Here is a 288,358-nt window from a genome sequence, read left to right as displayed (position 1 = left end):
CCCTGTAGGAGTTCGGCAGCTTCCATGATATATGGTCATACTCACATCACCTCAGGAGAAGCCCTGAGTCTCACAGGTGCATCCCAGAAGAGAGTCAGTATACAACCTCCCCAGCCCTAAGGATATCACCCCCACTAAACAGGGTCAATCCATCCTAGCATTAGATTTTTAGGAATCCTCCCACATCTTTCCCACCCCTTCCTCCATATCCTTCTCTGAAACGTCCAGCGTAGGGCAACAGGCACAGCCATGCTTGAGCCAGTGTTCACTATGGCCTTGAATATTACAGCTTCCAGGGGAGAAGGGACAGCAAGTCTGAGATTTGCACTTCTTCCTTATGGGGCACAATCAATAACTACCTGTGCAAGCCGCAGTGGAAACAGTGGGGCCATTGGTGGAGGTGATACTAATAAAACCAGCAGGCAGAGGAGTGACAGCTGCAGCTCTTAATCAGAGGCTGAGAATGCCATGCTGCTCATAGCTGGTTTGCTTGATTCTGGATATATAATGGTGGAACTTGGCATTTCCTAAGAACACTTGTCACTGTCTCTCCAATGCCGTGCCAGTTAAGGGAGGCAGTCATGGACTAAGATCTGTTTGCTAGGATGGGATCTCACTCTGGCCTGAAACACAATTAGACCCCCCTGAGACAGCTCTCTAGATAGCTAAAGCAAAACCTAGCAGTGCTGAATATCTTCAGGGTGTTGCTCACTGTGATGAACATGAATAGGCTATAGCATAACCCAAGCTAGGACTCTCCAGCCCTAAATCCAATAGCTCCTCTCAGCCCCCAAATCACACACCCTTCTAACACCAACATCTCTGCCTAAAGATATTAGGGGTGGGAGAATTTTAAAAGTGCCCCTTACTCCACCCACAACTTCTTCTACCAATCAAATCCCTCTGCTCCTATACCTCTCTTCCAGATTATTTCCTTTTCACCTGGGGAAGCCAAGCCCCTCCTCAGGTGCCTTCCATCAGCATCACTCATCTTCTCCCAGACCCATAGAGAAACTCCCCATGCAAATATGAAAGGGGCTACAAAGCAATGTCCTCATGGGGGTTGCCTTGACAGCCTGGGGATCATCTGCCCGTACTCATCCCAGCTGATCGACATGTATTCAGACTTGTAATCAGTTGGTTTACCCAATCAGGTATATCTTATAAAGGGAAACCCTGACTTCCCTAAAGTTTTACCCTGTGCCTGCTAGTGGGTGTAAGCGGGAGATGGAGATTAATTCATCAATTTGCCTCCAGGCCAGCACTAAGCTGCATATTAACGGGACAATTTTCTCCCCTTGAGTATTCTAAAATGATATGTAAGCACAGTCTGAATAAACTCTCCCCTGACATCTAGTGGTGAGCTGTGGAAAAAGACTACCAGAGCTGATCTCATTTGCATGGACACACCCACCCTGCCTAGGTGCTCAGCATGATGGGATTGCTTGCCCAAATGATCACTTGTGGCTGGTGTTGGATCCCCAGTCTCCTTGTTATTGGGGCAGGAGTAGTAAAGGGTTGTTATCCTTGTTGTGTGAACCGAGGGCAGCAGAACTTTATCTGGCATACCCCAATGGAGGGACTCACCCTCAACTGAACGGCACTCGCTAGGCAGGGGACATGGGTTCCAAAGCCCAGTGAGTTGAGAGAGGGTGGGGATGAGTATTTGTCTCTGACAGTGTGGGCAAATGTTTTGGCTTGAGGGCTATGCAATTGTATAGTGGGCCATGAATGCTCATGAAATAGGGGATAGGGTGCAGGAGGGAGGGGGTGAGGGCTCTAGGGTGGGGCCAGAAATGAGGAGCTGAGGGAGGGGGAGGGCTTGGGGGGGGCTGGGGATGAGAGGTTTGGGGTTCAGGAGGGTGCTCTTGGCTGGGACCAATGGGTTCCGAGGGTGGAAGGAGGATCAGGGATGGGGCAGGCTCTTGGGGCATAGGGGGGTGAGGGGCTTGGGGTACAAGAGGGGGCTCTGGGCTGGGATTGAGGGGTTTGGAGGGCAGGGAAGGGATCAGGGCTGTGGGAGGGGATTGCGGTGTGTGGGGGCTTAGGGGTGCAGGCTCTGGGTGGTGCTTATCGCAAGCAGCTTCTGGAAGCATGTCCCCCCTCCAGTTCCGAGATGCAGCCAGGCGGCTCTGCACGCTGCCCCATCTGCAGGCGCCACCCCTGAACTGTAGCCAATGGGAGCTGCAGGAGTGTCACCTGCAGACGGGGGCAGCGTGCAGAGGCGCTTGGCCACGCCTCCATGTTCTATGTAGAAAGCGGGTCATGCCAGCTGCTTCCTGGGAGCCACGTGGAGCGGGGCAAGCCCCCAACCCCACTCCCCGGCTGGAACGCCGGACCGAGGCAAACTCCTGACCCTGCTCCCAGGCAGGAGCTGAGAGCTGGCTTAAATGGTCTGATGGGCTGGATGTGGCCTGTGGACCATAGTTTGCCCACCCTGTGTTAAAGGGTCCTAGGCACCATTTGACCCTTGCTCTCTCCATGGTATAATAAAAGACTCAATTTAGAGTCTTGTTACATGCTGCAGAGCTGAAATCACTGATACCTAGGACTAAGCACTAGACCTACTTTGGGACAGTCTCTATTGCAGGAGACTGCCCTGTGTGCGCCAGCAGTGAGGCTCCCGCACTAACAGCTGGAATCACGGAGAGCTGTGTTAAGTGGGGGGCCCTGAAGACATCTCGGCAAGTGGCTAGCAGGGCGGCTGGCAGAGAGGCGTGGCAAGCAGCCAGCAGGGCGGCTGGCAGAGAGGGCCAGAGCAGAGCCCCGCAGAGGCGTGGCAATTGGCCGTTGGGGCGACAAGGGAGTGCCCAAACAGCGGAGTGTGTAAGGTGCCTCATTACCCACCCACCCCCACACACACAGGGTGGGAGGTGAACTCTGTGGATGAACCTCTGGACTCAGGGGCTGCACTGGCCAAGGACAGCAACTGTGAATGGGGTGCAGAGAAGGGATGGGCACATTAAAGGGACTTTTGGGTTGCTGGACTTAAGAACCTGAGGGGAAAAGGACACTGCCCAACTTACTTGGGGCTGAGTCTTTTGCTCATGGTTTATGTTTATGAATTTGGGTGTTTTCCCAAATTAATGCTGAGTTACTTCCCTCCTTTTATTAAAAGTTTTTGCTACACTCAGGCCTGGTCCACACTAACCCCCCACTTCCAACTAAGATACGCAACTTCAGCTACGTGAATAACATAGCTGAAGTCGAAGTACCTTATTTCGAACTTACCGCGGGTCCAGACACGGCAGGCAGGCTCCCCCGTCGATTCCGCGTACTCCTCTCGGGGAGCAGGAGTACTGGCATCGACAGCGAGCACTTCTGGGATCGATTTATCGCATCTAGACAAGACGGGATAAATCGAACCCAGAAGATCGATTGCTTACCGCCGGACCCAGAGGTAAGTATAGACGTACCCTCAGACTCTGCTTGCGAGCAGGAAAGTATTGCCTCTTTGAGGTGCCCAGGGGGTGGTGTGTAATTGTCCCAGGTCACTGGGTGGGGGCTTGAGCCGGCTTTGTGTTGTATTGTTGAAAAGGAACCCTTAGATACTGAACCTGGCCCTTGTTGCTGCTGGCTCCACCTGGCAGAATGGTTACAGATATAAAAAGTGTTCGGTTTAAACTAGTTTATACCATTATTATCAGAGATGGGCTGAGACAGGACTAGGGTTTGGAGCTGGATTCCAGTATGCAGCCTTTTCATAATATGGACACTCCAATCACAGACATTTGGCAAGATGGGCTGCTCTTGCTAGATTGTGGCTGAACTGGAAAACAGATGCTTTCCAGTTTGGGATCTGACCTGGAACTAAAGCCAGGGGTCAGGTTTGGGGCTGTGGATTCACATCTTATCTCTCCAAACCCTGAATTGTGGAGAGGCTTGGAGATTTGACCTCTCTCTACTATGAACAATGCTTAGCCCATACATCATACCTCCAATACATGCCATTACACTGCTCCTATACCTTTATGCAATGACCCAAAGTGGGCACTCAGGGGTTTCTAACCCTGACCCCAAACTGGCCCAGAAAACATACAGCCCTAACTCTATTACTCCTAAACTAAGCTAGGTGTTTGCTTACTTTAGACCTTGGGCAGAGCTTGGTTCAGACAGTCTGTAGCGGGGTAGTCACCCTGCTCCTGCCTGATGGGGATAAAGTAGCCCTGGAGAGGGCTGCAGCTGAGAAAGCTAGGCTGATTGGGAAAGCAGCCACAGCTGTGGTCAGCTTAATCAGGGCCCAGCTGGCCCTTATCAGGGGGCTGTGGGTCAGAAGAAAGACACTCTCTTTAGCTTCCCAGGCAACCAGGGACTTCTCTCTCTGAGAAGCTGAGGAGAGTACCTAGGTGTCAGGGAAGGACAGAGGGAGCTGGGGAGCTCCAGCCTAGAAAAGCACCAGGCTGAAGGCTGAGTTAAGGGCCCACAAAGGGTACTGGGGCTTCAGAAGGGCAGCCCAGAGATAAGCAGAGGCAGCTGGTCCAACCCCTCTTGCCGATGATGAGTGGTTTACAGACTACAGTCTGCCCCAGGGAGCAGGGGCTAGATGGTGACTGGCAATAGCCACTGAGGTGAGGATAGGGGGTTGGGGGTTCCCCATGGGAGGGCAGACCCAGAGTGAGGGGGTACTGTGGTGGGAAGAACCCCTGGGAAAAGGGCACTGGGGTCTGGGAAGGAGATGGGGCTAACGGCAGGCAAGACACCAGCCTGGAGAGGGCGCTCCAGAGGCTGGAGAGCTAATTCCCTGGACAACCAGCAGGGGATGCCGTGCCAGTGAGTCATCGCCCCGCCATACAGTCATTGAAGTGGTAAAGTGGACCACTAACTTTTTAAAGGGAAATGTGTCTCCATATCCTGTTTTGTTGACTATTGGAAAGTGACTGCCTCCCCCATCATCCCACCTGCTTAACTCATCATACTGCTGCAAGTCAGGCTCTGAGAAGAGGTGCTGTTTCTTGCAGGTCATATTTCATCTCTCTCTCTGGATTCTGCAACTTCTTCTGGTTCCTGTATTCCCTACTATGTTTTTTTTAATCTCTCTCTCCTATCTCATTCTCCCCTCCCCATTCTTCCCCTTTGCCAGGCTCCTGTTTGCCCTGTCCTTCACATGTTACTATGCAATTCTATGAAGTTAGTAGCTTCCTAGTGTCCAACTCCAGCAGAACAACTAGCTTTGTATACTGATGCTAGCATTAGGTAGCAGATGTTGGAAGATGTACTAGGGTCTGAAGCCAACATCTAGCATTAGACACTAGCAGAAGTTAGACAAATGCTACCACAATTGGATGTGCAATGATAGCAGCACCTAGGATTACTTCCTGGGTGAAATTCTGGCCCCAGTGACGTCAAAGGGAGTTTGATCATTGATGTCACTGGGGCCAGGATTTCACCCTTTGTGATCAACCTCAGTAGTACTACTTGTGATCCTCCATTGGGCCTGGGGATTAAAAACACCTGCTACTGCCTAAATGCTATAGTGAATCCCATGTCTTGAAATCAACCTTGGTGAGGCTCTGGCTTAGAGGTCAGGAAGGAACAGATAGCTGGATAGGTATTCCACCCTCAGCCAGAATCTCAGCTGCTCAGCCTATGATCATCTGCCCCTTAGGTGATAAATAGCTTACAGAGTAATTATTTTGCAATGTGAACTTTGTACAGTAAAGAGGGCCAGAGTGGGATAAGTTGGCTTGACTCAGCTCTCATTTACCTGCCCACAAATACAATTATTTTAGGTACTTAGCCAATCATGACTTGTGGGGGAAGGTTATGTTGGAGATGCACTTAGACTGAGCCACTAGAGAACTCTTCTAATGGGCAGCCTTCTATTATTTGTCTGCTGTGAACAAACTGCAGTTTTAACGATACCCAATGCACTGTATTTCAAAGTTTTATATAACATCTGTATCTTTAAAAACACAACAGCTATTTTTTAATAATAACACATGAAATACTTAATATTCAAGCATTAGTGGCAATCAGGGCTGGCTCTAGGTTTTTTGCCGCCCCAAGCAAAAAAAAATTTGGCTGTCTCCTGTCCCAGCCCTGGGCTCCTCGCCACATCCCCCTGCCACCCCAACCCTGGGCTCTCCCCCACCACCCGCATCCCCCTGCCACCCCAGCCCTGAGCTCTCCTCCCCACCCCCACCCCACCTGCACCCTCCTTCCGCCGCAGCCCTGGGTCACTGGTAACTCGCTCCCAGGGCAGGTCATTCAGCAGGAATTTTAGATGTGCACAGAACACAGACAGGACTGGTTCCCGCATGGTTACAGAACTGCAGTAAAGTGGAACAATTTTCAGCTTGTGTGATTGGAGGATATCTGGATGCATATTATAAGACTGGCCTACATAAATGAGGAAATGTTGAGGTGCCTTTATTATTCTTTTGTTCCACTCTTTCTTTCTATGGGGAATTTGCCAATGCAATCTCACTGTCTTCCTTTTAAACAAACAAACAAAAAAGGCAATGGCTGTTGAAAATAGCAATTCCAGTCCTAATAACCACTGGGAAGCATTTCTTGCTCAATTTTATCCTACTTTTTCTACAGCAAGTTACAGTGGATCAGTATATTTGATTTGGGAGAAATGAAGTAACAGCCGCCCAAACTGAGCTTGAGCCACTCCTGAATTTTGAGGTGTTAAAATCTGGAAGGCAGGTGCTGGAGGGGGTGGGGGGGGGGCTGTGGCTCCACAGGGGAGCACGGCAGCATGTATGCAGCAGCGTGTCTGGCGCTGCGCAAAGCCAGACACACTGGTCTGAGTGGCATGGTAAGGGGGGTGGGGGATTGGAGAAGGGGTAGGGGGTTCCGGGGGGGCAGTCAAGGGACAGGGAGCAGGGGGGGTTGGATGGGGTGGAGGTTCGGGGGGCAGTCAGGGGCAGGGAGAAGTGGGGGTTAGATGGGTCAGGGATTCGGGGGTGGGGGCAGTCAGGGGACAGGCAGCAGTTGGATAGGCATGGGAGTCCCAGGGGGTTGTCAGGGGACAGGTAGGGGGTGGGATCCTAGGGGGGAAGTTGGGGGGTGTCTCAGGAGGGGGCAGTTGGGGACAAGGACCAGTGGGGCTTAGATAGGGGGTGGGGTCCTGGGGAGCAGTTGGGGCAGGGGTCCCGGGAGGGGGTGATCAGGGGACAGGGAGCAGGGGAATTGGATGGGTTGGGGTTTCTGTGGGGGGCAGTCGGAGGGAGTGGATGGTGGCAGGGTGGGGCTACCCTCCCTCCCCGTGGAGTGTCCTATTTTTTGAATGTTAAAACATGGAATCCCTGCCCTTCCCAGTGCAGCTCTCCATTCACAGCAGGCTGCAGCATGAGGTCTCAGCTTCCTCACTCCTTCCCCCTCTTTCCTGTTGGTAGTGGCCAAGGGAATGCTGGGAAATGTAGTTCTTTCCCTGCTCCAGGGCTGGCTCTATAGGCAGGGAGCTAACCAAGAAACTACATCTCCCAGGGCCCCCTGTTGGTCCTCAGCTCCCATGCTGGATCCCTGCTGCCCCTGCAAATGGGCTGCCCCAAGAACGTGCTTGCTTTGCTGGTGCCTAGAGCCGCCTCGGGAGAGAAAAGTAAACTGCAAAATTAACGAATTGATTAGAGAGAAGAGAAAGAATATATGAGTATTTTCAACCTCTTTTAAGAGTTAGTTCTTCCAGTCTAGTTTCATGAGAGGTTAGTATCTCCTCTAGATTTCAAGAGCAGCCTCTAGCCCTTACACATGGGGCTGTGATCAGATCTCAGAGCCTAAGCAAGAATGGGCAAGTTCAGTATTTTAAAGGAACACTTAGCTAGTGCAGATGATTTAGTAGGTGGTGCTTTCTTCGCTAAATCAGTATGGAACAGATGTTAAGGCGCACTTTGGTGCCAGAGGTGATGTCTTCTGGATGAGAAGGAAAACCATGGTAATTAAAGAACTAACAGTGCATAAGACCAGAAGTGTTATCCCGATGTCTTAGCAAAATTACAGTTTAGGTAATTACAGAGTGCAACCTACATTCACCCTTCAGTTTCACCTAGATACAGTATTCTCCTTTGCTTCCAGCTGTGAATGAAACTAGTAGGCACCCTCCCCTGCTTCTCTGGCTGGATTCCATGAAGCCCCTGCAGTCCGGTTCCCTGATCCCTTCCTGCCCACACTGTAGCTGGAGGCAGTTGGGTTATGTTGGTGGCCAGCAGCAGCCTGGATGTGTTAGCTGCCTTTCGACACTGTGCAGGCAGGCAGGAACAAGCTGCTTCCAGCCACACAGGGAGGGAGGAGCAGAGGGAAAGAAGAGATGAGCTCTGCAAAGACATGGGCCAGGTCATCCTCCCCACCCCCCGCCCGGTGGCTAGAAGCAGCTCCCTTCCCTCCCACAGAGCGCTGAAAGGCTGCTGATGGCTACATTCTGGTGTGAACCCAGGCAGAAATCTGGGGAGGGGGGTATGTGACCCTGCGTGCTCCCCTCCCACATGTTGCCTTAGGAAGATGCAGCGCCAGGCACCAGGAGAGGTGGGGGGCCCAGCAAGGCATGGAAGGCAGAGAGCACTGGGCAGGGAAGGTCAGTCGGTCACTGCCCCCCATATGAGATATGTATATGGGAGTGTGTGTGTCACCTCTCTGTCTGGAGGGGTGTGTGTGTGTATGTATGTGGGGGGGGGTGTTTCATCCTCCCCCTGTGAATCCTAAAACCTTAAAGATAAGAAGGTAAATAAAAAGAATCCAACTACATAGTATTTCTTTTTAACAGGGGCTCAGTCAACTTGATGTTAATTTGAATATTTGTACTGCATAGTTCTAATTGATTACCGTGGAACTCACTTGAATACGAGTAATTTTACCAGGTGTCCCATATTCAGCCTAGGGAAATATGGTCACCCTACTTCTGCTCAGTAATGGGCTTGATTTTCTGCAACAAAAACGTGAAATTTCTCTCTTTCAAGCTAGTGGTTTATATCAAGTGAATTAAAAGTGGATATAATCACATCCTTCATCCTGAAATTGTTGCAATTTGTGCTGTCAGACTGGCACAAGAGCATCTTCTCTCTCCGCAGTCACAGAGCTCCTCTGACATCTGTGGCAGACACGTGCCTGGAGGGACAGCAGAGGTTTGGATTTGAGTTGTCATGTGGATCTGGGAGCAGAATGTACTCAGAAAAATTGATTTCACTTCCAAGTATCCATAAGGCCTGACTGTCAGGGCTTTCCTCAAGTGGACGGCATGGATCAGGCTATAGGTTTTAGAACTGAAATAACGAAAGCTAGTCATAATCCATGTCAGTCATCAGCGCCGGCTTTAGGAAGGGCGGGGCCCAATTCGAACATTTTTGGCGGGGCCCCGGCAGGGATGACTAACAAAAAAAATAATGGAAAAAAAAGCCTTTAATTTCTTCCATGTATTATTTACTTTCCATAACTATATAAAAAATAAAATAATATATTATGTACATTGCATCATATATGCTGTTGATCGGTTATTAATGAGCTCCGTTTCACGTGTGTGGGTCGCCGCCACTCCCTGGGGGTGTGCTAGGGTGACCAGATGTCCTGATTTTATAGGGACAGTCCCGATTTTTGGGTCTTTTTCTTATAGGATCCTATTATCCCCCACCCCCTGTCCCGATTTTTCACACTTGCTGTCTGGTCACCCTAGTGGTGTGCACATGTGTGGGTCCCAGCTGCTCCTTGCCCCCCTCATTGAAGCAGGTGTGCAGGGTTACTGCCCTGGGAACTGCAGGGCACCAGTGGACATGGGGCTGGATGGAGGCTGGGCAGGGGCTCACTGGAGGTAGGGTCTGGCTGCAGGCAGGGCAAGGGGTGCGGGGCTGGCTGGAGACAGGGGTGTGTGGGGCTGGCTGGCTTTGGGCAGGGCCGCAGGGGGGTGCGGCAGGGGTTGCCTGGAGACAGGGCAGGGGGTGCGGCAGAGGCTGGCTGTGGGCAGGGCAGGGGGGCGGGGCTGGAGGTAGGGCAGGGGTGCAGCAGGGGCTGGCTGCGGACAGGGGGTGCAGGGCTGGCTGGAGACGGGGCTGGCTGCGGGCAGGGCAGGGGGTGCGGGCTGGTGCGGGGACGGGGTGCAGCAGAGGCAGCTGGAGCCCCGGCCCTTTAAATAGCCCCCGAGCCCCCCGCTATCCCAGGGCTCTGGGGGCTATTTAAAGGGCCCAGGGCTCCCCTGCTTCTACCGCCCCGGCCCTTTAAATAGCCGCGGGAGCCCTGGGGAAGCAGCGGGGCTCCAGTGGCTATTTAAAGGGCCGGGGCAGTAGAGGCAGCGGGAGTCCCGGACTTTTTAAATAGCCCCCAGAGCCCCGCAGCGCTACCCCAGGGCTCCAGAAGTGGGGGTCTGGTGGCAATTTAAAGGGCCTGGGGCTCCGGCCCCTGCTGGGAGCCCTAGGTCCTTTAAATTGCCCCCTGGGGAAGCCGGACCACCCTGGTACAGCGCACTGGCTCTTGCCGGTACACCGTACCGGGGCTTGGGCCTGGGGCCCGATTCAGGGGAATTGGTTGAATTGGCCTAAAGCCGGCCCTGGTGGGGGTATGGCCACAGAGCCGCAGGGAGGGGAACGCTGAGGTGTGGGGGCTGGGTGGGTACTGGGAGTTCCTCCTGAAGGGACGGGGGTTGGCCAAGGTCACTCAGCCCCGGAGTGTGGGAGGGGGACTGGCTGAGGGCACTCAGAGCCCCAGGAGTGGGGGCGGGGCTGAGGGGAGGGACTGGCCAGGGGCACTCAGAGCTCGGGGGAGGGGCTGTCCGGGGGGGGGGGGGGGCACTCACAGCCCCAGGAGGTGGGTGGGGGAGGGGCACACAGGATTTCAGGAATTCCCTGGCAGTGAAGAGCTGCTGGCGGCAGGGAGGAGCCAGCCGTGACAATCCCCACTTGGGATCCCTGGCTGGGCTAGAGGGTATGGGGGCCCATGGCCAAGCTGCAGCGGAAGGTGACCTGAAGAAAATGCCTTGGCCTCCTGCTAGGAAGGGCCTGGGCCAGACAATGACCCACCACGCAGTGTCCCAGCTCCCTGCCCCACACCTGTGGGGCACGGCCCCTCCTCTGTAGGAAGGTTGGCATGTACCTTAGTGCTGCTTCCTCCATCCCCAAAGGCCTCTCCCAGCCAGTCTCTGGCAACCCCTGCCGTTCAGTATGCACATTACCCTGCTGTGACATACCGGGGGGGGGGGACCCCTCGGGGATGGGGGGGCTGTCACACAGCTGGGCAATTTAACCCGGATGGGCAGGAGTGACTGTCTCCCTGGAGCTGGGGTCTCAGCCCAGGTGTCTCTCTGCCCTTCCCCCCAGTAGCGCCCCACATTGAGTTCCAGCCCCACATTCACACCCACAAGTGCTGGTGGGTTCCAATCCCAGCTGAACACGCCCACCCGGCCCTAGTGCGGAGCAGAAGGGCCCAGCGCTGCCCCACAGACCCTCTGGCTCTCCGAGCCCGCTCTTACCCATCACCGCAGCACGTCTGGCCCATGCTGAACGCTGCTGCTCTGTGCAGAGAGGCTGGCACTTCTCGCTCCTGCCGTACGAGGGGCAGGTGCTGCTACCGACTGCTCCCCCTAACCCCTGCCCTGCTGCGCTCTGGGGATGCTGCCCTGCTGTGGAGCTCTCAGGTGTCTTGAACTGGAATTTGTTTAGAGAGAAACTGCTAAGGAGCCTTATCAGCCCCGAGCAGAGAGTACCTGGGAGCCTGCCTGGGTCGGGCGGGTCTGGTACAGCCTCCCGCCAGATAAGGCTCTTCCCTGGACCTGCCACCCATTGGAATCTGGAACGATTCCCTCCGAGGTAACACCTGGGGCAGCCAGGGCAGGGCAGGGCACGGCCTGCTCCCCTGGAGCGTTAGGGCTTTCAGGAGTCAGAGGTGCCAGCAGAGCAGGTTGTACGTTAAAGCAGCGAAGGCAGTTGGGGGGCAGAGGAATTGGGTGCTTTGCCATTGCACTTGATCAGCTCAATTTGAAAATTCTTTCAAAGGAAATCCAGATGTATACATCTGACTGGGGTACATGTACACACATACACACGCACACTCACATGTGCACACACTCATGTGCAAATACACGTACACGCATACATACACACATGTACACATACACATATGTACAGATGTACACATACATGTACACATACATGCACACACGCTGTCCCTGGAGCGCCCCAGGATGCGACTGACGGGGTGGCTGGCTATTATGGAGGCAGAAGGGGGTTAGGAGAAAATAATCAAGAAGAACTTTTGCTGAAAATGCAAACCTAAGCTGGAAATCTGTGCAGGGCTGGGTCAGCGAAAATGATCTTTTGAGCTGTTCTTATTAACCGTGGTCCTGTACTTCCTGGTTTGCGTCGGACCCAGGCAGGAGACTGGGCTGCTCTCAGCTGTAGAAGCCATTGGAATGAGCCAGGCCCTCAGAGCCTTCTGCCACCAATCGCCCCAGCAGTCACTGATCCACACCAAACTACGTCCTTCCAGTCAGGCAGTTTCATATGCACACGTCAAACCCTTGGTTTGCCACTCAGACACCATGGTGATGGGCACAGTAAGGACCGAGAGACGCTAAACAGGCAGACAGACAAGGAAATAGTGGCCCTGCCTACAGGTGTGTGTGTGTGGTGCAAACGGATGAACACCAGTTGCTGGCTGAAGGCACAACCTTAATTCCTGCATCTCCTGTCTGTCAGCTATCGTTTGCTTGGCAGCCTGAGCTCCGATTTCTAACGCAGCGTTTTGCTCTGGCCTATTGTGGTTCTCATGTCCGGGGGCGCCTTGGCCCCTGGTATCAGGAGCGGTGCTAAGGAGGCTGCTTTTCAAAGGTCCTTAAGTAGGGTTGCCAACTTTCTACTTGCACAAAACCAAACACCCTTGATCCAACCCCTTTCATGCCCTTCCCCAAGGCCCCACCCCCACTCACTCCAGCCCAGCCCACCTCTCTCAGTCGCTCGCTCTCACACCCTCACTTTCACTGGGCTGGAGCTGGGGGTTGGAGTGCAGGGAGGGGTGAGGGCTCCGGTGGGGATGCGGGCTCTGGGATTGGGCTGGAGATTAGGGGGTTGGGGTGCCAGAGGGGGATCCGGGCTGGGGCAGAGGGTTGGGGTGCAGAGACTGGGAGGGAGTTTGGGTGCGGGAGGGGGCTCAGGGCTGGGGTAGGGGATTGGGGTGGGGTCTGGGAGGGATTGGGTACAAGAGGGGGTTCCGACCTGGGGCAGGGGGTTGGGGTGCCGGGTGTGAGGTCTGGGAGGGAATTTGGGTGTGGGAGGGGGTTCCGACCTGGGGTAGGGTTTCTGGGTGCGAGCTCCGGCCAGGCGGCGCTTACCTCAGCCAGCTCTTGGTCAATGGCACACCGGTGCTAATGCAGGCTCCTGACCCCTGGTCTCCCTCCGCTGGCAGGCTCTGAGCAAGGCCTGCCCAGAGAACATGGATGACGAGCTCTCGATCCTGCTGACAGCACCCCCCAGCACAGACAAACTCCAGCACATCTTGGAGGTGAGCAGAATGGGGAGGGGCCGCAGGGGTTTTACCTTAGCCCTGGGGACTCCTAGAAAGAAGAGACTGGAAAATGCATATTTCTATTGGATCCTTCCGAGTATGCATTGGTGATATAAACTCACTGGGTGACCTTGGGGTAACTCACTTCCCCCTTACGGCATCAGTCTTCTCCACTATCAAATCTACACTGGGGAAGAAGGACAGAAGCCCCGACAATCACCTTCACCTCTGGGTGTCTGGTCCTGGGAGCCGAAACCAACTGGACTATCTGCCCCATCTCCTAAACTTCCCTGTCTTTCCCTCCTAGGGCCTTGTCCTTAGTGCTCAGCCTGGCCCCTTCCCAGCTTGTCCCTGACCTTTAAAGGACGCTCCAAGCCCCTCTCATACCTGCTTCCCTTGGGGTCTCTCTCCTGGCTGAGCACAGGCTGCCCTTCTATCTCTCAGCAGGCCTGGGTCCTAGTCACAGGCTGCGTCTTGTCATGTGACCCCCACACTTATTCCCTTCACCCTAGGGACCTGCATCACCTGGGCCAGGTGCAGTTGAGCTCCAACCCCTTTCCTGGCCATCTCACCCTGGGACAGGTTGAAACTGGTAACCTGTGGGTAACAGTAACTGGTTGCTCGCAGAGGTGCTGAAGACACAATGGAAGAGGAAATCCTTTGGCCTGGATTGAAATTATTCCGACTGAAAGTGAATGAGAGAAAATAGGTCCAAAGTTCTCTTCCTAGCAGCAGAAAATGTAGCGATTGATAGAGGTTCAGGTCAGAAAGGACCATTATGTGCATCTAGTCGCCCCTCCTGTATAACTCAGGGTTAGAATGTGACCAAGTGGTTCCTTCAGCCAACCATAGCATGGGACTGAGTCAGAGCATGTCTTTTGGAATGACATCCACATGCAGGAGAGCCAGCTGGCTACCAGAAAATCTCTCTTCTGCAGCGACGTGGGGTTAAGGGACACGGGGGAAAAGACATGGCGGCTGTGACTAAACTTAGAGCAGCAAGGCCAGGAAAACCAGGGTTAGGTCCCAGCCCTGGCTATCAGATCTGCTGTTTTCTATTCCTGGCTTTGGGACCATGAGCGAGTCTCTGCACCGCTGGGTGCCTCGGTTTCCCCAGCTATCAAATGGAGCTAATCAAGGTTTTGTTTGTTCTCCCCATTTTACAGGGTGGGAAACCGAGACACAGTTGGGACCTGTCTACACTACAGGTCTGTCGTGCGTTTGTAATCTGCTGACCCCCACATGTTGTTCAGAGCCTATGGACAACACAGCTCCTAAAGGTACGTTTGTTCTGTGCTTATCCCCTCTGTACCAGCAGGGCTGGACAGCATTTCTCACTGTGATGTGGGGAGCAGGTCCTGGGTACTAAGGGTCTGAAGAAGCTCTCAAGGACTAATTTTTTAAAATAATTGTTATCAATGAATTGGGAGAAAACATACAATCACTGCGGATAAGATTGAGGGGTGACAAAATACAGGCAGAGTGGTAATTCCTGATGGGGAGAGGGCAGTGATACAGAGCGATCTGGCTCATTCGGCCAGCTGGACCCATTCAAAGAAAACAAGTTTGAGCAGAGCCCAATGCAAGGTCCTATATGTGGCAACAAGGCACGCCGGCCACACCTCCAGAATGGGGACGTGGATCCAGGAAAGCAGTGACTCTGAAAAGGATTTAGGGGCCAGAGTGGAGAAGCCACTCAACATGAGCTCCCAGTGTGATGCTGTGGTGAACAGGGCTAAAGCCATCATTAGACGTAGGAGCAGAGCCGTGAGTAGGATAGGGAGGTGACACAGCAGCAGTGAGACTGCTATTGGAATACTGCCTCCAGTGTTGGTGTCCTCCTTTGAAAAAGATGGTCCTAGAAATTGGAGCTGGGGCAGCAAAGAGCCACCAAATGTTCTGAGGGCTGGAGAAAAATGCCTTCTAGTGAGCTATTGAAAGAGCTCAACCTGTTTAGCTTATCAAAAGAAGATTGAAGGGGACTTCATTGAAGTGTTGAAGTGCCTTAATGGAGAGAAAATACTGGGTATTAAAGGGCTCTCTAGTCTAGCAGAGAAAGGCAGAACAAGACCCAATGACTGGAAGGTGAAAAGAGACAAATTCCTATGACAAATAAGGCACAAATATTCAACAGCGAGGATGATTGACCACAGGAAGAAGCTACCAAGGAAAGTGGTGGATTCTCCATCTCTTGATGTCATTAATAAAGACTAGATGCCTTTCCGGAATGTGTTTGCCCCAAAAGTAGCTATTGTGGTAGACAGGAGGCCTGTGATATGCAGGGGGTCAGATTAGATGCTCTAACGGTCTCTGCTGCCCATAAAGTCTACTCATTTCTGAGAAACCGAGTGTAGCATTGGGAGCAGCTTGTGATGTTTTACTGTCTAGCCAGCTTGCTTCCTAGAATGAACATTCATTGAGTGGGGTGATCCACAGGGAGTAGCTCAAACCTCCAAAGTGTCAGCCCTGTGGCAGGACATTAGCACTGCAGGGGAGGGGTGGGTGTGGCAGTGACATCACAAAGGCCTTTTGCAGGACCTCAGCCTATTGGCCAAAGGTGCAGGGGAGGTGGTGACCTCACAGAGGGATGCTGACATCAGCCAGGCAGGACAGGGGCGCAGGGCCAGGGAAACCTCAGAGACCCCTGTGGCTTTGCTTCAGCAAGTCCCCTTCTCGAGATCTCTCTTTGAGGTCTGAGAGAGTATTTGGGTTCATGTATGTGAGCACCAGGAGGAACCTCTTTTGAGTTTTCTCCTTTATTTTTCCTGATTTCACTAGAAAACTGACGTCCCTGTTTAGAAGGTAAGAGCCTCCGAGAGGTTTGGAACCTGTTCAGTCTGATGCATCTGGCGCCAGCTGAATTTTAGGCATGGAAAACACTAGCTTAAGGTGGCCAAATTTTATTCCCCGCCTGGGATTTTGTCCCTTAGAATCTCTGGGGACATTAAGGTTTGTCCTTTTTCTTTTACCTTTTCCTCTATCCCTCCCTCCTTTCTCTTCATCTCTTACTTCTTTTGTCCTTTCCCCGTTCCCCTCCCACCACCAGGAGGGGTGTGTGTGTGTCGTGGGGGGTGCTCTACAACTCCCATTGTGGGAGGTCCACCAAAAAATGTGGCGTTGAAATAGTGCTCAGACAGTGATCCCTAGCGGTGACCTGGGCCATCCTTTGTGCTCTCTGGTGAGAACCCTCATCCCCCCGCCCCTCGGTCTCTACCCTGATTGGCTGAGCAGGGGGTTATTGACAGGGAGGAGACTCAGGTCCCTGTTGTTTTCTTTTAAGACCAAGTAAATAGTCATAACCAGTCATATGTTCAACAAATTTTGCTGCTTCTCTGCAGTTCATTATTTTCTCTACCATTCCAGTTCTCCTAAAATACTTGCTGAATAATTACTATGAACTCTTGCTGGTCTGGAACTCACTTGAGAACACTTTATTCAGGTCATTCAATGTCTGAAATTCAAGATCCGATGGTTAGTTTGAAAATCAGGGCTCTTGGGTCCTATTCCCAACTCTGCCATGGACTGGCTGTGTGACCTAAGACAAGTCAATTCTCCTTTCTCAGCCTTAGCTTCTCCCTCTTTCAAGTAGGGATAACAATCCGCTCCTACCTACCTCCCGACAGGTGGAGGATGGGGATCTATTGGAGAGTGTCACTAGGAGCAGTGCATAAGATGAGGTGTCCTATCACGTTTACTCAGATCAGATTATGACATAATAGAATGGCTGAAATAGTCTTTTATTTGTATTTTATTATGTTGCAATTGTTAAGAGCAGCAACTACTTAGCTCAGACTGAAACATCTCATCTAATTTTTGAGATCTAAGTGTCTCCTCTTTGTGTAGCTCAAACCTCCAAAGTGTCTACCCTGTGGCAGGACATTAGCACTGCAGGGGAGGAGTGGGTGTGGCAGTGACATCACAAAGGCCTTTTGCAGGACCTCAGCCTATTGGTCAAAGGTGCTGGGGAGGTGGTGACCTCACAGAGAGATGCTGACATCAGCCAGGCAGGACAGGGGCGCAGGGCCAGGGAAACCTCAGAGTCCCCTGTAGCTTTGCTTCAGCAAGTCTCCTTCTCAAGGTCTCTCTTTGAGGACTGAGAGAGTATTAGGGGTCACGTACGTGAGCGCCAGGAGGAACCTCTTTTGAGTTTTCTCTTTTCTTTTTCCTGATTTTACTAGAAAACAGACGTCCCTGTTTAGAAGGTAAGAGCCTCCAAGAGGTTTGGAACCTGTTCAGTCTGATGCATCTGGCGCCAGCTGAATTCTAGGCATGGAAAACACTAGCTTAAGGTGGTCGAATTTTATTCCCCACCTGGGATTTTGTCCCTTAGAATCACTGGGGACATTAGGGTTTGTCCTTTTTGTTTTACCTTTTCCTCCATCCCTCCCTCCTTTCTCTTCATCTCTTACGTCTTCTGTCCTTTCCTCTGTTCCCCTCCCACCACCAGGAGGACTCTGTGTGTGTGTCGTGGGGGGTGCTCTGCAGTGGGAACAGGGACAATTCTCCAACTTTGGGCAATCGAGAGCCTGGGTGAGATAAGGGGCGTTAAAGCCCTTTGTAAAGGAGAAAGGGGAGTTTCACGGTGTTGAGCATCAAGGAATTCTAAACTTTGCTAAAACATCTAGTCTGCAGAAACCAGAAATGGTTGGGGCCACATTGTAACCATTGTCTTTTTTAAAGCCCATTGAGGGATGTGAGTCCCACCCTTTTAGGTATCTGGGGTGCTGGGAGAAGAGAAGAGGTGCCTGTCTCCATTTTATGGCCTCAACAAACTAAGTGCTGTGCCCCAGTTCTCGTCAGAGATCCCTGAAAAAGAACGTCTTCCCATCCATTAACATACCTGGAAAGATACTGGAACTCCTTATTAAACAATCAGTTTGTCAGCACCTACAGGACAATTTGGTTCTTAGGACTAGTGAGCATGGACTTGTCAAGAACAAATCATTCCAAACAAATCCTAGCTCCTTCTTTGGCAGGGTTACGGGCCTGGCGGGGCGGGAGGGATAGCTCAGTGGTTTGAGCATTGGCCTGCTAAACCCAGGGTTGTGAGCTCAATCCTTGAGGGGGCCACTTAGGGATCTGGGGCAAAATCAGTACTTGGTCCTGCTAGTGAAGGCAGGGGGCTGGACTCGATGACCTTTCAAGGTCCCTTCCAGTTCTAGGAGATGGGATATCTCCATTAATTTATTTATTTATAGTGGAGGTGGGTAAACAGTAGATGTGATCCATCTTGGTGTTAATAAGGACATTCTCACAAACAAACTAGGGAGATGTGGTCTAGATGGTTGAAAGCCCGTACTCCAACAGCCCAGAACCAAACACTCCTCCTCCTGGGCAGTGCGCTCTGACCTCTAATGGTCAGATGCTGCTTAGCACTGTCAGAGCAGCTTTTGCTGGGGGATTCTCCCAGCACTTTCCAATAGTGGGAAAGTATGAAATCCCCATTTGACTGCTGGGGACAGAGCCTAGAGCGGGGAGCAACTTGCCCAAAGTCCCACAGATCAATAGGAAACCAGCAATGTCCAGTGTGGCCTGAATCTCACACGCTCCTTTGTCTCCTTTGGGTCTCACAGGAGCTCATTGAGGAGCTGCCTGATAACTCTCCACCCGGCGCCGTCCTCGCTAACTCCCTGATTGCTGTGGGCAACCTCAGGTACCGAGACCCTCCAGCCCGGTTCCCCTAACCCCAGTGCTGCTGAGGCCCAGGACTGGGAGTCACTGCCCCTCCCACTCCCACTCCCAGGTCACCGCCCAAGGGTGGCTCCTCTGGCAGAGGTGCAGGGAAGGGTCACTCTCTCCTGGCTGGGCTGTTCTTTTCACTCCAGTAACATTGCAACGGCTTTGGGGAGAGGCTCACTCCCAGGATCAGATACAGGAGGGGCAGCAGGGTGCAGGGAACAGGTGCTATTCCTGCCCTGCCACTGTCTGTCTGAGAAACCTTGGCCTTGTCATTCCCTGGCTCGGTGCCTCAGTTTCCCTTCTTGCCAGCCTGTGCCTATTTCCCTGCAGTTTAACCTGCGTGTTGGTGCCAGTCCCATCCCCGTACTGCACAGTCTAATACCGGCTCCTCTCTCTTCCAGCACCATGACACCTGCTGTGGAGCCAGAGCTGGAGACCCACCTCCTTCGAGCTGCCCTGCACACCGTCTTCACCCTGGGCATGGAGAAGGACACCACCCAAGTGCAGGTAGATCATGCTAAAGTCATGGATTGAAGAGCCAGCTGTCATCCTGCTAATTGCCTGCAGTGGGATGTGAATGAGAGAGGCCAGGATATGTGTTTGGGGGTCACACCAGTGCTTCCCAGAGACCCCACTTCCCATCCTGTGGCAAGTTTAGCCCCAGTTTCCCTAACTCTGACCCATGTCTCTCCCTTGCTTTCAGGATCTGCCTAGGGTCTTGCCAGACCTCCTGGACGCCATGCTGGGGAACCTCCTGGCAGCGTCCCCAGACACCGACAGGCTCCAGTACATCTTGGAGGTGAGCCCGATGAGAGGGGTGGGGGCAATTTTACCTTCACTCTTAGATCCATTTTCCAGTCTGTCCTCCTAGCCGGGCCCCCAGTGGGCATCCTTGGTCAGGGCAGTCAGTGCAATGCCTCCTTTCCCCACAGCACATTAACTACTGGATCGTGTCCAGGGTGCCACGAGAGAGAGCCAGGGCCGTTAAGAGCAGCACGGCCCTGCTCAGATTCACCATCACCCTCCCTGAGTTTGACGTAAGTGACCTCTGACCCCAGCTTCCTGACTCCAGGCGTAGGTGATCTGGCTCCAACGGGCTGTAGGAGCTGCTGCTGCAGGGGCTGTGGGTTAGGAGTGTTCCTCTTGGGAAGGCAGAGTCAGAGCAGAGAGTGATCCTGGCTTGAATCAAGTTCTTCTTGTCCTAGTTAAGTGGTGACTCTGGGACTGTGCTCCAGGTTCATGCCTCCCTGTCATCCTGGAGCAGCTGGGGAAGCAAGTCCTCATGGAGGGCCCTGCCCACAGCCCTGTGCTCCAGGCTTCCTTGGGGGCAGAGGAAATTAAGGGTCTGGCTCTAGCTCCTATCCTCTAGCATCTCCTGCAGAGGGGCTGAGGGGAAGGAGAGTCCTGGCCCGGGGGGGACTGGGAGCTGACAGGAAAATGCTGATGGAGTCCCCTCTCCCTCTCCCGTCCATTAGAACTCAGCGGAATTCCCCAGGATGGGTCACCACATGGCACAGCTGGCTCTGTCCGTCAGTGACCCAGCCAAGGACATCAGCCAGCAGGCCAGGGAGGGGGTTTACCGGCTCTACCAGCTGCTGCTGCACCAGAGGGGTAAGGAACCCAGCTGGGAAATGGCACCCGCTAGAAGAGTGAAACTGGGACCCCAGCCAATTTCTCTCAGACTGACCCCGGCTGGAGGATGAGTCTCTCTATCTCTTTCTGTGTTCCACACCACGCCCTGCAATTCTGTTGGGCCGGGCACGCAGCGAGGTCTCTGCCCACTGTGCAGCCACCAACGGGATTGGAAGGACACAAGCCCTACAACCAGAAGGACAAATGTGTGTGTCTCTCTCTCCCTGTCACCTACTCCCTCCTGGGGGAAACCCAGCAGCTGATGTGGGACAAGATGAGCAGCTGCATTAGACTCAGGAGATTGGGGCGGGGCCCAGGCCTCATTCCCATCCTGTGGCCATTCGCTGGCCTGGCACAAGGAGCCTGGTGGGGAATGAAAGGGAGAGCAGGTGCTCCTGGGAAGGGAGATGAATTCACCTCCATGAGCAGGAGCGAGCCAGCTTGTCCCCGGAGCAGCTCCACCCAGCTCTTTAGCCAGGCTAATTAATGACAAGCTTTGCTTCATCCCAGACTTAAGTTCTTAGGACAGGGTGCTATCGCTCTTGGGAAGGGCAGGAGAGTCCCCCAAGTGCCCTCTGCGAGACTCTCCTGTCCCACAGGGCCGCACCCAATTCCTAGTGGTCTGGTGTCTGTGTCACCCGAGCCACCACCCAGAGTTGCTCCCATCACTGGCAGCCTGGGAGGCCAAGGACTGACGGGTGATGGCATCTGACCAGGCAGGGCTGAGGCACATGGGCAGGGGACGCTTGTCCTGCTGCTGGCAAGGCTGGACCCCTTCTGGAGAGAACAGGAGGATTCAGTCAGCTGTAGGGTTACCATGTCTAATAAATAAAAAAAGAGGACCCTCCACGGGCCCGGACCCCACCCATTTCCCCACACCTAGCCTCGCCCCAACTCCACCCCTTCCCCGCCCTAACTCAGCCCCCTCCTTCCTCCCACTCCCAGCCATGGGGAAAGGGCTACCCCAGCGCTACCGGCTTCACGGTTTGCCGGGCAGCTCCCAGACCCTGCGCCCCCGGCCGGCGCTTCCCCAGCGCAGCTGGAGCCCGGGAAGGGAAGTGCCTGGCCTGTAGCTCGGGGTCCGGAGACTGGGGGAGCTGTCCGAAGCCAGTAGCGCTGGCTCGGGCAGCTCGGCTCTTAAAGTCTGAGAGGGGAGGAGCGGAGCAGCTCAGCTGGAGCCCGGGAAGGGAAGTGCCTGGCCGGCGGCTGGGGGTCCGGAGGCAGGGGGGGCTGCCCGAAGCCGGTAGCACTGGCTCGGGCAGCTCGGCTCTTAAAGTCTGAGAGGGGAGGAGCAGAGCAGAGCAGCCGCGGGAGGGGAAGTGCCCAGCGGCATTTTCCCGGACATGTTTGACTTTTCGGCAATTCCCCCCGGACGGGGGTTTGAGTGCCGAAAAGCAGGACATGTCCGGGAAAAACCGGACGTATGGTAACCCTAGTCAGCAGGGGCTGCCGATCCGTCCCATTCACCAGGGCTGCCATCCTGCGACTTCAGCATTAGTGGCTGGGGTGACTTGGGGAAAGGTCTCAACCTCCCCACATCCCACTTCACTGCTGCCAGAATCCCTCCTGCTCCCCCCGCTACAGTCCCCTCCCTACCCAACCTGGGTGGGGCTGGAGGAGAGGGGTCTGAGAACTTGAGCTGTGGATTGGAGGTGGAACAGCTGTCAGGGGCACTGAGGGGGAAGTGGCAGGAGCTCCCCGTACAAGGAGGGGGGTTGCCACTGGAGGTCACTAGGAAGGACAACAAGACTCCATCCTGAGGGTCAGGAGGGGAAATCCATCCCTCAGAGGTGGGCAGGGGCTGGGTGGAAATGCTGCTGGTTCCAGGGGCCGTTAATCCCCGCTGATTCCTCGGAGGCGTCTCAGTCTCAGACAGGTTCTCGTTCCCTTGCAGCAGGAGGACGACACGGCCAATGTGATGCGCCAGCTCCGTATCATGCGGCACTTGCACCAGGTGCCCGAGGCGCTGCAGGGCCTGTGCCTCTGAGGCCACCAGCAACTCCCGCTCTCTGCTGCAGGTACTGCTCTGGCTCTCTGTAAATGGGGAGCTAGTGGAAGGGGAATGGAGCCCCCTGGCACTCACAGAAACCCTCTCCCCTCTCTGTGGAGCAGGGTCCTTTCCTCTGCCCCCAAATTCCTTCATCTGGGACAGGAGCTCTTTCCCTCACACCCATTCCCTTCCCCCCTTTCCTTGATCTACCCCCATCCCATTCCCCCTGCGCCCAGGCAGAACTCTGCCTGCCCCATATGGTGCAGAAAGGCCTGTGATATGCAGGGGGTCAGATTAGATGCTCTAACGGTCTCTTCTGCCCATAAAGTCTACTCATTTCTGAGAAACCGAGTGTAGCATTGGGAGCAGCCTCTGCTGTTTTACTGTCTAGCCGGCTTGCTTCCTAGAATGAACGCTCATTGAGCGGGGTGATCCACAGAGAGTAGCTCAAACCTCCAAAGGGTCTGGCCTGCGGCAGGACATTAACACTGCAGGGGTGGGGTGGGTGTGACAGTGACATCACAAAGGCCTTTTGCAGGACCTGAGCCTATTGGTCAAAGGTGCAGGGGAGGTGGTGACCTCACAGAGAGATGCTGACATCAGCCAGGCAGGACAGGGGCACAGGGCCAGGGAAACCTCTGAGTCCCCTGTAGCTTTCCTTCAGCAAGTCTCCTTCTCGAGGTCTCTCTTTGAGGACTGAGAGAGTATTAGGGGTCACGTACGTGAGCGCCAGGAGGAACCTCTTTTGAGTTTTCTCCTTTCTTTTTCCTGATTTCACTAGAAAACTGACGTCCCTGTTTAGAAGGTCAGAGCCTCCGAGAGGTTTGGAACCTGTTCAGTCTGATCCATCTGTTCCACAAGTCCTTCAGTCCAATCCACTTCCCTAACTAATTTCCTTAATTTTTTAAAGTTAGCCCTTTTGAAAAAAAAAACCCTAGTCACAGATCTATTTTTGTTTACCCTACCATTTAGTTTAAACTGAATTAGCTCATGATCGCTCAAACCCAGGCTGTCCCCTACAACCATTTCTTCTAAGAGATCCTCACTACTCACCAAAACCAAATCTAAAATGGCATCCCCTCTTGTTGGTTCAGCAACTACTTGGTGAAGGAATCCATCAGCTATCACATCTAGGAAAATCTGAGCCCTATTATAGTACTAGAACTTGTCCTCCAGTCTATATCTGGGAAGTTAAAGTCTCCCATGATCACACAATTCCCATTAGTATTTACTTCATTAAAAACATTGAAGAGGTCTCTATCCCTATCCAAATCAGACTCTTGTTCTAACAGACAGCAACCCCCCCCCCCCCCCCCGAAAGGCAGAGATAGAGCCCAGGAATCGAGATGGTGGGGAAATTTCATTGAAACCGTTTCTGACCGAAAATCCTATTCAAACTAAACCAGTCTGTTTCTTGAAATCATAACAAGTGGCAATGAAAATTCTTTGTCACAATGTGTTAACTTGTCTCGTGGCACTCAAAGAGGAGACACTTAGATCTCAAAAATTAGATAAGATGCTTCAGTCTGAGCTGAGTAGTTGCTGCTCTTAACAATTGCAAAATAATACAATACAAATAAAATAAACTATTTCAGCCATTCTATTATGTCCTAATCTGATCTGAGTAAACATGATGGGACGCCTCATCTTATGCACTGCTCCTACTGACACTCTCCAATAGACCCGGCAGTCCTTATTTCCAGGGCCCTTCACTAACCACTGCTGCACACTCCCTCCCACAGCTGGCAATTACAACCAGGCCCTCATGTCCGGTCCCCCTGCTTTGAGTGGGAGTGTGCTCCGCTGGAGTGATTGGAGCAGGGAACTGGGAGTCAGGACTCCTGGGTTCCATTGCTGGTTTCCTATTGACCTGTGGGACTTGGGGTAAGTTGCTGCCCCCTCTAGGCTCTGTCCCCAGCAGTCAAATGGGGATTTCATACTTTCCCACTATTGGAAAGTGCTGGGAGAATCCCCCAGCAAAAGCTGCTCTGACAGTGCTAAGCAGCATCTGTTTGCTTGTGAGAATGTCCTATGGGACTGTGTCAAAAGCCTTATTAACACCAAGATAGATCACATCTACTGTTTACCCACCTCGACTAGGCCCCTAACCCTGCCAAAGAAGGAGCTAGGATTGGTATGGAATGATTTGTTCTTGACAAGTCCATGCTCACTAGTCCTAAGAACCAAATTGTCCTGCAGGTGCTGACAAACTGATTGTTTAATAAGCAGAGGCTGCTCCCAATGCTACACTCGGTTTCTCAGAAATTAGTAGACTTTATGGGCAGCAGAGACCGTTAGAGCATCTAATCTGACCCCCTATCACAGGCCTCCTGTCTACCACAATAGCTACTTTTGGGGCAAACACATTCCGGAAAGGCATCTAGTCTTTATTAAATGACATCAAGAGATGAAGAATCCACCACTTTCCATGGTAGCTTCTTCCTGTGGTCAATCATCCTCGCTGTTGAATATTTGTGCCTTATTTGTCATAGGAATTTGTCTCTTTTCACCTTCCAGTCATTGGGTCTTGTTCTGCCTTTCTCTGCTAGACTAGAGAGCCCTTTAATACCCAGTATTTTCTCTCCATTAAGGCACTTCAACACTTCAATGAAGTCCCCTTCAATCTTCTTTTGATAAGCTAAACAGGTTGAGCTCTTTCAATAGCTCACTAGAAGGCATTTTTCTCCAGCCCTCAGAACATTTGGTGGCTCTTTGCTGCCCCAGCTCCAATTTCTAGGACCATCTTTTTCAAAGGAGGACACCAACACTGGAGGCAGTATTCCAATAGCAGTCTCACTGCTGCTGTGTCACCTCCCTATCCTACTCACGGCTCTGCTCCTACGTCTAATGATGGCTTTAGCCCTGTTCACCACAGCATCACACTGGGAGCTCATGTTGAGTGGCTTCTCCACTCTGGCCCCTAAATCCTTTTCAGAGTCACTGCTTTCCTGGATCCACGTCCCCATTCTGGAGGTGTGGCCGGCGTGCCTTGTTGCCACATATAGGACCTTGCATTGGGCTCTGCTCAAACTTGTTTTCTTTGAATGGGTCCAGCTGGCCAAATGAGCCAGATCGCTCTGTATCACTGCCCTCTCCCCATCAGGAATTACCACTCTGCCTGTATTTTGTCACCCCTCAATCTTATCCGCAGTGATTGTATGTTTTCTCCCAATTCATTGATAACAATTATTTTAAAAAATTAGTCCTTGAGAGCTTCTTCAGACCCTTAGTACTAGGGTTACCATACGTCCGGATTTTCCCGGACATGTCCGGCTTTTGGGGGCTCAAATCCCCGTCCGGGGGGAAATCCCCAAAAGCCGGGCATGTCCGGGAAAATCGGGAGGGCTCGGTGGTGCTCGGCCGGGCCGGCGGTGCGGGGCCGGGGGCATGGTGCCGGGCCGGGCGCGGGGCCGGAGGGAGAGCCGGGGGCGCGGTGCCGGGCCGGGAGCCGGTCAGCCGGGCCGGCGGGGAGCCGGTCAGCCGGGCCGGCGGGGAGCCGGGCCCGCGGGGAGCCGGTCAGCCGGGCCGGCGGGGAGCCGGGCCCGCGGGGAGCCGGTCAGCCGGGGAGCCGGGCCCGCGGGGAGCCGGTCAGCCGGGCCGGCGGGGAGCCGGGCCCGCGGGGAGCCGGGCCCGCGGGGAGCCGGGGAGCCGGGCCCGCGGGGAGCCGGGCCCGCGGGGAGCCAGTCAGCCGGGCCGGCGGGGAGCCGGGCCCGCGGGGAGCCGGTCAGCCGGGCCGGCGGGGAGCCGATCAGCCGAGTCGGCGGGGAGCCCGGTCAGCCGGGCCCGCGGGGAGCCGGGCCGCCGGGGAGCTGGGGGGTGCACCGGGCCGCCGGGGGCCGGCAGTGCTGGGTGGGCCGGGGGTGGTCGGCCGGGGGCCGGGGCCGGCACCCCAGGGCCCGAGCCGACCCAGGCTGGAGCCGCCGGGGGGCCAGCCTGGGCCGCGCCTCCTCCCCCCCACATCCCCCTTACCTGCTTCAGGCTTCGCGGGAAGCAGGGGAGGGGGCGGAGACTTTGGGGAGGGGGCGGGGTTGGGGCGGGGGTGTGGGCGGGGCTGGGGGCGGGGCCGGGAGCCGTGGAGTGTCCTCCATTTGGAGGCACAGAATATGGTAACCCTACTTAGTACCCAGGACCTGCTCCCCACAGCACAGTGAGAAATGCTGTCCAGCCCTGCTGGTACATACGGGATAAGCAGAGAACAAACACACTTTAGGAGCTGTGTTGTCCATAGGCTCTGAACAACATGTGGGGGTCAGCAGATTACAAATGCACGACAGACCTGTAGTGTAGACAGGTCCCAACTGTGTCTCGGTTCCCCACCCTGCTCTAAGTTTAGTCACAGCCGCCGTGTCTTTTCCGCCATGTCCCTTAACCCCACGTCACTGCAGAAGAGAGATTTTCTGGTAGCCAGCTGGCTCTCCTGCATGTGGATTTCGTTCCAAAAGACGTGCTCTGGCTCAGTCCCATGCTATGGTTGGCTGAAGGAACCACTTGGTCACATTCTAGGCCCTGAGTTGTACAGGAGGGGCGACTAGATGCACATAATGGTCCTTTCTGACCTGAACCTCTATCAATCGCTACATTTTCTGCTGCTAGGAAGAGAACTCTGGACCTATTTTCTCTCATTCACTTTCAGTCAGAATAATTTCAATCCAGGCCAAAGGATTTCCTCTTCCATTGTGTCTTCAGCACCTTTGCGAGCAAAGAGTTACTGTTACCCACAGGTTACCAGTTTCAACCTGTCCCAGGGTGAGATGGCCAGGAAAGGGGTTGGAGCTCAACTGCACCTGGCCCAGGTGATGCAGCTCCCTAGGGTGAAGGGAATAAATGTGGGGGTCACGTGACAAGACGCAGCCTGTGACTAGGACCCAGGCCTGCTGAGAGATAGAAGGGCAGCCTGTGCTCAGCCAGGAGAGAGACCCCAAGGGAAGCAGGCATGGGACGGGCTTGGAGCGTCCTTTAAAGGTCAGGGACAAGCTGGGAAGGGGCCAGGCTGAGCACTAAGGACAAGGCCCTAGGAGGGAAAGACAGGGAAGTTTAGGAGATGGGGCAGATAGTCCAGTTGGTTTCGGCTCCCAGGACCAGACACCCAGAGGTGAAGGTGATTGTCGGGGCTTCTGTCCTTCTTCCCCAGTGTAGATTTGATAGTGGAGAAGACTGATGCCGTAAGGGGGAAGTGAGTTACCCCAAGGTCACCCAGTGAGTTTATATCACAAATGCATACTCGGAAGGATCCAATAGAAACATGGATTTTCCAGTCTCTTCTTTCTAGGAGTCCCCAGGGCTAAGGTAAAACCCCTGCGCCCCTCCCCATTCTGCTCACCTCCAAGATGTGCTGGAGTTTGTCTGTGCTGGGGGGTGCTGTCAGCAGGATCGAGAGCTCATCATCCATGTTCTCTGGGCAGGCCTTGCTCAGAGCCTGCCAGCGGAGGGAGACCAGGGGTCAGGATTATGGAACCTGGGGTGACACCTGCCAGGATGACAGCAGGCTCTGTAGTCCTTGCCCAGAGCAGCTCTCTGCAGAGAGTCTGGTGCACAGCAGTGTAGGGAACAGACAAGCTGCTAGGGATGGGAGCTGGGCTTCCTGGCAGAGTCCAGCACCCAAAGCCCAGCATCTGCAAGGAAGGGATTCCCCACAGAGGGGCAACATCATCTCCCACACACAGGGAGTCTCCCCCTGACACTTGATTCATCCTATGGCCTGTTCCCATCTCTGCCCACCACACTCCCAACTCAGCAGCTCCAGCTACCGAAGGGAGCATGAAGCAGAGGCCTTCCTGCTCCTGGGACAGAGGAGTAGGTTGATGATCTACCTGGATGTGAGCATTGACCTTCCCCATGCCCAGGGTCTAGACTCCATTCAGAGCAACGCACAGGAACTGCGATTCCTATTCTGGATCTAGTGGCAGCTTCAGTTTGCTGGCAGGAGACTGTACATGAGACCTTGCAGTTGCGGGGGTGACACAGGCACTAACATGTGCATGGGAGTTTGAGCAACAGGGCAGAGGCCTGTGTGGGGCAAGGAGGGCAGGGATTTGGGAAGCAAGAGCAGAGGATCAAACCCTTTCTTAATGTGGGTCGGGATGATCCCCATTTCAAAGATAGGGAAAGTGAGGCACCAGGTGGGAGAGTGACCTGGCCAGGATCACGTTACCGCTCAGTGGCAGGACTGCAAACAACCCATTCCCTGATCTCCTCACTGGACACTGCTGCCCCTCCTGTATAACCCCTCCAGCCATCCTCGCCCACAGGCCATCCCCACCACTCTCCAATACCAGGCTGTTTCCACAATGAAAGCAAGCTTGTAACAGAGTTCACTCACTGATAGGTGCACCTTCCTTCAAGGCCTGGGGTCACAGATTTCTTGGGCTAGCACGCCCGCCAGCAGGTTTTTGGCTGGGAACTCAGCCCTTCGGCCAGGCGACCATGTTTTAGTCCCACTCCTTCCTGGGTCTCGCTCATCCCAAACGAAAAGTCAAAAAATGTCTGTAACTGAAACAAGATCCTCTGTCCCTTGGGGGCTTTTCCTCAGACTGACTTTGGCTCGGCCTGCCCTTGCTGGCCTTGGTAGCCCTTCCTATGGCCCTGTACATCCCCTTCCTTAGAGACCGTGGGAGAATCAGTCCTACCCTAGATTCTAGGTTCTGCCCCAAGGCCCTGTACCCAACAGCTAGGCCTGCTCCTGTACCTTTGTTGCGGTTTCCCCTGGTTTCCCCTCAGCTGGAGCTCACTCTGTAATCCATTTGGCCTAGCTCCAGGCTTTATAGCCCACAGGCCAAGCCCCGCGTTATATACCCTCCTCCTTAGAACCTGGCCCACGCGGGGGCAAGTTCTATTCTTCTCCAAGCTTCATCCCTCGTCATCTCATCGCTGTCACCGGCTGCGCGCTTGTACAGCCTGTGCGCAGTGTCTGCAGCTCCACTGCCAGCTCGCTCGGGGCAAACCTTCTCTTCTGCAGTATCCCGACGCTCTTCCTGCAGCCACCCAGTCTCATGAACAGCTGCTTGCAGAGCCTGTTCTGAAGCCTTTAGCGTCTTCTGTTGCCTTTTTGCTACTGCCGCTGCATATGCCAAAACCTTTTCGGTCAGGGTCTGAGAACCCACCATGGACTGCTCCACCCTTGTGTTTATCCCTCCTCCAGTCTGCTTCATCTCTGGGCCAATCATTTCGTCCTTCATCTCCCTGCAGCACCCGACAGGGTGTGTTGGTGGAGGGTCTGCAAGATCCATGGCCACCCCAGCCACCTCCACCTTGCCTGCCTCATGGGGGTTTGTGTCAGAGGACACCTTCTCCTTTCTTTCTAACTTCTTAGGGCCCTGGCCCCTCGTTCAGCCACTCAGCAATTTCCTAAGCAGGCCGTGTCTTTTGATATGGCCTGCTTCTCTGCCCCCAAAACAAAGAACTCTTGCTCCCATCTTGGCATTAGGCCACGTTTGTACACTTTCTCATGCCCTTCTCCCTGGGCTAACCTTCTCAGCACAGCCCAGGCATGCTCTCCTTCTCTGCTCTTTTTGTCCATGGGCATAGCAGACCCTGGGTTGATTTCCCTTTGCAGGATCTCTCACAGGTATTGCTGCTGCTGCGTCTGTAGCTCCACCTGCACTTCCTTCTGCGTCTGTTGGTTTTCTAGGAGCTGCTGGAGAAACCCCTAGATCTGCTTTGGCTGCTTAGCCAGTCCCTGGAACTGAAGTGGGAAATCCAGCGACCAGCTTGGTCCCTTGATACACCTGCTTGGGGGAGGGATAGCTCAGTGGTTTGAGCATTGGCCTGCTAAACCCGGGGTTGTGAGCTCAATCCTTGAGGGGGCCATTTAGGGATCAGGGCAAAAAACTGTCTGGGGATTGGTCCTGCTTTGAGCAGGGGGTTGGACTAGATGACCTCCGGAGGTCCCTTCCAACTCTGATATTCTATGATTCCTTCAGCAACCAAGACTTCCCTCACGGATCACAGGGGGAACTCAATCCTGCCAACTATGCTAATCATAAATGAATCTACTCATCGTTAGGTGCCCCCAGCAGCCAGGCACGGCATCACAGCCCTCTCGCTGGGCTAGCGTCCCCCATCCATGGTCGCTCCAGCACCACGGCAGTTTCTCTGCCTGGTAACTCCGGCCAGGTCACCACCTTTAGTCCACCCTTCTGGGGCCCAGCTTGCCTCACACTAAAAGTCCAAAGAGGTCTTTCCACAGACAGAAGTCCTTCTGCCATCGCTGGGGCACTTGCTCAGCCTGTAGCCCCCTTGCTGGGCTTGGGAACCCTCTCCAGGTGCGTGTACGCTGCCTCCTCTGGGGCCGGTAGGGGAACCCAGTCCTACCCTGACATTGATAGCAGCCCAGGGCCCTGGACCCAACAGCTAGGTCTGCACCTTTCTCTTTGCTGCACTTTTCCAACCTCTCTTCTCAAGTTCCCCTCCAGGCTTTCCTTGCTGCTCTGAACTTCCTACCTCGTTCTCAATCCCGTTGCTACCCCAGCTGGGCTGTATCACCACTGAAGTCTGGCTCTTTACGGGGGCGGATATGGTGCCTCTCAGTTCGGGCTCATTCTGTAATCAGCTTTCTGTGAGTGCCAGGGGGCTCCATTTCCCCTTCCACTAGCTCCCCATTTACAGAGAGCCAGAGCAGTACCTGCAGCAGGGAGTGGGAGTTGCTGGTGGCCTCAGAGGCACAGGCCCTGCAGCGCCTCGGGCACCTGGTGCAAGTGCCGCATGATACGGAGCTGGCGCATCACATTGGCCGTGACGTCCTCCTGCTGCAAGGGAACGAGAACCTGTCTGAGACTCAGACGCCTCCGAGGAATCAGGGGGGATTAACGGCCCCTGGAACCAGCAGCATTTCTACCCAGCCCCTGCCCACCTCTGAGGGATGGATTTCCCCTCCTGACCCTCAGGATGGAGTCTTGTTGTCCTTCCTAGTGACCTCCAGTGGCAACCCCCCTCCTTGTACGGGGAGCTCCTGCCACCTCCCCGTCAGTGCCCCTGACAGCTGTTCCACCTCCAATCCACAGCTCAAGTTCTCAGACCCCTCTCCTCCAGCCCCACCCAGGTTGGGTAGGGAGGGGACTGTAGCGGGGGGGGGGGGCAGGAGGGATTCTGGCAGCAGTGAAGTGGGATGTGGGGAGGTTGAGACCTTTCCCCAAGTCACCCCAGCCACTAATGCTGAAGCCGCAGGATGGCAGCCCTGGTGAATGGGACGGATCGGCAGCCCCTGCTGACTGAATCCTCCTGTTCTCTCCAGCAGGGCCGGCTTTAGGAAGGGCGGGGCCCAATTCGAACATTTTTGGCAGGGCCCCGGCAGGGATGACGAACAAAAAAAATAATGTAAAAAAAAGCCTTTCATTTCTTCCATGTATTATTTACTTTCCATAACTATATAAATAATAAAATTATATATTCTGTACATTGCATCATATATGCTGTTGATCGGTTATTAATGAGCTCCGTTTCACGTGTGTGGGTCCCTGCCACTCCCTGGGGGTGTGCTAGGGTGACCAGATGTCCTGATTTTATAGGGACAGTCCCGATTTTTGGGTCTTTTTCTTATAGGATCCTATTATCCCCCATCCCCGTCCCGATTTTTCACACTTGCTGTCTGGTCACCCTAGTGGTGAGCTATAAAAGCCACCCTGCCCTTAAAGAGTCTAAAGATGCTATATGGCCCCTTTGACGATCCTATTCATACACCTCAGCCGCTAAACAAAACGCTGGGGGGGCGGCGGGGGAGAGAGATGGGCCTTCTGCAGCAAAATCCAGATTTCAGGTTGCAATAGGTGGCGTAGGCAGGTTAATAACCAGCCTCCAGGGAACTGTAATGATACCCCAGAGGGTGAGAACATAAGAACATCAGAATGGCCGTACTGGGTCAGACCAAAGGTCCATCCAGCCCAGTATACTGTCTACTGACAGTGGCCAATGCCAGGTGCCCCAGAGGGAGTGAACCTAACAGGCAATGATCAAGTGATCTCTCTCCTGCCATCCATCTCCACCCTCTGACAAACAGAGGCTAGGGACACCATTCCTTACCCGTCCTGGCTAATAGCCATTAATGGACTTAATGCAGAAGGGCGGTATGGATGGACTATGTAGAAGCTGTGACTATGTATGGAGGCATAACTATAATGTGGAGATGCAGAGCAGCTTTCATTGCACGGGAGCCCGATGCATTTTACAAACGGTCTGTATAAAACTCACTATACCCACAAGAGAAGTCCGACCACCTCTTCCAGGGGGGATGGGACATAGCAGGCGTTTAACAGCACCATAGTTAACCTCAGGTAAGCAAGCATGCAGGTGGAATGTAAGCTAGGGTGACCAGATAGTAAGTGTGAAAAAAAGGGATGGGGGTGGGGGGGTAATAGGCACCCATATAAGACAAAGCACCAAATATTAGGACTGTCCCTTTAAAATTGGGACATCTGGTCATCCTAATGGAGTGCAAACCTCCAAATTAGATGCTACGTTCCCATGCTTGGAGAGAGTCCCAAGGATCACGACTTTGGTTTTATGCCCCGTCTGAAAGATGGAACATCAGAATGGAGCTGCCACATGCTCCTGGTAGAGCGCCCCTTGCTGGAGTGTTTGGGCACCACGTGCTTTAAGCTGCCTGAGTCTGAGCAGAGTTCAGGCACTGCCTCTGTTTGAACGCAGAGGGTGTCTCTATGCAAACTCTTGGGGTGCACATGCTCTGTCTAGCATCCCTTTCTGGGTGTGGAGACCCCACAGTCCAAGTGCCTAGGCACAGAGACTAGCGCCAGCTCCCCAGTCGCATAAGCACACCCTTTCCAGAGCCCCAACCCTGGAGATCCTCACCCCTGTAGCTGAACCACGTAAGACAGAAGCTTTGCAAAAAGGGCTTCTAAAGCAGCTACTCTTTACTTTAGACAGGACACAAGATATACAGCTCCAGACCCAACAATCACCTTCCCTCCCTCAGTTCCCTCCCCACTCTCAAGTGTTTTTGGGCCAGGCCAGAGTCTTTTAAGGAATTCAGGGTCCCTCCCCCCTACAGCTCATGGCTTCTCTGAATCATGGAATCTCACTCTTTTCTCCTGCCAATTTCCTTTGCCCTTGGTCGGCCCCCGCATCCTTTGTTTTTCCTGGGAGCCCCCTCCTCACTCTGTCTCTGGTGCCCTACACCCCAGCCCCCTGCACAGAAGTTAGAGAAAACTGACCCTCCTCATTTCAGGGTGCTCCCATATGAATGGGAGCCATTCAGGTTAACGACTCTCCATCGTCTCTGCTCTGGGAGAGATGAGGGTGGAGCCCACGTACACCAGCGAACTCCCTTACACAACAATTTCATGAAGATCAGCCAGAATTCTGAAGTTGCACCTAGATTCCCCAAAGCGTCCCATCGGCACTGGCTCAGTGCTGACCCAGAGGGAAGAACGCCACCTATTGACTCACCACCACCACTTCTGGCGGCACCCTGGGCTTTCCTTGGCGCTCTCCCATCCAATACTAGCGACAGTAGAACCTCAGAGTTACGAACACCAGAGTTATGAACTGACCTGTCCACCGCACACCTCATTTGGAACCGAAAGCAATCGGACAGCAGCAGAGACACACACACGCACAAAATCAACTACAGAACCGTACAGTATTGTGTTAAACGTAGACTACTACAAATAAATAAATAAATAAATAAAGGGAAAGCGGCATTTTTCTTCTGCATAGTAAAATTTCAAAGCTGTATGACGACCATGTTCCTTTGTGAACTTTTGAAAGAACAGCCATAATGTTTTGTTCCGAGTTATGAACATTTCAGAGTTATGAACAACCTCTATTCCTGGACTCCCAATCCTGCATCCCTTGCGACAAGGTCACAGGCAGGGCTACCTGTTCTGGGCGAGATCTCTGGACCCAAAGCTTGGTAAGCAGCATGGACATGTGGGCATGGTTGTGGTGGCGTAAAACTGCCCATTCCCAGCAGATTCGTCCTGTCCCCCAGCTGTGCAGAACAGAAGTACTCTGCTGACACCTCCTCTGGGCCTGTATGATATCCTCAACTGATTAGAATTGCACCTGGCTGCCAAACTCTCTAAACCTAATGGTGAACCTCCTCTTCCCCCGCCCACCCCGATTAGCTCCCCAGGGCAGCGGCTAAAGCTTTGCAGACAGTGACAGCCTGTTATACAAGACTTAGGCATTGTTTCCTTTCTGATCTTTCTCTCTCTCGGCAGGTTGGCATCACAAAGCAGGCACCAGGCTGCAGAGCGGAGATAACAGAGACCATTAATTCCATCAGGGCTGGGACGACAGCTCATTAGCTGCCGGAGAGGAGACTAATGGTTCCCTTTGTTCCTGCCATTTCCTTCCCTGAGCGGTGACCTTTCTGGAAGAAAGCCCCTGGGTTGGGGAACGCCACCCCCTTTGAGAGAGCATCTCAAATTTAATGGTGTACCATTAAATCGCTGCCTTCCCCCAGGACACCTTCCCCCCCAGAGCTGCTCTCCCAGCCTTGTGAAGAGTCCAGGGCCCTGTCTGTGCGAAGCCCCATCTCCTCTAGCCAGAAGGAGCAGCTCAGTAACTCGGCTCAGGAAAGCTCCCTGCAGCGGGTTCCCAGCTTTGTGACTCATCCCACACAGGATTTCAGGACAGACTGAGCATTGCTTCCCCCTGGCACTACATTGAAATGGTCTCTGATTTGCAGAGCACGCGGCTGCCTCTCTGTGAGATGCTGCTTCACTCAGATGCCAGCTCAGCCGGGGATAAGGCTGCCGCCAGCACAATGTGCATCATCACCTGGGGCTAAAATCCTGGGTCGGGACTGCACGCAGCCAGCGGGAGGCAGCCGGTTCACGGAAGGCCCCATGGACGCTGGGTTTTACCTAGAGGGAAGCTGGGGAGGGCGCCAGGCAAAACACTTACTGGGAGTTGGAGTGTAGCATTTGTAAAGCCGATTTAGGGGCCAGATGCAGAGCCCGAGAGCCTGAGACGGTTCCCACATTGTCTGGCAAAGTGCCTCAGCCCCCATGTGAAGGAGCCGCCTGAAGGGGATGTGGGAATACCCTGATGTGACGTTATTGACATAAACTGGGACCATATAGATCATTGTTGCAACCAAGGTCCTGTAGTGGCACCCAAATCTTGTATAAAGGGGGTCAAATGGGGTGTCTAGGACAAAGTTATGGTTTACGGGTTATGATTATGCTGTCTATATGTGTGTATCAGTTTTGTAGTCGAAGTTATGAATATTGGCTCTATACTGTCTGTATGGCAAACTTATGCTATGCTTCTGGGTGACATCCCAGACAAGCTGAGATTAGCTCTGCCTAGCCTGCTTGATGGCCCATTAAGGACCATCAACTATACAATGGACCCATTGAGAGAAGGCAGATACGCCTTGTACCTCAGCAAAGTATGCAGGGACTGGCCCATGTGACTCCAGACTCCATTTTGCTGTAATTTTCCACAGTAAGAACAAAGAGGTGTTCTTACACCTGGAAAAGACTATATAAGGCTGATGCCTGATTTCCATCTGGTCTTCAATCCTGCTTCTTACCTCTGGAGGAACTTTGCTACAAACTGAAGCTCTGAACAAAGGACTGAATGACCCATCCCAGCTGGGGATGTATTCCAGAGACTTGATTTGAACCTGCAGTTTATTCCATCGCTGCTGCAAGCCTGAACCAAGAACTTTGCCATTACTGTATGTAATTGATTCCATTTAACCAATTCTAACTCTCATTTCTATCGTTTTCCTTTTATGAATAAACCTTTAGATTTTAGATTCTAAAGGATTGGCAATAGCGTGATTTGTGGGTAAGGTCTGACTTGTATATTGACCTGGGTCTGGGGCTTGGTCCTTTGGGATCAGGAGAACCTTTTTCTTTTACTGGGGTATTGGTTTTTATAACCATTTGTCCCCATAACGTGTGGCACTGGTGGTAATACTCGGAAACTGGAGTGTCTAGGAGATTGCTTGTGAGACTTGCGGTTAGCCAGTGGGATGAGACCGAAGTCTTAGTCTGGCTGGTTTGGTTTGCCTTAGAGGTGGAAAAACCCCAGCCTTGGGCTGTAACTGCCCTATTTTAGCAATTTGTCCTGAGTTGGCACTCTCAATTGGGTTCCGCCAGAACCGCATTGTCACACCTGACTGAAGACGTTCTAGAGCAGCCCTGGGAACGGAGGGCTGGTTGGGTGGTGAAGACAGTAATCTGTGGCTCAGGGGTCTGGCTTTGAGGCCTACCTCTGCCTCTGAGGCCTACCTCTGCCCCAGCATCCCTGTGTGAAAGGGCACGTTCCTCAGGGCCAGACTTTCAAACATACTTGGGTGCCACCTGCTTCTGGAAAATCCTATCTGCAGCTCTAGGCGCGCTGAAAATCTGGCCCTTGATCGCTCTTGGCCGCAGGCCCCCTGTCTGCAAAATGGGGACAATGAGCCTTCGTGTGTCTGGCTTGTCTTTTTAGGGGCACGGACGGTCCCTCCCTACGTTTGTGCAGCACCTCGCCCAGCGGGGCTCCTACCTGTGAGGGTCATCTCCGGCATGGACAGCAGCACAGGGAGCGGCAGAGCCGCTGTTGTGGACCGGGGCTGGGCCGTGACTGGAGAATGCCCAGAAACGCCTCGACTGATGGCTTACCTGTGGAGGACGGATCCGGCTGTCATCCCGTGGAGCTGGACTCCTCGCCTGCTGTGGTGGGCTGTGCATTTCAGAGCCCTGGCCGTGGCATGCAGCAGGCCAGAGGCGGGGGAGGCGCAGGTGGAGGGAGCTCTGATCAGGCTCCGGGAAAGGTCGGTTTGTTCGGACGTCAGCGCGTGTCGCTGCTTCTCCCATGTTTTCTGGGCTCGCCACCGGGCGGGTTTCTCCAGAGCGTTCCTTCAACGGCTGCATAGGAGTCCGAGGCAGGCTGAGAGCAAGAGGGGAAGGCGCTGGGGAGCCCTGCCCGGAGGCTGTTAATCAGACTGCAATGCAACGTGGGCTCGATCCTCAGCTGGTATAAATCACTGTCCACTGAGGCCAATGCAATTACCCCAATTACCCTTCCAGCTGCGGCTGTGCCCTGGCGTGGGGGCCGCCAGGCTGTGGGATGCTTTTATTAACTGCCAGGCGTGCCCAGGGTGGCCCCATTTTAACCTTTTCTGTGCGTCAGTCATTGTTACTTACTGATTTATTGGTGTTCTCCCAGGCCTTCATGGCATTTCACAGCATTTTAAACTATCTATGTGTAGGGAACAGCACATAGCCAAAAAAATAGCACAGTGGATGTGAAGAACCCTACTGTGTCCGGATGAAACTATAGGGAGGGGAACCTTGGCTATAGGCCTTAGCCAGACAATAGTACCTCCAGCAGCACAATTCCTACTAGCACCGCACATTCTTTCAGTTCTGCCAAGAGCACCTTGGATTGAATTGCCAGCACCACTTCCTGCAGCTCTCCGAGGCTCAACCTTGTTTAGTTAGAGAACTAACGAGCTCCCAGCCCAAGCCCTGGAGTAGGCATATGCCATCAGACTCTTCCCGCAATATATCTACCAGAATCTGAACTACACACCCCACCCCAGATATCTCTGCCCCCCATTCAAAGGGCCATGCACTTCCCTAATTAACTCATTAGGGTTAATACAATGCTGAGAGAATGTAAATCACTCTTTCAATACCAAGTATGTTATACTGATAAGGGTAATATACCTCCAGCTGCAGCTCGTCCTGGATGTTCATCAAAAGCCGCATAAGGCTCAAAAAGCATATTCCCAGTGAGTAACATGAACCTATTCCAGATAATGAAACAGTCCATGTTATTCCTTAATGGACTTTCCCCCACTTCTCACCAGTCAGGCTCCCCAATGAATGAAGATTTCACTGGATGAGTCTGTGACTGACTAGAGTAGATGCCAATCACTTTGAGATGGGGAAAGACTAGGAGGGAGATTGTCTCGCCATTTAAGGCAATGGTAAAGCTCCTGTTGACTTCAGTGGGGGCAGGATATCATCCTGGGTATTTCGGGAGCCCACACCAGAGATCTCAAACTCAGAAGAGATGGTGCTTCTAGGATGTTTGTATCATAGAGTGAGTGAATCAGTTTGGATAAAATGAAAAACACATCTGAATCTTCATCCAAAGTTTAAGCCCATAGTTTTTCTGAGTTTCAGAAATGTTTGGATCAGACATATGTCTGGATCCTTCCCTTCCTGGTTTTTCCAAGGGCTGGAACTACTAGGAGAAAGGCTATTTGTGAGCCAACCAAAACCAGCAAGTGCTGATGGGGCCCAAACCTGCTCCCATCGGAGACAATAGTAAAGCTCTCATTGTCTTGAACTGGATCAGGATCAGTCTCCCTTGGGTATTTCTCTGGTCCCCATTCCCTTCATATCTGAGCGCCTCTCCATTTTTAATGTATTTATCCTCACATACCATTGTGAGGCAGGGCCATGCTATTATTCACATTGCACAGATGGGGAACTGATGCCCAGAGAGACTAAGGCCCAGATGCTTTGCGGTAGGTAGGCACCTACCTCCCCTTGAAATCAATGGTACCTGAAGACTTTTGAGGATCTGGGCCTAAATGACTTTCCCAATGTCACACAAAAAGTCTGTGGCAGAGCAGAGGCTTGAACCCAGGTCTCTCAAGGACTCAACTATTCCCCAGGACTGGACCTGCCTTCCATAGGATCAGGACCCTAGTGAGATAAATCTGTTCCCATATTTCCAGTTTAATCTGCTGATTAAAGAGTGTGGTTAAGTAGATAGTCAGCTGCTAAATCCTTTAAATGAGAGCTGAGCAAACCTCAAAAGAACCGGCATAGATCCTGTCACCCTTACAAGTCTTGACTTCATTTGGGAGTTTTGTTTGACTAAGGACTTCAGGATTTAACCTACTGTTGGAAAACTAGCATAGAATCATAGAATATCAAGGTTGGAAGGGACCTCAGGAGGTCATCTAGTCCAACCCCCTGCTCAAAGCAGGGCCAATCCCCAACTAAATCATCCCAGCCAGGGCTTTGTCAAGCCTGACCTTAAAAACCTCTAAGGCCTGGTCTACACTAGGAGGTTATGTCGAATTTAGCAGCGTTAAATCGAATTAACCTTGCACCCGTCCACACAACGAAGCTATTTAGTTCGACATAGAGGTCTCTTAAATTTGATTTCTGTACTCCTCCCCAACGAGGGGAGTAGCGCTAAATTCGACATGGCCATGTCAAATTAGGGTAAGTGTGGATGGAAATCGACGCTAATAGCTCCGGGAGCTATCCCACAGTGCACCACTCTGTTGATGCTCTGGACAGCAGTCAGAGCTCGGATGCTCTGACCAGCCACACAGGAAAAGCCCCAGGAAAATTTGAATTCTTTTTCCTGTCTGGGCAGTTTGAATCTCATTTCCTGTTTGGACATCGTGGCGAGCTCAGCAGCACTGGCAACAATGCAGAGTTCTCCAGCAGAGGTGACCATGCAATCTCAGAATAGAAAGAGGGCCCCAGCATGGACTGATCGGGAAGTCTTGGATCTGATCGCGGTGTGGGGCGATGAGTTCGTGCTTTCGGAGCTGCAATCGAAAAGACGGAATGCAAAGATCTACGAGAAGATCTCAAAAGCCATGACAGAGAGAGGATACAGCCGGGATGCAACACAGTGCCGCGTGAAAATCAAGGAGCTGAGACAAGCATACCAGAAGATCAAAGAGTCAAACGGACACTCCGGATCCCAGCCCCAGACATGCCGTTTCTACGAGGCACTGCATTCCATTCTAGGTGCGGCCGCCACCACTACCCCACCACTGACCGTGGACTCTGAGGATGGGATATTGTTGACGGCCACTTCCTCGGAAATGTTAGCGGACGGGGAAGATGAGGAAGGTGATGAGGAGGACGAGGCAGTCGACAGCGCTTACAACGCTGATTTCCCAGACAGCCAGGATCTCTTCATCACCCTCATAGAGATCCCCTACCAACCGTCCCCAGGCGTTAACCCGGACCCTGAATCAGGGGAAGGATCAGTCGGTAAGTGTTTTAAACATGTAAACATTTATTTTGAACAGAACAGGAATTTTAACAATGGGTTTTTCATGATTTGTTTGCCCTAGGTGCTTAACGTTTTAGTCCTTGGCAGTGCAACTACTGCAAAAGAATCTAACAATGTCCAGTTTATCATGATTAGTTTGCCCTAGGCGCTCTACTTTTTAATCCTTGCCAGTGCAGCTACTGGAAAAGAAAGTCTATATGTCTGGGGATAGAGCTGAAATCCTCATGGGACATCTCCATGAAGCTCTCCTGGAGGTAATTGGAAAGCCTTTGCATGAGGTTCCTGGGGAGAGCGGCCTTATTGTGTCCTCCGTGGTAGGAAACTTTTCCTCGCCAGGCTATCATCAAGTACTCTGGTATCATTGCCTTGCAGAGCATGGTGGCATACGGCCCTGGTTTTTGCTGGCTTTCACGCAGCATGCGTTCTTTCTCGGTCTCAGAAATCCTCAGCAGAGTGATGTCACTCATGGTGACCTGCTTAGAATTAAGGGAATGTTACTATTGGGACTGCTTGCCTGTTCCTTTACAGAACTGTCACCGGCGGTTTACAGCCACACGGTGGAGGTGGGAGAGGGGCAGCATATAGGGATCTTTCCCAGGGACAGCCGCGAGGGGGTGGGACAGGGGCAGAGTTCATGCTTGCCGGATTGCCGGCAGCAGGAACTGGCCAACAATAGGAGCATTGCTTTGAACGTGAAAGGAGGGCACTGCTATAATTTAAGTTTTAAGCAGTCAAAAGTCTACGGCTTACCATGTCAGCCTGCTACCCAAATTCCGTTGTCCTGCCCCGCTTGTCTGATCTCCACTGCAAGACCTCAGGCACTGAATGCAAAGGCCGAAAATTCGACCTTGTCCTGAGTGCACATGTGATAGGTGCTGTGCATGGTCTTGTTCACAGAGAAAGACTATGTTAATTGTTCACAAAAAATTATCTTTGTGAGGAATTCACTCCCTTTTTCCCATCCCACAGCTGCGACTATCTCCCGACCTAGCCTGGCATCCCCTGCCCAGAGGCTGGCGCAGATTAGGCGGAGAAAGAAAAGGACACGGGACGACATGTTCTCAGAACGTATGGGCTGCTCCCGAGCCAATGCGGCCCAGCAGACCCAGTGGAGGGAGAACATGTCGCAATACCAGCGAGCACACAGCGAACGGGAGGAGAAGTGGCAGCAGGAAGACCAGCAGGCGACTCAAACGCTGCTTGGACTAATGAGGGAGCAAACTGACATGCTCCGGCGCCTTGTGGATGTTCTGCAGGACCGGAGGCAGGAGGACGGAGCCCCACTGCAGTCTATCTCTAACCGCCCTCCCCCGCCACAAACTCCCATACCTCCCTCACCCAAAGTCCCAAGAAGGTGGGGCGGCAGGGGCAGTGAAAACTGTCACTCCACCCCTGCAGACTGCTCAAGTACCAGAAGGCTCTCATTCCCAAAAATTTGATAAGTCCTTTCCTTCCTGCCTCACCCAAGCCCCCGTCCCAGTTTCATCCCCTAACTGTGTAGTTGCTAATAAAAGATAAGTTTCTGTTAATTACTGTTTCCATCATGTTCTTTTAGGGGAGAGTGTGTTTGAAGGGGGGGATGGGGGTTGGTAATTGGAGAGGACAGTCACCTTTACCAGGGTACAGACACGGGGGCAGGTTCAGCAGAAGGTCACACACACATTGCAGTCACTAGGCACCCTGGTCAGTTGGGAGGTGGTTTTCATGTTCGGGGGGGGGAGAGGGGCATGTGACTTTGTGGTGGGGGAGGGCGGTTAGAGATCTTATGCAGCGGTCCTTATCCTGGATCACAGAGCCACGCAGCAGGGGATCTGTAACCATCCTCCCCCGCTACAAAGTCATATAGCCCCCACAGACAGAGTCCCAAAAAGGAGGGGTGGCAGGCTCCGTTGAAACAACCAGTCCACCACTGCGGACCGCTCTAGGAGCAGGAGCCTGTCATTCCTCGAGTTAGAAGTGTTCTTTCCATCACTATGCCCACTCCCCACCACAGTCTGTGTCCCAGTTTCAACACTTTACCGCAAAATCCGTAATAAAACGGTGTTCATTAACAAAGTTCCATTTATTTTATTTTTAAACATGTGTTGGAAGCGGGGGGATGGGGTGAACGGGGTATGTAGCTGGAGAGGATAGTCAACAGTAAGTGGGTAAAGAAACGGGGGCAGGTTCAGCTTCTCTTTAAACAAACTTAGTAGTCACAGGTTACCCTGCTCACTGAGGAACCTAGCTTTCAAAGCCTCCCGGATGCACAGCGCGTCCCGCTGGGCTCTTCTAATCGCACGGCTGTCTGGCTCGGCAAAATCAGCAGCCAGGCTATTCGCCTCAACCTCCCACCCCGCCATAAAGGTCTCCCCCTTGCTGTCACAGAGATTGTGGAGCACACAGCAAGCTGCAATAACAATGGGGATATTGGTTTTGCTGAGATCAGAGCGAGTCAGTAAGCTTCTCCATCTCCCCTTGAGACGTCCAAAAGCACACTCCACCACCATTCTGCACTTGCTCAGCCAGTAGTTGAAGAGTTCTTTTTCACTGTCCAGGTCGCCTGTATAGGGCTTCATGAGCCAGGGCATTAGCGGGTAGGCTGGGTCCCCGAGGACCACTATAGGCATCTCCACATCCCCAACAGTTATTTTGTGGTCCGGGAAGTAAATACCTTCCTGCAGCCATCTAAACAGACCAGAGTTCCTGAAAACACGAGCGTCATGAACCTTGCCCGGCCATCCGACGTTGATGTTTGTAAAACGTCCCCTATAGTCCACCAGTGCTTGCAGCACCATTGAAAAGTAGCCCTTTCTGTTAATGTACTGGCTGGCCTGGTGGTCCGGTCCCAGGATAGGGATGTGAGTTCCATCTATAGCCCCACCAGTTTGGGAATCCCATCGCGGCGAAGCCATCTATGATGACCTGGACGTTTCCAAGGGTCACTACCTTTGACAGCAGTAGCTCAACGATTGTGTTGGCTACTTGCATCACAGCAACCCCCACGGTAGATTTGCTGACGCCAAAGTGATACGCAACTGACCGGTAGCTGTCTGGCGTTGCAAGCTTCCAGAGAGCTATGGCCACTCACTTCTGGACAGTCAGGGCTGCTCGCATCTGGGTGTCCTTGCGCTTCAGGGCAGGGGACAGCAACTCACAAAGTTCCAGGAAAGTTCCCTTCCGCATACAAAAGTTTCGCAGCCACTGTGATTCATCCCAGACCTGCATCACTATGTGGTCCCACCAGTCCATGCTTGTTTCCCAGGCCCAGAATCACCGTTCCACAGCATCAACATGACCCATTGCTACCAGGATGTTCACGGCGCGGGGTCCCGTGCTTTGTGAGAGGTCTGTGCCACTCTCAGACTTCATGTCCTCACCGCGCTGCCGTAGCCTCCTCGCCCGATTTCTCAGCATCTGCCTCTGGAAAAGGTGGATGATAAGGTGCGAGGTGTTCACAACGGCCATAACTGCAGCGATGGTCGCAGCGGGCTCCATGCTCGCAATGCTGTGGCGTCCGCGCTGTCACTCACCAGAAAAGTGCGCAAACTGATTGCCCCCCGGTGCTTTCAGGGAGGGAGGGCGGGAGTGACGGTTGGATGACGACAATTACCCAAAACCACCCTCGACACATTTTTTTCCCCAGCAGGCATTGGGGGCTCGACCCAGAATTCCAATGGGCAGCGGGGACTGCGGGAACTGTGGGATAGCTGCCCACAGTGCACCGCTTCCAATGTCGACGCTTGCCCCGTTAGTGTGGACTCACAAAGTCGAATTACTGTCCTTAGTGTGGATACACACGTTCGACTTTGTAATATCAATTCCACATATTCAATTTAAGTACAATCGAACTACTCTCAGTGTAGACATACCCTAAGGAAGGAGATTCCACCACCTCCCTAGGTAACCCATTCCAGTGCTTCACCACCCTCTTAGTGAAAAAGTTTTCCCTAATATCCAACCTAAACCTCTCCCACTGCAACTTGAGACCATTACTCCTTGTTCTGTCATCTGCTACCACTGAGAACAGCCTAGATCCATCCTCTTTGTAACTCCATTTCAGGTAGTTGAAAGCAGCTATCAAATCCCCCCTCAGTCTTCTCTCCTGCAGACTAAACAATCCCAGTTCCCTCAGCCTCTCCTCATAAGTCATGTGCTCCAGCCCCCTAATCATTTTTGTTGCCCTATGCTGGACACTTTCCAATTTTTCTACATCCTTCTTGTAGAGTGGGGCCCAAAACTGGACAGAGTACTCCAGATGAGGCCTCACCAATGTCGAATAGAGGGGAATGATCACGTCCCTCAATCTGCTGAGAATGCCCCTACTTATACAGCCCAAAATGCCGTTAGCCTTCTTGGCAACAAGGGCACACTGTTGACTCATATCCAGCTTCTCGTCCACCATAACCCCTAGGTCCTTTTCTGCAGAACTGCTGCCTAGCCATTTGGTCCCTAGTCTGTAGCAATGCATGGGATTTTTCCATCCTAAGTGCAGGACTCTGCACTTCTCCTTGTTGAACCTCATGAGATTTCTTTTGGCCCAATCCTCTAATTTGTCTAGATCCCTCTGTATCCTATTCGTACCCTCAAGCGTATCTACCACTCCTCCCAGTTTAGTGTCATCTGCAAACTTGCTGAAGGCGCAGTCCACACCATCCTCCAGATCATTAATGAAGATATTGAACAAAATGGGCCCCAGGACCGACCTTTGGGGCACTCCACTTGATACTGGCTCCCAACTAGACATGGAGCCATTGATCACTACCCACTGAGCCCGACAATCTAGCCAGCTTTCTATCCACCTTATAGTCCATTCATTCATCCCATACTTCTTTAACTTCTTAACTCTATTCTTGGCAAGAATACTGTGGGAGACCATATCAAAAGCTTTGCTAAAGTCAAGGAATAACACGTTCACTGCTTTCCCCTCATCCACAGAGCCAGTTATCTCATCATTGAAGGCAATTAGGTTAGTCAGGCATGATTTGCCCTTGGTGAATCCATGCTGACTGTCCCTGATCACTTTCCTCTCCTCTGCTCATGAAATAGCACAGACCATCTTGCAAGTGTTGATTTGAATCAAATGGCAACATTTGACTAATTGCAACATTTAAAGTTGGGGTTTACAAAGGAACCTAAGAGGCAGGAACCCAATTCACTTGGGCTTCTTTGAAAATCTCAAACTACATACCTATCCACTTGATAATGTATGGTTTCAGAATAGCAGCCATGTTAGTCTGTATCCGCAAAAAGAAGAACAGGAGTACTTGTGGCACCTTAGAGACTAACAAATTTATTAGAGCTAGCTTGATTATCACTTCAAAAGTTTTTTTTCCTCTTAATTAATTGGCCTCTCAGAGTTGGTAAGACAACTCCCACCTGTTTATGCTCTCTGTATGTGTGTATATATCTCTCCTCAATATATGTTCCATTCTATATGCATCCGAAGAAGTGGGCTGTAGTCCACGAAAGCTTATGCTCTAATAAATTTGTTAGTCTCTAAGGTGCCACAAGTACTCCTGTTCTTCTTTTTGATAATGTATGATATCACAGCACAAATTGACTCTTGTTAATTTTGAGATGCTTCTGTGAATAAATCCCCTCGGTGAAAATGTCTCCACATCTCTTTAAATACTGCTGCAGAAACAACCTCCCCACCAAACCTTGGGAATCAGTGAGGATACAATATTTTATAGAAAACAGCAGGTTAGACCATTCCATCTACTTGCATCCTCCTGCTAATTTATACTGAGCTTATCACTGCTGTTTAGGTTTAATTAAGAAAGCAAAATGACTCCTGTTTTTATCATCTGTTGTCTCAGTGAGCAGAGTCTGAGTGCTCACAAAAACAACAAGGAGTCTGGTGGCACCTTGTTGTTTTTGTAGATACAGACTAACACGGCTACCCCCTGATACTTGAGTGCTCACAGGTTCCCAGGCAATCTGAATCAGACATGCCGTTTAATCAGCCCAGAATAGAAACCTAGAAAAGAAAAGCAAATACCTGGAAATCAGATTAAACTAGTATCTGAAGCGTGGTGAGTATCTCAGGACAGATTGCTGGCACAGTAGGTAGTTTACCCCCTGAAGCAACCCATCCAGGAGTGTCAAACAAAGAGCCAGTGATTAAATCAGAACACACAATCAACTATTTAAATAGTTTGTATAGAAGTAAAACAACTCAGGGAAGGCAGGCAGAAACTCAGAGAATGAAGGAACTGGAAGCTGGTGCCAAACTGAAGTTACGCACTTAAAAACAATCTGTGTCTAGCATATTCAGATGCAGAAATGGTATTTTTTGAGTAGTCCTTGTGGCACCTTAGAGACTAACAAATTTATTTGGGCATAAGCTTTCGTGGGCTAGAACCCACTTCATCAGATACTTGGAGTGGAAAATACAGGAGCAGGTATAACTACATGAAAAGATGCGAGTTGCCTTATCAAGTGTGAGGTCAGTCTAATGAGACAATTCAATTGACAGCAGGATACCAAGGGAGGAAAAATAACTTTTGAAGTGGTAATGAGAGTGGCCCTGTAGGACTCATCCCTCTCCGGGGCTGTGGGGCACCACACCGCCTCGCTACACCGTTTCTGCTGGGTTGGGGAACACCCAGTCAATGGCCCAGACCTCCAGGCAGGGCCGTGTAAGGAGTACTGTATAAGGCCGCCCCCAGCCCTGGGGTAGGACGGGGCAGCAAACAAACAGTCAGAAGCCCAGATCCTCAGGCAGGGACTGAACAAATAGTTCAGGCATCTCCTGGTCTCTCCTGCTTGCCCTCCCTCCCCAGGCAGAGAGTGGCCACATGTGTAGTGTGCTTGGTCCCCCTCCCTGGCATCTGGCTGACTGCCTCTTAGGGGGCTGGAAGGAAAGAGGCAGTGGGGAAGAGGGATGGGGGGGGGGGGAGGAAAGGGAAACTGAGGCTATCAGGCAAAGTGTCCTAGCAGTGCAATCTCTGCCTTGGGGTGTGGATGGAATTGTTTCCCAAGGGAAGGCTGGAACTATCTGCTGTTGTAGTATGTGTTTAGTTCATGTGCTCTGGGTGGGCCGCGTACTGAAGGTTACCGATCCCTGGGATAGGGAAAATGGGGGCCCAGCAGCAGCTGGGGCTCCCCTGTTAAGCAGGCCCATCAAGCCCTCACCCTGACAAGCCCCACCTCCCCTGCATCTGTACCACCCCGATGAGCCATCCCCAGACACCCTCCCCACTGAGCCCCAACCACCTGCACCCGGACCCCCAGTCAAATGAACCCTGTAGATAATTCTCTGTATTAAGCATCTTCACAAAACTTTCATAGGACTTTGTATTATGCCTCTTCATATAACCCTGTATTAAGCTATTTTCATACAACTTTGTATCAAGTCCTTTGATATAGGAACTTTGTATCAGATCCCTATGTAGAAAAACTTAAAGAAAACTTTGTGTTAAGCCTTGGTATAATGTTATAGCCCCTAAGGATAGTTAAAGTAGAAGAAAAATGTCTTTTTGCTAGTAGAATAAGATTCCACACACACACACTCCCTTAATCAATTGCCATGTTGAATGAATGAGATGTGAATGAGCAAGGGGTGGAAGGCAAGCACCTCCAGACAGCTAGTTGGAGAGGGGATGGAAGCCAGACCCAAGGACAATCAAACTTGTCAAGTGGGCTCACTAAAGTAGAGCAGACATATTGATGGCCTGGTGGGGACAGGGGAAAGGGTGTTAGAATCAAGCACCTTCTTTTGGAAACAACCTCTTTGAACAGTATTGGGACAACATTCAGAAGGAAGCAGCACAAAGGACCAACGGACACAGATTTTGAATCTGGTATAGATTTGCATGAGAGGGAAGCTGCTATAAATGTGAGGTGTCTTGCAGAGGACCCTGGGCCTTGTCAACATTGGAGCATTGATCCAGATCTGCAGAAGTCCGGCTCCACCCCTCCCCTAACTCACTCACCTGGCCAGTGAAGTTAAGGGGAGCAACTAGTTGGTAACAACAACAAGACGGAGTGTGCTTGTGTGTGTGTGTGTGTGTGAGTGCATGAGTGTAATATAGATCATATTCATATGATGCAGTATTGATTGATGCAAGTATTACCAATGAATGTGGCATTTGCCTTATTTCCCCTGAAAAGATCCTGTGCAGTACTTTAAGTACAACAACCCCACCTCCCCTGCACCCAGACTTCCCCCCCCCAAGCTCCAACCACTTTCACTTGGTCCCCGCTGCAGACTCCCATTGCCCCTGCACCTGGCACCTCCCTGTGCATCCAGATCCCCCAATGAGCTGCCTGCACCCAGACTGCCCCACATGTAACCCTCTTACCCCCTCCCCACAGAACCCTCTTACCCCCATCTGGATCCCCCACACTAAGTCCCTCTGCACTTGGATCCTGCTGCCGGGCTGAGCCTCCCTGCCCACACCTTGTGTGCCTGGCACAAAAGGGGCAGGGCCCCAGGATGTTTCTGTGGCAGGCATGGCCCTTGTGCTGTGTCACGGTCAGGTTCAGTCTCACTGCCAAGTCTCTGTCCCAGAGGGGTAGGAGAGGCTGCAGGGTATTCTCCCACCTCCATGCAGCCAGTGGCCTGTGCTCCCCACTGCCATGGTGGAGCTTCCACATTTATTTATTATTAAAAATATCAGAATTTTAAAATATTATGCTCAGAATTCCCTCAGGAATATAGGGCACTGTACAGCTGTGACGGTGGGACTGTGAAGGGGGTGCTGGACAGTAGGAGATCTGTGGGTGGAGGAGCTGGGCAGGGGATATGGTGTGCAGGGTGCTGTGCAGTTGTAGACGGAGGGGTCTCTAGGCAGGCGGTGCTGGACATAGGGATCTGTGGAGGAAGTCTCTGGGTGAGGGGACAGTGGCATAAGGGCAGGGCACCGGGCCAGGGGCAGTGTGGAAGGGGCACGCTGGCAGCGCAGGGCTGGGCAGGCCAGTGTGCGTCTATCAGTTTTGGGTTTGTAAACAGTGCCCTTGTGCTGGGCTGAGTGGGGACACTCCGCTGCGCCTCATTGCCCCCCAACCAGTCCCTCGCTCTGCAGATCGCCCCCCATCACATGCCCTACTTCCCCAATGGGGGCCCACAAAATGTTTGGCTCCGGGCCCACAAAAAGTTAATCTGGCCCTGGTAAGGAGTACCGTATAAGCCCCGGCCCTGGGTCAGGGCAGGGCAGCAAACAAATAGTCAGAAGCCCAGGCCCTCAGGCAGGGACTGAGCAAATAGTTCAATAGCAAACCCCAGGCTCCTGGCGCTGAGCATCTGGGAAGAGGGGGAGACTGCCACCCATGAGTTGGGTGGCGGGGGGGGACGCAGGCCCACCCACTCCACTGTGTCCCAGCCCGGGGCCCTAACAGCGGCAGAAGACCCGCTGCTGTGTCAGTGGGGATCCTGACCGCAACACACTGACATTGGTTCTGGCAAGGCTGCCGCCAGACTAGGGTCGACCACCCCGGGCTACTTCCGGACTCCCCCTCATAAGGTACCTGGGTTAGGGTGGTGTCCTTGGAGGTTTCCAGCACCATCAGTTCCTCCGGGTAGCTGGCGAGGGGTAGGCTCGGCTGCTCCTCTGGGTAGCTGGCAAGGGGTAGGCTCGGCTGCTCCTCTGGGTAGCTGGCAAGGGGTAGGCTCGGCTGGTCCGGCCAGTCCTTGGGTCGGCCGCGGCCTGCCGGCGTCTCCCAACCTGGAGCTAGGTCACAGGCGTCTGGCCTCTCCAGTGGCTGTGGTCCAAGTGAGCTCTGGGGTTGGACTTTTATACTTCCTGTCCTGCGCCGTGACCTCTGGGGGGTGGGCGCAGGACCCACTGGCTCCGCCCCCGTTGGTGTCAGGGGAGGTTCTTCCCTCTGCGGGGCTGAGGGGCACCACACGGCCTCACTACAGGCCCATTTTAGGCAGTTGACAAGAAGGTTTGAGGGGAAATTAGGATTGGGGAAATTAGGTTTAGGTTTTGTAATGACCCAACCACTCCCAGTTTTTATTCAGGTCTAATCTGATGGTGTCCAGTTTGCAAATTAATTCCAGTTCTGCAGTTTCACGTTGGAGTCAGTTTTTGAAGATTTTTTGTTGAAGAATTGCCACTTTGGGTCTGTTATTGAGTGACCAGGGAGATTGAAGTGTTCTCCTACTGGTGGTATTTTTTGAGTTAGAGGTGTTTGACTTATTAATTCTTACTCTTCTTTCCTGTAGGGATAAATGGAACACGAGACATAGGTGACAGAATACATATTTCTGGATTCTCAAAACATCCTGCATTGCAGACATTATTCTTTCTGGTATTTTTGCTTATTACACCATTATCCTTGTAGGGAACATTATGATCATTATGATAATTACAGGCCTGCACACGCCCATGTACTGTCCTCTCTGTAAACTGTCCCTCATAGACCTCTTCTATACATCCACTACTATCCCTAAAATGTTGGTGAACCTCCTCCAGGAGACAAAGACCATTTCCTGTGCTGGGTGCCTGGCACAAATCTTTTTTCTCATTACACCTCCTGGTTCAGGACGGATCTTCTTACCCACCCTGGCTTATGATAGATACATTGCTATATTCCCCCCTTGCTTTATAAAGTCACTATGAACAGGAGAGCCTCTCTCCAGCCGGCTGCTGGATCCTGGGCATGTGGCTTTCTACTTCACCCTTCCACTCTCTTCTGACATCTGCTCTGTCATTCCGTGGGCTTGATGATATTAGCCATTTCATGTGCGACTTGCGCCATCTTTTGGCACTGTCCTGCACTGATACTGTCCTGAACAAAGCTGTTCTGCATGCAGCCAGTGTGTTCATTGGCATCAGACCCTGCTTGTTTACTGTGGATTCCTACATCTGTATCATCCAAGCCATCCTCCAAATCTACTCCACTGAGGGCAGACGCAAGGCCTTCTCCACCAGTATCTCCCACCTTACCATCGTTGTTATGGATTACCGGATGGCTCGTTTAATTATAATCAGCCCCGCTTGGGCTACTTGCTGGGTATTGACATCCTGATCTCTACTCTGTATTGCATTGTAACGCCCACGCTAAACCCCATCATATACAGCCTATGGAATCACGAGGTGAAGGCAGCTCTGGGGAAAATAGTCATTGGAAAACATGCCTCTCAACGAACATGAGACACTGGCAGGGAGTGAGCCTGAGAGCAGCAAAATGGCTGTACATTGGCAGATCCCATGGGAAGCAGTGACTGGGATTCAGAACTCTTCCACACTATTCCTTGCTCTGCCCAATGGCTTACTGTACCACTTTGGAAAAAAATCACAGATCATCTCTGACTAACAGACCACAAACTGCTCTGAGCCTCTGTTTCTTCAGCTGTGAAACAGGGATAATGAAATTTCCCCATGCTTGGAGATCCTTGGAGGAAAGGTGCTATGTATGCGCAAAATAGTATTGTTATTCTTCTTGATCCTGCCTGGAGCTGCCTTGGATCTCAGCTTTTGGGCCCAGAACTTAATCACTCTTGGGTTTATGTACTGTACCAGATATAAATAAAGCCAGTGAATTATAATTGCTAAACAACTGACGTAATTGACAGAAAGAGGATAAAGTTTAAATCTAGCAGAGTGGTGCTTTGGGGCATAAGTGACTTTGCCATATAGGTACTGTGACAGACCCAGACCAGTGGGATACAGGAGTCTGGTAGAGGGCAAATATACTGGTCACTGGATGAGTAGCTTTCTGTTCCCTGAGTGACCAGAGCAGGGGCTGCACTAGAGTAATCAGGAACCTGCTAGAACCAGTTAAGACAGGCAGGCTAATTAGGACACCTGGAACCAATTAAGAAGAAGCTGCTAGAATCAATTAAGGCAGGCTAATCAGGGCACCTGGGTTTTAAAAGGAGCTCACTTCAGTTTGTGGTGTGAGTCTGAGGATCTGGGAGCAAGAGGTGCAAGGAGCTGAGAGAGAGCGCGGGTGTGCTGCTGGAGGACTGAGGAGCACAAGCGTTATGAGACACCAGGAGGAAGGTCCTGTGGTGAGAATAAGGAAGGTGTTTGGAGGAGGCCATGGGGAAGTAGCCCAGGGAGTTGTAGCTGTCATGCAGCTGTTACAGGAGGCACTAGAGATAGCTGCAGTCCACAGGGCCCTGGGCCAGAACCTGGAGTAGAGGGTGGGCCCGGGTTCCAAACCTCCCAATTGACCTGGACTGTGGGTTCTTCCAGAGGGGAAGGTCTCTGGGCTGTTCTCCAACCCACATGGTGAATCTCTGAGGCAAGAAAATCCACCAATAAGCGCAGGACCCACCAAGATAGAGGAGGAACTTTGTCACACTGGTGTCGGGATGGGATCTTGGGGTGCACAGTGCGGCAGAAGAAGGAGGGTGATTTTAAAAACAACAACAACAACAAACAAAAAAAGGGAGAGGGTTTATTTTTTTTCACCACAATGGATGACATAGTGCGGGCACTGATACAAGCTACAGCGGCCCAGCAGGAGGCTACCCGTGTCCAGGCAGCCGCCCAACTAATCGCCTGCTGATGGACCAGGCTGCTCAAGACCGAGCTATGTTGCGGGAACTGGTAAACCAGGTAAAGTCCCTTACAGAGCTGAATCGCGGCCATGATGGGATGCGGCTCATACGGGCCAGCCATTGGCTGCAGAAAATGACACGGGAGGATGATGTAGAGGCATACCTTCTGGCCTTTGAGAGGACAGCCCTATGGGAGGCCTGGCCTCGAGATCAGTGGTTTGGCATCCTTGCCCCATTCCTGTGTGGGGAGGCCCAGAAGGCCTACCATGATCTGCCTGAAGAGGCTGCGGCAGACTACCCCTAGCTGAAAGCAGAGATCCTGGCCAGATCTGGGGTAACGACAGCAGTGCGGGCCCAGCAGTATCACGGTTGGAGGTACCAGGAAGACAAAACCCCGCGGTCCAAATTGTATGACCTTATCCATCTCGCACGAAAGTGGTTGCAAACAGAGTCCCGGAGTCCGGAAGAGATACTAGTGGTTCTGGTCATCGACCGATACATGAGGGGACTACCACCAGACCTTCATGCCTGGGTAAGCCAGAACGAACCCTTCACCTATGACGAGGTTGTCGCCCTGGTAGAGAGGCGAAGGACAGCGAGGGAGCTGACCCGACCAGTTAAGGAAGAAGCACCCTGGGTTAAACTAGCAGCACCAAGCCCTAAAGTTCGGGTGACTGGGCCACCAGGAGGACCCAGGTGGAAAAAGAGAGGCTGAAGGCCCATCAGAGGTCACAAAGAGTCGGATCACTGAGGGAGAAGAGGATCGTGATGTTAGACTGCCCAAACCAAGAGACCGGGGAACGCCTAGGGCTCCATACAGATGTTATGACTGCGGGGAGTGGGGACACATAGCTGCACAGTGTCTCAATGCTGAGGAGCCTATGCAGTGTAACCTGGGGAACTGGGCAGATCCATGTTCCCTAATCCACCTTGTGGGGGGTCTCATTAACCCCACATATGTATACCAGTTCAGTGAAGCTAAATGGCGTGGGGACCACGGCACTGGTTGATTCGGGGAGTGCTATCACGCTTATCTCAGGGAAGCTCGTGAAGCGTAGTCAGCTGCTACAGGCTAAACGTACGGGGATAACATGTGTCCATACCCCACTATCCCAGTAAAAATCGAGATCCAAGGGAACACTACTGAGGTAGCAGCAGGTGTAGTCCCTAAACTCCCATACCTGGTGCTCATAGGGAGGGACTTCCCAGGGTTTGGAAACTTACTCCCAGTAGGGGGATTGGAGAAAGATGGGGACCCTAAAACTGGTGAGGCATCCACAGCAGACTGTCAACCCCCAATCTTCTCTGAAATATCCCCAGATTTGTTTTCCACTCCCAGACAGGGTAGAAAAACAAAAAGGGAAAGAAGGGCAGCTAAGGCCTTGGGAACCCGAATACTGACCCAAAGCCAGAGGGTCGCTCTTGTAGGTAGGCGGACCCGTGCAGCTGAAAAGGAGGCCACGCAGGAGAGAAGCAGCACCTGAGTCGACCCCCACCCTAATGCTTCTGAACCAGTAGAGGCAACAGAGACTGGGCCCCTAGATCTTGGGCAGATTAGCCCTGGGAGAGGAAATTTTGGACGGGACCAGGCAGAAGACCCAAGATATGACAACATTAGGAAGGAGGTGACTGAAATAGATGGGGTCCCCGCGGAAGGGAAAATCCAGGGACCAGGACCCTACTTCATAATGAAGAACGATCTCTTATACCGGGTTGTACCAGTGCAGGGGCAGAAAGTACAGCAGATCCTAGTACCTTAAAAACACCAGAACGCTGTATTAAGTCTTGCTCATAGTCATCTTTTTGGGAGGCATTTGGAGGTAGAGAAGATCCTGGCATGAGTCCTACGATGGTTCTTCTGGCCTGGAGTACATGAAGTGCGGAGGTACTGTGCCTCCTGCCCGGAGTGTCAGCTGCACAGGCCCCATCCCCACTTGAGGGCACCTTTAGTACCCCTTCCCATCATAGAGGTCCCCTTCGAGCGAATAGCCATGGACCTAGTGGGACCCCTGGAGAAGACGGCTCGAGGCTACCAATATATACTTGTTGTTTTGGACTATGCTACTCGCTATCCAGAAGCTGTCCCCCTGCGGAACACGGCCTCTAAAACTATAGCCAAAGAGCTGGTGGGGATCTTTGCCGAATGAGGCTACCGAAGGAGATATTAACCGACCAAGGAACCCCATTTATGTCGAAGCTAATGAAGGACCTCTGTACGCTGCTCCATATACATACCCTGAGAACTTCGGTCTACCATCTGCAGACTGATGGGTTGGTAGAAAGGTTTAACCGAACCCTCAAGGCTATGATAAGGAAGGTGGTAAGTCAGGACGGGAAGGATTGGGACACCCTACTACCCTACCTTATGTTCGCTATCCGGGAGGTACCTCAGGCCTCAACTGGGTTTTCCCCCTTTGAGTTATTATACGGGCGTCACCCCCGTGGCATACTAGATATCACCAAAGAGATCTGGGAAGAGGAACCCAATGAGGGGAGAAATATAATAGAGCATGTAATGCAGATGCGAGACGGATAGCCCAGGTTACCCCTATTGTATGGGAACATTTGGAGAAGGCACAGGAGGCCCAGCGAACCCATTACAATCGCCAGGCAAAAGTGCGACAGTTCCAACCAGGGGATCGGGTTATGGTGTGGGTACCCAGGGCAGAAAGCAAACTTCTGGCCCAATGGCAGAGGCCCTATGAGGTGGTTGAACCCATGGGGGAAGTAACCTACAAGGTGCGGCAGCCAGGACGCAGAAAACAAGAACAGATTTATTACGTTAACCTTCTGAAACCCTGGCATGCACAAGAGGCATGCACAACGGTCCAAAAAGACCTAACCCAGGAAAACAAGCCTTCCGAACAGGTGAGAGTGTCTCCTGATTTAACACCAGACCAGAAGAATAAGGTGTCTGAGATGATCTTCCGGAACCAAGATGTGTTCTCAACAAAACCGGGTCGAATAACTGAGACATATCACCACATCGTCACGAACCCTGGGGCCAGAGTAACAATGAGGCCCTATCGGGTGCCAGCGGCAAAAAGGGAGGAAATAAAAGCAGAAGTAAAAAAAATGCTGGAGTTGGGGATCATTGAAGAATCCCATAGTTAGTGGTCCAGCCCAATCGTGCTGGTGCCCAAACCTGATGGCACCACAAGATTTTGCAACGACTTCCGGCGACTAAACAAAGTATCCCAGTTCGATGCGTACCCCATACCTCGCATAGATGAGCTAGTGGACCGTCTGGGTAATGCCCGGTACTTGACTACCCTAGACTTGACAAAGAGGTACTGGCAGATTCCCCTTGCAGAAGAAACAAAGGAAAAGACTGCTCTCTACACAAGAGGGTCTTTTTCAATATACTGTCCTCCCTTTTGGACTACATGGGGCCCCAGCTACCTTCCAGCGCCTCATGGACAAGCTATTACGCCCGCATAACAGTTATGCTGCTGCCTGCTTGGACGATGTGGTCATTCATACCCCAGACTGGGAAACCCACCTGGAGAAGGTGGAGGCAGTCCTCGATACCTTCAGGCGAGCTGGCCTTATAGCAAACCCTGCCAAGTGCGCTGTAGGGTTTACGGAGGCCAAATATCTTGGCTACATTGTGGGAAAAGGTCTGGTAAAACCCCAAGTGAACAAGTTAGAGGCCATCCAAAATTGGCCCCGACCAAGTCGCAAGAAACAAGTCCGGGCGTTCCTAGGTGTGGTGGGGTACTACCGACGATTTATCCCCCGTAGTAGGTTCGCACCGGGGCTCTACCCTCCGGGATGGAGGGGCACCACACCGACTCACTACAGCACAGACAGTCAAAGCTCAGGCCCCTTTACGCAGGGGCTGAGTGACCCACAGTTCAAGGGGCTCAGGCCCTCAGGCAGGGCTGAGCAAACAATCAGCTAGCTCAGGCCTTTTGGTGCAGGGGCTGAGCAACAATCAACAGTTTAAAGTAGGCCCAGGCCCTGGTTCAGGGCGGGACACAAACAGTCACAGCTCAGGCCCTTTGGTACAGGGGCTGAGCAACAATCAGTTAAGGGGCTCAGGCCCTCTGGTGCAGGGGCTGAGCAACAATACACTTTGGGGGAGGCCCAGGTTCCTACCTGAGCGTTGGGTGAGGGGGAAGCCTGCCACCCATGAGCGGGGGTGGCAGCGGGGGACACAGGCCCACCCACTCCACTGCGTCCCAGCCCGGGGCCCTAGCAGCGGTTACTGCCGCTGCTGGTCAGTGGGGTGTCCTGACCGAAACACACTGACATCGGCTCACATGTCTGCAGCCTGACCGGGGTCGGCTACCCCCGGGCTACTTCCATGTTCCCCCTCGGGGCCTACCTCGTTGGCGACGCCGGGTTCGGGCCAGTCCAGCAGCATCGGTTCCTCTGGTGCGGGGCTTGGGGGCAGGTCCGGCAGCTCTCCACCAGGGTAGCTGGCACGGGGCAGGCTTGGCCAGTCCTCCTCGGGGTACCTGGCGAGAGGTAGGCTCGACCGGCGCGGTGGGGTAGCAGGCGGCTCGCGGCCTGCGGCTGTCTCCCAAGCGGGAGCTCGGCCCGGGATGTCTGCTCTCTCTGCCGGCCTGGGCTCCACTGAGCTCTGCAGGCAGGCTTTTATACTTCCGGGTCGGGGCCGTGACCTCGGAGGGGCGGGCACCGGACCCGGTGGCTCCGCCCACGTTGGGGTTAGGGGAAGTTCGGCCCTATGCGGGACGGAGGGGTGCCACACCGCCTCACTACACCCCCTCTTTGCCACAAGGGCAAGCCCCCTGACAGACCTAGTGAAAGCCTGTGGACCTGATCTGGTGAGATGGTCTGACGCAGCAAAGGAAGCATCCACAGACCTACGGACTGCCCTCTGCAGTAACTCCGTACTGATAGCCCCTGATTTCACCAAGGAGTTTATCCTGCAGATGGATGCATCGGAAGTAGGATTGGGGGCCATTCTATCACAGATGGTTGGGGAGGAGGAACACCCAATTCTATACCTCAATCGGAAACTCCTTCCAAAGGAACAAAAATATGCAGTGGTGGAGAGAGAATGCCTTGCTGTAAAATGGGCCATGGAAACATTGCGCTACTACCTGCTCGGGCGCAGATTTGTCCTCGTGACGGACCATGCCCCTCTTCAGTGGATGCAGCGGAACAAGGAGGAAAAACACAAGGGTGACCAGATAGTTCTTATCCCGCCAATCTTTCCAGTTCCATGTGCAACACGGAGCAGGGAGCTGTCAGTGCACACGTGACAAACCATCGGCATTGCCATGTCTGGCATTCTAAGCTGTCCAACTCCTTGCCGTTGAGCAGGGGGGAGGAATATGTGACAGACCCAGACCAGTGGGGTATAGTAGTCTGGTAGAGGGCAAATATGCTGGTCACTGGATGAGTAGTTTTCTGTTCCCTGAGTGACCAGAGCAGGGGCTGCACTAGAGTAATCAGGAACCTGCTAGAACCAGTTAAGGCAGGCAGGCTAATTAGGACACGTGGAGCCAATTAAGAAGAAGCTGCTAGAATCAATTAAGACAGCTGTAGTCCACAGGGCCCTGGGCTGGAACCCGGAGTAGAGGGTGGGCCCGGGTTCCCCCCAAACCTCCCAATCCAGACGGGAAGGTCTCTGGGCTGTTCCCCAACCCACATGGTGAATCTCTGAGGCAAGAAAATCTGCCAATAAGTGCAGGACCCACCAAGATAGAGGAGGAACTTTGTCACAGTACTGATGTTAGACATGAAGCAAATATGATGCTGTTCATAGGGAATGTGTGTATGAGTAAGATTTGCAGCTGATTCATGACTGCTGATGTGTGTGTTTGCAGTTATAACTTTCTGTAGATTTTATCCTTTAATAGCCTGATCCTGCTCCATTGAAGTAAGTGGCCAAACTCTTTTTGCCTTGAATGAGTGCAGACTCCATCTATAGATATCAAGGTTCTTATACACTGTCCTAGGCCTACATCCACCAAGGTATCAAGACTCCTAACTTCCATTTGAAAATCAGGGCAATTCATCAGGGAAGACTTCAAGATTTTTCTTATTCAAATAAGAAAAAAAGAACGTTAAAAATGCACACAGTTAAAGACAAACTATGTATTGCTGAGGAAACTGGACTTGTAGGTTAAGGAACAGGTCTGGGAGATCAGTGGAAGCTAGGAGACTCAGCACCTTTAATGATCTGGCCCCAAGTACCTTACTTATGTTAATGTCAGGGGCGGCTCTAGGCACCAGCAAAGCAAGCACGTGCTTGGGGCAGCCAATTTGCAGGGGCGGCAGGGATCCAGCATGGGAGCTGAGAACCAACAGGGTGCTCTGGGAGCTGTAGTTTCTTGGTTAGCTCCCTGCCTATAGAGCCAGCCCTGGAGCAGGGAAAGAACTACATTTCCCAGCATTCCCTTGGCCACTACCAACAGGAAAGAGGGGGAGGGAGTGAGGAAGCTGAGACCTCATGCTGCAGCCTGCTGTGAATGGAGAGCTGCACTGGGAAGGGTAGGGGTACCATATTTTAACATTCAAAAAATAGGACACTTCACGGGGAGAGAGGGTAGCCCCACCCTGCCACCATCCACTCCCTCCGACTGCCCCCCACAGAAACCCCAACCCATCCAACCCCCCTGCTCCCTGTCTCCTGATCACCCCCTCCCGGGACCCTGCCCCAACTGCTCCCCAGGACCCCACCCCCTATCTAAGCCCCACTGGTCCTTGTCCCCAACTGCCCCCTCCTGAGATGCCCCCCAACTTCCCCCCTAGGACTCCACCCCCTACCTGTCCCCTGACAACCCCCTGGGACTCCCATGCCTATCCAACTGCTGCCTGTCCCCTGACTGCCCCCCCGAACCCCTGACCCATCTAACCCACCCTTCCCCCTACCCCCAACTGTTCCCCCGAACCTCCGTCCCATCCAACCCCCCCGCTCCGTCCCTTGACTGCCCCCCCCAGAACCCCCTACCCCTTCTCCAATCCCCCACCCCCCTTACCATGCCACTCAGACCAGCGTGTCTGGCTTTGCGCAGCGCCAGACACGCTGCTGCATACATGCTGCCGTGTTCCCCTGCGGAGCCACAGCCCCCCCCCCTCCCAGCCCCTCTCAGCACCTGCCTTCCAGATTTTAACACCTCAAAATTCAGGAGTGCTCAAGCTCAGTTTGGGCGGCTGTTACTTCATTTCTCCCAAATCAAATATACTGATCCACTGTAACTTGCTGAAGAAAAAGTAGGATAAAATTGAGCAAGAAATGCTTCCCAATGGTTATTAGGACTGGAATTGCTATTTTTAACAGCCATTGCCTTTTTTCTTTGTTTAAAAGGAAGGCAGTGAGATTGCATTGGCAAATTCCCCATAGAAAGAAAGAGTGGAACAAAAGAATAATAAAGGCACCTCAACTTTTCCTCATTTATGTAGGACAGTCTTATAATATGCATCCAGATATCCTCCAATCACACAAGCTGAAAATTGTTCCACTTTACTGCAGTTCTGTAACCATGCGGGAACCAGTCCTGTCTGTGTTCTGTGCACATCTAAAATTCCTGCTGAATGACCTGCCCTGGGAGCGAGTTACCAGTGACCCAGGGCTGCGGTGGAAGGAGGGTGCAGGTGGGGTGGGGGTGGGGGGAAGAGCCCAGGGCTGGGGCGGCAGGAGGTGTGTGTGTGGGGCAATGGTGGTGGGGGGATAGGGGGAGCCCAGAGCTGGGGTGTCGGGGGGGGGGGAAGGAGAGCCCAGGGCTGGGGCGGCAGGGGGATGCGGGTGGTGGGGGAGAGCCCAGGGTTGGGGCGGCAGGGGGGTGCGGCGAGGAGCCCAGGGCTGGGACGGGGGGGCAGCCAAAATTTTTTTGCTTGGGGTGGCAAAAAACCTAGAGCCAGCCCTGGTTAATGTACACCTCTACCCCGATATAACGTGACCCAATATAACACGAATTCGGATATAAAGCGGTAAAGAAGCGCTCCAGGGGGGTGGGACTGCACACTCTGGCAGATCAAAGCAAGTTCGATATAACGCGGTTTCACCTGGTAAGATTTTTTTGGCTCCTGAGGACAGCGTTATATCGGGGTAGAGGTGTATTTATCCACACATCAGCACTGTGAGATAGGGAAACATCCTGTTTATTTTACAGATGGAAAAACTGAGGCACTGAGAGAGTAAATATCTTCACTGTGGCAACACACAATCCAAGCTAAGTAGAAAAGGGATTGACTTTAACTATTATCTATCTTTGACTATGTATGGGTTAGCAACTGAAGGTTAAGCAAGTGACTATTGGGGTGATGTTTAACTTGGAGAGGTACATAATTTAAAAAAAAAAAACCACCAAGCCTGTGTTACCCCCGAAATCAATTCCATTTTGTTTAGGAAAAAATAAAAATCAAACAGATGCTGGATCAAAAAGGGAACTTTCCACATTTGATGTGGGGATACTCTCTGGTGTAAGCTTTTAGAGCAGTGGCATGTTCTGCATAGTAACATCCTATTAGAGATCATCTCATGAACAGCGCCCCGCCCTGTCTCCTGAGTACAGACCATGTCCCCACCCACTCAAGGTCTCATTTGCTATTGCACAGTGTCCCCTGGGCAAATACAGCAATTGCTGACATGCAGCTTTCACTGAGATCTCTAGCATAAGCTGTAGGAGAAAGTGACCAGAAGAGCCAGGTTGCCTGTAAAGAAGCACCTGGAACCAAAGAGGTGAAGCCACATCATGTGACTTTGCAGCTGTCAGTGGCCCACCAGTAAGTGGTCCATATAATCACTGGTCCACACGTCAGCTTGAGAAGTGCTTTTTTAGAGTAGCTACAGGATGAGTAAATATCCAGCCCCATATTGTACAGATCACAGGACAGTTCCTGGAATTTAACCATGATAAAACTGCTACACAAAAAGGACTCCTCTGATGTACAGCTAGCTCTTTCCTGACTTAGGGTCCCGTCATGCAACTCCTGTCAAAATGGATGGGGCTGAAAGAAGCTCATAAATTGGGTCTATTGACCCACAGCAACACCCTTCTAGCATTAACTTCAGAGAGCTCGGGCACTATTAAACTCTATGGAAATCTGAGTAAAGCCTCTGGTGCTGGAAAAATGTGGGCATGTGGAATAATATCTTGGATTCTCCTGAGCAGCATATGGCAAAGAAAAGCATTTCTATGTATTTTCTAGGAACTATTAGTTGTTCAACACCTTCATTTAAAGGGGATTCCCAATGACTAGGGTCAGGACCTGAGAGGCATGGAGAGACATATTAGGGGAACAGACTCTTGGGGGAGACTAGGGCATGAAGTATTGTCAACCACAATGGTTCAAAAAATCATGTGTGCGTGCTGGGGGGGTTGCATTCAGGTTTCTGATCCCTTGGTCACACTTGAGTCACATTTTTCAAGCTTATCTCTACAGCCAGAAGGGCTCCACCCTTTTCTCATTTAGAATGGAAGCCCAGCTTCTCCCATAATCACCTGACTCCAGAAGCTGGATGTAACACTTCCTGGTGGTACCCAGGTTCATGAGGCACCTTGGTAGCACCTGCCCGTAGCATGAAGAAGCCTTGTCTGTGCCTGCCAGGGTTCAGCTCTCCAATGCCAGGGCCAGCTCCAGGCACCAGCTTGCCAAGCAGGTGCTTGGGGCGGCCACTCCGGAGAGGGCGGCACGTCCAGCTATTCGGTGGCAATTCGATGGACGGTCCCTCACTCCCGCTCGGAGCGAAGGACCTCCTGCTGAATTGCCGCCGCAGATCACGATCGCAACTTTTTTTTTTTTTTTCGCGCCGCTTGGGGTGGCAAAAACCCTGGAGCTGGCCCTGCCCAATGCCACTGGCCACAGGCAACACAAGCACTCCCTTCTAGACCAGCGGTTCTCAAACTGTGGGTCGGGACCCCAAAGTGGGTCATGATTCCTTTTGAATGGGGTCACCAGAGCTGGCTTAGTCTTACTGGGGGCCGGGGATGAAGCCTGAGCCCCACTACCCTGGGCCGACACCAATGACTGAGGACTTCAGCCTTGGGCGGCAGGACTCAGGTTGCAGGCCCCCTGCCTGGGGCTAAAGCCCTTGAGCTTCAGCTTTGGCTCCCCTGTCCGAAGTGGTGGGGCTCGCCCTTTGGACCCCCCCACTCGGGGAAGTGGGACTTGGATGGGCTCAGGCTTCGATCCCCCGTCCTGGGGTCGTGCAATGAAGTTTGAGAACCCCTGCTCTAGACCTATGAAGGCTCTGCTGTCTCTCTACAGGTAAGCAACAGGCACACTCTAACCCCTGAGCCCTCTGACCATCTCCCTGGAGCATCCAGGCCCTGGTTCACTGGATACTTGCAATATTCACAGATTCACTGCTTCCAGAGGAACAGTACACTCTAGCTTGCCAGTTCCACCTCAGATCACTGTGTCACTTACCTCACAGCACTTAGATATGTTTATAGTAAAATCAAGTATTAGTTTATTTAACAATAATCAGAGATTCAAGAAGTAGTAAGTAGAAGTATTGGAAACAAATGGTTACATAACACATTCTAAAGCCTAAATACTCTTGCGCCTCAAAGTCCTTGCAGGGTTTTACACCCAGGCTTGTCTGTGATCCTTCTTTCATGTGGCAGACATGCTGTCCGTTTGCCTTCTAACCGATGGACCCCATGTGTTTCCTTGCACCCCACGATATACCACAACAATCCTTTGTTTTTATTCATAAGCAGGACACCCCTCCTGCTGCTTGTTGGTTTCTGTAGATTTCACAATCTGTTCTTTTGTCTATGGCTCAGTATGCAAACAGGCATAAAATGCACAAAACACAAAGTACCAGACAGGGAGATGGGTGTCTGTTATTTCCTGCCTGAAAGGAACAGCTCTGAGGTTATCACCTCTTGGTGACCTGCCTTAACCCCAAGGCCTTCAGAATATAATTTTTAGTATAGGTACATAACTCCTTCAGTATTATCTATACATGCCTATCCCAATGGTTATGACGAGCAGTGGGCTACTGGCTCTTGGTAGAGACGTCTCATGCAGGGCCGGCTCCAGGCACCAGCCTGGCAAGCAGATGCTTGGGGCGGTCGCTCTGGAGAGGGGCGGTAGGTCCAGCTATTCGGCGGCAATTCGGCGGACGGTCCCTCACTCCCGCTTGGAGCAAAGGACCTTCCGCTGAATTGCCACCGCAGATAGCGATCGTGATCGCGGCTTTTTTTTTTTTTTGGCTGCTTGGGGCAGCCAAAACCCTGGAGCCGGCCTTGGTCTCATGCCACCCTTTGGTGAACTATTATGCAGATATCTAACCTGGGGATGGGGGATCCTGTAAAACCCTATGCACCCCGTGCACCTAGTGTCCACTGCCCTGGTCACTCTAAGTACAGCTAAGTTTGTGAGAGCCGGCAAGGCTCCTGTTGGGTGTGGAACCAATGTGGGGGCCCCGACACAGGGAAAGGTTTGGAGAGGTGAGGGTCACCACAGAAGGAGCAAGTTTGTGGTGGGATCACAAGAGACCAGATTCTGAGGTGGGATGGTCACTTGAAGGGAGTAAGGTTTTTTTGTGGGGGGCAGGTTTTTGTGGAGTATTATAGAGTTTCATGGGTATCTTTTTGGGAGGGGTTATGGAAAGTATTCTATTTCTAGGCTAATCTCACGGGGAAGTTTGGGGGGTGTTATGGAGGGTTTCTGGGGGCAGGGTTTGGGGTATGAACAGGCCTCTCGCTTTTAAACGTTGCCCTCTAGGGTCTGCTTGCAGGCTCCTGCCTGCCTGGTAGCTGCGGGCGCTGGCGGCCGCGATACGGCCGGGCTGACACTAGGTGGCGCACAACCCGCAGCTTGTCCCCCCCCCCGTCTCTCTCTGATCACATGAGGTGACGCACTGTCATGTGATCCTCCTCCCTGCTCAATATGGCGGGCTCCATGCTGGCATCGGAGTGCGCGGGCCGGAGCCAGCAGCGGCCTGTGGCTGTTGTCGCCGCTTCCTTAGCGCTGCTCAGCTGGCTCCGCACAGCGCACGGCGGCAGTGACGGGGGGTGAGTCTCTGGCCTTCCGGCTGGGCAGCTGGCGGCGCCTGTCCGGGCTGCGGATCCGGCCAGCCCGGGTGTCCAGGCTGGGGAGGGGAGCACACCCCGTCCGCTGGTAACCCCGGTCCAGTTTCCCTATTCCCCCCGCCCCCCAAACCACTGAGCCCGGCCAGTTCCCCCGCCACCCCTTTCTCCGCTAATAAACTCAGCCCAGTTCCCCCTTCCCCCAAAATCATCTACCCCCCCCCCCCGTAGTGCTCTCATGGGGCCAACTTAAAAGCATTTTTCTGTTCCTGACACGTGCTCTCTGTGCACCCGCTCCCGTCTAGTTTGTTCCCCTAAATAGTGCAGCGGGTTCTACCAGCGGCGGGTGTGTCTCGGCCGACCTGCGCCTTTCACTCGGTCTAGGGAACGAACTTTGCTGTACTTAGTACTCGTGGAAACTCCTGTCTCCGGCGTGACATGCGCTTAGAGGGGAAATGAACTTTTAGCTGATCTTCCCTTGTCTAAACTGCCCCTGTCCTGACTTTAGTGTAGGAGAAAAAAAATAACACATTCCCTGCTTGTGGAGCCACAGCATAAACGAAGCAAGCAAGAGAGAAAAGCCATTGAAGAGAAAGATGCCTGGAAATGAGACTATGACTATTATGGTCTAGAAGCTAAGTACTGTACTTTATTGTTTGTCTACTCTAGGAAAGAGAGAATATACCAAGAAAGAAACATTTGAGTGTTTTAGCTTTTATAGTCATGCCAGTAGTTGATTACTACCTAGCCTCTTTTCAGAACTGATTTCAACCAAATTATGCCCCATATAAGTTGGTGACAAACCTGGACTAGTGCAACAATCGAACACCTATTACAGCTAGCACAACTATTCTATAAACATAGACTAGGGTTTTGGGAGTCTGAAGAAACAGTGAGTTCTGTATGTCTCATCGTATAATTCCTTTATATTATGTTTTTTCTAAGGGCATGTCTACTTTTAAAACGCTGAATCAGTGCAGCTGCAATCCCATCAGCATAGTGAATCTACCTCCCCGAGAGGCAGTAGCTATGTCAGCGGGAAAAGGTCTCCCGATGCCATAAGTGCTATCTGTACGGGCATAGGATGGTATAACTAAGTCATTTGAGGTGTAGATTTTACACACCGCTGATTATGCCAATAAAGGTCTGTAGTGTAGACCAGACCTAACTTTCTTGGGTATTCAAGACACGATTTCCTTGTATCAGTTACCTAATATTTCAGTTAATTTCTACTGTACAACTCTCTTTGTAATGTCTTTTTTAATATAGTTAGTGACTGATATTCATATGTGGTAACCCCAGAAAAATATAAGGTGTGTTTGTGGCAGATATTATTCCCTTTTATTTCATGCTAAAGGCAACACAAAGTAACAACCTATTTACTAACCTTGAGTAAAGAATTTGGAATCCAATTTCAGGGGTTTCCATCTATCAAAGCATGTGGAACACAAGAGACTGTTTTTATTTAAAGGTTACATCACAGCCCCCTTCTGAGTTCAGCAAATCCTTTTAGACAGGCTGCAGATATTTTTGCCACTGTGACATCTAGGTCTGCTCTGATCATTTATATGATGCATAGTTAAAAAGTGCCTGTCCCCTGCCTATGCCAGCACTCCCACTGCTGGTAGTGCAATAGTGACAGCAAAATGGTGCTAGTTTCCTTATCAGATAGGAGCTTAGGGACTTGAGACATGGGTTCCATTCACTGCTCTGCCGTATGCTTTCTGTGTGACCTTGGGCAAGGCACTTAATGTGGTCTGTACTTCAGAAGTTTTACTATCGTAACTATGTTTGTTTAAAAGGAAAAAAATAATCACACCTCTAACCAACATAGTTATGCCAGCAAAGCCCTAGTGTAGATGTGGTATAGCTTAGTTCACTTAGCCGAATTGGAATAAGCTGTACCAATATACCATCATAGTTGCATGGATTGGGGGTGGGGAGAGGACGGGGTTGCCACTTTAACTATGCCAGCAAAGTTAAAAGTGGCAAAAGTTTTAAGTGTAGACAAGGCCTCAGTGTCTCTGGGTACGTCTACATAGCCTGCAGGAGCGAGTGTCCCAGCTCGGGTCGATAGACTTGGGTTTGCCTTGGTGCTTTGAGAATAGTTGTGTAGACAGCGCTTTGAAGTTGTGACTCAGGCTGGAGCTCAGGCTTTGAAGCCCACTCCCTCCTTAGGCTTCAGACTCTGAACTGCAACTTCAGGCTGCTGGCTACAGGCTTATTCTTAGAGCTCCAGCATGAGCCCCGCAAGCCCAAGTCTGTCAACCCGGGCTGGGAGGCTTGCTGCCACAGCCTTTGTAGACGTAGTTCTGTGCCTCGGTTCCATCTGTAAGATGAGGATAGTAGCACTTCGTTGTGAGGCTAAACACATTAAAAAGACTGAGAGGTGCTCAGAGGGCCCTGTAAGTAGCTTAGACAGATGGAAAACAGACCAGCTGGTTGAATGAGAACTAGATTTCATAATCTCACCCATCTCTTCATTTCAGGAGTTCATTAAATGACGACTTGTTATTGCCATATCCTCCTTCCTACCACGGTCCTCGTCACCATCACAGGTATGTCAGAGACTGTCAAGCTGTCGTGCATGGCAACGTAACGCATGAAACTTGGCCCAGCAACACTAGCACCAAACTTCCTGTGACTATGACAAGAGGATTCGTGTCTTACTTCCCACCAGAGGGCGAGACACGAAGGGAAGTCTATGGCCACTTTACTTTTGTGAACAACCCCCTGAGAACCTTCTCTGTGTTAGAGCCTGGCGGCTTGGGAGGTTGCAATTCAAGCCTTCAGGCCACTGTGATAGAAACTGCAAGACGTGGCAAGTGCCTAGTGGCCCAAAATGGTGGCTACTTTGACATTGTCACCGGAGAATGCCTCGGGAACATTGTGAGCGATGGAAGGCTGGTGAGAAATGCCAGAGGCGTGCAGAATGCGCAGTTTGGCATCAGGAAGGACGGCACCATGGTGTTTGGGTAAGGATCTGGGCGCTTTTCTGTGCCATTTTCTTCTTCGGAAAGGCTCAGTAATAAACATTAAGGCAGAAAGTGCCCCCCTAGGAATTGGCTTCTGGACCTTCCCCTACTATAACAATGGGGATTTTTAATCCCGTACATTACAGAATGGCCCTTTTGGCCTGATCTCAGACATTACGTCTCCTTATTGAAAGGAAGCACTGGCAGTGTGATCAGAGCAGCTTTGTAGAAAGACCCGGATATTTTTCCAGGGCTGAATACTGCTTATCAAGATCAATACTAGGGCTTCATGTATTCACCTAGCAGCTTCATTTTCTTTTTAATTACTATTTTACATTGTTGGAAGGACAAAAGGGATATTAAAGTTTTGCGGAAATAGTTGTTTTCCTGGAATAATACCATGTAGATAAAGGATCACATTTACAGACTGTTCCAAACAGCCTTCATTTTTGCATGTGCAATTTCTGTACTATGCATTGCGTAGGCAACTGATTAGGCATACGCCTGTAGAACCAATTTCTCCTCTGTCTGTAATGGACGGTGTACACAGAAGTTGTGTGACTATCACTTTTACATACAATTAATTGTAGGGAAACCGAGCCCATCTACTAAAAAAAGTGGTGCATGTGTAGGTACTATGAAGACTTTCCCAATCTTGTACTGGTTCATTTAAACTTGGAACGCCACGTACACTGTGGTCTATTGAAGATTAAGATGTATCTTTTTAATTCAGGGCTGTGTAGTTCAGTTGGACATTTTCCCAAAAGATCTGCTCTAAAAATCATTTTGGAAAGGTTCTCTGGCCTGTAATATACCACAGGTCAGGCTAGACGATCACAATGGATCCTTCTGGCCTGGGAATCTGAATCTATGAATCACTAGCCTTGGAGCCAGTCACTCATAATTTCTACACGTGGCTCCCCTTTCTGAATACCCACAGTTTGTTAATTTCCTCTGTGCTTGTGAGTGCTTGGTGCCTCAGGAAATCAGGCCCTTAACTTGCCAGTGCCTTCGTTTCTCACCAATCAAAAGGGGATAATGCCAACCTTCCAGGAGAGTGGTAAGAATCAGTGTTTGTAAATATCAGGATATTAAACGTACAAATTAGACATTCCTTCTTCAGAAATATGTTGAATGTTGCGGATTTTCAAGTACATGGTGCATTATGTCCAGCACAGATAGTAAAAGGTAGTAAAATATTCTTCCAAAATAAACTTAAGAAGCTTTCTGTATTCCCTGGGCCAAATGGGATACATTTGACATGAATTGTGAAGGGTTTTCTCACAATGCCATGAGAGCCATTCCAATGCTAAATACGCTCACCACTAATCACGCTCGTATTCGTGATGCTTTGTTTTTTCAATGAATGTTTGTGTGAATAAGAACTTGTGGATGGCCACGCCCACTAGCTGGCCTGGAGGTTCTAGCCGTGAATGCCTTTTGCAGCATTTGCTCTGCTTCCAAGAATGTTGGTTTGGGTTTTTGTTTTTTTTATGAAAGCTCCTTCCCATAATGCAAAGCAGGGTCTGTCCACACAGCCTCAGGAGTCTTGGGACTGATTCCATGCCTTGCAAAACCCATCTGACCCAGGCCCATGTGGATTCTCAACTCATTTTCACTGCCAGGTTAAACTTAGCCCACTTAGGCTCTTTTAAACCTGGAAAAAGAAGAACAGGAGTACTTGTGGCACCTTAGAGACTAACAAATTTATTTTACGGATACAGACTAACACGGCTGCTACTCTGAAACTTTTAAACCTGGAGCTGCTGTTGTACAAGGTTTAACACATTGCTAATGGAGACAGAGCCCGAGGCTCTGCCTGTGCTTGAAAATTGACATGTTACTGCCTGCGGGGATGGTTCTGTTTAGAGTAAGGTGTTTTGCCATAATCTCCCTACCACTGCTCCCCTGATTCAGCTCTCCTGGCGGTACCAATGGCAGGAGCTCTAGCACACACAAGGGGCTGGTGGTCACCTGGGTATTACCCAGCGTGTTGTATAGATTTGCTGCCAGCCAGGTTCAGTCCATTGCTTCTGAAACAGTGCAGAACATGGCTTGATCTACACATATGGTCACATTTTTTTCCAGAACTGGTTGAGCTGCCTGTTGTCAGCAGTAAATGGATTTCCTAATGTAGACAAGGCAATAGTCTGGCATCACTAAAGGTTTTTGGGCACCTTGATGAGCCACCTCACTCCTCTGGTCTCTCTCCCAGTTACCTGTCGGAGGAGGATGTTTTGGATCAAGTCAACCCATTTGTGCAGCTGGTAAGTGGCGTAGTCTGGCTGCTGAGAGATGGAGAAGTGTATATCGGTCAGAGTAAGACAGCGGAGTGTGACAAAACTCAAACCACAGGTAAAGATCCTAAGCTACTGCCTCCAATCTGCTGATGAGCAGCCTTGTGAGGAGGTTGTAAATGGGCAGCTTGGTTTCATAGCTATAGATTTTGTCTGCACTGGTACAGGCCACCCTCATTGTCGGCCATGGGTGCATGTGCAAACAGTTGTGCATTTGCAAGTGTAGACAGAGTTAAACTGTTTCCCATACTGCTTGGGGATGACGGGTATAGCATGTGCTACATTGTAATGGAACCAGAATCATTAACATTTCTCCCTGTTGCTACTGCGAGCACAGCTGGTGACAGCGGTGGGCTATCTGCTGCCATTTTAGACACCAACCCACCTAACCCTGCTCAGAATAGGTCTAGACAGCGTAATGGTTAAAGTGCCAGTTGTTGCTGGTGCCGGGGCTGCATGAGCATTGCCACCAGTGCTGCGGGTGGGGGAGCTGAAAATAAGCCTCATTCGGATAAGGAGAGTGTCTTATTTTGTCTGGGTTGTGAGACAAAGCACCCCAGCGCCCATGCCAATCTAGTAATATGTGGGAGTGGAAGGGTTAACAGGTCACGCCCATAAGCTGATGTTCAGCCAGTATCTTGACACTGTCTTTTCCTATCCCCCACCTCAGTAGCTGCTGTAACAAGATACAACAGTTGGAGCTCTCCCCTGGAAGTTTGAGAAAGCGGGGAGCAGGCGCCTGGACTGTGAACTCTGGAGTAGAGACTCTGTCTTCCAGATCCACATCCGTTGGGCCCAGATCTTGATTAGAGGCTTTGGGTGCTAGAAATAATAATATCCAGTTGGTCCTTGGCCTAAAGGTGCCAGCAAGGGGCCCCATTTTAGTGTGAATTCTTCTCCATGGAAAACTAGATTGAAGCCAGAAACTCATTTCACAGGAGCAGTCACTATCAACCTGGGCTGTAGCTGAACCTGTGACCTAGAGGTGAAGGGCTCCATATTCCATTCCCAATCTCCCCGAGCCAGCCAGTCTCTTGTAACAAGAGTGGTTATGGAAATTCTTATCCCTAATTCCTATGTTAGGTTAGATGGGGAAGGTTGGAGTTAAGTTAGTAACTAATGCTCAGTCTTCTCCAGCTGGAGGAGTCTGTAAAGTCAGCTCTTTCACCTGCCTGTGAATTATCCTTTTTCCTATGCAGGGTCCTTTGACAAGTTCATCAATGTGATATCTGCCAGGACGGCAGTGGGACATGACAGGCTCGGGCGACTGATCTTGGTTCATATGGATGGACAGACAGATGCGAGGGGGTAAGGCTGAGGACTCGTTCTTTAGTAAACTCATGGGCAGGCAAAGTATCAAAGGGATTGATCTGGCATCACTGCCAGTACTGAGAACAGCATCAGCTCCCATGTTCAGTAAAGCCAGGTGTAAGTTTAAGGCACCATATAAAAGTTGGTGGTGATAAAGAGGCAGAGTCAGGCACTCTGAGTTAATGAGAGAACAACCCTGCAGGGCCCCATGACTGCTAGCAGGGCCCTGTCTAACCAGTTGGGCTCCTGATACCCCACTCTCCCTTCTAAATCCACTACTGCAGACAGAAGAACTGATGCTGGATCTTTCTGCTAAAATGATCTCAAGTGAAATTACATGTTGGCGCTGATGTTGCCATCACTAGGCTTCAGAGTGTAGATTTCATTGTGATGAATAAGGATCATTTTCTCCTTTCTCAGCAGTGGTGAGCGAGATACTGCTGTCATTGACATTCATGATAGCTTTGCTGCTCATTTCAATGGGAACAGGTTAGACCTATTGTTTTCACTTGTCCGCAGAGCTATCCAGACAGTGCTGCATTTGCATGATTCCCCCACACCTCAATTAAAAGGATTAGAAGTGTAACTTTTTAAAATGGAAGCATACTCTGTCCTGGAAGCTAGATGTATGATGCGTGTCCTAGTCTATAACTTCCTTCTCCCTCCTGCACTCTTGAATAAAACCCGAGAGAATTGAAAGGTATTGGACCCCAATCAGCCACGGTGTAACTCTCGGGCTTAAAGAGAACTACACCGGGCTAAATTAGGTCCATGCTTTATATTTTGTAACAATAAACGGATGCTGCCAACTTGAAATGGAGTCGGTTTAAGACTAAAGTGCTTAATCTGAAAAAGATTTGGGGGTCGTGGTGGATAATCAGCTGAACGTGAACTCCCAATGTGACTCTGTGGCCAAAAGAGCTAATGGAATCCTGCAATGTATAAACAAGGGACTCTTGAGTAGGAGTAAAGAGGTTATTTTACCTCTGTTTTTGGCACTGGTGCAACTGCTGCTGGAATACTGCGTCCAGTTCTGGTGCCCACAATTCAAGAAGGATGTCGACAAATTAGAGAGGGTTCAGAGAAGAGCCACGAGAATGATTAAAGGATTAGAAAACCTGCCTTACAGTGACAGACACAAAGAGCTCAATCTATTGAGTTTAACAAAGAGAGGGTTAAGGGATGACTTGATCACAGTCTATAAGTATCTACATAGGGAACAAATATTTAGTAATGGGCTCTTCAGTCTAGCTCAGAAAGGTAGAACACAATCCAATGGCTGGAATTTGAAGCTAGACAAATTGAGACTGGAAATAAAGGCATAATTTTTTAACTGAGAGAGTAATTAACCATTGGAACAATTTACCAGGTTGTGGTGGATTCTCCATCACTGACTGTTTTTAAATCAAGATTGGATGTTGTTCTAAGAGAGAGAGGCTCTAGGAATTATTGTGGGGAAGTTCTCTGGCCTGTGATATACAGGAGATCAGAGGTTCTCAAACTGGGGGGCATGGAATGTATTCTGTGGGGTAAAACGTGAGAAGCTTTGGGGGAGCGGGGGAGGTAGACACTTACTGCACACGCTTTACCCACAGCAATGAATAACTAGCAAAGCTGATTCCTCCAGACATATCAGACCCTCAGTTGGTGCTGTGCATTTGACTCTAGATGGTGCTGTGCATTTTGACGGATTTCTGTTAAGCTTGCAAGCATTATACAAAGTCATTGCCATCCGTTTGCTACAACCCGGTGTGCACATTTAATTGTAAGCATGGACCACAATCACAGTTTTGCTTTTGCTCTTTTTACATTGGAGCGTTTGTGCATTCGTGCACCAGGAAAAAAAACAAACAACTCAAGTGAAAAACAAAGAAACCAAAACTGATTCAAGGGAAGCACCGCCACCGCATTGATTGGTATATGTACTTGTGTGGCGGGCACATATACGACTTCAGACACGAAGGGGGCGCAATCACATACGTTTGAGAACCACTAGACTAGATGATCACAGAGGTGCCTCCTGGCCCTGGACCCTGAATTTCAGGCCCTGCACCTGCTGCCAGCTTTCCCTGACAGTGTTTGAGAGTTTACAGTCACCTTTTCCTATAGTGAACTGTGTCTTTTCCCTGTGAGGGACCCATCCAAGCAGCAGAGGAAATGGCCAAATAGACAGGAGGAAACAATGAATTTGACTCTTCCCACAGTGCTGTCACGTTCATGAAGTAGAACTGGAGGGGGAAACATTTCTCAGCTCTTTCAGGGATAGTCCTCTTAGATTTACCACTAGGAGGGATAACATCTTTCAGACAGAGGCATGATTTATGTGGACTCCGTCCCTTTTCAGGTTCTTCTGATAGGCAGCATGGAAGCTGGTGGTTCTGTCTGAGCACTCGTCTGCACCAGTAGAGCTGTATCAAATGAGAACCACTAGCATCACCCTAGTGTGTACAATTGACACGCACCGGGGGTCTGAGCTCAGTTTTGAACTCTTTCCATTGGTGGAGTGCTCCCAGGCTGGGGTTTTCCACTGTCATAGCTACCATAGTGCAAAAATCCAAGGGTAGCCATTTCACTCCTATATTTCCAGGGCCACAGCTGTGAGTAGGCTTGGCAGGATTCAATTTTTTTGATAAGTGTCAGTAAACATCGATTCCACCATAGACACAACCTGACAAAAATATTTCTATTGACAATCAAAGTTTCCAGATAGACAAAGTAGGAAAATGTTGCTTGAGACGTTATTAGAGTTGGATTTAAGGATCTTGACTCTGTATATTTTGACATGTGATGTTGACAGTTTGTGTTTTAATGGTTATAAAGCTTTAACTTTTTGAAGCCTAACATCTACTGTCATTAAATCATTGTTGCCTGACCCTTCTCGCCCATAGTTTCCCACAACTGTGAAAATAGATTAAAAAAAAATTAAAAATGCTTAAGAATAAACATAGATATTGTCCATCCAAATTATATTTAAAAAATAAAATTCTGCCAAACTTAAATATCAGTTATATCCACTGGCCACCAGCAGAAATGTTTGCTTTGTCTATAAGAAGACTATCCTAAATCTAAACAGATTTTAGACCCGATGAGAAGCTTCAGGAAGTGATGCCGAATAAACCCAGTTCAAGAATTCAGAGTCCCTCCAGATTATCAGTGAGGCTGCTACTTTGCCCCAGAGATGGCTCTTGCATCCCTTGGTGTTAAACTGCACTAACTGGTTTTTGTTTTGCAGCCTCAATCTCTGGGAAATGGCCAACTTCCTAAAGCAGCAGGGTGTCGTGAATGCTATCAATCTGGATGGTGGAGGGTCAGCCACTCTGGTTTTAAATGGAACCCTTGCGAGTTACCCGTCAGATCACTGGTAGGCGCTGGATGGTGAAAACCATGGGGACACCTCAGCTTCCTAGTTCGTTGCCTGAGGAGCTCTCCTCTACATAGACAAGATCTCTGTGGGAACCACTCCAGAGTCACAGGGCTAAACTCAGGCCTGGCGAGAGTGGGTTGGACTCCCACTGACTTTCCTGTGAAATGCACCTGTTTCTTCCGGGAACGAACCTGGTCCTTCATGCTGGTCTGTGTGTATGGAAGGATGGGGGGACTGTATTGCTCTCTGACCTGCCTGGAACGTCACAGAAATAACTTGATGTCTTGGTGCAAAGTACCAGTCCAGACATCAGGCATGAGATAGCTAGACTAGTAAGAGTTATGAATCCCAGCAGGTTCCACCCCCTTCCTCTCTTTCCGAGGCAGAAGAGTTGAGTAGCAAGCAAGAGGCAATATTCTTCAGAGACCTTATCTGCTCTGCCATGCTATAAAGGGTCCCATTAGTCCTTGGAAGAGTAGGTGGTGGGCCTAGACTAAAGTTCTCCATCTCCTTTTGCACAATGTGCTATGTGCCAGTTGGCTACCTAGCAGCTGTCATCCACCCCAGAGGTGGCTGTATTTTGATGGTGGCTGTCTATTTGGGAAATGCCTTGGGCTTTTTCAGGCAGAAGTGTGCTGTGTAACTGTGATAATTATTGTTTTAAATTAGCATATTCGAGGTCTGTACTTCTCACCTTGTACCTAAGAGGGAATAATCAGCATTTGAAGCGATAGGAGTTTGTACAGGAAAAGCGTGTGACAGTGTTTCTTTGAGTGAGTGACTAATGGGATTTGGAGTGATTACCTAATTTTCCCAAGTGCTCTGGTATTACAACCCTCACCATCATCAGGCTGCTAGCAGAGCTATCAAATGGGGCTGTGACTGAAATGGGGATCAAATATGAAGTGGCTGGCAGCTGATCGACAGCTCCATGCACCTTACTAATGTGCCAGCTGATCCAAGAACCAGCAGAGTCCTGGGTGTGTTTCCCTCTTGGAGGACTCAGTGATCCTGGCTTTCAGTTTTTGCCAGTATCTGCACAGCTCACCCCTCCTCCACTCATGCCATAGGGCTATAGGAGCAGGGAAGCTTTCACACCCCAGCCTTTGCTCATGGGAACTGCCTTTTGTCTTCAGCAAGTCCGACGCCATGTGGCGCTGCCCTCGGAGCGTCTCGACAGTCATGTGTATCCACGAGCCTGCTTGCGAGCCTCCAGACTGCAGCGGGCACGGGAGCTGCATGCTGGGAGAGTGCCAGTGCACTGGGGACTTCTGGAGAGGACCAGATTGCAGCGTCCTGGACTGCGGGCCTTCCAACTGCAGCCAGCATGGCATCTGCACTGAGTGTAAGCCACCCCTCTTTACAAAGTGAGCCCATTGCAACGGGGGGTGGGTGTGTTACTAGTGTCACACGCTAGTATGTCATCATTACCAGCTAGGGGGGCAGTGGGTGGGGAGGGAGGTGCAGCTATTGTGGGTGTTGAGTCTGTAGAGATTGGCCAGGTTATGGTGCCAACATTCATAGGTCATATCTGCCACCTTATCAGAGTAGGGGAACCCCTCCTGCCTAGCACCACACAGTAACAAGGCTGAGCTCCTAGCTGTCTGAGAGAGGTTCTGAACCACTGAAGAGAGAGCCTCTTGTGAACATCTCCCCGCCCAGTGCCCCTCCACATCCTTGTATCCCTGAAGGAACTGCAGAGCTTGTTACATGACAAAACAACAGGGCAGTCACCTCCCTGGACCACTCCTGCCTTGCTGAAATACCACACTGGAGCCTTTCTAGTTAAGGGTCACCAATGACTTTCATTCTAATCGTCCTGGGATTTATCCCACAAGCTCCCAGCACAAGCATCAGAAATCCCCACAGAAAAAGTACCTTTTGACTGACTGCAGCCCTCTCAAGAACATGGCTTGCTCCCCAGTCACTCATGCTCTGCATACAGAAAATGCCTCCAGTATCAGGCACCTGTGCTCTGCTGAGAACTGAAGTCTTCTTCTCTAGAGAAGAGAAGAGAACTGCTCTGACTCCAGGGTCTGCTGAAAGCCAAGCCTTTTATAGCAGCAGCTGCAAATGAGCCCAGCTGGTCCACTCCATGACTCTCCTGGAGGGGAGTGTGTGTTAACCCTTGTCTTGATTTCCGGGGGCATGTTCTAAGTGGGGGCATTGGTGTCTCAAGCAGCCCGTAGTCTCTCTGCTGATCTCAGCTGCAGTGCCTGATTTGTGTTTCCTTCTTGTGCAGCTGGATGCCTCTGTGATGCTGGCTGGATAGGCAGCAACTGTAGCGAAGGTAACTCCAATTTGTATCGCAATCTTCTTGATGACTATGGAGGGGACTGTGCTGTTATAGGGCGCTGTCTGCCTGATGCCTGCAGCAGTGGGGAAATGTGATTCTGTTGACTCTATTTAACATCTACATTGTTCTGTAAGAGCGTTGCAAGGGTGAGCCGCAAAAGAAAGACAACAGGGTGTGTTGTCCTTTTTCTGTTGCGCCTTAGGGTACATAGTGGTCTGCGATGGGCTTGCTGCATTTTTTCCCGTTAGACACAGCCAGGATTTCCAAGCTGTGGTTCCTGGTCAGCTGGGTCTGAGAGCTGCAGATTGCAAGCTTCCTGTCTTTTTATCTGCAGGATGGGAAGTGTGAATTCAGCCTCTAAACCAGGATAAATTCTCCGCAAGTGTTGTAGTTAAATAAGTTTTAAGTCATGTGAATAAATTACTTCCCCTCTGAGGTTTCACCTCCTTAATAACGGTGATGTCACCACCCTCCTGGCTCTCCAGCCCTCCTGAGAGTTCCCTGGGGTCCAGCATTAGAACAGCAATGGGGAAGGGAGCATGTGTGAGAGCTGATGGGTCTGGGATGGACACATGATCAGCAGTGTGTGGGGGGGGAGGGGTTGTTTTTAAAAAGCCTTTTATTAAACAGCCCAACCCAGCATAATCACCCAGCTAGCAGTGTCTCAGTGGCCTCGCCGGGAGCAACACCCCCCTCAGGGCATTGGAGCCGAAGGTGCTCAAATCATCAATGGGAGCTGAGGAGATCTGTGACTTCAGCAGGCACCAGTTAACTCTCTCCATGCAGCAAGTGCCTTCTAGAGCCCTTGGGAAGTCTTTGCCCCTGCCCAGGCCTGGAGATAGTCCCGGAGCTGCAGGGCTCCTCAGCTTTCCTGAAGGCCCCTCCCATGTCCATGAGGTTCTCAGCTGTTATCCTCTGACAGAGCCAGCCCGTGGTGAGCACCAGCTGGGGATTCCTCACTGGGATCGGTTGCCCATTAAAGGGGAGGAGGGAAACAGCTACAGCAAGGTAGGAGTCCTGTCCAACCTCTTCACCTGCTCTGGTGGCGCTCCCTTCTCTGGACACTTAATCAGAGGTATAAAGAGCAGAGTCATGCCCCCTTTTACCCTTAACGTGAGCCCTCTGCAAACAGATCTCTTCCTTCTCCTGGCATGCCCTGCTCCCAGCTGAGGCAGGTTCGCTCCACTCTGGCACAAGGCACGTGCCTGGTTTTAATGCACTTTGCCGGTTGCTTAGCCGATTGACTTGTAGGAGGGGCTGTGGTGACCTATCCCAGTGTAATGAACACTCAGTGAAGAGTGGTGGGGAAGGGGTGCCGGCGTGTTGATACAGAGAATTCCAGCTGCTCTCGGCATGGCCAGTAAGAGAGCCCTGATGAGTTTGTGCTTGCCTGCAGCGTGTGCTAGCGGCTCCTATGGGGATGGCTGCACCCAGAAATGCCTCTGTCAGAACGGTGGAGCATGTGACCCTGTGCATGGATCCTGCACCTGCCCAGCTGGTTACCAAGGAGCCATCTGTCAGCAAGGTGACATCTCTTCCCAGTAGTGGTTTGTGCATATGAAGGCTTTGAATGTCCTGTATGGAGCAACCCTGTGTTCAGACTAAGGAAGACATGAACTCTGCCCCACAGGCATAGACTCTCCATGTGGGTCATGTTAATGCAGAAAGGTCAGGCTTACAGCTGTGCTAGGGGGCTGCCTTTTACCTACAAAACGCTGTTTAAAAATGTGACCCTTTCTTTTGTAACTGGAAGTGACAGGCTCTTTCCCTGTGTGCTTTCAAAACCAGCTGAACTCCCACCTAATTCACAGCTGGCCTGACAAATGGGCCAAGTTTCAGCCAGAAAGCTGTAAATCTGACAAAGCCAAAGGCAGCTGACCATGACCTCTTAATTCTGGGTGTCATGCCACACTTTGCCTCTAGCATGTACCTAGTGTGAGTCGATGAGTGTTGAAAGTCTGACATTTGCACTCTCCCTTTAATGGCTGATTTGCCTCTAGCTCTTATTTTTTAGCTTGTGTAACTGCACCTGCTCTTATTAAAACATCTAATGCTGGTGTGAATCTTACTTTCTGCCTCAAGATCCTGCTGCAGGGAGTTGCACAGATTAATTACACTGTGCTCTTTTAATTTTTATCACCTTTTTCTAATAAAACGCTTGTCCTTCCAAACTAAATCGTGGCTTCTAAATCATTCCCTAGGTGCTCAGATGCTATGGGGAGGGAGACTAGACAAGTTTGCGAAAATACCCTGGGGAAATGAAGCTTGTTCAGAAACATTTAAACAATTACTGTACGTGCAACGGCTTTAGTGGGACATGCATGGCTGAGGTAATGTGCCTTGTGCTGATGTGGAAATCTCAGCCTGCAAGGAGTATACCCTGCCTTCTTTGTAATCAATTGACCTTAATTCCTCAGAGTGCCCCATAGGCTGGTATGGGCCAAACTGCCAGCAGCTCTGTGACTGCGAGCATGGCTGTCCTTGTGACCAGGAGACGGGCAGCTGTAATATCACCTATGAGGATAGCCTGCAGGACAAGTTATCCAGAGGTATGTCCTGTGCTGCTGCTTTGCTTGGTTCTCTTTGGCTAAACGACGCAGCAGCTTTACCATGTGACACTGATGTGACCATAGAGACCGAAGCTTGTCTCACTTGTCATTAGCTTCGTGGAGCTATGAGCCAAGCTGCCGCCACCTTGGCTAGCTAATGCTTTCCCCCGCGCTTCGGTTGGGCTCGTTCGGTGTGAGGTAGTTCCACCCCGCCCGCGCCTGTTTCCTTCACCTATTGTCATCTTGTCTTCCAGCTGGCCACTGTCTGGCTTTCCTCATGGTTCAGGCAGGGAGTGACGAGAAACCCCTTCTCACAGAGTAAGTGTGCAGTGTTTTGTTATATATGAACAAATGGTAGAGCAGCACCTGCCTGCCACCAGTTGGCCTTTTGTGGGGAGGATGGCCATGGAGTATGAAAAGTTCATTGTGTATAGTACATGTGCTTGCCCTGGAAGCTCTGTACTCAGCTCATTAGGCTTCTGGTTGAGCACAAAATTCTCAGAAGGGAGCTGCCCCTAGGCTGCGGAGTGTGTCTAAGTTGGCTTTGAAAGCCAGCCTCAAGTTGTGGGGCTACAAGCAAGAGCTAGGGCCCTGCTGCTCTGGCACAAGACTAGAAGGGAAGGTAAAGGCAACCAATGCTCAACAGCTGTCATGGGAAGGCCAGGGTGTGCCCTATCCTCCCTCCTCTCACATGCTGTTCAGCCACCAGCTAGCCTGTAAATAATACTCAGGGAGGCTCCTGGCTTTGGGGAGGGAGATGAATCATGATCCATCCTCACTTCAGCTAAGCTCTTGGGGGTAGATTGTTAATGGCCTCTGTAATTGTAAGACAAGAGCTTTGTTCCCCTCTGGCCTAGCTGCAGCAGGGTTTGCACCATGGGGGATTGGTGGAGAAAGGGGTCTCACATATGCTGCAGCATTTAGTGCAATATTGCATTGCAAGTCCTCCAGCCCCACTAGCTCTGAACTGCAAATAACTCGTGTAGGAAAGCAGAGCCCCATGCACACAGCATCAAAAGGAACCAAACAGCCACTGTAAACAGTGGATTAAACACCCTTAGCCTAGTTTTTGCCCTTTGTTGCACTTGATTTCCAGTTTCTGGGCAAGTTAATTTTGATTATAGAATTGCAGGCCATCCAGGTGCAGTAGCATCGCATGGTGTTTGTATTACTGATGAGGAGAGACTAGACCAGCTGCACTGCTAATGATGGGCCTCCACATTTAAAGCCATTCACTTACTTTTAGTGTAGGGAGCCGCAACTAACCCTACGTTCTGGTTCCTGTTAGTGAAATGAGAGAACCGCTTCAAGTACACTCTATTCTGCTTTTGTTATGAATAAGGTTAAGATTATGTCACAGGTATTTTTAGTAAAATACACAATAAATCACAGAAGCACAGGGCTGGCTGCCCGAGCCCCATCCCCTTAGGGGCTGAAGTCACTCAGAGGTCACCTAAAAATCACAGAATCCATGACCTCCCTAATCTCTGGGACCAACTCATAGCCTTAGTTATGAAACAAATTGAGCACTCCTATACTTGCTGGAAACAGTGGGGTCCAGCAGCCATTCATTCATCTTTCATCTGTGCCCCAATCATTTTATACAGAGGAACACGCTGTTCACTAAGCCCAGCCTTTCTGTCTGCCACTATCAGATCTATTGGTGGAAGAGAGAGACCAAAGGTCAGTATTAAAGGAAGAGGCAAAAAATCATAGAAGCAACCACTTTGAGAGGCTAAAAGCACCCACTTAAGCCACTGTGAGAAGCAAGACCTTAGGCTGCAGCAGTGGTGCATACCTGAAAGCTGCTGCATAGTTACAGATGTACTAAAACATGTACTGCTGCATTTCTGAGACTGGGTTATTCGTTCCTCTCTCACAGGAGAACCTGGATCTGCTTCACCTCAGTCTTGGGGCTGCTGCTTTTGATCAGTGTGGTAGGAAACCTGAGGCTGATTCTCAGGAGGCGGGCTGCAGAGCGCTGTGAAAGTGGTGACTACATGTACCATCCACTGAAAGAAATGAATGGAGAAGCCAGTCATACATGCCCTTCTGCAACTTTGGAGCAGTACCAGGCAGAAGACACTCGAGATCAAAGCCAGCCAGAGACTGAAGCACTCCTTTAACTTCACAGGTGAGGAAAGACTTGAGATATTCTCCCCAGCTGTGGTACTGGCTTTCAGCACAGAGGACCTACCAAGGGCTGCTTCGTCCTGGAATGAGAAGCTAGTAACTTGCGCAGAACAGCAGCAAGAAGGGGCACAAGGTGGTATTCACAAAACATGTGACTATGGGCTCAACCCAGCAGCTGCCTCTCTTCTTGCCACTTCTCAAGCAGAAATCTCTCAGTTCCTTTCATGGGCCTGGTGCTCAGGAGAGAGAGGGGACATGAGAAGCCCTGTGCAACAGCAGCAACTGCTGCTCTACCATGGAGAACAGGGGCCTGTAATAACTATGGGGATTAGTCAGTATTCACTGCATTAGTTGTGCGTGGATAAGGAATTCCCTGCCCAGGAAACGGAGCCTGATTAATTAAAGACAATGAGAAGAAAACTTAAGAAAAGTCAGTGGAAGTGCAACATGCACTAGCCTACGGCTTTTCTCGCTTTGGGCCAGTTCTTACACCATGGCACGTTCCATGGTTGAGCGGTGTGGCTAGAACACGGTCACATCTGGCTTGTTTCACTCAAGCTGTGTTTCTTGCAATTTGGGCTGGAAGGCGTTTCTTTCACCAAGGGTAGAACTTGTCTGCCACAAGCTGGCTGTTTTGGATGACTGGTTGGTTGCCGCAGCGAGGGATGGATTACGTTTTTGATAGGGTCATAAACAGTGTCAGTCCCCAAAAGTCTCACTCCTCTTCACTGTTGCTAGAGCTGACACACTGCTTTAAGTGATTCTGCCCCCCTTTTTAGTAAAAGTGAGTTTAGCCTGGGCTCACTCTCTGGACCTGGTCCTGTGCTATCCCTGGGGCAGTGAAGAATAACTCACCTGGAAGGAAAAGCCTCAAGGCAACAGCACACACAGGCTACAGAGAGGTGGAACACTTGAGTTAAATCATATGCTAATTGTGCCAGGATTTAACTTCTTTATTCCCAACCATGTTCCAACATGGTAGGTGCTGAAGGCTCCAATCACTGCTGTAAAAATTGCATTTGCCCTCTGAGTGCAGAAAGTTGCTTAATAGAGAGGAGTGAGGTTCAGTAGATTTTAAAGTTGTCAAAGCTAGTAAACATATCAGGTGGAGGTTGATGATTTTACTAGGCCAATGAGTCTAAAAGGGCTTTTAGAAACATGTTCATTTGCTTCCTCTTCTTGAGGCAAGTAACTAGTCTCCAATGTGCCACTGGCTGCTGCAAGGTGGGCTTAAAGCACCTTGAATATGCACTTTGATCATTTTTACTGTGACTCTCCACATAAGCAGAGCTCGTGGAGTTTTTGTGCCATATTTGAAGTGTCAGATCAGTCTGTACATTTAAGAATTGATTTTGCTATTGGTGACTTACCACTTGAATAAACTCAATTAGTAAGTGACTGAACTCTTAATAAACCAGTATTTGATCTCACACTGAGGGGAAATGGTCTATCACAGACAGGTTTTTAACTGGGGCTCCTTCCCATTTTACCCACTGAGAATCTTTATAGAGCTGGAAGTGCTGCTGTGGGATCTTGTATCATCCTCTGCCACTACAGAAAAAAATATTAATTTTAACTGAACTGTTACCACAGCCCATGAGACAGGTTTGTGAAATGAGGTAAGATTCATCTTTACTCCTTGGTGCATTTAGATAACCGCAGCAATAGATACACTATATATAAATTCCTTAGACTACCTGACAGATACCACAACTCCAATATTTAGTCATCTAAAAAAACAATTTATTGGTTTATTCGTTTTATTTTTAAGTTACAGAAATATGGAGAGCAGAAAATTACAGCTGGTAACTTCAACTTCCAACTGCCATAAGTACAGCATCTGTAGCTTCACATTTGTTGCTCAGTAACATGTCACAAAGCACCCTGTTTATTCCAGTAGCATGCTCTGAATTCTCAGAACAAGATTTTTTTTTTTTTTTTTTTTTTGCTGACAAGAATCAAGACCCTTGTATAAAAGTTACGACAGGAGCAGGTTGAGTGAGGAAAATAGTACATTTCCCTAAAAAAAATAATGCCCATTTATTTAGTCTTTATACAGAGATAGCGTGGAAGTGTTACAGTGCCATTAAAATTGATTCCTGGTCAATGCTGACAATGAACATCCTTTATGGCTAGTTAGAGGAATTTTCTCAAGTCGGTGCTGGGAGCATAGAAAACCAACACCAGGCAGGAGGCACTGACAAATGCCCTTCAAATAGGCTTTCAGCCTTAACCTGTAAAGAAGAGTCTCATCACAGTAGAATTGCACGACCATTAGCATGAGGAGGGTGAGGAAGTGAAATGCATTTCAAAAGAAGGTCACTGGCTTTGCTGATACAACTGGCCTTGGCAGATATGTTAAACGCATGACAGCTTAGCACCCAAGTTCAGTAGGTAGGACCTGCAGATTCTGACCCTTTTCCCACCCACTAGTTTTTAAAATGACCTTTGGAGTAGGGCATCAGAGCCTTACTTGTTTGCAAGACTGTAGGCAAGGGGAGTGCAACTGCCACCTTTTAAGGAGCAACGTGCTACTGAAGTCCAACCCTGGGCTCTGGGATTGTAAATGCAAAACAAAGACTATTCAAACAATGTCTGAAATAGTATCCTAATCCTCTAACACTGAATCATCACCATAGCTCAGCACTTCACTAGATAAGTCATCCAACTGAAGATTGTTTCCACACATTTTCCACAATAGGAAAACAATATAGAGAAAGGATCCATATCAAAAGGAATTTACAGTCTATCCCTAACAGAGAAAAAATACAGTAGTGCTTTATTAGTATGATTTTTATGCTCCAGAAAACTCATTTTGGTTCTCTCAGTGGACGGGCTGCTGGGAAGAAAAAAAAAAAAAAAAATCTAGCAATGCTGCTTCAGTCAGATCAAGACCACTTGGACTCAAGTCTCTCTCAGCCCTTCTGCAAAACTAAGGTTGTGGTCCATGCAGGACAATAAAAAAAAAGCTCCTTTAAAATAAACACCATTTAAATCTTTAACCACAAGCCTTGAACTCAACTGGAACATTCTGGCTTTTGCCCCTGCATGACACTAGAAATGTAGTCTGGCATCCAGAGTTCAATGCAAATCACCTTTTCTACATCTGTTTTATACCCCAATTTGCTATGTACCAGACTGTGTATATTTGCAGACACACACGAGTCAAGATGTAAATATGGCCATGTGATTTTTAAACTATAGAGATGGTCATGTAACACTTTGCCTTTCCTCTCAAGATCTCAGAAGCCTTTACAAATGTCAACCTTGCAATGAACCTGTGAGGTAGGTATTATGTGCATTTTACAGATGGAGTAACTGAAACAAAGAGATTAAAGCCCAAATTTACAGAAGTGATTTCATTCTGGGTGCCCAATTAGACAGCTGGGCCTGATTTTCCAGAAGTGTGGCACAGCCAGAGCTCCATTAACTTCAGCTGAAGTGACAAGTGCTCAGCACTTCTAAAAATTACATGGGTCTATTATCAGACTTTTGAAAGTCCTAGCCCCGTGATCCAGGAGCCAAATTAATTATTAACATTACCCAAGAGAGCCGCCAGAGTGTGAATTCATTGTTTCATTTACTGTAGTGCTATATATTCCTCTTTAAACAGTCTGGCAGGGGTAGGGTGACCAGACAGCAAATGTGAAAAATCGGGACGGGGGTGGGGAGGGGTAATAGGAGCCTATATAAGAAAAAGACCCAAAAATCGGGACTGTCCCTATAAAATCGGGACATCTGGTCACCCTAGGCAGGGGAAATTTTAATGTATTATATACACCCCCCACACACACACACAAAATGACTGACCCAAGTACTATTATTTTATCAACTACAATTGGTTAACAACATAGTAAAAGCATCCTGATTGGTTCATAATTAAATCACATGGTATTTTAATATCATGTGCTGCAAAGAGCCACAGGAGACATGTTAAAGAGCCACTTGCGGCTCGGGAGCTCAGTCTGAGTGTCCCTGTTCTAGCCTAAAGAATTTGCTCTGGATCACAAGGAATCAATGGGGAGCTGTGAATGGAACCCGGGACACCAATCACCTTGTACTCCAGGCACTAGAGCATGCTCTGAAGAAGTGAGCATTAGGCCTTATGAGCTAATGTAGCTTAGAAAAAAAGAGTCAAGTTTCAGAGGAGTTTTACTTTGTCCTATTTGTTTTTTTTTTTTTTTTTACATGTCTGGAATTACAGTGCAACCTCACACATGGTACTCGGTGCACAGGAGATTGATGTTTCAGGATCATGTGAAAGAACACTGGCCATTGTAAGAAGCCCTAGAAAGACAGCAGGAGTGAGCCATCCCCTGGCCTTTACCCCTTCCACTTAAGGCTCTTGTTCCTCATCTCAGTTCAGAATGTGCAGGCACGCAATAAATTCTAAGCTGAGAATTCCACCTTCAGTACTTTTTACTGGCTGAAAGAGAACTATTCTTACAGGGACAGAGTAAATATGAAAAAACGTAACTGTCAAACCAAGAAACAAGCAGCCATCTTGAAATATGGCACAGAATAGGACTTGGGCTTTGCTGTTGGAAAGGGCTGGAAATCAAAACCGTTTAAAAGTTATACAGTAAATTGAGTAACTGTTTTTAGAAAGCGAGTCAGTTGTGGTTAAAGCAACTTTGTGTATGTGGGTACACATACACTCGCTCTCACCAACTTTGATTTCCAGGGCTCTCTCATGGTGAAGCCCATTTTCCATTCTCCCTTCGCATTAAACTGGGACTTGCTTGAGAGGTATCATTAAAATGGCAGCCCCTACCTGAGAAAGGCAAAACCCTCGTTCACTTGATGGAGATAACTAAGCACTGGCAAATGCTTGGAAGAGTCCCTGATGTTCGTTCTTATTTAGTAAGGGTTTTACCAGGCAGGTGTTCGCACGGTCACTGGAGCTTTCCTTTTCCATGCTATGAGTGACAGCTAGGATGTTCAAGGGGGCCTCAATTTGTTATCTTCTGGAACTGCCACTAAAAGTCAATGTGAACTAGATGCCTAACTCCCTAGGTTCCTTTGAAAATCCAGCCTACGTATTTATACACTAACTTCCTTATGTACATTGCTCCAGTTATCAGTTTTTCCCCCCATTCTGGCAATGCCCTGTGCTTAGAAACAAGCAAATGAAGGTAGTGAGACGGTTAAGGATGGGTGGGGCAGAGAAGATAAACTCTTATTGAGGAATACTTCTTGCGTGTCTGTTAGTTACAAATACTGCCCAGAAGCAGCTCGGTATCGACCACCTGTTTTTCTACCTTCCTAGTTCTTACTCCTTTTGCAATACGTCTGTCACTGACGTAATCAGCAGAGATTGTACAAGAACATATCTTCAACAGCTCTTAATGCTCCCTCCCTGCCAATAACATCCACAAACTCGGTCCCTGCTCTTGCAAAACCTTACTCACGCGAGTAACATTGAAGTCAGTGGTGCCACTCCCATGAGCTTTGGGAGAAGAGATGGCACACTGCCCTGAGTGCTACAGCCCTGAACGCTAAGACGTCCAGCTGCCACAGAGACTAGAAATGAAATCTAAAGGTCTGTGGGATTCAAGAAGATCTGCCGTTCCCTTTTAAAACAAAAAAGTGCAGCCGGTTAAAAAAAGGTGATCTGGTTCAATAAATAGTTATCACTGAAATTATAAATAAATTAAGCAATAATTTAAAATAAGCTATGATACAATTTGAATAAATATGTTTCATTAAGTGTTTAAATACACATGCACACATACTTTAGAAAAAAAAAAAGAGTTCTCTCCAAGTTAGCCCGTTTTTAAAGGAGCAGCTCCTATAATGTTGCCATAAAACTTGTGCCTTTAAGGAAAGAACATATTGCTTTTCTTAGCCCTTTATAATGTGATTTGATTCCCACCCAGTCTGATGGGGTGGGTCAGAGAGATACTCATTTATTGCTCATAAACCTGAGGAGGAAATAAAGACAAGTGGGTGTCTTTAAGAAAGGACTTGCTTGCTGGAGGTAGGCTTTCTGCCTATGCACTGCAGGAAATACTGGGTTTTTTTAACTAAAAAATTGGAAGCATTTCCAAGCAACATCCAATCGGATTGGGAGAGGTTTCAGGTTTGGGTCACCTTGGAAGTTTCTCCTCTTTCTCCCCACCCCCCGTCAAAACGTACTGTCCTGTCTTCAGGTATTTATTTACAATTTGCTTCAAGTCCCTGCTGCTGAAACACCCACTGTATTTTGAGTGTCATTGGTATTGCAGGCGCCCAGAAAAACTAGACTAATTTTGCTATATGTGAATAAATCTAGTTCTACGGGTCATTACAAATAAGGCCACATCAGTCTCCTCTATCGTATGTAGAAATAGGACTGATTGGAAAGAGCCCTTTAACCTTAGTAATACACAGATTCATGCAAAGTGATATTCACCCTAAAACACAGGTCTGTTAAAACACAACTGGTAAGTAGGCCTTTCAACGGAATCCAGTTTGCAGATTGAAAAGTCACACGTCTCTTACTGAAAATAGATTCCAAAGAGTTCCCCAGACTGCTGCTACTCGTGGTCTTAGGAATGACTGCCCCCAAAGCCTTGACGGTGAGCCACACTGCAGCCTCTTTGGGTTGGTCCACAGAGCTGCCCTGGAGGGAGGCCTCCAAGCGCGGACGTAACATTTCAGAGGTCAATAGAGGCCTACGCCACGCTATCTAGAAATGAGGGAGCTGCTCTGGGATTGGTTGGAAGATGTCGTGGCTGCACTGAGCTGGGAAAAGCCACTGTTGCAGGATTCCAGGCTTGACATGGACCCCCTGGGATGAAAGAAAATGGATACCTTTGTTACACATACAGCTACTTATTGATAGTCGAGTGCATCCGAGATTCCATTACTTTCTTTCCAGTGATGTGCAAAGTGGGATTTTTCACTCTGTCCTCACTGTGGTCTCTCCAAATGTAAAGACATTCAAGATACCTACGTGCCACAAAGAGGAATTAAATTGTCACAGCCAGGGATGTGGTCTACCGAGGTGAAGACTCATCTATAATAGTTATCATGGGAGTAGGGCATAGTAGCTCTCTGGGGCTGTATATACAGTGAGTGGGCAGAGAAACAGTTAAGTGAGCAGTTAATGGCACACTGGATGCTATCAAAAGAGCTGCCACAAGCTGAATTGAGAAGGATCTGTTTGCTGTGGGTTGCCAGCATCAGATCATAGTTTCTCCCTCACTTAAGATGTCTAGCAGTGGTACCCGGATTTCCCGACACTGTGGCAGTCTGAGGTTCTATTTATTACTGTTGTAGCCACTTTCCACTACCACGCAGTGCCGCCCAGAGGATTCAGGGGGCCTGCTGACTTCAGGGCACTTCGGCGGCAGATCTCAGAGCGAGTGAAGGATCCGCCGCCGAACTGCCGCTGAAGACCCGGAGCAGAAAGAGCCCCAGGTATTTGGCAGCGGGTTCTTCACTCGCTCCGGGTGTGTTTGGCGGCACTGAAGGACCTGCCGCCGAAGACCTGCCGAAAACTCTCGTGGGGGCACCAGCGGGGCCCGGGGCAAATTGCCCCCCCCCAGGCAGCCCTGCTACCACGTTTTTCCCCACAACCACAGCACTGGGAAGTAAGTTTGAATGGTTAGACTTAGGAATTCTGGGTTATTTGCTATTCTCTGCCACTGACTCAGCAAATCATGTCATATTGGTGCCTTCAACTAAAAAAACACAACCCAAAAAACCCACCCACTCTCTCTCCTTCCCCCCCCCCCCCCACACTTTTTCTGCTCTGAGGGTTAGTTGTCTGTAAAGCATTGAGAGCGTCTCTGCTGGGAGGCACCATAGAAATGTGTTATTTTTCCCCATTAAACCATCAGGGTGTACAGATACTCTACAGGTTTCCTCTATGTCAGACTTTCAGCAGACAAGTCTGTTGTCATGTGACTGATATCCTCCTTCGAACCCCAGACATATCACTTGATTACTTTGCCCAATGGTCTGGAAAGAACATGCTATGAAGTTACTCCTAAGCACTGGTCTCCCAAGTAACTGTACTCCACACCCCTTCAAGAAGCTACAGCGACTATTAAAGACATTTGGGGTAAGGCAATATATACAATGAGTAATTCCTCCAGACGATGTATAGTCTAGTCATGGCCCTTACCAAAGGGAAAACTTCACTTCCCACCAAGACTAAGGATGTGTCAAGGCTGCATCTGGTGCTAACAAAGGGAAGTCTCTCTAAGGAAGAAGACCAATTTACTTGTATCCATTTTCCATGTGGTGCGCAACAGACATTTTAAAGGTTAGATACATCTGGAATTCCAGAGTTACAGTCTGCTTTGCTAGACTGTTCCTCTATTGCAAGTCACACAGTAACCTAGCCCCTAGCATGGCTCCTACCTGAAATCCTTGGATGCAAGCACCTCAAAGTAGTACATGAGTTTACACTTGTGACTGGAAACTTGCAAAGAGACCAGGACATCATCTACTCGAGGGAGGCTGGTGCCAGAGCATGGCAAAGAGCTGTGCATTTTCCACTGCAGAACATAAAAGCCAGGCCAACGAGTCACATGAGATCCCTGTAAGAGATGGACAAAGAGCACCATCAAGCGACTGCCAAGTGTCTGAAAAAAATAGTCACACCCTTTTTAAAAAAAAGTTTGTATTTCCAAAAATAAAAATGAAAGCCAAAACCAAAGGCCAACTAACCTCAAACTCTAGTGAAACCAATGTTAACACATTATGGGCCTGAGCCAAAGCCCATGAATTCAGTGGGCTTTGGATCATGACCTATTGCTTACCAGTCTCCAATAGAGCATTGTGCGCATTTGGCCTGCCAATGTCAAGCTCATGCCAAGGTCCCAGGCCTCACTGAAGACTAACAAATAGCTGGAAACCAGTCTGGCTTCCCTGTGTGTCAGTATAGTTAAAATAGATATTAGAGTTATGAGAATGTGTTTAGAGTTTATGGAATGCTTGCAGGATGCTGCATGTATTAATCCTACTTATAATAACTGTCTCCCATGTTATATAGTAATATGTAAAAGTTTACTCTAGAACTATACAAGTGTTTGCTAAGACTGTAAATCCCCCACAGTCAGGGGAGAAGCATTACCAAGTGTGAAATAGTAGTTCACCACAAGAGGTGTTGTTATCTCCTCCCTAGCAAAAGAAGGTCTACAGACATTAAACAAGCCATTGTGGACAAAAGACTTCATTGATTGTGTCCCCCACGCCCTTGAAGAGGGGCCCTGCTCCAGCCCTATTCCATTACAGATTGAACACTGGGGGAAGGGAATAAAAATGCCGGTTAAAGAAAAATTGTTATTCCTATGCTGCTTGAACTCTGAGAGGTAAGAATTTCTAAACACACGCAAGGAGTCTGCACAGGAGCCCCGCCAGCTTTTTTGCCGCCTTAGGCGGCAGAAGGTCCTGCCCCCGAAATACCGCCAACGACCAGGGTGGCCGAAGATCCGGCCGCCACAGTCACCACCCCCCAAATGTTAGCGCCCTAGATGACCGTCTAGGTCGCCTAATGGGTTGCGCCAGCCCTGAGTCCGCAAGCTGTTGAGCTTGGGTTAGCGCGAAGGGACTTCTAAAGCATGCATATAATAGCTACTATCATTTTTTGGAACCTAAGTCTGTACCTCATTTGTGTGTATATCTTTACCTGTTTTACCCTTGTAAATAACATTTCTTTTTCCTAGTTAATAAGCTTTTAGTTAGTTTATTACAGGATTGGCTACAAGTGTGGTCTGATTTGAGATCTGAAGAACAGTTGACCTGAGGTAAGTGAGTGGTCCTTTGGGACTGGGAGTAACCTGAATATTGACCTTTCACAAGATAGACAGGAGTACCCAAGGGGACTGTCTCACTTCATGGTAAGACTGGTATAGTGATTTAGGCATTCACACTTGTTGGTGAAATCTAATTATAGAACATACAATCAGTTTGGGGTTTTTTGTCCTGCTTCTTGACAGTCTGCCCTGAGGCTGGCACTCACGGTCCTGAGCCACTCCAGATATTCTGAAATGCTCTATGCTGTGTGTCAGGCTGTGCTGAAGGAAACAAGTCTAAGTCAGGTACTGCCGTGCTATGCACTTCCTCAGTGGGTCTGGGAGTTTAGTTCATATGCAGAGAGCTGTGAAAAGAGCCTCTATTCCCTTGCAGTGGAGGATTTCCAGTCCCCATTGTCTGGCGTATTTTTAACCATGGGATTCTGGAATTTGTTAAAGTTTTGCAGAAAAACGTCAGTGAAAACTACTACTCCCTATGCAACCTGCTCAACAGTCACATACACCCTCCACTACCAGGTTCTGAACATTACACTTGTTCACTACGGCTGTTTAGAGGTCAAGAGGCAGCAGGACGTCCAACCTGGATGCTCTCTCCTTCCCGGCACACCAGCGGAGACTCCATGCGGCTATAATCCACCCCCAGAACCCAGCTCTTATCGATTAGCTGCATGTTGTCCCCAGCAGTCAAAGCACTTGATGAAGTGGCCTCTTTGCTACTGGTCTCGGGCGCTCTCTTGGAGTGAAAGAGGCAGAACACCACATCTCCCTTCAGGATGTCAAAGTCCCATGTGATCACAGACTCGCCCTCCAGGATTTCCACAACGATCTAAACAAGCAGCAAAACAAGCAGGTTTTATGGGCTTGGTCTTCAAGTGAGAGCCAACATCCTCCCACGTTCCCATCACACACAAATCTGTCCAGTTCTTGTAGTCTTAGAATCCATTACTGCTGCAATTCTCAGCTCTCCCGGGGGTCATGAGCTGATCCCAGTTCCTGCCTGCAGATTTCACTGCCGTGGATCTGCTTTCACCACAACCTTCTCCTGCATCAGCAGTACCTTACAAAGTATCGTGCCAGTTCCCATGGTACCCCTCTTAAGCACAATTGGCACCAAAGCAAAGGTTTCTGGGGCTCAACTGTGGACTGCTTTAGAACCACTAATTGTGGGGTTCCAACTGGCTGTTGCACAGGGAAATCGAACAGCCTGAGTCAGAATGAGCCATCGTCCATGGTTAGAAATGGGTGCATCACTCTCCGATCAAAAGGATTCCTCTCCCCAACTTTGTCCTTTTTGATTACACCTGAATATTCTCAGCTCACGTTCTCTTCTCTCACAAGATCAGAGGCATGATAAATAATGGACACAAGGATATTGGTGGGGAAGCCAATGGAGTCTATTTCTCCAGAAAAAGGAGGAAGGTGCTACATTGTGTGCAGGGACAAGTTACACCAGAGAGAGACTAGAGAAACTGCTTCCTGACCCTCAAATTACTGTTCTTAACTTCCACACACCTCAAATGCTGGCTGTGTTATCTCAGCCATCCCCTGCCGAGCACTGTGCTGCTGGAACACATCCAGCAGTTACATGCTGGGATCCCTTCACTGCTCTATCCCAGCCTTCCCAAGAACAAATCTACAGCTCAGTCCCTTGGAATCACCTCCCTGCCTTCCCCAGAACAGCACATGGTTGGTCTGTACCTCGTGGGGAGCCCCTTTAAGAACATTTGCAGAGTGGTAGATGGTTTCTGTCCATAGTCGGATGTGATCAGAGTTCTCCGGTTCTTCATCTGTTTGATAAAGTGACTTGGGGACCAGTCCACCCTCAGGGACATTGCACTGTAAGAACCAGAGAGAAACAGACATCTATACTGGGACTTCTACTAAACTAACATTTATGGAAATATCTAGACATCCCCAATATACCCAGTTACCTATTATGAAACATCAGATCCTCAGCTTGGCTTTACAGAAGTAGGATCTGGCCCCTGCTCTTTGTGAGGGGCACCTCCCATCAGTTAGATTGGGAAAAGACAGTGTTACAACATGTAATATTATTTGAAGTTTTACCATGATGTGTCAGTGAAAAGCCCTGGCTTAATTTTAAACGCTCCAAGCAGAGTCTGGAATCCAACCATTGCACCATGGTGCTAGCACCACACAGCCCGAAAGCAAAGTTGACGAAAAATAAGTGAAACTCATCATTGTATTTTCATTGTCTGAATGGGGTGTGACATGGTGAGCAGCATAAATGATGAAAAGTAAATTAAGTTTTTTTTCATTATTTCAAATTTAATATAATTTATTGAGAAGCTTCTGGGCAACCTACAATAAGAACACAAGTGCCTGCACATTATTACATGAAGTTAACAAGGTTCAAAGAAAGTGGCTTCAACGGCAGATATCAAAAATATGAAAACAACCGTTCTAATATTTTAAAGCTCAGACTAAAGGCACATTACCTGTAATGTATGAATTATGCATAAAACCCCCCAAAAATCAAATTGAGAGTCTTATACACATGATGTGTTGGTTTATTTTTTTTAGTCTGGTTGTGTCCCTTTAATAATCTTCCTAATCCAATAGGCACTACAGGAGCTAGGCCAGATATTTTTAGACCTGGGCTAATCTGGATGCCCTTCGACAACTGAAGCAGTGGAGTCATATTTTGATGCTATGTCATGGGATTGGGACATGATCACCAATCTCTAGCCTATGGCTCAACCCATCCTTTCACGTATTCTTTTTTTAAAGCAAGATGAAGACAGAGACCCGAATAACCCCAAGGAGAACCACACTGACTCGAGGAAGAACTCTTGATGGCCAAGGACCAAGTTCCGTTTTTCCTTAACATTCAAGGTCAACAGAGTCATAAGAGTAGAAGGGTAAGAATATCTAAACGCATCTCCCTCATAAAGGTTTCCTCGGCAAAATGCCACCTCTCCAAAGGTGAGCTCAGAGGCAAGGATAATCTCAGCACCCAGCATCATGTGTCCCCAGTCCTGTATGGGCCTTTGGGCACTACCAGTCTAGAAAGGTAACTACTCCAAGGGAAGGAGTGGAAGGACCAGGGGAGTTGGGAAGGGAGAGGTCCCCAGGAAGACAGCGTACCTCAGATTCACCTTACACGAAAGTAAGGGAAACTCACCATACATTCTCCTCCAAGGAAATCTGGAATCACGTCTTTGTCCAAATAGTCTACAAGCCCTCCAGGACCCTGGTAGTTATTGCCGCTGTAGATGAGGAACTTCTGCCTGGTGTTTTCATTGATGAAGGGACTAACCTGAAATACAGGTGGACAGAAGATGATGTTCTTATGGCATGGACCATAATGGGAGAGGATATTGCACCACATTCCAGAAACACTCCTAGCACCATGGACTGGAGTCCACAGGGAAGTTGATGGCCCTGAACCAGAATAGCTTATACACAGAAATATTTCCATTCTCTCACAGGGTTCCCCTGCCATCCCCCCCATTAGATAAAACTAGAAGTCACCTCCCCATCCTCAACACTATTCCAGAACTGCATTGGGCTTTGTCCGTTCTGTGGCCTATACACCCAGCAGGCCCCAGCCAGGGTCACATTCATTACTTTATTCTCCAGTGCTCTCTCGAGTGGGATTTAAAAGCAGTTTATCTTTGCCACTCAAACCTCTGCCAATTACAGCTTTTTATTGGCGCGACTCTTGAATATCGGTATGAAAGAGTCCCAAGAGCTAGCCTGTCGGTTGGTAGTAATGCAGCAAAGCGCCATGCGAGAGGTCAGAGTGTAGATCCCAAACTCTGGTCAGCACTGGCAGCATGGCGGAGGCTAAAAGTGATGTGAAAACAACATATAGTGCTCTGTGGAAGTTCTATGGCTAATTCCAGAGCTCCGCCAATGAGCAGTGTCTAGCTCTCCTCAGTCCAATGACAGGTTGCCTGAGAGCTTTTTCCTCCGTAACCCTCCAATGATGCAGAACATCTGCAGGCCTGGATGTTTTAGGCACTTGTGGCACTGGCCCAGTTCTCCCTACAGTAAGGATTTCATTTACCAGAGTCCACAGCACAGGGAAAACCCGTGGTGCTCGCACGATCAGTAACCTCCCCAGTGTCTCAGGGTAATTGTCCTCTACAACCTCGATTATCCGAAGGAGAGCCTTAACTCCAGGCCGCCACAGGTGGCGCATGTTTAGCCCTTCCAAATCCACCAGACACGTCCAGGATCTGAAATGCACAGAAGAATTGGAGAGAAATGAACCACAGTATCCCCATTCGTCACCAACACAGCACCTGTCCAGCTAGCACAAATAAGAGTTCCACAAAAATCTTTTATCGTACACTTTCTATTAAACCTAGGGGGTGACTGGCAGTACCAGTGGAGCAACAACTACCCCCCACCATACGAGCAACAGATGGCCGGAGTCCAAAGGTATTTTCAGTGCACGGAATGGATTCCTCCGCCCAGGGAGGACGACACTTCGAGGTGGTTAAGGGTGCTCAGGCCCTTGAGCAAATGGCTCTTTTAGATCCACCAAGACACAATCTGGGCACTACTGTCATGGCACTAAAGAGTTATTTTGCATTAGTTAAAAACCCGATGCTGTGCAAACGGAGCCAGAACTAAAGGCTTCAAGCAGCTGGATTGGGATCACCAAGGCATCAGATAGAAGATCCGCTTGGAATGTGGCAGAAAAGCTGGACAATGTGATTGGGGAAAAATAGCCTTATTTTCCTTCATATGAAATTGTACAGTTTATCTAGGCTAAGCCCAGGACATATGGTACCACAGACACCCCTGCCTTGGCTGGAGTAGGGATTGACACGAACAAAATACTCCTGTCTGTGGCCTGGGCCTAAGAATTCCAGTTACTTATTTCAGTAAAATCCAGGATATCTTAAAAACTCTCTCTGAAATGTTACTTCCACCTTGCTGGCTCACACCATACCAGGGCCTTAAGACAGTTAAATGCATACTAACGTGATGGGACGGCCAAACAGGTTGGTGTTTTCCTCACACCTCTTTTGTCCCTCCTCGTTAATTGACAAAACCTGAAATGAGAGAGAGAGAGCGCGCGCTCAAGAGCACAGACTGGGGGTTACCTTGGCAACACACCCAAAGAAGAGCCCCCCATCTCCTACTCCACCATGGAGGAAATCACATGAACAGGGAGCTGGAGCCAAAACATGTTACGTGTATAAAGAACAAGAAATGAGATTTCTGGAAAGGTTCTGTCTGCTGAAAAATCAGTTCTACTGAGTTTACAAGGCCTGTTTGTTGAAGAGCCCAAGACGCTGCGTACCAGATTCTCAAGCCCTGCTACAGGCCCCTTTGCATCATTTGGGTAATGTAAGGGCCACAATCCAGCTGCACATCACTAACAGAGAATTGCCCTGGCATCAGAGAACTTCCTGCTGGTGCATTTGCGCCATGGCTGGGCCTTGCCCCACTTTGGGCTGGAGAGTATGTTGGGGGTTGGGAGGAGCTACACCGCTATGCATGCCACTGAAGACCCTACACAAGAGGGGTAATCTAGAGCTGCCTGGTAGCATGGGGACTGAGGAGGCATTCCGAAACAGGGAGTCCGAACAGATTCCCCAACCATGCTCCCCCCTCTCTCCTGCACTGAGAAGAGCTTGGACACTGGAGAAGAGACCAACTGCTGCTCTTTGTTCAAGGTGATGGCAAAGTAAGCACGTGCTGTAGTGGGAACTGTGCCAACAGACATCAAGGTTGGGCTCTGTGCTTGAGCTAGCATGCTAAAAACAGCAGTGTAGCCAGGATAGCATGGGCAGTGACTCAGGCTAGCTACGCAAGCATGTATTTGTCTGGACCCCCTGGGTTCGTGTTAAAGCAGCTAATCCAAGCCATGGCCCCTGCTATCCTGGCTACATTGCTATTTTTGGCAAGCTGACTTGAGCGGAGCTAGGATAGGTACATCTACACAAGCTGGGAATCCATTGTAGATGCACCTTAGTGCTCATTTAGATAAGCCCAAATAGCCACTGTATCAACCAAGTGCCAGGTTCCGTGATGGCCTAACTGTTGAAGGCAATGAAGAATTTACCTCCAAATTTGTATCTGGTAAGATGCGGCCAATCACCAGGCTATATAGTTCCCCTATGCTGCATGCTGAACCCTATCGCCATCAACACTTGATGGGAGAGAGATACACAAGGCCAACTGATACATGGTATTAGAACCAATTCCTTCATCTGCTAGTCAAGTGGATCCCTTCCCATGTGGGCCTGCTGCTGTGATTTGCACTTCATCTAAACCTCTCAGAGCACTGTAGCAGCTGAAGTTATATAGGTAATAAAAGCATCCCTTACGTGTCGCAGGAGCGACTCTTCTCCCAGGGCCTTCACCAAACCTTTTGTGTCCATCTGACCAAGGCGGAGGATGTAGAGGGGGCGGCCATCTTCAAAGCAAAGAACAAACAAAGACGTTACAGGTAAAACACTAGTTCTAAGCCCCCAAACGGGAGATCCTGCAAAGAACCTGGAAACTCTGCTGAAGAAAAGTAGCATTCAGATGGCTAATCTAACCACAGCTTCTTGTCAGTAATAAATAGGCCAGGTGCCTGGGAGATGGAATAGCCTGGCGGAGGCTGGGGGGAAAATGAGCTATAGATTCTCTCTTATCCATGCCACAGTTTAACATTGGCCTAAAATGGTTAGCTGTCTGATGGTCTTAATCCAGTCTTCAGTGAGAAGGTGATGATATCACAACAGCCTTGCCAGAGAGAAGCTGTCGGTTGAATCGGTTGGTGTCTGACCCACTCATCTCCTTAGGGGGCAGACCCTTCTGGGAAGGGATGGGGCACTTGGGTAGGAGAAGCTTCCACTGTAAACAGAGTTGCTTACCTATAAGCGGGTTATTTTCTTAAAAATTAAAAGAAAAAAAAATGGTGCCCAAAGCATATTCCTATCAAGGGGAGCTTTAGGCCAGCCAGATTCAGCCTCATCTGCATGTACAAAAACAAAGAGATTGCTTTGACAAAATCAGGACATTCATATGAATTAGGAAATGTACCCATGCTAGGATTCTTCACCATGCTACAGTGTAACCTGCACTGGTGGTGCAGATGCACCGTCCTACCTTTGTCCTGGTAATGCCACCCCCCGGTGTAGTACTCCTCCAGCAGGGACGGGGGTCGCCAGGTCTGCAGGATGTAATCCACCTGGTACTGCTTGCGCCAGGTCAGCGACTGGCAGAGCATCTCGCGAGCCTTGTCAATGTTGAAATCGCGAGCCCTCAGGAATCGAAGGATATGCTCATCTTTGGGGATCTGAGAGACAGAGGAGACGCACTCATCCCAAAGAACTTGGACTGCACCGCTGCCAGCGCTCCCCTCCCACAAACCCTAGCGAGATGCAAAGAAGCTTCTAGCTCCTCACAGGCATGGAGAAGGACTGAAGTTTAATTTTCTTTCCTCCTGCTATGTCCATTTGGTCTGCTCCAGCTAATCCAGGACTGTAAGGAAATGACAAACCCAGCCCCTCTCCAGAGATAAGGCCCTCCCACCTACCTGGGCCTATACATGCCATGCATATTCAGTCTGGAAACACTGCAAGCCAGTGCATTGAATAGACAGCTGGGAATTGCAGTGAACTCTGCTAGCCAGAGTCTCCCAAAACATTCCCCCACCAGCCGAGACAGACCACCCGCAAATCCTGCCCAAAAGTAACAAAGCTGCAACGTTCCTTCCCCAGAGAGCAGGGTGAGCCCAAGAGAGACAGAAAAGCCACACAGCACCATGCAAAGGGTGAAAAGCATCTTTGTTCAACACGCTAGCCTACAGGAAGGCTCCTGTGCTAGCCCTATGGAGACTGGTCACAGCTGGGCTGTCTATAAATAGACCATCAGACACCCTCCGAAGGCTCCCTTCAGCTGGAACACTGCAGCTCACACTCTTGTGCAGGCTCTTATCGGTCTTGTCTGCTGAACCTCCACACTGGCCTTGTCCGGGTAGGTCAGTCCCTCTCCTTTCTCCATGACAGCTCCCCTTCATGACATTACAGTGTAACCCCCCCCCCCAATTATCCCCTCTCTTATCTGACCATGTGGCCCCCCCCACAAGCTTTCAGCTAATCACACCAGCCTCAAATGTTCATCCACTTCTCCCACCAACACTTCTGTACTTTGTCCCTTGCTGCCCCTTCTGCATGGGGCACTAGGGTGACCAGATGTCCCGATTTTATAGGGACAGTCCCAATTCTGGTGGCTTTTTTTTTTTTTTTTTTTTAAACTATAGGCACCTATTACCCCCCACCCCTGTCCCGATGTTTTACACTTGTTATCTGGTCACCCTATGGGGCACCCTCCAGGATAGCAAGCACTTTCTGACTTCCTTCAAATCCCTTGAGATTCACTTCTACCTTAAAGCCCAAGATAAAATTGCCAGCTACTAACGGGGTAGGCAGTTGGCCAGCAGCAATCATCATCAATAAATCCCAAACAAAGCTAAATTTGACTTGAAATTGCAAGTTGTGCATACAGCTAATTTGCAACTACATCTTCCAATCTCCTCCTCGCCCCATTGCCTCAGTTTAAGCTCGTGTTGCATCTCATCTTCATTCAGACTATAAACTCTTCAAAGCGGGGACAGTATCTTCCTATGCATTGCTACGGCATTTAGCATAATAGGGCCATGGTCCCAGGTGGGCCGCCTGCACACTACTGTAACACAAACAATACATATGTTCAGGGTGAAAAGCTCTCTTATCAGCTTACTAACATGCGAATGAAAATAGAAAGAAGGGCCGGAAGCAAAGCAACCAGGAATTTCAGGCCTGAAGCAATCTCCGTTACACATACCGATATGAAACTGCAATAGACACACTTAGGGCTTGTCTACACAGTGCATTAGTCTGCACTACAAAGATGTCAATTCTAACATGCACTCATAAGTTGCGCACTAGCTGGCCTGTGTGGACCCTGCTGGCATGCACTAAAAGTTCCCTAGTGCATCTGAATGTAGTCCCATTTCAAACAGTCCTACACAACGTGCACTAGGGAACTTTTAACAGAGTCCACGTGGGCCAGTTAGCGTGCAATATGCTGGTGCAAATTAGAATTTATACCCCTCTACTGTGGACTAATGCACCGTGTAGACAAGGCCTAAGAACAGATTCAGTGGAGAGAAAGCAGATAAGTTTCGAGGTAGCTTGGATGCACACCTGGGGTAAATTGTTTCTAACCAACGCTTTGCAAACATCGCATTCATACAAGTTGGCTACAGGGGGGGGGGGGGAGGGGAAGAGGGGGTAGTGGACATGTTTCCACATCGGAGCTCAAAATTTTATTTAATAAACGCTGGCAAGAACTGGTCTGCATCACACTATAGAAACAGCTGGGGATTTTTTTATAGCAGACATTGAACACACAACTTCAGTGCTGAGAGGAAGCCACTATCCACAGGGCTACTCAGGTTGGTTCAAACTAGAGCTGTCAAGTGATTTAAAAAGTTAATCATGATTAATGGCACTGTTAAAAAATATAAAGTGAGCACTGTACACTTTGTATTCTGTATTGTAATTGAAATCAATATTTTTGAAAATGTAGAAAACATCCAAAATATTTAAATACATGGTATTCTATTATTGTTTATTACAAATATTTGCACTCTAAAAAACAAAAAATAGTATTTTTCAATTCACCTAATACAAGTACTGTAGTGCAATCTCTTTATCATGGAAGTTGAACTTACAAACGTAGAATTATGTACAAAAAATAACTGCATTCAAAAATAAAAAGTGTAAAACTTTAGTGCCTACAAGTCCAATCAGTCCTATTTCTTCTTCAGCCAATCACTCAGACAAACAAGTTTGTTTACATTTGCAGGCGATAGTGCTGCCCACTTCTTGTTCACAATGTCACATGAAAGTGAGAACCGGCGTTCGCATGGCACTGTTGGAGTTGGCATCGCAAGATATTTACATGCCAGATGCGCTAAAGATTCATATGTCCCTTCATGTTTCAACCACCATTCCAGGGGACATGTGTCCATACTGATGACGGGTTCTGCTTGATAACAACCCAAAGCAGTGCGGACCGACGCATGTTTATTTTCATCAGATGCCACCAGCAGAAGGCTGATTTTCTTTTTTGGTGGTTCAGGTTCTGTAGTTTCTGCATTGGAGTGTTGCTCTTTTAAGGCTTCTGAAAGCATGCGCCACACCTCATCCCTCTCAGATTTTGGAAGGCACTTCAGAGTCTATAACCTTGGGTAGAGTGCTATAGCTATCTTTTAGAAATTTCACATTGGTACCTTCTTTGCGTTTTATCAAATCTACAGCAAAAGTGTTCTTAAAACGAACAATGTTAGCTGAGTCATCATCCAAGACTGCTATAACACAAAATATATGGCAGACTGCGGGTAAAACGGAGTCGGAGACATACAATTCTTCCCCAAGGAATTCAGTCACAAATGTAAAAATGCTCGTTAAAAAAAATGAGTTAATCAGCATGGAAGCATGTCCTCTGGAATGGTGGACGAAGCATGAAGCATAGAAATGTTTAGCATATTTGGCACGTAAATACCTTGCAATGCCAGCTACAAAAGTGCCATGCGAACGCTTGTTCTCATTTTATGGTGACATTGTAAATAAGCAGCGGGCAACATTATCTCCCATAAATGTAAACAAATTTCTTTGTCTGAGCAATTGGCTGAAAAAGAAGGAGGACTGAGTGGACTTTTAGGCTTTAAAGTTTTACACTGTTTTGTTTTTGAGTGCAGTTACATAAAAAAAAAATCTCTACATTTTTAAGTTGCACTTTTAGGATAAGAAGATTTCACTACAGTACTTGTATGAGGTGAATTGAAAAATACTATTTCTTTTGTTTATCATTTTTACAGTGCAAATATTTGTAATAAAAAATAATATAAAGTGAGCACTGTACATTCTGTATTCTGTGTTATAATTGAAATAAATATATTTGAAAATATAGAAAATATTGCTTAGCAGTGTGATTAAAACAGTGATTAATCATGATTAATTTTTTTAATCGTGTGAGTTAACGGTGATGAATTGACAACACTACTTCAAATCCTCACAGAAAAAAATCAAATATAACATCCAGGGGAGCCCTCTGAGCAGGGCCGCCCAAAGGATTCAGGGGCCCTGGGGTCTTTGGCGACGGGGGGCCCCCCCGCCGCTGAAGACCCGGTGCTTCGGTGGCAGGTCCCGGGGCGAAAGGACCCCCCACTGCAAATTGCCGCCAAAGAGCCGGAGCGGAAGAGGCTCCGGGGGCCCGGGCCTCACGAGAGTTTTCCGGGGGCCCCGGAGCGAGTGAAGGACCCTGCTCCAGGGGCCCCGAAAAACTCTCATGGGGGCCCCTGTGGGGCCCAGAGCAAATTTCCCCACTTGCCCCCCCCTCTGGGCGGCCCTGCCTCTGAGTCCCTGTCAAGAGAATCCAACACTGGTTATTACATAAAGTTTTGCCATTTTCAAGTGTCATGTTGCCAGGTTACAACAAACTCTTCCTGGCTGATTACATAGATAAATCAAGCGCCTACTTACTACATAGATAAAGCAAGAGCTTACTTACTACGCCAGAGGAAAGTCTGTCATAGCAATAACCAGAAAGCCTAGGTATGGGCAGCGGTACAGTTCTTAATATAGCAATGCACAGGGACGAGTGAGCACTCACATTTGGGTCAGAGGCAGAGCTTTGAGAGGATGAGGTGGTATTGTTATACAGAGAATCAAGTTCAAAGGCTAAGTTAGCGGAATGAATTTCTGACACGAGGGACTGCATTTGGTTAGATGGTTGAGAGAATTCCAGAGGCAGTAATTTCCATAGGCAGGAAAATGAAGGTGCTCCTGTAGTTCTCATTATTGGTGTACCCATCCTCGCTGCTTTAACACTAACACACAGACCATTGCTTACAGCTACGTGTCGAAATCTGCAGTTTTTGCATCATTTACAGTCTCCAGTTTTCTCTGGCTGGCCTTCAAGCTATGGAAGACTTTATTCAGCAAAGCACTTGACTGCTGCTGTGGAAGGAGCAGAGAATGGACACTGCAACTGGACAATGGGAGTGTTTCATTTAAAAACAAACATCCAAAGGGGCAAGCTTTGTCTCCCACGAACAGAGATCTGCAATGAGCCTCTGAAGAGGTGATGGGTGTATTTATCCTGGAACTAAAAAAAGTCACAGTAAGAGATCAGCCTCCTCAGAGCGAGTTCAAATGGTCTGGGACAAGCATCTGACTCTGTACCCACCTGATAAGCGGTTTATGCTTCTACAAAGCAGACAAGGAAGCAATAAATGGGGTTTGCCAATACCATCCACTCTGCTTACAAATGGGCATGGGGAATACACACAACCTACAAGAAGTGCACAAGGCTACCTACAGCTGTCACTACGGCAGAGTCAGTTTCACCCTATTAGTGGATCTAGCACAGCAAACAGCTGCCAAGAAGAGTGCACATGTGCGCGCACACACACACACACACACACACACACACGTTAGACCATCCCTAGGGGCAACTCTTTCACATTGCTCACATGCTCCAGATTTTACCTTTTCCGGCTTCCATTCCCCAGCCTCTGACTACAAGAAAAAACAAAAACAGGCATTTACACTGTGCTTTCCAGCTCAAAACCTGGGTCCTGACCCATCACAAACGTGGCTCCCTGTCACTCTCTCCGCGAAGGGTGCCTCGGGCAGGCTGTCTGACAGCTGGCACATTAGATACAGGAGTCAATGTGGTTTTGCTGGATGGACTGCAGAAGGCGTGTCAAGCCAAAGCAGTTATCCCAGCTGTAAAGCAGTATGCGCAGAAGCCAGCTGTAGCACTGTATGTGAACTCGGTTTTCTTTTGGAAGGTCGGGAGAAATCTCTTTGCCAGGTCTCCCTGCCTCTCAGAAGTGCTTACCAATGGGAGCGGGCAGTCATTACCTCAGATGCCTCGTTCAACCCCACCTAACCAGCACAGCTCTGCACACTCCCCCTCTCCCCTGCTCCGGTCATGAACGGTGAGTGTTAGTTAATCAGGGTAAGGAAATGAGAGGGAGAGCGGTTTGGGGCCTATCTGGGGACCTTCAGGAAGGCCTCACTTTTTGTTTCCCACCCACCCTCATAACCTGTCCTGTAGGCCTGATGGGACTATTGGCTGTGGGCAAGGCTGGACAGAATGGGCAGCTCTGTTCACAGCTCAGTCCTACTCCTAAGGAGCCAAATCAAGAGCTGCAATTAGTAATGAGGTTCCCCTGCCTCCCTGCTCCCCAGGAACACAGCATACTATTTTCCAGCCCCCTAAATCCCCAGTAAGGATGGGAGGGGAGGGACCCAAAACCGGAGTAATAAGATTTGAACCTGTCCCTCCACTCTTGCATTTCACAGTGCAGAGCCTGGACATCAGTTCTGCTGGCACAAGGTTTTCTTGGGTTTGTGCATTAGACCCAACCAAGGCCTCAGCACTGCTAATGTCAAGCAGTCAGGCACAATTCCTCCACACAAGTGTTTAACACTGCACAGCACAGCCCTGGCTGGGCATCTCCATCCAGAAACGCCAGCAGGCTTCACTCTTCTGGGCACGTCTGGAAGGGGAGAATACAAACCAGGCACCCTCCCCAGCCTTTCAACCCACACCATCGGTAGTGTCCCACTAAACAAGGCTGAATTCTTCCCCAGTGTAACAGTGCTCTAATCAATGGAGGAGTGGCAGGGATACATTTGTCTCACAATCTCCAATACGGCCTGTGGGAGCCAAACACAACCCAGGATCAGCACCCAACTGCTGTGGTCAACTCTGGCTGCACTTGCAAATCACTCTCTGACCCCCACTCTACTCTACCCCCACCAGGTAGTTACTCTTCGGTTTGAGTGTGATCTATTCCCATGAGTTCAGACAGACACACCCTGCTCCTCAATATGGAAGTTTCTGCATCAAGTTTGAAATACAGAATTTTCATAAAAAAATAAAAAATAGATTTAAACAAAATTCCTCCCAAAATTAAAGCAGCCTCTAGGCAAGTTGGCTTATGAAGCCCACCTGGAAAAGGACTAGCTAAAAGCTAGGCATTATCACCCACCACTCTAGTGAGCAAGGTCTGCCAAAACCTTGGGATGTTGGTAGGTTTTCAACTGATCTACACAGTGCGACTAGCAGGTTCTCACCCTGCCCCACAGACACAGCAAGCTAGACTTTGAAGGGAAGCAAGACCACTTGATAAATACTATAAGGGGGTGACTTAAACCACAGAGAAATCACACATTTTTCATGGGTTGGTCACGGCATAAACAGGATATTTCGTAGCTATATTATACATCTGCGAAATTTGCTATTTATGCCGTGACCAACCCACAAAAAATTTTCTCTACAGCTTTTCTCAAACTGTGGGCCCTGACCCGAAAGGGTCACCTGGGACACCTGGCATTGGCCACTGTCAGAATACAGGATACTGGGCTAGATGGACCTTTGATCTGACCCAGTATGGCCGTTCTTATGTTCTTAAGGGGGTCGCAAGCCTATTAGGAGGTCACAGTATTGTCATCCTTACTTCTCCACTGCTGCTGGCGGTGGCCCTGCCTGAAGGTGGGAGGTGGGAGAGCGGCAGCTGCTGCCCAGGCACCCAGCTCTGAAGGCAGTGCCACCAGCAGCAGCGGAGAAGAAAGGATGGCATGGTATTCTGTACTGCCGCTGGCAGTAGCAATAAGACTCACCTAAAGCTTATCAGGAAATAGCTGTCTTAACACAGCACTCCACAATCAGTTAAGCCTCAGCACATGCGAGTTATTCACAGTCCTATTTTTATATGGGGAAATAGAGGCACAGAGCAGCCATTTGCCCTAGACCACACTGGCAGGGGTTCCTGGATCCTAGTTACATAATCAAGCCGCTAAGCAAAGCTGCCTCCGAGAGGACATCAGTTCTCTGGAGAGCTCCCTTCTTGTCTCCAGGCTGCCTACCTTGCCTTTGTGCATTTCCTGCAGCCACTGACGGAGTCGGATCAGGCAGCTTTCCTGCATTGGAGTCAGCTGGCCCAGGTACCGTTCAATGTAATCAGCGTCCAGTTTGTCAGCTAGAGAGGGAAGAAAACAGCAACTCAGGGGAGAATTCACCCTGGTAGAAGTGGAGGATCTGGGGAATTGTACAGTTATTGCCGTACACTAAACACACACATGCAATTTCCAAACACTCTCGGCCTTCTTCATCAACAGTCTGCCTGGCTTTTGTCTGGGAAGGGCTGGACAGCATCCAAAGGAGTCCATGGGAGACGTTTTGATTACAATTAGGGCGTGGGGACCGAATCAGTAATTTGGGATGTCTAGAGCATCACAGCAGGGTCCACCCAGTACTCAATGGTGCCAATACGCCTTCTAATTCCTGCCTCCATCCCAAAGCTGCCCTGGTCTCTGGCTGGGATTTTCAAAGGAGCTTCAGGGACTTAGGCACCCACCTCCTTTGATTTCAATGGGTTCTGGACACCTACCTACCTTGGGCTCTTTTGAAAATCCCACTGCACTATATTCCTACAGCAAGAGGGAACAGCAGCCAGTCTGGAAGCTGCTGAAATGCTATTCCACGGATAGCCACCAGGGGGAAAGAGTGAATAACTTTAGTGGCTCCTCTCAGTACACAAGGGTGGCCTTTACCATGAGGATTGTCCTGTGTGGCTAGTGCAGCGTAGGGTCCCTCCAGGGCATAGAGACAAAGAACAAGGGGATCACATCTGCCAGCATGTGGCATTCCAGGCAGATGCGCAGCCGGAGGCGTTTGTGTACAGGGAACATGGTACCAAGAGTAGCGGCACAGGCCAGCAGCTGTGCTGGAGGCATGTGGAGACAGAAGGGAAAGGAGAGCAGAGGGAATAGTTCTGACCCTTGATACAATAGGCGACAGTATCGCACAACAGGGATCACATGCCTAGAGAACACACTGCTGCCCCTCATTCCTACAGGAGAGGAGAGCCTTCCTAAATGCACCCTCACCGCAGATCATAGGCACCGTCTCTGTGGGTGCTCCGGGGCTGGAGCACCCATGGAAAAAATAGTGGGTGCTCAGCACCCACCAGCTACAGCTGATCGGGGGTGCCCCCACAAAACAGCTGATCAGAGGTTGGGGGAGGGGACAGAGTGAGCATTTATCACCCCCGGGGAAAACTAAGTCAGCAGCTATGCCACAGACCCAGCCAAGCTGGGGAGCAGAGACACAATGGAATGGAAAGAGGGCAGCTGGGAGAGCCATACAAAGCTGGCAGTTCAAGAGCAGAGATATGTGAAGAAAAGGAAGCCAATAATTCTCCCCCCACCCGGCTGCTAAGTAGAGTTCTCCACTTCTTATAGCACCTTTCATCTCGAAGCACTTTACCAATATTAATTGTGCCTTCGAGCTTCCTTAGCCAGTGGCTAAGTATTCAAACCATTTTACATATGGGTAAACTAAGGTATAGAGAAGCTACATGACCAAGGCCAGGCAGGAACAGAACCCAGGAGTCCCACATCTCAGTTTCTTGCTGTTCTCGAAGTTCCTGGAGACATACCTCAATTGCAAGGGCAGGGATTCGGAGTTAAAGTTCCCAATGTTGCCGGTGTCACTGCAATGCTACAATGACCTCTCACTTCCTTCTGCTTAGGCAGACACTTTCACACTGGGCTGGAGCCTTTTCCTACATCAGGCTGCAGGAGCTTCAAGAGTTAAGTGGCAGAAAAATCCCAGTGAGAGAGACCCAGAAGGTCTTCACTGCTAACCTTCACCGCTGCCTGGGGATAACATACCATCAGGGCTAGCCGTCTCTGCAGCGGGGCACGAGCTGCCTGGCTGCTCTTTGGTAGTTCCATGCATGCAAGACTCTGCTGGCACAATACCAAGGTTGTGTCCCACAGCCAGGGCCCTCTTTTCCTTTTGTCTGCTCACGGGTGGAGGTGTCCATCGGGGGATGAAGGTGATGCCCTGGGAGATCAGCTCCTTCAGGTAATGCTCGATCACCTCCTTGCCCTGGAATTGAAGGCTTGCATTAGAGAGAGAAACCCCGTGGGAAAGGATTTCTAATGCTCCGAGAGATCAGTATCCCTCCCAGCCGCAAGCGGGAAGGGGAAGTTTCCCTAGCCCAGGGAAGAAGGAGCACATTCCCGTGTTTAATGGCCTTGTGCAGCAGCTTTAGAGCAAGGCAGCGGAATGGACCGTGTGGGGAAAGTTTTATTGGAGTGTGAAAGGCACACTCTAGAGAAGAGAAAACATGCTGTTACTCAGGAGAAAGCCTGAGGTAAGAACTGGTTTGGGTTCAGGAGAGGGAGAAAACAGGGTCAGTCAGCCCTACACATCTCACCTGTTTGCTGCACTGCTACCCTGCAACCCTAAACTCAGGGAAAAGGCCATCAAATCAAACGATCATCTCCCCCAAGACAACGCCATTGCACTGCCCAGATCCCGTCAGAGCAGAGTCTTTAGTGGAATGAAACTAACAGGCACCCAGGGCTCGTCCTTCCTGCATGTGTATTCAGGAAGGAGGCTTCCTGTGTGGGGACACTGGTCAGGGAGCCTGGACTGCACATGGAACGTAGCCCTCACACAGAATAATTCCCTTACAATCTCTGCATGGAGATATCCAAATGAACAGATTGTTTTGCTTGTTGGATAGTGGCTTAATCTCCGCTCTCTACCACTGAGACTTAGAGACCCAGGGCAGGGCCCAGATGCTCCTTAGAGCTGCGTTTTCTCTCTCTACAGAGGACGAAACTCAGGCAACAGCGAGGCGAAGGGACTTATTCAAGGCAACGGCACAGGGGAGAATTGGTCACAGAACCTAGGTCTCCTGCTGATTCCCACTCCCTTGATCTACCCATTAGAGAACATTGCATCTCATGACCCTTTGCGCTCACTGCCATGGCAACCTTGGACCCGAACAGCCATTTTACTTCCCCACTTCTAACGGGCTGTGGACACTTGAGCTGCAGTTCTCGGAGCTAGGGGGAAAGCCAACTCTCACCCGCTTGATGTTGGCAGTGTACTGCTTCATGGCAATTTTCTCCACTGTGTTTTCAAAGCCAAAGAACGACTTGATGTCAAGAGACGCAGACTGTTCAAAGCACGTCCACTCTTCATTCTCAGGGTGAACCTAAACTCAGACAGAGACAGGCCCGGGGTCACACAGCGCAGAGCAGACCAAGGCTGCCAGCCTTCACACCAGGCAGTAATGGGGCTGTTCACTCTCCCTGGCTGCAGACCAGGGGGCTTCCTGCAGGATGTAGGTCTGTCAGTACTTAGTGATCTGATTAATCAGGACTGCGATGCTCAGTCTGACAGCAGCGTTAGAACACATCTGGAGCACAACCACCGTTAGGATGGGATTCTCCCCACCCAAGGAAATCAAGACTAAACCTACCTCTGCTGCTTGGCCCCCCAAATGGTAATGGCAGGAGTAGAAAGAGCATTACAACAGTGCTGAGAGCATTTAATCAAAGCCATGGTGCTAGACGCAGTACGTGCACATAGCAAGAGATGGTCACTGTGAAGCAAACCCGCTGCTCGCTCAGCTGCCCCTCCAGCAGAGCCTGCAGTGACTCAGCCTTCAGGCACACGGCAGCAGCTTGTCCCTGAGCAGAGACTGGGTCATTTGAGCCTGGGGTCATCTATTTCCCCAAGCCAGCCAGAGCTGTTGATTTATCTATGCAACAGTATAGCCTGGCTAGGAACCCTCCTGCTGCCTCGCAGCGTAACACACTCTCCAGCCTGTTCTTGATCCCGTTCCTGCCCCAGCCTTGCCTGAGCCTGGTTCTGGGTCTTGTCCTTGAACTACTCCGACCTCACTTCAGCCCTTGCGCCTCCTGACCCTCAGACTCTGACTGTCCAGCTTCAAACTTTGGTCTGCACCTGGACTCCAGCTATGGTACTGACTTGGCTTGTCCCTGGACTCTGATCTCTGTTCTAGCACTACCCTCGGCCCAGCCCTGACCCTACAGCCAGCTTTGACCTCCACTCCAGCTGCTAGGCCCAATTACCAGGAGGAAGCACTTGACAGTCATTACCACTGCCCCAAACAGTTCACAAGTTAAATAGATAAGACAGAGTGAAGGAAGGGGGGAAATTATCCTCCCTTGTTGAATAGATGGGAAATGGGTACCCACAAATTAAATGACTCACCCCAAGTTGCCAGGAAGTCTGTGGCAGAGCTAGGAACTAAATCCAGGTCTCTTGAGGCTCAGCCACTACCTTAACCACAGAACCTCCTTTCTCTCTAGGCAGTCTCCCTACATTCTTTTCCTCAAGGAAAACACCCACATAGCTCTTACCTCTATCCCTTGTGAAGGAGTCTGCTTTCCCCTTATGTGTTACTGTTTTAGCCCAGTAACAGAGTACAACCCCCGCACCCCATGCACAGAGATTGGTAAAGAACAGAGTCCACATGGGGATTATAGGCAGCAGCCAGAGAAAGATCTTATTTCTCCAAGGAACACAGCTGAGGTTGAAACATGAGAAAAACCTGTTTCCTGTACACTCCCACAATTAAGAGGAAATGAGCAAAAATAGACAGCAGGAGCATCTCAAGGATGCAAACAAGTAGTTCCTCCCTTCCAGAAAGCAGACATATCTTGGAAACCCAGGAGTTAACCTTCCTTCCAGAGTTGTTCAAGACCCGCAGGTAACACACTGTGGTCAGAGAGATCCCGGTAGCATGAAATTTGGCACTTGTGCATACGCACACACACAGCATCACTGCTGGGCTCACCGAGCAACAGCTCAACACAGTCAGCAGCTGAGATAGACCCATGGTGACAGCAATGGAAAAATCTGATTCATTATCATTCCCATGACCACCACGCCACACAAATGTCCCAATGGTCCTGGCCCTGGGGGCCAAGTGAAATCAGAGGTGGGGGGGAAGAAGATTTGGGCAGGGGGTTAAGTTATTTGCTTCGCTAGAAGCGACAGCCATTGCAAGCTTCTTTGATTCCAAGAAGCTGCACTAACGTACAAGTGCTGAGAGGGCAGGTAAGTAACATGATCTGGACTTTTGTTTAGGAAACATGATGAGGTATCCGATTGCTTCCAGAAATAGAGGACGCTATTTTTAATGGTGATTGAACCCTTGTGGCCCCGATGCACTGATATGGTACACACACTCAACAAATGGAACACGCTGGGTGACATCTTCTCAGGCCACAGATAAGTAGCACAAGAGCTTTATCTAAATGATCGACACAGGAGCAATCTGGAAGTCCCAGGGACAGAAAGAGCACGACAGGGAAGCCAGGAACTGCGCTCATTTGGGAGCAGCATGAGAATTCAGCTGCCACAACTGCCTGCCCTACCCACCACCTCAACTTCCCATCACAATAAGTACTCGGGGCTCCTCCCTAAACTGCTAGAATCATGCCAAGGCCAAACCCTGACACTGGCCAGACATCCCTCTTAACTCTAATTCTAAACCCAGAGAACTATGGGAACACTTTATGCCAAATCTAGAGCCTCACCTGCCTCTCTGATCTCACCCCAGGACCTAATACTCCAGCCAAGGCAAGGTAACTCCTTCCCCGCAGATGAGCTAGCTGCTGAGCACCTTTGGGAGTCCCTTCAGGTATCCATCAAAATGGAGCCCCCAATCCAGGTCAACAGGCTTCCAAGTCACATTGGATTACGGCTCAGCATCCACACTCTTCGGAGCACCCTCTCCTGGCTGTTAGCCCAAGGCGGAAGGCTTCCGCCACGGTCACTCAGCTGCTCTGGCTCACCACATGGTCAAGAGGAAAAGGAAGGCTGCTTGGGAAGAGAGGTACTTACCGAGTAGCTACACGTCTCAAGGACAACAACGCGATTGGCAAAGGTCTCGTTGTGAGCCTCAATGAGGAGTGTTCGCTCCTTCCAGTTCACGGTGTTTTTCTGTATGAAAAAGACATACTCTACCCCAGCAATCTGAGAAGGAAGGAAGAAAAAAGCCATACAGGACGTTAGGAGATGTGGGAGCAGAGCAGTCACCTCGGCTCCAGCCTCTACTGCCAAAGCAGCAGACACAAGGAAGCCTGGACACACTATGTACATTAGGCTCTCACCTTCTTCAGCAGCCGCGGAGCGTCCACATTCAGCTTGCAGCTCCGTTCGACAATATGAACAGCTCCATCATCACTCTTGGATTCCTGAAGGATCTCACTGCCCAGGAAGACAGGGATCTCTGGGCACGTGGGAAAGCGCTTCTCATAAGCCTAGGAGATGCAATGAAGAATAAGGCTACACCTGCACTGGAAGTGCTGCAGCTGTGCCGCCCTAGTGCTGTAATGTAGACACTTACTACATCTTCAAGATGTACTAGCTAAGTCAGAGTCAACATCAGGCCTAATCATAAAATATCAGAGTTGAAGGGACCTCAGGAGTTCATCTAGTCCAATCCCCTGCTCAAAGCAGGACCAATTCTCAACTAAATCATCCCAGCCAGGGCTTTGTCAAGCCTGACCTTAAAAGCCTCTAAGGAAGGAGTTTCCACCACCTCCGTAGGTAACCCAGTCCAGTGCTTCACCACTTACCTAGTGAAAAAGTTTTTCCTAATATCCAACCTAGACCTCCCCACTGCAACTTGAGGCCATTACTCCTTGTCCTTAGCTTTAGGTCAGCTAAACTACATCTCTCAGGGGAGTGATACCTAACTTTGTAGTGTAGGCCAGCCCTGAGCCTCAGCCATTCACAAAGACCTCTGCTGACAGGCCACAGAGCTACAAAATCCCCTTCATCTCAGAAAAGAGGAGCTAATGCAGAGGGTTAAGTTATAGCGCGGTGCACAACTGCACACCAATCTTTACTAAAGCAGGGATTAGTTAATCCCTAGGAAGGTTGTGGAATCTGTCATGGGAGGTTTGAGAACAGGATGACAAACACCTGTCAGGGATAGTCTAGATCAGTGGTCCCCAGACTGTGGGGCACAACCCTATCGGGGGGCACAGAGGAACATTTGCGGGGTGGAGTGCAGCAGGCCCTGGGGGTGGGGAGAGACCTGTGGCCAGGTCCACTCTGCCCTCAGTTCCACCCTTTGCTCCACACCCGAGTCAGCTCTGGCCCCAGCCACAGCTCCACTCCTCCCATTGCTCTGCCCACAGCTACAGCTCTGCCCTCAGTCCCTCTCCATCTCTAGCCCCAGCTCCTCCGTCAGCCCAAGCTCTTCTGCGGAGGGAGCTATGGCTGTGCAGTAATGGAGGGGAGGGGTGCGGACAGTTTCCATTATTGGTAAGGGTGTGGGGGAAGAAGAGCACAACAGGAACTTCATGTTAGCTAGCAGGGTCCCTCCAGGTTATGTTGTAATGTGAGGTATCTGGGAGCCAGGTGATTTTATTGTGGGTTGTGGAATGGTGTTCCATCTCTGGAGACCAGAGCTACAATCCTATCAGGTCAGAAGTAAGACAATTACATAAATTTCCATCTTCTCTCAACCCTCCTTCCTCCCTCTTCCCAATTTTGGGCGTGTCCCAGAAGTATTACCTGACTGAACAGCATTCTCAAGAGGCCAGAACCGGAATAGCTGCAAGTCAGAATTGAAGTGCCTTAGCAGAGCTGTGCATGGCCCCAGGAACACAATAGCAGGGGATAAAGATTGAAGTGTGTGTGTGATACTTGCACTACATTAGCACTAGAAAAGTAGTGCTAGAAAGGACCTCAAGAGGTCATCTAGTCCACCCGCCCATCCTTCAGCTGAGGCAGGACCAGGTAAACCTTGACCGTCCCTGACAAGTGTTTGTCCAACCTGTTCTTAAAAAACCTCCAATGATTGGGATTCTACAACCTCCCTTGGAAGCCTAGTCCACAGCTTAACTAACTTTTTATAGCAGTGGTCCCTAAACTTTTCACATCACACCCCCCCTTATCCCAGTCTGCATGGCCCCCCGCTGGAGCTGGGCTGTGGCTTAGGGGGTGTTTGGACAGGGGTAAGCCACAGCTGGGGGCAGGTCTGGGGGTGGGAGTGGGACTGCAGCCAGGAGACAAGGCTGGGACTGGGAGCAGAGCCACAGCCAGGGGCCACGGCTGAGGCTGGGGGCGGGACTGGAGCCAGGACCAGGACTGGGGGCAGAGTGGAGCTGGGCTGCTAATACACCCCAGAATGCTATTATCCTTTTTTCTTTGCAACTGCATCACACTGTAGACTCTCATTCAACTTGTGATCCACTGTAAACCCCAGGTCCTCTTCAGTAGTACTCCCACCTACCCACTTATTCACCATTTGTACGTATGCTTTAGATTTTACCTTCCTAAAGTGTAATACTTTGCACTTGTATTTATTGAATTTCATCTTGCTCTGTAAATCTTTAATGCTAGTTTATCAGAAAGGCTCTCCCCAGCTAGGGGCAGGTGTCAAGAACTAGCTGCTGTTCTTCCTTAGTCTGTCTTTATCTTAAGCCAAATGCCTTCAGCAAAACACAAGGGATCCACATATTCTGTAGGACTTTGCAGGGGTTTAAAACTTGCCATGTGATTGTGCAGCACAAAGGACCCCTGAACTGCAGCCGATAGCTAGCGCAGGTCCAGTTCACGTTCATCTGCCTTGAGCCTGTAGACTTGCCTGGCTGAAGCCTTATCTAAGGCAAGGCTAAACTTTTGACTTCTCTGTCGAGCTAGCTCAGGGGTTCTCAAAACTGGGGGTCAGGACTCCTCAGGGGGTCACAAGGTTTAGGTTATTACATGGGGAGTCCTGAGCTGTCAGCCTCCACCCCAAACCCTGCTTTGCCTGCAGCATTTATAATGGTGTTAAATATATTTTAAAGTGTTTTTAATTTATAAGTGGGGGGGGTCACACTCACGGGCTTGCTATGTGAAAGGGGTCACTAATACAAAAGCTTGAGAACCACTGAGCTAGCTGCTGAAGAGATGTAGGGCAATGTGTGACTTCAGCAAACAGAACCACATGGGTTGGGGAGCGGACGGGTAGGGCTGACACCTCTCGGGGGGGAGTGTAGAAGATGGGCCTGGTGATACTCAAATGGACAATATTTGTAATTTGCAGCCAGGCTTTTGAACCATCCCAGTGCCAGCGTCGGACAGCGCACCGGGTGTCCTTGCCAGCACTTGGGTCACTTTCTAACTACTGTACCGGTTTCTGACACCCTGTGGCCATGCTCTTAGTCTGGGGAGGTGTGAAGTCATAATTGGGTTTTTGGTGTCTTTGTGGGAGTGTTAACAGCATGTGTAATAAATTATACAAGTCAGAAATGATGAGGGCAGGTGCCAAGTAATACTGCACGCTGGTGGCCTAAGGGGTAGCTTGCAGCTTTCATTGGCCCAGTGTTGAGAATCTGATGCCAAGGAATGGCTGGGCTGAACTGCCTGAAGTAACTCTTGCCTAAATGCTCCAGGAAAAAACATGTTTTGGGGTGGTTGTTTTTTTCCTCCAGAGGACAAGAGCGTGAAAACAGTGATCTTGGGACAGTAAAGTCATGAATCTGGAGGAGGGTGTGGGAAGCAGGGAATGTTAACCCCATCCTCCTCTTCTGGAAGAAAGATTGGTACGCTGACAATGGCAGGTTTCAGAGAGCAGGTAATTAGGGAATCCATGCCTAACTCTCTGACCCTAGAACAAAGTGCAGCTTGGGAACCAGCTACCTGGGAGCATCCTTTGGCATTGTCTGACAGTCGTGAATATTCCTGTGAGGCTTGAAAACCTGTAGCAAATCAAGCTGCTTGAACAATAAGGTGCCTTTGGCCAAGGAGCCAGTTTATCCTGTGAGTGAGATTAGACCATTGGTGATTAGCCAATCGCTCCGGGAAGCTTTAATTTTTCTTAAAACATCCTCTCCTCAAAAGAGGATGGCCTTAATGGGAGGCCTTACAGACCTGGGGAGATCTGCAGAGACGAATACATGACTTGGGGACATGACTTGATGAACATGCTAACAACAGGCAGAGGGTGAGTTAAGGATGTGAGCTCTAAAGGCCAGAATTCCACCCAGGGTAGTCTCTCTTCCTATTCTGGATATTTGAGCTTGCTGACCGCCTGAAATCGATGCCATTCCATTCAGAGATCTAAAAGCAGGGGAGCTGGAATGTGTCCTCAGAAGCCTGTGCTATTTTAAGGGCGGGTGCTATTCCCAGCAGCAGGCCACACAAGCCTGGGTGGTGGGAAGTCAGCCTCCCATACGCTGGGGATGTACACACTGCTTTGGTAATTGGCAGCCCCCACACAGGCTGCGTTGTGCACATAATGACATCTGAGATGATCTAATTTATGGTCGTGTTATCTCCTTTCTGTGGTTGGTTGGCTGAAGGGACTTACACTTCTGTGTGACACAAGAGAGTCTTCCAAGTCCATCATATTTGCCATATATTGACTGGGAGCTCCTGGCAACTTAACCCAGTAGCCCACGTATAGCCGAGTCCAGCCTCCATTTGCACCAAAAGCAAAGAAGTCTGAAGGGATCCATGAGACTGCTGCAAGAAAGAACCCTTTCCACCGTCCTCAGTTTGTCTGCCCTACGGACCTCTACACTGGAGTTGTAAGCCCTTTGTACAGTACATGCTCCTGTTGAGTTATTTTTTATTTACAGCTGCACCCACCATCATACTAGGCACTTTCCATAAAACCTCAAGAAGGATGATCCGCTCTCCAAGGAGCTTGTAGGACAGACAAGTAGAGAGAAGTTAGGAGAAGGAGAACTTGAATGCATGTCAGCTTGATTCACAGTAAGAGGCATGGCAGTGGGGTATTAGGAGGTACTCAAACATGGACAAAATTGGGGAGAGGCCTTGCAGATAAACTTGGGATAGGGGTGGCCCATGCATAGGAGGCAAGACCTGGAGGTGATGGCATGCTTCACATGCCAGTAGTAAAATTTGACATGGTTAGATGTTTGTAATGGAGCTAGATTTGGAGGGGGAGGGGGGGGAAAAATGGGTTTTGCATTGTGTATTATTCCATTCTCTTCACTTAACGCCTTTCAGCAGAGGATCTCCAAGTGCTTCACAGAACTGATTAGGAATAGAAAAAGTTTTAAAAAAGTAAAAAACGTCATAAATTTTAAACTTTCCTCTGTAGTGTTGGTAATGCAAACTGCAGCACTGGGCTAGTGCAGGACTGGGTGCAGGGGAGGAAGTGAAACTGACTAGTTTAGCTTCACTATCCAAAGGAAGTAAAAGTCAAGGAAACAACCTGCATTGCTAGGGAATGTGTACAGTAATGCACAGCATTTGCCTAAATTGAGAGATTGGAGCAGGCCTTCCTTTATTTCTCAGTTTTACATCTCCTCCTGGAAGTCAGTCCTGGTGTCTCAATCCTGACTGCCCAGGCTGGGTTACCCTACTACCTCCTAAGAGGGGAGTTGGAGTAGTAACTAAACCAGTGCTTCCAGCAAAGAGCCCAGACCAGCAGGGGGAGAGCACAGGGAACACAAGTCACATAGTAACAACAGGAGGAGGCAAGAGACTGCAAAACATTGCCCAGTGCCAGTTTCTTTCTAGGAAAGGCCCCTGAACATGTGCTTTCATTCAGGTACCAGGATTACAAACACCTTCCCAGCACATCTATTGGGATGAAGCATTAGTTCACTCAAAAGGGACACTATCAACTTAGGTCACTGTATAAATCAACATGTCACTAACTACGTTACCAATACAGATTGTTGGAACTGATCTTAAGATATTCAGTGTACTTTTCACTCCTGATGCGGTTTATTTTTGGTACTCCACATAGCAGGGATCTCCTTCAGGGCCTATATGCTACACATATTGCTGCTCTGTCAACTCCTAAAATAATGAAATAAGACTAGTCAATTTCATTTTGTTTATAGGCCAAATTTCTAGGCAGTGTTGCTTACAGGTTCTCATACACTAGTACATTATGCAATGCTGCAGGAGAGCAGTTCTCTGCCTAGCTGTTTCCTTGGGAAGGTCAAAGCCAATGCAACCTTTTGCTTGGGCCAGAGGTTTGCTAAAAAGCTAGCTTTCACAAAGTCTAAAGATCAAGTCAAATTTGGCCTAAATACTGCCTCTTTAGTAAGAAAAAGTTGGTTTATGGCTATGAAATCCAAAAATGTAAAACATCTTAAAGCAAAGGAGACACATTGCTTCTTTAATTCAAGCACAGATCTGGTACCAGGAGTCCACTCTGCAACCTAGAGTAAAAACCACTACTGCTGCGCCTCCTCCTTCCCATGATGGAATACATTACTCCAGTAACAACAAGCTTAGAAACAGCAGCCACTGACTAATGAGTCACTCCTTCCTGTTAGAAGCAGGCACACAGCCCCTATGGAGTAACTAAGAGAACAGCCCAAACACACATCCTAAATAAGCTTTATCTCCTGGTTTGAGGAAGGATTCTTCTTCTACAGGTCAACCTTAAGCTCTCTGCTAATCTTCTCTACACACCAACAGCAACTCTAAAAATACAGTAGGTCATGGCAGCTGCCTGCAGGTCACGTGGAGGAGATCTTGGAGAGCTGCGCCTCAGTGCTCTGGTTGGCCCCATAAAGCACTATTGACCATTCTGGTACCCCTTTCATCACTGCAAAGGGGTACAGGGCTGCGCTGCTAACAAATGCCAGGTATGAGGCTGAGCTTTCACCCTCAGCAGCTAGACCCACCAGCACATTTCTCCTCCAACAGGCAGCAATCACAACCCCAAAAGGGGAAAGAAGGAGTTTTGACATTAAGCAGCAGTTGCCACTCCTCAGCCCGCCCCTCCCCCCCCCCAAACCACTCCATGGAGGTTAAGATGCAGAACAGAAAACAGCACAGCCAAATTGAACCTGAACGGGACTTAACATTAACAACCATAGTATTAGAACAAGCTAATCTGCCTGCATTTGCCCTTCCAACTCCTTGCTGCAGTAATTCTTCCCTGAGTTTTTCCAAGGAAAAAGCCCCTTGGAGTCATGGCTCTGCAGGCACTGAACTAGTCAAGAGCTATGTTCCTTTTGGGTCTGTCGGTAATCCAACATGATTCAAGTGCCGAACAGAATCAAATGCATACAGCAATGAGTGATTTAGTCATCCTGTCCCCCCCTCCTTCCAGAGTGACCCACTTGGGACAAATACTGAGCAAAGCATCGCTCACCTCCAGTTTTCACTTCCCACAAATCCTCCAGCCTGAACCTGCCAAGTCTCCACACCAGAATCCAGGCCACAGACCGTGGAACTGCCTCTTCCAGCTACAATCACGTTCAAAGGCTGACTTATTACCAGATCAGGAGAAAATCCCGGAGCAACTGATCTGAACAGCTGCAGCAGCTGCCTGGGCAACTCCAACCACTGAATACACCCGATTAGCCAAGTACTAATCTCACCATAACAGTTAGCAAAAGGATCTTTCCTTATGCTGCACACAGGCCCCTTACCCTTGAAAGAGGCGTCTACAATGGTAGTTAATTCAGGCCTAATCTGTTCTATGGCCTTGTCTACCTCAGAGGTTATAGCTCCAGCTTTCGCACTGTTATACCATCAACACAGCTCCACTGGTGGTAGCAACTGCGACAGAACCGGTGCAGGCAACTCATCAGTGGCCACCAATGTTCCAAGCAGCGTAGGGTTAGGCAACTCTGTGCTTAGCACACTTGTGGCTGACTGGAGTCCTGTCTAGCACTACCATCAGCAGAGCTGCAGCAACAGTGGGAAATATAAGCACAAATCCTAACATGCACACCTGGCCTAAGAACTACCATGCTTTTGGAACCAAATTGGGACATCCATCTGACTGGATACAACCAATATGGCTGAGTTACACCCACACAGCAGCTTTCCTCACAAACCAGTCACGTGTCAGCCATGGTTGTAGGTCCACACTGCCAAGTGTGTATCGGTGCACTACAGCATGATCTGTTCTGCTATCCCAGACTAGCTCAGCATACAACACACACAGAATAACACCAGCAGCACATGGAGCAATGTGCCCTGTGACGTCCCATAGCACATAGCCAGAGGAAGGGAGTGGTCAGCCTGGTTCCATAAGCACCATTAAGGGGTCCATCAAATAGTGTTATGAACTGGTTATAGTCCCAGACCAAGAGACAGGGTTAGCTCCCACTGCTACTAACAGAGGATTAGCCATGTTTACAGCCAGCCATACCACAACAGATTACAAACTCAGGTCAAGTTATAGTGCTGGGAGAACCTCAGGGGACCCTGAGAGTGAAAGTGCCACACGAGAAAGACATTTTTCTCCAGTAAAGGAAATTACACCCTCTAAAAACCTCATGCTCCCTCTGAAAGGGAGTGGTGTAAGGAAGGGGAATGCCCCCTAAGCTACTGTGTTCCTATCCCTCCTCTCCCAGCCTCCATAGCCTCCCCCAAATCCTTCCCCCTTTCATAGGATAAAGGTCTAGAGAAAAGGTGCATGTGACTCAATACAATTCCCTACATCTCGAGTATCCCTCTCATCTACCCCGTCTCTTCAGGATAGACGATGCATTCCTGCCCACCCTCTGCCCTCCAGTATGCCCCAGAGAATGGGAGCACATGCCCAGGGCATCTGATCTTTACACAACTCCTCCTGCTTCTCCTCTGGGGGTTTTCATAACCCATCAGGCAAGTGACCTAGAAACAGATTATACAACAGATGTGCCTCAGGAGTCCGGACTTGGATATTTCTGTCCGTAACAGCACAGACGCCTAAGCACCAAAGCAGAGCAAGCAATAAAACCCCTCACCAGCATAACTCTGCTGTACATGTGCAGACATTTCAGCCCAGACCCTGCTGAGTCCGGAGTGGTTCCTGCATGCTCCGGTGAGGCAGCACTCAGAATTAGGTTATATAGCCTCATACTGTACCAGAATATCCTTGAGGGGAACATTATCCTCTCGGCTCATGAAAGGAAACCGAAGGGGATTATACAGTAAGTCAGCACAGTGTTGCGTAACAATTCCCAGGACAGCAGCTCTGGCTTTCTCCCCATGCCAGTCACTTCTCTAAGACTAGAGAGAGGCTTCACAAATTCCCTGTTAGTACACATTACTGCTGAAGTGACTGGTTTGGACCTTGCATGTTAGGAGCCAGCTCCTTCAGCAGGCTGGGTAAAACGAGGTGAGGCACCAACCTTCTCACTTGTTCTCCGCCTGCATTGCCTCTAGAGCCCCCTGCCTACCCAGGCAACCATTTGTGAATGAGAGCAGGCAGTTGGGCTCAGAGGAATTGGGCCTGCTTACATCTGCCAAATGTTGCTCCAGAGTGGTTCTGTGGCTCTCACAGTGGGGCTGTCTGGAGACAGTGGCATAAAAGAGAGCTGCTGTTTTAGAAACAGGCCCAAGCGCACAGATCAAGATGGGAGAAAATGGAGGACAAATCACTGCACGCAGAACCCAGTTACGGGATCTAGCAAGCGCATGAAGGCTCGTCCACATCAGAAAAATTACCTCGCATTACAAAATAACCTGGAGGGGCCCTGCTAGCTAACATGATGTTAAGCACTCAGCGTAGACAGAGACCGCTATGTTTAGTGTCGTGCGAATGGGCTGTGAACAGTAGGGTTCACCTTAGGGCCAACTGAGACCAGCTGACACCATATCAAAACACGATGTGTCCCTTCCTATGCTGAGTCACATTTACCATTGTGCAAGTTACCATGACTCCTCAAGCTTGTGTTCTAGCTCAATGCAATCCTCCAGTGCAGAGGAGCCTTAGAGAGAGGGTCAGTGTTGGCAGAATGGGGGGGGGGGGGGGGAGGCACGGAAGGGGGGAGTGAAGGTATGATGTCAAGTGTGGAGCTGAAAAGCTCCAAAGCAGCATCCCCCCCAGAGGAGAGGAGGGGTGTTGCATTTCTCTTTAGTAGCCACTTCTAGCTGGTGTGGGGAGGCGGGGGTGGGGAAGAGAGATTTTGACTGACTCTAGAAAGAGCTGTGACCCTCCCTCATGGAACAAACTGCCTAGGGAGGTGGTGGAAGCTCTTTCACTAGAGGTTTTCAAAAAGAGGCTGGACAGCCATCTCTCTTGGATGGTTTCGCCACAACAAATCCTGCATCTTGGCAGGACGTTAAACACGATGACCTTGCGGTCCCTTCTAACCCTATGGTTCTATGGCTCAGACGTTGTGTCAACCATCATCCAAGGCTCGAAGAGAGTGGACTTTAGCCAGCAGTCCTTTCTGTGTCTGCTTAAGTCAGGCCAGCACTTAGGGAGACCCTGTGTGGTGACACATGGCAGCTCAGGCTCTATGGGTTAGTCTAGGAGACCAACAAGGGCCATATGTGTGTCCAGCAAACAGAATAAAGAATCTTCATGATATTCATCATAAGAGAACCCTCCCTCTTGTCTACCCAAGGGTAACACAAGAGAAAACATGGGTGGGGTTGGGGGTGGAGGGAAGGTGCAGAGGAGTCAGGACTCCACCAGGGGAAAAACCCCTCCAAAAACACGCAAAGCAGTTATGGAGATAGGTGAGAGCTTTCTGTGACTGAGCAAATACTTCCGCTCCAGCCCAGAGATCCACTGGACTCCAGAGCTATAAACACTTATCTAGTGTTAGCGCCTTCTGGACGGGAGCCAATGATCTGCCTCATTCCTTCAGACTCAGTGAAAGGAACAATTCAGTTAATTCCAGCTGGTTATTACAATGCATCCACAACTGGGCGACACAGCAGACCTTCCAGGACCACGACATGCGCTGTAGCTGGATGCTGCTAATCCTGGAAATCACCGACCTGCCCCATCTCCCATCTGACAGGAAACACCATTCCAGTCAGGCTATTCTGCTACAGTATTCGCCTTCATTTGCTATCTAAATACAAACCTACCGAAGGTCCCCTTGATGCCAACAGGCAGAGGACACAGAGGGTGCAGCACCTAAGGTTGTACAGGGATCCCCTGCGTTGGATATCTGCATAGCAGTTCTCTCATTCTGCTCTTTGGTGGTCTCCACCGACAGCCAGTAGCCCACTGCTCGTCATAACCATTGTGAAACATACCTATGGATAATATTGAAGGAGTTAAGAGGAGAAAATGATGCTCTTAAGGTCTTGGCGTTAAGGCAGGTCCCCAGCAGGTGACATAGCTTGGAGATGTTCCCTTCAGGCAGGAGGAGGTAAGTGATGCACCAGGCCAGACAGGGAGATGGGTATTATATGTCTATTTGCATACTGAGCCAAGTACACAAGCACAGACTGCAAAAAAAAAAAAAAAAACCAAAAAAAAAAAAAAAAAAAAAAACGACAGTGTAAAAAACTGCAGGGGCTATTCTGTGTATGAATAAACATAAAGGGCTGGGCTGGCATATCCTGGAGTACATAGAGATACACAGAATCCTTCACCGAGGAGGCAAACTGACAGTGTGCAGGTCTCATGAGAGAAGGGTCGCAGCCAGCCGGCTGCTACTTGACTCTCTGAGCTTTGTTAAACTAACACTGGATTTCACTATAGAGAGATGCAAGTCCTGCGAGTTAAGCAGAGCAGTGATCTGAGATGGACCTGGTATGCTGGGGTGTACTGCTCCTTGTGGTATGCACAGTTTTGCTGCTCCCAGAGCGCCCAGGGGTTAGACACTCCAGGGAGAAGCTCGGAGGGCTTGAATGTGCCTGTTGCTAACCTGGGGGGGGGGGGTAGTGGGTGCCTCCCAACCCTGGTTACCCCCAGGAAGCATTACACAGGTCAAGACATGATCAACCATCAGGATATGTTGGCCTCTGCAAACGACCCTTCAGCAGTGGGGCCAGAAGCCACACTCTACTGAGGAACGATTGCTAGTTGGACAAATTTCCCATGTCCCACTTTGGGGAAAGTCTGGTATCTTGGAGAAGGAAGGTAGTGAAGCAAAGCGCCCAGGGGCAGCCAGGCTCTTGGGGAGAGGAGCAGAGCAGGCCAGATGTACCATTGGACACATACAGACCAGTGAAAAGTTTGATCCACGTTATTACAAATAAAATGCAGGGAAGTGCACATGCATCGCACCCTTGTGCGAGACAGGACAGTTTCAGCCAGTCATTTCCAGAAGCTGCAGTGGGAATTCAGGTAGGCAGGACGTAACCCAGATTGGAATTTGGCCAAGAAACTGTGGTTAACAGACTTACACTCTTACCAAAAGTGCCCTACCTGAAATATTTAATACCCACAAGAGCCCAGGGTCCTCAATTTTACTTTGTCAATTGAGTTCTTCAGGACAGGGACCATCTTCTCTTTATGCACAATGTATCTAGTACAGTGGGGCCCAAGCAGGTTTTTAGGTGCTACTGGAATACAAATAATAAGGACATCTCCAACAGCACAGTGCTCCCTAACGCCATGCCAGGGCCTTGATTCAGTACGGATAAAAGTACAACATCCGCCTCTGGTGACCCTCAGAGCTCCCCCATCCAGGTGCTGACCTACAATGACCCTGCTCAGCTTGAGCTCACATCATCACAGCACATGGTGATGTGTCTGCAAACAAGAAAGAGAGGATAGACTGAAGGAAGAGTCTAGGGCCTGAGGATGCATTGTATGGACTCCAGTGAAAGGAAGCTTACATTCCTTTTGGGTGGATCTGCCCTAGAATTCATGTAGTTCTGGGCTCAGTCCCTCCCAACTATTCAAATGGAATACTTCGAAGCCAACAGAAGTCTCAACCCCAACACTGCCTCAGTACAACACACTAAGCATCAACAACAGAAGGCAGCTAAGGGAAAGAAGTTTTTGATGTTCCCAAAAATATACATATTAAAGTCCAGAGTAAACAAATGCAACTAGCAGCTGTTTCAGAGCCCTGGATGAATCAAATAGCTGCTCTCAGCAGCAAAGAGCATTTATCAAGCACTTCATATTCAGTACGTGGGAACCATCCTACACCACCAGCTAGAGAGGAATGCATCAGAGGCGGTCTGCTCAGACTGCTGCTGCTCACTCTGCTTAATAATGGAGAGGTATAGAAACTGGACAAGCGAAGGCAGCTAAGACAGCGCGTCTAACCGGGGATGTCATTTTTGGTATCTGTCCAATGAGAGTAACTTGGGCATGAGGATGTCGTGCTGTTTGTACCGCATCAGCGCAACATGGTACTGTGGCCTCAAACCATCAGGTCACACTGAAGCTTGTCATAAAACAGTGGGACTTTTGTGGGCTCTGAAAGAGTATTGAGACCCATTAGCTTCTCCCAGTCACATTAAGAATAATCCAGGAACTAACAGGGCAGGCTGGAGAGTGGAAGAGAGGAGACATCTTCCTATAAAATATTTGATATGGACCATTGTTAGATACAGGTATCCAGGTAAAAAGACCATTAGTCTGCACTCAGAGGGCAATTTCTAGAGGTTTAATTATTCCATTAAAACGAGACTTGGTTTCCCACAGTAACACCCATTTTGCAAGTACTGCACTGATCTATACTAGGCAATTTCATGAGCCACGTATGAGTTGCTCAGCTCCCATCAATGTACAGGGATGGTTATTTTGAAACCCTTTTTTCCACCTCTTGCTCATCTCAGATACTCCGGGCTAGTGTCAGCCAGAAATGCCATGACAGACACACTCTGAAAACTGCGTCACTGTCTAGGTCACGCCAGCTCCTAAGGAACCTTGGAGCAGTGGCCAGGCAGGCTGCTCGCTGCCAAGTGCAGTCGTGTGTCAGTCGCAGAACGTTCAAGGGCAGAGTGGGTAACATGCACCTGCAGGCAAGTGCCTCTCTGGCACTTCCTCAGTTACGGAGACGCTGCACTCAGAGCTCCATCCAATCTTCGGCTGCTCTGTACAGACCTCTCCCATCTGCTGCAGCATTCTAGCTGCTTAGAGTAGATTCCAGCTACTCAGAGATTGCTCTCCTTGCTGCAGGGGGAATACTCTCCTGCTAACAGGATCCAAGCTTGAAAATGGAGGTTGCAGAAGCAGAAATGTGTGTAACCTACCTTTCTGTTAAAATTCTGATTCTGCTGATCAGAGATATAAATCTAGACTTTCACTTTTAACCAGTTAGGGACTCCTCAACCTGATTGAGATGTACTGGGATGTATCAATACCGTAAACTTTATAAAACATTGGACTGCAGTTGACCTAGATACCCTTCCTGTCTGCATGTCTTGTCATACAGATAATATGAAACGTTGTTGTATCCATATGGGATGGATGGATTGATCCATGGATCCTATAGATAGATGCACTGAACCGGTCATTCTATTGCAAACAAACCCATAAAACAACAGGGCATCTGCTAGTCACTGCCACGCTTGCAATGTTATACCATTTTTTACCACCCTTTATCTTATCAAGTTAGATTGTAAGCTCTTAAGACTGTCTTACTCTGTATCTGTGCAGCACCTGGCACAATACAAATGAGCTTTTGGGTCAGACAGAGGACTGTACATACCTTTCAACAACTGTAGCGGTGATCAGGGAAGGCATAATACAGAAGAGTTTGACTGACAGTCAGTCAGACCTTTAATCTGTTTACACCCTAATATGTACCTTCCTTAAATGTGACCTGAAGCTTATATAAAGCTATTTAAAATCCAAGCTTCACAACAGAATACACATGGGCACTGAGGAATTACAAATCAAAGCCAGACATGTCCCATTATTATTATTTACTCTGGTTGAGTCCTTTAGGCACTGCTGGGATTGGGGCCCTATTGTGCCAAGTGCGGTCCATACACTCCCTACCCCACAACACCCAGAGCCTGAATAGACAGGTAGTACTGTCATCCCCATTTTACAAATGGGGGAACTGAGGCAAACAGATGCAAAGCCCAAGGTCACATAGGGGATCTGTCATGGAACTAGGAGTTGAACTCAGGTCCTCTGCTTCCAAGTCCAGTGCCTCAAGCACAAGACCATCCTTCCACCCCATGAATCACTGTACTGAATCATTGCACTCCAGAAAACATGCCCATAGCATTTTGGGGCATTCCAATACCGAAGAGGATGAGAATGCTTGGCTTATGGTGACACGTAAGTATGAGCATAAGTGACGGCAAAGTCGTTTGCTGAAGGGCGAGCTGGTTTCATTTTACTCCCACTCTCCATGCGTAACTGCCACCCAGTGACAGTTTAGCACTCTGCATCTGTGCGAAATGCTCACTGCCTCCCACACTAATGGAACATTCTGTTTAAATCCGTCTAATAGGATAATTGAGACTGCACCGTGACTGATCCGCTGTTACTAGATTCAAATGTCAGCATCTCTAGAATCTTTGTGACTTCAGCCTTCACGCTAACAGCACGTTATGCCTGGCGGGGTGAGGATGCTGGGCCTCAGGAGATCTGGGTTTCACTCCTGGCTCTGCCACAGACTCCCTGTGGTAGACAAGGCCACACAGAGTAAAGGCCTCACATGGGCCACGTGACCTTGGACAAGTAACTGCATCTCTGTGCCTCAGTTCCCCCCCACCCCATCTGTAAAATGCACCTAATACCTTTGCAGAGATGACACAAGGCTTAGTTATTTAGACATATAAAGGACTAAATGTCACTTTTTGTTCCCAAAGTCTTCAAACCACAGGGAGCTAGCAGTTCTGTCAAGTAGAAAGCATCCTGAAACCAAAAGCAAACAGAACTAAACCACTCGAAAATAAACCCATCAAGCCTTGGCCTCCAGGAGTTCTGCTAACCAGCTTACAAAGGATTTGTCTAGAGGCAAACGTCCTTATATTAGCAGGCAATCTATTGACTAGCATCTGGCATCAGGGCAATCCTGCTAAGATAGACTGTGATGGTGCTGAGAAGCACACGCACATCTGGCATATTAGTGCTGTTCGCACATCTCTTTGTAATGAACATTGCTGTATTGTTTTAACAGGCTGCACAGAGTCAGCATGGAAGGGAAGACGCAGAAAGCTCCTACCACAGCAAGCAACATGCTTCATTAGCCTGGGATATGTTTTGCCAATTTCCATAGCACACATGGCCCTGGCAGTTTGCTTCACAAATTAGCAAGGACAGAAAGCAAGTGAAAAGAATCAGTCCAACACTGAAGAAGAGAGGGCCGTACGCTTTGCCTTGCACACTAGGTTGGTTGTGAAGGAGCCTCCAGGGGACTGGATTCCTCTCAGTTTAGAGAGCACCACCACCATAATGGTACATTCAAAATTTAGGAGCCAACTGCAAGAGCCTGCCAGCCAGTCTTAACTGCTGTGACAAGAGGCAGGATGAGCGGCTGTTTTGGATAACCAGGTCCCAGACCAGTTATATAGTAATAAACCAGCTGTACATTAGGAAAGGCACCAGGGGCCACTACCGTCATGCAGGAATCCAGACATAGCAATGGGGCCAATAGGAACCCAAGGCTGCAAACCATTCTAGGGAATGGTGCATACATCCTCCATCCATGGACACACTTCAACCCATTCATCTAAATGTTTCCCCCCTTTTCCTCACCATCTGTGTCAGTCACTAGGAAAAGCTAGAGACCTACTTCAGTAGTAAGGGCACATGGAACATACTGGGGATGTTCCGACCCAAAAAGGCTCAGTCTTCCCGAGCAGCTACACAACCACTGAACAAGATGTGACAAGATGAACCCATATGTGGGCCTCTGAGCTGTATGACCAGCTGCTCAGTGTTTCCCTCTGAAGTCTCCCGGAGCAAGGCGCAAGCCCACCCAAGGGATATTCAGCTCATTCCTTAGAAATCAGTAGGTGAGTCAGAAATATCACACTAGGAGTAGTAGCAAAAACCACCCAGCTATAGAACCAGAGCCCTTACCTTTATCCACCATGATGGGCATCACATAAGGCTGATCGGCCTTTTTTGAACTACAAAATTTATCAAAATTTTAAAGGGAAAAAATGGGAATTCCCCCCCCCCCCCCCCCCCCCAAGAGATTCCCTCCCTCTACCCTCCACTTTTTAACCAGCTCTAATCACACTTATCTACATAGTCATGGTCCCATACACAGATCTCCTGTCAGATTGAGAAGGATCAGAGAAACCTATGGAATCGGTTCATCGCCACTTATTAATAATATTCCCTCACCATGGGAGTTTCTAAACAAAATGGTATTTAGGGAGGCTGCGAATATCCACAGATGGTTCCTTAAACAAGGGCCTAACCAAGCACAGCTGGCTGCTTGCCCTTTCACAGGCACTGATAGCCTTTACCAACAACAGTCCCGCTGGCTTTAAGAATCAGGTGTGAAGGATGCAGATCTATCTTACAGACGGCTGCTCAGGGACCTACGCACAAACTCCCCTTCAGTGAAGCAAACACGGTAAAGAAAAAAAAAAAATGTAACCAGCACAGATGGCATGTTTTTTCCTCTCCTTCTGACACTGTTCTCATGCCCATGGGCAAGAAATAAACTAATTTTACTAGATTAAAAGAATACTTAGACTGAAGCAGATTTTGATTATTTCTAGAGTACGGCAGTGAATGTAGAAGATTGCAATGGAAGGAAGAAGTCTGTGCCCCGAACTCACCCTAAAGAGAAGTTCCTCTAAAATCAGTGGTACCCAACCTTATTGCACAGGAGGGCCATATAAACCTAAGCACACCCTTGTGTGGGCCAAACAGATTCTACATATTTTAATAAGTCTTAAAGTCTCCCATATTGATTTATATTTTAAGTTCAGCTTGTTTCATATGTATTTATATAGAAACAACCTATGTACAATATTGTTTATTTAGGCAGTTGTGTAAACTAAAATGTAAACATGACAAAACACTAACGAATCGGCCATTAGTATATTGCACTGAAGTAGGCCTCAGGCCTTATGAAATGCCCTGGTGGGCCGTGTATGGCTCGTGGACCCTGCTCTAAATAACCCATGATCTCACACCGGAGCCCCAACACCTCCCACCACCTGACAACGCCATAAGTTGCAGTCGAGCGTTTAGCTGTAGGAGGAGACGTAGAAGTGCAACATCACTCACCGCCATGACGAGCTCAAAGGGATATTTGTAGACTCGAACAGGGGACTGGTACTTCTGCACCATTTTTAAACGCACACCTGCAATGGGAAGGGAATAGTGGCTTTTAGATTTTTACACTGAACACTTCAACTCTAATAAGCATCATCATTTATTTTGCATTTTTCATCACTAGACCTTAAGGTGCTGTGCAAAAGGAGGACAGCATCATTATCGCCATTTTACAGCCCAGGTAACTAAGGCACAGAGGGGTGAAGTGATTTGCCTAAGGGTCACCCAGCAGGCCAGCAGCACAGTCAGGAATAGAACCCAGGTCTCCCTTGTCCCAGTGTAATGCTGTACCCACTAGGCCACACTGTCTTGCATATAAGCAGTGCACATTTCTGCTTCTCAACACCATTGCTGTGAATCCCATTTAGAACTTAAATGCAACTTACAACAGCAGCACAAGTTCAGAGCATGAAACAGATTTCTAAGTCAAAGAGCTGCTAGACCATACCTGGGAGAACGAGACCCTTAGGCAGCTCACCAAGCCTGAATTCTAACTTGTGTCTTCTACCCGATGTCTCATACCACCACACAAATCCACAGTGCTGGAACAGTTACACCTGCATCTCCTTGTCTGGCACGTGGGATTTAAAACACCTCTTAAGCCACCTGATTAAGAAAGCCAAAGGAGGCAGAGTGCTTACAAAACCTGCCCACCACTTAACTAGGAATCGCAACCCACTGACAAGTGACAACGCCAACTGCTTACAGTGGAATGAAGGAAAACAACTGCCTTGGTTACAAACAGTACAGACCTCAGCACTTCCTTTATCCAAGTCACCTCTCACTGATCCCATCAAAATCCCTCTGCTGGGGTTTTAACCCTCAAACACATGCCAGTAACTAGCATCCCAAGAGAATACATATACCCTTAGAAAAAAACTTGTTACATGGCTTTTTGCAAGTCCTTCCCCTGCTATTAATACCAAGTGTCTGAGAACACAGAAGAGAGGCTCTGGGTCTGAGAATCCATGCTGCTCCTACCCCACTCAAATTCCAGTGCTGTGCAGACACTGAAAGTACTGTCGCTCAGCACTGAACTCAACGGCTAGGACACAGAACTACTAATCCCTGCTTTAAGCCAAGGATTGGAGGTGAAACGGAGCTAAAAGGCTCTAAGCAGCAATACACCCACCAGCTTCAGGAAGATTTCGACAAGAATGCCACTTTAGCCTCTCACAGGTCTAAGCATCTCAATATTAGGAGGGGGGGTAGGGAGGATTTGCAAAGAGAACAGCCTGTCACAGTTCAGACACTTCAAAAAGTTTGAGTACCTGAATGAAGTTTGGGGATGGCTCGTAGTAGGAGAGTCTCACATTCAGCCAGAGAGACAACTCTTTAGGTCCATACGACAGGTTCAGGGCTCAATGGATCTTAGAGAAACAGCATCAGCATTGAAATTGAATAGAGGCAAGCCCAATAGTGTGGAGAGATTCCATCACCAGGGCACCCGATACCAGAGGAAAGCAAACAGGGCGAGGGCAAATGAGCACCCAGAAAGCTAGGCTGGTATCATGTAACAGGTACCCGAGCCAAAAGGAGTACAGGGCACCTTGTAACATAAGGCTGTAATTTGATTATGTAACTGTGATACCTGGCCTGTGCAGGGACCTTCTGGGTAAGTGCTAACATAGTGGAAGAATCCTAGCAGCCAAAGGTATTTAGCCGTGATCCGGTTAGCACTCGCTGACCTAGCTCCCGTATATGAAATCCTGCCCTCTCTCTACAGAGGGGGCAAAGAGTCCTCCAAGGAGAAAGCAGCAACCCAGAAAAGAGCAGTCAGTCTTAATCTGTGTCCACGCTAGAGAAATGAGCCATTGCTAACTGACCACCGGAATGGCACCAGCATGAGGTCCAACAAGGCAGCATAACAGTAGCCATGCTGTTTTAGGTATAGTTTTGTTTTGCCTGTACTTGCGCTGTACCATACTGTTACAAAGTTACTACCCCCCTGGGTGCCTATTCCACAATTCCCAGCCAAATTCCCTGTAGCAGTGGCTTGAGAAAGAGTTTGAAAGGTCTAGGAGTCAAGGGGGGCTGTGGTAGAAAATAAACTCAAAATGCCCTGGAAAATTCCCATCACTCCCAGGGAAAAGGTGCTGGCACAATTTCCATTTTCAGAAAAGCTCTAGGAATTCAGGATGAATGCCCACCTTTCACACAGCCAGAATGGCTTCTGCTGAAGCTTCTAGACAGTACTCATGAGACATCAAAGATAGCAGTGGAATGTACCTGAGATAGAGACTAGCAGTTGAGGAATTTCATGCTGCATCATACATACAACTTCCCCCCTCTGGACAGCACTTAGCACTATGTTCACTGGATAAAGCTTAGAGAGTGGGCGCAGACTATGGCCACGAACTAGTGGGCTAGAGTTGTTCTTCGGACCTGGGACAAGCAGCAATGGCTGCAGAACTTCAGACAGAAGGAGACTTGTACAACCTTCTGTGGTCAGACAGTACAGACATTGCAGCCCCTGAACTGCCTAGATGACAGCACTGTTCCTCATGGAAAACACCATAAGATCCTCCTATAGAAACCCAACCTACCTAGTTACTGGTCAGTTGGCCCAGTTTAGGGTTCAGAAATCCGTGGTGGCAGATGTCACCATGAAGGTAGGTATGCAGGAACACTACATAATGCCTTGTACGGGCATGTTACTGAGATGACCAGTATAGCAGAGATCATTGAAGAACTTTTCAGCAGCAGATTTCCCAAACTGTGCAGGAGCTATTGATGGAACTCATGTGCCTACTCTTGGCCAGTCTCCAGGAATACATTAACCAATGGATACTACTCAGTAGCGGTGCAAGTCTTAAATGGATCACCTGGGCAAGGGCCCAGCTGTGTAGAGAATGGCTGAGTGATGTGCCCACGGCCAATTTTTTTTTTTCCCAGAAATTCATGACTTTGAGGGAAAGGGACTATATTCCCACTGAGGAATATTAACAAAGCCTCCATCTCTACAGTGATTCTAGGTGAACCTGTCTACCCACTTTTACCATGGCTCATGAAGTCATTCCCAGATTACACAAGCCTTAGACAATGGTGAATCAGCTACAGATTCTGCAGGGGACAACACTGTGATGGAGTGAAGGTGGAGATGTCCTAATCCACAACAGTTTAGTAACTAATGTAGCAATATCATCTGCCTGCTGCAATTTGAACAAGTAAAAGAAAACGGGGTCCTTAAGGAGCAGGGAAGTGAGTAAGCAGTAGGGCAAGCAGCAACCTGTGCATCGAAAGGCAAGCTATTGCAACTGGGGCTGTTACTGATTAGCCCAGCCTCCAGACAGCATGCTGTTCAAATTAGAACTATTCTGTACCCTTTGCTATACAGATGGGTGAACTGGGGGAAAGAGCCTGTAGGTCTGATTCTAAATAAAATGCTAATATCTAGCTTACAATTTTTATTATTCCCATGACAGCTTTTTTCTTTTATCTTTGTATAGGCAAAAAGATTTTATGACGTGTAGCCAGATGTGAAATTCCCATCCTGTGTTTCTATACAGGAACTACAACAACATAAGAGCACAAGTGCAACTAAAAAGTCAAATCACTTACACACTCCACTGCAGCACTTACTTCTGGGTGGGATTTCAAGAGTGCTTTGGGGAGTAGGAGTACACGTGGAATGGTTTACTGCAGTTATTTCTCATTGTTCAACAGTGATTTGGCTTAGAGTTGGAGGGACATTGTCGAGGACAAAAAAACAAAAAAACAAAAACTGTTGAGCAATCGATATTAAAGGGTGCTACTTGTCTGATTTTTTCTGGAATCTACTGTATTACACATACAATGACCAGCTGCAGTATCAAACCAGACTAGCATTTACAGTAACTAAAACCATAGTATTTTACAGAAAGAAGTGTATGTTTGGGGTTCTCATTTTCCTTGCCCCATTCATGTGAAAGTGGGGAATGCCTGAGAAACTACTGGAGAGTAGGGGGAAGAGCAACAATAGTGCTGTCCTGGCTAGCACATTTGTATTGACAGGAGTCAGTTGCTGGATCAACTATGCAGTCATGTTTTCTTGACTTCTTAAGTTCTCTCACTGGAACCATCTGTTCTCATGTCTCTCCTTCCTTGCCTTCTGGAAATCTCTGGAGATTCTAGAATCTCCTGCCTAAAGCTGTTCTGTCCTCCAGAAGTGAACCTCATCCTCATAACCAAAGCATTCGATCAGAATCCCTTTTCCATCTCTCGATAACAAACAATAGGACTTTCCAGCTTCTCTTTTTTCTTGGATCTCAGATCCACCAACCATTCCACCAATTTGGATCCTGTCCACCTGCCTCTACGCCTATTGAGCAATATGGCCATTACAATGAAAAATAAGTGACAGGGTTATTAACCTAGCAATATCTCATCCATTCATTGGAATACCAAGGGATACAATAAAATTATGCTACAAAAGTGGAGTGGTACAAAGGAAGGAGGAGGAGTGGTGGAGACTAGCAGAACAAGGGAGAAGCAAACACTTCCAGCTAGGGTCTCAAGATAAGCCCCCGTTGAGACCTAATACAATGCAAAGCTGCATACTTGGCATAGAAGGCTGCTCATACCCAGGTTTCTTCTCCTGCCAAACTGGCTTGAATGCCATTTCCACAGTGTGTCTGTATCCTGGGATTTCCCAGAGAGATCCTGGCAACATGTTGGGAATCTCTCAGGCTGGCATCTCCCATGCCATCTCCTCATTCCTCTTGGGCACCCGGTTCAAAAGGTGGCATTCGCACTACTGCATTGCAAGTAGTCTCCATGCTAGCTAGTAGCATAGGAGGCTGCATGTAAGGTCCAATAATTCAGTCCAGCTTAGAGAACAGATACATTTTACATGCAGAGCTGGACCTACTTTTGTTGTCCCAGGCTTTATTGGAAGGAACTCTGGTTCCAATATTTAATCTTTGCACAGTACCGCTTGCTGTTCTAATTAAAGCCCATACCCCCAATTACACAGCACAGAGCTCCTTACAGAGTTCAGCCTCTCCCAGAGCTCATCTCCCCAGATGGCCACCAGCACCTGCATGTCAGCCTCAGGCCAGCTGGCAGCAAGCTTCTAGAGGAAAGCGCTAGACATGCTAGCGGATGAAGTTGATCACTGGCCAAACAGCATATAACTGAGTGCCATGGTGTGTGTGGTGCTATTTGTACAGCTAAGTGGCTTCAAACATACTTGGCCCTGGTGTAGTGGAGTTCACAGAGTGGAACTGACAGGCTGTATAGACAGCGACTGATGCACTAAGAAGATCTACTACACCACTGGGACTGTTATGCAGGCACCTCCTGTTCACAAAGGCACAGCACCAGTGGAGAAGAGGCTGAATTGGAGCTTTGAGCAAGGCTCACCATTGTATCATCTTCAAACAGTTTCATGATATAGGCAGGCGTTCTTATTGCTGCACAAGTCATGGATTCAATATGTTACCAGTGTGCTAAGGGAACCCAAACTACTAGTATGCCAACCCAGAGAAGTGTCAGGCCTGGTTTAACCCTGCACTAAAGCCAATCAAGGTGCACACAGGAGCTGAGCCAAGTATATCAGTACTTTTATAGTAACTTGCAGGGGCCACTCTTTGAAATTAGAAATATTTGGGCCTCGTTTTCAGCAACCCACAGTTCTCAGTGACATAAAATGGAGTTGTGCACAACCTGCCCTTTTGAAAGTCCTTTGTTTAAAAATATTATTTAAAAGGTCATTTAGTAAGACCCACACAAAACCAGAGCTTAGCATTCCATCCACTGAATTCCATATTGCATTTAAATGCAAGACACACTTCTTCAGTATTGCCTTCTCGGATATAAAAACAGAGTGTAACATGGACAACAAAACAAAACAAAAAAACCCTAACACCATCAAAGAAACCCTACCAAAACACACCTCTGAATTAACAGACAATTTGCACCTGGAGAGAGGAGGAGAAAACACCACAAAAAAGGCATTCATCATCTTGCTTAATACACTACTGGAAGATTATTACTCCAATACCATGGTGATGATCCTAGAATAAGAAGCTATATAGAAAAGAGTTTAATGATATCCGTGATGAGGCTGGGGCAGACATGCCAATATTAGCTCCGTGTTTAGTTCGAGCCCAGGCAGAAGGGAAGAGACTTTTAAAGGATAAGACTGCTAAGGGAAAAGAGTTGTTTTCAAGAGTTTAAAAAAAATCAGAAGGCAAGAGAAGTTAGATATGGGAACCAGAAATAGAAGGCAACTAAGTACTTAGTCTTTTTTTTTTCCTAAATGAATTTTACAGTGTAAAGTGATTTACTGCAAGATAGAAGAGTTTTCAGGCTTGTCAGTTACTCATCACCACTCCAACAGCTTTACTCCTCTCTCCGCTCCCCTGAGGTTCCTAACTAAGATCTTCTCCAACTTCTCCCATCAGCAAGACTGACATTTTTTCATGTCTCCTTCATTCCACCCACTAGTCCCTTCCTTGAGCTGTACTCATCCATACATCCCCACTCTCCTACCCACAGACATAGTGCCTGCACCAGGCAACTTTAGAGAATCCCACCCATGCTACTGCTTGTTCAGTTGCACCAGTGGAGCCCTAGTACATGCAAGCCTCTGGTGTTCTATCAGAGAGCACAAGATATACCTGTCCAGCACCACCGACAGTCTTGCCTTAGGGCTGCCAACTTGCAGCTGATGCAAGGGGAATTTTCTTCTAAGCTACTCTAGAGTAACCTTACTAGGAAGTCTTCAGCATCTAATGGGCAGAAATCAAATCCCGGTTGGTTCAAGTGAGAATAGACCATTATTAACTTTTTCCACATCATACAGCAGTTTACCCCTATCCATTGTTACGAGTCTGGAACTACCAAAGGTTGTGGGACACACTGGATCAGCAGGTATCAGAACAGTTCAGGATTTAAGTGCATTGGGAAGGCTCCATGGGGTCCCACAGAGGATAAGTTAAGGAGAAAGTGTGATAAAGATCAGCATTCAGGGACATTAGCTGTTATGTGGGAGCCCAGGCCAGGATTAATACAGGGGCTGCAGGCCAGGTTGAGAAGCATCAGCAGAGCTGCGTGAGGGTTCACAACTGGAGCGGCGGGTAGTAAGTTTCCAGAGTTTATGGTTGCAAAGAAAAGCTGCTCGATGGGACCCACAGAAGTGCTGTCTTCCTGAGGCAGTGCCTGAGCTGCTGCTTAGCACCTAACTTTACCTAGCGGCTGCTCTCTGGGTAACTCACCTGAAGAGGAGCGCTGTGGCTGTGTGGCTCGAAAGCTTGTCTCTCTCACCAACAGAAGTTGTTATTACCTCACCCACCTTGTCTCTCCAGTTTTACAGGGGCTGTTTAGAGCCCTGTGGCCAGCAGCGAAATTGTCCAGAGTCCAATCAATTCCCTACTGCTGCACAAAGCTCAGAGCAGCAAGGAAGGCTGGCACTGGAGTTGCACAGAGGAAGAGATTCCCTCCGCCCTGCCCCTCACCCAGGAAGAGGGGGCTGGAGCGGACATGATCCTCAGGACAGGGGATGCGGCGGAATGATCCTTCTCCCCAACTGGGTGAGGCGGTGAGCAAAGCAAGCAGGGTCTAGGGCCAGCAGCCCAGTCTAGCCCCCGGGACAGCTCCCCGCCCTGGAGCGGCAATAGGGAGGTAGGGGGCGACTCCCCAGCGTTCACCCCGCTCTCCGGAGGGAGGGGCAGCTTATGGCACTGTCCCTGGCCCTGCCAGGAGAGCCCGGGGCGCCGCGGCGGACGGCTGGGGTGCACCGCCTACCAGGGTGGAAATAGTCAAGTACGGAGGGAACCGGAGCTCCGTCCCCACGGGATGCACCAGAGCCGGGGCTGGCCCATAGCAAAGCAGAAAGGCGGGGGCGGAGATGAGCCACCCGCATAGGGAGGGAAACTCTGAGGATGCGCCGGGGCTGGCCGGCGGGCTGCGGGGGAGCCGAGCCGGGCAGCGGCAGGGAGCTGCGGGGGAACCGAGCCGGGTGTGTGTGAGGCGGGCTGCGGGGGAGCTGAGCCGGGCAGCGGCAGGGAGCTGCGGGGCTGGCCGGCGGGCTGCAGGGGAGCTGCGGGGGAGCCGAGCTGGGTGTGTGGGAGGCGGGCTGCGGGGGAGCTGCGGGGGAGCCAAGCCGGGTGTGTGGGAGGCGGGCTGCGGGGGAGCTGGCACGGGGGGGAGGGGGCGGTAGGAAGCTGGGGGTGCTGCAGGGGCTGGGAGCCGGCCCCACTCTGCGGGACTCACCCTCACACCGCGTCGCGGAACAGCCAGACCGGATCCATGGCGGAGGCAGCGGCCCGGCCTTCTGCTGCCGCAGCCGTTCTCCCGGTCACCGGCATACAGCAGCCCTTCAATCGGCGCGCCGCCAGCGCCCCGCCCACTGTGCCGCATAGCCCCGCCCACTACACAGAGCCCCGCCCACTGTGCCTCACAGCTCCAGGTATAGTTAAGCCTGCAGATTTATTATTATTTTCATCAAAAATAAGGCATAGTGACCCCGAGTGCAGCAGAAGTGGGGGTACTAGGTGTACCATGACTGCTCCCTGCTTTTTATTCAAAAATGCCTTCCTGCTGGCCCTGCAGAGGGGCTCTGCCCCCTTCCTCCCACAAGAGCATCCTCCACGCCAGCCCCACAACTCTATTCCTGCCTGTTGAGGCTGGTGGGGTGAGTAGGGGCTGGTGAGCAGGCTCACCTTGCATCCACATCAAGCAGCAGGAGCTCCTGCAACTCTGGTCATGAGGGGAGGGGGAAGGCCATCCTGAGTAGCAGTGCAGTACTGCAGCCCTCCACACCTGATTGTCATGCCAGGAGCAGGATGCTGGGCCCAGCCCCGTGGGAGAGGAGCTGTGCTGCAGGGTAAGTGCTCACCAACTTCCACCCCCAGAAGCTGCCCTCCTCCCGGAGCTGGGGGGCAAGCTCGCTCTTCAGCTTCCCCTCTCCCCCCATCTCCCGCCCCTCTGCATGGGGCTGATGCCTGACTTTTGTCCCCCTGTAACTAACCTGCAGCCCTAGTCATGGTCCCACCTAGAGCATCATCCGCTACCCTGACCCCATTTGCACCACCCAGCCCCCTACCCTGCCTCAAGTTCTACCAAACAGCTGCCCCCCCACACACCTGAAGTCCTGCTGCGACCTACAGCCCCGCCTAACAGCTCCACTCCCTCCAGTATTATGTTTGGGCTACTGTGGCCCAATGCTGCACGTACTAGTAAGGCTGAGGAGTGAATGTTCTGTAATTAACAACATGTATGACCACATCCACAGGCCTAGTTCTTATTACAATTTATATACTGTATTCGTTGAGAAATAAATGTATCCCCCTTGGGGTTTAGAGAGCACAGCCCCATTCAAACATTGTCCTGAGGCAGAGGGAGTTCTGATTGCTCTAGGTCTAGCATGAGGAAGTGCAGGTTGTACCTGGGGAGTGGAGAGAGGGAGAGTGACCAGCTGTGTGTGTCTCGAGCTCCAGCCTACAGGAAGCAGGCCCTCACAAAGGGAAGTAGCGGAGAACCAGCCTGAAGCCTGGGAGGTACAGAGCAGCCGACCAGCGATGCCCCAGGACAGGAGGAGCACTGTGCCAGAGAGGAATCACCAAGAAAGACAAACTGAAGCCAGACCCAATATCACTGTTGCCCAGAGCTGCATGGAGCTGTGAGTACTGGAGCTTGTGACCTTGCATTGGGAATAAGGAGGGAGGCTATAGTGGGAGGTTATCATAGAAGAAGACACTGGAGGGGTTTGTTGAGGAAAGTTGGCTGGCGGCGACCACAACCAGGAGCACCCAAGACTCACTGCTGGATTGGAACTCTGCCAAGGATTCCTCAACTGTGAGTGTAGACGCATTGCTCGGTGTCTGCCCTTTCAGACTGTGGCACCACGGGGCCTTTCTCTAACAAACTCCTCTGGGAATACCCAGGGAAACAGGGAGCATCAAGGATGTACCCAGAGAGCAGCAGCAGCAGGGAAATTCTATAATCTGTCCTAGAAGTTTTTGGTTAGACTTTGTATTTCAGAATCCAGGGTAGAAGGAAGGTCCCTGTACTAAAGAAAAGTAGCATTCTGTGGACAACTCCCTCCATATTGTCACACTAAGCCCTTTTCCATTCTCCTTTCACATGTGCTTAATGATGATCCAGAGAAAATCAGTCTTGTTTAAACATTGAACAGCCTCTTTAAATATTAAACTGCAAAGTTCACCTAATTGTTAAAGCTGTATTTAAAGCAGCTTGGAAGCGAGTTTCCATTCTCCAATATTGGGCATGCACCTGGTGTCGCTCAATGGCGGGGCACTTTTCAGCACATCAACCAGCATCATGAGGCTCAGAAATGCCAGCTGACTCCAAAGCATTTTTCAGGGACATTTAGCTTGGGGATGAGAAATGGTTCTCAGCTAATAAACTTTCCAATTTTTAATCTAGCTTCATTTAACAAAAAGGCAGCAATCAGTTTCACTGGGCTTAGGGGTAAGCAAAAGCTTCCCCAACTAGGAATGTGCCTGACATGATTCATTCTGGGGAGATTTCTATAGAGAAATAAAATTATTATTATTATGCCCCTGTCTAGAAAGGCTCTCGTACTAGACTCTCAAACCCACTTACTGTGCTTCTCAAACACTGATGATGTAGCTTCACAACACCCCAGTGAGGTAGGTCAGTATAATTATCCCCATTTTACAGATGTAGAAACTGAGGCACAAAGGGATGAAGTGAGTTATCCAAGGTAAAAGACAGAGTCAGTACCACAGCTGGGAAGAGAATCCAGATCTCGAGTCCCGACCAACCACTAACCCAAATTATCCCTCATACAACAGCCTTACCTATCCCATCACAAAATATTGTATCAGTGATTCTTTACCGCACATATCTGCATCACTATTGATCCTTCAACATTTTACCCTTGGTACCTGGCTGTGCAGCCTCTTTTGTAGCTGTTAAATATTTTCGCTTATATCTTTTTTGTTTTGTTCATTAGGAAAAACAAAACAAAAACAAATAAGCAGCAAGAACTGAATCTTCTGTCATGCTTAAGCAAAAATGCACAGATCTAGTGAGTAAGAAACACCAAACCAGTGAAACACCAAACCCACAGCCTTCCAGGCCAAACTCCAGCCATTTTCATTTTGTTTCAATGTGTGATTGCAAGTTTGTGGTTGCAGTGCACTGAATGCAATCTAGGATTATGTTTTAATAACTTTAATGGGACAATATGGGCTCCCCTCTAGAGGATAACCCTTGTTATTTGTCACTAGTTTTAACTGCAGGTTGTAGTCCAATGCATTATACGGCTTCCTCATCTTTATTATAAATGCTCCTCCTTATTTCCATTAGAACATTTTGGGACCCCAGTTACATGGTCATAACAGCCACTGACACCAAGAGATCTTTTAGATACTACAGTGGTTAGTTTTATAGAGAATTCTACAATAGTGTCATACCAATTGCAACGGAAGGCAGAATTAGGTGCTTTATGGGAGTGCTAGAACAGGCCGTGTATAAATGAGATGCATTTCAGTTAGGTGCCTTTTCAACTGGCTTCTGTGCACATGCTATTTGTTTCTTTTTGCCTTTCCCATTTTGTCTCCTGGTTACTGTGGGAAGATGTCGGTGTTTCTGCTCTGCTTTCTGCCTCTAACCTAATGCCATATGCGTAACAGTAAGGCACGACAACAATTTTGTTATCCTAGCAAAAATCTACATCAATTCTGGCAGCATTATTCTCCTCAGATCTTAGCTTTCAACGTTTCTCTGAAAGGATAGTGGCTAGTAACAAGGCTATTAATAGTGGTGAAGTAATTTTTGTATGTATATTGTTTGTAAAGTGCTTTAGGAACTTTTTGGACAAAAAGTCACATATAAATAAGTGAATACAGGTGTGACAGTGCACTTCATATTTTTATAAAAATATGTTTGTAAGTGTGGATATGATGTAACTGGAATATACTTTATGCAAAAGGTCTCTTGTAAGGTATCATTACAAAGCTTATAATCTACCAAGTCTGTTCATCCTATTTGTATGAACGTATCATTTTTGTATCTGAAACTAGGAATATGAAATATAACAGAGGTCCTATTGTAATTATGCAAAGTGTGGGCCATTAATGGTGGTTTAGAATCTTGGTGGCACCCATTGACAAGGACAATTGGCTGTAGATGGTTTATTTACCTGCAATCCTTCTTGTGGACATGGGGGCCAGACTGTGGGTAATGAAGAATGAGGTCTTACAGTGACATGTGACCATGTCACCTGATACTGGAATCCATCTTAAATCTGGTGCTTTTCCATTTAGGAGGAGGGGTGAGAACCCAGAGAGACAAAGGATAACTGCCTTGGGCCAAAGCTATAAAAGGGAGTGGAACAGAACAAAGGTGGCCAGTCATGAGAAATTCCCTAGTTACCACCTGAGCTGGAACAAGGATTGTACCAGAGGAAAGGATTGGGCCCAGACTAGGAAGGAGTCTTGACTGTGAAAGAAGCTTATTAGAACATCAGAGGGTGAGATTTACCTGTATTCAGTTTCTTAAATGTATTAGGCTTAGGCTTGTGTGTTTTGTTCTATTTTGCTTGGTAATTTACTTTGTTCTGTGTGTTATTACTTGAAATCACTTAAATCCTACTTTTAGACTTAATAAAATCACTTTTGTTTATTAATTAATCCAGAGTAGGTGATTAATACCTGGGGGAGCAAACAGCTGTGCATATCTCTCATCTGTGTTATAGAGGGCAGACAATTCATGAGTTTACCATTTATAAGCTTTATACAGAGTAAAACAGATTTATTTGGGGTTTGGAGCCCATTGGGAGCCGGGTGTCTGGGTGCTGGAGATAGGAGTACCTGCTGAGTGGTTTTCAGTTAAAGCCTGCGGCTTTGGGGATATGGTTCAGACCCTGGGTCTGTGTTGGAGCAGAGTAGCGTGTCTGGCTCAACAAGACATGTTCTGGAGTCCCAAGCTGGCAGGGAAAATGGGCTCAGAGGTAGTTTCAGCACATCAGGTGACAGTCCCAAGGGGGTCTCTGTGACCAAACCTGTTAAAACAGGGTATTATTATTATGCACAGGCCTTCCTTTTACAATGTGTGGGACCTGTGTGGTTTTAAGTCCCAAAGAGGAAATTTGAAGCTATGCTTAAAAGTTCCTGGGTAAAAGGCTAGAACATGCCCATTTGTACTGTGATATCTCAGTTCAACTTGTTATTAGTTGCCAATATCTGTAATACAGAAGGGAAAAACTGAGGCTAAGAAGCAGCTGGCCCAAGCAGGTTAAACTCATCCCAGAGACTCAAACCGACCAACTCCAAACCTCACCAGCTCAGAAATCAAACACCCTCTAAGCAATGTTTTCATTTTATTTGCCAGACTGTGCTTTCATATCAGATCTCTACCATTTTCACTACTAACCCCATAAAACCTTGAACCACGTGGGTCTAGTTTCCAAAATGTTACACCACACCTTTACTGAAACATGTTCCATGGTGTCCTTTCTGTGCTCAGCACAGCTTACGGGTACCACATTATTGACATTGTTGGCTACCTCCGGGCTTCTTCTTTCCACTTCAAGCATTGCAGCTGGGATAAGCTTTACAAAAAACACATGATATGGATCCAAGACAGCTATAGACACTACAGAGTATGTTGGTTTCACTATAGTCCACTAAGCATCTGAAGAAGTGGTTTTTTACCCACGAAAGCTTATGCCCAAATAAAGCTGTCTTTAAGGTGCCACCGGACTCCTTGTTGTTTTTAAGTTTACTTTGGTTTTTCACATATGAAATCCCCAAAAGAAATCCTTTCAGGACCCATGTGTCCTTCTCTGGTTAGTCCATGCTCCTCTTTCTGTATAGAATGCCAGCTCTAAAGGCTGCCTGCCTGTGGGGTCCATGCATTCACATCCCCTCAGCGATAACTTTCCTGTTGTTTATAAAGCTGCAGAACCAAGAGAGAACAGCCTTGTATAATAATTCAGAGGTAGCCATGCGGGTGGGTTTGCTGCTTAAGTCTTAGGTGGCAAGTCAGAAGAATCAGTGTCTCAGCAGAAAACTCATGGATTTTTTGCTCTGCCTGGAAACTGAACTATCCATTCTGCATTCTGTCTGTCTCCCAGCAGAGCATCTGTGTTATGAATATACATGATTATGCATAGGAGTGCATCTCAGGAGATTTATGTAGTCTTCTCAGGCAGTTCCTTGGTTGGGCTCGAGGGCTGTGGGTCATCACTCTTGCTATGGGTCGGAGGAGGGGGCCATGTGGTTTTCTGATGAAGATGGCTGGAAACAGAAATCAGATTTTACAAAGGTGTGGGAGAAGAACACATATGGCAACTTAGTATAAAAACAGGATTCTGTGTTAAAGAAAGGGATGGTTTATGAAAAATATAAAGGTCACATGTTCTGCAGGACTATTTAATTGCCCTGTAAAATTTGCCAGTGCATCTGTTTTGCACACACTCAACAGAGGTGCTTGGAGATTTTTAGGATGCAGTTGAGATGGCCAGCTAAAGCTTTAGCCTGAGACAATGAAGCATACATTATTAAGGTCTCAAAAATAAGGCCCTAATTCAGCAAAGCACGTAAGCATATGTTTAACTTTAAAGCATGAGAGTATTCCCACTGAAGGGTGTAAGTGATCTGTAGAATTGGTACCTAAATACAACCCATGCTGATTGTACTCTGCTGAGTGATAGCTGGAGTGCATCAGAATTAAATGTGTGTGTTTATATATGTAGTTCTTGGAGCAAGTAATATTCACACCCTCAGCAGGGCTCTATTCATATTGAAGAACCATACAGTCGCCTAGGAAGATGTCGATCAGACAAGTCCTGGAGCCAGAAAACCCTACCTGCCCTGAAGAAAGGCAGGCTATAATACACACAACAGGAACTGGCACTAGAATTTGCCCTGCTCCCTGCTGGAACTCCTTTGCAGGACGAATGGCTTGCCTCGGAAGGAATTCATTTCCCTGACATCAGCATTCTCTGAAGGCTGGGTCTCTCTAGTACGGAAGAAGGAATATGGCCCCCTCTCACCTCTGCTGTCTCTGTGTTTTCTTTATTGCCACATCTGTGCCAGTCCATGGACCCCCTGATGTCTACCTATTCCTGTTCTAGTGCATGGGTTCTCTGCTCATACTTTCAACAGCCAGTCCTATACCAGCACCCCTTGCTTAGTGACTTGGCATTGCGATGCTGCCCACTGGCTCCCTAGAACATAACTTTTATATGGAATATACTTAAGACATGTGATATAAAATCCAGGAGCTGACTACTGCACAGGCTGTAATGGATTGTAATTAAGCTGATCTAGTGTTTCAGACTGAACGAGATCAGGAGACGAGATTTGGATGAAGCAGATCTACGTTTCAGAGTGTGAATGAGTGAGCCTGTTGCGTTCTATTTCAGGAAGGTGTACAACGTGTTGCCGTTTGTCTGGATGAAAACGATAAAGGGATACAAAATGAGCAATGTTCAATTTTAGCCATGTTTTCAAAAGAAGCTTTTTAATCTTTTTAACCAGAAAGATCTCAACAATCTACCACAACTGTACATGGACAGTGTTCTTCTGAAGGCTGAGATGTTTGTAAATACCTCCACCAGAACTAAGCAGAAATTAGAGGCCCAAGCAGACCTGACACTTACTCCTTGTAGTTTAGGTTTCCCTCCCCAGTCAGGCACTCGTCCCAGTTGTATGGCAATACTGCAGACACAGGAACACAGCCACCAGTTAACAAAGGGTCAGAAAACATCATTATTTGTTCCTTAACAGCAATGTACAATGCAACCAGCACTGGGAGCATAGTACCTGCATAAAGGATCTACCTACCCTGCTCACTGGAAATGTTTGGGGACCATCGGCTAAGTTCAGAATTGCTAGGCAAGACAGTTAACTTAAACTCAAACACGCTGAGTTAGAATCCCTTAGCCTGACTTACACCCACTTACCCAGAAGCAGGAGGTCTAAGCTGATAGACCTTCATGCCAAGGACACCTTGCACCTTTCTGTTAGCTGCTTTTCCTGCTAAACTCCTTTTTCTTGGTCCCTCGGTAGGAGTTACACCAATCTGAAGTGCCCTAGACTCCCTCCCCTCCAACTCCGTAGATCAAATTCAGAGATGATCCATACGGAGAGTGAGGTGTAAATTAATTGACCATCAGTAAGCAGGTGTGAATCTAAGTAAGTTTAAGGGAATCTAAACTGATTTAACAGATAAGGGGTGAAAGTGTAAGTTATACCAACAATAAGTGCCCTGCGTCTAGACTTTCTTAGCTTCAGACTCCCCTCTGAATTTGGGCCTCTACAGCTGCCTCATCACTGAGAAGAGTTATACAAAATTTACCATCCTTTGTGGTGTTAGCGAGGATGGGCTCCAACAATTCTTTAGCTTCTGATATCAACAGGTCCAGGAGATCTGGAGACGGAAGAGAAGCATCCGAGATTGCTTCTGTTTTATCCTCCTCTGTCCGACTGTTGACTCTTAAAAATAAAAGCAGATGTGTCAATCTTACCAGAATTAAAATGAGCAGCACAGCAAAAGGACTGACTAGCAACTCATGAGAGAACCCCTCAGTAAATTACAGCGTACTGTGTATTTCATCTCATGCTGCCAGCAACACAGGAGTTTCTCTCTTTTAGATGTATTGGTGTTGTGGTGATGTAATTAGTTAATGCAAGGACACTGTCAAAGAGTTTCAAACAATATTCTCAGTGTATTGGAAATCACCACCTTGGAAACACAAGAACAGCCATACTGGGTCAGATCAATTGTCCAACTAGCTCAGTATTCTGGCTTCCAACAGTGGCCAATGCCAGAAGCGTCACAGGGAATGAACTGAGAGGGGCAATTATCCAGAGTTCCACCCGTCATAGAATCATAGAATATCAGGGTTGGAAGGGACCTCAGGAGGTCATCTAGTCCAACCCCCTGCTCAAAGCAGGACAAATTCCCAACTAAATCATCCCAGCCAGGGCTTTGTCAAGCCTGACCTTAAAAACCTCTAAGGAAAGAGATTCCACCACCTCCCTAGGTAACCCATTCCAGTGCTTCACCACCCTCCTAGTGAAAAAGTTTTTCCTAATATCCAACCTAAACTTCCCCAACTGCAACTTGAGACCATTACTCCTTGTTCTGTCATCAGGAACCACTGAGAACAGTCTAGATCCATCCTCTTTGGAACCCCCTTTCAGGTAGTTGAAAGCAGCTATCAAATTCCCCCTCATTCTTCTCTTCTGCAGACTAAACAATCCCAGTTCCCTCAGCCTCGCCTCATAAGTCATGTGCTCCAGCCCCCTAATCATCCAGTCCTAGCTTCTAGCAGTGAGAGGTTTGGGGACATCCAGAGCATAGGGTGGCATCCCTGACCATCTTGGCTAATGGTCATTGATGCCACCTATCCTCTATGAACTTATTCATTGCTTTTTTGAACCTCATTATACTTTTGTCCTTCACAACATCCCCTGGCAATGAGTTCCACAGGCTGACTGTGTGTTGTGTGAAGAAGTACTTCCTTATGTTTGTTTTAAGCTTGCTGCCTATTAATTTCATTGGGTGACTCTTGTTCTTGTGTTATGTGAAGAGGTAAATAACACTTCCCTATTCACTTTCTCCATGCCATCCATGATTTTATAGGCTTGTATCATATCCTCCCTCAATCGTCTCTAATTTAAGCTGAACAGTCCCAGACTTTTAAATTTCTCCTCATATGGATGCTGTTCCATACCCCTAATCATTTTGTTGCCCTTCTCAGCACCTTTTCCAATTCTAATCGATCTTTTTTGAGATGGGACATCCAGAACTCCACACAGTATTCAAGGTGTTACTCCTGGGGGGATTCTGCGTGACTGCATCCCTGCAGAAAATGCCCCCCCCCATGCAGATTTCCTATGTATCCCTGCAGAAAACGTCAGGGAAGCAAAGGGAAGCCACATGGAAGGGAGGGAGAGCGGGGGAGGGGGCGATCAGGGGCACACAGGGTAGGGTTACCATATGTCCGGATTTTCCCGGACATGTCCGGCTTTTTGGGCCTCAAATCCCCGTCCGGGGGGAAATCCCAAAAAGCCGAACATGTCCAGGAAAATAGGGACATGCGGGGCCGGGGGTGCTGGGCCGGGGGCCGGGCCGGGCCCGGGGGTGCTGGGCCGGGGGTGCTGGGCCGGGGGCCGGGCCGGGCCCAGCGGTGCTGGGCCAGGGGTGCTGGGCCGGTGGTGCTGGGCCGGGGGCTGGGCTGGCGGTGCTGGGCGGGCCGGGGGTGCTCGGCCGGGGGCTGGCCCGGGGCTGGCACCCCAGGGCCCGAGCCGAGCCAGGCTGGAGACGCTGGGGCTGGGGCCGGGGCCAGCCGCCAGAGGGAGCCGCTCGGTTGGGGGGGGGGGGAGGGAGACTGGGCCGCGCCTCCTCCCCCCCACCCCCACCCCAGCTTATCTGCTGCCTGCTTCAGGCTTCCCGCCAATCAAATGTTCGCGGGACGCAGGGGAGGGGGCGGAGTTGGGGCGGGGACTTTGGGGAAGGGGTGGAGTTGGGGCAGGGGCGTGGGAGGGCTGGGGGTGAGGACCCGTGGAGTGTCCTCTTTTTGGACACTCAAAATATGGTAACCCTTTAACACAGGGTTACATGCTGCTGCTGCCCCCCCTCATTCTGCAAGAGCAGAGCTGCCCAACTGAAGGAGACTCTCTCTGCTCTGCTGACTCTGCAGCTGAACGCTGCTTCCTGGGTCCTAGTGCCAATCATGCTCCCCTTCTGTGTGTGGGGAGCTTTCCTGTTTTCTACTCTGTGCAACAGTGAGTGCTCAGTAAGGGAGGTGGGGGAAATGAGGGAAGAGGCAGTGGGGAAAGAAGGACGGGTGGAATAGGGCAGGAGGCAGAGAATGTGGAAGTGAGGGGAGGGGGATGGAGAAGAAAAGGGGATAGGGGAATCGCGGGGGGGGAAGCGGGATCCCGGCATGTGGCATCCCCTCGGCAGCAGCTGGGGTTCCCCTGTTAAGCAGGTCCATCAAACCCTCACTCTGACAAGCCCTACCTCCCTACACCTGGACCCCTCCGATGAGCACCCCACACCCAGACCCCCACCCCACTGTTCCCCAACCAGCTGCACCTGGATCCCCACCCCATCAAGCCCCACTCCCCCAGCACCCAGACCCCCCACGAAGCCCCCCACAGGCACCCCCGTGCCCCAACCACCTTCACCTGGATCTAGGGTGACCAGATAGCAAGTGTAAAAAATCAGGACAGGGGGTGGGGTGTAATAGGTGCCTATATAAGAAAAAGCCCCCAAAATCGGGACTGTCCCTATAAAATCAGGACATCTGGTCACCCTACCTGGATCCCCTGCAGAGTTCCATTGCCCCTGCACCCGGAACCCTCCAACAAGCCTCTATGCATCCAGATCTCCCACTGAGCCGTCCGCACCCAGATTGCCCCACACAGAAACCTCACACACACACACCCCAGATACTCCCACATTAAGCCCCTCCACACTTGGATCCTGCTGGGCTGAGCCTGCTCACCCACACCTGGGTGCATCTGGCGCAGAGGGGCAGGACCCTGGGGTGTTTCTGGGGCAGGCCCAGCTCTTGCACTGTGTCAGGGACAGGTGCAGCCTCACTGCCAAGTCCCTGTACCGGGGGATGTGGGGACTTCAGGGTGATCTCCCACCTCAGTGCAGCCAGTGGCCAGTGCTCCCCATTGCCATGCTGGAGCCACATTTATTTATTGACAAATAAAATTTGCAGAATTTTGTAGAATTTTAAAATATTGTGTGCAGAATTTTAATTTTGTTGGCGCAGAATTCCCTCAGGAGTGGCTGTGCCATGGGTTTATAAAGTGGCATTATGATATTCTCGGCTTTATTATCTATCCCTTTCCCAATGGTTCCTAACATTCTGTTAGCCTTTTGGGGTATGTCTACAGTACAATTAGACACCTGTGGCTGGCCTGTGCCAGCTGAGTTAGGCTCACGAAGCTCAGGCTAAGGGGCTGCTTAACTGCGGTGTGCACATTTGGGCTCAGGCTGCAGCCCAAGTTTGGGTCCCTCCCCCTTTCCCAGGGCCCTAGAGCCTGGCTTCAGCCCAAGCCCAGACACCTACACCTCAATTAAACAGACCCTTAGACTGGGAGCCCGAGTCAGCTGGCATGGGCCAGCTGCGGGTTTTTAACTGCAATGTAGACATAGCTTTTGACTGCTGCTGCACATTGAGCAAATGTTTTCAGAGAATTAGCCACAATGACTCCAAGATCTCTTTCCTGATTGGTAACAGGTAATTTAGAGCCCATCATTTTGTACGTATAGCTAGCTTAGAATTATTTGAAATTGAAATCTACCATCCCCCTGTCACACATAAATACTGGTGTATTATTATAAGGTTGCTCATTAGCCCTGGAATGCTGATTTTTTTTAAACAATAAAAAGTCAGATTTCGGATTCATTTGTTTTGGAAATCAATGCAAAGAATGATATGGGTTTTTCCAACAGATATTAAAAAAGATATGTTCAATTTGTAGGGTAGGGCTACAAACCTTAACAATGTCCCTGTAACCTTTTCAGAGTTAGAGATACACCTCAGTTCATTTGCCAGACTCTCATCAACAAAGATGAATAACAGACAGCATAACTCCCAATTTCAGTAACAGATGATAAAAACAGAGATGGGCCCAAAACCAAACATTGGCTAATCTTAGGCAAGTTTTGCACAGCCAGGATCTGCAACTCAGACTTAATCTGCTCCAGGCCTCTGAAAATTAGGCCACTTATTTAGGTACCTAAGCCTAGGCAATCAAGCTTTGGCCTAAATAACTTAACCAAGGTCACTCAGAAAGAGTTTGGAATAGAACCCAGATCTCCTGAGTTCCAGGCTGGTATTTTAGCCACAAGACCATCCTATCCCATCTGTTTCATTCACCAAGTGACTGTATTTATTCAGTACCTTTGTTACCTAGATGAGGAGCAACAGCAGCAACTGACACCCTGATACCTTTGTTAGTAGATGAGGAGTAACAGCAGCAACTGACACCCTGTAAACAAGGGGCGGGCAAACTTTTTGGCCTGAGGGCCGCATCGCGTTTCAGAAATTGTATGGAGGGCCAGCTAGGGGAGGCTGTGCCTCCCCAAACAGGCAGGCATGGCCTGGCCCCTTCCCCCTATCCGATCCCCCCTGCTTCTCACCCCTGACAGCCCCCAGGGACTCCTGCCCCATCCAACCCCCCCTGTTCCCTGACCGCTCCCAACTGCCCCCCGCCACCCCATCCAACCCCCACCCTTCCTGACTGTCCCCCCCCCGGGATCCCTGCCCCATCCAACCACCCCTTCTCCCTGTCCCCTGACCGCCCCCGGAATCTCCACCCCTGATTGCCCCCAGCTGCCCCATCCAAACCCTCCTCTCATTCCTGACTGCCCCCTGAACCGCTGCCCCATCCACCCCCCCTGCTCCCTGACCGCCCCCCGCTGCCCCATCCAACCACCCCTTCTCTCTAACCGCCCCTGGAACCCCTGCCCCCATTCAACCCCCCTGTTCCCTGCCCTCTGACTGCCCCGACCCCTATCCACACTCCCAGCCCCTGACCACCCCCCGAACTCCCTTGCCCTCTATCCAATCCCCCTCCCCCGCTCTCTGCCCCCTTACCGCGCCACCCAGAGCACCTGGACAGGCAGCCGTGCCATCTGGCTGGAGCCAGTCACGCAGCACAGAGCACCGGGTCAGGTTGGGCTCTGCAGCTGCGCTGCACCAGGATCTCGTCGCTCAACCACCCAGAGCAGCATTGTGCCGGTGGCGCAGTGAGCTGAGGCTGTGGGGGTGGGGGAACAGCAGGGAAGGGGCTGGGGCGAGCCTCCCGGGCCAGGAGCTATGGGGCCGGGGAGAGCAGGCCAGATGTGGCCCGCGGGCCATAGTTTGCCCACTATGCTGTAAACACATCAGCCAGACAAAGGTCAAAACAAGGTCATTTTATGCACACATTCACAATTCTCAGAAGCCTTTCCCCACCTTGTCTCATCTGGTAACTGGCTGGGCGTGCTCAGGACTCTGTGAACATTCTGTGGGGGGGGAAAAAGAAGATCTCAAACTTACAGGATTGACAAATTCAAGAGAACAAACCCCATGCGTTTTTGCTGGGGCTCAGATTTAGTATGACAGTAATCAGCTTCTGTTTATACCCTGCCCTTGAAGCTAATATCTCAAGGCCTTTTGCAACAGAAGCAAAACTCGTACCCTATGCAAATATACAGACATAATGTAAATTAATACAGACACTAAAATGTATCAGCTGCAAGGTTAAAAAACCCACTCTTAAAGAATAGTTGTTCAGGCTGTACTTCAGAATGCCTGCTATCCCCATTATTCACACTCTGTGCCTTGGTCCTGCTCTTGAATGAATGCCCACTCATGGATGGAGCCGCTAATGTGCAGAGAAAGAGAATTCCCAAACAGCAGTAAGTAATATATATGAGGAAGACATTCTGGTAGGGTTACCATATTTAAAAAATAAAAAAAGAGGACACTCCACGGGGCCCTGGCCCTGCCCCTTTCCCACCCACAGCCCCGCCCCAACTCCGCCCCTTCCCCTGAGCGCCCTGCATTCCCCCTCCTCCCTCCCAGCCACGCGAAAAGGGCTGCCCAAGCGCTACCGGCTTCACGGTTTGCCGGGCAGCCCTCAGACCCTGCGCCCTCAGCTGGCGCTTCCCCAGCGCAGCTGGAGCCCAGGAGGGGAAGTGCCCAGCCGGGGGTGCAGGGTCTGGAGGCTGCCCGGCAAACAATGAAGCCGGTAGCGCTCGGGCTTCGGGCAGCCCCCTTGCCTCCGGACCCTGCACCCCCGGCCAGGTACTTCCCCTCCCGGGCTCCGGCGGCTGCTGTGCTCCCTGAACTCCTGAACTCTGTAAGCGGTGAGCTGCCCGAGCGCTACCAGCTTCTGGCAGCCCCCATGCCTCTGGACCCTGCGCCCCCGGAGCCCCGGAGGGGAAGTGCCCGGCCGGGGACGCAGGGTCCAGAGGCATGGGGGCTGCCCGAAGCTGGTAGCACTCGGCTCCTACAGAGCCCAGGAGTCAGGAAGCACAGCAGCCCGTGACCCCCACTCTAAGGTAAGCCAGGGAGTATTTTCCCGGACATGTTTGGCTTTTTGGAAATTTCCCCCAGATGGGGGTTTGATTACCAAAAAGCCGTACATGTCCGGGAAAAACCGGACGTATGGTAACCCTACATTCTGGGCTGCTGGTATGTCCCTCCAAGTTCAGTGATGCTTGGAGTCACGGGTGGGGACGGAATGGACTAGAAACTCCTGCTGAGGCCAATAGGGAGGCTTCTGCATGTTGTGATCTGGACAAGCATTTTGCTGGGCCAGTGACACGCGGGGGCTGCTCAGCCCCTCAGCGTCAGGGGACAGCCTGACTTAGTGAGAGACAAAGAAACTAGCTCAGTTTCAGTTTTGAGCTTTGGGAGCTGAGCAAGAAGAGAACAGCTCAGGGAGCCTGATTCACGAGGGCCAGACAAGAATTCCGCAGGACTCCAGACCATGGAGCCAGGAGAGGGGCAAAGACATTGTAAGATAATCCTTTGTTTTGTTTAAGCCAGCCAGCATTCACAGCACTGCAGCACCTGTCTCTAGACTTATCCCCGGCATCTCATATTCCTGGGGAGGTGCCAGGGAGGACACTGGACAATTTGTTGATTTGTTAGTACTTATTAGTTAACCCTAAGCCTTTGCTTTCCAGATCCTATATTCCTGCTCCCAGTAAAGTCCCCCTTTGTTATGCAGTTATTGTTGGGAGCATCATTTCTTTGCTGGACTTTGTGCTCATGTACTTTGTGTCTTGTGTTTCAGGTTTTATGCTCCTTGCCAGCAGTGGTAACATTATTCAGTTTTCCCAAGCAACAGTACACCTCATATCTCAGGCACCGCAAAGAGTCACCTTGGCTGAAGGCACCAGACATCACAAAAAAGAAGCCAGGGCCCAACCCATTCAAGAAGAGGGATAAGTCACTCCAAGCAGCAAGGAAAAGGCAGAGGCAAATCAGTACTTATATACTCCAATATCTAGCATCAATGTCTATAGAAGCCACTATCTACTGCTGTAGCTCTATAGTTCTGTAGCCCTACAGAAATCTAATTTCCTCCTTCTCCAGCACAATTGATATAGAATCTGCTCTTCCTTTCTTTTTACTGTTTCCTCAAATGGAATGATTCCCATTGACTTCAATGGACTTTGGTCAGGCCCGTAGCAGGTATGCTAAGTCAAAGACAGCTCCCCCAGGGCTGGCCAGTGTGCCAAGTACATCACATTGCCATTTCAATGTACATTTAAAATGTCAGATTGCTACATGCCATGACAGTGGAGGAAGAGCAAATGAAATGGAGAAAGACATTTTAGCCATGAGTCTAGAGCAGGCCTACAGAAAAGTGTTGGGAGAACAAAACTGATTTTCCAGTTGATATATGACATGTGGTGAGAAAAATGACTAGTCAGTTATCAGAAGCTAAGGTTAAAATAATACCTAACACATAGACTAGATTGTAAGTCACAGGCCAATGGCAAAATTCCAGAACCAGCACACAGCCCGAGTAGCTGGGCTGCATCTTGTGGAAAACCACAGGAGCTGGAGAGGTAAGAAATTCCCTCTTACTGGCGTGTGGAACAGCACAAAGATACACCTACAGTCAGTGCTGCAGCATCCTTCACAACTCCCTTGTTTCTCCTCCATGGGGGACAACAGTGGGTAGATCCACCAGCCCTGTTCTTCCCCATGATGACATCACAGCATTGCTCTGTGGAGTGGATGCAGACAGCACGCAAGAAGGAAACTCCATGGTGCTTAGGATGTGGACTTCCTGTGTGGGTTCCCCAGATCCTGTCCCCCTTTCCACAGCAGAACTGCATTGGTTCCACAAAGTCAGTGTTCACTACTGCAGGAAGGGAGAGATGATTTGGCCTCTAGAGTCTACTATACAAGGGCCTTCTGGATTGAGTCACACCTAGTTATTCTAGGACTTGGGTCTGCACAACGTAGCCTGCGTGTGTTTTTACAGCACCTAATATGATGGGCCCTGATTGAAGCCTTTGGGTGCTACTGTCAGATAAGAGGAGGTTACTTTCCTGTAACTGGAGGTTCTTTGGGATCTGTGGTCCCTATCTGTATTCCACGGAGGGTTTGCACATGCGCACCATGCGCCCGGAGTCAGAGAATTTGAAAGTAGTGTCCATTGGTCTGCGCATGCGCCCTGGTTCGCCTCATGGTTTCACTGAGTCTCCAGTTCCCTCTCCACAGCGAACCAAACAGATCCGTACAGAGGGGAAGGAGGGCGGGAAGTGGAATACAGCTAGGGATCATATATATTAAAGAACCTCCAGTTACAGGTAAGCAACCACCTCTTCTTGGAGTGATGGTCCCTACTGTATTCCACTGAGGATGATTAACAAGCAGTACCTAAGCCAGAGGAGGGTGTAAGGATGAAGGTGGAATGGTCATGCAGAGGATTGTTGTGCTAAAGGAGGCATCTGCCACCAAGTCCTGTACTAAGGCATAGTGTGTTGCAAAGGTGTGCACAGAACTCCACGTGGCTACTCTACATAGGTCCCACAGCGGCCTGTCCTGGAGGGAGGCCAGGATCGAAGCCCGGGCTCTCAAGGAATGAGCCCACACCCCAGTGTGGGGAGGCAGATCAGACAGTTGGTAGCAAAGTGTAATGCAACCTGAAATTCACTTGGAGATTCTCTGGGTGGAGACTGCCTGCTTTCTGCTACTGGAACAAACAGTCTGGGGGACTTCCTGATGGGTCTTGTAGAAGGCTAAGGCCCATCAGTTGTCTAGAGAGTGGAGTCATCATTCCTCTGTAGATGCGTGGGGCTTCAGAAAAAAAAAAAGGTAAGGCTCTGTCTACACTAGCACTCTTGTCAATAAAACTTTTGTCGGTCAGGGGTGTGAAAAAACACCCCCTGACAAACATAAGTTTAACTGAGAAAAGCGCCAGTGTGACAGTGCTATGTCGGTGGGAGACGCTCTCCTGCCGACATAGCTATTGCCACTCGATTGGGGGTGGTTTAATTATGCCAGCGGGAGAGCAGACATAGAGCAGCTACATGGGAGACCTTACAGCAGCGCAGATGCAGTGGTACAGCTGTGCCGCTGTAAGGTCTGTAGTGTAGACAAAGCCTAAGTAACTGGATTGATGTGAAAGTGGGAGATTACCTTTGGCAAGAATTTGGGATGCAGGTGCAGGGAGACTCTATCTTTATGGAAAATTGGGAAAGGGGGTCTGCCGTCATGGCTCCGAGTTCACCGACCCGTCTTGCAGAAGTGATAGCATCAAGGAAGGCAACTTTCATGGAGAGGGACATAGAGCAGGGGTGGGCAAACTTTTTGGCCCGAGGGCCACATTGGGTATGGAAATTGTATGGCAGGCCATGAATACTAATGAAATTGGGGGTTGGGGTGCAGGAGGGGATGAGGGCTCCGGCTGGGGGTGCAGGCTCTGGGGTGGGGCTGGGGATGAGGGGTTTGGGGTGCAGGATGGTGCTCCGGGCTGGGACCGAGGGGTTCAGAGGGTGGAGGGGGATCAGGGCTGGGGCAGGGGGTTGGGGTATGGGAAGAGGTCATGGGTGCAGGCTCCGGGTGGTGCTTACCTCAAGCAGCTCCCAAAAGCAGTGACATGTCCCTCCTCTGGCAGAAGTGCGGCCAGGCAGCTCTGCGCACTGCCCTGTCCACAGGCACCACCCCTGCAGCTCCTGGCAGCACCATCGTCCCCCCTCCGGCTCCTATGCGGAAGCACGGCCAGGCAGCTCTGCGTGATGCCCCATCCGCAGGCGCCGCCCCTGCAGCTCCCATTGGCCGTGGTTCCCGGCCAATGGGAGCTGCAGGGCAATGGTTGGGGTGGGGGCAGTGTGTGGAGCCCCTGGGCTGCCCCTATGCATAGGAGCAGGAGGGGGGACATGCCACTGCTTCCAGGAACCGCGCGGAGCCATGGTACGCACGGAGCGGGGCAAGCCCCCAACCCCGCTCACCAGCAGGAGCTCGAAGGCCGGATTAAAACATCTGACGGGCCAGACATGGCCCATGGGCCGCAGTTTGCCCACTCTTGATGTAGAGCATGATGCCAATGCTTCAAAGGGTGCTTTCGTTAGTACAGATAGAACTGGGGAGCGATGGGTTGGATGGGTGGGAAGGTTCTGATGAGGCCCTTCCAAAACCTCACAGCTAGCAGGTATGTAAAGACTGAGCGCCCTTCTTCAGGGGTGGGGGGAGAATGTACTAAATCGCTGCTAGGTGGACTTTCAGAGTTGAGGGTGAGACACGATGCCTTCAAAGACAGGAGATAGTCCAGGAGGAGGGGGATCCCCACTGATTCTGGTGAAATTCCCTTTTGTTGGGCCCAGGAGGCAAAGCATTTTCACTTGGCTCAGTAACAGTATCTAGTGGATTCTTTCCTGCTGCTGGAGAGGATGTCTTGCATGGCTGAGGAACAAGTCCATTCTAGAGCAGATGCCCATCCAAATACCACGCTATGAGGTGGAGCACCTGTGAATTGGGATGTTTGATCTCACCATTGTACTGTGTCAGCAGACTGGGGAAGGTGGGGATGGAATTGGTGGACGGGTTGACATACGAAGGAGGCCGGGAAACCAGAATTGTCTGGGCCAGTAGGGGGTGATCAGAATGACAGTTGCTCTGTCTCGCCTGATCTAGTGGAGTACTCAAGGTAAGAGCGGTAGAGGAGGGAAGGCATACTGTAGTTGATTTGGTCTGACTAGGAGCTTATGAGAGCATCATCCTGAGAGTGGTGGCTGAGACATCACCTGGAGCAGTACTTGCTGCATTTGCTGTTTATGTGGGAGGTGAAAAGGTCTCTGGTTGGCATCCCCCATCAGCTGAAGATGTTGTGAACTACTGAGCCATGGAGTTCCCACTTGTGGTCAATTGCAAAATGCCTGCTGAGCAAGTTCGCAATCACTTTCAGTGTCCCTGGGAGACAGGCTGCAGAAAAGAGGATCTGGTGGGACGTGCACCAATTCTAGACATGGATTGCTTCTGCGCATAAAGCAGTTGATCTGATGCCCCCGTTTGTTGATGTAGAAAACAGTGATGGTGTTGTCTGACATGATAAGAATCTGACAGGAATGGATGAATGGGAGAAAGGCTTAACATGCTTTCCTTACAGCTCGGAGTTCCAGGATGTTGATGTGCATCCTGGATTCCCGAGGAGTCCACGTTCCCTGTGTCATGTGATCATCCATGTGCGCTCCCCAGCCTATGAGGGATATGTCAGTGATGATGGTCTTGTCTGGGGAGGGAGGGAACCCCTATGCAGACATGACGTGGGTCTGTCCACGACTGGAAAGGTGAGAATACCCTGTGGGGAACTGTGAGCATGAGGTCCATGGCATGAGGGTTGGGAGAGTAAACTGGAGGCAGTGAAGATGGAGCCAAGTGAAGGTGGTGACATATGTGCACAAGCCATGTGGCCAAGGAGTGACCAGCAAGTCCTGGCCAGCACATACAGATTGTTGGCAATGAGAGTTCTGAGTTCTCACAGTCTCTGGAACCTGTCCCTTGGTAGCTAGGCCTGTGCTGTGACTGAGCTGATGGTGGCCCCTATAAAGTCCAGCGATTGTCTGGGGCCAAAGGTCGATTTCTCGACATTGATATTGACCCGAGGGACGAAAGAAGGCCAAGCAACAGCGAAGTTAAAACTTGGGCTTCGTGCCTGGACTATGTGGCTAAAAGCCAGTCATTGAGATATGGAAATACCAAGACCCAATAACATCTGATATAGGCTGCTATGACAGAGAAAACCTTGGTGAAGACTCTGGGAATGGTAGGGGTTATTCTGAAGGGGAGCACGCTGTATTGGAAATGGTGGTTGCCAATTGTCAATCTCAGGAAGCGCCCATGGGCTGGATGTATATTGATGTTAAAATAAGCATTTTGCATATAACACATGCTTCTTTCTAGGGATGAGATGATCGCTGCCAGCATGACAATTTGAAACGGGCTTGTGAATGAAGCAGTTGAGATATTGGCGGTCCAGGATTGAGCTCCATTCGCCTTTCTTCTTGGGTGTCAGGAAGTAAGCTGACTAGAACCCTGTCCCTTGATATTCTGAGGGAATGCATTCTACCACTCCCCATTGTAGTAAGGAGTTCACCTCTTGGGTGAGGATGCTATCGTGAGAGTGGTCCCTGAGGAAGGATCAAGAGGGGGGGTTTAGAGGAGGTAGCGTGATGAATTCGATCATACAGCCATGGCGGATGACATTCAGTACCAATTTGTCCATTGTTATTGCACTCTGAGCTTGGAAGAAGAGAGCTAGATGACCCCTGAAGAGGGTAAGGTGATCGTGAGGTGGTAGGCAAAGTGGTTGACAGCTCTTGAGATTGACTCAGAAATGTCTTTTAGCCAGGGGTGGAAGCTGTGAGGTAGAAGCCTGTGATGGGGGTCCCGGAGGGTGGGATCGCTGGGGTTTCTGTCGCTTCCTTGGTGGCTTGTAAGATCTCTGATAGTAAAACTGGGGGGACCTGTAGTGATGTGTGGGTGGCGGGTGGTGGAACTTAGACTTTGGGGCAGGCAAGCAAATGCCCAGCGAGTGAAGGATGGTTCTGGAGTCCTTGGGGGTATGTAGGGAATCATCCATCTTTTGATTAAGAAGATGGGATTCATCGAAGGGGAGGTCTGCAACAGTGTTTTGCACCTCCAGAGGGAAACCGGAAGAGTGGAACCAAGATTCCTTACGCACAACTTTGTTCATAGCCAGAGCCCTGGAAGAAGTATCTGCCGCATCCACCACCAATTGGAGCGCTATTCTGGCCACCAGCTTCCCCTTCCTCAATCGCCTGGAAACAAGTCAGGTCCAGTTGTGTGAGTCCATCAGCAAATTCCTCCAGTTTGCTGTAATTCAGGAAGTCGTATTTGGCTAGTAACGCCTGATAGTTCAAAATCTTGAATTGGAGACTGGCTGAGGAAAAAACTTTACTCCCCAAAAGGTCCAAACACTTGCCTTCCTTGTCGGATGGTGTGGAGTGGGTGTTGTGGTCTGGCTCATTCAGTCATTGCTTGGACCACCAGGAAGTTTCGGGGGTGGGGGAGGACGGTTGGATGTGAGAAAAGAAGCTCAGACCCCTTAGCCAGAACATAGTAGACTTTTTCTGCCCCTTTGGGGGTAGGCAGGCACGTGGTTGGTGTATGCCATACTGTCCTGGCCAGTTCAAGAATGGCATCATTAATGGGCAATGTGACTCTAGTTCAGTGGTTCCCCAATGCGGTGCCTGCGGGCACCATGGCGTCCGCCGGGGCATTTATGTGCACCTGCCTAGTGCCCAGCAGGGGAGAGAAGCCATGGCCCCATGCCTGCCGGGGACAGAGAACTCCGGGGCTGCAGGCTGCGGGCGCTGGTGTTCTCGGTCCCTGGCAGGCGTGGGGCCACGGCTTAAGCCGGAGAGAAGCCACAGTCCCGCGCCTGCCGGGGACAGAGAACTCCGGGGCTGCAGGCTGCGGGCGCTGGTGTTCTCTGTCCCCGGCAGGCGCAGGGCCCGCCTAGTGCCCAGCAGGGTAGAGAAGCCGGGGCCCCACGCCTGCTGGGGATAGAGTACTCTGGGGTTGCGGGTGCCGGTGTTCTCAGTCCTCGCAGTTTCTCTCCGGCTTCATTTATTATGTAATATTAAATATGATGTTTTCGTATTATTTAATGTACAAATACAAAATAAGCCTTGAAAAATTGTTGGCGCCCACCACATTCTTCTGAAAACATGAATGTGCTATTGGCCACAAAAAGGTTGGGGACCACTGCTCTAGTTGTGCTGGGTATCCTGGATTTCCTCTAGGGGAATGTGGAGTTCCCCCATGACTCTGCACTGTAGCTCTTGGAACTGCCTAAAGTCGTGTGGAGGTGAAGAGGATGCTGTAGTCCTTGCGTCCTCTGGGGAAGAGAAAGGGAATCTCACTGTTTCCGGCAGCACCCTCTGAGTCAGGCTCAGGGGATCCTCCTCCAGCAACGGATCCAAGCGCCTGCTAGAAGGGGCCCTCAATGGGGAGGCAGATGAAGGCTCCATTGTGGATTGGGAAGGTTCTGAGGGGGGGTATTGGGACCAGGGCCCCAATAAGTCCAGAAGGCTGGATCCAGATGCTGTTGAGATGGTCCACATGGGGAACCAGTGGCTCCATGGTGGTTGGAGTGGAGGGTGTTGCCAAGATCGGGATAGCCTTCCTGAGTACATGCACAGTTGGTACAACATCAATGGTCCCTCTCCAGCGTCCAACTTATCAGAGGATGAGAAGGTGGGCTCCAGTTCCACTGGTGATACCGTCAGAGCCGGTGAAAGTATGTAGACCGTCGGCGCAGGAGGCGAGGCGTCTCACAGTGGTGGCATATCATCATATCATAAGGGGGGAAAACAGTCTCCCTAAAAGTATTGGGTCCCAACAAGCATAGTGAACCCAGTTCCATTAAGGCGAAGACATCCTGGGCTCAAACACTGTTCTCAATCTCCCTGGTGTTAGAGGTACCCTTTCTTTATTCGGAACTGGTTGTGGTGCTGCAGATTTCCCCGGAGCGGGCAAATCCTGCGTCTGTGGGAGCGCTGATGTTGACAGTCCCTGTGGTCCAGTGCCCAGGACTGCCGGATCACCTTGCTTGTGGGACTTCTTGTCGTGTTATGTGGTTTAGAGTGTGCTCCTTCTCCCTGGCTCGAACTCATGGAAGGACCATCCACTTTCTTCGTTTTTGAGGAAGACTTATTCCAATGCTTACAGGTATGGCTTCTTTACCTCCCGACTGGGCCCCAGCATGGGCTCCATGGTGGTGGTATCGCTGGTGCCAGATTTGGATTTGGTAGCAGGAGGCACACTTCCTGCGGTTTCAGGCCAATGTACGGGGGGGGGGGGGGGGTGTCGGTCCCTTGGCCTAGGTCCAAGAGAGGCCTGATGACAACTTCCATGAGGTATTTCCAGAGGCAGGGAGCCCAGCCTTCTCGGGTACAGCTCTGGAAGGACTGGCAGATACTACATCTGGATGCAGTGTAAGCTTCCCCCAAGCAGTAGAAGCAGTGTTGGTGTTTGTCGCTAACCAAAAGGGAACGCGGGCAGGAGGCACAGAGTTTGAAGCCCAGTGTTCTGGGCATAGTCTGGTACCTGCTCATGGATACAGAGGATAGGGAGGAGGGGGTAGAGAAACAAACCCCTGATCGATCTACGCTGCTCACTAAAATTACGATAAACAGCTAAAAAGTTCTATAAAACTCTAAAATTCTAAAAACTATTTACAATGTATTTAAAGGTGCATAAGAGATGAAGGCACAGAACTTTTAGCAGCGATGAGAAGGAACTGGAGATGTGGTCTCCACCCTTTATCACCTCGGATGAAACCACAAGGCGAGCCTGGGCACATGCCCAGACCAACAGACACTATCTTCACATTCTCCAACTCGGGGCACATGGTGCACTTGCTAAACCCTCAGTGGAATACAATAGGGACCATCAGAATTCTGGGCCTAGTCTCTGGGCTTCTTGGAGGTTGCATATGATAAAAGAGGGCAGATTTTAGTCCCTTGGGTATACTGAGCTCCCACACGTGTAAGTTCTAGGGAGGTTTGTAGTGAGTAGGTTCTCCTGACACTAACAGAGGGCATCTTTCCAGGATCCAATGGAAGAATAAAGAATCTAACATCTAGAAAAGAAAGTGATTTTGACTGCCATGGTAACAGAAGGCAGAGTAAACCAGCTAAGTATGGCTCCCATAGATAGTGACCACTTTTCAATACTTCACCTGCACAAACAGGAGCAGCTTCCTGTTGCAGATTTCCAAGCGCTTCCGCATGACTTCAGATTTCCGCAACTGACCATCTGCCAGGGACAGCTGTCTTTTCAGCTCCAGAATGTCTCCCTGAGGCAGAAAGAAGGAGGTGGGAAGAGAAGGGAGATAGCATCAGCCCACTTTAGGCCCTTGGAGGAACCAACTTAACAACAGGCTTGAAAACAGAAGCACACGGAAGGCAGCTAGGTCCTCAGTGATGATAGAATTTCCCACAGAGTGGCAGTGGGGCTACATTCATACCAGCACTGTTCTCGGGGCTGGTGGGAAAAAGACAGGGGCATGAACAGACTATGGGCTCCCACAGCTGCGACAAACGGGCCAATTACAGGACAGAAAGGGATGATGCAACTTTAATTCCATTAGACGAGGAGAGCAGGGGCAGAGCAAGTAGAAATAAAGTACTTAGCTAAAATATAGAGACTGCCCTTCCTAAGTAGGAGCAGCTGGCAAAGACACATCTCATGTCTACTGGCCTGCACCTTAATCTGCCTTAGTGTGGTCTCAGTCTGAGACCTGGCTCCCTTGTGGTTCTCTCCGTTACTCATGATAGTTATGATCAGCTGGGTAGCAGTCCCTAGATTGAACCACCTGGGGGCTGGGCACTCTTAATGAAAGGCCCCCATTATGGAATCTGCTCCTCATGCTAGCCCACTAACCCCATCATTGACCTTCAGGCCTGGTACAAGACACATCTCTCTTCTGAGGTTTTTGCCTGAGTTTGGAGCTTAGGGATGGAGGGTGGGGTGAGATTCTCAGCTAGTGCACATGCAGTGTCAGTGGAGCAATGGCAATTAGCAGTGGAGCTAGCCTGGGTGTTAATTATTGTGGAGACATCTTTTCTTTTGATCTGGTCACTGGAAATCATATTAAATATCAACATGAGCCTTGGGACTCTACTAGCCTCTGTTTTACAAATTACAATCAATCGATCAATTACATTTTGCATCAAAAGAGCCAGAGGCTTTTCCAACTGGTCCATTGAGTTCCCAACCATCCCCTCCTGGGCCGTGGGGGTACATTACCTCTGCTTCGGAGACATGCTTTGTTTTCTTCCCTACCAGCTGAGTTTTCAGCTCAGTGATTTCAGCCTCTAGCAGGTGGATCACTTCCTCATAGTCCTGCTCTGCACTGTGGGCTTGCTGCTGCACCACCTCCGCCACCTGCAGCTTGCTGTGCAGGGTCCGGTTCTCAGACAGGAAGTCCAGCGCCTTCTGGAATCGGCAGGGAGAGTTTGTTAACACAGCATCCCCACCAGCCACCGAGATATCAACCCATCAGTGTTCCTGGAGCTGCTCATGGTAAGCTGCTGCTGTTCTTCCCATGGTACCATACAGAAAACCTTCATCTAGTATGAATATTTTTCCTTTGCAACTTCCATGTAATTGTGGCAAAGGGCCGGAACCCACACATGCACGCACCTCCCAGGGTATGTCTATACTGCAATAAAGGAGTCGCAGCATGGCTGCGGCTGGCCCAGGTCACCCAGATCAGTCTCTGGGGCTTGGACTGCAGGGCTAAAAGTTGCAATGTAGATGTTGATGAAGTCCAGGACCTCCATGGTAGCATTCTCTGAAATGCTTCTAGTTCCACATGCAGGGCCAGTTAGTCAGGCAGAACTGCAGGGTCTCAATGCGTGGATGAGACAATGGTGTAGGGAGGAGGGGTTTAGATTTATTAGGAACTGGGGAAACTTTTGGGAAAGGGGGAGTCTATACAGGAAGGATGGGCTCCACCTAAACCAAAATGGAACCAGATTGCTGGCACTTAAATTTAAAAAGGTCATTGAGCAGTTTTTAAACTAAGGGCTGGGGGAAAGCCGATAGGTGCGGAGGAGCATGTGGTTCGGACAGAGACATCCCTTAGGGGAGGATCTATTAATGGAGATTCTCTATGTCCTAGGAAGGAGGAGAAGATGGAAAATGATAAAATACGGGTAGGATCTGATGAGAAACTGTCAAATGAAAAAGTGTCCCATTCAATTCCATCATGTAATGGGAAACAGCTAAAAAGTGACAAGTTTTTAAAGTGCTTATATACCAATGCTAGAAATCTAAATAATAAGATGTGTGAACTAGAGTGCCTCGTATTGAATGAGGATATTGATATAATAGACATCACAGAAACTTGATGGAATGAGGACAATCAATGGGACACAGCAATTTGAGGGTACAAAATATATCGGAAGGACAGAACAGGTCGTGCTGGTGGGGGAGTGGCACTATATGTGAAAGAAAGCATAGAATCAAATGAAGTAAAAATCTTAAATGAACCATACTGTACCATAGAATCTCTATAGATAGTAATTCAATGCTCTAATAATAAGAATACAGCAGTAAGGACATATTACTGACCACCAGTCCAGGATAGTGAGTGACTATGAAATGCTCAGGGAGAGTAGAGGGGCTATAAAATAAAAACTTCAATAATCATGAGGGATTTCAACTATCCCCCTATTGACTGGGTACATGTCACCACAGGATGGGATGCACATCAGCCATACCATCAGGGGCTCGTTCACCTGCACATCTACCAATGTGATCTATGCCATCATGTGCCAGCAATGCCCGTCTGCCATGTACATTGGCCAAACCGGACAGTCTCTACGCAAAAGAATTAATGGACACAAATCTGACATCAGGAATCATAATACTCAAAAACCAGTGGGAGAACACTTTAACCTGTCTGGTCATTCAGTGACAGACCTGCGGGTGGCTATATTACAACAGAAAAACTTCAAAAACAGACTCCAACGAGAGACTGCTGAGCTGGAATTGATATGCAAACTAGACACAATCAACAAAGGATTGAATAAGGACTGGGAATGGCTGAGCCATTACAAACATTGAATCTATCTCCCCTTGTAAGTATTCTCACACTTCTTATCAACCTGTCTGTACTGGGCTAGCTTGATTATCACTTCAAAAGTTTTTTTTCCTCTTACTTAATTGGCCTCTCAGAGTTGGTAAAACAACTCCCACCTGTTCATGCTCTCTGTATGTGTGTATATATATCTCCTCAATATATGTTCCATTCTATATGCATCCGAAGAAGTGGGCTGTAGTCCACGAAAGCTTATGCTCTAATAAATTTGTTAATCTCTAAGGTGCCACAAGTACTCCTGTTCTTTTTGCGGATACAGACTAACACGGCTGCTACTCTGAAACAAGAGGAGAGGGAATTCTTGATTTAGTCCTAAGTGGAAGACAGGATCAGGTCCAAGAGCTGAATATAGCTGGACTGCTTGGTAATAGTGACCATAATATAATTAAATTTAACATCCCTGTGGCGGGAAAAACACCTCAGCAGCCTAACATTGTAGGATTTAATTTCAGAAAGTTGAACACAAAAATGAGAAAGTTAGTGAAACAGAAATTAAAGGTACAGCGCCAAATGTGAAATCCCTGTAAGATGCATGGAAACTTTTTAAAGACACCAAAATAGAGGCTCAACTTAAATGTATACCCCAAATTAAAAAACATAGTAAGAGAACCAAAAAAGTGCCACTGTGGCTAAACAATAAAGGAAAAGAAGCAGTGAGAGGCAAAAAGGCATCCTTGAAAAAGTGGAAGTTAAATCCTAGTGAGGAAAATAGAAAGGAGCATAAACTCTGGCAAATAAAGTGTAAAAATATAATTAGAAAGGCCAAAAAGAAATTTGAAGAACACCTAGCTAAAGACTCAAAAAGTAATAGCAAAATTTTGTTTTAAGTACATCAGAAGCAAGAAACCTGCAAAACAACCTGGGGGCCATTGGATGATCGAGATCCTAAAGGAGCACTCAAGGACGATAAAGCCTTTGCAGAGAAACTAAATGAATTCTTTGCATCGGTCTTCATGGCTAACAATGTGAGGGAAATTCCCAAATCTGAGGTCATTCTTTTTAGCTGACAAATCTGAGGAACTGTCCCAGACTGAGGTGTCATTAGAGGAGGTTTTGGAACAAACTGATAAACTAAACAGTAATAAGTCACCAGGATCAGATGGTATTCACCCAAGAGTTCTGAAGGAACTCAAATGTGAAATTGTATAACTACTAACTGTGGTTTGTAACCTATCATTTAAATCAGCTTCTGTACCAAATGCCTGGAGGATAGCTAATGTGACGCCAATTTTTAAAAGGGGCTCCAGAGGTGATCCTAGCAATTACAGGCCGGTAAGCCTGACTTCAGTACTGGGCAAACTGTTTGAAACTATAGTAAAGAAAAAAATTGTCAGACACATAGGTGAACTTCATATGTAGGGGGAAAGTTAACATGGTTTTTGTAAAGGGAAATCATGCCTCATCAATCTACTAGAATTCTTTGAGGGGGTCAACAAGCATGTGGACAAGGGGGATCCAGTGGATATAGCGTACTTAGATTTTCAAAATCCTTTTACAAGGTCCCTCACCAGAGGCTCTTATGCAAAGTAATCTGTCATGGGATAAGAGGGAAGGTCCTCTCATGGATTGGTAACTGGTTAAAAGATAGGAAACAAACGGTAGGATTAACTGGTCAGTTTTCAGAATGGAGAGAGGTAAATAGTGGTGTCCCCCAGGGGTCTGTACTGGGACTAGTCCTATTCAACATATTCATAAATGATCTGGAAAAAGGGATAAACAGTGAGGTGGCAAAATTTGCAGATGATACAAAACTACTCAAGATAGTTAAGTCCCAAGCAGACTGTGAAGGACAAAAGGATCTCTCAAAACTGGGTAACAAAATGGCAAGTGAAATTCTATGTTGATAAATGTAAAGTAATGCACATTGGAAAACATAATCCCAACTATACAGATAAAATTATGGGATCTAAATTAGCTGTTACCACTCAAGAAAGAGATCTTGGTGCCATTGTGGAGAGTTCTCTGAAAACATCCACTCAATGTGCAGCGGCAGTCAAAAAAGCAAACAGAATGTTGGGAATCATTAAGAAAGGGATAGATAATAAGACAGAAAATATCATATTGCCTCTATATAAATCCATGGTAAGCCCACATCTTGAATGCTGCATGCAGATGTGGTCACCCCATCTCAAACAAGATATATTGGAATTGGAAAAGGTTCAGAAAAGGACAACAAAAATGATTAGGGGTATGGAATGGCTGTCATATGAGGACAGATTAATAAAACTGGGACTTTTCATCTTGGAAAAGAGACGCCTAAGGAGGGATATGATACAGGTCTATAAAATCATGACTAGTGTGGAGAAAGTAAATAAGGAATTGTTATTTACTACTTCTCATAACACAATAACTAGGGATCATCAAATGAAATTAATAGGTAGCAAGTTTAAAACAAACAAATGGAAGTATTTTTTCATACAATGCACAGTCAACCTGTGGAACTCCTTGCCAGAGGATGTTGTGAAGTCCAAGACTATAACAGGGTTCAAAAAAGAACTAGATAAGTTCATGGAGCACGTGTTCATACGTGGCTATTAGCCAGGATGGGCAGGAATGGTGTTCCTAGCCTCTGTTTGCCAGAAGCTGGGAATGGGCGACAGGGGTGGATCACTTGATGATTACCTGTTCTGTTCATTCCCTCTGTAGCACCTGGCATTGGCCACTGTCAGAAGACAGGATACTGGGCTAGATGAACTTTTGGTCTGACCCCGTATGGCCATTCTTATGTACGTTCAGATTCGGGCAGGAGTCTGGCTCTGAAACCCCGCGAGGGGGATGAGTCTCAGAGCCCAGGCCCCAGCCCAAATGTCTACACTGTGAATTTTCAGGCCCTCAGCCCGAGCCTCAAGAGTCTGTCAATTGACCCAGGCTCTGAGACTCGGTGTCGTGGGTTCTTTATTGCAGCGTAGACATACCCCAGAGAACATTAAAACAGAGCCTGCCTTTTGCACTTTGGCTAAGATAATGGAAACAATTGGTGCAGGACACTTGAGAGGTGTGATTTTGCCCCCACCCCCGGCAACCCTGCCTGTAGAAGGGCACATCTGGGCCTGATTTCTGTGGGTGCGATTGCATCCATGGAGCCTGGCTACTGCCTCCACTGGACAATTCACAAGTAACCCCTAAACTAACCTGGTTCAGTCTCTGAAGTTCATATTCCATTGACTTCTTGCTGCTTTCCACCTCCTTCAGAAGAGACTAGGAGGAAGATTTTCACTTGGTCAGGCATCATGTTTGACAGCACATTCACTCAGATGAAAAAGCAACAAGGGACCACTGTGATCACCTAGGCTATCTCCTGAATAACGCAGGAAATAAGACTTTCTTGAATTAATTCACTAGTCACAACTACGGACTTGCAGCTCTCCTCTACAACAGCCATATTTTTAGATGCACTCTTACTCTAAAACTGCCTTTCATTGGCTACAGCTTGTATGTATCTGAAAAATGCATCTTGTCACCATCATGCTTTTAACAGCTGAGCTGCCAATACTAGGTTAGATCGGGAGGGTGGGGGGTGTATTTAGGTTTAATATGAGATGTGAATTATTTGTGTTATGTTTTGGATATTTTAAAAATGTTTATTTTCTTTTAGGGTTTTCCATTAAAAAAAAGAGTGACTGTTCCCTTTCGGCACATTAAACATTTTTTTTAAAGGAAAAAAATCAAAGAAAGAACAAAAATGAAGTTTCGATGAGAGGACGCACCATACACGTGTCTCCTCTGTAACAACGCGTGTCATAACTATAAAGGGAAGGGTAACAGCCCTCCTGTGTACAATACCATAATCTCTCCTGGCCAGAGACACCAAAATCCTTTTACCTGTAAAGGGTTAAGAAGCTCAGGTAACCTGGCTGACATCTGACCCAAAGGACCAATAAGGGGACAAGATACTTTCAGATCTTGGTGGGGGGAAGGCTTTTGTTTGTGCTCTTTGTTTTGGGTGTTGTTCGCTCTTGGGACTAAGAGGGACCAGACATCACTCCATGCTCTACAAATCTTCTGAACAACTCTCTCATATTTCAAACTTATAAGTAACAGCCAGGCAAGGCGTGTTAGGTTTATCTTTATTTTCTCAACTTGTAAATGTTCCTTTTGCTAGTGGGTTTACCTCTGTTTGCTGTAACTTTGAACCTAAGGCTAGAGGGGGTTCCTCTGGGCTCTTTGAATTTGATTACCCTATGAAGTTATTTTCCATCCTGATTTTACAGAGATGATTTTCACCCTTCTTTCTTTAATTAAAAGCCTTCTTTTTAAGAACCTGATTGATTTTTCCTTGTTTTAAGATCCAAGGGGATTGGATCTGGACTCACCAGGAATTGGTGGGGGGAAAGAAAAGGGGGGGGGGAATGATTAATTCCTCCTGGTTTTAAGATCCAAGGGGTTTTGGATTGGTGTTCACCAGGGAATTGGTGGAGGAGTCTTTCAAAGCTACCCAGGGAAGGGAGTTAGCACTTGGGAGTGGTGGCAGCAAAACCAGATCTAAGCTGGTAGTTAAGCTTAGAAGTTTTCATGCAGGTCCCCACATCTGTACCCTAAAGTTCAGAGTGGGGAAGGAACCTTGACAACGCGCATTGAACTGAATGCAAAATGGTGGCTGCCTCCAACAAATGCCTAGAAACGTAAAGGATTGATACACACAGAAGACCTGCCTAATTGTCACACTGTTACATCCACTATATTTGAATTGAGTTATGGCAAAATGCCTAGGACAGAAGAACGTGCTCAAAAGATAAGCCTTACCTTCAGCCTTTGGACTTCCTGCCGCAGATCTGTCATTTCCAGTTGAAGCTGTTCCAGTTCCTCACCGTCGGTGCAGCTGACAGAGTCAAAAGTCTGGAACACATTGGTGCACACGGTGAGTGAGTTCGGCTTATCTTTCACCATGAGCATGTGGTTACAACGCATGAATACTTTTGACATACCCCGACCAATCATTATTCAAAATAATTTTCAGACAGTTTGTGTTCTTACAAAATGACATAAGTGTCACAATAAATAATCTAATTGTGGTTTTGTATTCCATAGGAATTCAGGCTCCACGCCATGAGACAGCTGGAATAATGGTTAATTCTCACTGTGTTACTGAAGTGACAATAGCTGGAATGGATTCACCATGGCTAATTTTCCTTCTGTATCACCATCAAAGTGACATAAGATGGCCCCTTTAAGCAATGAAATATCTTGAATGGCTTTACTGTGGTAATTTTTTCTTTTGTGTGGCTAGAAAATTGACATCAACAGCTTTCTTCAAACCATTACATAGGGTTTTTTTTTCTAATTCATTAAGCATGGGAAGTCAGGTCTTTTATGGGATTTCCTTTAAGCTTTATGATTAAGGGATGAAATTCTAGCCTCTCTTTTCTATAACTAAAGTATAAGTGAAAGATAGCCCATTAGTCTTTGCCTTCTCTGCCTTTTGGAGAAAGATAGCACTGTCGCTGTTTTCTTCTACAGTTTACAGCTATCATCCAGACCAAGAATCCAGGATACAGCTACTTGGTCCCAAATCATCTTATGGTATATACCTTTCTCTTACATCAGCTCACAGAAAGACCCAGAAGGTCTTTGATCTGAGAGGAGCTTTGGAACCAAGGCAGAGTGCAGTAGGCGAGGAAGAAAAGCAAGAAACAGTATTTGGCTAAGGCTGACCAGAGAGTGAAAAGCAGATGTATCCAATAAACTGGCCACTTCGTGCTGAGTGAATAGCACAGAACTGGCATCAAGGCCAGCCTCCTCCAGCTCATCTTGCAGCAGATCCCTGAGTGCTTGAAGAAAATCTATGAGAGAAAAAGAGAGAGAGTAGTCACAGTATGAGGAGAGAGCGCCTGGAACTGAGTTTACACAGCCAACTTTCACAGAAACCACAGATTATCCAGGAGAAGGTAATACATTTCATTTCCATGACTACAAACATTATAGCAAACCCAACCACCTCCAGCAGAGAGAAGGTTCTCTATCCCATCCCAAATCTCTGTCTATTGAATACAGGGTCAGTATGCAGTATGCTTTTGCTAGCCATAGTTTAGAGACCTCTATCCAATTTTCTAGAAATCATTGCTTAGGATTAAAAAAAAAAACAACCCCACAACCACCACCTAGCATTTTCATCAGAGAAACTACTTGGAAGCAATGCTGCACTTCAGTGCAGAGACAAAGGAGTTACTTTACCAAACCTTAGAGGGCAGCAATTTCCTGCCAGCCCACATAAAGCAGGTTTGTCATTCTGTTTTTGCAGCTTCCTTTTGCCATTGCTGGTGAGCAGGCTGAAGGTTTGAGGAGAAGGGGCCTGTGCACTCCCTCTCTGTTACTCCCATTTTACACGTGGACCAGTCAGAGACCTTTTCCTTGTGTGACCAGTTACTGAATAAATTGCATCTGAACTAAAACCTGTCTGGGCACTGAACTGTAGGGTTAGAAGGGACCGCAAGGGTCATCTAGTCTAACTCCCTGCCAAGATACAGGATTTGTCGTGTCTGTTTCTTTATTCTAGCTGTCACCTCCCAGGTGGCATGTATCATGTCCCAGAGCAGTCAATGGCGTTATACCAGGGATGAAATGCGCCTTCTGTCTTATATTGCACATAGCAGCACCCTGCTCACCTCCATAGGCCACTGTTCCCTGCGAATCTGTGATCAGACTCTGCCGTAATTGCTTCTTCTTCTCCTCGGTCACATCCAGACCCAGATATTGCAGCACCTTTAAACAGAAGCAACAAGTCCACAGAATAATCCCCACAGGAATGCAAGTTTTCTGGAAGGAGTTGGGGGGGAGGGCAGTCTGAGCTGGATTTATCATCAAGTTCATCATCATTCACACAGTAAACATGATTTTTCATGGAGCAGGTCTGGCCTAGGTCTCCATGTCACCTCCTCACCTAGATCTGGAACCATGTTGCATCTCTTCTGATCTCTTCCCATGAGCACTTCATACAGAGTATGGGACAGATCTTCAGCTGATGTAAACTGTTCTCGCTCCAGTGAAACCAATGGACAATTTCCACCAGCTGAGGCTGTGCTGCTAAGAGTTCAGCTTCCTTTCAGGTTCCCATTTATGCTCGCTCGCTCACTCCCTAGAATGAGTCTTCGGCGTGGTTAGAGCGAGCAAACAATACAAGTCTCACTGCTTTTTTCTGCAGAAGGCATTGTCATAATACTTTACGCTTCCATGGGGCCTTCCAGTCAAAGAGCTACGTTATTATTATTTATTGTTTCTTTGGTTTCTTTATTTTGTGTAGAAGACACAAACATTAATTAATCAAACCTCACCGCAGCAACACAGACAAACAAATCCATGTTATTTCTATTTTATACATGACAGGACTGAGGGACACAGAGACTAATGCACGGTCCCGTTCTGCAGCAAGTCAGTGACAGAGCCTAGATTAGAAGCCATGTATTGTCCCCTTCTCTAACCGATAGACACATGGGAAATTCTGGATTTTCTCCAGCTTGGGCCCACAACCTTGGAGAATCCCTCTTGGGGGAAATAAAATGGCATTCAGAAACACAGCTTTTAAAGTGCAAGGCAAAGTGTGCTATGCTCCTTATAAATGAAGCAACTTTGTGTTAAAGCCAGAATAAGTAGAGACCAATGAGAAAATACAACCCTGAATTCTAAATGAGAAGCATTGTGCATTTCTAGCAGGAAACGTTGTACCCACATGCTACATTCCTGATTTTCCTGGGATTCCAAACTGAAAAGGCAACTGCTTTGTCCACCATGAGGTGGCAGCAAATGCTAGCCTCTATGCCTGGAAAGGTGTGTCTTGCCCAGCAAGCTGTATCAGCGCCAACAGGAATAATAGAACCAGATACTCATGACAGACGCTGTACCTATCCAAAAGCCTGGGTGGGGAGATAACCTTGGGGTGGGTGGTACATTTCTAGACTGTATCCATCACATTACAAGAAAATACAGTACGGGTGGGCGGGGTGTTCATATTTGATATAAAATGGTTGAGAATAAGAAACCCAAAGGACAATCAAGTTAATTAGGCCTCACTATTTAGTCACCAGTAAGTTCTGGTCCCCATCCTTTGAAGAGGATTGGAATGTTTTATCAAAATACTTTAAACTAGGAAAAACCCCACAACATTCTTTAGATCCTCAGCACTTCAAGCACATCTTGACACATTGTTATATTGGGCCTGATTCTTGCTTAAGGCTGGTCTACACGGGGAACGTACACTGGCATAACTACATCTACATTCATACCCCTGAGAGACGTAGGTGTGCCGATCCAACCCCCGGTGCACACAGCGCTAGGATGATGGAAGAACTCTTCCGTAAATTTAGCTACTGCTTTTTGGGAAAGGGGATTACCTACCCCAACAGGCAAACCCCTCCCATCAGTTTAGGTAGCGTCTACACTGTAGGGCTACAGAAGCGCAGCTGCAGCTGTAGCAGTTTCAGTGTAGACGTCCCCTTACACTAAGGCCCAGTTATATGGCTCTAGCAGTACAAAATGGGTGTAGGTTAGTGTAATGAGAATTTAGGCCATCATAGCAAAAAGTGCTCAACTTCAATGAGAGCAGGATTGGACCCACAGATAGTGGAAGGGGGGTCCTTCTGAATCAAAAGCTCTCTATAGATGTGTAACACTAGTGCCAACAATAACCTTGCCAGAGGAGGACACGGGAGATTTTAGGGGCTCTCTGGACACAAAGCCAAGCCAGGAGAATTCAAATGCCTGTAGGTTCTAATCCATGTGATGCTGTCACACTGAGTCTTCCCTGTTTCAGGTCTGGCATCCTCTACATCTCAGAATTTTGGAGGAATGGCGCAGATATTTCTTGACCGCAAACTGAACTCAGATATGGTGCAACAGTGTCATTTTTTCACAAGACCTGTTCTGATAGTTTGGTAGAAGCCTATTATCCCTCTATCTCATTAATCAGATTAGGACTTGAACCTAATTGTACTGGATGAGCTCTGTGATCCTAATAATGTAATCAATGTTTTGAGCACTGTGTCTGTATCTCACATTACCTGAACTATGACTCATGCATCTATTAATAGCCCTATACACCCAGGTCAGGTTCTGGATTAGAATAAAGGGGAATCAGATGGAGCAGACTGAATCCAGCACTAGATGATGTAGGTGCAGATTAGGTCATGTGATCCAGTGCTATAGATTTATTCCTATGCAAACAGGTAGGCACCAGATTCTGTCAGACTAGGTTTGTGGTATTTTAATCTCTCCTGAAAGCAAGCGACATACTAACCCCAATGCCTTTCATTGACACCGTCATCATGAGCCCGAACATAATGTTTGTGCAACAGAATTGGGAAAGATTCAAGCTGAGAAACCTAGATATATTCGCAGCTCCACATGTGCGTCCATGGGATCTCAGTGCATAGACACCAAGGTACAGTCTGTGCACTGATTTGAGAATATACCACCACATATAAAATAAATGGCATATTGCCAAAGATTAACAGCCTAAAAAACAAACAAACATTTTTTCCACCAAATACCTTTAGATGGCTTGAGCAAAGACAGAAAATTACAAAACAAAGTAAATAAGGCAATGCCCAGATTTGGACAAAGCCCTATTGCAATCATTCTCCAACTTTTCCATCATTCTTCAAGTTCGAGATCCTCTCACTTGGCACTCCCAGTCCTAATCTTTCACCTGCCCTGCAGCTGCCAAAAGTGCTTGTGTACTGTGTGTACTTGTGGAGTTGCAAATAATGACCTTGCTCCTTGTCATACAAACATACAGCAAGAGAACGTACTAGCTTCTTGCATGCAATAAAATGATGAGCATCATTTTTAGGTAGTTATGCTTCATGGTCTCTTTCAAATGTTTTACACTATTACCAATGCCAGTTACTAGTGGTTTGGGGCTGGACACCACAGAATAATATATTGCCTATTGGTATGTATGGGATGCCACATTCACCCATAAACTAGAATACTGTATATTCACAAATGCAATGAAGTCTGTATCAAACCATTACCACTTGTATTTGGAGCTCAGCCATTATTATTATTTGTATACAGTATCACCTAGGAGCCCTACTGCTAGACCAGGGCCCCACTCTGCCAGGTGCCGTACAAACAAAGGACAAAAATGGAGTACAGTTTTATCCAGTCATCTATCTGGAAGGTAATTTCAACCCAGCAATATTATGGTAAAGACAATGGCCCCAACTGAGATGTGGCATACCAGGATGACACTCCCACTAAGACAATACAATTGTCCTCCTTATTAGAGCCGGAAAAAAAAAGGAAAAAACAGGTTTGCAAAACAAATAAACTAATCAGAATATTTTTCCATTTTGGATTCAAACTTGACCAATTTTCATTTGTAATGTTTTTTTGCAGGATTTTTGTGTCCTGGTTTCCATTTTTTTTAAATGACAGGAAAACAAAACAGGATTTCAGCCATTTAGGAAAGCAAGCAAGCAAGCAAGAGAAAACCAAATATGGTAATTTTTTTTCATTTCTGATTTTGTTGAAAAACTGAAATAATTTCTAAAAACACCCAAAAAGGGCTATTTTTGAATGATAAACTTTTTCTTTGAAATTTTTGAACCATCTCTAGCTTTCAGACCAGGACTGAGTTTGCCCCTGCATCCTGGTTTGCTGCCTATAAGATCTGAAGACACAGAAAGTGTTCTTTCTTTTGCTGTTCTATTTTGTGTTTATGTTTTCTTCTGGCCTTCAACATTTTTTGGCCCATTATCTCCAAAGGCACCTCACCTATTCCTGCAGAGAAGCAGCTGTCTCCAAGCAGGACATTGATGCTGTTCTATTAACACGGAATGCTGAATTGGACTGGGGCCCACAAAATTATCTCTGAGGCAGAGACCCATGAGTCTCCTGTTTCAATCCCTAATCTTGCTTGACCTGGGACTGCCTGGATATCTTAACATTAGTGTGGTTCTCAGACTTTCATAGCATGAACCACAACTTAATATCCAACCTCACTTCCCCTCCCATCTACCACCGCCTGGCCCCACCTCCTCTCTCATTTGCCATCACCTGATCCTTCTTCCCTTAACCATCCTCATACAAATTACAGCAATTTCCTTCCTGGAAAAGCAATATGAGGGAAGTGCTTATGTAGTTTTAGCATCTTTTAATGCAATTTAGCAGCTGGAAAGAAGTAGGAGGAGCTGGCACCATGTAGTCTGGGAGCCCCCATCATTTTATTGAGCACAAAATCTCAATTTCAAGGCAGGAAGCCTTTTAACTTACCAGTTCGACTTTCCCATCCTTGAGTCGAATATGGGGATCCAGCGCTACTTTCGGTTTGCTGCCCGAAGCTGCTCTCTGACTAGAAGGTGAAGCAGGCGCTAAATAACATTAAGCAATCATTAGTGGAAGAGCATGGGAGGTGGGGGGGGGGGGAAGAGAGATGTTGACAAGGCGCGTCCCAAACTAAGCTCAGGGCTTTGGCATTGCATAAAATATGTTTCAAGTACAGATAGGCTAAAATCAGAGGCCAGGATTTTCAGAGGATGGGTGCTCAATACTCTCTGAAAACCAGGACACTTTAAAATCTCCACTTGGGCATCACAAATGAAGGCAACTAAAATTACAAGTCGCTTCTGAAAATCTTGGCCAGAAGTTTATATATGAGGCCTGGGACTCTGAACTTTGGTGATTTGAATAAAATTCAACCTGGATTCCGACCACCCCAATTTATGCTTCGGTTTTACAAAACCAAAACCCAACCAGTGAGGTTTTATAAAAATCCACCCCGGCCCCTTAGCCCAGGAGTTCTAACCCAGATTCAAAGTAAGGTTTATGTAAGTGCTGGACTGAGTGTGGTCTCAGAGAAGTGTTCCCAACTCCCATTAAAGAGAGAATTCACAGGTTAAAAACACACAAGAAAACGTGTTGCAGGATTTCTCCCTGCGTTGCTGTTATGAAAAGCACCAGCTCCCTTTCACTCAGGCTGGGCAGGCTGCATAGTATGTGCAGGGTGTACAGTTAAGATGAGGCTGGAGAATGCTTGTGTCCACAATAGAAATTGTACTGTAAGAAGGGAAACGGTAGAGTGTCTCCGTCAGAGAAAATGACTGAGGCATTGGGAAAGAGACCCAGCTGCTGACAATCTGCTCTTCATTACAGGGGGCATTTTCAAAAGTGCCCAAATGACTTAGGAGCACAAGTCCCGTTGACTTCAGTGGGACCTGTGCTTAGGAAAATCCCACAATTCAGTTAATTCCTGCAGCCCCCAACAGACCCCTCCAGAAGAGGACTGCAGAAACTGCTGCTCATTTAAGGGGAGGCCCAGATGGACTCTAAAAATGGGTAATGCCACCGCTCCTTTTAAGACCCTGCTAATGAAGCTCTTTGAATCTGATAACAAAAAGGGCTTATAAAACCTGACCCTGTTCACACCAGAGTCAGTGACAAAATTCCCATGGACTTCAGTGGTACAGGATCATGTCCATAGAAGAGTGTCCAAGAGCCATTTTCTTTCATCTTTGCAATGCCTGGGAACTGGGGCACAGGTTAACAAAGAAACTGATACCCAGATCGCCTTAAAGACCTCCTGCTGTTTTAAATCAGTGGGTGGGATTTTCCAAAGCACAAGGGATTTAGGAGCACAAGTCCTGTTGAAAAAAAATCAGTGAGACACATGCTCCTAACTCACTCAGGTACTTTTGAAAAAATGCCACTCACTGTGACTCTCAGGTGAAGAGAAGATTTTATGGAAACACAGGGGAAAAGCAGCAGAGGTGCTGTCACAAGCGTAATCCTCCTAATCCTGATATTTATCTGTCCCGCTAATGCCAGCAGCTGGGAAGCAGGGCCTGAGGTAATAAACGGGTTCACTGGATTGGTCACCCAGCCCCATGCTGTGTAGGTTCAAGGGCAGATCATTCCCCTTCAACTCCTTGCTAATCAGGATTAGCTCCATGCAGCTTTGCTCATAAACTCTCAACACAGACATCCCAGGCAATCCTGAAGGCCACCAGGCACCGGTGATCAGTCAAGAGGCCCCAGTGACTTATTCAGATTTCAGACTAAGCTCCTGTCCCCCCAAAACTATTTGTTTATTCCAATGTATAATGGGGCCTGTTCAGAACTCTGTGCCCTTCACTGCACTCGTAACACCCGCTATTAAAAGCAGACATCTGTAATGGACTGCCTGAGATGATTCTCAGCCTAGATTATACTATTTGTATGACTAGCAGCCCAACTGAGATCAGGGTCCTAGTGTGCGAGGCGCTGTACAGAAAAAGAGCAGGAGACGGCCCCTGCCCCAAAGAATTTACAGCCTAGACAGACAAAAGATGGGAGGGGGACACAAAGGAGAAGTGACTTGCCAAGGGTTACATAGCAGAGCTGGGAATAGAACCCAGTCTGCCTGACTGACAGTCAGTCAGTCAGTCAAGGGCCCTGTCCACCAGACTACACTGCCTCACAGGTCTACTATGTAGATAGACTAACTAACAACTGCCCCCCATAGGCTGGCCTTGGCCCGTCCCTTCAGACCCTCCCCTTCAAGAGGAAATATGTTCTTGACAGCATGTCCTGGGGGTTAACAAAGCAGGTCTGGGGCCTTACCAGTGTGGGGAAGCATATTTCAGAGTGGAGGGCCCTTAACAGACCTTCCTGCCTGCAGCTCTCTCTTGTTTCAACCAAAGGATCTCTTCTCGAACGCCAATGCAGAATGCAGTGTGGGAGTGGGAAAGAGTCTGTCGTAAGCCTTGTCTGCACTAGGAGAAAGGTGGGGTTTCACCAGGTGGTAGCTAAAGCGTGGTGACAATCACATAGTGAAAACCAGTGTGGCTAAAGCAGGGGTAGCTTTCACACAGTGGTTGGTTGAGGTAACCTGTAGGTTCCCCTTATACCTGGTCACATGTGCAAACTGCCTTGCCCACACTAGGATGTTTTACCACATATTAGTTACCACATGTTAGCTAGCATGGGGTAAACTCCCCACCTTTATCCCTGGTGCGGTGCACCCGCAGTGTCAGAATAAAGTTTACAGTATCATGTTGAAGATTATCTCTAGGGCCACTGAACTGTGTGTATCTCTGCAATTTCCACAGACTCCAACAAGAATAGTGAAGACTTATGTGAGGCCAGAACTCATCCCAATGCAACTTTACCTGCCATCACATCACTGAGGGCAGTAATTCTTTTTATGAACTGCCCAAATGGCAGGAGAAGAGAGACATTTATATTGATTAAGACTATTTCGCTATATCATCCATTCAAAGTATCAGGCTAATTAGGACCTCAGTTCCCAAGGAACATTACTCCATATGAATGTCTGTCTCCAAATAGTTTTGTGTATCGCAGAGTAGTCTGACAGCATTAGCAGATGTAGAAATGGACAAGGACAAGCAGCATGGCAGATAAAGCATTTACTTCTTGGGGGAGCAGAACCATGAGCCCAACAGATCAGATGTGCTTCTGTAGATATTATTCATTTTCTTTTTCTTATTAAGCAAATACAAACATCTCTGAGCATATAGAGTAGGGGCTCAAAATGCCTAAAGGAAAAAAAAATATTGAGCTGGGAATGTGTTATTTAAGCCAGAAATGCCTCAGGATCAGCCAGAGGGCTCAGTTTCTTCTTCCTCAAAACTTTCTACATCTTCAACTAATGCACAATCTCCATTGGAGAAAATAGAGCATGTGCATTTTAGCATGTATCTGAAACAAGCACGCAGATATCACACTGGCCGGGGTTGGCGCATGCACATTTGCAAACCCCAACTTTCATGCATGCCTTGAATTATTTGTGTGCTTAAGCTGAGTTTGCTGATTTTTGTGCTTGCTTGAAAATTGCTCTCAAGTGTTTAATGTGCAAACAGATCGAGCCACTTTGGGATTCAGAACTATACAAAGTGGGATCTTAAGTGGAAGAAACGTGTGTTTGTGTGTGCGCGCAAAAAATATGTTTGATGTGTGTGTGGAAAAAATGTTCCCACTGAAATTTTTCAAAATTGGAAATGTTTCTAACCTGCTCTTATCTTAAATGGTAAGTCTCAAGCATCAGCCAGAAGAGAAACCTGCAAGGAGGGAGTCTTCTGTTCAAACCAAAGCAAAAAAAAATCATGTGAAAGCAAGAGGTATGTAGTCGTCTGTGAGCACAGAGGAAAATATAATTTGAAAGATGAGTATCTTCCTACATGTGAACCTCGAATGCTGAGACAATTATGACAGACTTACAAAGCCCCCTTGTTCTCTCCCATGATTTACAATTACCTCTTTGTGGATAGTTGGAGGCAACCTATTTGGCTCAATGATCGTGGAATTGTGTTCCCATTTGGGGCCATGCTGTGCTTTGTAAGCAACACTGATTTATCTATTTTTTAATAGCAATTCAGCTTCCAAGGGCCATTCAGTCCCACCAGCAAGGCTGCCAGTTAGTGCTGACTGCAGTAAGGATATCTGGCCACTGGACTGATCCCAAAACCACATTTCACACAGCCTTTGGATAATTGCAGTGACGCTCCATCACTACCAACCCAACATAGAACCGCTGACCTAGAGCTGAAAGGCTCTATATCCCATTGCTAATCCCTTAAGACACTCAGTCACCCCTGCAAAGGCCCCTGCTCCCAGAAACAAGCTGACATGGGGGTATCTAATGACTACTGAATAGAGCCCTACATTAATTGTACCATTGCCTTTAATCAATCCTAATGGACTGGACCCTGTCATTACACTATTAAACTCCACCTACACTGCTGTCAGGGCTGGCTCCAAGTTTTTTGCCACCCCAAGCAAAAAAATGTTCCCACGCCCCCACAGCCCCGCCCCAACTCCGCCCCTTCCCCACCCCATTCCAACCCCTTCCCCAAATCCCTGGCCCCGCCTCCTCCCCCGGGCGTGCCATATTTCCCCTCCTACCTCTCCCTCCCTCCCAGGCTTGCCTGGGAGGGAGGGGGAAGAAGTGGAGCGGCGGCGCGCTCGGGGGAGGAGATGGAGGTGGAGTAGAGGTGAGCTGGGGGGGGAACGGTTCCTCTGCCCCCCCCAGGGTTACTTTCTGCGGCCCTCCCCACACCCCCCACCACCGCAGCTCACCTCCGCTCTGCTTGCTCCCCTGAGCGTGCCACCGCTGCTCCGCTTCTCCCCCCTCCCTCCCTCCCAGGCTTGCCGCAAAACAGCTGATTCGCGCAGCAAGCCTGGGAGGGAGGGGGGAGAAGTGAAGCGGCGGCACGCTTGGGGGAGCAGGCAGCAGTGGAGAGGAGGTGAGCTGGGAGGGAGCTGTTCCTCTGCCCCCCCCCCCCCCAGGTTACTTCCTGCGGCCCTCCCCGTGCCCCCCACCGCCGCAGCTCACCTCCGCTCAGGGCCGGCTCCCCGCTTTTTGCGCCCCAAGCAGGAAAAAAAAAAAGGAGCCGGAGTGCCACCCCTTGGAAAGTGCCACCCCAAGCACGTCCTTGGAGCACTGGTGCCCAGAGCCATCCCTGACTGCTGTAGGTATTTAAAGCTTCATTTCATTACTTCGGATACTGAGGATCTGTGGACTAGATACCTTCGCCACCTACACAAACAGAGGAGATCGCAAGAAAGCATGTCTCTTACCTGATATTGTGAGCTCTGGGGGGCAAATGTCTGGGGATGGAGAAGGCACAGGAAAGAGATTTTCTTGTCTAGTCTAAAAAACAAAACAAAATAGCACAGAGGACAAAATGCTGAGCCCAGTCTGCCAGTGTAAGTGAAAAGCAAAAGTAGGGGAAAGAGCTCAATAGGTCCCAGTTGCTCCCTAAGGAATCAGACTGAACCATCTCTTGCGTGAAGCACCATGTGAACCTATTGTGCTAGAGAGAGAGCATGAACAATGATGATGAACCAAACAAGAGTCCTGTTTTGGAGTAAAAGGGGATTGTGTCAATAATAGTCCCAGAGGCCCAGATCTTCAAAAGTTTTGTGCGCCTAACTCCCACATTCATTACTGTGGGATCTAAGAATCTCCCAGATGATTGCACACACAGGAGGCTAAACTGAAGTAACTTTACTGAGAGCAGTGGAATCACACCAAGGATGACCCAGCGTGTTGTAGCCACCGCGGTTTGTTTAAAATCCTACATATCCAAGACATCCATGGATTCTGAGGGAGTTTGGATCATCCTAGATGGGAGCAGTGATTTGAGCATTGGGCTGCTAAACTAAGGGTTGTGAGTTCAATTCTTGAGAGGGCCATTTAGGGATCTGGGGCAAAAATCTGTCTGGGGATTGGTCCCGCTTCAAGCAGGGGGTTGGACTAGATGACCTCTTGAGGTCCCTTCCAATCCTGCTATTCTATGATCTTAAGGGCACCTCTAGTATTACCCAATGGACAGAAAGCAGAGCTATCTACAAGGACATGTTGGGATCAAATGCAGCAGGGACTCTCAACCTGGGGTCACAGAGCTGCAATCAGAATATTAACTGGGAAAGGGGTCCCAATTGGGTCTATGGTATGGAAAAGGGTGAGAACTGTGGAAATACAACACAACCAAAGCTAGGAGTTTACACCCCAGATATTGGCAATGAATCAGTGCCCCATGCACAGTGATGACTGTTTACAAGCTCCTTCTATAACACTGGAGCTAGCCCTCACTGTAACCTGCCATGCTACATACTTAACCACATGACTCATTGATTTTGATGGGAGCTGCATGACCAAATCTCCTAGTCACCTCTAGCTTCAGGAAATACAGTATAGTGCTGTGCCTCATGAGGAACGAGTGCTGACGGTGCAGAATTTGATGGTTGTTGAATGTGGGCAGGTATTCACTGAGTTACTGTCACCAATTGCTTTTTTCACTTGTGACTTCTGAAAACAGGTTTGAACCAGGACTCTGGAGATGAAAACACATCTCAGCGACCTTCAAACGCATCACTTCAATTGACTGATCCTTTGTCACCCCAAACCAGAAGAAACAATATCTCAGATGTAAAATACCCAACTCCATATGAGAGCAAACAGAGCCAAACAAGTCCACACTGCTAACTTTCCAAACAGCTAATCCGGAAAGATTATCACAGAGTCCCTAAAAACAGTAATCCGATTGGAGATGGAAATCATGGGGTCAGCCTCTGTGGTCTTATACTGAACTTCAACGTACCTCAGGTGACCTCACATGGACTTTCAACCTGCAAGAGTTAAGACCATTCCCCATGGCCTTAGGAGGTGGCAATTGGATGCTGTTATGAACTGAGAGTCCGGGATGTAACCGTCCCCTTCCAGGAATAAAGGCCACTTCTGTGTTTCCCTCATGTCTGAAAATAACCAAGTTTTGTTAGTGCTTAAAAACTACACATGCTTAAGGTTTCAGAACTTTCACAGGAATAGCTCTGTGGTCTTTCCTCTGAGCTAAGCTCATTAATTGCCTGTGTAACACGCAACAATATTACAGCTGTCTTCATCAGAGAGGCTTCTTATGAGAGCCCAAGTTCTGTTGCAGAATTTTGGGAAGGTCTATGTGATGGAACACACTCATTGCAAAGCAATACAAAGACTGACAGGTTGGGAAGGACGCCTGCCATTCCTGATTATGAAGTGAGAAGCTCCATGTACTCAAGACCTCCTGAAGTATGAAGGTCTCCAATATGGGAGGTTCTTCTTGCACCTTAAGCTTAGAACTATGTGCAGGTCTCCTACCTAACACTCAGCAGATATCACAAGATATGGCCTTTATTGACAATAATAGGAAATGCTTTTTGTACCCAAGGAACTTATTCGCCTGGGCTGCTGGTGCGTGCCTACCTGAATTTGGTTTTTGCAAGTATTTTTCTGGCCTCTTCATATGTGCTGCCCACCAAAGAGTCTTTATTGATGGCAATTAGCTGATCACCAGGCCGAAGCCGCCCATCCTAAACGAGGGAGACATCATCAAGCATCTGTGTAGCATCAAGCTTTATCCACAAGGATTAGTTCATCAGAAAAAGAGTGACACTCTGCTCAAAGTATTCTCCTGCAATACACATCCTTATTACCCCATGCCATAGATTGTTCACCCATCCCAATGAGAGCTCCTTCCGAACAGCTGGAGCTTTCAGGAAAGACTCCTGTTTCATAGGTCACAGAAGCCCTCCATGCTGTTGACTTACTCTGTAACAGTCCCCTTCTGGCATAAGCTCTTGAACATAAATCATGGGACCCTCTGGCCTGTTAGATCCGCCACTGATTGTCAACCCCAACCCAGAGGATTTTGCTATGGAGATGCACTGAATCCCTGATTCAATGGAGTAGCTGCAAGGAACAGAAGAGTTAGCAGAAGACACAACAGTGGTCAGTTTTATTCTATCGAGTCATAGAGTACATCTGTAATTACACAGTAGAGTTCTAGCAAGTCACCACCACTGCTGAATGAAAAGTTCTACATTTGGTTTTGTTCCTAAATCTGCAATCTCCCTATCCTTCTCAACCTCTTCTCCCTCTGCCTCCTCTTTTCCTCCACTCTACCTGAAAATGGGAGTGCAGAAAACACTTATTAAAACCATTTTGAACCTCAAGAATACATTTGATTTGAGTTTAGGACTAGAAACGGGTAAAGCTTCAGGTGCTTATAGGTGAGTGTGGGGGGGGGAGGGGCGGAGGAGTATTCACTACTTTTATGGGGATAAATGTTGTTACTGTTATTGTTGTTTATTTGTATTATGGTAGTTCTTAAGAACCCTAATTGAGGACCAGGGCTCATTGTGATCAGCACTGTCTGGACAAGTAATGAAGAAGAGATTCCCTACCCCAAACAGCTTACAATCTTCATGGTATGCAGCACACAACAGATGGATGAAACATATCAGTGGGGTAGCAGTGGGATAGGCGGGGAGGGTAATAATAAAATGGAGTTCAGCAGAAAAGCCGAAGACATAGCCAGTTACTTGCCTAATCAATGCCAGGTGGGAATGATTTGTAGGCACGACAACAGAGGCAGGTTTGAGGGAGGGATTTAGAAGTGAATACTGTGGGTAGGTTGGTAAATATTGCTAGGGAGTTTTCCCTATGCGTGGGGGTCAGCATGGGACAAAGCGTGGAGGTGCTGGAGCAGTAGGAAAGGCTGCCATTACTGGAAGAGCAACAGTGGGCATCAACCACTTGATAAGGCCATTCATCCTTAGTAAATAAAGGTGGTAACTAACTGGTTCTCTCTCTTCTAAGATAAAGTCTTCTAACCACATCCATATAATAACCTGTAAGCAATCTGTCACATGAATGATCTTTTAATTTCCTGATAGCTCACAATACAATACGATGACTATGTGATCTGTAGAACTATGCAATCACCACAAGAGATAACTTCTCCATACTTCTAAACAGCCCCATCCCTTTAAACTCGTGGCTGTCATACAACCTTGGGAACACAGAATATTGCGAAGAGTGTGGGCGTGTCATATTTTTATAACAAAGGAAACTTCTAAAAGAAATCTTTTCAGGAAATAAGATGCCATAGAACATAGTGGTTAAAAAAAAGCACATCCGTTGCACTATCTGGGAAGAGGTGAGGAAGAGAATAAACCATACATTGCAGATGTTAGTCCTATTGCTTAGTGCACAGCTGGAAGATGTCCAGCTGCCGGGGTGATGAGTGCAGCATAAGGGCCTGTACAGAATAGGAGGAGTCACTACTTTGTAAGAGTCAAGATTATACCATAGATAGTTGCACACATGCTCATAATCTCCAAGATCTGAGATTTCAAGTGGTCTGAATGCTGGTGTTTCTTATAGGTGGCTATTTCATGCCTGCCTGCCTACCCTCTTCTACATCCCTCAAGTGGAGATAGGGTGACCAAATAGCAAGTGTGAAAAATCGGGACAGGGGATAATAGGCATCTATATAAAACAAAGCCCCATATATGGGGACTGTCCCTATAAAATCAGGACATCTGGTCACCCTAGGTGGAGACTAGCAGAACTTTTGCTTTATCAGTCGCTGAACACTGTTGTACTGGACACCTCCATCATGCACATACGTGAGTACCAAACCAGATCACCTCCTGTCTATGCTGTGCGGTAAACAGGGTTACTTGTGGAGCGAGGCGGTCTAGATGGCTGCCAAATAGATGAGCAGTTCTCTCCTCTGTATGGATGTCTCCAGGCATGAGTCCGTTTATGCAAGCAGCTTAAAGCCTTCTGTCCCAAATATTTGTCCTCTGCAAATCCCTAATAAAGAGCTGATATTGGGCACATTGCAGAGTTCACCTGCTAAGTGGATTTTCTGTGTCTGAACTAAGGGTCTGGTTTTCCTCTCATGGGGGTGGGTGGCCACTCCAGTCATGGGAATTATCCCTGATTTACACTAGTGCAAGGAAGAAAAGCAGCAGGGCCTAATCGGAGATGCCACACTCGAAGTACCAATGTTAATGCAAACCTTAACGGTGCCAGTAACTCCTATAGGTGGAGCTGGCAGCAGAGCCCTCCCTGCACATAGCAGACCCTGGTTTTTGTACTTGAGAAAATAGGAAGCTTGGAACTAAAACATATAGACACAACACAAAGTGCCACACTCCATAGAAATAAAAGGCCTGGTTCTCCATTCCTTAGCCCCTTGTGCAGCCATTTCCTCTCTCTCCCCCAGCGCAGAGCGGCTGTGAAATGCTGCCAGGTCAGAAGGGTAGCACTGCCATTGATTTTGTACTGGTGGAAATGTCTGCCCGAGGGTGGGGCAATGGATCATGAGGCCATGATCTGCTGAAAACAGCCATAGCCTTGCAGGCCGTCTCCACCAAGGGCATGTTTGTAAAAGACGTGCTATGTTGGCCTCTCAGACGTCTGTAAGCCTTGGGCTCTCCCTCACCTTTAAAGGGATGCAAATGGAGTATGTGCAGTCTGTAGGTCCCTCCTGCCTATAGCACAGTAGGCTAAGTTTTCTGGGGCGGTGGCTGTGCTCTGTGTTTGCACAATGGGGTCCTTGTCCATGACTGGGGTTCCTAGGGGCTACCGTAATACAAATGATGAATAATAATATTAAAAACAACATAGAGTGCAACAGTATGAAAGTCACCGAATGACTGCTTATCCATCCTCCAGTACATGAGCAGATACAGTCAATGTATCCGAAGACAATACTGGGGCCTGATCTGCACTAGAAAATTAAGTTGGTTTAACTCTGTCGGTCAGCGGTGTGAAAAATACACGCCCCTGAGCACTGTGCTTAAACTGTCCTAAGTCCCCGTGTACACAATGCTAGGTCGACAGAAGAATTCTTCTGTCAACCTAGCTACTGCCTCTGGGGGAAGTGGATTCCCTACGCCAATGGGAGAACCCTCCCATCCCGGTAGGTAGCGTCTATGCTGAAGCGCTGCAGTGGCACAGCTGTGCTCCTGGAGCATTCTAAGCGCAGACAAGCCCTGGATATTAGAGGATAGTTTTAAAGAGAAAGAGGGAAAGAGAGAAGGCGACTATCGATCTGGGGTTCTTCAATTTTGAGGAGCCCAAGTTGAGACCTCTTTAAAGGGCCTGATTTTTAGAGGGCGGGAGCGCTGCACTTTATGAAAATAAGGCCCTTTCAGGTGTCTCAGGTTGTGCCCCCCAAACCACTAGATGGCTTTGAAAGACAAGGTGGGTGAGGTAATATCTTTTATTGGGCCAACTTCTGTTGGTGAGAAAGAGAAGCTTTCGAGCCACACAGAGCTCTTCTTCGGGTCTGTGTAGCTCAAAAGCTTGTCTCTCTCACCAACAGAAGTTGGTCTAATAAAAGATATTACCTCACCCAAATATCCTGGGACCAACACGGCTACAGCTACACTGCATAGACAACTTTGACACTTTTTTGGCAATGGGGCCCTCTCGGGTTCTATAAGCACTACAGCAATACAAATAATGTTCTAGAAACAGACAGACAAGCCTGCAGACTTTATGAGTTGATGCCTGTGTAACTTAGAGCCGGTTTCCTTGTCCCATTAATATTTTTGAGAGTTTTAAATTTCTTACCATTCAAAATTGGGACAAAAAGTCCAAATTTCAAAAAATGTCATGAATCAAAGTACCAAAAAGTTTTTAGTTTGGGTCAATTGAAACATGTAATTTCAAAATTCTTCAATTTGATTTCTACCTTTTTTCTTTTTAAAAAACTTTCAAAATCTAAATTGCTTAAATTTCACAATGAAAAGTCATTTTGAACTGGGAAACAGAATTTTTCATTTAGAAAGTGGCCAAAAAATACATTTTGACAATTTCAGGGTTTTCCAACATATTTTTCCAACATTGTGAGATTGATTGGTTTTGCTGTCGACAAATCAGAATTTTCCAATGAAAAAAAAATGTAACTGAAAAATTCCTAAAGAGCTCTAGTGTTGAGTAATATGGTACATACTGCGAGCTTGACTGTGGGGAATGAGCCGAGTTTCCAATGAGTGGGCCATGAGAATTTGCAGGGCTCAGCAGCAGAGGACTCTGGGAACGTGACGAAGACCCCGAGGATGTACTTTCCAAATATCTACCTAAAGGACAAAATAAGACAGTCAAGATAATGAAAGTATTTTCCCCCCTTACTCCTTCCCAGCTGTCCCTGCTACATAATCAAGAATTAAAACAGCTTTCATGGTTCTTTACCTGGAGACAGAAATACCTACCATTGACGTTAATGATATCAGTATATTTCTAAACTAATTAACAGAGTTTTACCTTCTCACCACAAATTCCAACCTGTGATTGTGGTAATTAACAACAAATACCACTGTGTTACAGTGTCACATGCTTCTTCCCAAAAAGACGCATCGGAGTGCTCCAGCGAGCAAACCACTGAACTAGTAGCCAGGAGACCTGGGTTCTAGTCCGATCTCTGCCACTGACTTCTTGTGTTGGTCACTGAATTGAACAAGCCACTTCACTGCTCTTGCCTCAGTTTCAAAAGGTGGAAAACGGGGACAGTGGTACTCACCCTCTTTCTAAAACACTCTGAGGTCCACTGTTGAAAATTGCTTTACAAGAACTAGGCGTTATTATAAGTTACTAGCACAATATTTTCCTTAGTTGTTGCACATTGAAGGTGGAGTTAAGGGAGCTGGAGAAGTGTTAGATACCAACTAATCCTCTCTTGTTTCACGCAAGGAAATTCTCTCTCTCTCTTTTAGTATCCATGATTGGGCTGACATTTTCTGCACTGTGCCCCTCAAGCAGCCAAGATGCAGTTCAGCGCCCAGAGGGTCAATACTCACTGCCGCCGTGGTGAACAGGAGAACTCCGTGCCGATTCTGTGTTGCTATGAGATCCAAACTTTTCCAGCAGCTCAGAGAACTCTCTCCTGAAAGACAAGGCCCAGCAGATTCACTTAGTCTCTCAGTGCACTTCTGCATGGATTTACAATGCAAACAATGCCTATAATGTTTATTCCATACTAACCAGTTTGTGGGCTTAATTCCCTCGTGCGCTGGAGCTCAGCTTGGGGCAGGGTGAGGCATTAGGAACCAGATACAGCTCACAGGTAGTCCCAATGTAAATCAGAGCAGTTTCCAAGCAACTCAAGCTTGTGCCGCTGATTTAGAATCCATAATCAAACTCACACCAGTAGAAAATCCTTTTGGTAAAGCGGAATTTTTGCATGCCCCATACTGTGTGTTAGGGGGTTGGAGGCAGAGGCCAGCTGCAGTGCAGATGCATCAGCAGTGAATTCCCTACACCGGAGGAATTCTCTGCTTGGGATTTGCAGCTGAATTATGGCCCCTTCTATGCCCCTTTTCATCCCACAGTCTTCAAGCACTTCATGAATGTTAATAAAGCTTCCTGACATCCCTCTCAGGTATTACTCACGCAGTAACACAGACTGGTAAATTGAAGCGCAAAGTAGTTGTGTATTTTGTCCATTGTGAGGGATGAGGCTAGAACCCATGAGTCCTGGCACCCAGCCCTGGGCTTTAACCATTGGGTCAGAATGCCTCTTGTGGACTAGCCCAGGATAATTCCATCTCCAACCATCAGCCTAATTTGACATACAAGTTGAACACTGATTATTAAGGGGAGTTGTAACTAAGCAAAAAAAAATTTTTTTTAATACACATTGGCCATCTGTGGGTCTTTTCATAATAGTAAAAGAAATGCAAATAACTGTCAAATATACCAGCTCAAATTGTGAAATTATCATCCTTGGAATTGTGGCTATTTTACATGTTTTAAAACCACCCCCCTTGACTACCCTGCTGTAATTCATACATAGAGAGGAGGAAGCTTAAAGCCAACAATTTAACTTAAAAGAACAAGTTGTGAGCATGATACAGATGGTGGGTAACACTTAGGGTTTATAGACAGGGCATTAGAATGTGGGGGCCAAAATGTTATGGGATGGGACTCTTCCATTCAGCTTCGGGCACCAAGTTGTTTACCTGCCTATAGTAATAAATGTAGTAAATCCTATTTGTTATGCTCATGGCATACAAACAGAGAAGTGAAATAAACAACATAAGATAAACTGCAACCTTCTGTCAAGAGTAACTGCTTTATTTTTCAGAATTCAGAATGATAACCCAAAAGCAGAGAGAGACAAAACAGCCTGCTCCCTGAAACAGAGAGGCCCAACTCACCTCACCTTATTCTAGACTGACTGTTTCCCTACAGAGCCCCATGGCCTAAAAGCAGGACCAGGAATACCCCTCCCCACCTTAAAAGGATAGCTTGCAAGTCTAACACAGTCTTCAAAATGCCACATCGCTCATCAAGCATCAGAAAAATATTCATTATTTTAAAAATTCTCCTACTGCAGTTGCTGCTGTTGGTCTGTTACCTCCCATTTTGCTAACAAAAGCTCCTCTTTTTGATCACTAGCGATAAAGGCCAATGCAACAGGGGGGAAACCAGAACCTATTCCACAAATGGCACTAAGACTGACATAGTTTTTTAAATGGGAGGATTAGATACCGGGGAGGAGGAGAAGTGAGACACAACAGAGGGAGAAAGGTGAAGAAAATCAGAGGTGACTTGGACCCAAATATTTCCAGACTTTAGGGGAGTTCTAGCTCAGATCTGGATCCCACATTGTGGCTTGTACCCACTTCTAAAGAAAATAAATACGGACAATGGTGGGAAAAAGGGAGTGGGCCCATTATTCTCCTTTCTTCTCCTTGCCTCTTTCTCCACCAGTGGTGTCCCTTCGGCCTGCACAGCTCAGACAGGAGTCTGTTGGTGAGCATCTGGTACTTATGCTGCTGCTGAGGTGTGACAGAATGGATACTTGCCATCAAGTAAGGTGGCATTCCACTCCCCACTTTCACATTAGAGACACCAGGGTTCTGCCCAAGGAGGACCAGAGGCTAGTCCCTTTTGAGTCCATCAATGGCACCTGTAATTGTCTAGAGCAGTTGTTACGGAACAATTGTAAGCTCAGGCTATACTCCTGGTAAGTGCTGGCCTGGGAACTGAGATATCAAGCCCAGGAAAGCAGAGCTCTCCAGAAGGCCACGGGGCCAACCTCAGAGAGGTGACAAGCGCACACATCAAGGCAGGTTGATGGGAAAGATACATGGCAGCTGATGAGAGAACAACATTTTCTCAGGCGGTGGCTCCTTACAACACAGCAGCTATCAGAGTGAGCATCAATTTCCATCAACTCTGTTGGGACAAATCTCACTTTAATATCATTTCCAGTAAAACCCTTCATCTTCCCATTGCTCGCTCATAATCCCGTATCACTGCTGAGTTATGCCGCGACGAAAACCAGGCTGCAGCTGAGACTCTGTGAGCCTTCCATTCGCTGTCTCCTCCTTTTCCTGGGCGGGACTCTTCACTCCCCCTTTAGCTCGCTCCTTTACTGCATGGACTAGCAACCCCAGGGCATACCCACGTCCCCAGCAGGCTTGTGCACAGGCAGCTAGCTTACGCTGAAGCCCATATTACCGCGTCTTCACTGCTCTTGTCCCCACACTGGATAGGTTAAAGCTAGCAAGCTACAGTCAGATCTTGGTTTGCTGTGTAGGTGTACCCATTGTCTCTCCCATCCCACGCCTAACTCCACAGCCTAGTGCAGCTAGAGCTACAGGTTTCCTGTGATTTTGGGTTGTTGCATTTAAAGCATTCCCATTCTGAACTATCTCAACCTCAGTAGTAACATGGCTGTCACAGGGGAGCTGGTCCTCTGAGTAGACCAGGCCCAGCTCCACTGTGTCAGAGCAGGTGGGACCAACCGAGCCAATTAAAAGAGGTGGGCTAAAAAGGCTTGTCAGAGGGTAGACTCTGTCTTGGGCGAGGAACCACAGAGGAGTGGAGCTAAGTCTGGTGGTGGGTCCCTGGAACAAGGGTCCAGCTGCTCAGGGAGGTAGCCCTCAGGCTGGGGTCCCAAAAGGGGAGCAGAGCTGGCTCTGAGAAGGGAGCTGGCTGGAACAGGGAAGCTGCAAGAAGCAGGATTACCAGAGACCCCTGGGAGAGGAGGCTGGGAAACCCTAGGACAAAGGGTGAGCTAAGGAGCTGATTTTGTCTATTAGCTGCTTATGTTTGGACAAATAAACCTTTTTAAAGCAGACTGAGGATGGCAGAGAGTGCTTGTGAAGCTGGGGAGACACCCTGCCAGGTCACAGTGGCCTTGTACACGACTATTGTTACTGATTTGGAATCGGCCAAGTCAGGACACTGGCACTAAGGTGGGCTCAATGCAATTCCCCATTAGATCTGGGGAAAACACTGCAACTGTGAGCAAATGGTTGGATCTTTATGAAAAATCTCTGAAATCATGTGAGTTTTCACTCAAAAGAGACCATCTTTCAGTGAAAACCAGCAAATGGGCTACTTCCTTTTGTTCCTTTTTTTTTTTTTTTTTTTTTAAGTTTCCAGCTTTGAAACTTCAAAATGCAAAATGTTATTCTGATGAAGAAGAGTTCAAGAGAGAAGAAGAGAAAGTGAAACAGGTGAACTCTCAAAACTGTATTTGTTGCAGTGCAAAAATCCCATGTGAGAAATGGAGCAAAGCCTTTAAAACCTCTCAAAATGAAACAATGACAGATTCTTCCCTCGTCTCCAACCCCCAAAATATTTTAAGTCAGTTTTGCACCACCTTAATTCTCACAACCAAGGAGGTTTGGTCATAGCTCTAGCAACCAACTCAACAAGCCATTTGCTCAGAAGTCTCTAACTACTGGAGTTATTGACTGAATGGATCGTGATTCACTGGACACCTGCAGTTATAGGACTGGATTCTGCAAAAATTATGCATGAGTAACTTCCTCAGGGTAGTAGCTCTATTGTTTTCAATTAAATTTACTCACACACGTGACAATTTGCAGGACTGAGCTGTTTTTTCAGGCTGCTGGGTGAGATCTGGTGAGCAGCCTCCCTTACTTTCTGAATCATGGGTGTTAGGATCTAATGCACTGAATTTTGATCAGTGTTGTAATGCGAGTTAATTTCCAGTGATTATTTAGCTAGAGGAAGCTGGTTCACTGTACTCGTCTGTATTTACATATTCCCCTCAACTGTACTTAGAGCCTCAGGGATCCATTTATTGGAAAAAATAATACCATTTCCACAGTAGTTCAATCAATGGAATATGACCAGATGAGCAGATCTCATTATTTTAGCCCTACCTCACAAACAAATTTATGTGCTGGCAAACTATTCGTGACATATAATCCTATTTTTGATTTTAGCCCTTTTTCCAATTAACAAATCCCAAGCTCTGTGAAGATAAGCCATTATGTGCCCAATAGTTTGGATGAATAATTTTCAGCCTGTAAACTGTTTGCAAACCATCCACTCCAATCTGTTGCTATTGGCGTGAGATGACCGAACACCTAAGTCACATGGTATTGTCTGGGCTCCTTGCTTGGAGAACAGCTATTGCAGGCCTCAATTCAGCAAAGCATTTAAGCACATGCTTAAAATCCCATTGAGGTAAATAATCAACAGCAAGTAATGCATTTTCTGGTATGATTCTTCAGACAGATGATTTTGTGCTAAACTTCATGACGCTTGGCAGATTTGCAAGTGCACAGATATTGTCCGCATACTGACTAATGAATAATCTGACTCCAGGAATCCAAGCCAACCTTGCTCAGTGCCTTCAGGCACAAATAGGTTAAAATAATATATATATATATATCTTCAATTTTTTTTAGTTTGATTTACTGTTTGACCAGCTCTAGTATGAAAATACTTAATCTTATCAGGTTCCGTGGAACTTAAATGTCCAGCCTTATTTAACTAACAGAGGGCTGACATAGGGGGACTTTCCCTTTAATAATGTACTCCCAGCCCAACCCCTCCCCCTCCACCCTTTTTCACTAAGGATACTAAAATCTAGGATAACAGAAAAGTGTCCTTGTTACAGAGCCCTGAAACTTGTACAGACCCGTCGAGTGGAGTCAGATCAGAGGGGATGCACAGCAGCAGCCAGCTGCAGGCCGACTTTGCTACAGATTAAGCAGCAGGAGGCCAATCTTTCTGCAGAATATTGTTGTTTTATCCCATAATACCTTTTTGTGATGCCCTTGTGTTCTGGGGAGAACAAAGGGTGAGTCCTACGTCAAAGGTTACGTGAGAGCACAGTGGCTGGAAACTTCACCCTCTGCTCCACAGATGGGAAAAAAGAGATTGGGACACTAAATAAAACCCTTGAATTAATAGCTTGTCTCTATAAATAAAGCCTATGAGACACCAGGAACTAGACATTCAGAGCACTGAAAGCCTGATGCATGCTTAAAGCAGCAATCTGCACGTACACTGATTTTCAGCTACCCCACGTCACCAACTGTTGTGATTTTACTGTGAGTCCTGTGATATTCAGTGTTATTCTTAGAGCCCCAGCTCCCAGAGTCACAAGAATTTCATTTTTGAAAAAGTGAGTTTCTAGCTAATCCTCACATTCATTATTCACCAGCTTTAAAATGCTTCAGTCATCCAGTCAGGTAGCAGAAACAATAGCATGTAACCTAGGTGATACTATTAATCATAATGTATTAATGTTATAAGAATTCTGGGTCTGATTCTCATTTTCTCTAAGGCACCAAAGTGGTGTAAGGGGGCCCTTGTGGAAACCAGAATCAGGCTCCCTGTGTTCCCCAGAGATTGGCTGAGTCATTCTCAGAGCCCGACAGCTGATGTAAAAAGGGCCAACATGCTGAGCGGGTCACTGGCTGTGGTTGCATCTGCGTCAGTGACCGCTTCTGACAGCAAAGTGCAGAGAAGGATGATTACTTCTCAGAGCTCAAGGACGTCGCCAAAAGATCATGTGGGATAAAATAAATAAATAAATAAGCACACATAAAAAGCCTTCCCCCCTCCTGCATCCCTTTTAATCTTGGAGATATGTATTCATGTATTAAACATTTTGTGAGGCGATTATGTAAGCGAAATCTCTGCAAATCTTTAAAAAAAAATTAAACTGATTACTGCCCAACTCTCCCTCTGGATAACCTTTGGCAGATTTAGCAGATAACCAAGAGCAAATGAAGACCAAATAAATTGCTTCAAGTTTGGTTGCCATGGACATCTGCATCCTATCAGTTTACAGCAATCTATTTCCTGGGGTGGTTGGAGGCACCGTTGACAGCTGCACGAAGGAGCCGTAGCCTCAGACAAAGCCATGCACACACACACATATATGTATATATTTAGAAACATCTGCTGCAATTTAAGATATTATTAACATGCCTGAGCAGCTTGAAGCAGACGAACAAGGGTAATGGCAGATTACTTGCCCCCAGGGGCACTGGCTTAGAAACAAACTGATTGTCACAATAACTATGATGAACACCTCCTTCTAACCTGCCCAGAAGAGCCAAGCTGGGTTATCCCCTGCTGTGTCTGGCTATGGTGCTCATCACATAGAGCACACAGTGTGAGGAGCTCACTGGGGCCTGTTCAGGTGTTTCCACCATCCAATGTAGATGTTATCTTTGTCGCCCCCCAAGTATGGGTAATTGCCTAGAGCAGGCGTGGCCAACCTGAGCCTGCAAAAGAGCCAGAATTTACCAATGTACATTGCCAAAGTGCCACAGTAATACGTCAGCAGCCCCCACATTAGTTCCCCCTCCCCGGCACCCAGCACCTCCCACCCACCGGCAACCCCACCAATCAGCGCCTCCCCCCCCTCCCTGCACCTCCCGCTCAGCTGTTTTGTGGCGTGCAGGAGGTTTTGGGAGGGAAGGGGAAGGAGTGAGGGCATGGCAGGCTCAGGGGAAGGGCCCTGTGGCAGAGCTAGGGGTTGAGCAGTGAGCACCCCCAGCACATTGGAAAGTTGGCGCCTATAGCTCCAGCCCCAGAGTTGGTGCCTCTACAGGGAGCCGCATTTTAACTTCTGAAGAGCCGCATGTGGCTCCGGAACCACAAGTTGGCCACTCCTGGCCCAGAGCTAGCTTCTGACTTTGTATCTGCATAAGGGACGAGGGGTGACTGAGAACCATCCACCTCTAGACTTAGGTCTGGGTGTGTAGGAATAAGCAGGGCTATTCGCCAGTTTCCTACCTGCTCCAGGAAGGGAGTGGCCTTGGCTCCACTTCCCTCTTCTCACTGGCCAGAGTCACTGAGCCAGCCCAGGGGGAAGGGCAGAGATAGCAATTTACTGCTGGATTAGGAAGAAAAATGTACGGGTGTTCAGGTTCAACCAGGATACGAACTGAGGGAAAAAAGACGTTTAGTCCAAGTTTCCCAGAGCCACCTCCATCAAAACAATGACAGATGCTGCAATCCAGAAATAAAATACTTTGGCAAGGCCGCCTCCTTGGCAATCCAAAACCAAGCCAACTCTCCCCTGCTGCTTCAGTAATGGCAAAGAGGGAAACATTTCTGGCAGATGAACATCTGCACAAACTCCTGCTGAATTCCTTTGTCAATTCCACTAAGCTGTGGGTGTTTTCCCTGGGTTCAGTCCCTAGGCAGTCCCAGCAGCCAGCCAAGAGCTTCCCTTGCTCCCCTGGTTCCGCCCAGTACTGAGCTGTCCATGGTCCTGCTGCTCTTTCACCCAGTCAGGAACACAGTCTTCTCTCCTCCAGCGGCAGGCAGCAACTGAGTGTCTCTAACCCTGCAGCTCCTTTTATGTGATTCTGCTGGACCCTGATTGGCTGCTTCCTCACAACTACTCCAGGCCACTTGGAGGGCTTCTCTTCTGCTCCTCTCTAGGACAGGGTGTGGCAGAACCCTGATGCTTCCAGCAGGGGTTCTCTGAGCCTAATCTACTCCATCACAAATCCCAAAATCAATCTATGGTTAATTAATGAAATGACAGTTTTAAACACTAACTCACTTTACAAAATAAAGGCCTGGTCCAATCAGTGGAAAGACTCTCCTTGACCTCCATGGGCTTGCAGTCAGGCTCTTTGAGCAGCATGGCACTGGTAAAATTATATGATGTTTATCTGTCTGGGATTTTGTGGCTTAGCCTTTTTTTGTAGCCTTGAATCCAAGGGTAATGACTGAATAAAGCCAAAGGATCCAGATGACTAACTTCCCAGACGTTACTGTCAGATCATTTCCCACATTTTGGATGGGCCTTTCCACCCAAAGAGAAGGCAGGGATCCTTATCTGAGATACGAATTGTCCTCTTCAGCGACAGATGTATGCTCAAAACAATTTGAGATGTCTTCTCATTTGAGCAGAGGTTGTCATCCTTCCCCTTGCATCATAATGCAGCATTTTCTCTCTCATGAGGACCGAGACAAAGTAGAGACAGGCCCAAGCAGAAAACCCAGTTGCAAACACCTCTAACTAGAAAGCTTGGATCAGGTTTTGAACATCATGGCTCAGGTTCATGCCTGGTGCTTCCCTCAGAGAAGTTCTCAGCTTTGTATTAGCTGCTGGCTGAGCTGTCAGACTTGTATCAACTCCCTACCACTCATCTCCCGTTCCTAGTGTTTCCAAGATGAAGGCTTAGTCTTAAGCATCTATCATCTTCTCACCTTCCAACCTCACTTAGGATCAAATCTTGCCTCCATAAAAGTCAATTGGTGGGTCAGGATTTCACCCTAGGACAAAGACCCACTGATGTCCATAGTGCAGGATCAGGCCTTTGTTACACTTTAACTATAGACTTTCTGTTTACAGCCCAGGTGCACAGGAATTCCTTGGGAACAACACAGTCAAGCTTTCTTCCTTGGCCTAAGATGCTGAGAATAACCAAGATGTGCAGCTCTGGCTTGGAAACAGCAAACCAAAACTAGGGGTCAGAATACACTGGCCTGCTTCATTTCTCAAAACCAACATTTATACAGAATGCCTATTTGTACAGATTTCATTTATTAAGATCCAATAAGAGATTATAGTATCAGCAACTAAGCAGATATGCAGTCATCCCAGATTTTGGCTCCTGGCCAGGTGGCAAAGTACTATTTTTTTTTTTTTTTTTTTTGCTTCTCTACAAAAAAGAGAGCGCAGCATAGCTGTCACACTCATTAAAGTGCAACCAGACAGGCTTCAGCCATCGCTGAAGGGTATTAAAGATGTGTCCCGATGGCTTATTGCCAGTGTTCAGGTGAACATCCCATTCAAAGCAACAGTCCAAAGCTCTTATGTAGCCAGTTGAGTCTCCTGTTTGTGCTAAGCACGTGCAATTGAGATATTCCAATTTACTTGTGCTGTCCTGTCCACCTGGCAGCCTTATGTATAAATGACATTTTATGTATGTCTCCTGGCTCCCTACGCAACTCCAACACTTTTCCAGGACACTCAGTAGCGCTGTTTCCCTCTTGGTCTGATGAGATTTGGGACTTGAGAAGCTTTCAGAAGTGATCATGTGGGGCAAAACAAGTAGTCTTACAGCTTATCAACAAATGGCTGAGACCCAGAGGAGAAAATTAAAATCTCGGAGGACAGGAAAATATAGACGAGAAATATGAACTATTCTGAAGGGCTCTGTCCTTGGCCCACTCCTCTTTGCCCTCTGCATCCTCTCTCTAGGTGACTGTAGCCACCCCCATGGCTTAAGCTACCATCTTTAAGCCAAACATTCACAAACCAACCTGTCCACTGACACCTCATTTTGGATGTCTCACCATCGGCTTCAATCTAACTAGGCCAACTCCTAACCATCCCTCCCACCACGCCCACAGAAAGCAAGATCTTCAGGGGAAGCAACTGGCAGAGGGGATCTGGGAAGAAGCTAACCTCCCCCTCTGGAAACAGAGGTTTCCTCCTGGAGGAGGTAGCTGACTGCTTCTCAGACCCTCCCACAGCAGTTGGACTGTGGACACCTACATCAGTTCAGCACATGCATTTAGAAGATAAAGGGCAAATCCTGCTGTCCTCTTCCTGGCCTCAGAGGGCCTATGATGTAACAGAACCAGAGCTGTTCCACAGCCCAGACAGGGAAGGATTTGAGGAATCAATTTAGGCATCAGTACAACATGCAACACAGATCTGGAGGGGATTCTTATGCTCCATCCTAAAGGGGGAGGACTTAGAAGTGTGGTTGCTACCTCACAGTTCCACAGCCTGCTCGCCCCAGGAAGGGGCCAAGACCAGGTAGTGGCCATGAAAGCTACTGCAGCGATAGTAGTGACTCCTGAGGAAGAGCCCAATGGCCCAAGGGGTGGAGCAGCGCTTCCTCCACAGACCTAGCACACAGCCCATTTCCCTGGGGCGGGGGCAGGATTCGGACCTGAGAGAAGGTGGCTTTGCTTTCCGTTCAGTTACGGCTTTTAGAAAAGCAGTTTTAGGGTTAATGTGACTGTGGCCATTTTCCTTAGGATTTTCCATTTTATTTTTGTGTAGCATAAAGCTGTTCGTTCCTGCACCAAGTTTTAATTGGAAGAAGAAAAAAAAAGCCCCTCACTATGCAGGCAGCACCGCTGAGTGACTAACCAAGGCCCTTTTAGAGCTCTAGTACAAGTACAGCTACAAAGAACCCAATGACCCTGACCACTTTCCTATTTATTTTATATATCACACACACACACACACACACACACACACACACAAATATCATAGATGTATATAGAGTACAAACAAATTCCCTTGCCCGCTACCCCTGGTGGAATACAATGAAACTTCACCTGGCATCATCATCTCGAGCTATTAGAAGGCGCATGTGGCTGGTGACGGAGGCTGTCCTGAGAATATCCACAGCCCTGTGGGAAGACAAGAATGACTATCAGGTGCAAAAAAAGGACAAGAGAGCAATACTGGGCCACAGTTATGTGGCAGAGGGCTCACACATCAGCACGTCAAACTCAGCAGTGAGCCATGTATTGGGCAAACTTTAATGACGGCTTTTTGGCAAGGGCCATTGGCAGACAGAACATCTCCCAGGCTCCCGATCACCTTGTCTGTCAGCAGAACTGGAGGGAAGGTAAATCACAGCCTGAGTTTCCTCACTGCTGCACTAGCTGGGGACCCTCAAATAATAAGGCCTACCTATTAGCAAGTATCTGCTCACTACCGTCTACATTGCAAGCCTTCCTTCCCTTACGCCCGGCCAGATTCAGAGCACTACAAATACAGAGCCCTAGCACAGTCATGAATCAAACCCCCAGAGCATGTGTCTGCTCTCTACTGTTTAGACATAGAGAGAGACTTATCTGTGTGCCATAGGCCCTATGCTACTAAAATCTAATGGGGATTTTCTGTCACCTAAAGTAAAAGGGGCCAGTGCTTTCGTAGCAGGAAGATTAGGGTCCTATGCCTGCTATTTTCCGAGTCTCCATGTGGCTGTTTTGGGCAGCACAGTGACAATGAAACATTCCGAGGCAGCCACAATTTTGCTACACTATTTAAAGAACAACAGGCACCTCTGAAAGTGTAAACCTTCAACCATTCCTCTTAGACATCTGAATTTTCTCATTCATGCATTGTTGGTGTCTGGGTTACACTGCAACCTCCTTGGAGCACAGAGACACGGGTCAGAATGCGGCCCTCCAGCAGATTCCCTGGGCAGGAGCTGTATTGGGCCCATGAACACAGTGCTACATTGGCTGTTCCCCTGCCTGGCTGCCAGCAGAGGGACATGCTGGGAAAGGGGGTTGAGGGTGGGGGCCTATCATAGGCAGGAGAGGGAAGGTCCAGCACACGCAGCACTGTAACAATTCTGGGATGCTAAGTAGCTCATAGTGAGGCGTGTAAGGCCACCATAAGGTAAAGCAGCCCTCTGGGCTACCTTGACTTATGCCCAGGGCCACTTCGACTCCTGGAACAGCCCAGAACCTGGAAGCACAAAGCTAGTATAAAGAGCCTTTACCTTCCTACATAAAAGGTGCAGCCCAGAATCAGACTTTTGTCTTTTGCTATGTTTGCACAGTGTCGGGTGACTGTTATTGCACAGAGCGTCAAAGTAAAAAATATTGGGGCAATGAAGTTCTCTCCACTTCCTCTGACCTTAGAGGGTGGGTGGGTTCAGGTTGAGTTTGCATTCTGGATGAAGGTTAAAGTCACTTCCAATACAGTTTGGGGTTCTTTACTCTATTACAAGGAAGCTTTTCTTAATAGAAGAAGAATTTTATAGGGATGCTGGTCTAGGAAAGAAGTGTTGGATGGATAGCACTGGAACCAGAAGCCCATTGTTTAGGTACAGAACATGGACAGCAGCAACACTGCAATGTTCTTCATGCCAACTGTTCCCCAACACACATTACAGGACTTCATGGAACTGAAATGAATGCATTTGGATATGGTACCTCTCACTCGTGACTCCAATCAAAGAATCTCCGTTGACCTCCAAGATCTGATCTCCTGGCTGCAAGCGTCCTAAACAAAGAAACCAGGAGACATTGGATGGATGGTTAATTCTTCCTGTAGTATGCTTTAATTCCCTGGAAGGCATAAAGGCAAATCACAAAATGCAGAAGGTTTTGCAGGGGTCTAGAATTGTTCCTGTATCTGGAGATGCTAGTGATTATATATCTTAGATTAGTTTGGATTGTTAGACACATTGGTTAACTGGTCAAAAAACCCAATTCTGTTGGGAAAAAACAATGTTGGCTTGTGTTCAAAGGGGCCAAATCCTGAATTCTGTCCAGTTCCCCCTCCCTCCTTACTCAGGAGAAACTCACTGGAGGTTTACCTGAGTGAAGAGCGAGCAAAATCGAGCAAGTGTCTCAGGAGGTCTTTGTGGCCTGGAGGCAGCATACGACTAATGAGATCTGATTTTAAAAAGAGAATCCTAAAATTGAGAGAATCTGCTGTGTAGCATGGATGTGTCTCTGTGCAGGGGGTGGAATGACATCTAAACACTCTATCTAAACACCTTAGAAATAAGAGAGCAGGTTTGACCTTAGACATGAAAATAGTTTGCCAGATCTAGATGCAGGTTTAGGAAGAAGCATCAGAAACAGGATCAGTATAACTACTTGATGTGAACAAATATATCACTACTCAATTTTCCATGGCTTGTAACTCACCATCAGCATAAGCCACACCCCCTGGTAGGATCCTCTTTACATAAACTCCATATTCTTCTCTTGTCAACTCCTTGATGCCACCGATTACCTTAATACCTAGGAAGAAAAATCACTCAATTACACAGCAGCTAGCGCCAGGCATAACTTCCACAGGAGAGTACTACCATGGGGGTCATGGAGAGTGACAGCTCCAAACACAGCCAACCAACATCACCCCATGTCATGAATACAATCTTCCCTTCACCCCCAGCTTGATTCCACAGATTCACCAGGGGGATGAAGCCTTTGATTTATACACAAGGCAAATCCAACACAAACCCACATAAGAGGAACTAATACTTGGGATGATATTACTTCCCCAGGGTTTGAATAATGCCGGTCAATGTTAGGAAAATACTGCACAAATATGGCAAACATTCACTCAGGTATAAACAGCAAATTCACTTAGATGGCTTCATCAACAGGACGCATGTGGAAATATCTGGGGTGGAGGATGCAAGCCAACTACAGATGGCAACACCAGAGGAGGAGAAGGAACTGGCTGCTCTGCAGGGAGGAGAGTGGCTGTTGGCCACCTTCGGCAATAGACAGTGCTCCACCCCTGACCCAGGTCCTCTGTCCAAGGTGGTCAAGAACCAGTGTGCTGAACTGGCAACAGAAGGTGAGAAGCAGACCCCAATGGCTGAGGAGGAGGAGATACTTGTTTCCAAGGCTGGGAAGCTCAAGGCCACCACACCTAAGAGGGGGAGACGTAGGGTTCCAGTGGTTGGTGACTCCCTTCTGGATGGAGGCTTACAACTGCCGACCTGACATGATGTCCTGGGAGAGTGCTGCCTGCCTGGAGCCCACATCTGAGACATTATGGAAAGGTTGCCAAGACACATCCATCTGTGTGACCACTACCTCGTGCTGCTCATCCATGTGGGTACTAATGATACGGCCAGGTCTGATATTGAACAGATCAGCAACAACTATAGGGCTCTGCAAATGAGAGCGAAGGAATCGGGGGCACAGATTATGTTCTCGTCCATCCTCCTGGTTGAAGGCAAGGACCCAGGCAGAAACACATGCATTCTGGAGATGAATGCATGGCTACGCTGATGGTGTCGATGGGAGACCTTTGGCTTCCTCAACCATGGGATGCTGTTCTGGGAAGGAGGACTCGTGGGAAGAGACAGGGTCCACCTGACCGAGAAGGGGAAGAGCTACCCACAGGTAAGCATAAAAAATGGCAACGTTAACAGAGGGCTAAATGTTGGGAAGGTTTTGTGGAGGAGAGATGGAAAATTACAATACAAACTAGGGAAAGAACATGTTAAAGAATATTAGATAAGTTAGATGTATTCAAGACAGCAGAGCTGATGAAATTCATCCTCAGGTATTTAAGGAACTAGCAATTATCCTCACAAACTCAGACAATGGATGAGGTCCCAGAGAACCGGGGAAGGGTGAACATAACACCTATCTTTAAAAAGGGAAACAAAGAGGCCCGGGGAATTATAGACCAGTCAGCCTACCTTTGATACCTGGAAAGATTCTGGAACAAATTATTAAACAATCAATTTGTAAGCACCTAGAGGATAATAGAGGTATAAGGAATAGCCAGCACAGACTTATCAAGAACAAATCATGCCAAACCAACCTTATTTCCTTCTTTAACAGGGTTATTGGGCTAGTGGATGAAGGATTGGGGGGGAGAGGGTAGCAGTAGATGTGATATATCTTGATGTTAGTAAGGCTTTTGACACAGTCCCACATGACATTCTCATAAGCAAACCAGGGAAATGTGGTCTAGTTGAAGTTACTATAAGGTGCGTGCACAACTGGTTGAAAGACGGTACTCAAAGAGTAGTTATCCATGCTTTGCTGTCAAACTGGGAGGGTGTATCTAATGGGCCCCCCTGGGATCTGTCCTGGGTCTGGTACTCTTCAATATTTTCATTAATGACTTGGATAACGGAGTGGAGAGTAATGACATCAAGCTGGAAGGGACTGCAAGCATTTCGGAGGACAAAATAGAATTCACAGTGACCTTGACACATTAAAGAATTGGTCTGAAATCAACAAGATGAAATTCAATAAGGAAACGCACAACTACAAAATGGGGAAGAGCTGCTTAGGTGGTAGTACTGGTGAAGAGGATCTGGGGGTTACAATGGATCACAAATTGAATATGAGTTGACAATGTAGTGCAGTTGCAAAAACAAGCTGATATCATTCTGAGTTGTATTAACAGGAGTGCCGAATGCAAGACACAGGAGGCAGCTGTCCCGCTCCAATTAGCCAGTGATGAAACCTCAGCTGCAGTACTGTGTCCAATTTTGGGTGCTAGACATTAGGTAAGATGTGGATAAATTGGAGAGAGTCCAGAGGAGAGCAACAAATAATGATAACAGGTTTAGAAAACCTGTGACCTCAGAGGAAAGGTTAAAAAAACTGGGCACGTTTAGTCTTGAGAAAGGACGGCTGAGTGGGGACCTGATAACATCTTCAAATACATTAAGGGCTGTTACAAAGAGGACTGTGATCAATGGTTCTCCATGCCCACTGAAGGTAGGACAAGAAGTAATGGGCTTAATCTGCAGCAAGGGAGATTTTGGTAAAATATTAGTAAAAACTTTAAGGCTAATTAAGCACCAGAACAGGCTTCCAGCTAAGGGCGGTTGTGGAATCCCCATCACAGGAGGTTTTTAAGAACAGGCTGGACAAACACCTCTCGGAGCATCTAGGTTTACCTGGTCCTGCCTCAGCACATGGGGTCTGAACTTCACCTCTCAAGTTCCTTCCAGCCCTGCTTTTCTATGATTCTATGGCATTCACCATCCCTTTCATTCGCTTCCCCCAGCCAAAACAACGTGAGAGCAATGTCTGCTTTGTAGACATGCTTGGGGAAAGGGAATGCCTTGCAACCATGTAGTCTGCACAGCTGGAAGGTTGGTGGGCCCATCTTGTAAACTAACTGGGTTTGGGAGTGAGGAGCAGAAACAAAAGTATATGACCTGGGTGCCCAATGACACAGCAAAAAACACAACTTATAAATAGTGCACACGCAAATCAGTCGCCACGGAGTAGAGTATCCAAGGAAACTGTAGCTCAGGAATGTCTCCAGAGACCTCCCCACATCAAATCAGTTCAACATTTCAACTAGACAAATTCAGCCAAATCAAATTCTGCTGATGGATAAATCCCTAACACCCAGCTCCAATGTCTCTGATCAAACAAAGAGAGCTGCATCATGGGACCATTATTGTGGACAGCTGCATCTTCAGCCCCTGAGAGAGAGAGAGATCTTCAGCTTTTCCCACAATCCATTCAAGTACTAGACTTAACACAGGGAACAGAAATGTCGCTGCTAACATACGTGGCTCAGCATATGTTGTATGGCACCCCCTAGTGGCTGAGTCACAGAGGGTTAGGAAACTACCACTGTCTCCAGAGATAAAAATCTTTGGCAGAAGCAGTAGAGGCTCCAGCTTTTAGATGGAGCTTTTGTGACTTGGGCAGAGCAGATCAGAGATAGGAGCCAGAACGCCGAGCACATGAGTATTTCACAACCCTGAACAACAGTGCCACAGAAGAGTCCTAGATGTTCATTTTGAAAAGATGGGCACCTCACATTTAGGATTCTAGAAATATTAACTGATTAAAGCTGGTGTCCTGGCAGTGCCATGGAGAACTCCAAGGCAGTGGGGTTCCATACAGCAGCACCCTAATAATTCCAGCCAGCACGTCTCCTTCCTCATTGCGGCAACCTGTGTATGCAGTTAAGATCACACGACCTAAAGCAAGTCATGCCCTCTCAGTGCCAGCTGAGATTTCAGTGGCATGAACTTCCTCAGTAAGTTCCTCCGAACTACCATGGGAATTTCTTGGTGGGGAAGGGATCCATTTGGCTTCCACCCCCTTTATACCACTGGAGTCATACACAGGAGCAAGACCATAGCCCAGAATTGGGACCAAATATTCCTACGTAGCATTCGAGAGATTTCTGTGTATGAAGAGCAGAGGAAGAGCGTCCCCTGCTTTAAGGCTTCTTTGCTAAGGGACTACCACAACACATTTCTGCCTCTGAATGTGGCATAGCTGATGTTATTTTAATGCAGGGGGTTTTATGGTGCTTACACACAGCAATGCCAAACTACATAAGCTGCTTGGCTTGAAAAGGCAGAGGAGACTGATTTGTCACGGGCTCATTAAATCCTGATTCTAGGGCTCTGGACTGTGGAATTAAGAATGCTGGCTTTAATTAACAAATCTTTCCAGAGATCCACTGCTGATCAGACATTTGACTGCACTGAATCCAAGGCGGAATGGGGGTATTCAGAAGGCAGAATACACACCAAAGAATGCTCAGTCCCACACCCCCAACATGGGACGCTGTAGCGCCACTGGAAAAGCAACCTCCCAGGTTCTTTATGCCCCGTGGCTTCCTCCTCAAACACCTCTGAAAAATCCTAATCAACAGGACAGCTTTTAGAAATCAATAGATAGTTTTACTGAGCAGCTTCTGGGGGAGATCCATGACCTTAGTGCCATGCTAAGGGATCTAGATGGAGGTTTGCAAACCCAACAAAGGGATTTAGCAACACTACTTCCCTTCATTACAATTAATGGGAGTTGTGTGGCTGAATTCACTCGTCAGCAATGAACATCTCAACAGACTGTGGCCTTGTTTAGATTTCTGCGCACACCTGCCCATTCATTGCAGATGCCCATGACATCAAATTCCCCTCACTAGAGCTAAACTGCAGCCATTCTACCCACCCCAGGAGACCTGCAGCCAGCAAGCCAGGCACAGTAAAGGTAGGAACAATTCTCCTCCTCCATCCATTAATCACCCTTGGGATTCTCACCCTTTTCCAAATGATCAGGTGACGAGATGAACTGATGGCCATTGGATGGGGGCTATTCTTGACCCAGGGCAGAGAGAGTTCCAAAGTCAAGGGGTTCTCACAGAGAAAGCCCTGCTAATAGTTTCTTCTTGTTTATAGTCTGAGCTCCTCCACTGGTCTTGGCTGTGGCTTCTGAAGCGGGCAGGTCATAAAACTGGCTTAGTAGTTTAGAACTAGAGCCAGTCAGAATTTTTTCCAGATCGCTATATTTGTTTGACCAGAACAAAAATCTTTGCAAAAATGTCCATTTTGGTTGAAGTTTTCCTCAAAAAAACAGAAACTTTTTAGGAACATATTTAAGTTCTCAAAAATCAACATTTTTTTACTGAAAAGTTTTTGAAAACCAACGATTTTTCTGTTTTCAATTTTTTCCATCAAAAAAATGAAGAACATTCACAGGCATTTCTTTTTAAACGATTTTTTTCTAAAAGTTTCCCATGGAATATAACTTGCATTTTTCAACCAGTTCGAGTTACAACCAGCACCTTACACCTCATCCAAAAACCCACTGGCAGCCAGTGAGGCTCCTGGAACGCCAAGTGACGTGCCCACAGTGAGATGCCTGCTCAACAAGCAGGCTGCCTTTTCTGGTTCTGAATGTCTTTCAAGGTGCAGCTCCTCATAGGGTGCATTGCAGTCTTGAGACAACAAAGGCATGGATGTGTCACAAGCTCCTTATGCACAGAGAATGGTCACAGCCTTCTAGCCATATGTAAAACGTAGGCAGCTGACCTCTCCCTGATCTTCTAGGGGCCAACCTGACCCTGAGAAGGAGCCAGAATTTACCAATGTACATTGCCAAAGAGCCACAGTAATACGTCAGCAGCCCCCGCCCCCACATCAGCTCCCAGGCCCTCCCGCCCATCAGCAGCTCCTTTGATCAGTGCCTCCCGCTCTCTCCCTCCCCGCACCTCCTGATCAGCTGTTTTGTGGTGTGCAGAAGGCTCTGTAGGGGGAGGAGTGAGGGCATGGCAGGCTCAGGGAAGGGGGCAGGAAGGGGTAGAGTGGGGGCAGGGCCTGTGACAGAGCCAGGGGTTGAGCAGTGAGCACCCCCGGTAATTGGAAAATTAGCACCTGTAGCTCTAGCCCTGGAGTAGGTGCTTATACAAGGAGCCGCATATTAACTTCTGAAGAGCCGCATGTGGCTCCGGAGCCACAGGTTGGCCACCCCTGTTCTAGGGAGTCCAACCAGACTCCTGCATTGGGAACCTGAGCAAACCCTGCCTCCATTAGTGGGTCTAGTGTCAATTGAACCTGTGATGCTTTCTCGGATTACCCAGGACTGAGAGTCACCTGGCTACACCCCTACCTCCAACGAGATAGACCTTGCTGGTGCTTACCTGGGTGCCAGCTCCCTGACAATAGCAGCCCACCACCCACCCGAACAATCTCCTCAGCCCTCACTTGACTTTGTAGTTTATCAATAAGTGCACCCCAGTCTCAGCACCCCTTTGAAACATTCCCCTGTGATATCCAGCTCCTGTCACAAAACAAAATCCATACATGGTTTCTAGAGACAAACAACTTCAACACGCTAACTGTGACATTGCACCCCATATTCTTCATAGTGATATTATTATGGTATGGTTATAGCATAATTATGATGCATTTTATGCAAGATACGTCACGTGAGGTGTCATTGGAAAAGTTATGATTTGCTGAATATGATTATCCTATTTGTATGCATGGATCATTTTTGTATCTGAAGTTATGAATATTGACTATATATCTGTATTTCAAATGTAGTTACACCTGGGTAATGCCCACTAGACATGATGCTTTCAGTCTAGACAGCTGGTTGTGAAGGGCCTATTCAGGGAAATACACCATTAGTGGGAACAATAGGAGAAGCTTATCGCCCACCTGGTGAGCCTTCCTGAGAACACTACAGACGGCCTGTGAGTGATGGCTGCTATGACTCTACAAGGACATGTGACCAGGCCACATGATGCTGGACTCCATCTTGGGATGTCAGTATTTTTCCACAGACTGTCTGGGAATCAAGCTTTGGAACAGAGGGTTCCCGCCATACTCAAAAACTATATAAGGCGGGGAGTTACATCATCTGTGGTTCTTCACTCCCCACACAAGACAACTCCTGGAAACACCTGAGGAACAAAGACTGAACTGGGGGAAGTGCTGAACCCAGGCTAAAGGGATTTCTAGTCTGTGTATGAAACACCTGGGGAGTCCAAGATGTAAAGCAAGTGCAGCTTGTCCCTTAAGAATCTGTAGCCTGCTTATATAATTTCTCAGGGTGAGACTCTCCTAATTCATATCCAATCTATCTAGTATATTAAGCTGAGTTTGTGTTTTTTTTGTTTATTTGCTAGGTAATCTGCTTTGATCTGTTTACTGGGTCTTATAATCACTTAAGTTTATTAACTACAAAAGATAGATTTTGTTTTTGTTTTAGTCAAAATCAGTAAGTTTTGACTGGAGTGCTCGGGGAAAATCTCTGCTTGGTTACCACAAGTGTGCATTGTTCTCTCCACATTGAGGGAGAGGCGGACTGGGTATTAAACCCATATACTGGCCAGATTTGACCAGGGCACGATGGTACTGCTCTGGGGTCCCAGGCTGGGAAGCTGGTGGTTAGAGAGCCTGCGTATCACTGCAGCTGGGTGTGCCCCTACCTGTGTGAATGCTGGCGAAAGTGCAGGCTGGAGGGCTTTGCAGCTTGTCATAGCAATACAGTGTGAGAGGGAGCCCAGGCTGCTGTGTCAGGGGGCTCAGTGGTACCCTAGTTCCAGGTGGCTCCCATCACACTAACCATCAGTCTAAAAGCTATCTCATCTCACCTATGTGCCCTTTACAGTACTTCCACCCAGTGCAGCTGGGGACCCCATTTTCATGAATGTAATCTCACTGCCCGATCACTTCCTCAGGTGCAGGATGAAGCGGTGTCCTTTTGCCTTCTCCTTATATCCCCCAAAACTCATAATTGGTCCCCAGCGTCAGGACGACCCCTAAAGTTAATTCCCTGGTGGGCTGATTTCACATCCTCATGTTGACTTCGTATGCAAACAAGGCTACCATTGGGCTGGCTCACAAGGCTTCGTGTGAACTGAGCTGGACAAGGGAATAGACATCCTTTGTCTGGCCAAAACCGGTTTGCCAACCCTGCCTTGAGCCGGCCTTTAGGAACATATTTTCACTGTACATATATAACTTTTTACATAGTATCTGACTGGACACAACAATATTAATGATCAGCATGATCCTGTCTTTCATTGAAAATCTTCCATGACATCATTTATGGATAGATACCATGAAAGCAGGGTGCTAGGTGAAGAGAGTTTGTCAGGCCTATTAGGAGTTATGTTACAGAGCAGTGAACCCTTTGCCAGTTGGCACTGAGGGGTTCTTAGGGTCACAGAACCTCAGACCTTAACCCATCTCATCCCAACCCTGATCAATGGCACTGGTCACCTTGCCTGGGCTGGAGGAACTAGAGACCCAGAACTGAGACAGCAGCATATTGAAGACACCGCAGCCCAGGTTCCCTCCCCAGCCTCCAAATGGCCCCACAAACAAGAGCAGGAGCAAAATGAACCTAGGTGGCATGCCCCATGGGAGGGCCCTGAGGGACGGGGAGCCATTCCCCAACATCCTCTGAGGACAGTCAGTCAGAAATGAACACCGCCACTTGATTCCAAAGCAGCCACAGGAACCTACTGATGGCTGCTGCTGTCTCATGCGTGTGTTGGGGAGAGGGACTGGAGCTGGGGGCTGGGGGACCACACACAGTAGCAGCAACTACTACACACTCCAGAAGTGTGCAGTGTGTGCTGCCAGCCAGTGCAGATGGGAGGTTAATAATAATATATGCCTGCAGGCTGACTGTTATCAGTGCTTTATGAAGGGAGGGAGGGATTCATGTCCCCATTTTACAAATGGAGAGCATGAGGCATGGTGAGTCAGTGGGGGATCATGCCCTTGGTTTGACCCCTTGGGATTGGGTAGTGCTGCTTGTGGAGCTATGGTTCTCCCCCTCTGAATTCAGAAACCGTTAAATTGTGAGATGCTGGCTGCTCCCTGAGTTTGTATAAGTGCCTCTTTGTCCCATTCCGCCCCCGCCCCAACCTCACACACTCCCATCGTGCACAAAAGAAGCCAAGAAAAGGCTCTAAGGGATAGATCCTTGACGGATGTACATTGTCATCGTTCCATGGACTTCATTTGCCCCTAGTACATTGATATATACAATACGCCAGGGTTCCCACAACAGCAGGAAGATGCTGGACATCCTGTCAGATGTCCCTGTTTTCTGATGGGCCAAGAGAGCTGGATCTGGGTTTTCTAAAAACTCATCAATTATGGTTCAATTTTAGAAAACCAAACTCAACAGCGATGGTCCAAATTCAGGTCCCATTTTATCAGCTGTTTGTGCCTGGCTCGTCCTTCTCTCCAGAGATGCAAGGCAACCACCCTCCCAGAACACCCACTTCCTGCCATGCCAGCTACATGAAGTTAGCCAGCTAAAACACTGATTTATAGCTAACCCCTGGACTCCATACTTCATCACGCTACACAGTGGCCCCCCCACTGAGTGACTTTGTCATTCTATTGATGTTACTTAGAGACACCAGAACAAGAGAAAAAACTTTCTTGAAATGCTTTAATTGCCCCCCTTTTTTTAAAATTTTGAAGTTTAAAACATTGACCAGTTCTCATAAAGACAAGAAAAAAAATGGTGAAAATTTCAACCCAACTCTAACATTACCCTGTCTTTCCTCCAGTGCACTCATCCCTAGCATCTTACTACCCTTTGCTCCTTACATCACGTCTGACATTTGTTTGTAAGCTTCTTAAGGCAGGGATTGCGTTTTTTTGTATATCACAAGCCCTAGCACACTAGAGCACCATAAAACAATCTAATCTGAACCCCTGAAGTCCAGGGGACAGATATAATGTTATATACCTGGCCCATCTGGAAAAGGATCATCATGATTTTGGAGTGATGATAGCGGCGCTATCATGAACCCACAGCAAAACAAAAACAGCATAAATTATGACCTAGCTGCCTTACCATCTTTCTGAAGTAGGCACTTGTAAATAACACTTCTAATTAATTAATTGGAGATTATCTGCCCTAGCCCAGAGATTATTTTAAATCATTTATCTCCTTTGCTTTGCCCAGTGAGATGGCCAAGAGTATTTTCAAAGTTCCAAGAAATAACTACATTTAGAAAGCTATCATGAAGGATGTGTGTGTCAGTCTGAGCCGTATCGCTGTGGAGACAGAGCCATGGCAGCAAAGTGGGGAGCACCAGAGCTGGATGAATACCATGGGCTTGACTCCCCACACTGGCACATTGGGCACAGTGTGCACAGACTCTTGTGCGCAACTGGGTACAGCTGTACCCCCGGGGGAACATGCCCTGAGGGATGGCAGCAGGTGTCTGGTCCACCATCATCCCCAAGACGTCCAGCCAAGAGAGAGCAGGTGGGACTCCAGCGAAGTCCTGCCATTGGAAGATGCCTAAAAAATGTGCTGAGTCTACACATCTCCTAAGATCTTTGCCCACTCCTCCTCAGAGATCACTGCTGCCTACTCTTGGAGAGACAATTGCCAGCTGTGGGCCCCCTGGGGTGCGGAGGGTGCTCTACAGTACTGGCTTCACCCAGTGCTTCATTTGTAATGAAAGAGGTGCCGGGGCTCAAGCAAGTTTTGTACTTTCATAACTGATGCAGCAAGCCAAAGGTGCCAGGGCTATGAACTGCCAGGCCTAGAGACACCGGGGCTCAGCCCTGGCACAAATTAAGCACTGGCTCCACCACTCGGTGGACTTTGCACTGCCAGGAGGCCCACAGTTGTGTTGTGCCTGCAGAAACGCACATGGGTCAGGGCTGAAGACAGCCCAAGACTGGATTCAGAGGAAGGAAGCACCTTCAGGGCAGGGACCTCGAAGATGGAGCAACATTTAGGAAGCTCAGGATTAAATAAATGCAGTGAATTAATTCCTCTCCCACACTAGCGATGGGGATCTATTGGAAGAAGAATGGAATGCCTGTCCGCACAACGTGCACCCGGTAGAAGGGGAGGAGACCAAGAGATCCTTCACTCTGCTGGGTCATTTTGCCCTTAGGTTGACACACACCACACCCTGACTTCCACAGTGGCCACAGACATGCATCCCAAGCAGTATTCGGGCCTCTGAGCGCTGCCCAGGCATAATGAAGCCACCTGAGAGCAAAAGTATACCAGTGGGAGTGTGTGTGTATGCGCAAAAGTTAGTTCATTTTAGGACATTCTGACCCACTTCAATTTCTCATTAAATGTCTATGAAGGATGTGATCCTCTTGTCCTTGCACACAGTTCCCCCCACAGTCAGGGGCACTTCGAGAGCATGGTTAGAAATGTTGACAAACCTCTTTGCTGAGGAAAGGGCGTGCTGGTCTCTTTCTGTTTCTAATTAGTAAGAAAACTGGAAGACCTCAGTTTCTTTTATTATTTTTTGTTAAGCATTAACAGTGTGTTGAGCACTATGCGAGACACAGCAATGGGAGAGTCCCGGGGACATTTCTTTAAGATGTTTTTTCCCCTTTGTTCTGGGTTGGTATCGGCACGATTCATAGAAGACATAAGTTTCTACAACAGCAGTATTGTTAACTGTAGCCATTGTATTGTGTCCCTCTACATAATAGGTGTTTTTCATAAGAGCCCATCTTCTAGAGTCAAATGCTTACATAAGAATCTCAGCTTTTAAACAAAAGTTTCTAGCCCTCCCAATTGTGTAGAAAAGCTTAAAAGGTTCAAAAACATAAAAAAGATGAATAAAAATTATTTTTGAGAATCTCATTATTTTTAAGCCAGTATCATGATTGTGGGCACGGCAAGGGATTGTTCAACATTTGGGGTTGGCAATACAACATACAGAACACCTCAGGCTGAAATTCACTTCCTCCCCACACTGCACAAAGCCTGAGTGAGTAGGCTTACAGCAGCAAACTCTGAGGTAGTCGACAAGATGGGATACAGTTCCAGAGTTCCTCTCTGGCTGTCAGAATAGCCAGGTGGCTGGAATAGTGTCCCTAACCGTTACAGACCCTCTACAAGTCACTTTGTCACCTCTTGATGCCACATGCCACTGCTCTGTCCCAAAACCCTCTTCTGTGCTGGGATATTTACACAGCTCAGCTCTTCTGTGTATAGGGGCTACAAACTGCCAAGTCCCCCCATACATATACCTGTTTTCTGCTGTTGCTTTCCCCCTCCTGCCTAGCAGAAAAATGGTTATACTATGTTGACAGCCTCAGATAGCCTCCTCCAGGACTTGCAGACCTTTCTCCTGAACATCTAAGGCAGGGGTAAGCAACCTATGGCACGCGTGCCGAAAGCAGCACGCAGCTGATTTTCAGTGGCACTCACACTGTCCGGGTCATGGCCACCAATCCGGGGGGCTCTGCATTTTAATTTAATTTTAAATGAAGCTTCATAAACATTTTTAAAACCTTATTTAATTTACATACAACAATAGTTTAGTTATCTATTATAGACTTATAGAAAGAGACCTTCTAAAAACATTAAAATGTATTACTGGCACTTGAAACCTTAAATTAGAGTGAATAAATGAAGACTCGGCACACCACTTCTGAAAGGTTGTCGACCCCTGACCTAAGGGGACACAATTTCTTTTCTACCATGACCAAGTGCTGTGATTAACAGGCTCTGAGAGGACAATTCTGTCTCCTCTGAGTATCTAGAGCTTTGAGGTCTCATTATGTGGCACTCAGACTTATACTGATGATGGACTCCAACAGTCACCCATGCATCTTTCTACACAGTATCAGCTAGAAATACAACAGAGAAATTATACAAAATAGGGGACAGAAATAATGTAAAATTATATAATTGCTGAGAATTACAACTATAGTGTAACACACACACGCACACACAGGTGTATTTGAGGACTGCAGATTCTAGCTGTTCCTCTGTTTAGGTACTAAAAAAAACTGTAATCACTCATTTCTCCTTTGTGTCCATGAATCAATTGTAATAATGGTTTAATATAGCCAGAGTATCTACAAATCCTCCTTTATCCCCAAAAATGTCAGCAGAAAATCCGATCTGGTTATTAAAATCAGTCATTACTCACAGTATTAGTCTCAGACACATTCAAACTTTGAGAGGGGAAAACATTGACTTTAACTCCAATATTGGTAAACAAAACAACTTCCTCCCCCAAAGCCACCCACTCCCCCATGTGCTCCGCCTACACACACACACACACACACACACACACACTTAAGAATCAGAACCAAAGCCGTGCAAAGGGCCATGTCTGTCTCTCACACTCGAAAGGTCTAGTCCCTGCACACTGTCCCTAATTTGGGTAGTAAGAGACTTAAGATTTTTCCACAGCAATATGCAGCTACTTCTAATGCAGCAGAAACTGCATCAACTGCAGACTCAGGCCACCCCTGGGGAAGAGTCTCCTGTTACATACAGAATCAAACCTAAAGGGCTAAATTGTGACACAGCTTAAACCCTATTTCTACTCTTGGATAAGCATTTTACAACAATAGGATCCTTTTGCACTGGTGTGGCTTAATTGTCAGGCTGTTCAACTGCTCACCTGCACTAGTGCCCCATTTGTGGGGGCAGGTGCAAAGGATGTGGCATGTATGATGGAATGGAAATTACAGGGCTGAATGTGGCCAAGGACAAAACAGGCAGGTGGGAAACCTGACACCAAAGATGGACAAGCAAGAAACCATCTTACTATACTCAGCAACTTAGAAGTAGTATGGAGGAGCTTCTGGAGAAGGGGGCGATGTCTTGGGTGACTGGCTGACCTGGATAGTTATACGCACAGTGAGGTGAAGATAGCCACAAAGATGAAGGACTGTGGTCCTGAACTTGTCCCAATGAAATCACCGGCAAAACTCCTATTTATTATTAATTATTATTATTATTACTACAATGGCAAAGACAGATACGAAGGGCTTTGCCACAGAAATCAGCTGAGGAACAGCAAGAGAGTGCCACTGATTTCAGAGGGAGCAGGCCCCAATGACCGGAAATGGGAGCAGGACATAGCCCAGATAGACATGAGGAAGGGGACAAGGCCAGGCTTCAGAGAAGTGGGTGGGGAGGAGACTGCACATTTACCCTGAACCCTAAGGAGGGAGTACTCATCCCTAGGGCTCTAAACAGAGAGGGAGACTGAGTCCACTCTCATCTCTCTCCTCTTTCCCATCCCAGCTCCCAAGACTCCCTCTTTGCTGAACAACGGGCCATCCACTAGCTTAATAAGCCCTTCTCTGACCTGCTTGCTCAGCACTGATGAGGGCTCGTCACTACCACGCAAGTAGCCGTGGGCTGCCAGCCCACCACCACTCACCCCCAGTGCAGAGCCTACCTGGGGTCCAGGCCAGCCTCTCCCCACTTACCCCACGGGCAGGGGCATGTGCAGGAATAACATTTTGACGGCTTTTGGAGGGGCATGTTCTCTGCCCCACCACAGCCCCGGGGCCGGAGGAGCTCATCTCCCTGCTGCAGCACTGGGGCCGGAGTTCTGTGCCCCACCGATTACTGGGGGGCAAGCCCCTCCTTGTGCAAGCCCCTCCCCACAGGTGTCTGCAGTTGCCATCAGCCCCCTATTGCTTTCCAGCGGATGGAAAGGCACAGGTGCCTGTGGCAAGGAGGATGGAGCGCAGCAAGAGAGAGCCAGCAAGAAGGTGGTACCCAACACGGGAGGCAGATCCAGGACTCACTCCAAACCTAGGTCTCTCTCTCAGAACTGCATCTCCTCCTTGCCACAGTGCCGTCTAGAAGCTATGGCCAGGCATGGAGATGGACTACCCTTTAGGGTTACATCATGTTAGACCTGATGGAAGTGTTGAACAGGGAATACACCACATTGACTAGAAGTTGAATTTTACATGGTGAGCTCTTTAGGGCAGAGACCATCTTTTTGTTCTATGTTTGTACAGCCCCTAGCACAACAGAGTCCTGGCCTGGCTACTAAGCTCTAGTGCAGTACAAATAAATAGTAATAATAAAGGTGGGTTATTTAGGTTTCTTCCTGAATTTTCCCCATCAGATCAGAATATCTTCCTCAAAGTCATTCCAATCCAGCAACTAAATGAGTATCAGCACAGTTCCTTGCCCAAAAGGATAGTGCCGAGGTGAGCATATGCGTATGCATTATGATGACTTGCATTATCCAGTCAATCACGTCTCGCTCCAAGCACCTATTAATCATGTTTATCGATACAATAGCGACTAGGAAGCAACCAAGACTATTATTTAAATCATGATTTTTAGGCCAATCTCCTGATTTGCGGGGGCTTGTGGTTGGCAATAGTGACAATATAACCACTCGTGCATAAAGTTAATCGTGCTCATAAATCTTTACAAGATCAGGGCTTAAGTTATAAGCTTATGCAAACAGGTGTTTAAATGGAACTGATGGTAAAACCATAACAGGATAGTCAATTTAAAAATCCTAAATTGTGAACAAATGTTGGACCTAGAGAGTGTTACTAATAACAGCTTCTAGAAGGAAAAGAATTTTTAAATTCTGGTTTACACGTCACTGTATATGCGCTTAGTCAATTTTGCATTTCCTTGGATTGAACAAAGATAATCAAGGACAATCATTTCCCTTTTATTTTCTATCCATTTCACTTTCAGGTTCTTAGTGCAGCTATGTTTGGATGTTAAATGCTAAATGAAAAGCCAACTGTGTAGATGAGAGGGAATTTTTTGTAAATTGTGGAAACATTTCTATTATCCTTTTAGGTTTTAGAAAGAAAGACTTATTTTAACCCAACTTATATTTGGGACCAAAATTAAATTGACAGTGCCCCTTTAATTGTGATAGCATCCGTGCCCCAGGATAATACTTATTAAGTAATACTTAGGGCCTGATAATCTAGCCTATTTTGGATCTCTTTAATCTTTCTTTTCTGGCAAAAGTCCTGGACTTGGTACGGGTGTCCTCGATGGTTTCTCTTTCACAGAGTAAAGGTTTATGGAGGAAATTCCAGGTCAGGGTAGAGCTTAGAATGACCCAGAGAGCGTTTGTTTGAGGTTCTTTACAGTATATTTCAAAATTCAGACCCTGGACTTGCTCTTTTGCACCAAACCCTGTTCCCTCCACTGCCATTGGAAAAAATCCTCAGGCCTATAATCCCACAGTGCTCCTGGATCTTCATCTCCACTATGGGTCAAGGGGTCCCTAGATAAGCTGTTTGTTTAGTCTAGTGGTCATGATCCCCAGTGGCTTTCAGTGACGCTCAACAACTAGGTGCCAAATAGACACTAAGGTCTATTGGATCAGGCACCAAACAAACAACAGACTTGGTTTCAAGCCCTTGCCCGGCCACATTTGCTACGTGACCTTGGGCAAAGTCAGTCGTTGTGCTCCAGTTCCCCAATTTGTAAAACAGAGGTGGTCATGGGTATCCAGCTTTGTAGATGAACTGTACTTTGTAAGGGCTAACTATTATTGTTGCCCGGGTTGTGATCCGCTGCTCAAAGTTGAGTGCTTTCCACCTGTTAATGCATTGCTCGGTCTTCCATCCCACACACCAAACCTCAGGATTGCGACCTTTATCCCTGCTCCTAGACACTGTGGAGCAGACTCCTGTTCAACGCCTAAGCTGACAATGTTCAGTTATGTTTCTCTTACTCCCTCTGTTACTCTTGCAGTCTCTGGCTTCTTTTCTGTCTGGGGTCAGGGACAGGTGGCAGGTGAGTCACACTCAGCTCAGTTCTAAGATGATGAAGGTGAGGATGACTGGATCTCAGCTTTTCTGTTTAACTAGCACTTTCCTCTGAGAACTATTCCTAATTAAAAGTTACAATTTTAGGAACATTGGGCTTTCATTTGGGATTGTTTGGGTTTCAAGTTAAAGCCACAGAACAGACCTAGTGCTTAGCTCTGATCTGTTACACTTGTGTAAGTCTGGACTAATACTTAAATCCATGTAGTTACTCTGGAATTACGCCAGGGTCAGAATTTGGCCCATTAATAGGTTAGGAGTTAAGGCTATGATTCACAGATGCTTCTTTCTTTTCCATAGCATTCTGAGCCCTGTCGAACTGGCTAAGAGCTAGCTTTAGTACTGTACTCTTGTAATTGCTCTCGTTTCTGGCTGAAAGAGTGATTTTTTTTAAGTGTGTTACTTACCTTGGATGAGTTTACCTGGCTATATGATCCATAGCTCGTCCCACAACAGAACAGGAAGAAAAGCTGAAGGACTGCACTGGAAACTGAATCACCAGACTTCAGTACTGCCAACTGCATCATATTGCAACACTTTACAAAGGCCTCTTGCCCCTTCTTGGGTAGAGTTTGGTGGAGAGATACAGTTTTAGAACGTGATATAGCAACATATGGATCAAGTATATAATTTATGGACATGTGAAAGGCTAATGCATGCTAGCCAGTCTCCTGAGCTTCTAGTCACTGACCTAGCTAGTCCATTCCCAGAGCTCCAATCCCAGCAACTGAATCAAGTTTGTTCATCTATGGAGCTGAAATTTCCGAGCCACTGGATAATGGAAATGCTCTGAGCTCCCAGTCATTGCACAGGTTAGCCCATCTGCAGAGTGGAAGCTCCACAGAAGCAGACCTATTCCTTCAGTGGAGATGACATCACAACTGTCAAACAACTCACTCAGACGGCTGAAAATAGACAGTTACCAAAAAGCCGTTCGCTAGTTTCTCAGGAGAGCTGAAATTCCACTTACTAGTTCATCTGCTGAGCTTAAATTCTTAGCACCTCTCTCTCTTTGGCTATGATTGTTGAAGAGTCTCACTGATTAGGCACCAACATGAATTCAGATGGATTTGTCATTTCATCTTTATTTTTTTTTTAAAGTATGCACCGTACAGAACATAACGTGTGCGACTCTGGCTCCCACCCTCCATGATGAGGATTTGGAGCTGCTCTACTTTACGCTAGTGGCCAACTTTGGCCTCCACCCCACTCCTTGGGCCACATCTTCTGTGCTGTGCCACCTGGTAACACTGCACACAAACCTAGCCAACAGTTTCATGCTTTCAAAAACTAAAATATGGGTCAGATTCTCAGCTGGTGTAAATTAGCATAAATTGACTCAAAGGGCTGGCTGAAAGTTTTCCATGGGAGCTCTTTTGCAACAGGAAATTGGGTTTTTGACTAAAATATTTCATAAGAAGTGCCAATTTCTATTTTGGGGTGTTTTTTTTTTTTGGTTGTTGTTGAAACACAGAACTGAAAACTGGTCAAAACCCAAAATATTTTGATTCTGAAATGCCATAGTGGTGTCTCACGGGAATTATAGTTCCAGTGACTCATGCTCCCATTCTCTTCCACAGGCCAGGTTCCTCAGCCAGATTTCATCTATCATGATGTACCACGGCCACAATGCACTGCCTCTTCTCACCAAGAGGTGCATGATGCATCATGGGAGACATGGTTTGACCATGAAGCCGAGCCCATTGAGAAGAAAGGGAGCACGAGGCACCAGAACTACAACTCCCATGATGCACCGCAGCACCATATCAGCCTCAAAATATTTCAGCCAAAAAACCCTCAAAATTTTCCATGGAAATGTGACCAAAAAAAAAAAATAATTTAATTATTGCGGGGGGGGGGGGGGTGGTGACAGAAAAAATATTTTACAGCTACCAAGCTCTGCTACTTTACAACAGCTGAGGATCTGTCTATAGGATATTAAACTTTTATGCAGCATAGACTAGAATAGAATTTGGGTTTCTGTCCTATCTTTCAAAGTGTAGGTATTACAAAGCACTTCCAAGTCATTAAATGTATGCTGCTAAGGTAAGGTCTGCGCAGGAGGCTAGAGCAGCAGTTCTGTGATCCTGGGCAGCACTGCAGACTCTGCTTGTGGCAAGAGAGGGGAATACGAGGTTACTTTAACTATCTCATGGCACCTTTCACTGGGAGATGGATAATCTGCAGCTGGCCAGGCACCAGAAACTTCCCAGCCACACCTCATGTGAAGGTCAGAGTTCAATCTAACAAACAGGGAGAACAGGTCAAGTTGTGGCTGGCCCTGCATGGGTGCCCAAGGAGCAGAGCGTGCATGGCATGTACTTCCTCCCAGCACACCCATGCAGTAGGCAGCCATAATCTGGCTGCAGCATCACCAAGTGGAAAAGGGGGTGCCAGCTAGCTGCCAAAGACGGGGCATGTCTGAGTGGGCTATAGCATGGTGACAGCCCTATTGCCAGAGTGGTGTTCAGAGAGAGTGAGGTTTTCAAAAGCACTCAGTGCTGGCCTCCCTGCTCCCACTGAAGTCAAGAGGAGCATCTGTCTGAGCAACAGTTGTGTTCAGGACAGCTTTGTGTTTTCATTGGTCTTAAAGGGCTTGCAGGGTCATTTGCTCCTCACTACCTCTGTGAAATACAGTCATTCTGTGGTCTCAAACCCACGTTTTGATTCACCCAATCCCAAATCCTGGCTGTTTTCAGAAAGAGAGTATCCAGAGATATAAAGTCTAGAAGGGACCATTATGACAATCTAGTCTGACCTCTTGCATAGCTCAGCCCTGAGGAGCTTGCCCAGTGATCCTGGCATCAAGCTCATAACTTCTGGTTGAAATAGAGGGTATCTTTTGGAGAGACATCCCTTCTTGATTTACAGTCTCCATGTGATGAAGAATCCACCATATCCCGTGGTAAGTTGTTCCAGTGAGTAACATCCTCCCTGGTAAGTAACTGCACCTTATTTCCAGTCTGAATTTGCCTAGCTTCAATTTCCCATCATTGAATGTTACAATATAATAAAAATAATACACCTACAAAATTCTTTTCTTCCAGAGATCTCAGCATATTTTACAACAGTGGAGAAATATATATGTGCTTGTTATACAAGTGGAGAAACTGAGGCTCAGAGAGACAAAGAGTGACATTTAACAAATATTAGTTTGGGTGCCCCGATCAAGGTGTCTCCGGCTGGCCACTCAAAAATGGAGGTACACAAAACAATCAGTGGAAAATTTGGGCCTCGGTGATTTGTCCAAGGTGACCCGGGAAGTTTGTGGCAGAACTGGGAATAGAATCCAGGTCTCATCACCCACTCTTGTATATTAACCACAAGATCAGCATGGTCTTAAGAGTATAGTTCCCTTACACACTCCAGAAGCTATTCAAAAAAAGACACAGCCCTCTGCATTGTACCTGCATGAGGAGGTCGCCACTCAAGATGTTGGAAGCTCAATTTGATGGTGCATTTTCTCCAATACCCCAGGGTGAGGCTTGCACATACACAAAGTACTCACCCAGCCCATTTGCACAGTCATAGAAATCAATGCAGTGCACTGTTCGATCCATTCCATACGGTCCCATGAGTGTCCTGGAAGAGAGACCAGATACAGTTTGAAGAGGCTAAAATAGTCACACACACACACACACACACACACACACACAGAGAAACCGAAACCCCCACCCCACCCACACAATCTGTGCCCATAAAACCATACAAAAAACACACCGTTTCAAAAGACACAAACCAGTGCATAATGTGCATGCTGGTAGAGGGCAAAAATAAAACCTCACAAAGTTACAGAGACATAAGCTAATTTATACATACCCAGACATGGAAAGACAGACACACACATATACACAAAATATAGGTGTTTGTGTTCTCAATGAAACCAGTGTCCATGTGGACCACCACCACTCTGGCTAATGGATTTATTCCAGACATACATTGGTACACAAATTAGATCTGAATTTGGACCAATAGTCCAATAGGTCTACTGTCAAAAACAGTTTAAACCAACTCATTCTGTAATGAAGGAATTTGGTAAGAGGTGGAGGAGATTTCAGCTCCAAGGTTTTAAAGCACACACGTAATTAACACGGAGGAGCACTGATCAAATCAGAGCTGACTGGAGGACTACTCCATTTTGTGGCAACTTTCAACGTTTTTGTTCAAACGCTTTTGCATCATGTCACACTCTATAGTAAGGTGGATAGGGCACTGGCTTGAGAGATCCAAGCTCAGCTCCCTGCTCTAGAGCAGAGTTTTCATCCCAGAGCACCCCAAATAAGGCAGAGTAAGGACCTGAACCTAGTCTCCAACATCCCAGGCCAGTGCCGTACCCACCGAGCTAGAGAGTCTCTTGTGTTTCCCCCTCTCCTCCAGTGGAAGTGAGGAAGTTCACTACCTCAATGTGCAGGATGTCAGACTAGATTATCATGATGGTCCCTTCTGACTGTAAAGTCTATGAGTCTCTCTCACCCCAAAACCTTCCCAAATATTATCTATATCTTGACTTTAGTAAGGCTTTTGATACAGTCTCACATGACCTTCTCATAAACAAACTAGGGAAATACAACCTAGATGGAACTACTATAAGGTGGGTGCATAACTGATTAGAAAATTGTTCCCAGAGAGTAGTTATCAGTGGTTCAGTCATGCTGGAAGGGCATAACGAGTGGAGTCCCGCGGGAATCGGTTCTTGGTCCGGTTCTGTTCAATATCTTCATCCATGATATAGATAATGGCATAGAGAGTACATTGTGACAGACCCAGACCAGTGGGGTACAGGAGTCTGGTAGAGGGCAAATATACTGGTCACTGGATGAGTAGTTTTCTGTTCCCTGAGTGACCAGAGCAGGGGCTGCACTAGAGTAATCAGGAACCTGCTAGAACCAGTTAAGGCAGGCAGGCTAATTAGGACACCTGGAGCCAATTAAGAAGCTGCTAGAATCAATTAAGGCAGGCTAATCAGGGCACCTGGGTTTTAAAAAGGAGCTCACTTCAGTTTGTAGTGCGAGTGTGAGGAGCTGGGAGCAAGAGGAGCAAGGAGCTGAGAGTGAGAGGGTGTGCTGCTGGAGGACTGAGGAGCACAAGTGTTATCAGACACCAGGAGGAAGGTCCTGTGGTGAGAATAAGGAAGGTGTTTGGAGGAGGCCATGGGGAAGTAGCCCAGGGAGTTGTAGCTGTTATGCAGCTGTTACAGGAGGCGCTATAGACAGCTGCAGTCCACAGGGCCCTGGGCTGGAACCCGGAGCAAAGGGCGGGCCCGGGTTCCCCCCAAACCTCCCAATTGACCTGGACTGTGGCTTCTTCCAGAGGGGAAGGTCTCTGGGCTGTTCCCCAACCCACATGGTGAATCTCTGAGGCAAGAAAATCCGCCAATAAGCGCAGGACCCACCAAGATAGAGGAGGAACTTGGTCACACTGGTGTCAGAGGTGGGATTTTGGGGTGCAACACTTATAAAGTTTGCAGACAATACCAAGCTGGGAGGGGTTTCACGTTCTTTGGAAGATAGGATTAAAATTCAAAATGATCTGGACAAACTGGAGGAATGATCTGAAGTACACAGGATGAAATTCAAGAAGGACAAATGCAAAGTACTGCACTTAGGAAGGAACAACAAAATGAGAAATGACTGCCTAGGAAGGAGTACTGCAGAAAAGGATCTGGGGGTCATAGTGGATCACAAGCTAAATATGAGTCAACAGTGTAACACTACTGCAAAAAAAGTGAATCTTTATGGGATATATAAGCAGGAGTATTGTAAGCAAGACACAAGAAGTAATTCTTCTGCTCTACTCTGCACCGATTAGGCCTCAACTGGAGTATTGTTTCCAGTTCTGGGCACCACTTTTAAGGAAAGATGTGGACAAATTGGAGGAAGTCCAGAGAAGAGCAACAAAAATGATTAAAGGTCTAGAAAACATGACCTATGAGGGAAGATTGAAAAAATTGGGTTTGTTTAGTCTGGAGAAGAGAAGACTGATAGGGGCCATGGTAACAGTTTTCAAGTACATAAAAGGTTGTTACAAGAAGGAGGGATTGTTCTTCTTAACCTCTCAGGATAGGACAAGAAGCAATGGGCTTAAATTGCAGCAAGGGCGGTTTAGGTTGGACATGAGGAAAAACTTCCTGTCAGAGTGGTTAAGCACTGGAATAAATTGCCTAGGGAGGTTGTGGAATCTCCATCATTGGGGATTTTTCAGAGCAGGTTGGACAAACACCTGTCAGGGATGGTCTAGATCAGTGGTTCTCAAACTAGGGCCGCCGCTTGTGCAGGGAAAGCCCCTGGCGGGCCGGGCCAGTTTGTTTACCTGCCGCATCCACAAGTTCAGCCAATCACGGCTCTCACTGGCCGCGGTTTGCTGCTCCAGGCCAATGGGGGCTGCAGGAAGGGCGGCCAGCACATCCCTTGGCCCGCACCACTTCCTGCAATCCCATTGGCCTGGAGCAGCAAACTGCGGCCAGTGGAAGCCACAATCAGCCGAACCTGTGGACACAGCAGGTAAACAAACCAGCATGGCCCACCAGGGGCTTTCCCTGAACAAGCAGCCGCCCTAGTTTGAGAATCACTGGTCTAGATAATACTTAGTCCTGCCTTGAGTGCAGGGGACTGGACTAGATGACCTCTCGAGGTCCCTTCCAGTCCTGTGAGTCTATGATTTCATGGAAACCAATCTCTCTCAGCAAAATGTTTTGGCTCGGATGAAACGGCATGTTTTGCTGACATTTCATTTTAGCGAAAACATTCTGGCCATCTCTAGTCAAAAAACAGATGCTCTAGACCTCCAGAGTCTGGGACTCCCACCCTCCGACACCCAAGCAAATAAGTGGGTCGCAATATTAAGTAAAAACAGAAAACTTATTAACAAGGTAACTTCAAACACTTGGGAAGTATCAAGAGGCCGTGTATGTTCCATAGTGCCTCTGACTTCCTCCCAGGCACAGAGGTAGAGATCCAGCCTTTCGGACATTTCAGCATAGATATAAATAAGGTCACATTAGCACACCATCATCCAGTCCCCTGACATCGACAGTGCTACACCAATATATTGCACTACAAGAGATTAGGATAGACAAATTCCCATCCTGAGGCACCACCGAGCTCAAGTTCCCACCATGAAGGCTTTTGAGAGACATTTGGGGTGGGACTGACTTCAGTGGGAGCAGAGTTAGGCCAATGCTGAAGACCTCTGAAATTTCTGCCCTTTAATTATTTATTTAAAGACGACTCGGGGCTGCAGAGTGCCTGAGTATTAGATTCAACTTGCCTCAAAAATACAGGTTTTTATTTGGATCACTAAAGCCCTGTTTAGAATTCAAGTATGGTCCCTTTTCTTCTCCTGGCCCCTTGAGATACTTTCACAGCAGCAGTGTTACATGGGAGTGGGTGGACTTTAACCTAACAAGCCAAAAGTGCCCAAATATTCTAGATGAAAACCCAATTCTGAGGTCCTCTCTAATTCAGCCTCTTGCCGTGCACTCTCCTGTTCCCATAGTTCACCTTGGAGGAAAAATGCAAGTTTCATGATTCAGCATAAGATTTGACATGATTTGGTCTCAGCAATAACATGGAAGTGGATACAGCAGAGCCTGTTAACCGGATCTAAACGCAACAGTTTATGGGAGGAGTAACCCTGCATTTTTCCAGAAGAGCCTGTAGGGACATCCAAGATTTAAATCCCAACTAAGTACCTTCACGCAGCTCGAAACTACACCTCAGAGACCATAATATCCAAGACGAAGTCTCTGATCGAATTTTACCTTCCAATCAAAAAAATCTTCATCCCTCCTACTTCAGTTTCATATTAATCATACTTAATATTTATATAATATTTTACATATTCAAGGCATTAGATAAACATCTAGGGCCAATTTCTCAGCTAGTGTAAATCAGTCAATGGAGCTACACCAATTTACTTCAGCAGAATGTGTGGCCCTAATTAAGAATATTGAAATTACTACGCAGAATTTTGCAGAGTTACCTGGATACGTGCCTGAAGAAACCATGTTATTAACAGGAAACTGAGTTTTAACCCAAACTCAAATGTAATGTCAGGATAGGGGTTTCATAAAACAGGTGACTAGCCAATTACCCCCAAAATGTTCCCTAAATCTGATCCCCCCAACAATGATCTAAATTAACAAAAACCCAAACACACAAAGCGTTAACATTGGAGGGAACAAGTTTTCTAATCATACAAAACACATAGCAAAGGAGCAGAGAGGACTGATTTCGGAGCAAATAATCCTGAGCACAAGACAGTCTCATACTAGGTGTGCAGGACTTCCAAAAAGTCTTCTGTTCTTAATCACTTCCTATGCAGTGCTGGGACTTCAGGAATAGGAAGGAAACCTTCCCCAAGAGAGCAGGCAGTCAAACAAAAGAACTCATTATTCAGAATAGCATTTCACTGGAAGTTTTTATGCTCATTCCAATTTAATAACCCTTAGCCCTTTCACTTATCATGCCATTATACCTTACTTCATCCTGAGCACACAGTCACTCATAGCTTAGAGAGAAAAAAACCAAAGTCCTGGAAAGGTACCAAGGGCCAGGAGATATTCCAGGACAGGACAACACAAGTCTTCCCCCTTATCCTAAGGGAGGCACTTCTGATTTTCTCAGCCTGCATCACTGTCTCAGCCCTTTCTGAAGCAGACACACAATCCTTCCCTCCCCCCCACCCTCCCGAATCACGTTTCTGTGGAAACCAAAGGAATCCTCCCTTCCTCTTGCCCAGTTGATATGAGATTGGACATTAAATATCAATAGCACAGACAGGAATTTTGTATTTCCCCAAGGAGGCTCTTAAACACCCCAGCCCAACCACACAGTCTCCTTTCCTTCTTCTGACCGGCCACACATTTTTCATCAGTTTTGCTGCTCAGAGGTATTACCTGCTAATAATGACGGCGCCTCTGTAAAGGACTGAGATCGCTGGCATCTCGCTCTCTGGGTTGTGTGATTTCAGCCCAGCCCAGCTAGCCTCTAGCCACTGTGCTTTGGCAGGAATCCGATAAAGCGATGGAAAAGGGGGAGAGGTCACATGATCTTCTCTTATGCATGTTAATTCCCACCCAACATTAACACAGATCAACTAAAAACATCTCTAACTTTAGATTAAAGCTTATGCAATCCAAACAAAACCAGCATGGCCTATCGCAAGTGCCTTCCTGAACAAACAGCAAAGACATCTATATATACACACTCATCCTCTCCCCGCCCCCTCCTCAAAGCAGTGGTGCTCACACATAATTAGAGCAGTGGTATAATTATTGGATGATTTATTGTTTACCTTTTGGAATATCCTCTAAATAACCAACACATGAACATTTCCTCAAAGCAGTGGTGCTCACACATAATTAGAGCAGTGGTATAATTATTGGATGATTTATTGTTTACCTTTTGGAATATCCTCTAAATAACCAACACATGAACATTGCCCTTCAGCGGTGAAGCCAGGACATGTTGCTAATGTCCCTGAAGGCTTTAAATCTGCAGCAAAGCTTTGAAAGTAATAACATACTGCACTGTTTACAGTTTTTCCCTCTTTAATATCTTATTTGGGCTGTAGCATTGCCCAGTTAATACCAAGTAAATCAACTTTGGCTGTGCTAATATCTGCTGAGAGTTTACAGGAATAATTTGCTCTTAAATAGTCTCTTTCATCTAAGGCTCTCAAAGCAATCTGCAAAGTTAGGGCAGTATTATGATCCCCAATTTGCAGATGGGGAAACCGAGGCACAAAGGTTATGGTAACTAGCTCAAGGTCATATAATGAGTTAGTGGCAGAGCCTGAAATAGTTGATCTGATGCCAAATCCTTTGTTTTAACCATTACACCATGTTCCTTTCCACTATACCAACTTCAGGACCTGACCATGTTCGTGTTAAAATCAATGGGAATTTTGCTTTAAACTCAGTGGGGAAATGAATCTCAGTTGGTGCAGGACTGAATTGCTATTGGGCAGTGTTTGAAGTGGGTATTAACTCCTAGAGAGACAAATGTGTATTTATGGGTTCATTTGTCAGGTATTTTCCTTTTCTGGTTCTGGTTCTCCAGACCTTTGCTCTGATAGCCAAGAGCAAATTGGGAATTGTTCAACAAATGGTTTATAAGTACTAATCTCATCACAAGCACTGCCTTGGAATACATTCAATTCAGCGTTCATTACCTGAGCTGGTGATTCATCACCCAAAGTCACATGATGCTGTTACTTCTCGTTGACAGGATGATTCCTATATCCACAAAGAACTTTCAAGAGGGCCAGTAAACACTTCTGGTGTGAATACTACTCTGGGTCAAAAAAAAAAACCAAACCAAAAACAAAAAAAAACAAACACAACAAATGTGGATTTTTTTCAAAAAATTTTACTGCGATTTTAAAAGGGAAAAAAAAAAGGGGTTTATTGATGTGATGAATATTTTAAAATAAAAAGCTCCAACCAGCTCTTTAGCTGGTTGAAACCATCTTCCAAATATGTGAATTTATTCATTTAAAATAAATGTATGAATTTTTTTGTCAAAAAGATGAAAACTCAGAAAATGTTGACCAGCTGTAGTGAATACAGATTTGCTTGAGTGGTCAAAGTGAATCTGGGAGTGAGGGACGGTTATTTGAATAATGTTTCTAGCTATCTAAACGTCCTAGGTACTTATATGGTCCCCATTATTGAAGTATGAGTGCCTCCCAATCATCAGTATATTTATCATAACAACACCTCTGTGAGGTAAGGCCGTGCTGCTATCCCCATTTTAGAGATGGGGAACAAACACAGAGAGACTAAGTGATACAGGAGGTTTTGTGGCAGAGCAGAGCTTTGAACCCAAATCCGCAAAGTACTAGACAAGTATCCTAACCGCTGGACCTCTATTTTTCTGCAGTTCTTGCCCAACTCTTCCAAAAATGCTCTCCCTCACCAAACAGCAAAACACATGGATGGTGGAGGCTAGTTCAGGCAGGCCTGCTGCAACAACTCATTTGTAAATGGATATTTTAAACAGACTCAAACCTTTTATGCGCCTATTGGTTATTGTAACAATCATATTCCAAATCCACTAACGCACGGATAATCTTCCAAAACCACAATAATAGAGTATTTCTATCCTGCCGCTAAGACTCATTACATGACTTGTTTTATACAAGGCCAGGAAACCCCCTGAATCATTGCTAATAAAATGAGTCACAAAATTAACCTTTTGTGGCTCATGGGCCAGACTCTCAGCTAGAATATTTTGGCAAAGCTCTGCTGAAACCAGTGGGTATGTACTACTATTGGAGTCAATGGAGTTACGCCAATCTAACCCAGAGAGTTTAGCCAAGATAAAAACAAACACACACACACACACACACACACAAACAAAAAGAAAATTTCACACACATGCAATTCACTATGGTCTGGATCACTAAGTAATGATAATGTTATCACACCACTTCCAGCCCCTACCCCCAAAAAACATTTAAAAGACCAATGAAATGAAAAGTAAAGGACATCCTTAACTGACTTAACAAACAAGCAAAATATACGCATCTAAAGAAAAGCCTAGTTCGTCATACACCATCAACCTGAAATCTAATCCAGGGATTTTTTTCCAATTATTTTTATATTAGTCTTTTTATCCTTATTTCAGTTTCTAATTTTTTTTAAATGTAGATACTATTAAACGTGCCCCATGATCCGGTGAGCAAGCTAGGAGTCAGGACTCCAGGGTTCTTTTCTCAGCTGTGCGCTGATTCAGCATGAGACTAAATGGAGAAGGATAATGCTTACCCACATTTGTAAACTGCTTTGAGATCAATTGGTGAAAAACACTATGAGTGGTAAGCGTTATTGACAAAAGAAAATATATGTAATCATTGACAGTAATATTTATTGGTAAAGTAATTGCCGTTCCTTGAGAATAATGTGTGTATAGTTTAAAATAGGGAAAACATTAATTCTCATAATTCCTATCTCTTATCTAGCACTTTTCATCAGCAGATCTCAAAATGCTTTACAAAGGAAGTCAGTATCATTATCCTCATTTTGCAGTGGGGAAACTAAGGCACAGAGTGGTCACCCAGGGAGATTTAGCTGTCCAGATCAGGCAGGCACAATCAGATTCCCAGGGTCCAAAACATTAGGGCCTTAGGCAATATGCAGCAGGTGGGAATCCTCTCTCTGGTGGGAAGTCATAGTCAGATATTGTCATGCTCAGTTGGCTGTAACACTCTATCCCAGTCTCTTACTAGACTGGTGAAAATGCCTGCTGGAACAAATAGATTATCCCATTCAGGATAAATGTGCACTCTTCCTGATGCAGACATTTATCACTAAAGAGTCTAGATTAGGGTGACCAGATGTCTCTATTTTATAGGGACAGCCCCGATTGTTGGGTCTTTTTCTTATATAGGCTCCAATTACCCCCCAGCCCCTGTCCCGATTTTTCACACTTGCTGTCTGGTCACCCTAGTCTAGATCCTGGAGTTAATCCTAAGGGCAGAACCTAGAAATGGCTGTCCCTTTCTCTAAGGAAAATGCACAGATAGAAGGATTCCCCCATATGCAGTAAGTGGGCATCCTGGAAGTCCAATCAGAAAAGGAAGTTGTAGGGTACCCAAAAGCATACCTTGTGCACAGAAGTTATGGCTTTACCGTAACAATCAACAGCTCTCCGTGCACTTTACAAAGGAAGTATCATTATCCGTGGATTTTAGATGGAGAAACTGAGGCACACAAAAGGTAGAGTGAAATGCCCATGGTCACATAGCAGACTAGTAACAGAGCTGGGACTAGACCCCAAGTCCTCTGGCATCCCAATCCAATGCCCTAGTCACTGGAGCACACCACTTCTCATAAGAGGGGAGGATGGCCTTTTTAAATCAGAACTTCACCTGGATGTGCTACTCCCACCTCCTTCATGATAATAAAATAGCCTCTTCCAGGAGCTTGGGAGCTGGATCAGTGGTCCCTCGTTGGGTACCTGTACACTGATGCCGTGCATGAGAACACAAGCAGAACTGAAGAAAGGAAGTTTGAGGATACTGCCATGTCTCAAAGGAAGCTTCTGCATGCCCCATAGTCTTGAGGCTGTGGGTGGGTGAGACTCTCTTCTACACTTCCCTCTTCCTTTCTTCCCTGCTTCTAAGGAGCAAGCAGCAGGAAGAGGAAAAAGGCACATCAAGTGGTGGCTCCAGCTCAGGGCCCATAGCACGAGGAGGCAAGAAAAGGCTGAATTGCTTGGTTATACTTTCCTAGCTGGGAATGGGTGCATTTGGTGTCCTTGCTCCCTAGCAGGTGACTACATCCTGTTCTCAGTGCTGACTGGTTGTAGGATGACACGACAGTCTCAGAGGTAACAGAAAACACTCAAACACAGCAACAAGGACAGGGCAGAGCACAAGAAGGGCACAAGGAGAGAGACCTGCCCAAGGAAACGACATGGGATAGGTGTGACAATCAGACTTAGGGAGAAGGGAAGTGACACAGAGAAGCCAATGATGGAGAAAATCTGCCAGCAACCAACAGAGGGCTTCAGCCAGTTGGTGGCCTGACATGCCTTGCCCTGAGATGACTACTTTAGTCTGAGGTTCAGGCTTGACTGGCCCCACCTCCCACCCAGCAGACAGACATCTTGCTTGCTCACTCATTGCATGACCTCGCAGCCTGGTCTGCTGCACTGTGCAGCCAGTTCACTGGCTGACGTGCCCCCTCCCTCCTCTGATCCTCCAGATCTGTCATCGTGCTCATGGTGCTCTGTAAAATACTTCAACAGCATGTGCCACAAAGCTTGTCTATTAGTATAGCTGGAATAAATGGGCTAAAGGTGTTCATATAATTTAGATACAGATTAATATTAAACAAGGTTTGGCATATAGAGGTTTTAGGTTTAGGTTTAATATTATGGCTAATGTTAATAATAAATTACAACAATTTAAAGAAAGATAAAGGAAAAATAATTAACGCGTTTGCAATGTAAAGTATAAAATAAGGCTTTGGGGGCAAAAAAAAAAATGCCCTTTTTTGGAGCTGGAGAGTTTTTAAGAAGGAAAAATATTCTTAACCGACCATTTTTAGCTCGTATTAAAGATTGGCAAGTACTGTCTTTTGGGGGAGGGGAAGAAAAGAAGTTAGTTGAGATGAGCTGATGCTGCTATTGTTTAAGTAGGTTTTTATTTTAGATGGTGTATGGAACATAGCTGGAGCTAGAAAAGGTGGCAATGTCATCTGGGTCTTTCTTCTTTGGCCCAGTTTGGTTAGGACATTTTTAGGATCAGGATGACAAAGGCCCCCAGGGTTTTAGCAGACAGTATGGGTGGTAGCCATGACGGTGAAGCTTTTTTTTAGTAGTTAAAGACTTTCTTAAAAAAAAAATTAAGGACTTACAAAGAGAAGGGAGGAGGGAATAGCCTATTCCTTTATTATTTTGTTTACTGATTAAGCTTAGTTTTTGATACTATTTTGTTTAAATTTTATTCATTGTTTTCTTAGCATGATTTTAACACATTCCTTGAGTTACAGTAGTAAGCCTTTTTGCTTGAACTAATTCAGGGGTTTTTTTGGTCTCCCTTTTGTACCCTTAACCTTTAACATTTGTCGTTATGGGTTATTGAGACATTTTATGAAGCTACAATCACTTTTTATGGTTGAATTTACAATTAAAGTAAATTTGTAGGCCAAATTATTACAACATAATCGCTCCCATGAGCCAATTCCACCTAGGATAGGGTTACCATACGTCCGGATTTTCCCGGACATGTCCGGCTTTTGGGGGCTCAAATCCCCGTCCGGGGGGAAATCCCCAAAAGCCGGGCATGTCTGGGAAAATCGGGAGGCTCGGCCGGGGCCTCTTTGTCCGGGGCCGGGGGCATGGTGCCGGGCCGGGCTGGGCGCGGGGCCGGGGTCCGGGCCGGGAGCCGGGGGCACGGTGCCGGTCCGGGGTCGGGGCGCCGGACCCGCGGGGCGCCGGGCCCGCGGGGCTGGGAGCCGGGGCGCCAGGCCCACGGGGCTGGGAGCCGGGCCGGGGTCGGGGCGCCGGGCCCGCGGGGCTGGGAGCCGGGCCGGGCCCGCGGGGCCGGGGTTGGGGCGCCGGGCCCGCGGGGCCGGGCTGGGCCCGCGGGGCCGGGAGCCGGGCCGGGAGCCGGGGGCGCGGTGCCGGTCCGGGCCCGCGGAGCCGGGTCGGGGAGCCGGGCCGGGCCCGCGGGGCCGGGAGCCGGGCCGGGGTCGGGGCGCCAGGCCCGTGGGGTCGGGGCGCCGGGCCGGGCCCGCGGGGCCGCGAGCCGGGCCGGGGTCGGGGCGCCAGGCCCGTGGGGTTGGGGCGCCGGGCCGGGCCCGCGGGGCCGCGAGCCGGGCCGGAGTCGGGGCGCCAGGCCCGTGGGGTTGGGGCGCCGGGCCGGGCCCGCGGGGCCGCGAGCCGGGCCAGGGTCGGGGAGCCGGGCCCGCGGGGCTGGGAGCCGGGGGGTGCACCGGACCCGCGGGGCTGGGAGCCGGGGGTGCGCCGGGCCCACGGGGGGTGGGAAGCTTCAGGCTTTCTGCGAATTAAATGTTCGCGGGAAGCAGGGGAGGGGGCGGAGACTTTGGGAGGGGGCGGAGTTGGGGCGGGGGCGGGGCTGGGGGCGGGGCCAGGGCCGCGGGAGTGTCCCGCCCAGCACTGCCGGCCCCCGGCGGCCCGGCGCACCCCCCAGCTCCCCGGCTCCCCGCGGGCCCGGCTCCCCGGCTGACCGGGCTCCCCGCGGGCCCGGCTCCCCGCCGGCCCGGCTGACCGGGCTCCCCGCGGGCCCGGCTCCCCGCCGGCCCGGCTGACCGGGCTCCCCGCGGGCCCGGCTCCCCGCCGGCCCGGCTGACCGGGCTCCCCGCGGGCCCGGCTCCCCGCCGGCCCGGCTGACCCGGCTCCCCGCCGGCCCGGCTCCCCGCCGGCCCGGCTCCCCGCCGGCCCGGCTGACCGGGCTCCCCGCGGGCCCGGCTCCCCACCGGCCCGGCTGACCGGCTCCCCGCCGGCCCGGCTGACCGGCTCCCGGCCCGGCACCGCGCCCCCGGCTCTCCCTCCGGCCCCGCGCCCGGCCCAGCACTGTGACCCTGGTTCCCGGCCCGGCACCATGCCCCCGGCCCCGCACCGCCGGCCCGGCCGAGCACCACCGAGCCCTCCCGATTTTCCCGGACATGCCCGGCTTTTGGGGATTTCCCCCCGGACGGGGATTTGAGCCCCCAAAAGCCGGACATGTCCGGGAAAATCTGGACGTATGGTAACCCTAGTCTAACAGACCTTGCCCACTACCTTTACCACCAACATCTGAGAGGACAAAATGGCCATCGTAGCAACTTAGCCGCTTACAGGAAAGCTAACCTGCCACACTAGCATTCTGCCGTCTCACATGCACAGATCAAACAAACAACAAAACAGAACAAAAACATTGCGCAACATTTTAAAAACAAAACAATTACAAAATGTTTGGTGTTGCAACAACTCTTCCTTTTGGTGGTTTGAAGTTTAATTTATAGCTAATGCAGCAGCAGCCCTGGTATAAGCTAGCATTTTGTTAACAAGAGAGCCAGGCTGATTTAGCAACTTAATTAAAAACACTTAATTTTTACTACTTTTGCTTTTTCTTAAAAATACTTTGTCATTTTAAAACGTTAACCATTGTTTTAAAGCTAACTTTTTTAACAAACAAAAAAACAGTTTGCTTTGCATGCTTTTTTCAAAAAAGACCAGAATATTTAAGGATTTAAATACCATTGTTTTTCGTTTAACACTAACTTTGAAAACAATTGTTTGCCAAGGTGTTAGCTTCTAAGTCTGTATTAACCCTCCAGGCCCCACACCGGCTGTCAGAAATGTTGTATTAGTTTAGATGGAATAAATGGACCAAAAGATGTTAACATAACACAGTCACTGGTTAATGTTAAACCAGGGTTGGCCTACAGAAGCTTTAGTTTGCTTCGTGCCATGGCAAACACTATCAAAAATCCTTTAACCTTTTATTAAAGATAAATAAAAGGAGAAACAGTTAAAGCGTTTGAAATGTAAAGTATTGATAAGGCTTTCATTTTAACAACGTCCCTTGCTCCCTTTCCCTTGAGCTGGAGAGAGTTTTTAAGAAGGGCGGGGGGGAGGGGGAAATCACTTTGTTTCTAAGGGTATGTCTACACTACGAAATTAGTTCGAATTTATAGAAGCCGGTTTTATAGAAATCAGTTGTATGCAGCCGATTGTGTGTCCCCCCACATAAAATGCTCTAAGTGCTCTAGTCGGCGGACCGCATCCACAGTACCGAGGCTAGCGTCGACTTCCGGAGCATTGCACTATGGGTAGCTATCCCACAGCTATCCCACAGTTCCCGCAGTCTCCGCCGCCCATTGGAATTCTGGGTTGAGATCCCAATGCCCGGATGATGCAAAACAGTGTCGTGAGAGGTTCTGGGTACATGTCGTCAGGCCCCTCCCCCTCCGTCGCAGCAACGTCAGACAATAGATTCGCGCCTTTTTACCTGGGTTACCTGTGCAGACAACATACCACGGCAAGCATGGAGCCCGCTCAGCTCACCGTCACCATATGTCATCTGGGTGCCGGCAGACGTGGGACTGCATTGCTACACAGCAGCAGCAGCTAACTGCCTTTTGGCGGTAGATGGTGCAGTAGACTGGTAGCCTTCATCGGCAATCTGGGTGCTGGCAGCTGTGGGGCTGGCAGCCGTGGGGCTGCATTGCACCAGCCCCTTGCCTTTTGGCAGTAGATGGTGTATTACGACTGGTAACCGTCCTATTACAAGTTGGATCATCGCACATTAGCAGAATCTTCCCTGAGCAGCAGATTGTGCAATAGGCCTGAAGGCCATCGTAATACACTAACTGCCAAGCGCCCAGTATTTGCTGCCAAGCACCCAGAAAGATGCCGAGGGCTATCAGTCACGCTGCACCGTCGTCTTAAGATGTAAAAAATAGATTTGTTCTGTATTCATTTGCTTCCCCCTCCCTCTGTCAAATCAACGGCCTGCTGATTACGCAGCCAGACACCAGGGCGGTTAGAGGAGCACAGCAGGGCGCGGTGCGCATCAGAGAAGCTTTGAAAACGAGTTTTGTGACTGGCCAGGCTACTGTGTGAAACTTCTGTTTGTTTCTCCTTAATGAACCCTCCAACCCCCCCCCCCCCCCCGACCCGGTTCACTCTACTTCCCTGTAAACCAACCACCCCACCCTCCCCTCCCCACTTCGAGCACCGCTTGCAGAGGCAATAAAGTCATTGTTTTTTCACATTCATGCATTCTTTATTAATTCCTCACACAAGTAGGGGGATAATTGCCAAGGTAGCCTGGGATGGGTGGGGGAGGAGGGATGGAAAAGGACACACTGCATTTTAAAACTTTAACTCTTATTGAAGGCCAGCCTTCTGATGCTTGGGCGATCATCTGGGGTGGAGTGACTGAGTGGCCGGAGGCCCCCCCACCGTGTTCTTGGGCGTCTGGGTGAGGAGGCTATGGAACTTGGGGAGGAGGGCTGTTGGTTAAACAGGGGCTGTAGCGGCGGTCTCTGCTCCTGCTGCCTTTCCTGCAGCTCAACCATACGCTGGAGCATATCAGTTTGATGCTCCAGCAGACGGAGCATTGACTCTTGCCGTCTGTCTGCAAGCTGACGCCACCTATCGTCTTCAGCCCGCCACTTGCTCTTTTCATCCCACCATTCAGGCCGCCACCTCTCCTCTCGTTCATATTGTGCTTTTCTCATGTCTGACATTGACTGCCTCCACGCATTCTGCTGTGCTCTATCAGCGCGGGAGGACATCTGGTGAACATATCGTCCCGCGTCCTCAGTTTTCTCTTTCTAATGTTCACTAGCCTCTGCGAAGGAGAAACATTTGCAGCTGGTGGAGGAGAAGGGAGAGGTGGTTAAAAAAAGACACATTTTAGAGAACAATGGGTACACTCTTTCGTTACAAGGTCGCATTTTTCCTCTGCCTGCCGGTTTGGTATGAGAGATCACTCACGCAGTGCCCCAGGCAACATATTTCAGCTTGCAGGCAGCCATGGTAAACCACAGTCTTTTGGCTTTTTTAACCTTCTTAACATGCGGGAAAGGTTTCAAACAGCAGCGCATTTCCCATATCAAGGATGAATTGGGTTGGCCATTTAAAATGGGTTTCCAATGTAAAAGGAGGGGCTGCGGTTTCCGGGTTAACATGCGGCACAAACCCAAGTAAACCACCCCCCACACACACACACAGACACGATTCTCTAGGATGATCACTTCACCCCTCCCCCCACCACGTGGTTAACAGCGGGGAACATTCCTGTTCACCCCATTTCAACCAGGTGACCGTGAATGATATCACTCTGAGGATAACAAAGAGAGATAAGGAATGGATATTGTCTGCATGCCAGCAAACACCGGGACCATACGCTGCCATGCTTTGTTATGCAATGATTCCAGACTACGTGCTACTGGCCTGGCGTGGTAAAGTGTCCTACCATGGCGGACGGGATAAGGCAGCCCTCCCCAGAAACCTTTTGCAAAGGCTTTGGGAGTACATGAAGGAGAGCTTTCTGGAGATGTCCCTGGAGGATTTCCGCTCCATCCCCATACACGTTAACAGACTTTTCCAGTAGATGTACTGGCCATGATTGCCAGGGCAAATTAATCATTAAACACGCTTGCTTTTAAACCATGTGTAATATTTACAAAGGTACACTCACCAGAGGTCTCCTGTGTGCCCTGAGGGTCTTGGGTGAGTTTGGGGGTTACTGGTTCCAGGTCCAGGGTGACAAACATATCCTGGCTGTTGGGGAAACCGGTTTCTCCGCTTCCTTGCTGCTGTGAGCTACCTACAGTACCTCCATCCTCATCTTCCTCGTTCCCCGAACCGTCTTCCCTGTGTGTTTCTCCATTGACCAAGTCATAGCACACGGTTGGGGTAGTGGTGGCTGCACCCCTAGAATGGCATGCAGCTCCGCGTAGAAGCGGCAAGTTTGCGGCTCTGCCCCGGACCTTCCATTTGCTTCTCTGGCTTTGTGGTAGGCTTGCCGTAGCTCCTTAACTTTCACGCGGCACTGCTGTGTGTCCCTGTTATGGCCCCGGTCCTTCATGGCCTTGGAGACCTTTTCTAATACTTTGCCATTTCTTTTACTGCTACGAAGTTCAGCTAGCACCGATTCATCTCCCCATATGGCGAGCAGATCCCGTACCTCCCGTTCGGTCCATGCTGGAGCTCTTTTGCGATCCTGGGACTCCATCACGGTTACCTGTGCTGATGAGCTCTGCGTGGTCACCTGTGCTCTCCACGCTGGGCAAACAGGAAATGAAATTCAAACGTTCGCGGGTCTTTTCCTGTCTACCTGGTCAGTGCATCTGAGTTGAGAGTGCTGTCCAGAGCGGTCACAATGAAGCACTGTGGGATAGTCCCGGAGGCCAATAACATCGAATTCTGTCCACACTACCCCAATTCCGACCCGCAAAGGCCGATTTTATCACTAATCCCCTCGTCGAAGGTGGTGTAAAGAAACCGGTTTAAAGGGCCCTTTAAGTCGAAAGAAAGGGCTTCATTGTGTGGACGTGTCCAGGCTTAATTCAATTTAACGCTGCTAAAGTCGACCTAAACCCATAGTGTAGACCAGGCCTCAGTCTCTTAGAAGGTGGTGGCAAATGTCTTTTTGGGGAAAAGAGAAGTTAGTTGAGATGAACTGGAGCTATTCTTGTCGACAAAGTCCAATCCCATTTCATCCTAGATGTTGTCGGAGATTCAGCTGGAGCACTGGATCAGCTGGGTCCCTCTCTGGTCTGGTCAGGGCATCTCTCAGGATCAGGATGACAAAGTCACAGGAGATGGTGGCCATGATGGCAAAGCACTTTTTACAGTTAAACTTACAATTCAAGTAAATTCATAGGCTCAATTACTACAACAGGCTACAAATCCCGGAATCTTTTCTTATGGATATTAAAATATAAAGATACTCCTCCCAACACACATACAAAAATCACCCCCACTCTCCTGCGTGGGGTTACCACAAAAATGGTATGACCAAAGTTGTTTGCACAAATGACTATAGAAAGCAAATACTGAGTTTGAGTAAAGTTTCTTTTAATGTAGGTCCTAAATTTGTTTTGTGATAAATTAGGGCTGAAGCAAAAGTAGTTTGAAAAGAGATTAAGGCAGTCAACCAAGAAACAAAAAATAACCCCATCTGACTGAGGTGATCAGTCACAAAGTTTTAGTAATGATTTCCAAATACACACACACACACACACACACACACACACACACACACACACGCCACTGGTGAGTGGGTGAAAAGATACTGCAAGCTATCCATAGGCTGAAATATTTTCATAAATATTATTCATTGAATAATTTCAAAAAAAAATAATTAAAAAATAGCTAAGTTTATTGATTAAATTGTTCAAAGTGAAACTTAACCTGATTAAAATGTAACAAACCTTTGGCTATCCATGATTTCTCTATTGTCAATGTGACACAGCAGGGTCATTAGAAACTTCACAGGGACAGCAGAGTTAGAATGCCAAAAGAATAGGTCTCTACCACTTTAGCCAATGGAGAATCACCATTAACTGATAGCAGTATAGGGCTTCTGACAGCCAGCTGAGCAGTTCCAAGAAAGAGACAGACAGACAGACAGACATCAGTTCATTACAAAGTAACAAAGTCCTGACTTTAAAACTTGCAAAGCCTCCTGGAAATGTGCTATTAACTAAGAGCAGCTGAAGAATTTAGCTGATCAGAACTAAAACATCAACTTCCAAATAAAGCATCAGCATGTGTGACAGGAAGCTGCAGTGCTAGGAGTACTGCAAAACAGCAGGCTGGAGAGCAGTAACATATTCTGATGGAATAAAATAATGACTAATTATTATTACCGGTTATTAATTTCATTCATCTACAGAACACCTGTTATCCAGATATCTCAATCCTAAAGCTCCAGCAGTGCTGCTGCTATAAACACACCTCTCATAAGGGCTGTGGCCTTTCTCCCTGTTGCCATAACTACAGCTATTTGCATCATCCAGCTCTCTAATCACCCAATCTGTTATCAGATTAGGTGGCACAGTCAGCAGTACAGGATGACATGGCGGGTCACAGCCCCAGCATTCCCACATTAACCATTGGAAGGAAACTCACATGACCTATGCAGAGGCAGCATTTTATTCATCTCGGCTATTCTCTGCTGCAGTTTGCATGTTTGCAGCTTTAATCTTCTATTAGGATTGGCTCCCCCTTCCCCCTCTCCCACAGCAGAGAGGCCGCGGGGCAGATTCTCCTCAGTGGTGTAAATAAGGAGAGAGTCCATTGAGGTTAGTCCCAGCTACTCTGTTAAAAAACAATGAGAGACAAAGACCAAGTTTATTTAGTGGGAAGGCTGTGTCTAGCATGGGCCAAATTCCTCTGTGGTGTAAATCCACTGATGGGAATAGAGTTATATGACGGCATGGAGGAACTTGGCCTTGCATTCAGATGCTTTCAGAAACATCATGTTTCAAGGCAGCAGGACAGTGAGCAGGAGAGGGGGGAGAGGGTGCTGATCAGCGGTTACATGTTAACCCTTCCAGTGCAGACTGAGAAGGCAGATACATCTGAAAAATGCTGTGCAGACCAGCGCACCTGTAATTGGCAACATTCGGTTTAGGGTGACCAGACAGCAAATGTGAAAAATCGGGACGGGGATGGGGGGGTAATAGGAGCCTATATAAGAAAAAGACCCAAAAATGGGACTGTCCCTATAAAAATCGGAACATCTGGTCACCCTAGGTTCATTGCAAAGGACATCTCCCAAGGAAACTGCTGCAAGGCACGCGCCATTTCTTGCAGCAGTAGCAAAGGGGGTAATTCGATTACTCCTGGGTTAAAACTGCCAATCATAAGGAAGTGCCCCTATGGCTGGGGATCTGACATGGGTTTAAACAAGTACTGCACAGCAGTGCCCGCTTCCCCCCTGCCTCCCCCGCCTTGTGCCTTGGCTCTCCCCTGCAGAACTCACCGGGAGTGCTGGAGACAACAGTAAAGCCTCAGACCCTCACACAGTCTTAGCCTTGCTGCTGAAGCTGCTCACAGAGGCAAGGAGGAGTATGTTCCCCAGGGAGTTGATTCTCATTTGCACTAAGGTACATGTAATCTTTAAGGCCTCTTTACATTGCCCAAGTGGTGTAAAAAGGCCTTAGTGAAAATGAGAATCAGGCCTATATGTGAACTGTCAAATTAACTCCAAGGAGCAGGTGGCAGGTGTATGTACAGTAACTCCTCACTTAAAGTCGTCCCGGTTAACATTGTTTCGTTATTAGGTTGCTGATCTATTCGAGAACATACTCATTTAAAGTCGCGCAATGTTCCATTAGAAGGTTGTTTGGCTCGCCCTGCTCCACCCACCCGGTATTCCAGCTGGGAAGCGGGCAAGCCCCCGACACCCCGACCCCACTCCCCAGCTGGAGCGCTGGGCAGGCAGAATGGGGCAAGCCCCCCACACCCAAACCCCGCTCCCCGGCTGGAACCTAACCCACCCCCATTTACATTAATTCTTACGGGGAAATTGGATTCGCTTAACATCATTTCGCTTAAAGTAGCATTTTTCAGGAACATAACTACAACATTAAGTGAGGAGTTACTGTATTAGAAATCCAATTTCTACGACTAATAGTTTGTGTCACTGAGAACAGTCTAACAGCCTCATTCAGGCTGGGAGTAGCAGCACTCTCAATGGCTTTTTACCAGGTGCTAGCCAGGCGATTTCAGTTCCCTGACGAAGCTGTGCAGGGAAATCCAGGATTTATAGGCTACAGAGGATAAATGACCCTACGTTCTCTAGAGAGACCAGAAATCATGGCTTTGATTGGTCTGCCCTGCTTTCTCTAGCAACATTCCTGCTTCCTCCCTCTCCCGATGGACAGCAGTACAGCAGCACAGCCAGTTGGAGAAGTGCTGAAGTATTGTCATATTACAGCTTTGTCAGTGACATGACTGCCAAAGCCAACTTCTGCTTCAGCAGAGGGCCAGCTCAGGGCCTGATCCTCCCCTCCTTAACACAGGCAGGGCTCCTGTCGATTCACAGGACGGCAGGGTAAAGCCCTAGAGAGTTAAAATTCACAGCTATTTGGAGAGTGGCTCTACAGAAGCCAGACTCAGTCAATTTGGAAACAGATCTCTCAGTCCCAGGTGGGTCCCTGCAGATCAGCAATGAAAGGAATGTATGGGAAGTGCGGTTTTCAGTTACCGACAGGGCAAGTCAGCTGTGGATGGGTTCTTGCAAAACTTTCGAAGGACAAAACTAACCCAGCATGGTTTTGAATTCTGGATTCACAGCCTTTAGGATATATACGGTATTTTGTCTTCTCCCACATTTCCCCTGATCACTTGGGACTCAAAGTAAAATAAATAAATAATCTCTCTCTTGCCCTGACTATAAGGAGGGAGAATTTAGAACATGCCATTTGGGGCTGACAGTGAACCAGCCCTAAGCACTGCCCAGATTCACATAGGACCATGAAGTTAGCTGACCCCCAGCATTCCCACTGTACACAGAGGAGCCAGCAGCAAACCAGCCCTAACCTTGCCCAGATGCACAGAGGAGCATGTGGTAAAGCAGCAAGTGGCAGACTCCTGCTGGGGAGGAGCTGGTTTCCTGCCTGTGGGAATGTACCATTTTGTTATAGTGAGCATTTAGGAAATGGGCATCCTCAGAATGCTGCATCCCTCTCCCATGAACATCATACACCCATGGAGCCTCTGTTCTTCCCACCCTGCGGCATCCTCCCCTCACCACTGATCTCTTGGGGAGGGGCCAAGGGGCCTTTCACTTTGTCCCCTTTTCTCAAGCGGTTTAAGAATGGTGGTGAATGCTAGGGAAAGGAGGGCCTCCAATTTTATCCTCAATATCTGCAGGTTTCTTACACACACACACACACAGCAGTGCTGGACCCAAAAGCCAGCTCTGACTCCCCTCCAACCTACACTGGTGTTTCCTCAGGCCATGTCTACACTTGGGAAAAGGGTGCATATTAACATATTCAAATCCTAGAAAAGACAGGGCTATTGTTGTTAATGCATGTTAGCTGCTTGAGGTAATCCTAGGTTCCCCCTCAGACAGCTTAATACCTGCTAAAACTAGGTCTCCCTGTGCCTGTTTCACAGAGGACAGGAGTCTGATATAGCTCCAGTTTAAGTGCTCTAGGGGCTGTAGCAGCTTGTGCTTTTAGCTCTGGGGGTTCCCACATCCATCCCCGCTGTGCTGGCCAAGATGGCAGCCGTCAGAAAGACAACCCCTTCGAGTGGGAACGAGCAATGAACACCAAATGGTTGCAGCAGGTGTGACGTTAGCTTTAGCCTAGCTGCTGCCCGTGCCCCTGGCCATTCCATCTGGTGTGGTTCATTTACAGTAGTTCTCTTGGAAGTGGCCCAAGGAGGTTTGCTTCCCATCCCTGCCTCTACAGGGATGTGGGGGGAACTTGTGAAGAAACTAGGCTTCTAACTGCTGCGGCTCAATCAGAACAATGACACGCTGTGCTGCACGTATGACACTATCCTAAAAAATTCATAGGTTCAGAGATTAAGTGATCATCCTGGTCCCTTCTGGTCTTGCAGTCTGACCTCCTGCCCGACACGAGCCAGGGGACTTCCCGCTTCAACTAGAGCATGGTTTTTAGAAAAACAATCCAGTCTTGATTTTAAAGTTTTCAGTGGTGGAGAATCCACCACAGCCCTTGGTAAACTTAATTACCTTCCCTGTGAAAAGTCTGCACCTTATTTCTAATCTGACTCGATCTGGTTTCATCTTCCAGCCTTGGAACTTGTTAAAGCCTTTTTCTGCTAGATTGACAAGAGAGGGCTCTTGAAATTCCTCTTCCCCATTTAGGTACTTATAGACCGTGATCAAGTCACTCCTTAACTGTCTCTTGGAAAGATAAATAGATTGAACTCCTAGAGTCTTCCACTATCAGACATGTCTCCCAACCCTTTAATCATTCTTGTGTGTCTTCTTTGAACCCTCTCCGATTTTTCCAACATTGTTCTTGAATTGTTGACATAAGACCTGGTCACAGTATTCCAGTAGTGGTCACACCAATGCCAAACACAGAGGTGATATATACTCTCTACTCCCACTCGATATTCCCTCTTTATACATCCAAGGATCACATTAGCCCATTTGGCCACATCACTGCACTGGGAGCTCCTCATGTTCAGCTGATTATCCACTTGACCCCCAAATCTATCCATCTTAACTCGGTTTTTGTTCAGTCACTACTCAGACAACATCCCACTAAACCCAAAGGGTGATTGAATGAGCAAAGATTTCAGGATCTGGCTCTTTGATAATATTTTTGTCTATATTTAGATTGTGTAATAAATAAATAAATAAATAAATCAGTAAATTTATTTGAATCAATAAAAAAAAAAAAAAAGTCACAGAACCTCTCATGCAGCCATTATCCCAACACAGTTTTCAAATTTCACTGACTATTAAGATAATGTGTGTAGTTGTTTTCAGAAGGAGGAAATCAAAAGTAGTCAACCCAACTTCATAAAGAAAGTTCTGTGCAATCCTTCTCTTTGGGGACTGAAGCCCTCAAACAAATGTGGGTTTATAGACCAAAGCAGCTTTGAGAGATGGCTTTCAAAATGGCTAGACTTTCCCCTTAAGTAAAATACATATCTTCACATGCCCCTTTGAAGTTCAATATTTCCACAAACAAAAAAATGCCTCATCTGGTTAGCTTCCCTTCCCTCTCCTCCCACCCCAAATATCCTCTAAGAGCATAAGAATGGCCATACAGGGTCAGACCAATGGCCCATCTAGCCCTGTGTCCGGTCCTCTGACAGTGGCCAATGCCAGGTGCCCCAGAGGGAATGAACAGAACTGAGCAATTATCCAGTGATCCATCACCTGTTGTCTAGTACCAGCATCTGGTAGTCAGAGCCTGGACATCATGGCTAATAGTCATTGATAGACCTCTCCTCCATCAACTTATTTAATTCTTTTTTGAATCCAGTTACACTTTTGCACTTCACGACATCCCCTGGCAATGGGTAAAGGGAAATAGGAAATTTGTGCAGTACCCATGTATCTAAGTGAGATAAACATTCTATAAGTACCATATGTACCAACATCTGTTTCAGTCCAAATCGCCCGATGTGTTGACTTGAGATCAAGATTAACTGAATGTAAATATCTCATTTTTGGAAGCTTTAACAAGCTCTTTTTTCTTTCAAAGCCACTCGAGTTATTGGGCATGTTCCTCAATAGGACCCCAAGTCCAGTTTGACTGGGATTGCCCCCACATTTGGGATCCTTGCTCTTCTGCTCCCAACCTTCTCTCACAAAGCAAAAGGTTAATCTGCTTTTCTAGCTTGCTGGAATTTGGGGGAGTCAGAAACTCGGTCTTTCTATAATTGGAGTCTAATCTCCAAGCCATTTAGAAATGGATCTGCTTAGTTTAAGTGGCTATTGTGGACAAACAAAAGGCTCTAGCCTCCTTCTTTGAACAGTTTCTGAGGTTGATTTGATAGTTTAATTTTACAGCCATGCTCCCTCCATCCTATTGGCCCAAATCTGTCTGCAGCGCTCTAGAGCTCCTTACAGCTTTCCCTTCTCACCACCCCTACTGCCCTTCAAGGTCTGGGGGGGGACAGTAATGTCAGCTTCTCTCGTGCTTTTCCAAAGAGGGAAACATGCACTACCGCCCTTTGAAGTCCCCCTTCCAAGGTTTCACCCATACCACATCCCAGCCACGGTCAGAGGTCACTGCAGACATGATGCAGAGCGTCCCCCACACTTCTGATGGCCAACATTTTCTCTTCTTCTCTCACCTTCCTCTAAAACCCATCACTGCCATTGGGCAAGAGTCTCATACACCCAGTTGTGGCTGCATAGAAACACATCCACAAATGCTCCCACGGCCCCCAGTGAGACTACTCGGGGAGTAAGGGAGTATTCCAACAGAGTACAGGGGGGCCTCAAAATTCATGCTACTATTTATCTGACCTTCAGTGAGCAGACAGCTCTGCCTAGGTCTCCTGCAGCACAGTTCTGCCAAGACATTAATGTAGCATTTTTGCTAGGACTGCACAAAGACACACAAACTGCCAATCTAAATCACACCAAGAGTCCATCTAGCCTACTGTCCTGTCTGACAAAGGCCAAAGCCAAATGCATGAGAGGACAGTAAAACCCTATAGTGCATCTAACAGTGCAATAACGCACTAACAGGTTAGGAAATTTTCATGACACTAGTTCATGATTAGTTTATACCTTGAAGTGTGAGGACTAATAGCTTTGCAAGGTTTCTCCTATTATTACTATTCATACATCTTTTCTTTTACTCTTATTAAGCCATTTGTCTCAGTTCTGTCGCACCAAGTTCCCTAGACAACATATTGTACAAAGAGTGAAATAAACACAACATTCCCAATTCATTGTTACAATTCTGGAGTTACACTGGTGTAACCCCACTGAAGTGAGAGATTAGAGAATCAAGAACTATAGATCTAATTTTGACTCCAATCCAGTGGACAAGTTTACGTGTGTGTGTGTGTGTGTGTGTGTGTGTGTGTGTGTGTGTGTGTGTGTGTGTGTGTGTGTGTGTGTGTGTGTGTGTGTGCACAAACACACAGATTTACATACACTCATATTCTTTCTTGCCCTGAATTATAAGGAAACCTATTTTAAATGCAGCAGAAACTCAGCTGTATCTAAAAAAAATATTGTATTCAAGTAAACAAGTTGATACACACAAACACACAATATTAAGAAAAATAAAATCCCCCAGCTAAAATCAATCAACTCTTACTCAGTCAGCAAATCAGATGTATTAAGGGTTAACAGGATTACTAAGTCCCCAAGGTTTCCAAATCCCCTCAGCCACAGGATTTCACTGGTTATAAACTTATTAACAGAAGCAGGTTGTTCCTTCCAGACTGGAAGAACTGAAAGCTAAGATCCCTTCTCTCCCCAGGCATCCAGTCTAGACTCCGTCTGCCAGCCTGCAAATACTTTCTGTCCTCTGGGTTAAGCTGTCTGGGTCCCCTGATGAGCAGCAAATTAATTGGGGAAAATAAGAGGCCGACAGCAGGAAACCAAAGGGAGATAAGTCCCAATGAATCCAAAGCCCACTGAAAAATTCACTGTACAAGGAAGAGAAGCGGCAGGAAAGGAGAAGCAGAGGCCTGGTCTACATTGGGCGGGGTGAGGGGATCAATCTAAGGCTACATCTACACTACCCGCCTGAATCGGCGGGTAGAAATCGATCTCTCGGGGATCGAATTATTGCGTCTTGTCGGGACGCTTGTACCGCACCAGGGGAGGTAGGAGTAAGCGCCGTCGACAGGGGAGCTGCGGAGGTCGATTTGCCGCCGTCCTCACAGCGGGGTAAGTCGGTTCCGATACGTCAAATTCAGCTACACTATTTGTGTAGCTGAATTTGCATATCTTAAATCAAACCCCGCCCCCCGTGGTGAGGACGTAGCCTAAGATACGCAACTTCAGCTACGTTATTCACGTAGCTGAAGTTGACATACTTAGATCTATTTACCGTGGTGTCTTCACTGTGCTAGGTCGACTGCTGACGCTCCCCTGTCGACTCCGCCTACGCTTCTCACTCCAGTGGAGTACCGGAGTCGACAGGAGAGCGCTCGGCGGTTGATTTATTGCATCTTCACTAGACGCGATAAATTGACCCCCGCTGGATCGATCACTTCGAAGGTAAGTGTAGACACGGAAAGGAACAGGATGTTAAAATAAAGTTCTCTGGGCCAAATCCTAGTCCCATTTGATTTACTGGGACAAACCCCATAGATTTCCTTAGGACGAGGATCTGACCCTCTGGCTCCAATGAGATCTAACTTCAGAGAGTGGAAATATGAAAAGAAAAATCATGAAGAACATTTTGTTGAAATAGTTTCTTGGGTTTCCCCATGGCAAAAAATTGCACGTTTCACCAAACTTTTTTGTTGAACTTTTGATGTATGAAAAACTTCTAATAGCCCTTGAGCTGGTTGGAAAAAAGAGGGAAGTGGGGAAGTTTCCTTCCTTTTCTTTTTGGTCCAAAAAGGACTTTTGATCAAAACAGGAATCAAAAAACGAAAATCAGGAAAACTGAGACCAGCGCTTGTTCTAGTGGTTGATGAAATCCTGCCTCCGTGGGGACCAAATGGCATAACACCCATTGCCTTCTGAGAGAGAGGCCTCATGTTCTCAGGCTGAAAGGGATCGAATCTGCCTAACGGATTGGCATAAGGCCCTGATTCGGCAATGGGTGGGCCTCTATGCTAAGCCCTGAGGAAGCCAAAGGGCCTGCGAGGCCTTGGGTACCATGGAAGGAAGCATGAAGTGGCCTGTCCAGGCATTGTAACTTGTAGAATTGGGGCTAAATCAGTAATAATTCCACTCAAGTCAATAGAGCTACCTAGGCACACCTGACAACAGGAGCTGGTCCCAGGCAACACTGTGTGCGTTTTTCTTTACAAGCCCACACAGAAGCTCCCCCATTTCTCTTTATGCCCACCAAGGCCTCCTCCCGCATGGTGTCTGCTTTTGAAAGACAGCCTGTCGGCTGCTGACGCCACCTTCTGCCACCAAAGCCAATGGGTTATTTCAACACTTCCTTCATTGACTGGAGAAGGAAAACGCCATACATAAGAAGACCAAAGGTCCTTCTAGCCCAATATACTGTCTTCCGACAGTGGCCAGTGCCAGATGCCCCCGAGGCAATGAACAGAACAGGTAATCATCAAGTGATCCATCCCCTGTTGCTCATTCCCAGCTTCTGGCAAACAGAATAATAGCCATTGATGGACCTATCCTACATGAATTTATCTAGTTCTTTTTTGAACCCTGTTATGGTCTTGGCCTTCATACCAGATCCCTTTAACCATTATCACACAGTCACATTTCTGACAGCAGTGCTTCCAGACCAACCACGCATGGAGCCTCCCTGTGCTAGCTGCTGGGCCATCAGAGTGGTGGCCAGTTCCTACCCGACAGAGCTTGCAGCGTAAATAATACAATAGCTCTCATGACTGGTCTAGGAGCTGCCCCACACAGTGGCTGAGCGGGTTTCATCTCTCCCTCCTCACAACCCCATTCTTGCAAGGAGCTCAGTAACATTCCAGTTGCTACTGAACGGTAATCTGATTTTTCTCTATCACCTCTGCATCAAAAGCAACTCTTTCCCACCTCTTTCCTTCATCACTTTTCCTCCCCATTTCTGCTCTCCTTTCTCTTTAGTCATTCTTGTTCTCACCCATCACAGCCCTTTCCCTACCCCTCCCTATATCAGCAGCACTGCCCTTGACTCCTTTGGCTTCCCATCTTTGATTCCTTTCTCCAGCCCAGTTGCACCATCTTACTGCTCATTCTGGTCCTGGCTGTATTTCAGCAAGGGAGATCTACATCTACAAAGCTACTTCATTGGCCCTCTTCAAATCCCTCCTTTGCTGGGACAAACTCCACAGTGGTCAGGCAGCTGGTGTGCAGAGATCACTGCCTGGTCGTGCTGAGCAGTATCATCTCATTGTTTCTTTGTGTGCCCCCCGTCTGTCTGCATCCACCCATTGTCTCTTGTCTTATATTTAGATTGTAAGCTCATTGGGACAGGACCTGTGTTTCTGTTCCATGTTAGTACAGCCCCCAGCACAATGAGGTCCTGGTCCATGATAGGGGCCCCTAGATGCTAGCACAATACAAATAACATGACAAGGCATAGCCTTGCAAAAAAAAAAAAAAAAAAAAAAAATCTATCCAGCTAAGGCAAGTCATCACTTTTGATGGGCAGATAATTTCTCATTTGTTTTATCCTCACTGTTGCAGAGGAGAATATTTGCATCTAAGCTGTACATTTCATGACAATTTTGCAAAGCTGACTTCATTTCCACTGGAGGATCTCAAAGTGTTTTATAAGCATTCATGAATTAAGCCTCACAATTGAGCCCGATCCAAATCCCATCAACTGACTTCAGTGGGCTTTCAATCAGGCCCAATGCCCCCAGATAGGCCAGCAGTATTGTGCCCATTTTATAGATGGGAAAACTGAGTCATAGAGAAGAGAAATTAAATACCCAAGATCACAGCAACAGAGCCAGAAACTGAACCTAAGGGCGCTGGCTTCTAGTCCCCGCACACTAATCACTGCCTAGGACACAGATTTTAGAACTTGCTCTGTTCACTCATCAGTGCAGGGGAAAGGTTGCCCAAGTGTCAGTTCCCAGCAGGTGTGACTGTACAAAAAGTACCAGGATATGGGACAGTTTAGTTAATCTATTCATTCATTCATTGCAGACACTCTAACAAATTAATCTTTTAATCAGTGGCAGAGTTGGGCCACATCTATCGAAGTGATGGGACAGCGTTATCTCACTTGCCATCTGTTTGCTGCCCTGAAGAGCTTGCTTCCTGGACAAAATCCTAAGCAAAGTGTAAGGCCAGCAGAACACCACCCAGCCCATCTGACACTTTTCACACCCTGGGGGTCCTGGAGGGAGCTTGGCTTTTCCCTGAGCCAACAATTTTCCCGATGCATCAACAGGACTAATCAGACACATACTGTAGCAGAAACAGAGCAGCTTCTGCTAGGCAGATTGCTGCACAAACTCTTCCCCTCCCAGCCCTCCTTTCCCGAAGGGAGGGCTTTCTTCAGCTGTTCCCCAACTGCAGGCAGCTAAATCCAACAGAGCTTTTCTCTGGATACAGGGTTGGGTCTGAAATGGTGTACCGGAGAGGACAGCAAACTTCTGGGGAGAGGAAGGTTTGCACCCACCCGATTCACAATCCAATGAAAATGAAGTCAGATGAGGTCTGAGAGACGTTGGCACCATGCCCACAGAATGTGAAGATACACTACTGGGTTGGGTTTTGCGGAGGGTGTTTTTAAAAACATTTAGGCAGATTGTCATTGTCTAACAGTGTGTCTGTCTAGGACAGGGATCGGCAACCTTTGGCAAGCGGCCCATCAGGGAAATCCACTGGTGGGCCGGGACGGTTTGTTTACCTGCCGTGTCCGCAGGTTCGGCCGATCGCACTGGCCGCGGTTCACCATTCCAGGCCAACGGGAGCTGCGGAAAGCAACAACCAGCACATCCCTCGGCCCGCGCCGCTACCCGCAGCTCCCATTGGCCTGGGACAGCAAACCGCGGCCAGCAGGAGCTGCGATCGGCCAAACCTGCGGATGCTGCAGGTAAACAAACCGTCCTGGCCTGCCAGCCGATTTCTCTGATGGGCCACATGCCAAAGGTTGCCGATCCCTGGTCAAGGAACTTGTATAGCCCTCTATCTACCTTAGGTGCTCAGATGGCCCCCATGACCATAGTACCTGAGCATCTCACAATCCTTAATGTCTTCATCCTCACAACACCCTGGGGGGGGGCTATTATGCCCATTTTACAGATGGGGAATTGAGCCCTAGAGAGGCTGACTTGCCTAGGGTCCCACAGGAAGTCTGTGGCAGAGCAGGAAGTTGAACCCACCTCTCTAGCTAGTACCCTAACCACTGGACCATCCTTCCTCTTTAACTATCATAGAGCCTGAGCGCCTCGCAATTGTGAGTGGATTTTAGCTTCACTGTACCCGTATGAGGCAGGCAAGTGTAAGCCCCTATTTTGTACACAGGGAACAGAGGCACTGGATAAATTAAAGGCTTTGCCCAAGCTCACACAGAAAATCTGTGACTAAGCCAGGAACTGAACATAGGTCTCCTGGGGCCCAGCTTAGTATCCCATTCACTAGGTCATCCTTTCTTCCATGAGGACATGCTGATAAAAAAAAACACTTGAGTCCTGTTTGCACTGCAGCTTCCACCAGAGACGACTCGTACCTACCAATAGTAGGGGGGAGGGGCAGCGTGAGGGCAGCGGCTTCAGCAGATATTACTAAGCATGGTATGAGCATGCTCAATACAAGCCAAGCAGCAAATCTGGAGGCCAGGGGCACCTCTTTCTTCCACCGTTGTTCCAAAGCTCTGCTTATGGCCAATTGCTGGTACAAAGCTTGCTCTTGTAGACAAGGCCTAAGAGGAGGATGTAGGTCCCAGAAGCCATCCCCCACACCTTTTTACCTACCAGGCGGTAATCTAGAGACCTCCCTATGCTCACAAGTATTTCCACTTCCACCAAGTTGGAGATGCTGGGCAAAATCCCGCTCTCCACCACACAGGTGTAAAATCAGAGCTCCAGCACTAAAGTCAGCATAGTCAACACTGAATACACTCGAGTGTCACTAAGAGTATTAGGTGGTTCAGGTGGAGTCATGAGGGAGCCAAATTCAAGAGCAGATGACGACACTGCACATGTTTTAAAAAGGAACGACTTTGGGGAAGTACAATGTCTTTGCTTATTCTTGGAGGCACCTCACACATTTCTGTGTGCCTGAAAACAAATGATTGTTTATTATTATAGCACACCCTGCAGGGCTGAGATGAACCTTTTGCACTTATTCAATACATGCAGTGATGTGCTGGAAATCTGGATTTAAGTCCAGACTTCACCCTCCTTGTGGAAGCATCTCTAGGGTTTTAAGTTCTTACAGGAGTAACATTTTTTCCTGCAGCTGAAAAAGCAACTAAGCAAACCAAAAATATTCTTTGCTTATAACATTCTCCACCCCTCCTGGAAGGAATTTGCTAATGAATTCCAGTGGGAGCTACACAAATCTCTGTTACTTTTAGTTCAACATTCAAGTGTTAAACCATCAAAGAAAACAAGTTTCTTGGAAACATTTAAAGAGGTTAGTCTCCTCTTACTAGGTTCTTCCTTATAAGGCATATAATGAAACCTTTATGGGATTCTGGGGGACATAAAAAGTGAATTATTTCTAGCAAAGGCAAGAGAAAGCCCTGTTCAGAAAACTCAGGATTGCTTTTAAAGGCAAAACCCCATGAATGCGTCTCACATGTCACTAGAAATACAGGGCCAGATCCTCAACTGGGGGAAAACCAGCGTAGCGCCACTGAAGTCAACAGAGCTACAGTAGGTCACACCAGCTGAGGTTCTAGCCCACTGAATCCATAATTCATCAGCCAGTGAAGTCAGTCGCTCTATGGACCCAATGAACACTCCCATTGGCTTCAATGCACACTGGAGCAGGTCCCACATATAAATCTATGTGCCATATTTACAATTAGATATTAGCCATCTTTCCTCTGCCCAAATTTTCTGCTTCATGGAAGCATGTACCTTAGAAAGCCAGAGATGTTCTTGATCACACTCACCAATTGAGGGATGCATCAGGCCCTTGTCATTTATTTCTGATTGGTTTCAGTAACACCAGGCTCTCCCTTTCTGAGGTTTTAAACAGAGTTGTATATTTTCTGCCAGTTTAATCAAATAATTACTTTTCTAACCAAGCACTTACAGTATCAAATGTCCTGTCAGAACCAAAATTGCATGTGTCATCCTGTGCATGGTATGAGCATCAGGGTGCAAATCAAGAATTCCTGGGTCCAAGCCTGGTTCTGACACTGATTCTGGGGTGGTGGCCAAGTCCCTTAACCTATCTGCTCCTCTGCAGTTGGATTACTACTATTACCAGCCTGGGAGAATTAAATTAGATATTGGGATGGATTTAAGCGGATGGAAAGTAGGCATAACTCGTCCTAGGACAATGGACCTACTTGGAATGACACCAGCTGAACCCACTATGTTAAGCACCATTTTTCCAGCACATTCCCCATTTATGATGGCGACCGAATTTGCATAGGGAATGCAGGAGTCATGCACTGTACCAGGAAGGCTTCCTTCAAACTGCCCCGTTTGGGAAATTAACTAGTTTACTCAACCTCAAGTGGAATTTAGAAAGAATTGAGCATCCAAGCTACTTGGTCCCCCTCCTAGTGCCCAATCCAAAACAGCCTTCCAATTCACTTCATCGGACTTCGGATCAGACCCAGAATGAGGTACTGCCAGTTGCACATGGATATGTGGTGTGCATCTGCCTTTGACCAGATACCACCACTCATTTCATTTGCGGTCTCAGACTGGACTTGTGCAGCAGGCTCCAGGGGCCTGATCCCCTTCGCCTAGGCCACGTTCCGCTATTTACACCTAGGCAAAATGGATGGAAAATGCTACCAGATCTGAATGGGAGCAGAAGGACAAATGACTCCAGAAGCTGAAGAGATCCTTGGAGTCTTACCCATTTCTGCTTGTTAGTGTCCTGGAACAAGAACTGTTCAAAAAGCAGCAGCTATCAAACCCTCTTCCTTTCCTTGCCACAGGCTACTGCTTTATTTTAAGTCATTTTTAGTTGCATTTGTCCTTCCATGGGGTGGTTCTCCAGTTGTCAAACTGAGTGGAAGTAACTGGCGAGAGTCTTGGTGCAGGTTCCTAGACTCTCATTGAGCTCTCCTACTGCTAAGACCTCTTGTTTCTATGATCCCAAGCTAGGGGGTTGGCATATCCCAGGTGCCAGCTTAGAATTTCTAGGGTATCACACATGGAAGTTGGCTGGCCAATGTATCTTTTAAACTCAGTCCCTTCTAGTGTAAGCGTCTCGGAGCAGGGAACCAATTCAATTCTGCTGCCTTTTCTACTGGTGCAATTCTGTTGGAGCCATTGGGGACAAGGCTGCAATGGCCCTTTCTAGATGTTTTGTGCACACTTACTGTCCCAAACAAACACTACTGGCTTAGAGAGAGATCACAAAACTAGCGGTTGGAACACAGGGGCTGGGAGCCAAGAGTTTTGGGGAGATATTCCCACCTCTGTGGGACCCTTGGCAAAGCTTTTCACCTTATTCTACTTCAGTTCCCCCAACTATAAAGACAACCCCAGTGGCCCATCTCACAGAGGAAGGGAGCTGGAGTGTAGTGGCTGCCAGGCTTAAATAAGCCTTGTAAAGGGTGGCTGGAAGAAGGGAGTTAGAGGAATGCACCTGCTCTCCTTTCAGGGGCCCTGCAAAGCGACTCCATGCAGGGCCTTTCCCGATCACAAGTCAATGCGTTCTCCTCGGGACCCCCCGCGATGGGTCCCTTCCCGCTGGGCTGTGCGCCACCACACGCGTTAAAAGTACCCAGCCCTTTCCTTTGTGCCAGCGCTCCACTCAGTGTGTCCCGTCCGGCCGGGCCGGGCCAGCCCAGAGGCGGCAGCCCGCTTACCAGTAAATGAGAGAGAGCCCGTCGAAGCGCTCCAGGTCCCTGCCCGGGGGGCGCAGATAGGACATTCTCCGCGGCCCGCAGTCACTCGGCCTGGGCACAGCTCCCGGCCAGCGCCTGGTCCGGGGCGAGGCGCCCGCTGCAGCGCTCCGCGGCCATGTGGCTGCAGCGAGGGGCTCCCTCCGGCCGCGCTCGCTCTGCTCCAGCCGCCTCCCCCGGATAATCACCGCGGCTTTTCACTGCAGCGCGACGCGTCTAATCCCAGCCGGCCGGGCCATGTGACGGGCTCCGGCCCGCAGGTGCCGCGGGGCTCCAGAGCTCCCCGCCGCTGGCTGGGCTAGCGACAGATGTTGCGGCTCGCGGCTTAATCCTGAATGGCAGAGCCGCCGGCAAGGGCAGGCTCCGGCTCAAGGGCTGCCAAGGCTGGAGCGCAGGCTCCAGGCAAGGAGGGGCCAGCCAGGCGCTGCGTCTCCCTGGCCCTCTAGCTGCCGGACGCAGCTCATTGCATGAATGGGGCGGGTGCTTGAACCCCTCTCCGCCAGACAGTGCACAACCAGCCTGGGTTGTCTGTGACCCACCCAATGCTGCTGCTTATTATAATAATCTGGGGCTTCTTCTCAGCACCCTTGAAAGGGAAATCCCCTGTGAATCTGAGTTGGCGCCATAGCAGCTGGAGGAAGGGAAAAGAGCAGGATTTATTATTAATTATTATTATTATTATTGGGGGTGCAATTGGGCCAGGGGAGTTAAGAGAAGTGATTCAGGAATAAAAAGCGCCCTGAATGAGTATTAGATGGGTCAGAACCATTTGATGGCCATTCAGTCCTTTAAACACTAGGGCTGCTTTGGTTAGATGAGCAGCTGATGTCTTATCAGCGAGTCAGGAAAGCGGCCCTAAAATATATAAAGTAACGTTGCTTGTTGCTCCTGGCTCAGAGACTCAGGAAAGGGGAACCTGTTTATGATATTGCCAACCCCAACTATTCCAAAGGTATGAGATTTACTTAACCACAATACCATAGAACGATGGTTTGGGTTGGTTTTATTTGCCTTGGGTCACTTTTCAAGCTTTTCTCCACAACCCCAGAGGTGAGGAACTTATTAAAAAAAATAAATAAAAGTAAATCTGAGATTCCCACTTAATCTCATGATTTCGGGAGTGGGGTGTCATTCTGGGGGCCATCCAGACCAGTGAGGGGTTGTCTCACTACTTGCCATGTACTCCTGAGTGCTGTGGTGCTGCAGCTCTCTGCCTGGGCTGCTGTCACCACCATGCATGCACGCTGTCTGCTGGGCAACCCTCTCCCGTACTGGGACATTCGTTTGCGTCCTGCAGCAACACAGTCACTCCCTGGTTTCCACCAGCATTAGTGGCGGCAAGCTGACCCCCACACCTCTCCATCCTGGATTTTCCCCAAAACCATGCGCTCTGCAGTGTCCAGCCCTTTCCTGGGCCCTTCCAAGGAACACTAAAGTTCATTCGCTCCTCTAAAGAGAGGAAAGGCACAGCTTATCACTTTGAATGGAAGGGACTGTTCATTGGATGGTTCAGATTAAAACAAGTTTATGGCTTTAAGTAAGACCACGTATACACTGTAAAGATTGACATGATTATGAACAAGTAGCATTAGAAAGCATTTTTCACTTGTAAGACTTTAACAAGCTATCGTCTCAGTATCAGGTAAAACTTAGCAGATGCTTCTTCCAGCAAGATGGCAGACCACCTCTCTCGTCAGGATCTCTCTCCAAAGATAGGGTTACCATATTTTGTGCCTCCAAATGTAGGGTTACCATACGTCCGGATTTTCCCGGACATGTCCGGCTTTTGGGGGCTCAAATCCCCGTCCGGGGGGAAATCCCCAAAAGCCGAGCATGTCCGGGAAAATCGGGAGGGCTCGGCCAGGGCCTCTTTGGCCGGGGCCAGTGCGGGGCCGGGGGCATGGGGCCGGGCCGGGCGCGCGGTGCCGGGCCAGGGGCCGGGCCAGGCCTGGCCAGGAGCCAGGGGCGCGGTGCCGGGCCGGGGTCCGGGCCAGGCCCGCGAGCCGGTCCGGGGTGGCGAGGCCGGGAGCCGGGCCGCCGGGGGCCAGCAGTGCTGGGTGGGCCGGGGGTGGTCGGCCGGGGCCGGCACCCCAGGGCCCGAGCCGACCCAGGCTGGAGCCGCCGGGGGGCCAGGCTGGGCCGCGCCTTCTCCCCCCACACTCCCCCTTACCTGCTTCAGGCTTCCCGGGAAGCAGGGGAGGGGGCGGAGTTGGGGCGGGGCCCCGTGGAGTGTCCTCCATTTGGAGGCACAAAATATGGTAACCCTATCCAAATGGAGGACACTCCACGGGGTCCCGGCCCCGCCCCCAGCCCCGCCACGCCCCCCGCCCCAACTCCGCCCCCTCCCCTGCTTCCCGGGAAGCCTGAAGCAAGTAAGGGGGAGTGTGGGGGGAGGAGGCACGGCCCAGGCTGGCCCCCCGGCGGCTCCAGCCTGGGTCGGCTCGGGCCCTGGGGTGCCGGCGCCGGCCGACCACCCCCGGCCCACCCAGCACTGCCGGCCCCCGGCAGCCCGGCGCACCCCCCGGCGGCCCGGCCCCCCGGCGGCCCGGCCCCGCGGGCCCGCGACCCCGGCTCCCGGCCTGGACCCCAGCCCGGCACCGCGCCCCCAGCTCCTGGCCCGGCCTGGCCCCCGGCCCGGCACCACGTCCCTGGACTCCGGCCCGGCACCATGCCCCCGGCCCCGCGACCCCGGCCCGGCCCAAGAGGCCCCGGCCGAGCCCTCCCGATTTTCCCGGACATGCCCGGCTTTTGGGGATTTCCCTCCGGACGGGGATTTGAGCCCCCAAAAGCCGGACATGTCCGGGAAAATCCGGACGTATGGTAACCCTATCCAAAGATAAAGTGCTCAGTTTCTTTTTCTTGTTAGGTGAAAATGTAAGGGGGGGGGAGGGTTCTTTGCCCCACTTTTGTAGTCCAGTGAACCACTGAAAGGGATTGTTCTGAATGGTGGCCTACCCCTCCACCCCGTAGAGTTCATTGGACATGTGAGAAAGGCGACATGGAGTCTGGTGGTGAAAGAAGGTTTATGCTAGTTCTTCCTCCACTGGTGTTTTCTAGAATACAAATTGATCTGTTCCTGCCCCCTTCAATGCAAATGAAGGGGGCACTTGACCCACACTTGCAAGTCAATTCTGACACCTGGCTAGAGACATCAGTCCTTTGTCTGGGAGAAACCGATTTACTCACTCCACAGCCTGGTAAACACATTTTAGTGCCACATTTCCCTCACCTAGGGTTGGTCCCTTGGGCATTTACCATACATATGCCAGCCCCACAAGAATGTTCATAATCTGTGTGTTCTCAGCTTTCCAGTGACACCTTACATGACACATATCAGATACACTGAACTGATCAGACCACCTGAAACTTTCCACCAGATATCAAGGAGCCCCTCGTCCTCTGGCACTGGGATGCTCTTCAATTACATGAAGACTATGGGGGTCGGGGGGGGGGAACCCACACACTCAAGTATCTCAATATTTGATAAGTTGTCAAGTATGTGTTTAGTTAATTCACCAGCAGTGAGCAAATGGCAAACTGGGCACATCCTTGGAGAGCCACCCCACACACACCCCTAGGCAGATCTCATGCTTTACAAGTAAATGAAAGTCAGTCCCTAGTCTGCGGGTCTATGATCTAGTGGGGAGGCATTGAGGGGGGTTTTAAGCTAGAGGAAATTAAAGGGAAATGAATATTCTGAAGGAAAACTGGCAAGGGCCCAAGCTGCAGGTCTTACCAGACCAGATCCTGGTTGATCTTTAGGCAGGTGGGGGCGTGGGAGAGAGACACAAGGAGCCACACAAGGGCTGGCTCCAAGTGCAATGCCTACACTTGGGGAAAGAGAGGGACTCTACTACCTTCCTGTGTTCCTGAAGGTGCCCTGCCCCACAGCTCTACAGCACGCCCCTCAGCACTGGCCCCATATTTGCACTGAGAACTGAAATCACTCAGAGCTGGGTGGAACCTGAAGAGAGACTGACTCTCAGAGGTTATAGTGGCAGCAGGGCCATCAACAATGGAGTGCTGGAGTGAATGGTGTCACGACAAACAACAGCGGCCAGAGTGAGTGATGAGCAGCTGGAAGAAGGAGCAAGGTGACTTCTTCCCTGTACCCCAACAGGATGGGAGGTGAACTCATGTGAAAGCACCTCTGAACTCTGGCTCTTCGCTGATCAAGACCAACAACGATGAGTGGGGTGTGATAGAGGGAGAAGAGAGGGACCCGTTAAAAGGAACATTTGTTTGTTGGACTACATTTTAGTGACTTTGCTCCAGAATGCTAGATTTGTGACTAGGAAGCTTATATAAATATACATTTCCTAGTAGGCCAAGATTTTTTTAAACACACATTTGCCAAGGTCATTCTCTTACATTGTTGCTATCTCAAGAGGTCATTATCTTGGGGAGTTTCTATACTAAACATTTTTATTATATTATAATTAATTTTTACATAAGAACGACTATATTGGGTCAGGCTAATGGTCCATCTAGCCCAGTACCCTGTCTTCCAACAGTGGTCAATGCTAGGTGCTTCAAAGGGAATTAACAGAACAAGGCAATTATCGAGTGATCCATCCTCTGTCGTCCATTTCCAGCTTCTGGCAAGCAGAGGCTCTCAGGGCATGGTTTTGCTTCCCTGCCCATCCTGGCTAATAGTTATTGATAGACATATCCTCCATTAACTTATCAAGTTCTTTTTTGAACTCTGTTATAGTTTTGGCCTTTACAACATCCCCTAGCAAGAAGTTCCACAGGTTGACTGTGCCTTGTGTGAAGTACTTCCTTTTGTTTGTTTTAAACCTTCTGCCTGTTAATTTCATTGAGTGACCCTCTAGTTCTTGTGTTATGTGAAGGATCTTATTCACTTTCTCCATACCTGTTAAGATTTTATAGACCTCTATCATAACCCCTCTTATTCAGCTTGAAAAAGAGGACAAGTCCCAGCCTTTAATCTCTCCTTATATGAAAGCTGTTCCAAACCCCTAATCATTTTAGTTGACCTTCTCTTTACCTTTTCCCAACTCCAGTACCTCTTTTTTGAGATGGGGCGACCAGAACTGCACGCAATATTCAAGATGTGAGCATACCATGCATTTATAGAATAAAAGTGGAGGAGCTTGGTTTGCTACACCAATCAGCAACGCCAATGCTAATAAACTATGTGAAAAGGCTGCAAAACACCAATCCTCTGGACTGCATCGACATGCAGAAAGCCTTATAAGCCAGTCACAGTCAAAGCCAATTTTAGAAGTACTTAACAAGCCTGTTAAAAATGCTGGAGACACAGTTTATTCAAACAAACATGGCTGTCACATCATACTTTCTCTTTAAGCAAGAGATATCACACACTACAAACAAGAGTCCAATGTTAAGTGCATTATAATTTGTTAATTCTGAAGTTGGACACTGGTTCTGACTAAGCAAATGCTCACTATCTTCCTGCAAGAAACTCAATTGACTGGTTCGAAGCATGCAATGCAACAGTGAAAGACTCAGCAGTTGAAAAAGTGAAGAACTCTCTCACCCCATTCAAAAAATGTGCATATATGGCTGATGAATGCACCGATGCAAATGGGCGTCAAGTATTAAGTCATTGTGTACATTATCTTGAAGTCACTGGTAGGCCAGTAGATGAATTTCTAGATGTTCAGGTTATAGAAGACATATTGGCTGCATCTGCAACAACCCACTTCTTAGAAGAGTTAAATGCTTGTAAATTGGACCCCAAACAGATGGCTGCTTGTGCATTTGATGGAGCTGCAAACTTCTCTGGAAGACACGGTGGAGTACAAGCTTTGCTCAGAGAAAAAAAGTGTAACCCTAATCTCTCCTATACACACTGCAGAGGCCATCTACTCCAACTAGCACTAGTTGGAGCTGCAGAATCTTTAAAAAGGCATTAAAAAGCCATACATTTGATATCTTCGTTATATTCTTTTTTCAGCAAGAGTCCAAAAAGACTGAACATCTTGGAAAAAATAAAAGATACACTGGGACTGAAGTTCAAATGTAGTCCAACTGGGGAAAACCCACTGGCTTTCTCATGAGCAATCCTTGGCTGTGGTCTTAAAAATTACTGCAACCATTATTACTGGCTTTGGAAAGTATCTACTGAGATGGACTACTTTTGTTACTAAAGTTCAGAGAAGACTATCGCCATTCTCTCTCTTGTACATCTACTGTTGAAACCACTTGGGTCATTAAACAATGTCATCCAGGCATCTGCTACAACAGTAGTAGATCTGTGTCCAGCAAGAGAAGCTATGTTTGGATCAGAGAGATATCCATTGAAAAAGTACTGGAAGAAGCAAAGACTTCAGTCCAGAAGTTGACTAGTGAAGGCACTTATCTGGACTCCTTCAGTGAAGAGGACAGGAAGTGCTTGTTAAGCCAGCTGAGAAAGTACACAAAGTTGATTCTTACATCTCTACAACAGTGACTTCTGGATTCTACTCAATCTCTACGTAGCTTTTACAGATCCCGGTCTTATAAAACACCGACAGTTGAGTGGAGTGAGGCACTACCTGCAATGAGGCTGCCATGTGATCAGGACAGAATAGAGCATTTGAACACAGAGTGGAATATCGTATGATGCATGAAGGAAGATTTGACTTCAACTTCTTTTTTATCAGCACTAGTGGCTCGACCCGATCTTTGTGCTATGTTTCCTGGGGTGAAAGAAGTAGGAATTCATCTCTTTCTAGTCCCAGTTACAACACCTACAGTTGAGCTTTCTTTTTTGTCATGGAATACAATTGTGTGTTCTGAAAGAAGTTGCCTTCTGCCTGATCACATGAATGAACTAATGAGCATATCAATTGAAGGAATGGAAATACCAGACACACGAGAAGCCATTGAAGATTAACGCACTGCATTGAAGACGTTCATTAACAGAGCTGTGCAAAATTATAAGAAGAAACCAAGAAGGATGTAGGTGTAGTGCTTCATAGAAGGCTTGAGTTACCAACTTTAAATTAGTGTGATTTTAAAACAGGAGTTTTAATAAAATGGTCATGAAACATTTCTTAACTTTTACTATGGTGCCATAGAGCCCATCTTCGCCCTCACTGTCTCACCCCTCAGAGGCCCTGACCCGCCCCCCCGTAAATTCGAATACCGCCCCCCCACCCATTTCAATTCCTGGAAAAAACACTGCTGAGTACTATAGCATACCAGCATTACTGCACAGTATTACCCAGAAGGGAGGCACCAACCACAAAGCAGCTCGTGTCAGTGTCCATGTCTATCAGTGGTATATATACACATACAATGATGATGCAATTTGACAACCTGCTCTAATGAAACAGGGGACCTAAGTGTGCATTTCTGCAGGTGGCTAAGCAGCTGCCAGCTGTGTTTTAGGATGGCTGGGGACTCCAGTGCTCGCCTGGATACCTGGGCATGTTTACAAGGCTCCAGAGGCACTGCAAGTGGGTGGCAGATCATGGATGACTGCTGTCATTGCCAGAGAGTGTAAGTCTACGTGGATAATTGGTGTCAGTGTAGGCAGGTAAGCAGGGAAGTGTTACCCTTTGGCAAGCTCCTCTTGCTGGAGTCCATGGCAAGCAATGGTATTAGTTGTATAAAGCTCCAGAAAAGCTCTGCCCGCTTTAATAGATGTCACTGTATTTAATGGCATTTATACCTCAGCAGGGAGTGCGTCCTAGCACAGGGGCTTCCAGCACAGAGATCTACCAGGGAATGAGGAGTTGCAATGTGAGGTAGCTCACCAGATCCTTCTTTCCCCTCCAACAGCCAGTGGCACCAGCGGCACAGCACCTCTTATTACACCTCTGGCAACAGGTGGTGGTGCAGCAGAGAGATCCCTCTGCCACTGGTGCTGCTGGTTCTGGGGCAGGGCTGGCTCCAGGCACCAGCTAAGGAAGCAGGTGCTTGGGGCGGCCAATACAAAGGGGCGGCACTCCATCTGGTATTGGGGCGGCACGTCCGGGTCTTCGGTGGGAATTCGGCGGCGAGTCCCTCAGCACCTTTCTTCCTCTTTGAGCTGTCGCCGAAGTGCTACCAAAGAGGAAGAGAGCGAGTGAAGGACCCGCTGCCGAACTGCTGCCGAAGACTGCAGCGGACCAACTGAGCTGCCGCCGAAGTGCTGCCGATCAGTTTTTTTTTTTTCCCCTGCTGCTTGGGGCGGCAGAAAACATGGAGCCGGCCCTGTTCTGGGGAAAACCCTCCAGATAGACGATCTCCCAGCCTCTGCCCCTCCCTGGTCCTTTAATCACCTCTCTTTTTACTGAAGGTGGAAAGGAGGATGCAGGAGCTGCCTGATTGGGGGTGGGGAGACTAGAAAGGATAATTGAACTGTAACTATCTATCTGAGTATTACCATGGCACTCCATCAATGGTTTTGAATCCTCACTACACCCCTGCAAAGTAGGTCAGTGTCACTCGAGAATCTTACTATCAGCTGACAAGTAGGGTAGAGGGAGGCTATAGAAATCTCATGAATCTGGCGTGTACATTCTAGTTTCCCAAAGAATGTCCTAAATGAAAGATGGTGTCACATCTCACAATGACACTGATGACCAGTATGTGCACAGCTACTACGCAAGGAGAAGTGTGTACACACACACACACACACAAATATTTAGAGTATGTATCAAGGTATTAGTCACCAGCAAAGGTGAAAGAACAAGTTCTCCTCCAGGTGGGAGGCAAGAAACTGTATATTTGTTGGGATGGAAGTAGCACAGTGGTTGCCCATTTACATATGAAGTCAAATGTTAACCAAGAGACATTAAATCAACAGGAAAGGAGCACAGGACAGAAGCTTGGAGGCAGCTTATCCTGTCTGAGTAGAGACCATGAACTTTGGGGGTGTTTGGGGGCAAAGACAACACTCCTTCATCCTTCACCTCGGAAGCAAACAGACAGCATGTCCCAATTCGTGAAACTGGAATCTCAGCTAACCCTGGTTGAGAATGTTGTGAGAACTCCAGGTGAGATGTTTCTTTAGACAGGAAATTAACCTGTGAGTTTAGTCTAGTCTCTAGAAGGCGGTTATGATCTTGTTTTACACGTAACCAGCTGTTTCCAGTATTCTGTCACTTGATCAACTTGTTCTTGTTTCCACTCTGGATATAGTTAAGCGCTATGATGTTAAGCAAGAGTGCTGATCCTGAGCTGAATCTTACAAGCTAGTGTGCTCTGTTCCTTTGGGATCAGCGGGCCTGGCAGTTCCGTGAGTAGCCAATGTCAGAGCTGGATAGGGACTAGGGAACTTCTCAAAGGGATTCAGACTGGGGCACCAATTGCTATCCTGCAAGGCAAAGGTTGCTGGCATAGCCCAGAGGAGAGTGCTCAAGTGGCTAACACTCTGGCGGTGTTAGGGAGACAACTCCCCGCTTAGCACAAGCAAGACTCCCTCATGCTGAGGCCAGGGATAATGAGGTAACTCCCAGTCCCAGGTACCCTGAGCACCGTCACAGTCAGTATAACCCCCATGCTCCTGACAGGGAATGGAGACACGGTAGATTAAGTGACTTGGACAAGGTCACACAGCAGGTATGAAACCGAACCAGGAGCTGAATGCAGGTCTCAGTACTGTGACCGAGCCATTAGACCAGGCTTCCTACCCAGCAGTGCCTCCTTCCTTGCGAAGGGTGCTAGGCAGAGGAGAGCAGCACAATGAAACGGTAACTTTTTGCCACCATAAAGGGGAGCAGCCAAAAGGAAGCAGGTACTGGGGAAAGGAGCCGAGATGGGGACCGGACATAAGTGATTTGGCTTATAAGAAGAAACAGGAAACATTCAAGGCAAGGGGGATGACAACTGAGAAATGGGCACTGAAGAGGGAAGGCTGTTTCTGAATTCAGGCAGCAGGCTATTAACCAGAAAGCAGCGTCCATGGGGCTAATTCCTGCAGCAGACAGAGCACTGGCGGTGAGTTGATCCAAAGCTTCATGGCTCAGCACAGATGAGTGCCTTGTGGGAGAGTGATCAATATGGCACGTGTCCTGGGCTTAGAGGTAGGAACTCTAATTCCACTTCAGTTGGGCACTGTCAGCACAACCTGTGGCCAAGCCTGCTTGAGGAACTCCATGCAGCAGATGGCTCAAGTGAGCCGCCTGAGCAAAGGTTGAGATTTGAAGAGGTTCCCCGCCCCCTCATCTTTTAACTAAGATCAATGTTCTTGTAGTCAAAGCTTGGAAGACATGATGTGCTGTCTGCTTGACTCTTCATTCCTGACTGGTGTGTGGCTGCTGTCTACCCAACATTAAGAATACAGGGAAGCCACACTGCCAAAGATTGAGTTACATGTAACTCAATCAGGAGCTATGGAGAAAGGGGGTGGGGAGGGGAGAGAGAACAGAGACCCATACACTAGGTCAAAGCATCCTTAGCTGGTGTCAATTGTTGTAGTTCCACTGAAGATCCAACCCATGGTGAATTCATTCAGAGAGCAGCTTAGGAAAGAAACACCACACTACTTCCTGACCACAAAGGCCAGTGTGGAGAGACACAAAGCAGAGAATACATCTGGCTGCAGCAAAGGCTCTGAGGCATGGCAGACAGATGTCTGTGCTAAGCACTGACAACATTTCTAAGTCCTCGAGAAACTGGAGCCACCAGGGATGTTCATTCCAAACCCACTCTTAACACGTGATGACACAGAGCTGGGTGGTCAGGTGAGCAAACTGTTGTGTGTAGATGGAAATGAATTAGCAAGCTGAATTGTGCACCACAGAAGCCAACCTTCATCTGAAGCCAGGTTCTAGGAGGCTGAATTTTGGACAAAGATAAGCCCAGCATTGCTGTCTTTGTCCATAAAAGTAGAAGTTGTCTTCAGGTTGACACATTATTAATTAATTATTAATTTGAGAATTTCTAGCTGTGCAAAATCCAGAGCAAACCCCAGAGGAACTGTGGATGGGAGCACCATTGTAAAGAGATAGGTTACGGGGATTCATTTTCTGTCTCCCCTGCTCACACAGACCAAACCACATGCAGGAAAATGCTGGAGGATTTTAGTTTTGCTTGCCAAGTTTTTTTAACCCAAGTGAATCAGATGTCTACTGTGGTAAGAGTCCCATCACCAATGGGAAAGGATTGTCCTGTGATTAGAGCACTGGCTTACATTGTGGGAGACCTGGGTTCCACTCTCTTCTCCACCATGGACTTCCTGTGACCCAACACCTTGGGCAAATCACTTAGTCTCTCTGTGCCTTGGTTCCCTGTTGGCAAAAGAGGATAATAAATTAATGCTTCCCTACCTCAGGGGTGTTAAGAGATTGTGATCTACTGCTGAAAAGCACTCTGGTAAAAAGTGGTGGCATTTGGGCAAGGACTGGAGGACGAGAGGGAAGAGACTTGATGGATCAGCAATGGGGTAAGTAGTAACATCACCATATGTATTGCACAGGCACATGGGTATGTATGACTGTCTGCATTTTAGGTGGGTCAGAGGTGAGGTTTGTCCTAAATCGCACAAGTTAGTGTCAAAGGCAGGATTAGGAATTAAGAGTGCTTCCCCTCCTGTCCTCTAACCTCTACAGCTCCTTGCCTCTCTCAAGCCCAGTCTCATGTATTATTGACTGAAATGTAAGAAAAGAACAACTCACCCCAGGCAATATATTTTAGCTGCTACGGAAATGCTTTGGGCCCTGCTTACCTGCAACGGCTGCTTTAACTCAACCTCCTTCATGTACAGACTAGACAAGCTGAGACACTAGAGCAGTGGTTCCCAAACTGGGGTTCGTTCACAAAATGTTACAGGGGGTTCTTGGGGGGAAAAATTCCCTTATGGCGGACAGAGCTGTCCCTGGGGACCCCGGGCAGCATGGGACCAGCAGCCCGGAGCCCCTGGACTTCCAAGAACTAAGCAGATCAAAGCAACCGTATCTACCACAGTGAGAAGATTTAAACTTCAAGACTCCTTATAAGAAATGGAGGTGGATTTTTTTGCTGTTTTTAAAATTAAATAGGCAGCTAGTATTGTTTTTAAAATTATTATGAAGAACAAGTTTAAGCTTTGTTGTAACGTGCATTGTTTGCCTGAACTGCTCAAGACCTGAATGCTTGTGTAAGAAGAACAACTCTTTGAGTTGGCTTCTTGATACCTTCATGCTGTTTCACATCTGATACTTCTTGATGAAACATAGGAGTCTTGTCTTATAACAAGCTTATTCAAAATGATACGAGCTATGAAAGTGAGATCTTGGAAGAGTGTTGCTGTTTTCATAATAATAAAAACAGTGTAATGATAAATAAATAATAGTGTGTAATATGCATGTCATAAAAACAAATTTGATATTTCCAAGATCATTGCTTTTATAATTTATACGCAGGTAAAAGAGAAAAGGAGGGGGTTCGCGAGACTTAACATTTTGGCAAAAGGGGTTCACAGGTTGTTAAAGTTTGGGAACCAGTGCACTAGAGCAAATGTGACATGTGCTCCCTCTTGTGGAAAGAGGGAAGAACAGCAGGTGGGAGGAAAATAAACTTGACTCTACAGTACAGAGCAAGGTAAAACTAGACAGGGGTTTACCCCACAGAGCATGATGTAAACCAAGGAACAGGACTCTGCATAAAGTTCAGTAGGAATTTCATAATGCAGATTTAATTTACATGGGAAGTGCTGCGACAGTGTGATGGTGAACAGATTTCTGGACCGATGGAAAAACACAGCGAATTAGGGAGTTATTCCACTGACTTGATGAGATAAAAAAAAAAAAATCATCTTTCCTCCCCTATGTTGTAGCACTCACTGAAAGCTGATGGATTCATCTCAACAGTTCTGCAATGGATCGTTTCTCAGCTTCCTTTAAGCTAAGGAACCAGGTCTTTCTTGCATAGGGGGGCTCTGCCTGCTGTTACATATTGGTCATGCTCAGGCATAATCCTGTTTGTGATGCCAACCATCTCCACCCGGAACAGCTTTATCATCACAGGGGATTATGGGTCAGAAGGCAGTGGAGCTGGGCTCATTTACATCAGCTGGGGATCTGGCCTTATCATTTCTGGCAGTCAGGCCTAGGCAGTAAACAAGCACATAAGGAACAGAGATCCTCTTTGTCTACACCTCTGGTGAAATAAGTAGTGAGTCCTTGTCATGCAAATATCCTTGGGCCAGAGCCTGAATGCTAGTGCCTCATCCTGACACCAGCAGGTGTTTAAGCACCCATCCGAGTCCCATCCCAGCCCTCCTCCCACTGCCCCCCCATTATAAACAAACAAACGGAGGGAGAAGCACACAGCAGCAGAGGCAGGGTTATCTCAAGGGAGAGCCATTGCCATGAGATAGTCACCAGGAGGTGGTAGTTTAACTATCACCCAGCTAAGGACCAGAGTCCTGCTCAGCTGAGATGCCTCACTGCCAGCAAGCAGGCAAAGGGGGGTGGGGGAGAACATACAGAGCCCTGGCTCCACCCCACCTATGCACCAGCCAGGCAAGCAACTCCTTCCCCCACCCAGAGCAAGGGAGGAACTGCTCCCATCCTGGGCAGATGGGGAAGTTACAGGGTAGGGGCTTGGCCACACAGGGAAGTTCTTTCGGAACGAGGTCGGGTGTGAATTCAAAGTGCTGTCGCTATTCCAGAATAAGAGAACCAATCCGGGGAGTCATGCCAGAATAGTAAGTCCAGAAGAGTTTATTCAAAAATTGCTATTGTGGTCAGTTTCCTTATCTAAACAAGCCCTAGCCCTCGGGGTGCACTTGGGGACCCGGAGACAGTGTGTGTAGGCAGGCAGTGTGATGAAAGGTTTTGCAGTGGAACAACTGGGTTTCTCACCTTGTGGGCTCATTGGTGAGTGCAATATAGTCCCTCCTAATGACCGGCACACTCACACCTCAAGATCTCAGATAGTCCCCTCCTTCCCAAGTAGGGCTCTCATGCATGGTGTCAGAGGATGACACTCTTACAGGGGATGATTGTTCCATTGGTGTCCAATTATGCAGGAGGAAGAGAATTTGTTATTAAATTCTTGGGATTAGCTTGGGATCCTAGAGTCCCTCCTCCCACTGAGGCAGAAGGTTCCTTCTTCCATCACACAGTTCCCTATGCCCTGGGACACCCAAGTGCCACCACCTATTTTGACAGGCCTTGAAACACCTGATGTCCCATTGCATCTGCAAAAGAGGCCCAGCCCCTCTGCTAGTGTAAACTAGCATAGTTCAGTCAACTCCAGTGGAGCTACACCATTATTGTAACACACTGTGGGCCAAATTAAGAGATGGTGTCTTGTCCTAGGGAAGGAGTGAGACATTTGGATCACTTGATCTCCTTGGCACCTGCCATCCTAGAGTCGCATTCATACTGAAATTGGTAAGAGGCAAAACAGGAAGGGCACAGATGCTAGACAGGAAGGTGCCTTGAGGCATAGCTCCCACACACACAGCTGCTCTCTTCGGTCTCTCTCTATCTCTGGCCCAACCCACACCCCTCTTTGGCCAGGTGTGGGATGGGCAATCATGTCACACTACATAGCGTGAGCGGCTGTAAGAAGTTCTTTCCCTCTTGCTGCTGTGTTGCAAAAATGTTACCAGGCAGGGTTCTGGGGTGTGGTCCGTGCAAGCTGGTTTTCACCATCAGCAGAGGAAGGGCAAAGGAACCAGGGTTTGCCGAAACTGCTCCGAGCCCCAACCCACGAGGACTCTCTGCGGAAAGGGCTCAGTCTCTTTGCTGGTCCTGCAGGCTGCTGAGGGTTAGGCGAGGCAGCTACTACTACAGTAAAAACTAAAGGCTCTCCCACTTTTCTCCCAGTTTTTGTAGTTTTTCAGCCATGCAATTCACCTTCTAGGTCATTAAATGTTTAGTCATTAATTGCATACGTGGGAACAAAATCTGCCCCAACTTTGTACCTTGTTTTAGACCCACAAGCTGAAAGTAATTAGGGAGGTGAGGGGCAGTTGATGGAGAATGGAAAATTACAAAGTCAGCTGGAATGTTTCTGCAGCTGAATTCGCTCACTTCATTGCTAGTTACAGTGCCTCTGCTGCAGGTGCTCAATGCCCTTGGCTGCCACTGGAGTCAGCTAGACTAGGGAGCTCTCAGCAGGAGCAGGCTCTGCCTAGGATCTCCTGTCTAAGTTCTGTCCTTTCACTTCAGCAGCAGGACATGGCCCATTCCCCATCTCTCCTGGCTGCAAATACCAATTGCTTAGTGAGATCACAGTCAGGAATAGGCTTCAATGCTCTTACCCCAATGTAAGCGAGTTCAGAATCAGGGTTCTCCATGGAAAGGACTCTGCTTTGTTTCCTATATGCAGAGATGTGTGCCCCTACCCCTTTGTAAGTAAGGCCCACCCCGCTTTCTTCTGGCGCCAGTTAGAGCCTCATTTCCAGGATGGGCTCAGAGGCAGCAAAATCTGCCCCTGCAGAGGGTGTAACCTTTTGCTTTCATTACAGAGGCGGAATGAAGGAGGTTTGACAACAGAAAGCAGGCAGAACTGGTTCCTGGAAACCAGCAGATTGTTCATCAGGGGAGTGGCCCTGACAAGAGCAAAGGATGAGAAATCTGTGATGTCTGAGCACTCACCCACTGCAGCTGAGGGCAGTTTCACGCGCACTCTGAGCAGGTGCAGCCTTGCAGCTCAGCTTCGCACACAGGGCACTGTTAGCAAGCGAGACAGTAACTCTGCTCCCTCCTGTTGGAGTTTTTCCCCCTCTGTAATTCTTTAAACAAAATGATTCTTCACACACAGCCAGCAAGCAGCAATACAAGCAAGGAAAGCTGATGTTTGCTTTCAAAGGTTTCCATCAGACAGACCTTTTCATCATTTTCACTGTGTTCACATTCCCCAGTTACAACAGTAAGGAAGCTGTATGTTCATGTACCGCAGTAACAGAGCTAGAGGGAGCCTGATTCTACTAGTCTTACACAGGGCCCTGATCCTGCAGTTTGACCATACATGGATGAAACCCTGCACTCCAATGGATTGCATCTCATTTCCCCTAGTCCATGGGGATTTAGTGCTGGTGAAAGGTCCCCGATAACTAGCCCTGAAGATTGAAGTGACCTGTATGCCCCAAACAATTACAGTATGTGCAGTAGCTGGGTAGGCTTCCCCTGCGAAGTATTTCAACCTTGACCTGGAAAGCCCAGCTGATCAGTCTCCAGAACCCATTCAGGTTTTGGATTCATAAAACAGCCATAGCAGGTCAGACCAAAGGTCCATCTAGCCCAGTATCCTGTCTTCGGACAGTGGCCAATGCCAGGTGCCCCAGAGGGAATGAACAGAACAGGTAATCATCAAGTGATCCATCCCCTGTCACCGACTCCCAGCTTCTGGCAAACAGAGGCTAGGGACACTATCTCTGCGCATCCTGGCTAATAGCCACTGATGGACCTAATCCTCCATGAATTTATCTAGTTTTTTTGAACCCTGTTCTAGTCTTGGCCTTCACAACATCCTCTGGCAAAGAGTTCCACAGGTTGACTGTGTGTGGTGTGAAAAAAAAAAATACTTCCTTTTGTTTTAAATCTGCTACCTATTAATTTCATTGGGTGACCCCTAGTTCTAGTGTTATGAGAAGAGGTAAATAACACTTCCTTATTTACTTTCTCCACACCAGTCATGAGTTTATAGACCTTTATCATATCCCCCCTTAGTCGTCTCTTTTCCTGATATTGCCAGCTAAGGGGCCAATTAGTGCCAAATGTAATGGAAGTATTTGATACAAACTGGTCTTCAGCTAAGAACACCTATCAAATGCACTAGGCTTAATTCCCCTCTTCCTTACACAATTCAAAACACATTTCAATAAAGGTAAAAGCCTTTCAACTTTCTAATTGCAATTCATTTTATTTTGACGTACTGGCAAAATCATGGAGCAGGTACTCAAGGAATCCATTTTGAAGCACTTTGAGGAGAGGAAGGCGACCAGGAACAGTCAACATGGATTCACCAAGGACCTGACCAACCTGATTGCCTTCTATGATAACATAACTGGCTCTGTGGATATGGAGAAAGTGGTGGATGTGATCTGTCTTGACTTTAGCAAAGCTTTTGATACGGTCTCCCACAGTATTCTTGCCACCAAGTTAAAAAAGTATGGATTGGATGAATGGACTATAAGGTCGATAGGAAGCTGGCTAGATTGTCGGGCTCAATGGATAGTGATCAATGGCTCCATGTCTAGTTGGCAGCCAGTATCAAGTGGAGTGCCCCAGGGGTTGGTCCTGGGGCTGGTTTTGTTCAACATCTTTATTAATGATCTGCATGATGGTATTAATTGCACCCTCAGCAAGTCCGCAGATGACACTAAACTGGGAGGAGAGGTAGATAAGCTGGAGGGTAGGGATAGTGTTCAGAGTGACCTAGACAAATTGGAGGATTGGGCCAAAAAGAAATCTGATGAGGTTTTACAAGGACAAGTGCAGAATCCTGCACTTAGGATGGAAGAATCCCATGCACTGCTACTGGCTGGAGACCGGCTGGCTAAGCAGCAGTTCTGCAGAAAAGGACCTGGGGATTACAGTGGATGAGAAGCTGGATAGGAGTCAGCAGTGTGCCCTTGTTGCCAAGAAGACTAATGGCATATTGGGCTGCATTAGCAGGAGCATTGCCAACAGATGGAGGGAAGTGATTAATCCCCTCTATTCGATACTGGTGAGGCCACATCTAGAGTATTGGGTCCAGTTTTGGTAGTCTCCCCCACAGAAGGGATGTGGACAAATTGGAGAGAGTCCAGCAGAGGGCAACAAAAATGATTAGGGGGCTGGGGCACATGACTTATGAGGAGAGGCTGAGGGAACTGGGGTTATTTAGTCTGCAGAAGAGAAGACTGAGGGGGGATTTGATAGCAGCTTTCACCATGTTGTTTTCAGGTAGCCTCATTTTTGCTTGCCTTCAGGTGTCCATCTTATTGCTACTCTGGTGATGGAATCAGTTTCCGTCCGAAGCACATGACCAATCCATCTCCAATGCCTCCTGGCAATGATGGTGCTTGAATCCTCTTGGCTGCACTGTGTCAATAGATCTTGGTTTGAGATTGTTCTGGGCCAAAAGATAGAGGATTTTTCTGAGGCAGGTTGGATGGACATGTCATACTTTCAACACTACTTTATAGTGCAGAATGCTGGGGAATGAGAAAGTACGCAGCTCTGAAATCTTGAGTTTGGTTTTAGTGTTGTATTTTGATGATTTCCAGACCGTATTTAAGCTCCTGAAGGTGTTCCTGGCTTTATTGATTTTGTTCCGGATGTCCTGGCTTGTTCCACCATTCTGGCTGATGGTGCTGCCCAAGTATGTGAATGTTTCTACATTGGTGAGAACATAATCCTCTATCCGTACTGGTGATGGTGAGGCAATATTAACGCTCATGCTATCTGTCTTATTGTGGTTGATTTTCAGTCCAATTTGCTGGCTGAATGCATCGAGTCGAGTTGTTTTTTCTCGTATATGGTGTTGGGTATGTAATAGGAGAGCGACATCTGCGAAGTCCAGGTCTTCAAGGGATGCTCATGCCAACTGGAAAATTAACACTCTGCATTTTTCAAGTCACAGCATTGAGCCTGAGCATCTTTTATTTACTCTGTTCAGACAAGACCTAGAGCTGAGCCCCTGCTAACGTGGGGAGATTTCACCCTGGGTCACACACCCCCACCTCAGCTGTATGCTCGAGCAGATTTTGGCTCAATGATTAAAGATACAGCAGGGCCTAGTGAAATTCCTTAGTGAGAGCCAGGACTGGCTGAAGGGAGGCAACTCCCTCTGAAATGCCATGACAAGTTGATTAAGAACATATTTCCCCAATGAGGAATTCACCCAGCTCTCTTCTTGGCTCTTATAGTTCCTGGAGAGGACCCCTCTTGCCCCTGTGGCCATGTGTTATGTTGTGCAGGGGCTGGATGAGAGACCAGTCCCCTAGCAGGGAAGGGTGTGTCCCCTTACCCGGAGGGTGCTGCTTGTTTTAGGGACAGACGTGTGCATTCCTCTTCAGCCACCACTTGATTGACAGCCCTAAGGAATGAGTCAGGCTTCAGGCATGAGCTTTCCATTTGCGTCCAAGGCTACTGAGATTGTCAGTGTCAAGAGGGAACCTGGCTCTGAAGTCACGGGAGCACGTTCAGCCGGTTTCTCCTTCAGAGGAGCAAATCCTGCTGGCTGAGCCATGCCCGAGTTCTCCAGCACATTTTGCACCGTCCCCAGGGCGACTCCCCCCACACCCCTGAGAGCCCCAGGACGATTGTGGTTCCCTCAAGGCAGCACGTCACCCCATTCCCACTACTGCATTGTGGGAATCAGTGCCAGGGGCCCCAGGCTGCACCTGACAAACAGGTAGATTGCAAACAGGCAGCAAATCCTACACTCCCCGCTCCACCTGCAAACAGGAGCTATAATTACCCACTGCAAACAGCAGCCTACAAATGGTCACAGCAAGCTGCAACCTGCTGGGCAAACAACTTACCTCCACTTCAGGCTGGGCAGGAATGAGTGCCAGCCCTTGCTGGGAGTAGCTGTCAGTGTTCTCACAAGGGGCTGCCCCCAAGCCCCTTAGCCTCTCTCCCTGGGGAGGGCGTGCTGGGCGGAAGGAGTTGTCTCATCATTGATTTTTCTACTGGCAATGCTTCTAACTTGATCCCCAAAATCATTTTGACTGGATGGCAGCATTGAGCTTGAGAGTTTACGTGGGAGAGGGATAGAAGCCTACGAGCTGCAGAGAGGACTGAGCTTCCTTCAGAGAGGGGCCAAGGCTCCATCGGGCAGGAGATCAATTGGGGGGGGGGGGGGGGGGAGATAGAATTTTGATATGGCAGCACCTCTCAAGCATTTTGCAAAGAAATGTAATTCAACACATTGTCCAGACATTCCTTCCTAACCCCACAGTCAGTGGGGGTCTGCCTTTCCATTGACTCCAGTTGGCTTTGGTTCAAGCCCTAGAGGCCAAAGTCTCTTTTCACACACATTGATACAACTCCCCTCAGGCTTATATAGATGCTCGGGCGTAACGGAGAGGAGCATTTGCTCCCAGTGGCGTTCTCACGGCTGATTCTTACGCACTGATGGAATTCGACTCAGAGCAGGGATGGGAGATAAACAAAAAAAAGGCACCCGCTAGAAGCGCAAAACAAGCCTACAGCCTTCGCGATAGTTCGATGCCCTGCTGGATTATTTCCAACTAGTGGAGGAATCTTATTTTACACAACTGCAGTAGTATTTAATAAAGGCCTGATGCTGCTCTTCTCAAGCTCAGTGTACATCTATGCAGTGAGTGACAGCCCCTGGCAAGGAGTCTCCATCCCCGGGATGACAGACTTTTACCACCCTAGCGCGAGCCAGGGTAACGGTTGTAGGTGTTGTGGCTCAGGCTGTGAAGCCCATCCCCTCTCCTGAGGTGTCAGAGTCCCCAAGTCTACACACACTTATGTTTCATGCCATAGCATGAGCCCACATCTGTCAGCCCAGGCATCAAGACTCATTGCTGTGCAGATGTACGCTCAGCAAGGGCTTTGCCATTGACTTGAAGGGGATTGTTGGCCTATTGTCTCCAATAATCATAGGATACAGCCCCATCCCTTGTTGGAATGGGCAGCCTAGAATCTGTCTAAGTCTGTTTAGAAATACTGGTTTTGCAAGAGCAATTTTGCCTCTCTGCACCTGAAGTGAAGCTCTGAGAGGCAACGCCTCCTTCTCAGAAGAGCTCAAGAACCTTCTCACCTACTGCTTTTTTTTATAAGTTAGGCTACATCTGCCTAATCCTCATACAAATCAGAGGAATAGGAAATCTTTGTTCTTTTAGAAAGGGCCTGGACATGCCTGACACCAACTCGATGTTCATTATATTCAGTGTTAATAAATGCAAAGTAGAGCACCCTGGAAAACAATCTCAACTATACATATAAAATTATGGGGTCTAAATTAGCCGTTACCACTCAAGATAGATCTTGGAGTCATTGTGGATAGATCTCTGAAAACTCCTGCTCAAAGTGGTTAACAGAATGTTAGGAACCATTAGGAAAGGGATAGTGGCATTATATTTTGTCTATATGAATTAATAGTATGCAAGCACCTCAAAAAATATATTAGAATTGGAAAGATTACAGAGAAGGGAAGGGCAACAGAAGTGATTAGGAGTATGGAACAGCTTCCACGTGAGAAGAGATTAAAAAGACTGGGACTGATCATCTTAGTCATCACTTTTCTAAGGAGGGATATGATAGAGCTGTATAAAATTATGACTAGTTTGGAGAAAGCAAACAGTGGAATGTTATTTACCTCTTCACATAACACACCCTAAGAGCCAGGGGTCACCCAATGAAATTTATAGGTAGCAGATTTAAAAACAAAAAGTAGTACTTCTTTACACAACAAAGTCAACCTGTGGAACTCATTGCCAGGGGATGTTGTGAAGGCCAAGACTAACAGGATTTATATACATAAAAAAAATCTGATACATTCCTGAAGGACAGGCCATCAATGGCTATTAGCCAAGATGGTCAGGGCACAAACCCATGCGCTGGGTGTCCCTAAACCCTTGACTGCCAAAAGCTGGGACTAGACAACAGGGAATGATCACTTGATAATTATCCTGTTCTGTTCATTCCTCCTGAAGCACCTGGCACTGGCCATTGTCAGAAGACAGATACTGGGCTAGCTGGTCCATTGGTCTGACACAGTGTGGCTGTTCTTACATTCAGAACATGTCAAAAATGTTTTAGGCTTTCACATCATCAGCTCGTAATCAACTAGTATTAAAGTCAGCTCATGTGGACTTCTTACTTGGTGAGCTGGTTGTTGATGTTGTTCCATGCCCAGGTGAGACACACACAGGAGGTAGTGGCAAGAGGAGTGTTGTGCTGACCCTCTCATTCCATTTCTTTCCTTTGATGGAAAAAGTGGACATTTGATTCTTTCACAGTTAAGAACAATGGTTGCCAACTTGATTTTGAACAGGTGGAAAGGAATGAGGGAGGGGGCGAAGAAAAAAAAAAATCAGACTAAACCCTGAAATATAACAAACTGACTCGCAGTGTAACCAGAAATGGCACATGATTTATTGATTGCTTCCCATCATGACAGGCCCTGTTAGCATACAAACTATTTCCATCCTGAGGGCAGCCTTCAGGCCATTTGCAGAGAAAATAGTTTTATTTTTCATAGCGTTTTCTATGCACACAATTCCAAAATGCTTTGCAAAGTGACAAGATAGTTACTGCTACACTAGTTACATGGGAGCCAATAGATTTATTCTGAATTTACACCAGTGCAGCTGAAATCAGACTCTGGCCCCCAGATGATAACTAGTAGCAGAGGGAGAAGAGTTGAGATTTCAGAGCACATTAAGATTAAGGGACTGTACAAGGTGGGGGGGGACAGAGGAGGTCTGCGGCAGACAGCAGGAGCTGCTGAGAAGGCTCTTGCACCAAACAGAGATGATGGTGTGTGAATGGACAGAGGAAACCAAGGGACTAGATGACCAGGAGTAATATCAAGGGGGGGGGGGGGGGGGGACAGACTAGACTGATGAGGTTAGCTGAACCAAGTCCATGGTGTGTGAGGGAGAAGGGTATTTGGAACTGGTTTCAGAAACAGCCGGGAGCTCAGTGGAGCGGTCTGAGGACAGGTTTTTTGGTTGCCCTCTGATAAAGAAATGTACCGAGGCAGCAGCAGTCTGAGTGCTGGAGGATTGCAGCACAGGTGGCGTGGAGGCAGTGGTGAGGATGGGCAGACTGACGCCCATCCATGTAACAACTTGTGCAAGGACTAGACAATCCTCCCTCAGTTGTGTATAAACAGAGGCCACATTTCCAGCTTGCATGCTGCTGTTCCCCCATTGGCCAGGTCCACATCTCCTCCTTTGGCTTCCCACCCACACTTCCTAACCCCCCATGGGGGAAGCAGATGACTAATGACACTGACATGTACTGCTCTGCCCAAGCGCCAACTATAACAATAGGTCAGATTTCCTTTCCTGCGTAAAGCACCATGGTTGTGGACAGAGGAGAGAATATAATGTATTCCATGATGCAGTCTCATGCCAAATGACTCACACTGCTGGCCTCACTGACACAGGCAAACCAACTTTGGTTTGTTTTGCTTGAATGACCATTTGCTTTTGATTAGTGTTTGTTTAATATTTAACCCCATTGCTGGAAGGGGAATGGTAATGTCACTAATTTGGGGTTGCATGGACAGTTGTCATTAACGTGTGCAATCTGACGGTAAAAATAGCTGCCACTTATTTATCTCAACTACACTGAAGGAATTGTGTTTATGCAGAGCCCTGAGAAATTCTGGAGCCCAGTGTTTAATTTGGAATGAAACAGGTGCTGGGGCTCAAGCAATTTTTTGTACATTCATAAGTGATGCAGGAAGCCCAGGGGTGCTAGGGCTATGAACTGCCAAGCCTCAAGGTGCCAGGGCTCAGCTATGGCACAAAGTTAAGTGCTGCTGGGGTCTGATCCAGCCCACATGGCCCATTCATGAAGATTTCATTTACTCATGAGAATAGTTCTTACTCATGCAAAGGTTGTGGGATCAGGCCCCAGGTTCCCCATGAAGGTGTTTGGTCCCCATACAGCACAGCTTTGCTTTCTCCGTTGACATGTTTGCCTAGATTCCCTTGATCATCCGCCAGCTATTTCCCCCAGAGAAAAAGCCTTGAATAGAACTCCGTTTCCACATGAAGAACAGGCTTGGAACAAGAATGGCCACATTCCTGCAAGTTTGGGAAACTGTAAAATAGAGGAGGCAGCCCCACAGGCATTTCAGGGCTCCTGTTTTCATATACTATGCTCAGATGCTGCTGACCAGGAATTGAATCTTCCCTCAAAACATTCTATCCAAAAAATCAGACTCCAGCTTGAGTGACCCATGACTGCAGACTGACAGCTCAGTCAAACCCCAGTTAGGGTGGTGGGTTGACAGTATTCTGCCAAACCAGTTCTGGAAGATTAGTTTGACTAAATAAAATTGGTGACATGAATCACCTGCTTTCTGCAGAAGGCTTCAATTTTATTGAAAAGACAAAGTGCCCAAAACCTGAAGAAGTGGTTTTCCACCTAAAAAGCCTGAAGTATTTCAGCCAAAAACCAAAGTCTCATTTGGACTGTGCCACTGCATTGCCTCATGGTGCCATTCTCATCCATGTGTCAGATTTCCCTGCCAGGCTACATCTCCTATGATGCACCACAGCCTGACAGGTGTGATTCAACTACCCCATGAAGGGGGAGATTATGGTGCATCATGGGAGATGTAGTATGACCAGTGAGCCAAGCTTATAGAGGAGAATGGGAATATGAGGCACCTGAACTACAACTCCCATAAAGCACTACAGCAGCATTTCCAAGTCAAAATATTTCAGGTTTTGATCAAAAGCTTTTGACCCCCGCACCAGCTCTCAGGAAGTCAAATATTTTACACTAAGAAAAAAATATATATACAAAGCCATTTTTTCCAAACCACCTCTACCTCAGTGCTCTACATTTGGAATATCTGTCCAGATCATTCACTTTCTATGTGGCTAGATTTTGAGATCCTTACTTTTACATTGAATAGTACTGTACTCTGCCACTCTGAGTATTCTCAATGAAGACAGTGGGACTGCTAAAGTACAACCCACTCAACAATTCAAAAGGTATTAGACTCTGACCCTTAATTTAGATCGGGCTTCTACTGGTCGGATGGGCCTAAGCTGAGAAGTTTGAATCTAGATGGCAATACAAATTCAAATGCCTCCAGTGCTCACATAGATTTGGATGGGGTGTTCCAGTTCAGCTCCTTAGAGAGGCTTGAAGCACAAAGTTCTGCTCTGACTCTGAATGGCTCCTAAAAGTTCATGTTTGTGTGGGGAAGGCAGGCAGGCTTTGATCCGATGGGTGCATCACCAATAAGATTTATGCGCACGTGTCTTGAACACTCAGGCTGGAGGAAAAAGAAAGCAAGAAGGGGTAGCTCAGTGGTTTGAGCACTGGCCTGCTAAACCCAGGATTGTGAGTTCAATCTTTGAGGGGGCCCACTTAGGAATCTGGGGCAAAATCAGTACTTGGTCCTGCTAGTGAAGGCAGGGGGCTGGACTCAATGACCTTTCAGGGTCCGTTCCAGCTCTATGAGATAGGTATATCTCCCTTAAAAAAAAAAAAAAAAAAAAGAGAAAGCTGGGATCCTCTCAACTCCAAAGTGATGTATCTATATTTAAACAATTTGCTTTTCACCTCCCCAGATAAATGCTGGAAAAACAGATGAAAAAGCCAGAATTGGTACTGCTGCCCAAACTAGCTGACTCACATCGTTGGAGTGGAGTTACATCCATCGCTGCAAGCCAGGGCTCTGCTGTGAATCCACAGCCTCGGTTTTACTGGGGGTGGGGTATGTGATGTAGTGCTAAGAAAAAGGAGACAGTGTCTTTAGAGGCAACTGGTATGTGTGATATATAATCACTGGGTGTTGGAATGTCTAGAGTGGTCTCTAGGCATGGGGTCTCAAACATGCCCAGTGCCAATTCTCTGCAGAGAATTCCATCTCACGCCTTGAGAAGCGGCCGGTAGAGATCGTATTTACAGACAAAGCCGAACGGTTGGAATTCAGGGTGGAGCAGACAGGCTATGCAGGGTGTGGGATACATAGAGAGAAGTTGCCAAGAAAATAATTTCATTGCAGAAAATGTCTACTCCCTCCCTTCAATAGCAATGGCACAAGTGCTCCTTACCAAGCTTCGATCAACATTGCCACATTGCTGTCACCATCAAAATATTCACTTGTATAGTGACTCAAGGAGTTTTTAAATCCAGTCCATCAAGAAGCAGTAGTCAGAGCATCAGAACATAACTCTCCCTGAAACACAAACAAAGGAGTGGCCCTAGACCAGGGATTCTCAAACTGGGGGTTGGGACCCCTCAGGGGGGTCGTGAGGTTATTACATGGCGGGCCACGAGCTACCAGCCTCCACCCCAAACCCTGCTTTGCCTCCAGCATTTATAATGGGGTTAAATAGATTTAAAAGTGTTTTTAATTTATAAGGGGGGGGGCGTGGTCTCACTCAGAGGCTTGCTATGTGAAAGGGATCAGTACAAAAGTTTGAGAACCACTGCTCTAGACAGCCTGGAGGGATGGCTGCATCAGAACCATATTTCATGGGGAAGAAAGGGATATTCCCCTGAAGGAAGAAGCCATCTAGTCAGAAGGTCCCTGCGTTTCAACAGCTAATCCTGAAAGACCAAGTCAGAGGAGCTCATCAGAAACAAGTTACCCAGGGGAGATGGCAAGGAATGAGGAGGCTAGGAAGAGAGGTAACCCAAGGAATGGGTAGGCAAAGTCGCGTGAGGGACCTGCCATATTTTGTTGATATCTGAGAAGTGGAGATGGGGAAGGAGTGGCACTAATAAAAATTCCTCACCTGGGGATCACCCAGAACGTCCCCTGAACAAAGAACATGGTGTTCTAATGATTAGCAAACTTCAAAACATTGGGAGGTCCAGTTTGTATAAGTGCCGCAAGTTCACCTGGCTCACCCACAAGCTACCTGAATCCATGCAACAGTAGGTAAATAAGGGCACGGCTACATGGTAAGTTGCTGCATAGACAGCCAGGGTGTGCAGCTACAGCAGACCCGCTTGCTGCGCAGTAGCATCCCACATGGGCACTGCTGCAATACACGGAAAATCCTGGATCATAAGCCAAACTGCACTCCGGGAGTTTCAATGCGCTGTAGCCACATCCACATAGGATGTTACTATGCAGCAAGCTGGTCAGCTGTTCATCCACCGGTCTTGCCATTGTTCATCCACACAGTACCTTGCCATGTGGACAAGCCCTTAGTCTGGCTCCTTTCACAGCACAAGCACCACAGTCCTTTATCTATCCCTGGAGGATGAACGAACCTGAACAGAGCACACATCCCTCACCCCATCCCTGACCTGCAAAGTTTTTAGTCCTTCCTGCTTTTAGTTTGGCTGGAGCAGAGATGCAGGGAACGTACAACTGAGATCACTAAATCTTAAGCAAGTGTCATTCACTTGAGTTTGAACAAGATTTAGGGGTGGTTCTAATTTTATCCAACCAGCATTGCCCATCCTCAATCTACAGACAGGATTTGCACCCGGGAGCCAGAGATGTGTGTATCTGTTTTAGGCTGGCAGAATCTTTCCAGATAGCAGAACAATCTGGCATGGTCTGAAAGTAAACTCTGCATCAGTTCAGACAGCTGAAAGAATCTGGCATTTGTCAGCCTACCAACCAAGTACTGCAGCCCCAATTCTAAGCTGCAGCTTGAGTGTCACAGGTTAGGAGGTGCTGACCAGAGGAGGAGTATAGGGACAAAGGTGGTTTCATGGGTGACTGCATAGCCCCTAGCTTAATTTAGAGCAGCCCAGAGTCTCCGTAGTACCATGCACTATGGTTACAATCCCTCACGTCCCCAACATGCCCCCAGCATCCCTCAGTCTAGGAGTTGGGATGGGGATTATGCAAGGACACAGGGGCCTGAAGCAAGTCCTGCACCAGAGAGAATCTCCCCAAGGAGGGCTGCTGGAACTGCACGCAGGGACCAGAGTGGGGCAATGTTCTGCCCATCCTCTATGTGGCATCATGGTCTAGAGGATAAAGCGGGGAATGGAGACAGGTGGCAGGGATTCCATTCATAGCTTTACTCCTGAGATCACATGGCAAGTCAGTAGAGGCTAAAATTCCAGCAGTGGCCTCTGAGTTTTAGGTGCCGCTGTTTGAGGGACTTGTTTATAGGAAGCCCTGAGAACACCCATAATTTCAAGCAGAATCCTTGGGAGCTAAAAGCATCCACCACTCAAAGGCCCCTCAGCTGGTTCAGGTTTAAGATAAGAGACCTCAGGAAATGTAACCAGTCACAAGTTCAGATGTGACCAACTGCAAGTGCCCCAGCTAAGGCCGGTGTGAGCAAGAGTTACAGATTCTAAAGAGTCAGGATGGGATTAAAAATTCTTACCAGGAGCACCAAATAGTACATGGTATTTTATTTATACGGCACCTTTGATCCAAGGCAAGTACAATGCAAAATACCTGGGCAGGTTATATAAACACTCCTCCCCTCAGATAAATTTCAAGTAGTTAGAAATTCCAATAGTCACAAGCAATTTAGCAAAAACTCAAGTGCCAAAAGAAACTAAGAACACACCAGGGCAGAAACAGAGGGGATTAAGTGATTGCCATGGAGGGAGACACTCTAAAGATTAGACAGAGATCCCACAGTCCAGGGGTGGAACAGAAACAGATGGAAGTAAAGGAAAACAAAACCCCCACGCACATGGTAGAAGTGGTCACTTTGTTATTCTTACCAAGCCTTTCTGATCATTTAAGAACAAAGGGATACCTGACAAAGTTAAAAGGCAACAGATTTTGGCCTGATAAAAGGAAATACCATGTCACACAATGCACAAGCCAGGCTGTGGAGCTCATTGCCATAAGATAGCAGTAGGATTTTAAAAAAGGACTCTGCATTTTACAGTGACTAAATGGGCAACGTTACATTTGACAGGCGGTATATGGGTACAAGCTCCCCTCACTTTGTGGTATAAAGCGCTAGCTACCAGAGGCAAGGCAGAAGCTTCCCTTATGGGCATGTTATTGCCCAATCATCTATTCCAAGGCTTTAGTGCTCCCTCGGAAACATCTGGCGCTGGCAGACACAGGATATCACACTAGATGGAAACATTCCTATACTGCACGTAGACAGATGGGAACTGACACCAGAGAGCCACCAAGCAAACTACAGAACCAGATGACCACTCCACACAGCTGGTGATCTCAAGCTAGGTCTGATGGATGGCAGTATGACCCAGGGGCCAAAACACTGGAATGGCAGGTAGGACAGCTGAGGTGTAGGACAGCTTTTGCCACTGACCTGCTGTCTGTAGCTCTCAAAGCACTTCACAAAAGGCAGTAAATGAGATGAGGATTTTAACCTTCCTTTGTAAAGTGCTTTGAGATCCTTGGAAGAGAAGCACTAACAGCTAATTAATTCTCACTCCCCCTGGAAGTCAATTCACCACCAGCTGTTAATGTCCAATCATACATTTGATCATAGGATGGACTTATGCAGAAGTTCTTCTACAACTCAGGGTTGGGTCATGTTCCTCTTCTCAAGCAAGGGTCTCTGTAGGGAGGAGGGGTGTCACTCAGTGCACCCCCTCATGGCCAGGCATAATACAGCAGTTTCTTTGACACTAGCACCCTGTCAAGGCCACCCCTACAACTCAGTCCTCTGGCCAGGCCACTTATAGCCTCACCCCTTGTAGGATAATAAAGAATTCAATGAACAAACGGGCCAATGGCCTTATGCCAGGTCTTCAGCTCCAGTCCAGACCTTATAATCCTTGCCCCAGCAAAGGATTACATCCCCTTTCTCAGGGGTCAGTCAGGGAACCCAGGGCCTCCCTCTACTCTGGGTTCCAGAGCAGGGGCCCTCTCTCTGTTAAGCAGAAAAGGTCTGTGTCTTCAGACTCACTACTGTTCTCCTAAGCCACCGCCTACCTTCATCTGCCTCCAGGCAGAGCAACTCCTTCCAGTACTTTCTCCCCAGAGGATCTGGCTCCTGATGCCACTTCCTACCAGTCTAGGCTCCATAGCAACATACACTCCTTGGAGGCTTGGCCCCTGCAGCAACCCAGAAGGCCTTTCCCTGGGAACATTCTTCTCAGGAGCTGCCTTCTCACTGTGAGCCCTGGTGGCCTTTTATCAGGTCCACCGTCCAGGTGCTCGTTAGCCGATTAGCCAACTGGGCAGTTAGTTACTTCCACATGAGCCAAAAATGAGCTGTCTACTCTTAAGAAGCCTTTATGGTAGCCCTGGGTTCTTCCCCACCCCCACCCCACCTGCACCTTCCTTCCGCCGCAGCCCTGGGTCACTGGTAACTCACTCCCAGGGCAGGTCATTCAGCAGGAATTTTAGATGTGCACAGAACACAGACAGGACTGGTTCCCGCATGGTTACAGAACTGCAGTAAAGTGGAACAATTTTCAGCTTGTGTGATTGGAGGATATCTGGATGCATATTATAAGACTGTCCTACATAAATGAGGAAATGTTGAGGTGCCTTTATTATTCTTTTGTTCCACTCTTTCTTTCTATGGGGAATTTGCCAATGCACTATCACTGTCTTCCTTTTAAACAAACAAACAAAAAAAAGGCAATGGCTGTTGAAAATAGCAATTCCAGTCCTAATAACCACTGGGAAGTATTTCTTGCTCAATTTTATCCTACTTTTTCTACAGCAAGTTACAGTGGATCAGTATATTTGATTTGGGAGAAATGAAGTAACAGCCGCCCAAACTGAGGTTGAGCCACTCCTGAATTTTGAGGTGTTCAAATCTGGAAGGCAGGTGCTGGAGGAGGTGGGGGGGGGGCTGTGGCTCCGCAGGGGAGCACGGCAGCATGTATGCAGCAGCGTGTCTGACGCTGTGCAAAGCCAGACACGCTGGTCTGAGTGCATGGTAAGGGGGGTGGGGGGGTTGGAGAAGGAGTAGGGGGTTCCAGGGGGCAGGGGGGGTTGGATGGGGTGGAGGTTCAGGGGGGCAGTCGGGGGCAGGGAGAAGGGGGGGTTAGATGGGTCAGGGGTTCGGGGGGGGCAGTCAGGGGACAGGCATCAGTTGGATAGGCATGGGAGTCCCAGGGGTTTGTCAGGGGACAGGTAGGGGGTGGGGTCCTAGGGGGGAAGTTGGGGGGCGTCTCAGGAGGGGGCAGTTGGGGACAAGGACCAGTGGGGCTTAGATAGGGGGTGGGGTCCTGGGGAGCAGTTGAGGCAGGGGTCGCGGGAGGAGGTGATCAGGGGACAGGGAGCAGGGGGGGTTGGATGGGTGGGGGTTTCTGTGGGGGGCAGTCGGAGGGAGTGGATGGTGGCAGGGTGAGGCTACCCTCCCTCCCCGTGGAGTGTCCTATTTTTTGAATGTTAAAATATGGTACCCCCTGCCCTTCCCAGTTCAGCTCTCCATTCACAGCAGGCTGCAGCATGAGGTCTCAGCTTCCTCACTCCCTCCCCCTCCCTTTCCTATTGATAGCAGCCAAGGGAATGCTGGGAAATGTAGTTCTTTCCCTTCTCCAGGGCTGGCTCTATAGACAGGGAGCTAACCAAGAAACTACAGCTCCCAGGGCCCCCTGTTGGTTCTCAGCTCCCATGCTGGATCCCTGCCGCCCCTGCAAATGGGCTGCCCCAAACGCGTGCTTGTTTTGCTGGTGCCTAGAGCTGCCCCTGGTCATAACTCAAGGGGAGTTTGGCTTCAGTAAGGTCCTGGCCCATTTTGTTGGTCCTGCTAGAATGGTTCCTATAAATAGTTTTAATTTAAAAAAAAATGAACATATTTTGGTTTTCAGCCAACATTTTTCAATTATTGGGATTCCACACCACCCCTCCCCCCCCCCCCCCCCCCCCAACTTTGATAAAAATTAGACATTTCCCACAGAAATTTCCGCTTTGGCAAAAAAAGCCATTTTTCATCAAAAATATTTTGAAGGCAAAATTTCAACCAATTCCAGTCCCCATGCGTGTGTTCATTCTCTCTGTGCTC

At 48.3% G+C, this 288,358-nt stretch overlaps 4 protein-coding genes and 1 long non-coding RNA gene across 9 annotated transcripts; 3 read left to right on the top strand and 2 right to left on the bottom strand.

Annotated features, from left to right (window-relative positions):
• Window positions 1-18,966: 18,966 nt before the first annotated feature.
• LOC128844504 (maestro heat-like repeat-containing protein family member 1) lies at window positions 18,967-22,195 on the top strand. The gene is made up of 5 exons (XM_054042301.1): window positions 18,967-19,075; window positions 19,503-19,608; window positions 19,805-19,900; window positions 20,034-20,138; window positions 20,577-22,195. The coding sequence occupies exons 2-5, from the start codon at window positions 19,507-19,509 to the stop codon at window positions 20,802-20,804; spliced, it is 531 nt and encodes a 176-aa protein (XP_053898276.1). The 5' UTR covers window positions 18,967-19,075; window positions 19,503-19,506; the 3' UTR covers window positions 20,805-22,195.
• A 42,745-nt stretch (window positions 22,196-64,940) lies between these two features.
• Window positions 64,941-83,400, top strand: NAGPA (N-acetylglucosamine-1-phosphodiester alpha-N-acetylglucosaminidase). Its single transcript, XM_054042295.1, has 11 exons — window positions 64,941-65,065; window positions 67,570-68,055; window positions 70,271-70,410; window positions 71,552-71,660; window positions 74,896-75,024; window positions 76,164-76,372; window positions 77,270-77,317; window positions 78,720-78,848; window positions 79,741-79,872; window positions 80,127-80,190; window positions 81,755-83,400. The coding sequence occupies exons 1-11, from the start codon at window positions 64,941-64,943 to the stop codon at window positions 81,996-81,998; spliced, it is 1,815 nt and encodes a 604-aa protein (XP_053898270.1). The 3' UTR covers window positions 81,999-83,400.
• A 128-nt stretch (window positions 83,401-83,528) lies between these two features.
• Window positions 83,529-138,733, bottom strand: SEC14L5 (SEC14 like lipid binding 5). The gene is made up of 16 exons (XM_054042302.1): window positions 138,658-138,733; window positions 130,414-130,490; window positions 112,739-112,888; window positions 112,470-112,601; window positions 109,678-109,806; window positions 108,467-108,686; window positions 106,658-106,770; window positions 98,835-99,024; window positions 98,066-98,154; window positions 96,714-96,784; window positions 95,788-95,959; window positions 94,900-95,034; window positions 93,453-93,590; window positions 92,335-92,580; window positions 90,358-90,536; window positions 83,529-88,777 (listed from the first exon to the last, which is right to left on the bottom strand). The coding sequence occupies exons 2-16, from the start codon at window positions 130,474-130,476 to the stop codon at window positions 88,672-88,674; spliced, it is 2,133 nt and encodes a 710-aa protein (XP_053898277.1). The 5' UTR covers window positions 130,477-130,490; window positions 138,658-138,733; the 3' UTR covers window positions 83,529-88,671.
• On the top strand, window positions 137,861-143,066 carry LOC128844506 (uncharacterized). Of its 4 annotated transcripts, none has more exons than XR_008446484.1 (3): window positions 137,861-137,975; window positions 139,804-140,065; window positions 142,701-143,066. It is a non-coding gene; the product is annotated as an uncharacterized LOC128844506 (long non-coding RNA). The 4 variants fall into 4 exon arrangements; XR_008446485.1 differs by having other exon boundaries at window positions 137,863-137,975; window positions 139,884-140,065; XR_008446486.1 differs by lacking the exon at window positions 137,861-137,975 and adding an exon at window positions 138,330-138,403 and having other exon boundaries at window positions 139,884-140,065.
• A 676-nt stretch (window positions 143,067-143,742) lies between these two features.
• Window positions 143,743-257,270, bottom strand: LOC128844500 (syntaxin-binding protein 4-like). Of its 2 annotated transcripts, none has more exons than XM_054042293.1 (22): window positions 256,894-257,270; window positions 223,354-223,427; window positions 203,215-203,310; window positions 202,492-202,561; window positions 200,875-200,949; window positions 190,128-190,213; window positions 189,284-189,410; window positions 185,079-185,220; window positions 184,735-184,841; window positions 184,094-184,247; window positions 182,568-182,640; window positions 177,267-177,364; window positions 172,661-172,757; window positions 171,711-171,838; window positions 170,802-170,894; window positions 169,191-169,256; window positions 164,201-164,389; window positions 163,131-163,247; window positions 152,372-152,421; window positions 146,740-146,876; window positions 146,042-146,099; window positions 143,743-144,674 (listed from the first exon to the last, which is right to left on the bottom strand). In XM_054042293.1, the coding sequence occupies exons 1-22, from the start codon at window positions 256,956-256,958 to the stop codon at window positions 144,569-144,571; spliced, it is 2,208 nt and encodes a 735-aa protein (XP_053898268.1). In that variant the 5' UTR covers window positions 256,959-257,270; the 3' UTR covers window positions 143,743-144,568. The 2 variants fall into 2 exon arrangements, with proteins under 2 accessions (XP_053898268.1, XP_053898269.1); XM_054042294.1 differs by lacking the exon at window positions 256,894-257,270 and adding an exon at window positions 228,742-228,825.
• Between the last annotated feature and the right edge of the window lie 31,088 nt (window positions 257,271-288,358).

The sequence above is a fragment of the Malaclemys terrapin genome, chromosome 10 (assembly GCF_027887155.1).
Source record: "Malaclemys terrapin pileata isolate rMalTer1 chromosome 10, rMalTer1.hap1, whole genome shotgun sequence".
In the NCBI taxonomy this organism is placed as follows: Eukaryota; Metazoa; Chordata; order Testudines; family Emydidae; genus Malaclemys; species Malaclemys terrapin.
Note: the sequence above shows the minus strand (reverse complement) of the source record. Positions and strands in the feature narration are given on the sequence as shown.

Bases quoted from the DNA above. Each gene is read 5' to 3' on its own strand.
- LOC128844504 (XM_054042301.1), top strand. From the start codon at position 19,507: ATGACACCTGCTGTGGAGCCAGAGCTGGAGACCCACCTCCTTCGAGCT. The intron at 19,609-19,804 runs GTAGATCATGCT...CCTTGCTTTCAG, and splicing joins AGGACACCACCCAAGTGCAG to GATCTGCCTAGGGTCTTGCC. The intron at 19,901-20,033 runs GTGAGCCCGATG...CTTTCCCCACAG, and splicing joins GGCTCCAGTACATCTTGGAG to CACATTAACTACTGGATCGT.
- NAGPA (XM_054042295.1), top strand. From the start codon at position 64,941: ATGGCGGGCTCCATGCTGGCATCGGAGTGCGCGGGCCGGAGCCAGCAG. The intron at 70,411-71,551 runs GTAAAGATCCTA...TTTCCTATGCAG, and splicing joins TGACAAAACTCAAACCACAG to GGTCCTTTGACAAGTTCATC. The intron at 78,849-79,740 runs GTGACATCTCTT...TTAATTCCTCAG, and splicing joins AGGAGCCATCTGTCAGCAAG to AGTGCCCCATAGGCTGGTAT.
- SEC14L5 (XM_054042302.1), bottom strand. From the start codon at position 130,476: ATGGTGCAGAAGTACCAGTCCCCTGTTCGAGTCTACAAATATCCCTTT. The intron at 112,889-130,413 runs GTGAGTGATGTT...TGCATCTCCTAG, and splicing joins CCTTTGAGCTCGTCATGGCG to GCTTATGAGAAGCGCTTTCC. The intron at 93,591-94,899 runs GTGAGTTTCCCT...TGGTTCTTACAG, and splicing joins TCCTTGGAGGAGAATGTATG to TGCAATGTCCCTGAGGGTGG.
- LOC128844500 (XM_054042293.1), bottom strand. From the start codon at position 256,958: ATGTCCTATCTGCGCCCCCCGGGCAGGGACCTGGAGCGCTTCGACGGG. The intron at 203,311-223,353 runs GTGAGTACTTTG...TTTTCTTCCTAG, and splicing joins TGACTGTGCAAATGGGCTGG to GTATTAAGGTAATCGGTGGC. The intron at 152,422-163,130 runs GTGAAGTATTGA...CCCCCCCCACAG, and splicing joins AGCTGCTCCTGTTTGTGCAG to AATGTTCACAGAGTCCTGAG.